At 43.4% G+C, this 288358-nt stretch overlaps 9 protein-coding genes and 3 long non-coding RNA genes across 24 annotated transcripts; 4 read left to right on the top strand and 8 right to left on the bottom strand.

Moving 5' to 3' along the window:
• The first annotated feature begins 25789 nt into the window (after nt 1–25789).
• On the top strand, nt 25790–71512 carry LOC111840315 (LHFPL tetraspan subfamily member 4 protein-like). Its single transcript, XM_023804982.2, has 3 exons — nt 25790–26968; nt 57750–57986; nt 66600–71512. The coding sequence occupies exons 1-3, from the start codon at nt 26563–26565 to the stop codon at nt 66602–66604; spliced, it is 648 nt and encodes a 215-aa protein (XP_023660750.1). The 5' UTR covers nt 25790–26562; the 3' UTR covers nt 66605–71512.
• Nucleotides 71513–82856: 11344 nt separating this feature from the next.
• On the bottom strand, nt 82857–87611 carry LOC111840296 (probable peptidyl-tRNA hydrolase 2). 3 transcript variants are annotated; one of them, XM_023804953.2, is made up of 7 exons: nt 87449–87611; nt 86756–86869; nt 86146–86217; nt 85985–86059; nt 84962–85059; nt 84210–84324; nt 82857–83443 (listed from the first exon to the last, which is right to left on the bottom strand). In XM_023804953.2, the coding sequence occupies exons 2-7, from the start codon at nt 86861–86863 to the stop codon at nt 83357–83359; spliced, it is 555 nt and encodes a 184-aa protein (XP_023660721.1). In that variant the 5' UTR covers nt 86864–86869; nt 87449–87611; the 3' UTR covers nt 82857–83356. The 3 variants fall into 3 exon arrangements, with proteins under 3 accessions (XP_023660721.1, XP_023660722.1, XP_023660720.1); XM_023804954.1 differs by lacking the exon at nt 87449–87611 and adding an exon at nt 87305–87432; XM_023804952.2 differs by lacking the exon at nt 87449–87611 and adding an exon at nt 87321–87421.
• Nucleotides 87612–87959: 348 nt separating this feature from the next.
• LOC111840295 (SRSF protein kinase 3) lies at nt 87960–100182 on the bottom strand. Of its 4 annotated transcripts, XM_072713808.1 has the most exons (14): nt 98213–99328; nt 97917–98068; nt 96121–97769; nt 94792–94895; nt 94222–94330; nt 94051–94138; nt 93485–93572; nt 93284–93390; nt 92934–93105; nt 92639–92715; nt 92428–92535; nt 91783–91852; nt 91595–91687; nt 87960–91093 (listed from the first exon to the last, which is right to left on the bottom strand). In XM_072713808.1, the coding sequence occupies exons 3-14, from the start codon at nt 96171–96173 to the stop codon at nt 90909–90911; spliced, it is 1254 nt and encodes a 417-aa protein (XP_072569909.1). In that variant the 5' UTR covers nt 96174–97769; nt 97917–98068; nt 98213–99328; the 3' UTR covers nt 87960–90908. The 4 variants fall into 4 exon arrangements, with proteins under 4 accessions (XP_072569909.1, XP_072569910.1, XP_072569908.1 ...); XM_072713809.1 differs by lacking the exons at nt 97917–98068; nt 98213–99328 and adding an exon at nt 100110–100131 and having other exon boundaries at nt 96121–96287; XM_072713807.1 differs by having other exon boundaries at nt 97917–99328.
• Nucleotides 100183–101775: 1593 nt separating this feature from the next.
• On the bottom strand, nt 101776–105477 carry LOC111840318 (ankyrin repeat and SOCS box protein 7-like). Of its 2 annotated transcripts, XM_023804987.2 has the most exons (7): nt 105389–105471; nt 105108–105159; nt 104673–104888; nt 103783–104463; nt 103069–103262; nt 102653–102781; nt 101776–102252 (listed from the first exon to the last, which is right to left on the bottom strand). In XM_023804987.2, the coding sequence occupies exons 4-7, from the start codon at nt 104042–104044 to the stop codon at nt 101998–102000; spliced, it is 840 nt and encodes a 279-aa protein (XP_023660755.1). In that variant the 5' UTR covers nt 104045–104463; nt 104673–104888; nt 105108–105159; nt 105389–105471; the 3' UTR covers nt 101776–101997. The 2 variants fall into 2 exon arrangements, with proteins under 2 accessions (XP_023660755.1, XP_023660759.1); XM_023804991.2 differs by lacking the exon at nt 103069–103262 and having other exon boundaries at nt 103783–103946; nt 104673–105477.
• A 1489-nt stretch (nt 105478–106966) lies between these two features.
• Nucleotides 106967–180513, bottom strand: plxnb1a (plexin b1a). Of its 7 annotated transcripts, none has more exons than XM_072713812.1 (39): nt 180107–180513; nt 174564–174678; nt 134928–135022; nt 133607–134717; nt 132359–132541; nt 130175–130303; nt 129895–129995; nt 129139–129271; nt 128561–128717; nt 127205–127313; nt 125059–125167; nt 123924–124634; nt 123329–123463; nt 122945–123061; nt 122171–122264; nt 121887–122053; nt 121596–121747; nt 121402–121507; nt 120853–120989; nt 120593–120769; nt 120110–120341; nt 119666–119908; nt 119389–119565; nt 119014–119162; nt 118667–118767; nt 118334–118551; nt 115662–115840; nt 115290–115356; nt 115031–115177; nt 114589–114754; nt 114321–114424; nt 113897–113981; nt 113588–113754; nt 113271–113431; nt 112318–112465; nt 112144–112208; nt 111507–111582; nt 109737–109811; nt 106967–109352 (listed from the first exon to the last, which is right to left on the bottom strand). In XM_072713812.1, the coding sequence occupies exons 4-39, from the start codon at nt 134714–134716 to the stop codon at nt 109248–109250; spliced, it is 6492 nt and encodes a 2163-aa protein (XP_072569913.1). In that variant the 5' UTR covers nt 134717; nt 134928–135022; nt 174564–174678; nt 180107–180513; the 3' UTR covers nt 106967–109247. The 7 variants fall into 7 exon arrangements, with proteins under 7 accessions (XP_072569913.1, XP_023660812.2, XP_072569912.1 ...); XM_023805044.2 differs by lacking the exons at nt 174564–174678; nt 180107–180513 and adding exons at nt 157777–157931; nt 158117–158259; XM_072713811.1 differs by lacking the exon at nt 174564–174678.
• A 3360-nt stretch (nt 180514–183873) lies between these two features.
• Nucleotides 183874–186489, bottom strand: LOC140591893 (uncharacterized). Its single transcript, XR_011992208.1, has 3 exons — nt 186274–186489; nt 185091–185159; nt 183874–184017 (listed from the first exon to the last, which is right to left on the bottom strand). It is a non-coding gene; the product is annotated as an uncharacterized lncRNA (long non-coding RNA).
• Nucleotides 186490–191045: 4556 nt separating this feature from the next.
• On the top strand, nt 191046–202387 carry LOC111840348 (mitogen-activated protein kinase 14A). Its single transcript, XM_023805074.1, has 12 exons — nt 191046–191259; nt 191905–192034; nt 192485–192543; nt 193139–193250; nt 193338–193367; nt 193939–193986; nt 196157–196271; nt 196863–196934; nt 197272–197351; nt 198160–198238; nt 199419–199592; nt 201523–202387. The coding sequence occupies exons 1-12, from the start codon at nt 191141–191143 to the stop codon at nt 201582–201584; spliced, it is 1080 nt and encodes a 359-aa protein (XP_023660842.1). The 5' UTR covers nt 191046–191140; the 3' UTR covers nt 201585–202387.
• A 4050-nt stretch (nt 202388–206437) lies between these two features.
• On the bottom strand, nt 206438–211799 carry krt5 (keratin 5). The gene is made up of 9 exons (XM_023805040.2): nt 211110–211799; nt 209271–209479; nt 209071–209131; nt 208888–208983; nt 208626–208790; nt 208410–208535; nt 208036–208256; nt 207863–207942; nt 206438–207625 (listed from the first exon to the last, which is right to left on the bottom strand). The coding sequence occupies exons 1-9, from the start codon at nt 211683–211685 to the stop codon at nt 207366–207368; spliced, it is 1794 nt and encodes a 597-aa protein (XP_023660808.2). The 5' UTR covers nt 211686–211799; the 3' UTR covers nt 206438–207365.
• Nucleotides 211800–211900: 101 nt separating this feature from the next.
• On the top strand, nt 211901–212900 carry LOC111840335 (uncharacterized). Its single transcript, XR_002837386.2, has 2 exons — nt 211901–212377; nt 212742–212900. It is a non-coding gene; the product is annotated as an uncharacterized lncRNA (long non-coding RNA).
• A 27119-nt stretch (nt 212901–240019) lies between these two features.
• krt8 (keratin 8) lies at nt 240020–245150 on the bottom strand. The gene is made up of 9 exons (XM_023805083.2): nt 244680–245150; nt 243187–243395; nt 242507–242567; nt 242299–242394; nt 241940–242104; nt 241543–241668; nt 241194–241414; nt 241035–241084; nt 240020–240711 (listed from the first exon to the last, which is right to left on the bottom strand). Exons 1-9 carry the CDS (start codon nt 245043–245045, stop codon nt 240479–240481), a joined length of 1527 nt encoding a protein of 508 aa, XP_023660851.1. The 5' UTR covers nt 245046–245150; the 3' UTR covers nt 240020–240478.
• A 19864-nt stretch (nt 245151–265014) lies between these two features.
• krt18a.1 (keratin 18a, tandem duplicate 1) lies at nt 265015–269415 on the top strand. Its single transcript, XM_023805113.2, has 7 exons — nt 265015–265505; nt 267314–267396; nt 267484–267640; nt 267806–267970; nt 268114–268239; nt 268375–268595; nt 268798–269415. The coding sequence occupies exons 1-7, from the start codon at nt 265110–265112 to the stop codon at nt 268910–268912; spliced, it is 1263 nt and encodes a 420-aa protein (XP_023660881.1). The 5' UTR covers nt 265015–265109; the 3' UTR covers nt 268913–269415.
• Nucleotides 269416–284210: 14795 nt separating this feature from the next.
• On the bottom strand, nt 284211–287699 carry LOC111840378 (uncharacterized). The gene is made up of 4 exons (XR_002837397.2): nt 287595–287699; nt 285540–285649; nt 285024–285073; nt 284211–284767 (listed from the first exon to the last, which is right to left on the bottom strand). It is a non-coding gene; the product is annotated as an uncharacterized lncRNA (long non-coding RNA).
• Between the last annotated feature and the right edge of the window lie 659 nt (nt 287700–288358).

The following is a 288358-nucleotide window of genomic DNA, read 5'->3' on the forward strand; positions in this document are numbered from 1 at the left end:
GGCAGGCTAAGTAGAAATATGGCTGATTTTACCCAGGGTGCTATGTCAATGCTTTATGGTGATGGTGTTGCCCTACCTCAGCCTGCACCGAAATGTTATTGATTAAAATGTAACATTTGTGACATTCCAACAATATAAAGGGGAAATACTACTTAATTAATAAATAGCAAAATATCATACAGTATTTGAGTCTCTGAATAAGGCTTTTAGCGTCAGGTGGCACCACACGGAGAACTCAGGCAAAGCTTGCTGAAGACGGAGAACATCGCACAGCATGTGATCCCAGGCGCCCGGAATATGGGGAGTTCCTCAAGCTGCCCCTCAGTCCCCACCCCCTGCTTGAACACAGCTGCTGGTGGCCAGGGTGGATCACATCTGAACCTCCCCCCCGCCAAAAAAAGCTGTCTGCATAAGCAGGTTAATTACAAAGCTTCTCAGATGGAGATGCTGCTCAACAGATGGAATCGGATGCCGGATTTTAACAGGTTCCCAGCTCCACGTCGCCGGCGTTCCCCTTTCTTCCGTGACACTTGGCGTTCCAAGTCCTCAAAGTGAACCCTGAGCGGAAGACTCTGCTTGTCAGCGCCTGTGCAGCACGCGCCTGGGACGTTCCCCGCCGCCACCCCTACCACTCTCCGGGCCAAATCCAAGCTCAGCGCCACAGGATTTTTTAACAATATCTTTTTTTTCCCCATCTAGTAAAAGCGCACAGCGGGAGCGCTACAATATAGAAAAGTACAGGTATCTGGGGTCAGCAAAATTTAAGGATTTGTTTTTCATGTTTTGTTCGCGACGGGAAATCCCGGACCTCCCCATTCCGCTGGAGGTGTCAGCACCCATCTGCTCCCATCACAGTGCGTCTCCACACCCATACTGACTGTTAGTGGATGACATCAGAAACTGCCAGATACGAAATATGAGAAATATTTGCCTTGCAAATTTCCTGTTTTCATACACATATAGTCATTTGCATTTTTACCATTAAAAATCATGTAACAAGTAATACAAAAACAAAATAATAATAAAAAAATGAAATAGTGATAAAACATTGGGAAAATAATACAATTCGGGAAAGTATGATAGGCTGCTACTTCTCTAAAGTTCTGGTACAGTGTTACAGACAATGGGCTGGGCAGGTCTTCACCCTAAACTGTGTGTGTGTGTGTGTGTGTGTGTATGCGTCTGCGTGTGTGTGTGTGCGTGTGTGTGTGTGCGTCTGCGTGTATGTGTGTGCGTGTGTCTGCGTGTATGTGTGTGCGTGTGTGTGTTTGCACCTCGCAGTCGTTCGGAGCCAAAACAAGGAGCCAAGCACTTTGGCCGCTTCGTCCGCCGAGATACGTGACACAGGCACATTGCACCTGCAGAGTTTTAGCTTTTTTCATCTAAATCAAAAACATAAATGAACAAATCTCTGGAGCCATCTGCTGTTAGTAACTCATATGTGTGTAAGTCTTGTTTTTCTTTTATATATAAAAGATTTTTATTTTTGTGATCTCTCCCTCAATGTAGTAAGGTGGCAAACCTGTAAACCTGTGATGTCATATTCTGTCCTTTTCATATACATATTAGCACCATAGGAAACATATTCAGGTTCAGAGCAACTGGGAAGCAGAAATGCGAAAATGAGTGTCGCCTTGGGAGGAGAGGGGACTTGGGGCTCTGCTTCCTTTCTCTGTTGCTGAGTGGTAGTGAGGGCCCTCATGCATGCTTAAGCAGCATAGAGATCACGCTGGTGCCACTGGGATACTCCCGGCCTAGTATCCAAACTTGCCACCTGACGAGTGAATCGCTCTGCAGACAGAAGAAACAGTCATACTCCTCACAGTGAGGCTCAGGATCATTTACTTCGGACACAGTTCTGCTGTGCTGAGCTATAATAGGTTGTCCGATCCAAGATAATAAGGAAATGAACATAGGATAAAGATCTGTGATAGAGTATTTTGCACTATGGTGAGTGCCATTCTCATCACCATGAGCAGCTATGGTGGCCCTCAAAAATTTCTCAGGTATTCGTGTTGTTCTTGTATTCATCCTCATGCTTTCACTGTACTGCTCTAATAATTGTTCTGGAGGTCAGGAAAGCAATTATTTTGTAGCTCAGAAGTTTCACTTACTGAGATGCTGTATAAATCCTTGATATGGGGATCAGCCCTCATGAGATGTATCTCTGAAAGCATAGGGGCGGATTGTTCCTGAATTTTAATGCCCCCCCGCCCCATTTCATGTTGGAAGGAGAATGTAATTGTCTGTGTCCATATATGACACATTGAAAATGGGTAGGAAGGGGGGGGGGCATTAGGTCCCCCAGGCGTGTATAAATAATTCTGCAAGGACATTGCAATGATTTCTGAGCTGAAGTCACATGACTGTGATATAAGGGCCAGTCAGTGAATGTTGACAGTAATCATCGAGGTCCACTATTCCATCCTTAAAATGAGCTGGAAAGAAAAGAAGGAACCATAAGAAAACAAACTCTTCAGGGAAAGTGATTTTTCCATGAGATTTAACATTTAAACAAATTAGTACTGCACTGTGAGGCACCATTTGCCGTCAAGAGCAGTGGATCCTCATTCTGCCTGGACCTGATCTCACACTTTCTCCTCTCGAGCAGATGAAGACAGATGCATGTGATTCATAATACCGGCCCATCATACGGTGCTCTTGTGCTGTGCTCAACTAGGTGGCCAAGTGAAGCAGAAATAAGAATCTTTCACAGCGAAGCATAGAAGGCTAAGCGTGGGATGGGGGCCAACAATTAGCAGCCTCGATGGCCCCCCACTCAGCAGCCTCGATGCCCCCCCACTCCCAACATCTCCGACCTCGTGCGCAAACACACCCACAAGCAATTATACAACGTTCCCTTCCACACAAACCTTCTTTTTCTTTAGCTGCCCCTGTTCCTCTATCTCTCAGCAGTGACAGGATGATAAATTCAGTGGCTGTCCCATGCAGGACCGTCTCCCAGAGGGCTTGATTGCCCTGGGAGGGGAATCCCTGTGCAGCCTTCCTGTCTCAGAGTGGGAAGCAAACACAGACGTACTGTGAGCGCCGTCAGCTCACCGGAACATGGATGCCCAAGTCCTTCTGCTTGCCGCCTGCTTCCCGTGGGCTGGGTATTATTATCTGAATCACAAGACACATCATTCTCAGTTATGCTCTTCCAGACCTTCAAATGTTCATGCACAAAGACTCCTCTGTTCCCTCCGACTGAGCCTCTAGCTACCATGAAATCCGTGGACAGCCTAAGAGGCCCACGTGTATCAATCATCAGTGTGGGGCTCCCTGTCTTCACTTGCTGTTACTGTAGCCAAAGTCCCTATGAGATGCTGCACCGCCAGTATGGCAGTTACTCATGCAGGGTGTGGTCCTGGGGCAGTTACTCATGCAGGGTATGGTCCTGGGGCAGTTACTCATGCAGGGTATGGTCCTGGGGCAGTTACTCATGCAGGGTGTGGCCCTGGGGCAGTTACTCATGCAGGGTGTGGCCCTGGGGCAGTTACTCATGCAGGGTGTGGTCCTGGGGCAGTTACTCATGCAGGGTGTGGTCCTGGGGCAGTTACTCATGCAGGGTGTGGTCCTGGGGCAGTTACTCATGCAGGGTATGGTCCTGGGGCAGTTACTCATGCAGGGTATGGTCCTGGGGCAGTTACTCATGCAGAATATGGTCCTGGGGCAGTTACTCATGCAGGGTATGGTCCTGGGGCAGTTACTCATGCAGGGTGTGGCCCTGGGGCAGTTACTCATGCAGGGTATGGTCCTGGGGCAGTTACTCATGCAGGGTATGGTCCTGGGGCAGTTACTCATGCAGGGTGTGACCCTGGGGCAGTTACTCATGCAGGGTATGGTCCTGGGGCAGTTACTCATGCAGGGTGTGGCCCTGGGGCAGTTACTCATGCAGGGTATGGTCCTGGGGCAGTTACTCATGCAGGGTATGGTCCTGGGGCAGTTACTCATGCAGGGTATGGTCCTGGGGCAGTTACTCATGCAGGGTGTGGCCCTGGGGCAGTTACTCATGCAGGGTGTGGCCCTGGGGCAGCTACTCATGCAGGGTGTGGTCCTGGAGCAGTTACTCATGCAGGGTATGGTCCTGGGGCAGTTACTCATGCAGGGTATGGTCCAGGGGCAGTTACTCATGCAGGGTATGGTCCTGGGGCAGTTACTCATGCAGGGTGTGGTCCTGGGGCAGTTACTCATGCAGGGTGTGGTCCTGGGGCAGTTACTCATGCAGGGTGTGGTCCTGGGGCGTTTACTATGTGGATGCCCTACGCATGCAAAGAGAGGGAGAAAACACTCTGGCACCTATGGACTGGGGGAAAAATTCTCATGGAATGGATGTGGAAAAAGTGAGACTCACAAACCGGGTCCCTCAAAACAGTTAGTTTTAAGGGACCCATTTTGTTAGAAAATTGACCCTTTTCTGGTTCCATTTATCTCTTCGTCCATCTCTAACTACCTCTCCTGTTAGCATTGATCACAAAGCTGGGCACAACCGTAATGGCCGTCCATCACTGGCACCATGCACATCCATACTCTATGGGCAATTAGCCTAACTGGCACAATGCACATCCATACTCTACAGGCAATTAGCCTAACTGGCACCATGCACATCCATACTCTATGGGCAATTAGCCTAACTGGCACCATGCACATCCATACTCTACAGGCAATTAGCCTAACTGGCACAATGCACATCCATACTCTATGTGCAAGTTGCCTAACTGGCACCATGCACATCCATACTCTATGGGCAATTAAACAAACTATCATCATGCACATCCATACTCTATGTGCAAGTAGCCTAACTGGCACCATGCACATCCATACTCTATGGGCAATTAAACTAACTATCATCATGCACATCCATACTCTATGGGCAATTAGCCTAACTGCTTATCTTTGCACTATGGGAAAACCCACAAAATGGCCACCGTGTTGCCTTAGTTCAATTTACATTCACTGGTAATAAATAAAAAAAAAAGTAAAAAAAGTAACCTATCCAACTGAAATAATACTTAAATAGTAACTATTTGGCCCCTGCTGGTTCTGTGAGTAACACCATTGCCTCACACCTACAGCATTAGGGGTTTGAGTCCCCTCTCCATTCTAGGTGTGTAGTGTGTATGCTCTTCTTTCGCGTGGGAAGTTGTTTGCACACATTTCAGACTTCTTTTTGTGCAACTTCTATAACTGAGGCTCCAGGACCCTTAGCCAGGATAAGTAGCTAAAAGCTGGATGGAGGGATAAAGTTCACTGGGGTTTTATGCCAGAATGTCCGACAAAGCAACATCTAAATTTATTCAAATGCTTATAATTCTGCTTCATCTGCTCCTAGATTTCCTGTATTGAATTTCTTCAGGTCAACTGTGAGCCTGACTAGGATGAGTGTTTAGACAATGGATGGATGGTTAGATTGCCCACAGCTGCTACACAAAAGTATTCACATACCCTACATTCTTTCATTCAATCCAGTTCATGCATTCCATCCACTGGAAGCCATACACCCAAATCAATAATTCAGGCCGAGCTGACAGAGTCATTCTCTATATAAAGTTCTAATTCTTTCCAGCAGAATACTAGAATTGAACACAAGCAGAGTTGTCAGCCCTAGTTGTACCCTATGTGTCAGTGTTAATACAAGCTGTTATTTTATCAGCGGGGTTGCACTAGTCGTTAAAAAGATCCAGCTGTGATTGGTTAGAAGAAGCCAGGGAGCATGTCCCATACCTCAGGATCCTTCTGGCTTAATGAAAAAGATATTACATGCTCAAAGCAAGCCATGAAATAACAGACTTACTTTATTATTTTACAAATTCATTTTCAGCCCAGTTTAATTAATTATTTTATTGTCACATATGCTTTGTCTGTTTTCCTCTGTATAACTTTGTATCCAGTGGCAGTTCCAGTGAAACATATATATTAACATACAGTTCAAATTAAATGCTAATTATATTTCAGTTTTAAGTTTCTGTGTCGGAATAATACTGGATACTTACTTCTTTGCCGGAGTGTCCGTCCACATCAGTTTTCTTGAAAGAGAAGATGATCGATACAGGCACAGCACTGCGGGAAGGGAAATGATGTAAACAGCTTGCTCACCAACACTGTTGCATTCTGGGATGCTCAAAAAATCGGACATATCCTTTCTTTTTCTCAGATAACCATTCAAAAAAAGCCACTAGACGCGTCATGACACAGCGTCATGTCCAGAGAAGGACGACGTTACACAGCATACAAGTTTCCATGTTTACACAGGAGGCACCAAAGGGAGTTACGTAGTTAGACAGATGGCGGATTCAAATCAGCTCCGCCATGTCTTAGGCCCAACATAGCATGGTGTGGTCTGGGGGGGGAGTTCTGATCTACCCAGATGAGTGAGACTGGAGGGGCAGCCACGTCTATATCACGCACCTATCCAGCAGCAGGTGGGTCAGCGGCAGAAGCTTCAGACCCAGCCCTGTCAACATCACTTGAATACAAAACCAGGAAGAGACTGAGTTGCTGTGGATCAAGGCCTCAAAACTGTAGAACAAGACATTGCAGACTAAGATCCTCAGGCTCAGACAAAGAATTACAAAACTGCTGAGGGATGCAGACTGTTTCAAGCGTAATTTTCACAGCCATGCTCATTGTCGTCAAGCATTAATATACACTTGGACGCGCCTTTAAAAAGAACTGTGTCTCTGTAACTCATCAGCATGGTAGCAGTTTCAGTTTTTAACACGAGGCAGAAAGGAGGACACTTTGCCCAGGTCAAAGGAATAGGCAGAACGACCTCGCCTTCTTTAGTTTTCCTTTAGAACCTTCTGCTATACCATGGTACAGCAGGTGAACCTTCTTTCTTGGATACTCTTAGTTTCTTGCTCTGAGTCTGGCTGTTGGTTTTTGTGAGATTTCACACATTTTTGGAGTTCAGAGCTGGGGAGGCGAAACGGGGCATGCTGTGTCCCTTTATGTCCTTTTTGAAGTCTGCGGTGTTATTTTCATCAGGGACTCTATGGACACAGAGGTCATCATCTGAGCAGGGCACTTAAACGCCGTCGTGTGCAGCAAAGGAAAGCCGTCAGTCCCAAAGATAGAGGGCTTTCATACTGAAGGTCTATGCTCAGCCAGAGCCCAAAGGAAATAGCAATAGGCTAAGATCAAAGAAGCACACAGACTTTGATTTTCTGACTGGTCAAAATTTTGTAACAGCCATGCAGGCCACGCCTTCACAGTTTAATTTGCTTGAATGCAGCTCTGGGTTTCCCCAGGTTTCTCAGTATCAAACGACTTGAAGACGACGGGCTGCAGGTCTTGAGGGCTTGCAGTGTTTATTTTTAGGAGACAGAAACAAAGCAGAGCTTATGTCCCTGTTTTCCTGTTGCGCTCAGACACAAGCTATCTGGATTTTTCTGAGTTAATAAATATTTTAGGGCTTATGCCTCTAAAAACGGGAGTAAAATGAATTCCAGGATAAAGGCGGAGAGGAATAAAAAAAAAAAACCAGAAACTGAGAAGAATCACGCAGATCAGAAAATGATATGCTGCAAAATATTGCCCCCTAGTTTTGAAAAATTAAAAAACAGCACCTAAAGCTATGGATCTAAAAGAACTACTATAGCAGGAAAAACCAAGAAATGACTTTAAAGGGATTACATCACCACCAATTCATTGTATTAACTTCAACCTGCAAGCCTTTTTATCTGTGTTTATAAATCTGGGCGGCTTATTAGCTTATTGGCTAGGCCTTTAGCCTCACACCTTCAAACTCTGTGCTTTGATTTCTGTCCCCAGCTCTCTGTCTATAGAGATTATCCCTGTGCTTGTGTCAGCTTCCTCTGGGTGCTCCAGTTCCTCCCAAAATCAAAAAGCAGCTAGTTAAATTGGTATCTCTCAAATTGCCCATAATGTAATTGGGTTTGTACGAATGTGGCCTGTGACAGCCTGTATTCCTGTCCAGAGTGTCCCCTGTCTGCTGCACTTTGATATACTTTGCCAGTGACCCAAAACCTTAAACTGGATAAGTGCTTTGAAAAATTGATGTTTATTAATAATCAGGTTTTTTTTTAAATTTCTGTTACTACTCTCTCGACATCCACATAATCATTTATAAATGTATGTAAGATGATAAAAATAGCTGTAGATATTTTCTATTTACAGTTATGTTTGGGGTGTACATGATAGACAGTAGACAGAGGATCCTAATTAAATTTTATACCAATTCCCATTCCTGGGGGGGGGGGGCAAAATCAGAATCAATATTTAATCAGGAGTGCCTGATCAATTAAAAGAAAGAAATGGCTCTGAAACTCATAGATCTATGGCTGAGCAGTAGGTGAACACTGAAGACATTGCAGCTGATTGCTGCCGCGCGGCATCACTGGGCCGCGCCATGGCTGCCGGGCGGCATCACTGGGCCGCACCATGGTTGATGGGCGGTATCACTGGGCCGCACCATGGCTGCTGGGCGGTATCACTGGGGGGCACCATAGCTGTTGGGTGGCATCACTGGGCCGCACCATGGCTGCTGGGCGGCATCACTGGGCCACACCATGGTTGATGGGCGGCATCACTGGGCCACACCATGGTTGATGGGCGGCATCACTGGGCCGCGCCATGGCTGCTGGGCGGCATCACTGGGGGGCACCATGGCTGCTGGGCGGCATCACTGGGCCACACCATGGTTGATGGGCGGCATCACTGGGCCGCACCATGGTTGATGGGCGGCATCACTGGGAGGCACCATGGAAGGTATGAGCCATCAGTGGTAGCTTACCATTTTGACAGTATAACAAAGCAATTAAATTCTGAATTTCAGCAGCAAGCCCGTAAATGCCACTACACCCCTATCCTAAGCGTATCCTATTAATGCCCACTTAAATGTCAACCCCTACCACTGTAGAAACTTGTAAAATGATCATTATATATCTATATATTCATGGAACCTAGCAAGGAGAGCAATTGCACTGAGATTAATGCACCAGAACAAACTCCCCAGCTGCATGTCTATAGTATGTAGATGTTCTGTATTCAACACTCTGTCTATAGTAGGTAGATGTTCTGTATTCAACACTCTGTCTATAGTAGGTAGATGTTCTGTATTCAACACTCTGTCTATAGTAGGTAGATGTTCTGTATTCAACACTCTGTCTATAGTAGGTAGATGTTCTGTATTCAACACTCTGTCTATAGTAGGTAGATGTTCTGTATTCAACACTCTGTCTATAGTAGGTAGATGTTCTGTATTCAACACTCTGTCTATAGTAGGTAGATGTTCTGTATTCAACACTCTGTCTATAGTAGGTAGATGTTCTGTATTCAACACTCTGTCTATAGTAGGTAGATGTTCTGTATTCAATGCCTATAGTAGGCAAACCCTTCATGGAAATTTGTGGAAATCAGAATTGGAAAAGACAGAATGTTTGCTTCAACCTATAAGATATGTCCCCCGCACCCATTAGTTTAAATTAAAAGGCGTGTCAGCTTACAAGTAGCCTTCCCATAAAGTATTAGCATATCGTCCCTTTGAAATGAAACAGGGCGCTAAAGCGCTGAATGAAAGCGAGAATGTTAAATGGGATGGGACCCATTGCGATAAGCTGTGATGAAGGACATACAGCCAGCATAAACAGGTTCATGCATATTTATGATTCTTACTCAACAGCAAGGACCTGGACTCACAGAGCGAAGATAATGACCAGCTAGGAGATGAGAACGAGAATCGCTGATTCGATTCCATTGATATTTGATTTGGTATTCATTTATTGTTGTACTATAGTACAAATATATGCCAACACACCAGAATAAGTTTTTAGTCCCAAAACAAATGATTAAAAAAAGTTTAAGTAGAACCTTGAATTACACAATTGTCAGGGTCAGCTCCTGTTCCACTCTGTGTCCCTTCCCCGTTTGACCAGCAGGTGTCGCTGGTCATCCCGTCCCTCGTGTTGTCAGTCTTTGTGTTTTCCCCTGCTCCCTGTCAGCTGCATAGCTCAACTTGTTGAGCATGTGGTTGTCTATGAACCTTTCTGTCCCATATTTGAATCCCACCTCCTATGTATTTGTTCCTAGTGTTTCATTTGAGTTTTTATAGTTCTTGTGTCTGGTGATATTGTATTTGGTTTTGGTTTTGTTCCTTGTGCCCCTGCTTGTGTTTTTACCTGTCTGTAATTCACCATGTGTTAGTTTCTGTTTCCTTGTTTCTTGCTTAGTTCTTAGTTTCCCTGTTTTAGTTCCTTTGAGTTAGTTTCATCTGTGCCTTGTTTTCCCGGTCTTTGTTAATTAGCCCTTAGTATTTTAGTCCCTGCTTCTGTTCAGTTTGCCAGTGGTTCATTGTTTGTTTGTGATTCTCAGTGTTAGATGTGTATTCTGCTTACCTGCCCTGTTTTTGTTATTTGCCTTGTTTATTCCCATTTACTTTTGCCCCCTCGTGGTCCTTTGTTTTGTTAGTGTTTTCTTGTGTCTTTTAGTTCATTTAATAAACCCTGTTTTTGTCCTTGGAGTCGCAAGTGGGTCGTCCACCATTTATGCCTGCACCATGCCTGGATTCTTGACACACAATAACTCTCAATCGGCACCTTTTTCGCACTAAGTTCGAATCCCTGCCCTGCTATGGAACGCTCACAATACCTTTATGGTACCTGTGTTAGGGAATGGAAAGATGATATATAACGAAACAGTGGCATTGTGCAGGGAAAAAAATTATCAAATCGAAAATGTTTCCCAGTATAAGAAATATAATGTAAGCTTCTGCAATTCTTCTCTTAGACAGCAGGTGTCGCTTTAAGACAGTGAAGGTTCACGTTGCCAGATTTACATGCGCAAACAGCTGAAAAATCATCCATTCAATATTAAACAATAAGCAAAAAAAATGACTTTTGCAATTCATGCTCCTGGGTAAAATAAGCAAGTGCTACCATATACAGAATAATAAAACTAGATAACAGAATTTAAACCTGCTTTATACTGTTATAATTCTGTTTCGGAGCACAGTATTACAAGCAACTGGAAATTATCCAGTGGCCATTGTAACAGACATACAAAACCCATTACTGTACTGCAGTGCCCTCAACTCAGATTCCTTTCGTAAAAAGGAAAAGAAAGTGAGCCAGAAATGAACTAAACGGGGTGGACATCATCTTCTCAGAAGAAATGATATGCGCCTTGATAGATGGCAAACGATACTATATAGAAACATGTCATGGTTCGACATGCTTTCATTTAGAAATGCTTTGACACAATTTGGTTCAATACAACATGGGTTCTTTCATCTGTGTTTGGAATCAGTTTATATTTTGTATGGATGTGTCCTAATTTTGAAGTTAAAAGCATATTCATTTTTTTTCAAACTGTATTTCCACTGTATTTCCAGTCTTAACAAGACAAAATATCACAGTAAAATGCAGTAACAGATAGGCAGTATGGATTTGTAATGGCGTTATCGGTTTACTTCTAAATTTGAGAAGTATTAGGGGTTTTGAATCTACGAAGCAGTGGTTTGTTTTTCGTTACACCTCTATCAGCTAAATCTCACTGGATGCCGTTATATAAAAGTAAATGGGGACACACATGCAGACACATTCCAGTCCATCCTGAAAGCGGGAGAGGCCAAAGGCCCCACTGAGGGGGCAGAGGTGGCGGCATCCCCTGATCCGTCCACAGCACCAGCGTGCGCCGGAGCAGATGGCCGAAATGCCCACAAACCGGGAGATGTTAAATCAAACGCCTTGATGTCAGTGGTGGACATAGTGCTAATTACCTGAGCCTGGGGGAACCTGGCAGTGGCATTGAAACGCTCCTCTTTCAGTGGTTTGTGGATGGCACAGTGCTGTCTGAGAAGTGTTGGGATCTGTAAGCATCTCGGACGAGATGGAAAAGGCGTGCAGTGATACCCCCCCCCACCCCCCACCCCTCGCCAAGTTCACTATCCTACAGTTATCCTGTCAAGTGTGTTTTCCATCTTGACAAGACAACCATCTGTCTAGTAAGATAATGCGAAATGATTCCAGTTTCTGCCTGCGTTTCTCTTATATCCCTGTAAAAAAAAGAACTGACCGCGAATGAGGCTGAGGCCATACTTGGGGGTGAATGCGGTTTAGGGTCCAGCATAGACATGCAGGCCTAATCACATGCTTGCAGGCCTAATCACATGCTTGCAGGCCTAATCACATGCTCAAGCCTTCTTCTGCATGAGGGACCATGTTTGAAAAACTGGAGAAGTTTATAAATGCAATACACTCAGAAAAGAAAAATGATCCAAAATATTGTTAAGTATAGGTGATTATATTTATGTAGAGCGCGGGCTTGTTTTGACAATCTTCTGAAACTGGATTGCCATCCCCCCCCCCCCCCTGCCCTCCCAGGATGCCAGTCACGCTCTACAGTTTGATCTTACTCTGTCAGTCCTTCCGAATGGAGGGTGTTGCTGATCACAGCAGGTTCTAATCTAGCATCCTGGGTCTGTGCGACACAAAACATGCCGTGGAGTATCTGGCTAGGCAGACCGAATTTGGCAGCGGGGGTGTGTTTACATGGTCAGTGTGGGATAGGTTGGGGAGAGCTGGAGGGGTGCTTTTGTTTGTTAAATAGGGTGGATGTAATCCGTGCTCAGACTTCACAAGCCCCACAGAACTGCTTGAGCAAAATGAAACGTGATGCGTTTTCCATAGCAGCTGAGCAATTTCGCAGGGGCAAACAGCTGAACTGAGCTTTCATGTTAATACATAATGGTTTGAATCCCTCTAATGTAAACTGACGTGAGATTTGGTTTGCAGGAAGAAGAACCGATACAATCTAAAAAAGCAAAAACTCATGACATGAGAGTACGGTACATTATTTTAAAGGACCTGGATGTCATGTCCTGCAGTATTAACAAAGCAGACGTGGTATATTGCGCTTCATCATGCATCATCCCCAAGGAGGTGGGCATTTAAATATTCATTCGTGCATCATTGCATCCTCATGTTGCAACTCCTGCAGGAAATGCCAGTGACTCTGATGTGGAAGGAGATCAACAAGGAGCAAATAGGAAGTCAACTGTGTTTGAAGCAAGTCAGCATCAAGGTCACGTGCAGTGAGACCGGCTCAATGCCCCACCAACCTGCCACCACAGGCCCGAGTTCAGCCAAGGCTGGTGCTCTCCCTGAGGCTGGTGCTCTCCCCGAGGCTGGTGCTCCCCCCGAGGCTGGTGCTCCCCCCGAGGCTGGTGCTCTCCCCGAGGATGGTGCTCTCCCCGAGGCTGGTGCTGAAGCAGGATTTCTCGCTTAACTGGGTAACTTGTGAAGAACTCCACTCACTGGCATCACTACTCTATCTTCGTGGTGTCTGTACACAAGCCGCGCCCACCTCGATGGCCGGTAATCGGTACAGAAGCCTGCTGATAGAGCTCACAGCTGCTTCACAACACAGGACACCACACTGATCCATAAATGCATTTTACAGCACTTAAAACTGTGCTCAGTGAACCCACCTTGTACTCAATCCCCCTGAAATAACTAGCTATGAGCATAAATTAATATGCATTAAATCAATTATCCATCCAGTTATTGCATTCTAGTGGTTAAATGGTGGGTTTTGTTCTTTTATATGGATAAATTGAGTAGTTACTAGCAAATTGCATCAGCTTTGTAATTATTTGGAATGCAAAGGTTTTATAAGAAGTTATATTGTTTATATTTAGAAGCTTAGTTTTAATAGCTGGTTTAGTGTTATTACTTACATCACATCCATTCATGCACCTTATAAACGTTTATCCTGGCCAGGGTTGCAGGGGAGTCCACAGCCTATCCTGGGCAGTGCAGGGTAGAAACACAAGGCAGACATAAAACTACTCATGTGTGGTCTGGTCTGAGTCACTGGTTCAAATCTTGTGGTCAGCAGAGTAATTTCACCGTTGGCCCTTTCAGCAAAGCCCTTGGCCCCAGTTGCTCCAGGGACAGAAGCACATTAACATGATCAGCAGCCCCTTGTCAGTTTAAGTTGACAGAGGGAGGCGACAGTAAAAGTGTGGGGGGATTACAATTCTGAGCAAGGTTAGTTGGGGCCCCTTTTTAGCAGAGGCCCCTGGGATTCAGCCTGGGTAAACCTGTGCATGAAAGTGGCCTTTTCCAGGGAATCATCATCCTGATCCTCACTTGCATGCTGCTGTAAGCAAAAGCATCCACTACATGCAATGTAAATATACTCCCCCAACAGTGCATCTTATAGAAGGTATGGGGTGAATGTAATATATTCAACATGTGGAGGCTGAGTGGTACACCAACTCAGAAAACCACAGGCTCGTGGGACGTGGCCATCAGTTTAGATAACTCTTCACCGACAACCTGTTTTCCAGCAGCTGCTCTTCATTTGGGACACTGAGCATTTCCCTGAAGCTCCTGCACTGGCCTCTCCATCTCTCACACAGATCCATCATTCCATGGTCCCCCCTTATTGTCATAAGACAGAAGTGAGATGTGTGCAACGCATAAATACTTGCAACGCATGTCAAAGTATTTGCATTTTGAGAGTCCAGTGCAGAGATATCTGGTGAAACTTTACTTGTGCAAGAAGTCTTCATTTCAGCAGGAGGCACATAATCCTGTTACTTTTTGTTATATTTTAAAAGTGCTTTTAAGTTGCTTTCTCTCATAAACATGTTAAATAAGTGGAAGGACTTCAGAAATGTTGTGTTTGTAGTTAATCAAAAATCCATCCTTGATATTTTCCCTCGCAAGGGGCTGTCCAGAGTAAAGATGCGTGTGATGGTGTCACCACCACAGACCAATTTGTTGTTGCTGGCAACCCAGATTGGTGAGCTGTTTAATTTCTGCCATGTGTAGAGTTTGCCAGTTCTCCCTGTTATGTGGGTTATTTACAGTGGGGCAAGATAAAGGATGATCCTGGTGTGGCTTAGAGACGAGAAGGGACTTTACTGTACACTGGAAATACAGAAACTTTAAGGGGGCAAAATGAGGCAGGATGGTTAAATAATGATATACAAGAGCTGAAACTACAAGGGAGAAAAGTAGAGGGAAGACAAGTGAATATGTACAACAATCAACCAGAACCAGTAACACCTACATGAAACATGCAGGAGACAAACACAATGAGCAACCAAGGGACACGACAAGGGCAGGCACTAATATACACAAGCAATGATGGCATGACAAGGGACAGCTATGGGCCATCACTAATTATGCACAGGGGAACTAACTAGGAACTACAGGGAACAGGGGAGGTTAATTAACAAACACCAAGGACTGTATCACTAGGAACAGATGTGAAACAAGACATTACCAAACCAGACACAGGCATGGATAACCAGAAACAAGAATGCAAAACAAAGAACTATACTGAAATACAAGCACATAATAACAAGGAAACACACTAGAACAGAACAATGCCAACCTAAGGAAACACCAGGAGAATGGGGTGGCACCTGCTGGCCAAACCGGGAAATGACTGATGAAATGGGGAAAGACGGGGACCAACCCTGACACCATCACCCTGACATGCAGTCAGGCTAAATGATGCCTCTAAATTGCCCATAGTGCATAAATGTGTTTGTGTTTATGCAGGTGTGTGCATGTGTCTTGTGATGGACTGGCGTCCCATTCAGGATACACACCATCCTTGTGCCCAGTGATGAAATGACATCATTTTCAGGGTTCACCACTGCCTTTTCCCCTTAAATAGACTGGCATCCCAGCCTTGCGCCCTTTGCTACCTGGGATTGGCTCCAGAATAACCCTGACCTTGACCCGGATAAGCGGTAAGCTGAATGCCAGGACATCCTAGGAGCCAACACCAAAACTTTATATTACTTTGAATTCTGCCCTTTCATGTCCATTCCAGACAGCTTAACTGTAGTTTTTTATTTAGTTCTTTAAGTTCAGGATGAATTAACTGACCATTAAATCCAACCTATCTCAAATCCAAACTAGTTAGCCATCCATTTATTCTTCTTATTGGATTTTTATAATGTGCTTCATAATATTTCAATAAACAAAGGATTTTGTGTGACCATGATCTGAGTCTCTGTTGTATATCTTCTTGTAATATTTTTCCTTTTTATGCTGTATGTTTTAATGTTTCTCAGCTGTTCACAGTGTACTTGTCTGACTGCAATGTTCTAAATGCTAATTCCTTGATCACTGTGTTTACATGGTACAGAATGTAAATGGTAATAGGGAATTCCCTATGGTCCAGCCAGCTCACATGGCTTAGCTGCATCTCCCCATGTTCAGAATATTTCTATTTATCTGTCATCGCGGGAACCTGGCTCAGACGACTTGTGTTATGGTGTGGCATGATAAATGGGATGATACAGTACAGCGTGGTTCTTAGCTGTACAATTAGCCCATTCGGCCACATGGCAGCCCATGAAGTAGGGCAACAAACTAAGAACAGTGCAGACCTGAGAAACATGGCCAGATGAGATGGTCAGCGACATCTGCTGGCCAAAGAGAGAGATGACAGAATGAACAGGGTGAGATGGGGACCAATTCAGACAGACTCGTGACTTGATGCTCATTCCAGGTGCCGTTTACACACCATTAGCATTCCTTGAGGGTCTTTATTAGTTTATCAGTATCAGAACCGCTAATCCCACGTACAATTATAAATAGTTGCCTGTAAGATGGGAAGAGGGAAGGGACTTCCCTGAGTGGCCCAAAGTCAGGTGACGAACTCTGTCATTCACTTGTACACAGTTTCTAAATATACAGTATATAACTGTTTATGTCTCAGCCACCGATAGACCATGCACTCAAACTTGGTTGCTGACACCAGGACACCAATATGGTGATTTGTGCATTCACAAAACACTGATGAAGTCCTATTCCACACTCCCATTCGCTTCCAATATGCATGTTGTTTTTAGTCCTTACATGTCATATGTTGGCTTTTAGTACCATCTGAAATGTGAAAATGGAACCAAAACTAATTAGATACCCTGCATATTATTATTCAGTTGTCTCAACCACCATATATCCAAATATCTTCAGTTCCTTTACAGGTAATTGAAAGTACCCATCCATCAGTCCATCCAGACGTTTTCTATTACTGCTCATCCAGTTCCAGTTTCAGTGATTCACAGTTTATCTCAGGAAGCCATCAAATCACAAGACTTCCACAGCCACATGGAACCTGCCTCTTACTGGATTTTGTGAAGAAATCACAGGAAACAGAACAACCAGTTAAACCATAAAGACTTATATTACTGTCTGAAAGGTCAGCACAAAAATGCAATAGCTTTAAGAAAGAACCATCCTTGCAAATAAGCAGTGGTGATGTTCATTTAATCTCTAGGATATATTATATATATCTGGGATATATACTGGGAACTGGGAATGGACCAAACTGGGAATGGACCAAAACTTTGGTTTATGATTGGTTAGCAAGTATTTTTTTAGTGTGTTTCTTCTAATAAATTATCAGTAGAAGATGTTAATTCCCTGTGGTGCTTTTAACAGCTAAATGGCCCACATTGTACATGGCATTATTGTGAGTCATGCTTAGTAATGGTTGCGGTTGAACATTGTCACAATGATTATGGTAATAATATTTGGAGGCACATTTGATTGACAGTAATGCCCTGTTGTCCCTGGCGAGAATGAAATCTCTAATTACAAAGGTAGATCTTTGAGCAGGCTTTTCCTTACACAAGCAGAAAAAAGCAATCCTGCAACCTACTTTAATCACCACGCAGGCTCAATGGAACCATGTACAATGCTACACTTGCCAATCTTGGTCCTTATGGAATACGGCATATGCAGGTTCTTCAATTGCTAAGCTCTCAGTTAATTAACTTGTCTGAGATATTAATTGAATCAACTACAACTTATCACATTGTGGAAACATTGCTTACTGACAGATTGGTAAAAATTCATTGAAAATGCATGGACTTGTGTGAAACTTTAACAAATAATATACAGCATATGGCAAATATTTGTTCTGACGTTTGTCATGACAGCACCCCTGGGACAGCCTCACAGGAGGCCCTGCACCTACTGCAGCACTAAAGTCACTGACAGCCAGATCTAGGTTCCGCCCTTAATCAACCATGACCGGAAGCCATTGATTAGGAAGGATGCCCCAGAATGAAGGGAGAAGGTCCAGCATCGAGTCCAGTAGCTTTGGAAGGAGGGGCGCTCCGATCAGACTAGTGTGGAGAAGCCTGCCAGGTGCTGTGAAAAATAAAGGCCAAGATCCTCACCTGCCCTCGCTCTCCTTTCCTCTTTCTGAACATTTCCTTTTCTTCTTTCCCCCTTTTAAGTGACCCTGGTACAAACTAGAGGACAGTAAGCTGGATGGTGACTCATATCCCTGGGCATCCCTGGCCCTGACCCGACACACACCTCTCAGCACTCCAGCCGCACTACCTCTCCCTGGTTCCCCCCACCCTAACCCTAACCCTAACCCTAACCCTACCTCTCCCTGGTTCCCCCCACCCTAACCCTAACCCTAACCCTAACCCTTTTGCTGACTTGTATCACCTGCCTTGTCTAATAAACACTAGCCTCTCCAAGCTGACCGTTGTGCAGGATACATTGCTCAGGTGTTTTCTTACTCATAACTTGTCATGATTAATGAGTTGTTTAATTCATTGTTCAATGACTAGAAATGAGTAATAATTCATTTAAAAATCAAAAGCAGTTGTTTAAAAAGTCCATCCATCCATCCATTTTCTGAAAACGCTTATCCTATTCAGGGTCACGGGGGGGGGGTCCGGAGCCTCTGTTTAAAATGTCATAGTTGTTATATTAAATTATTCCTAATAATAATTTAGTTTATCATGACTGGAGAATGATGATGAAAATTCAGTTGTGTGATTGTCTCAGTAATTGGCATCCCATCCAGGGTGTACCCAAGTCATGCTTCATATCCTGCCTGAGATGGGCTCTGTAACTCTGAGCCAGATAAGAGGTTAAAAGATTGATGGATGGAAGAATTCAGTTTATAAAGCTTAAATATAATAGAATGCATCTAAAGTAAAAACTAGAGTGCATGATGGGCCATTATGGCAATGCCAATTTTGTGCAAATTCCTTTATCATTGTGAAGTTATGGGAGCCGTCATCTTTCACTTTGCGGTCGACGATATGGTCGCAGCCAAGGTAAGCCAATTGCAGCAGACAGCTTGAACACAATATGCGAATACATTTCCCTGCATTTTGCAATAACTGCTGCAATATGTAATCATTTACCGTACTGGTACAAAGAGCAGGTAAAGATGAAGCTGAAGAGAGGAATCATGCAGCAGTGCTGCCACAATCCATGCAATATTTTGGACCTAGAGAAATACCATAACTGAGAGCGAGTGTGCAAATACGCACCATATTCACATTAGTGTCCAACAATACAGGACTGTTTTCTGAACAATGTGAATCAGAGTAAACCAGAGCAAGGATGGTGATGGGGCTTCTATCCACTGCACCCTCTCCGGGAAACTCCAACTGCATCTGCTGATATCCTCTGTGGGGGTAAAAATGTTATCAGAGTCCCATAGATACAGCGGAACGTGTGCTAAATGCTTGTTGTACCAACTGTCAAAAATAATCATCACCTAAGATCCACTATCAAGCACAGCTTTGCAGACCTTCCCCTCCACCTTCACCTGAGCAGTGGAGGGTGGTCCCACCAATCCCTGTGACAAATAACGAGCCTGGGTATTGACAGAGCCTCTACTTACATAGATATGGGCTGTCCTCAGATGGATGTGTGAGGTCTTTTAGATGGACACATAATTTAACTTGCTCATCATCTTTATTACATGTTGCTACCATGAATGAGATCCCATCTGGAGGCTTGATAACTGATGTTATGGTGTCCATGCTTTGCATGCAGTCAAGCTCAGGTTTGACTCTCTCTGGCATCACCATGGGGATACAGCGAGCTAGCTGGACTATTGGCTGTTTGCTGGGATCCAGGATCAGGGTGTACGTGACTCGCAGTTCTCCAACTTTATTGCAGAGCAAGTTTTTAGTCTTTATACTGTACTGTGTGAGGATTTGTTCAGGTTCTCCTCAGAATGATCTGCTCTTCAGATACTGTGATAAAGATAAAAAAAAGATAAAACTAGACTAAACTCTCTCCTCTCTGGTTGACTATGTTTTTATTTATTTATTTTTTTTAACAATTTTGGAAATCCTAAATGACAACAGCACACTCAACCATGACGAATGTGGCAAAAGAACACAGAAGTACACACGGAGTACCACACCAGGTGGGAAACTGTGCACCAATATGGTGGATGAGGGTGTTTGTTTGGTGTGGATGGTGACGTCAGGTAAAACCAGCCTTGGGGCTTAGATTCATAAAAAGTTGAGCTGAATAAGCTTTGAGCTGGCTTTGTTCTGAGCCCGGGAGAGCACTTCTATGAGTTATGATTTATCCTCTGGCTGTTTATTATATATCATATATACCTATTTTGTCTATGTTCATGATGTCAGGCATAAGGATTGATTTACTGACTGTCTAAGCACTGGGCTACAGGAGTGTGTGTGTGTGTGTGTGTGCGCATGCGTGTGTCTGTGTGTGTCTACATATATGTGTGTATGTATATATATCAATATATATATATTAGGGCTGTCAAAATTAACGGGTTAACGCGGATTAATCCATCATCATGATTAATCTGATTAAAATTTTTAACGCAATTAACCCATCTGAAGTGTGGAATGACTCAAAATCCCTGAAATGTCTCTGTCAACCCATTTCGGGCAGTTTTGGTGCGTTCTATTTGCCCTCGAAACGCATATTCCGAGTCAGATTCTGAGTTTTGAAGCCGGAAGTGACGACATGTCCGTTTCTTGGACATCTGAGAACTATCTCAGAGCAGCACAGAGGATCCTGAGTTCAGAATCAAAGATGGTTGCGCCCTTTCTCAACAGAAGGGAAAGTTGTAGTTTTATACTGTTTAAGCACTACTTCTCATTTGTGGCTCATTAAATCGGTTGCACACACTATACCGTCCAACGTATCAGTGGATGTGTTGCTACGGAGTTTTATATGTAAAGCACCGCGCGTAATGTGTTATCAACTGATATTGCTAACAATGGCAATTAACCGGGCTAGAATTGGATTTTATGATTAGTCGGATTATTTGTCGGATTTATGGTAGTTTGGGCTAATTGTAAGTGAAAGACGATAAAGACCAATTAAACTGAGGTACCTTAAATCTGACAAGTTGTCGGGCTAAGCAAAAAATTTTGCTTTTTGATATGGGTCCATGGTATTGCACTTCTGTGGCAGACGGATATATTGCGGGGCAGTCTGTGGCTCAGTGGGCTAAGCTTGTGTGGTACACAGGGCACGAAACACGCGGGAGGCGAACTGAGGGCCTCGGTCGGAGACGATGTCTTCCGGAAGGCCATAATACCGGAAGATCCAGGTAATAAGGATCTCAGCAAGGTCAGCGGCGTTAGGGAGCTTGGGTAGTGCGATGAGAATCTATCCACTATGGTCAATATGGTGGTGTTACCTCGAGAGGCAGGGAGGTCTGTAATAAAGTCCATCGCCAAATGGGACCAAGGCCGAGATGGGACGGGTAAGGGTTGGAGGAGGCCGGCTGGAGGCAGATGGGACGATTTAAGTTGTGAACATTCTGGACAAGATGCCACATACCTTTCAACTGCTTCCCTCCAGCCTGGCCACCAATAACGACGGGCCACCAGGCGTTGCGTGGCCAAGATGTCGGGGTGTCCTGAGCTCTGAGAGGTGTGCACCCAACTGAGAATAGCCGTCCGATGAGGACCAGGGACATACTGTACAGCCGACCCACGGGGCATCCTGCTGGGGGTGTGGAGTGTTCGTTAGCGATACAAACTGTGTCTTCTAGTGCCCAAGAGATGGTGGCGGTGAAGCAGGACGGAGACAACACGGAATCGGCTTGTGAGAAGGTCTCTGCTTTAACATTTTTCTTTTCTGGAAGGTAAGTGACTTCAAAGTTGTACCTGGCAAAGAACATAGCCCCACAGGCCTGGCGCGGGATCAGCTTTTTGGCCCCCTGTAGGTACTCGAGGTTCCGATGGTCTTGTTAGCCATGTCCCGAAAGACAGTATTCATGAATGACTGGAAGACAGAAGGGCTGTCAGCTAAACCATAAGGCATAACAAGGTATTCATATTGTCCCGTGTTGGTGATAAACGAGGTCTTCCACTCGTCCCCCTTTCAAATCCTCACCAAATTATAGGCACTGCGAAGATCCAGTTTGGTGAACACAGTGGCTTCATGAAGTTGTTCAAGCGCTGACGGGATCAGCGGAAGGGGTTCCCGCCTTATAACAGTAATAGCGTTGAGGGCTCTGTAATCAATGCCTGGACGGAGGCCCCCATCTTTTTTCCTTATAAAGAAAAATCCCGCAGTGACTAGAGAGGTGGAGGGGCGGATGATACCTTGCTTTAGCCTCTCACTTAGATATGTTTCCATGGCTTCCTCCTCCTTCACAGATAATGGATAGAGACGACCCTTTGGCAGGGGTGACCCCTCGAGGAGGTCAATAGCACAGTCACACTCTCGATGCGTGGGGAGTCGGAAGGAGAGTGCCTTACTGAAGACGTCTTGATAGTCTGCGTAGTCCGCCGGAATCTGGGTGAGGCCCTCGGGCTCGGGGCTCTCGATCGAGGAGGCACAGCACGGCAGAGCTACACATTGCCTGAGACATTGGGATGACCAGGCGGTGATCTCACTGGATTTCCAGTCAATCCTGGGGTTGTGATCCCTCAGCTAAGGGTGACCTAGGATGAGGGGGTCCTTTGTTCTAGGGAGAACCAGGAAATCAAGGGTCTTGACATGGGACACACCGACCCGCACCTTAACTGGGCCAGTATGGTGGCTCACCTGACCATCTAGCAGCGGCTCTCCACTGACCCCTAGCACCGCAATGGGGTTGGAGAGGACCTGCAAAGGAATTCTGAGCTTGCGGGCTAATGCCAGGTCCATGAAGTTCCCCACTGCCCCCGAGTCGACCAAAGCACGCGTATGACGTTCTATTCCCCCACAGGTTACTACCACTGGCACAGTCACCTGGGCTAGTGAAATTCCCATTAAAGTAGACAAGCCTACCATTACATGTGTCGGACGGGGCAAGTGCGCAGGAGGTGTCCTGCCTCTCCACAGTAGAGGCACAGCCCGTTGCTAGCTCACCAGCGGCGCTCAGCTGAGGTCAGCGGGATGCGTCCCAGCTGCATGGGTTCCGGATGTTCCTCCCGGACAGGCAGTGGAACGGGCGTCGCAGTCAGGCGGGGGTGTCAGCGACGACGCTCCCGGATACTGTTGTCCAGATCGACAGAAAGCCTAATGTAATCTTCGAACGACAGCCCGGACCCGCGAGATGTCAGTTCATCTTGAACTTCCGGGTTCAGAGCGTGACGGTACATTATGTGGAGGCAGTCCTCCGGCCAGCGGAGCCCCGCTGCGAGAGTCCGGAACTCTAGGGCGAATTCGCCGACCGTGTGGTTTCTTTGCTTTAAGTCGAAAAAGCAAGGATGCGTCCGACGGCGGGGTGATCGAAGATCCCTTTAAAGGCTTGCTGGAAATCACGTGCCGAATCGAGGAGCGGGCTGTCGTCAATCCAGAGAGCTGTCACCCAGTCGCATGCCTGGCCGCTAAGCAGAGAGATCACAAAATGCACCCGGGCTGTCTCCTCTGTTAAACGTTCGGGGTGCTCCTCGATGTAAAGCCCGCATTGCATTAAGAATGCCTGACAGTGATCCGGGTTGCCGTCATACTTCTCGGGCATCGGCACGGGTACGGAGGGGGCCACTTGGGGAGGCAAAGCAGGTAGAGCTGCCTGAGACGCTCGCTCCCCCAGGAGCTGGGTGACGAGCATGGTAAGTTGATATACCTGTTGCTGCAGCCGTGAATGCTCCGCGGGGTCCATGGTGAAGAGGCGAAGTATTCTGTCGTGCCCAGAAACCAGGGAAGAGCCAGACCCCTGAATGCGGAGCGAGCGCTGTTTATTGAGATAATCGGATACACCAAAAGCCAACAGGGAAATCCAAAAGAATGGTTGAGTCCGAGTCCATGGGTCATTATCCTGATAGGTCAGTCCTACGTGGAGGGATGAGACGAGGTGACAAGAGGATGGGAAGGACGAGGAGGGTAGATCAGGAAGGTAGGACGATGAGGGCAAGCAGGGCAGGCAGGGACGTAGAGGGAGGCAGAGTAAGCGAGACGGCAGGGCAGGGCAAGCGGGAGAGACAACAGACAAGAGAACGCTCAGTAGTGCACACCGTTGGGTGTGACATTCATATGTAAATTAATTGAAAAATGAGCTCTATTGTTATATATACAAGTATTAGCTAAAGTACCATGAATCTCCGTATATCCAGAATGAATTTCCATAAAGAGAAAGATTCAACAAACTCAACAAACTGTAATATAAATTCTGCTAGCAATCAGCAACATTAACAATACAAAAAATATTTAAAAGAGCTTTGGCTTGGATCATTTCTGTGTTCGTGTTATATGAAAGATACTATAGGTTCCATTGTCTAGCTGAAGCTGGCAGTGGATAGCATAGTCAAGGCCTCATATATGGCAGACATTATTAACGGAAAGGTAAAAACCACGATTAGAGGTTCCTGAAGAAAACAGTTATAAACTGCTGAATGTAGATGGGGACTAGATGTATTTACAGTCCAATGAAAACAAAAGTTGATGTTTGCTACTATTTTAAAGATTTGAGCGTAAACATGGTAGGTGTTATGACCTGCTCGTACGATCCTTGTGTGTGCCACGCCCCCTCATTACCTACAGTACACGTGCTACACCCAATTGTGATCACCTGTTGCCTGTTATTTTCTGCTTGTCTTGTGTATTTAATCCGCGTTCAAGTCTTTTTCCCCAGGTCCGTCATTAACATTAGTCCTGTGCTGCTCCTTGTCTGCTTTATTAAAATCCCGTTTACCCGTCTTCACGGCTCCCCTCGTCTGCTTTTCCGCTCCCTGCTCGTTCGCTCGCGCAGGTCACAAAAGTAGGAGTTTAGTGTTTATTATAAATGTAATAAGCACAACACTTCCATAAACTATGTGTATCATCAGAAGATTGTTATGATACTTCACAATAAGCATACACAAACTAAGAATCAAAATAATGTATTTTTTATGCTGGACAGCATTGTTTTGGAGATAAAGTACATGGAAGTTTAGAGAAGTTTGTTAATTAAGAGACGTAGACCTAATTAAATTTGACTTCCTAGTTTGAATGCATTATACTTATAAATCTTATACCAAAACTTTAAAATTCCTCCTGTAAAATAAAATTGTGTGTGATTGGTGTGGATGTGTGAGGGATATTTGTTGTAATATTGCAGGTCACCTGCAGGAACTGCAGGCTCGTCCCCAGGAGAACAGCCTCTTACCCTGCGGGCTGCCAGATACTCTGTGGGAATGTATTCACTTAATATTCAGTATTTCAGTGAGTAAATATGATATCAGTGAGTAAATATAGAATTATTTAACCTTTCAAACAAATAAACAACAGCGTTGTTTGTGGTTTGTTTTGTGATTTGCTAAAATCGTGTGGCACTGTTTTTAGAGGTCAGCACCATGGCTAATTCTGGCATACATTGTGATCAAAACGGATTTCTACCTACGGACGTGTTAAAAAAGTAACCTTATTTTTTCTCAATCAAAACATTTTGCCACGGATCATTTTCCATGTGACTTTTTTTCTTATAAATTATACATAAAACTACGTGATTGTATTCAATTACATTTAATGAATAAATGAGCCCGGGACATATGAGATATAAAATTAGCTGGGAGCTTATATACAGATGCAAATTTCTGCAATGTAGTACACACGAACGCGCCCTCATCAGCGCACTCTGCGTGAGCGCGCAGGAGAGAGACACGAGCGAGGGAAAGGGAAGAAACATAATTATGGAGTCTCGGCAGCATCATATACAGAGGTCACATTTAACATTATTTTAATTAATCAAGTGTTTTTTTCGCTATCAGAAAAAAAAATAAAAAATCAGATCACAGCGGTTCTTCATCGAGCCCGACGCCGATGTCCTTGCCGCGAGTTAAGCTGCATCTCAGCCTGAAAGTGGATCGTTCATCAGCGGCATCCAGAAACAGTATCTTCGTCTTTGGCGTTATTTCGGATGGAAAGCAAAAGGGACAGCTGTCGTTTACAGGTACACGGGGTTCTGCTGACCGTGTCTTGACCACTTGACTGTGAAACATTACTACTATAGTTGTACCTTTTTGTACTCACTGTTATTTGAAGCATCTGGCGCTTTCTTGCCTCTTTTAAATGGGGAAAGGGAATCCTTATAGTATTTTTCCAATCAGTATTAATTCGCTTGACTGTGTTTATAATATACATTAATTGACTGTGTCGATTAATAAATGCGTGTAGTTTGATATTTATTAACTAATTTTTAGTTATAGGGAATAACATATGCGGGTGGTTGTGCTATCAATTTTTGCTAGGTCTGAAAAAAAATCCACATAGCACTACAGTAATAAAAGCAAGAGGACAGTTTTGTTTAATTTTAGAACAGTTTACAGGTTAATAGCTCGATCAACTAAACGAAGGCTTGTTTGAAGAGGCCGATAGCGAGAAACAAAGACGGGAGGATATTGGGAAAATGTTGCCTTCGCAAGAAGCCTCCAAGATTTACCATGAAAACTACATGCGAAACTCCCGTGCAATTGGGGTACTTTGGGCGATATTCACCATCTGCTTCGCCATCATCAACGTGGTGGTTTTCATTCAGCCCTACTGGATCGGGGACAGCTTGAACACGCCGCAAGCGGGCTACTTCGGTTTATTCCACTACTGCGTGGGAAACGGCGTCCCCAGCAGGGAGCTCTCCTGCCAGGGCACCTTCGCCGACTTCAGCTCCATACCCTCGGGCGCTTTCAAAGCGGCCTCCTTTTTCGTTCTGCTGTCCATGGTTCTGATCTTGGGCTGCATCGCCTGTTTCGCTCTCTTCTTCTTCTGCAACACCGCCACTGTCTACAAGACCTGTGCCTGGATGCAGCTGTTGTGTGGTACGTGATTGCACAGGCAAAATGTTATATCATCTACCATGTATTTGCTTTTTTAAAATCATTCTTCTGTTACTCCTTTTTTTTAATTTTTACTTTTCTTATTTACACTCAAACCTCAAACCTTAAATTTCATCTGTAAAAATTGGTTTATTTAAACACATCGCTTGAAACTCCCCCCACACAGGAAGAAAAATGAAACACGTTGTGACGCTGCAGGTGGCATGTACGTCTCACGTCTGCCTAACGCGTTCGTTATCGTGTGTGTAGGGTGGGATTTTACACACGTACCCCAGGGTTCTCAGCGGGTAGATGGATTTGTATTGCATGCAAAATGACAAATATGACAGTGCATGCAATGCGATAGCAGAAATAAGTCAATGTTTTACCATGGTGTGTAAATGTGTGATGTAGCCATTGTTTATTACGTGACTGACATTTATTATTTATTTGTAGACAACTGGATTATTCTGAAAATAGGCGTTCTGATAGCAATCACTACAAAACCATATTATGCGTCGTGTATACTTTGACTAAGTATTAAAACAAGGACAGGAAGGCCAAGTAGCACCATAAGACAGTTCACCTGTATAATGACATAAACAGAATGTTTCTGACTGAAGGTTTTATCTGCCCTGATCAACATAAATTATTTAATAGAGCTTAGGAAACTGATTTCGTTAGATGGTTATTGAAATGCACTCCTTCACACGTGTGATTCCCTTCTGCACCGTCAATTTCACAGACAACGGCAAATAAACGCCGCTTTCTGCAGATAGTTCACTCCCCCAGCAGCGCGAGCACTTCAGGGACGCACATTAACATGCGTAAGCGTAATCTCCCTTTTTGAAAGGTACATTATTTGTCGACGTGTGCATGACCGAACTGTCCCAAGTGTGCTTCCAGTTCATTGAGTCTTTCATTGACATTTTACGCAGCACTGAACAACACCGACCAAATAGTTTAATCTAAATTAATATTTGTTTTGTGTGTTTGTGTGTATTTTTATATGGATTTTTGCCCTCTCTGTAGAGTTCAGTGAATAGCTGACACCGTGACTTTTCTGCACTACACTTGTACTGGCTTTTCATAATTTAGGGAGTAAGCAATTTGAGGTGTCTAAAGCATAAAACGTAAGACATAAAATTGTGATTTTTCTTTTTTAGAAGCAAAGCCAGACAGGGGGCCGTAGTACAGAAACAGCTCACTGGGCTCTGCGGAATGGTCAGGTCACTGCTGGGACGTTTGGGGCAGTGCGGCCCAGTCTCCAGAGCCAATGAGTCATGAAGGCAGTGTGGGACAGATTGCTTCTGCTCAGGATGGCTGCACACGCTGCCCCCTGTCATATGTTCTTCACTGATGTCTAATTACTAAACACAAACTCATAATTAAACAAGGGGCAAATTAATTGGGTTGAAACTTGCAATAACTACCACTGGGGAAATTAGAGAAATGTCGAGAACATTTTCTCAGTGAACCAATGGCAATGAGTGTAGGATTTGGTGACTGAAGCTAAGCATCCGTAATCTCTCATGCTGTTTGTCATAATGCCATTGTTTTACTGTACTTGGACTGTCATTCCTGGTATTCTGTAAATGCAATGTTGAATTTGGACTTACTTTTAATTGCATTGTCTTTTGGACCTTTTGCATTGCAGTCATATTACATACAGTATATAATGCTGTAAATACATATAAACCGTGATCTCATTTATGACTGATGACTGCCTAGAGACATTGCACACCACACCTCTTCCAGCCAATGAGAAGACGTTATTCATGATGGGGGTAGGATGCACGTAGGGGCATTCACCACAATGACACATGTCTATGGGGGGGGCAGTGTGTGGCTCAGTGGGCTAAGCCTGTGTGCCGGTAATCAAAAGGTTGCCAGTTCAAACCCAGCCTCAGCACATCTGTGGCTCCTTGAGTGAGGCCCTTAACCCCCTGCTCCCTGGGCGCCACTGTGGGTGGCTGCCCTTCATGGATGACTTGCTCTATGAAAAAGAACAAGTTGAGGGAGGTATAAAGACAATTTCCTCACGTGGATCAATAAAGTTTCGATTGTTGTTATTAAATTTCAATGGCAGGTATTCAGCAGGCCAAGCACAACATTACTGGATTTGAGCGATTACTTCACTATACAAACATACATATGAGGGCAAAAATGTCTGTCTTCTATCAACACCTGCTCTTATATACAGGCACATAGATATCAATCATCATACTACAATGTAATATGTGATTCTAACCTTAGCAAACCTTAAAATCTGTGAAATTCAGTTGAAAGTGCACTTTTATTTTGTCATCATTTCTGGGATTAGTAGCCCAGGAAGGTTAAAAAATATGCACACATTTCCTAGATAATCAATATCAAAGCTGTAAAACAGTTGTTACATTGTGTTTCACTATAGACTGTCTTCATTAGGCCATAGCGAGGAAATGTGAAGGCAGTGTGTCTGTGGCCACTACCCAGGATAGGATATAATCTAAATAATAGCCCTGATTTTGCAGTCATGAGAATATGTATGGAAAGGAGCGATCACGCATGATCTCAGGACATGTCTGGAAATCATCTACAGTATTACTGCATTGGACAGAGTCAGACTGTGGGTTAATTGGAGAAGATTCTGAAAGTTGATACTAGGATGATGGTACAAGCACCGTGCTCATTTAGGAAGGACAGGAGCAAGAGACCTGACAGCTCGGTTATGACTCTCTGGGTCAGTGATGCCTTTCATTCAGATTTTGATTCAAACTCAGGTGATACATTAAAATTCATGTTTTAACTTAGTGAAGGTTTGCTTGGGAATTAGAAGCACTTGGCTAAGTTACTTGTCAGTGGCAGCTGACTGAAAAATACTATTATAGCCTGTGGAGCTCAGCTCCATTTGAGCCAGGATTTTATACTAGAGCTCTACAGTAAGCCACTGAATTACAGTACCATAACAACAGCATATAAAAACATTGGCATACAGTAACTAATTACATGGTCTGGGAACAAGAGAATTGGATTATTTGGACAAGGATGCAGTTGAGCTTAGAAAGAAATGGCCATGCAAGTGTATGTGGAATAGCTTTGCTGTTCAGCCTTATAGCTTTATATAAATGACCCTGTTATTGCAGGTGACCAGTGCTACACCGCTGGCTTGACCTTTCCGCTCGTGCTTGCACAGCCTGCGTTAAGCCTCTTATTATGTAATGGAAAGGTTATGCTTAGAAGAAAGATATAGCTGTGGATGGGGACATTGTGGCATTTAACGTAGCTGCAGGCTGTGTATCGCCGCCCCTGCTCTTTCTCGCTTTCCAGCAGAGCATCTCTCCACGAGACGCTGAGATCGTTTAGAGGGTGGCGACAGCCCCGAAGCTGCAGGCGGCTCATGATCACTTCACCAAAGCCATAGAGGTCTGTCACAGGAAGGGTGCAAAGAAGCAGGCCAGTCACATTGGCGTGCACCGAAGGGTCATTGGGTACAGGCCAACGCGAGGAGCTTTTTCGCTCGTCGCAGTGGGTTATTTAAAGACACTGCTCATATGATAAATCACAAAATGTCCATATGCCGCTCCCCCTGGGCCAAACTGGTCTGAACCTGCTTGTTCTCATAATGAAGAATATCAATCCCGAATGAGGTCAACGTTTCTTCTTCTTCAAAAAACTGAAGCATCACCACATTTCAATGAGTCCTTGGAGGAAACAGGAGCTAAAAAAATCCAAATAATCAACCAAACCAAAAAAAGGAGAATGTGGGGTCAGCCAATAAGTTCTGAAGCTCTTTATCTAGGAACAAAGAGGACTTTGAGGTAGAGCTTCCAATGGCAAGCAGCATCTGACCAGCTCAGCAACTATTTTCTCACACAGGGAGGGAAAGCTCATGAATTATAATGGGAAGGAGGATTTCTCTAGTATACAGATTAAGTTTAGAGTGAGATACTACAGACCTGGAGAGACAAACACATTAACCAATGGAGTGTTGCTGGAGTTTGTGGTATGTACTGTAATTAAGGATAGATTGCATTCTTTAGAGATTCAAATTTATAGTTGTAGATGAATATTACTCTAGAAGGACAGTGGTTGGAGAAAATGACATCTGTATGCAAGAAATCAAATCATAGAAACAGACCTGTCACGAATTGTTGCCATATCTGCATAGACTGGTGAATGATGTGAAATTGTGTATTGCATTATAAGACGGGCACAGCGGGGTGGGTAAGACGGGCACTGTGGGGGGGGGGGGTGAGACAAGCAAATCCAGACAGGTACAAAACAGAAGAGAGACAAGCACAGAAAAACATGAGATAAGCAAAGCTAGACAGGTAAAAAATTACAAGGAAACAGGTGAAACAAGCATAAGAACAGGTGAGACAAGCACGATGGAACAGGTGAAAGAAGTACAATGAAACAGGTGATACGAGCATAAAAAAATCATGTGAAACAAGCACAAGGATACAGGTGAGAAAAATACAATTAGATGTGAGACGAACACTGGGAGACAGATGAGACAAACAGATACAAATGGGGACCTGTTCCTTTCAGCATCCTATGTAAATGTTTCCTATTTTAATCCCAGCTTCCTGATGCCATTCTCAGTCACCTCCACAGGCCTATCTAGCTCAGGACAGTTTCCCTTTTTTGCAGCTCCTTTTAGCCCCGCTAAATATATTTTTCTGACTGTGGTGAAGCTGCATCGGTGGTGGGAAACAGCAGTCACGACTGGCCAGTGTTCCCATCTCTGTCTGCGCCGGGCGCGTGCGTGGGCGGCAGGCACATTCTCCACAGGCTGCAGAATAATAACTCAGGTTGTGCTGAGCTGGAGAAAACAAACAAACCAGTGTACGGATCTCTTAAAGCAGTCAATACAACAAAAAATCAGGTCAGGCTTTTTAGCCCCTGTAGCGAGTGGTCTGTGAACTCAAGCCAGCAGTCCTCTTCATGACGGAAATGAGTGTCAATTAACTTAGTCTTTGACTGTCTGATTGCCGCCATCTTTCCCAAGCACTACCACATCATGTTTGGTCAGAAGCTTAGGCCTCCTATGTCGACGGCTTTTTTTGTAATTCTTTATAACGCAAGTCAAGTATTCTGATCTTTTTTCTTCCTAAATCTTTCATTTCATGCATGTCGACTCGCATACATGCTCACAGTTTAGCTGTTTCTTTCTGTTTTTGCTCAGTCTGTCCCCGCAGACCTCCCATACATGACTAGACTTGCTTCATTAGCATAAAATGGTATGTGCAATTTCCCCCTTTTAAGCGTAAAATATTGTGGGAGGAACAGAAAAGGCCATTACTAACTCTTGCCATCTCCACCCACTCTAGCCTTCAGTCCCTGGGGATTCTCTTCATCAGTAACTCTGTCTCAGCCATCGCCTCTTACCGGGGTGCGTAGGTGTGCCAGAAACTTCCAGCCAGCACACTTCCATATGAGGACAGAGAGGGGCTTCTATTATTGACTTGGCTTTTCTTGTATTTCCGGTTGTAACAAGGCCTCCCATCCTTCTAATGACTCATCATCCAAAAAGTGAGGGTGCAGTTTGTCCTACCTGAGATCCCCACCCTTGGACATCAGACAGCAGATTCCTGTTCCAAACTGTAACTGTTCAACAGATTCTTCAGTCTTATTTTGGAGTACCTCCACATAATGACAGATATTAATGTAATATGTATATATGGATATGACATCACCAATCTGTTGTTACCTTATTTCTTAAAATCATTGTCTGACTGATTCTTGTATTACATTGTATACTGTATTTCAGTGTGTCTGGGGTGTATTTAGGAGGATATCATTCTGAAAAATAATGTTTGAGATATTGTTATGGAAATAATATATCATATGATATCTTATAATAGAAAATTACACTAGACAGTTTCCTAGCAGACGGATAGCATATGGGACATAGGATAGGATTTGTGGGAAGGGTCCAAGAAGCATGTTGGAGGTTGTGAGGTTTATTTATCTTGTTTAATTCATTGGAATCAACAGCTACCTGAGGAGAGAGGGAAAGTATCTGAATGAGGTATTAGCTAGAGGAGTGAAAAGAAATTCAGAATGATGGTGGAAAGGATTCTGGACTTTCCTGGCCCCTGGGAAGCTGGCAAGAGCGCCAGCGGTCTGACAGGCCTCCTCGGTGTGCCACTAATCTCCAGTCCAGCAGAGATCTCTCATGCTTTTGTCAGGCAGCCTTAGCACTTCTGCCACATAGTTCATTTCCCAGAGGATGAGCTGCCATTGGTTACATTCCCCTCTGCAAATGCACCCAGGTCATGCCCACTCCTGTGCTACCCATGGTATTACCGCGTCTATGGTTCGCTGTTGTCCATCTGACATTGTCCAATGATAATATGAAATCAAATGGGCCGTACCATCATGTGAGGGGTGTGGAGTCGTTATGCAGCCTGGGCTGCATCCAATGGGCAGTGAGGATGGCGAAACCTCCCCTGGGCCAGCTTGACCTGAAGGAGACCCTCGCTCTCAGCAACGTCTAGGAAGAAGCCTAATGCGATTGGCCCTGGGCCTAGTGTTCTCAGCCCAATAGGAGATGGCGATTTGAATGGGCCCCCGGGCCCTGCATGCCATGGCAGGGCAGTCGGGCAGACGCTCCCACTGAGGGCCAGCTGCTCCACCCTGCCATTTGGGCCAGATCTTAATCCCTCCCTGGCGGAATTGGGCAGTGGGCTCTTTACATTCATTCCTTTTTCTTTCCTAGTCCATGAGAGTGACAGAATTATGTCAGGTCACATACGTATGTGCAAGGGTCTTAAAAAGATCTTAGTTCTTAGGAAGAGGAGGACTTCAGCGGGCAGAGAAGGTTTCACTCAGAATCGCTGTTTGTCATCAGATGCTGTAGAAATCGCTTCTCTTTCTCATTTACAACCATTCACTCTTTTCATGAGCTGCATGTCTAGTTCTGTTTTACAACAATATTTTTTTTTCTTGTGAGTAGACATAACAATAAATATAATTAAGAAATTCTAATTCTCTGTAACGATTGCTTCATGCTCCGTAATAGGCCAAAGACATGGCATTAAGTGAATCAGCGTCCCTGCATTGCCCGTCACGTATATGTAATGGACTGGCATCTTGATAATACTCTGCGTGCCAAGGGCTGCTGTTCATAAGACTCAAAGCGCAGTTTTTCCATGACGCCCCCTAAGCGCTGAACCGATCTGCTATGGTGCAGGTTCCCTCTGTGCCAGCTTCCTTCAGCTCTCTCCCTCTGGGCGTTTGGGGTGGCTGAGCCTCCAGCATGACGCACGGCTTGTTAGGGCCTAAGTTGTCTTGGGTGCGTTACCCAAACATCACCTTCGGATTCTCTGTGGGGAGTCCCCATATGGCCTCTCCAGGGCACCGGCCTGAGAGAAGTGGAATCTCAGAACAGATAAGAAGGAAAAGTGATACCAGACATGAAAAACAAAAAGTGGACGGGATTTACAGTACAGTTACAGGGCAGGAAATGTGCCGCCCTCTTCCCATGAGGTATTGGCATGCATCTGTCTTGCTGCTGGACACTTGCAGAGACGGGCATATGTGCTGTGAAAGCAGGAATCTTCAAAACTGGTTCAACATGCCACAGTTTACCTGAAGGCTCAGCTGGGCATTATCCTTCGATCGGGCCCAGACCCTCTGTCCAGCCCGCTTCCGGAAGGATGGTCTTCACACAGTCACAGGCTGTGAGGCCCTGGGTGCCGCAATGGGAGGTAGCCTTGCAGTCAGAAACGACCCACAGAGGCGGCAAAATCGATGCATGGCCGCATAGTGATACATCTCATTCTCTTTCTGGGTGAGTTGAATCAATGAAAAGTGGATAACTGATCAGTGTTTGCATTAATAACAGAATTGAGAAGGTCTCAGCTGGGATGGCTGAATGCCAGTGTCACAGTACATATTCTGCCCAGTGATTACAAGGGTGCTTAGGGTGCACTGCACTGTTCTCTTCAAGAGAATATATACACCTGTGTGTTTATTTGTGTAAATGGCTGTGTATGGGTGTGGAGCTGATGCTTCTGTTACAGGATCAACTTTACTGCGAAGCAGTTGGGGTTGGTTGGCTTTGGGAATGGTTATCAATTCCCTCTAATCACATAGACTTGATGTGCAAGTAAATGGCTGTGAACTGGCTGCAAAGTAATGCCACGTGGATCAAGTTGCTTCAACCTTCTGTCGCCGTTTGGCAACACAAACAGTCCTCTCTATGCAAGAGGGGCAAAGTGCAACTTTGCAGCACTGCGTTCGATCCGTCAATGAGCCATGATGGCATTTTTTAATGCTGTGACTGCATGCATCTTCCATGGTCACACACGGAATGTGCAGACGTGACTAATAACACACCATGAGTTTCCTAGTGAATACCCACATATGCACATGTCAACAAAAGTGTAACCACTGCACTTAAGCGGAATTTCCGTTTGACGACATCTTGGGGGGCAACATGGTGGCACTATGGTTAGTATTGTTATCTCACACCTCTTAGACCAAGGTCTCCGCCATGACTCAGGGTGGGGAGTTTGCATGTTCTCCCTTCTTTGTCATGGGTTATAGGCTCTGGACCCCCCATGGTCCTCAATAGGACAAGTAGTTACACAAAATGAATGAATGAACTCTTTTGCATTAAGCCATACATTTCATAAGTGAATTAGACAAAAGAGTAAGTAATCATCTAAATAACATAAATGACTTTCCCAAGCAATGACTAAAGGGCTATCCCAGGAGGCGCTGGGGAGGGACAGCCTGGACAGGACACAAGGTACTGATACGTGCTTCCTGTCTGACTCACTGAGGGACAACAGTTTGTCTTTAGATTGTGGGAGGAATGACACATGACTGGGAGAAGCCGTGCACACACGCACGCACACACACATACACACACACACAAACCTGAAGCTGAAATAGGGCCTGAAGCCCTACGTAAAAAGACCAACCCATGGAGCCTTCAAATCTACAGTATGTGGACTCTGCGCAGTGAGTGTATCTTTGGGCCAAGCACACATCGATCATGGCAAATATTGGTCAACAAGCTGGACCAGCAGCCTAGACTTACGACTCAGCTGTAAAGTATACGTGCTGTACCTTGCTTCATACCTTTGGTGTGTTTCAGCAGTCGATGCCAAATGAGTGGTTATGTAAGAGGATACACTGGTTATTATAATCCCTAATTGCCCAAAGCTGGTTATTATCATATTGTCTCACCTCCTCACAAATCCACTGTTTTATTATGTTTAATATATCAGATCCCTTCCTGTTCCTTTTATCTCTGGTAGAGATATGTCAATCACTGTACTGAAAAAGGAGCTGTTTTCCTTGGAATAAATTGTGAAATCGAAATGCATTGAATTAGAGAAACGCATAATCATATTTCCAAATATAGCTGTGAGATGCACCTCAAAGGATAAATAAAGTCACAATTCTTCTGTGAATAGTATCTTATTTCAGCATTTCCCATACCCCTTTACTCTTTATCCAGGCATGTCGTTTGTCAAGGAAATGCATCTGGTTGATTAGGATGTATTTAGTGTTTAACTTGGATCTAGAGCAGGGCTGGGCAATCTGGTCCACAAAGGGCCAGAGTGTATGCTGGTTTTGCTCAACTTACTCTACAAAGCGCAAGTTGAGGGAGGTGTAAAGACAATTTCCCTGTGGGGATCAATAAAGTATCAATTATTATTATTATTAACCTTTAGGTCAGCTGTTCAAGCCTAGGTGTGAGGACTCTTCAGCCAATCAGTTCCCTAATTACTAATCTAATTAAGGAGTTTCAGCGAAAACCCGTATACCCAGCTGCCTTTTCTAGATAAGATTGCCCACCTATGGTCTAGAACTTCATTCCAAGTAGCAACATCTACATAGCAGCAACTACCAGGAAGTTGTGTGCCACAGACATACAGTATATGGCAAAGCCTGGGCATGAAGCTTGCCCAGAGAGGTCCCATGGTATGGGATGAGCCTCAGACTGCACTGACTGTAGGGGCGTGGCCTCTTGGTGTGGGATGAGTCTCATACTGCAACGACTGTAGTGGCGTGGCTTCTTGGTGTGGGATGAGTCTTAGACTGCAGCGACTGTAGGGGCGTGGCCTCTTGGTGTGGGATGAGTCTTAGACTGCAGCGACTGTAGGGCCATAGCCTCTTGGTGTGGGATGAGTCTCAGACTGCAGCGACTGTAGGGGCGTGGCTTCTTGGTGTGGGATGAGTGTTAGACTGCAGCGACTGTAGGGGCATGGCCTCTTGGAGTGGGGTGAGTCTCAGACTGCACTGACTGTAGGAGCGTGGCCTCGGTGTGGGGTGAGTCTCAGACTGCACTGACTGTAGGGGCGTGGCCTCTTGGTGTGGGGTGAGTCTCAGACTGCACTGACTGTAGGGGCGTGGCCTCTTGGTGTGGGGTGAGTCTCAGACTGCACTGACTGTAGGGGCGTGGCCTCTTGGAGTGGGGTGAGTCTCAGACTGCACTGACTGTAGGGGCGTGGCCTCTTGGAGTGGGGTGAGTCTCAGACTGCACTGACTGTAGGGGCGTGGCCTCTTGGAGTGGGGTGAGTCTCAGACTGCACTTACTGTAGGGGCGTGGCCTCCCAGTGTAGCTGCATCCCAAACAACGCTGTGCAGACAGGGGATCCCTGGGGATGTGCTTGACTGCTTGGTTTGAACTGATCTACTCTGATAGATAACGGTGGAGATTAAATGTTCTCTTTCTGAATCGGACTTACTGCTGCTGCCATAACCTTGCTTAACTACCATACCTTCAGCCCTGCTTCAGAAGCCTGGGAGAACACCATTGTGTTGGGTGGAGGGAGGGGACAGAAGAGCTCGCAGTGTGGGAGCTCGGTTCCTGGCAGTAGTTTTGATTGTGGATCAGTGATGTGTTTACTAAGATTGGCTCCCCCATGTCCGACGACAGCGAGCTTACTGCAGAGTGTGACCACCCTGAGAAAGTTCACGGCAGCAGGTGCCTGGAGGGCTGCCGGGGCCTTAAGCTTGACCGTGCTCAGCAGAATGCCTGCAGCTTACGGATTGCCACTGTGCTGACTCTTATTAGCACTGCAGTGCACATCCAGCAGCTGGAGCCCAGACTGCTGATCTCTGGCCATCGGTCGTCTGATTGGCTGCAGCTGTATCCAATCAGGTCTTCACAACATATTCCAAAGGCATGTTAGTTTTATATGTGCAAGCAAGCACATTCATGTGTGAGTCTGGAATTTTTAAGGGCCTGCTCACATGCACGTACATGTGTGTCCGGGAACATTCAACAAGCCCACTGTTAACGCTGCAGGGAGTGCAGAAGGTGAGCATGTTACCCAAGGTTCTGAGTTTTCAGGTCATCTATGCCTGAGATTTTAACATGTTTGAATAATTTCAGAATCACTGGAATTTCTATCAACATAATAAAGTTGGCAAAATTCTGAGTTCTTCTGCATGACTTTGGCGTGAGCTGAAGGAGGACTTTAGATTCCAAATCTGACAATGTGTGATAACCGCCGTTCGGTGAGCAGGCAGGATGGGGAGAATGACGAGTCGAGCAGGCAGAAACCCAAAGGATGGGGTTTATTTGGGACAGACGGGCAACACAGGGTGCACACGTTAATGACGGATCCCGGGGGGACAGGCTAGCACATGGACTAAGTACACAGAACTGAGGGACGGAAATGCAGAACGCTGGGAACAATCAGGAATTCACACGAGGTTGATGAGGGGACGTGGCACGCAGGAGGCTCGTACGAGCCGGTCATGACACAATGTGCTTCTCAGGTGATGAGTTTGTGTTCATGTGAAACAGTTTGCACCACAGTGGGGGTTCCAGGCATAGAAATGGAAAGGCCTTGAAATAGATGTCTTTTTCACGGAAGGTGTGTAGCACTCAACCAAGCCGGATGAAAATCACAAGCAAATCACAAGGTTTAGTGTTAGCGGGAGGGAAGGAGGGAGGGAGGGATGGAGGGGGCTGTTTGGGATGCTCACACCGCATCTGGACCTCCTTATGACAGGATTCTGGCAAGCTGAGCATATACACACATAGACTTTAGAAGCTCCTGGAAAACAGAAGGTGGCCAGTGATTCACATCACTAGGTCTGGAATTCATTGAGCATAATAATGTTTACTGCAATATACAGTAAGAAGTCTGCTTGTAGGTGGGGTAACAGTGAAGGTCTGCTCCCCAAATAAAATACTGAACCCCAGTGATTAAACCGGAGAGAGTCCTGTTTTGTCCTGCCTTTGGGCATTGAAATCATAGAATGATATAGTGCCTTGGCCTCTAAACCCATACAGGTATACATGGCAGGTGTTGAAAGTGCACTGTGCATGTGGCACTGCACTGGCAGAGCCGGAGAGCTGCACAGCTCAAAGCAGAAGACTTCAACATGACTGCCACAGCCTCCTGTGCCCTGCTGGTTGCCATGGTTTCCCCCGCTTTGAGCATGCATTGGATGCACCAGCCTTGCAGATTCTCCTGGAGAGTACTGTTTGTATGTAACTGTGTGTGTGTGTGTGTGTGTGTTTTTTTTTTTTTACCCTGCCTCTCACAGGGTTTCTCACCGTACCTTTTATTCTGTTCCTGTTTCTCTGTCTTTATCCTGAATGCCTGTGTACTCACGAATCCCAGGACCTTGGCTCTTAATATGCATTATCTGTCATAAAGCATATTTTATTTTGATACTATGCATTCACCAAATCCCATGATGTTCGTCTGAGAGTTTCTGAAAGCGTAAGCACTAATAATTTTCTTTTTTTCCTCACCTAGAGGTCCGTCTCCCAACACCTGGCACACACAATAAGCCGGATCACATTCAGTTCAGCTGATCACCTTATCAGACTTTTCTAATATATGAATATATGAGCTCATGGGCCAGGAAGATGGTCAGTCCATTTACCAGACACCTTTAGAGATGTCAGTTTGCCTCTCATGTTTTTGGGCTGCTGGAGGGCATTTTATGTCATACTTATAACAGAACTCTATATGGTATCATGAACTGTTATCCTGTCTTGATCTCCATAGCTGGCAGAGATTTTAGTCCCAGGATGACCAAATGACCAGAAGTGCTAAATTAAAGAAACTGCAGAGTGTGATCTAAAAATTATTTAAACCTGGGCACCTTCCAAAAAGGGTCTGCTTTGATTTAATTACGGTTTCTCACAGGCTATCCAAAGGCAAAAGGTGACTGTGCATTTTCATGTGACACATTTTCACACACTCCCTTACTCCATATCCCTGCCTACCTTCCATGTAACACATTTTCACACGCTCCCTTACTCCATATCCCTGCCCACCCTCCATCTTCCTCTCCCAGGCGTGCTCCAGATCACGCTCCAGCCTTCACATCCCTGTAGTGTTGTGCTTTCTCCTTCCTAAGGTCCCAGTTCTAAAAAAAGAGCCCAAGGACCAGTCTTGGCATCACTCCTCTTGGTTGCTACAGCAACCCTCCATCCTCTTTTCTCAAGTCTCCCTCTGTCTTTTGAGGATAGTTCAAAGAGAAACAGTGCAGATGCATTTGATCTGAATGAAAAAAATGTGATGATTTATATGTATGTTTGAAGCGAAACTAGGTCAGGTTGGGGAGTGTGGTCCAGCGTGGCGAAAACTCAGCCTTGAAAACTCAGTTAATGTTCCATTCATCTGAACTCATACTGCTGCTACTATTAGGTCTGCTAGTACATACAGTATTCTATCATAATGAATATTCATTAAAAAAAATTCAAGGGCCATTCATCTTCTGATCAGATTATGGAATGAGATTGAATAAGGTCACAAATAGTATTTCCTTAATACTCACATTTGGGATTTTCAGGAGTAAGTCCTTCTAATGGAACCTTTTAACATATACTGTATATCATCTTTTTGCTATAGGATACAGCCAGAGAACTTTCAGTGTCTGTCCATGGATTTTCAGTGTTTTCTGGCAGTCACCTGTTGCTGAATTAACTTGCCATTTTGACGGGAACAAAAAGATACAATGATCTAAGGCACTGTCATTCTCTGGGGTGTCACCGATAAGGCCAGCGCTTAGGGAGAACCCACCATGGACAGAATTCTGGACCCCAAGTTATACCAATTCACAGCAAACTCCAGTATTAACAAAAAAGTAATATTAGCTTTGTGCATAGTTGTTATGATCATTTGATTGAACTTGATCATTCGATTATAAAAACATTGATTAAAATTTGCCTTCTCGATTACTCGGCAATATGGTAGAGGGTCCAAATAAACAGTGAAAGCATCAGTTTGTGGAAGCACTTCACTTTAAAAGTGAATGAAAATGCAGTTGTCCCAGGCAATAAATATCATAACAGCTTTACTGCAATGCAACAATATCTTAGAAGAAGACATCCCCGGACTCACCCAATAATGCAAGGTTAGTTACGGATAAGCTATGTCCCCGTTAGCCTCTTGGAGTACCCTAGCCTATCTTTGTCATCACTTTGACTCAAAATATTTAGCTTGATTTAACTTGTATGATTCCTGCATCTTAAAATAATCACCACTAAAATGAATGCTATCCCTGTTCCATAGCTGCATCAGCTTACATAGTCTGGTAGATAATAAACATATAATATTAATTAACATAGTATAGCTGCTGCCACACGTCACTGCCTTATGTGTGTGAGTTAACACCCCACAGTTCAAACACATGCAACTTACGTGAACTGGACTGCCCACATTGATTGTTATGTGTGAGCAAGTGATTGTGCTTCTTGAGATGGGAAGGCATCCCGGCCTGGGTTGGTTCCTGCCTATAAAAAGTGACTTGATTAAACATCAAATTAATGAGTAGATTACTGGAATATTAAGATAATCAATAGAGACCACCAATTAGCAACCACAGCAGGCTAGAGTTAGCAAGCTATTTTTTTAAAACACCATCTAAAAGTGAGAGAAGATTGAAAAACAACTGAAATTATTTAATTATAAAACATTCTATATCAGACAATGTGAATAGAGTTTAGCTTAATTGAGTTCTTCTTTTGGCTAATTTGGACCAGACAAAATGAGAATTAATTTCATCTGTTTAATTTCACAGACATGACTCTGCAATGCATGAAGTTGCCTGGGCAATAGAACAAAGGTTTAACCATGACATATATACAGTAGGTCGTCATCAACTTATGACCTATGCGACATACGACTGACTGACTTTACAACCGTTCCAAGCCCGCAAATATGTGACCACGACTGCACCGTGTCTGGCAGAGTGAGTGTATGCACCCCAACTGACGGCAGCAAAGTAAAAAGGTTAAAAAACACCAAACAATATGACTTAAAGATGATATCATTTTATCATACAGTATACTATACATATGATCATTTTTGCATATGAAAAAAAATTGCCAACTTAGAAGACTTATGACTGATGAGTCGGAACCGATCGATGATGACTTGTATATCCATCCATGCATCCATCCATTTTCTAGACCTGCTTGTCCTATTCAGGGTTATAGGAATCTTGAGCCTATCAAGTATTTGTGCATATGAATCTGTGTGTGGTCATTTATATATTACATTTTGGGGATATTTGGTCCCCACAATATGATAAAAACCTGTTATTTTGCCATTGTCATTTTCAGTCCCCACATGGCAAAACTAACTTTTATAAAAATCTGTGAATATAATCAAAAAACTAAAAATGCCAAAAGCCGTACTCATGGTTAGTCATGGTTAAGCTTAAGCCTGGGTAGGGGTTATGGTTGTCAATTTTTGTCAGATTTTTCTATATAGAAACCTGGCAGCTGGGTCAAAAGAAGTCATCTTTGGAATACGTCTTTTAAGTTAGTCAAAACTTGTGTCCAGTAAGGGCCTGGACTCAGTGAGCGATAACTGTGGATGTGAGACTGACAGCGTCATCTGAGACCCCTCGCAGCATTTCAGAACCTTCTGATGCAATTTAGGAGATTCCATTAGGATAGCAGAGTCTTTTTATATTATTTTATCATTGCTCAATAATTGCAAAAATAAATAGTTTTCATTCAAAATAATTATAGATCAAGAGCCTTCCGGCAAAGAAACAGAATGAGAATGATGATAACATTTTTAAAGAAAGAAACAAAAATGACTGAACAGCCATTGGTGCAAAATAATACTTTTCTTCATACTCAAATTCCAGTGATTTTCTTCAATATATTTGCATACTGACATACCAGACAAACCAATAAGCTGAAGTTCTTTGTGGTCCTTTCATGTAGCTCAATAAACTCATTAATGAGCTGTTCCTGGTCTCACCACAGCTGAATGTTGTTATTTTGCAAATGAAAGTAAGAATTGAGCAAGGTCCTTACCCCCAATATCCCCAGGGACTCTGCTTTCTCATGAAAAACAAAAACGTGCATTGCTTTGGATGAAGGCATCTGTTAAATAAAAGAAATGCACGTCACCCAACCATCTTCTAACGAATTATGCTGCTCACATTCACAGAAGGGCCTGGAGCCTCTTATACCAGGCAGCAAAGATCACAAGGCTGCGGGACGTCCAGGAGGGGGCGCCACTACACATACATACTCTGGCGTCAGCTCTTCCACTGCCAGCAAGAATCAAGCCTTACCTGGGTCGTACTGCAAATAGCTGGTTTTCCATTGTAAATTATTCAAGCTGTACCTGAGCCGTACCCTTGGTGACATGGTCCTGCTTACTATTAGGGCTGAAAGTGTGACTAAACCAAGCTGGTTGTGTCACTACCATCGGATTGGTGGAAACGCATGGAGATACTGGTGATCTGTGTCGATATGCATGGATCATCTGGAGGAAGAAATGGCATATTATATATATTATTTATTATTAGTAATATTGCACATCGCAATGTATTGATGCATTCCCAATAGCTTGGAACTTGAAATCCTCTCACCTCCTACTTCAATGAGTACTATCAAATGGCTGAACGGAATAAAGTCATAATCTACATTTCTGAAAGCTAATACTAGCTTTCAAAACTTAGCTAAAGCTAATTCTGCTAGCATTTGATGCTAACACGATGATCGTCAGAAGCGCGCTAGCAGCAGTTAGCACATAGTAAAACATGATGTACAACATGTGAACAGTAAATAAGTGCCTCAGTGGTTTTATGTTACTGTCTCGCCTTTACTGAGACGACCCTCCTGCAGTGGAAAACCGAACCGAGCTGGAACCGCGCTGGAACTAGTGTCTCTCTTTTGCGCAGGTCATGTATGGCCTGGTTCCTGTGCGCCAGTGGAAAAGATGCCATTAGAAACTGCAGGAAGAAACCCATCCAACGCAGCGACAAGATTCAAACTCCACACCCATGCAGAGTAGGGATTCAAACCCTTAACCCAGGAGGCATGAGGCAGCAGTACCCGTAATTACCCACAATGCCGCAATGCCTCCTGTGGGCATATACAGTATATCCATCCAATCTATTTTATATAGCTGCTTGTCCTATGCAGGGTTGTGGGAATCTGGAGCTTAGCCCAGAAGCTACTGGCATAAGGCAGGGAATAACCCAGGACAGGGCGCCTACCTATCACAGGATACACTCACAGACACTGTGCTGACCACTGTGCCACCTCACAGACATAGCATGTAAGACAAAAGTAACCAAAATGAACCCTGCAATTATAGGTTATACTGTATTTACGGACTGATTTTCAAGAATAATACAAGCACTGAGATAAAGATCATTATACAGAATCGGAAAAAATATCAATAAGGCATATCAGAGCACTCTGACTACTGTCATATTATAGATGAGATTATTGTATTATTAATGACTTTCTCATGTTCTTGTTCAGAAGCAGTAAAGGACTTTCCAGGTCGTATAAAGGTAAAGAGAAGTTTTAGCGAGGCATTGTTAAATATACAAACTTGTTCTAAAAAAATCCTGCAGTTTAATCTTCTTCAATGTCATTGTCTAAACTCAGTTGCTTATCCAGCATTGATATTTTTGCCTGCTGGGGGGGCCAAGGACAGGCATCGATTTATGACCCTGCCACACTGCGTTGGGAGGGGCCTGCATACCCAATCACTGGCAAACAGCAACAGTCAAGCTTCGACACACCTCCTGAAGCCGGCTGAACAGTCCAGGCTCTGAAATCCCTCTCCCCCTGTACGAATAAGGCCAGTGTGGCTGCAGTTTGAAGAGTTTCTGGTCTCTGACGTAGCCTCAGTTTGACAGATAAGGTCCAGCAGGGCTGGTCAGGGCCTCATGATTTTGGTATAAATGCAGTTTTATAAGTAACAATTGTCTTTTTGACAAAGGTTACCCAACAGTCAACATTGACTCAACTTGACTCACTCACGCTTAGTATTGTTAGTGTTCAGAAGAGCTAGAAGAGCTGCTTGGGGTTTGTGTGGAGCGTCATGTGGGTCCCTCCTCCTCTGCTGACCTTTCATTCTCCCTCTCTGAAATGCAACCCTGCATGCAGAGCCGCGTGATTCTGCCTAGGAATGATGCATTGAAAGAGGGGGTGAGTGCGGTGCTGCTGGCAGAAAGGGGGAAGGCACCGAAAGCGGGCCAGCTTCTGTGCATGGGTCTGCTCCACCAGCTCACTCAGAGCTTCGAAGTTCACAGCACATGTTCGGCAATATCTGCCGTGTGGAAGAAGAAAACAAAGAAAATAGGGAGAGTGAGAGAACACTTCAAAGCACAGTGTCATTCAGAATGAGATATTTTTAGAGTGTTGATCTTCAACCTGAGGCCAGAAATGCTAAGCAGGAGCAAACAGACAACAAGATTGAAGCGATACAGGGGGGTAAGAAAGATGAAGGATTTTGTCTGTCTTCTTGGTGCACTACAGACAGTCCCCGAGTTAAGAACGTCCATCTTATGGACAACTTGAACTCACAAATGGACTACCATGTAACCTATTATAGTAAAAATTCAGATTAAATGCAATAGCTCTCAATAACGAACACACCCAATACGTTGTGACTCTTGTGAAAGCATTGCCCAGCCTCTGCGGTTTGTCAGCTCCTGTCATATCCCGCTCCGTCTGATCCTAATGTGTGCCACGCCCCCTCGTTAACCTCATGTGGAATCCCAGTGTTTTACAGCTGTTTCGGATTGTTGTCATTAGTTCAGTGTATTTAGTCCGCGTTTCCGTTTGTATCCCCAGTTCGGTCATTGACGTTATGTGCTGTTTGTTGTCGTGCTTCCCCGGTCCTGCTTCCCGCAATAAATCCCCGTTCTCCCCTGCTTCCTGGCTCCTGCTCTCCTGCTCTCCTGCTTCCCTGCTCGCTCGCTCGCTCCGAGACGTGACAGCTCGAGGTACAGCACGGTACCGTATGTAGTCACTTTTATTTTATTATCCCTGCATTGTTGTTATTGTTTATTCTTCCCTGTATTGTTATTTTTCTGACATACCTACAAATTCGATTTAAGGACAAACTCTGACAAACTGAATCTTTTTCGTAACCTGGGGATGACCTGTAATTTACAACATCCAACAGGAAAAGAGGAATAACTCAACTGGCAACAGAAAATGACCAGTGCAGATATTTTCATTGTTGTTCAGCACATTTCGTCTTCAACGATTCTCTTCTACTAAGCATCGGACTCAAGCTAGGCCAAGTACATAAGGGCAGATGGGGGACAGCTGTTTGGTTAATGTACCATGTCATTCTCAGACTGAGATACTAATTTGGGCCATGGCCTGCACTTTGAGTATAACAAGGCTAACTCAAAGACCTAATGAATATCATGAAGTACTGCAACAAGAACAATGTGTGTCAGACATGGTAAGACAGTAGATGAACAAATGATGGAAATTGCGTGAAGTTCCAAAAGACTTGCTCTGACGCTTCTGCTTTTCATTTTCAGCTTTTATTTATTCCATTTAGTTGTGAAAGTTAATCACATTATAGTGCAGACGTCTCAGATAAATGAGCTTGAGTACAATGCAAAATCAGGAATGGGAGTTGACATCATTTGTTGTGTCATTTACTGCGACATGTCAGTGGTGGCTTTAATGGTTAGGGAAGCACACTTATAATTGAAAGACTGCAGGTTCGAATCCCCGACCAGCAAGGCACCACTGAGGTACCCTGAGCAAGGTACCACCCCCAAGCACTGCTCCCCGGGCGCTGAATTAGCTGCCCCCTGCTATGTCACGAAAGTCACATATGGGTTAAACACAGAGGACACAACTTGTCGTGGTGTATCAGCGATGACCACTGATCACTTAATTCTTTCCATGGGTTCACCTTCTTCTGAACACCAGTCTCAAGCTGTAATAAAACAACTAGCCTTTTCAGGATGCTGGTACAGCTTCACTGCCTTGAATGAACTCATTTACATTTCAAGGTTTCACGGCACTGTAATGCATTTTTCTATCTTTAGAGATTTTCTCTTTGGTGATCTGGTATCCTAAGCCAGTGCTTATATTATGCTGGCCCAGAGTGCTTGATATTAGAGAAGAAGGAGGGAGCAGTAATATAAGAGAAATGGTTAGACTGAATGTCCCGCACACTGACATGAAGGCAGAGGGTAACACGACAAGCCTGTTGCTCATCACATGGAGGATGCAATGGTGTGAGTAATTGTATTCTTGAAATGAGGAATACATGTGATTTTGAGAATGGTCTATTGCCACCACAGATGCTTTATTGTGAAGATGATAACTCAAAAACTATTTGACAGATCTTTTTCAAACTTCGAAGAGCCATTGTATGGGTGATGACCTAGAACTGACAAAATTTTGAAACAGATCGGCTGAAACTGACCCAGACAAAAGCAGCGCCACATAGTTATACCAAAGAGAAGGGCAGCCTCTGGCACTTCATCTCATCAGCATGATAACTCAAAAATTATTTGTTTGATCTTTCCAACCCTTGCAAGCACATTGTATGGGGGAAGACATGTACTTCTTAAAATTCAGAGACATCCTGCACCAAAACTGAAGCAATAGTGCTTAGTGACAACAAAGCCATTGGTAACGAGGTGCTAAGAGGCTTAACCTTACGAACTCCATTCGCTATTATCACTCTCTTTACTCTATCTGATCTCTGATTACTGCTTCACGAAAACACTATGACGATGGAAATCTACACCAGCAAATCTTCCCGGCGACAGATCCCAGATCACCCCAAAGTTGGAACTGCAGTGACAGGGGGCAGTAGGGGGCGAAAACAAAGGCTGCAACGGTCATCATGTAAACACAGCCATCTGCCATCGAAACTTATTATGAGGATCTTTTTGCAGACTAGGCAAGATCAGTCCGCGTTAAAGAACAGACACATGGATTTGGATCGATCTGTTGTGACTTAATTTGCAAATGCACCAATCAGATGTTAGGTTTTGTTTAGAGCCCGCCCGCCCCAGTTTGATGGGTGACTTTGACAGATAATTATAATGGTTGCTGGTCTCATTTAAATTGTGATTTAAATAATTTAAATTATTTTAATAATCAATCAAATTATATATCTAAATACGAATATACAATATTTGTTAATTGAATTGTCACACCTTCCATATGTCCATGGTTTTTAACAGCGATAGTGAATTTTGATAAGGAAATGTATGCTGTCAGAATGAATTACAAATGGTTTTTAAATGGCTGTAATGCATTATGATAAGGAAACGTATGCTTTCTAAGATGGATATCAGCATATCCAAAGTTTTTTGTCGGTGATAACATGTTCTGACAAGGAAATTTACCATCCTAATCAGACACTACATGGAAAACATGTATTATATAGAGGCTATTCTTTAAAAAGATTTGCCAGTCTAAAGTGTGGAAATGCACTATAAATAAACCAAGATTATAATGAAAAAACAACACAATTTAAAATAGTTCATTTATTTCTGTAAGTTGTCTGAAAAAGCTACATATAAAAGTGTTCAGTGGATTTAAATTGACAGAATCACTGCACCAACATGCCAACAGCAGTATCATTGTCACGCCCTACTTGTGAGAACGCCGACTCATTAAGGCTGAGTGATTGCACATGTGCTTCCTGTTAATACCTGGATCGCCTTTGCACTCAGTGCCAGGTATGGTTCTCACTCCAATGCGACATACTGAGCATTCTTACTGTCTCTTTTCCCGGATCCGCCAGTCTTCTGGTCCCGCCTTGCCCCACTCCCTCTCCATTTGGACCTTCCCTGTATGCCTGCCCCTTTTCTCGAGCTATCAGTGTAGGACTGACTTCCCCAGCTACCGAACCTTCTGCACCGTGACACTGACAAAGATCCCGCCTGTCAATTTTGTCTCTGTCTGCCTGGTTGAAAATGAACCCTTGTGTTCTGTTCCATAACAGAATACTGTACATCACCCTAGCCATGGACCCAACAGACACACAAATTGCCTTATTACAAAAGTGGCATCCTATGACAGCACTATTCTTGAATTCACTGAGCTCTTCAGAACAATTCCTTCTTTCACAAATGCTTAAAAACCTGATTGCATGGCCAGTTGTTAGACTTTAAACACCTGTGGCCATGGGTCTGAATGAAACACCCGAATTCAGTGATTCAGAGGAGTGTCCCAATACTTTTGACCATACAGTATAGTGTATTTCTCTAAGTCTCTTCTCCAGCTATCACCTGCAGTCCAATGGCCTCACGGAGCACACTAATTAAGAAGTCATGAAGACCCTCTGGTTCCTGTGTTCCACCAATCCCACCAACTGGGTACATTATCTCCCATGAGCTAAATATGCCCATAACTGTCTCACCCAACAAGCCTCCAACCTTATGCCCTTCCAGTTCATCCCCTGGAACCAGGCTTCTTTGTTCCCTTTAGACTCCTCGCTCAGCTTTCTCCCTTCTGAGGAGGCATGGTACCAGAAGAGGGTGCGGAAGTAAACCCACTGACGGCTCAAAGCACTGTGCTGATAACAGAAAGCTTTTCTTACTGAGATCAGCCTCATATTCAGTGTGAGGTATTGTTCTCACTCTGATGTGACATACTGAGCGTTCTGAGTGTATCTTTACCTGGCCCTGATCTACCCTGCCTGCCTGGTTCCTGTCCTGCATGCCTGGTTCCTGTCCTACCTGCCTGGTTCCTGTCCTGCCTGCCTGGTTCCTGTCCTGCCTGCCTGGTTCCTGCCCTGCCTGCCTGGTTCCTGCCCTGCCTGCCTGGTTCCTGTCCTGCCTGCCTGGTTCCTGTCCTGCCTGCCTGGTTCCTGTCCTTTCCTGTTCCTGCTCATTTCAGACCTTCCCTGTGTGCCTGCCTCTTGTCTCTGGCCTTCACTGTGGGATTGACATACCATGTTCTGCATTTGTGTGCCCTCGCCTTCTGTTCATAACAATTATGATATTGTTCAGACATCATTACTCATCCATAAAGCAAACAAGGAAGAAATTCAGTTAATTCAGGAAAAAAAAACACACACATTCACCAAAAGCACTTCAAATCCTTCTTTGAACTCTAGATTTATGTATTTTTTGGAACCTTTTTGCACATGCTTCTGTCATTATTTGATGTGACTGAGTGATATTTTCCTTAACCTTTTCTCTTGTGCTACCTTGAGCTTATTGCTTGTCCTCCACAAACGGACTGTTTCAGTGTGTCTCAATCCACAATTGGTGCGTTCTCTGTCCTCGTGATCTTGCAAGATCATTCTTGGAAGGAAAGTGAGCAAAACTGGTCTTCTCAAGACCACATGTATGGTCTTTGTGTTCTTAGTACTGAGATTCACCCCTTGGCTCTGAATCTACTACGACACCGGTTTGCCTGCAATCTGTTGTTCCAACGTCCCCTGCGGCTTCAATGGCTTCCTCCAAGAGTATGTAATATTGCTCCCCCTTAAGGGACAAATCCTAGCTTGCTTTGGGTTTTGTCTTGGGTACTGGTTGCAATTACTGGTGATGGTTATTTTTTAGCTCAGTCGTTCATTAAGATGACTCTGATAAATTCTTGTTCCATCACCAACAAATTGTTCATTTTTAAATAAATTCTTCTGTCGCAAAGGCATGGATTTTATGATGATAACTGAGACTTAACAGCGTGATATAGACAGCTTCAGAACTGTTTCTGGAGGGCTGCTCCTTTTTGAGCTAACTTTGGCTTTCTGGCTGTGTCAGTGGATTAGCGGTTATTTTTAAAAAACCTTCCTTATGTCAAATAGTACCGCGCTGTATAATTCTTCTGAGGGACTTGTGTAGAAAGTTGGTCCCCGCCTGGTGTTGTTGGGTGTTTTCTTTCGGATTTTCAAGATTTTTTTAACTTCGGTTATTAACATTGATAAGGTTATAACTATCTGTCCACAATAATGCGCTTTCATTTTGGTAATGAGCATGCACTGATTACACTGCGCTTTCGTTTAGTGATGCAAAAATTTTCTTCCGGCCGCACTAACACGAATCTTTTTTCCCAAAAATGGAGAAAACTTTCACCGCTCCAGACAAATAATCTTCCTGTAAATGCAGTAGTGTGGACCCTCATAAACGCAAAAATTTTGTTACGCCCACTTCAGTCAGCTCCGATTGATTCATACTTAATTCGTGACTCTTTTCTTATTAGCTCTCTTCATTTCGATGTCTCTTTTCCTAATTGGTTATTCTTCCCGTGAATAAAGAATGTGTTGCCTTTTTTTCACAGAAGTACTGTAAGCCACATGTGAACGGGACTCTCGCTACCTGGCATATGTTGTTTTGCTTACTTGTGTGCAGCTAAATCGTATTTTGTGTACATTGTATGCTGTATTAGACTGTACCTGAGCCAGATTTAAGTGCAGCTCTAGCTGATGATAAAGATATCCAGCCATTGACCATCAGAGTACACTGTAACTGAGGAGAAGAGAGAGAGACGTGTAGTGACTAAATTTCTGGATCCCTGTGTTGTTGCTCTGATGGTTCCTTTTATGTACAGCTTGTATTTGCAATGTTAGAATACTATGATTTTTCGCTTTTGCCTAATAAAATATGTGCATTTACTTTAAACACATGATTGTGTTTGATATTAATCAACAGTAAAGCGTTTATAAAAACTGAACTTTATTACTAATCAAAGTCAAAATATATACTTTGCCACTTCTAGAATTATTTAAAAAATTTAGTTGGGCAAAAAACATGCAAATGACACATTGTGCTTAATCTACAACAAACAACACATTCATATATGTAACTATAGTTAAATTCAGATGAAATACAAAGAAATATATTCTAAAAAGCTTTGGTTAAATGTGAAAATGAAAAATACACATCATGAACCCCTCATAACTATATCATTTGCCATTTGCACAGAGCAGTGTGAACACGGAAGTATTTTTCATCTTTTCTTCCGGAAACTCCTGTAAAAACATTTTAATGTATTACTGCGGACGTAGTCTAATACTAGGTGATTTTAACCTTCATATCTACGATCCCCTTTGTAAATCAGCATGTGATTTTATCCATAATGGACACTTTTAATCTAATTCAACATGTTTCTAGCTCTACTCATGTCAAAGGACATACACTGGACTTAGCATTTTCTCATGGTGTGCTTATTATCTGTGTTTAAATGATGTTGTTTTTAGTAATCAAAAGTCCATACCTTTTAAACTAATCTGTAGTTCGGAGTTGCTACGACAAAAAAAAGTTAAATGTGGCTGCATTATACCCAATTCCGTTACCTCTGAGTTCTCCCTAATGGTTGAATAACTCTGTATTTTCTGATGAGGACAACGTGGAATCACTGGTGCAGTTTTTTAATGATCGTTGTACTGATAATTTAAATGACATTGTTCCATATTAAGTCAGCCATCGTTTTGTTAATTATGGTGCTCCTCGACTATCTGATTCAATTAGGAGTTTTAGATGCCAGTGTCGCAAAACAGAGCATTTGTGGAAGGCCACTGGTCTGGTGGGTCATGGTGAACATCTTAAAGATCAGCTTTGGTTATACAATGATGTGATGAAAGAAGCCAGAACTGCTTATTTTACAAATCTCATAGCTGCTAGTAAACGTAACCCTAAATTATTATTTAGCATGATATAAAATATCGTCTCTGTTCCACTAGCCAGTGCTCAGGCCATTTCAGAAGAAGACTGGAATAAATTTCTAAAATTTTTTGAGCATAAGGTTCAGGATCTGAGGTCAAATATTCAGTCTCCCTTGTGCACAGGTTTTTTGCTACTTCCACTGCATATTTTGTTTTTGAGGGAAGGCCTCCAACCACTTTGAAAAATAGCCAGTTGCCTTTAAAGTATACTGAAAGCCAGTGGATGTTTTTGGCAGTGGACCAGTGAGGTCAATTCCAGTCAGCTCCCAAATGGCAGATAAGTGTCAGTGACATAGTGATATTGGACTGAACTGAACAAGCACTAGAGTGCATCAATAAAATATTGTGCATTGCAAGATGGTAATGGTGACCCTGATGCAATCCAGCAATTTAACTGCACTCAACACAGGTGCATCTCTTTCACATTGGTCACATTTAGACACCTTAAAAAATGAGTGTTAAGTTTCATATACTGTTGTGAACATTTCTACTTAACGTTATACTTAACAGCTACACCCCAATTTCTCAATGTCTGTAGACTCCTGAGCACACGGCACTTCCTGTTTTCATTATACCAGTGTGGCCCCCAATTGGAGGGGCAGGAAATTCCTTAAAAAGATTCACAGCCTCCTCCTTCATTCTTATTACTCTTTGTTGGCTTGTGCCATCGAAGAATAGTGTTCCGTCTATGAGATAAATTCAAACAAGTATTTAACACATTAATATCATTGTCATCATCATCATCATCATTAAGCTGTTATCTTTATCCTTTTTGCGTTAAATATTAACCCTGAATGCTGAATTCGGTATGTTTTCTGAGGTATCGCTCTGCCCTTTATCCATTTCTGCTGGGTATGTAGCCTTAGAAAGATCATTGAAAATTTCCTCCCACTTTCCCCATGTCTGTAAAAATGAGAAACACACAATAAACTGAAACAATTCACTTGATTAAAAGTAACATTTTAAGTTAAACATTATATGACAAATCTCCTTACTAAATTCTGTGTAACGGAGGTTGCTTCCAATCCTCACTGTTCAAGTTGCAGGAAAATTAAATAAAAGAAGGGATATGACAGAAAACTAAAATATTTTTGCTAGGTTGAATTTATGAATTTATGAACAAAAGGAAAGCCACAGTAACAATAAAAATGTACAATTAACTTCCATCGAATATTCTGTGCAATTGCGTATCTTTTGTGGACAGTATACAGTATTTTGACTGTATTTTAAAAAGCAACTATTCAGGTATTTTGAAATCCCTAAGGAGACTGAAAGGAAATACCGTGGTACAGTATGCTGTTTTACTGTTATGCCAGTTGTCTGACATTTTGCCTATCGGGAGAGTATACTCTCAGTATCTGCGCATGCGTCAAACAGAATTACATGATGTTCTCCGCTAGCTCATCATGGTAATACCCAAGTGTCCCACTCTCAGCACACATCCAAAATATGGCGTTTGCTGAGATACTCTCGGCTGCATGTCTATTCCCTGGCTTGTTGCCTTCCATTCCATGCCAGTGTCTCTCTACCTGAATGTCCTTTGACAAGCGCTCAGCCTGGGGGAAGATCACTGCCCTGCATGCTGCCCTGCATGCTGCCCTGCTCTCCTGGAGGACTGGAGGGGTCTTGGCCATGTGGATAACTGGGAAACTATCAAAGGCAGGCCAAATGGGCACAGACAGAGCAATATTACACCAGTGCTGTTCAGTCATAGCATCAAAAGCTCCATTCAGACGCGTAACTATAGTTAAAGTGGCCACAGAGAATTTAATGTAGTATCTGTGTTTTACAATGGAGCTGATTCTTCAAGACTTAGTAAGGAGCCACTGTGACTTACTACTAAAAACACTTATTCAACACCCAAGTTCAGGTTTATTTACCTCCAGGAGTGTGGTTTTTTGTGTGTGCCTGTGTGTGTATGCAAACTTAGCCAGAAGACCAGGGCATTATGTCTGCGATGCTTTACATCAAGGTTTCCCAATCTGGTCCTTGCAGACCCACTGTCGGTCCATGTTTTTGCTCCCTCTGAGTTCCCTACTAAAACGTCCACATTTTTGCTCCCTCCCAGCTCCCGGTAGACGTGGATTGTCTGTGGGTCCCCCAGGACTGCATTGGGAAAAAACTGTCCTAGAAAGATAAACAGTGTTTTTGGTGCAGCTTGTAATGCAGTAAAATGGTCAGTCATGTTAAAGGCCGTATTAAGGTCCAGAAGCATGAGCACAGTTGCATTCTCAGTATCATTTACCATTGTTATGTCATTTAAAACTTTAGTTAAGGCAGTTTCTGGGCTGTGTCCCTGACAGGTTTTAGTTGGTTTTAGTTATTACTGTGTTCATTGACTAGCTGAAATACTTTAAGGGTGTTTGCACGTTGTGTTTGCATCAGAGGTACTTGTGAGTCATTTGGACATGCTGGAAGTATATTGTTTGTGATTTCATTATTAAAGAAGTCCATAAAATCACTACTAATATTACGTGGTAGCAGAGGTTCAGCCTTATTTGTTAGATAAGCTATTGTCTTAAAAAGGTAGTGATGGTCAATAAGGTTAGAGTAATAGGCTGCAGGTGCCCTGTAGAGGGCTTGCTTATATTGTTGCAGGCTGTTGGACGATGCCAACTTGAACACCTCTAACCCCACATATTTCCATCTGCGCTCCAATCTGCGGCACTGCTGTTTGTAAGAACGTGTGATCATTAAACCATGGATTAGTGCCTGGTGATTTATACCACTTTATTTTTCAAAGGCCATTTCGTCCAAAATCTGACTAATCACTGCATTAAAGGTATGTGTGACTTTGTTGACATTTCTCCTAGAGATGAAGTTCACATTACTTACTGCATCAATAAATCACAGGGAATTTCTATCATTTAGGTGACGTGTCATAATAGTCTAATCTGCCATAGTCAAAGAGGGTGGCTGAATCACAACGGTGATTAGAAAATGACCAGAGAATGACAATGGACAGACAGATACATGATGAACATAAATTCTGTAAGTAATAATCAAGCCTAGTGTATGATTGTGAACATGCATTGGTCCCGTTAGTCCAGGAGGGACAGGGAACCTTTGATGAAAGCATAAGTCTCTGTGTCCACATATATATTGAAATCTCCAAGTATTATAATATTGTGCAAGTTAATGACTGAATCAGTGAGAATTTCCCCAAATTCAGTTGGGAACGATGTGTATGGTCCCGGTGGTCTGAATACGGGCGGGTCAGACACCATTTGAAGTAGCATTGCTCCAAACGCTGTAAAATCTTTTATGACTTTTTGGTTCTGTTTTTAACAGTGAGTTAAAAATAGCTGCCAGGCCGCCTCCATGCCCAGAGCCACGCGGTTTCTTGTTCCAACAAGAGGAATAGTGTCTGTGGGTCTGAGCCAGGTTTCTGTTAATAAGCACAGATCTGCACCTGTAGACCATTGTCCATATGCTTCGTACAGCATGAAAAGTATGTTTTCACTAGTGTGTGTTTGTGTATTCTATGCGCAGCTCAGTTGAATTATTCTTTTATATATATAGTTTTTCATATACTGTACTTCATAACACTATGTCTTTCAGCTGACATTTATAGTTAACGGATTCAGAATTTTCCCGTTTAGATGGAATCAGTTCCAAAACAGCACAGTTGGGAAATGTTCACTTTATTCTAAAGTTAATTATAGTTAAGGATTTTTCTGACATGCCAACATCATTGTATAGATGTGGCCAAAAGTATTTTTACCCTTTCCACTTTTAAAAAATCACAAGCTTTTGATTTTTTCATTTCCAGCTTGATAATGACCCAAAACATACATGTGGGAGCACCCAGCAATGGCTGAAAAGAAAATATTAGACTTTTCTGAACTGTAAGGGTACCAATACTTCTGTCTGTATCTGTATAGCCACTCATGAAAACTCATTTTCATCTTCATCAACAAAGCTCCGACCAAACTTGCCTCAAATATCTTCATGACCTGTAAGTCAATCAGGTTTCTCACTAGCCAGAATATTAGGCAACTTACCATCATTGTTAAAATTCTTGTCTTTTAGTACTCATGTCTGTTTTGTCTATTGCTTGACTAAAATACAATATAGTTAATTTTCTTATGTGGTTACACAAGCCCAGGACCTGGAAGGATTCAATATTCAAAGGATTCAAAGGGATTCAACTGATTTATTGTGATTTGTACTGGTACAAGTACTGAGTAGAATAAGATGCTTACTTGCATGTTGTCTGCATACTGGGTAATTTGACACAGGGTAACAAGGGGCAGGATAAACACTTTGTAAAGTACTATAGCGCAGCCAGGTAAGGTCACATTTTATGGCTGCTGAGATGCCTGTTTTTAACCCAAACATCTTCTCAAGAGGTACCATCAAAACTATATTAATACTGAATAATAATCTGAAGGACAAGGACTTTTAAATCATTTAGGTCCACACTGAGAGCTATGATTATCACAAGTACTTTTTTTGGCCGTTTTTGTCTGAGGACAGTCTTATCTTAAAACGGGTTTCTGCTACAATAGCGTGATGACATTCTGTTGTTGTTATTACATAACATGCACTTAGCAGATGTTTTGTCTCAAGTAACAAGCAAATGAGAGAAAAGGTCAGTCAGCTCCTGGAGCAGTTGGGGTCAAGGGCCTTGCTCAAGGGCCCGGTGATAAAATCGTTTTGCCGCTCTTGGTATTCAGGGTACTTGTAAAATTTTAAAGGCCCCAAGTGAAAAAAAAATAGCTCAGTACAGCAGTGGTGTGCAGAAAGGCACAAAGAACCTGGTGTGTAGGAGTTCGCAATAAAGTGCTGAAGATACAGTGCTGAAGGTTCTATTCCGTTTTTGTTTAATGCTTCTTCCCTTTCTCCTCTTTTGTTCTGGCTCTTCATACCTTTCCTCACGGCTCACCATTCCCACTGTCTCACTCTCTCTTCCTTGGACACACTCCTGCCAGCTGTGTGTCTGGTCCTGGGCTGTATGATTTTTCCGGATGGCTGGGATGCAGAGGTGGTCCGCGACATGTGTGGAGAGGAGACGGGGAAGTACACCCTGGGAAGATGCTCCGTGCGCTGGGCCTACATCCTGGCCATCATTGGCATCTTGGACGCCCTCATCCTCTCCTTCCTGGCCTTTGTACTGGGCAACAGGCAGAACGACCTGCTCCTAGATGAAGTCAGGACTGACAACAAAGGTGAGAGACTAGTTACAATATCTCATCAGCATCCAAATGCAAGAAGCAGTTGATGCCAACTTCCCAAAATCTCATTTTTATGATCCAGTCTTCAGAACGTAATGTCATCATACTGAGCTATTTTTGGAATCTACTGTATGCAAATAATTATAGTTGGTCACCCTCACAAGCATTTGTCTTGAAAGTCATCCAGGTATGAATTACGGGGTTTTACGGCCCGAAAACGTGCATTCTCAACTATTTTCAATAGGTGTGACCTCAAGAGGCCTTACTTTCAACCAGGCTGAAGCAGTGTCTGATATTTCAATTTATTTTTATATAGCGCCTTTCACAACAGAGTCGCCCCAAGGTGCTTTACATGGGTGTGTTGTGATACATTACAACATCATTAAGAGAGAACAATACAAAGGCAGGGAAGAGGCAGGACAATAAGATGAATGACATCCAGAGAGTAGAGGAACCAAAAACTCCCAAGAATGGGGTAAAAAAAAAAACCTCTAGGGGTCAAAGGTCAACTGGCTGCACAACTGCAACCCTGGGCATGCTAACATTATAGAAAATGGAAAACAGTGGGCTTTCTTGCTAAACGCAAAGTGTAGACTTTCACCGGATATACATAGACTGAAATTGTTGTAATTATGTTTTTGCAGATTTGCAACTTCTGGTGTAAGTTTTACACCTCATTGGCTTCGCAGTCCTTGGCGATTGCAGACATTGTTGTGGCTATACCCTGACCGAGTGCAACCTTATTCCTATGAATGACTTAGCATGTAGGCTCTTGTGTGGCTGTGCTGGCTAATGCAGAGTCATGTCGAATTATTTACCTGTTATTTTGTGCAGCCCTTCGACATTCACACTTTTGCAGCTAAGCTGGGATTTTGCCGAGTGCCCCGCATTATTCTAGCGTACCCTTCTTTCCCCAGTTTTTCATGCGTTTTCTTGCTTTGAGGACCGAAAAAGAGAACAACTTCAGAGTACAGTAACTACATGAGTTTTGGAAAGTCTAAAACTGTAATTTAATCATGAGATAATCGCACAGTAACCTTTAATTTTGTGCTGGAAAGTGAAGACATTTAGCATCAATAAATGCAACAACATAAAACACTGCAGCTACATTTTTTATTACCTATGGTATTTTCATTAAGTCTGACTTTCAGAAAATACATTTACACTAAAAAAAAGAGGTCTGAAAAAAATATGTAAATGTTAAGGAATACATTCTGTCTTAATTGAAAAGGTAGATTATTACATATTTTCTGTATAAATGTCCCCAGAGCCAATAATAAATAAGAATACCTGCAAGAAGCGATAAGGACAAGGGACATAAAGAAATAATTAGTCAAAAAAGTGCTCTGAAGCAAGAAGATGCTGGACTTACTTACTGTATGTAATTCTGATGAACATAACCTTAATGTAAGAGATTAATCTGGGTCTGAAGTGACTGAGTGGTACTACAGTACCTCACTAATCTAGACTGTAATTTCATTATACAAAGGAGCAAGCAGCACTGTAACAAAACAGGGACGTGTAAGCACTTTGACCAGATAGACTTTTAGCTAATGGTCAATATAAGTGCATTTTTAATAGCAATGAAATTTGAGATTGTCCAGCCTTGCAACAGGGTTATCTCTGAATCTTAAGTGTATTCTGGATCGTATGTGATGAGCATTCTATAACCAACAGGCCATATGACAAACCTCTATGAACCTACAGACACAAAAGTATTGGTTCCCTTCCACAATTACAATATTTCTTTCCATTGCATCTATACATGTTTATGAGCTCTTCTGTGTGTTTCTCTCCCTGCTTATTCCCACCGGTGCTCTGAATGGATACTTTAATAACAATGTCATCCACAGTTGACTGAAACAAAAACAAATAAAAAAAACACTCCATCAATAATTCCTCTGTTAATTATGACTCATTATACTTCCTCAGCCATATGGTATGCATTCTATTAAATATATGTAGCACCGACAAATGGTTAAAATGTTCAGGACTGCTGCATTACTTCACAACCTTTCTTGTTTGCAATAACAAACCAAACAAGTCTTAGTCATCATAAAACCATTAAGCCAAATGGATAGTTTCATGATTGGCAATGCAATACTTGGACCATACTATTGAATGTCTTAGATTTTTTTGCTATAATTACAATAATGACATACTACCTTATGTTATCTGTTCAAGCTCTCTAAATGAAGAACACAATCGTCATGTATTTCATACTGCATTATGGAGCTGGCCAAACGCATGGTCACATAGGAAGTGTTCTGCTAATAGGTGACCCAGGGCTGTTTTTAGCTGACATTTGTGTGCTGTGTCATGCCGTGTGGACACAACCGTAGCCTGATTTCCCTCTCAACTAGTGAAAATGCCAGCCCCATCTTATTTTAATAAATCTTGTCTCAGGACTACGGTTGCCACTATCGTCCCTTATAATATGGGACGCAGTATGTTCCAGTATGGAGACAAAGACAGGTTGATTTCAATCGACATAATACATAAATGCATCAACACAGGATAGTTCATGTCTCGAAAGTAAAAAATCAGACCAAGATTTTTTTTCTACCAATCAGTTGAGTATAAGGAGTCACACTTACAAACTACTCAACTGGTTGGTTGAAACAACATTTTGGTCTAGATTTTTGCTTTCTGAACCTGAACTATCCACCTCTTTTCATTTAGAGATTAAAAATAAGAGTGAAAGCCTGCCATTAAGCACCAAAGGCATGGCCTGTTTTTACCGGCATTTCTGCCACCACAGAAGACATCTGAAGACATTTTCGAAACCATTTCTATCAGACAGCTGTGATAATTGTTAAATGGTTGTTAATGGAAAGACAGTCTTTTGCATACAGTCTTTGCTTGCAATGTGTTCCTCTAGGTAGCCATTGTTTAATATAGATTTACAGAATTTCACCCTGCAAAGAAGGATACCAGTGCAAGTACAGCTCAGGAAGAGGATTTAAATATTATCAATAAGGGCCCTTCACTACAAGGAGTCCAGAAATAGAAATGTTAAAAATTAGTGGAAAAAAGAGTCTTTCTAAAACATACTTAAGCAATTAGACAATTATGAATAAGCACAATTTAATTTATTCAAAACTCATAGATTAAATGTCAGCTATAGTACAAGGGTCCTTTGCACTGATACACTTAATTTTCATGACTCATAATGTTACCCCAATATTAAATTATGGAAATGCTAATTGTTTATCTCTATGATACATATCAGTGTTTTGATTGTATGTTTTACATGTTTGACCCTCATAATTTTATTACTGCATCACAACAACCATCTGTCACATTGTGAGAAACGAAGGCAAAAAAAGGCAGGCATCAGGCAAAAAAAGAGGCTTTATTATCAAACAAGAGTAGGGAAACAAACAGGACCACAAGGGGACAAAATGGGAAGACTCAGGGATGAGCACAGGCAACAGGAGGACTGACGTTAATGACCGGACTGGGGAACACAGGACTGGGAAGCACATATATACAGGACTAATGAGGGACTGATACAATTCAGGTGTTAGCATTTACCACATTAGTATCAGGGATTACGAACAGGACTCAGCTGGGAAGAAAACAAGCAGATTCTGGTGGACCAGCAGCAACCCTTGCTGGTCATACCGGGGGATGGACAGGACAGGTCATAACATAATCCCCCTGCCAAAACAGGCATTCTGGACATGGGAGACTCCACTACGAACCGGATCGGACAGACGGAACCAAAGACAGGACAGAGCACAGCGAATCCGACAGGTTATATGGGACATATGGGATCAGAAACCGGACGGAAGGGACAGAGACCAAACCTCAATGGCACTGAGAAAACAAATACAAGACACAGGACCAGACAGGTGACATGGAGCAAAGCTGACCACAGAGCAGATACCAAGGCAAGACACAAGAGGCAAAACACAGAACAGGACACACAGGACTAGGGTCACAGAAAAGACAGGGGTTGGACAAGGGACCAGAAGGACAGCAGGAATGACAAGCACCACAACACATTCCAGGACAGGACAAACAAGTAGAGGGGCAACAGAGACACGGCGAAAATAAGAGGGAACCACAGGGGACACAGACCAAAATAGAGGTAGGACATAGTACTGGGACAGGAACCAAGGTGTGACCAGAGGAAGCTGGGAATGGCTAGGGGGTCTTCTGGACCCTGGGCAGATGGACGTTGACTCTGGGATGCAGAACCTGGGACTGGATCGGCCTAAGCCTCGGGCTGACGCAGGGGCCCATGGAATGGATCTCAGGGCAAGGCCCAGAGGGTTCTGCTCTAAGTCTTCCAAAAGGGCATCTTCCAGTTCAATCCCATCCAGCCAGGTGGTAGCTGTGGAGTAGGGTGTCGAGCTGGTGGTGGCTACGGAGTAGGTGGGCAGGGTGCCAGAGGCACTGGGTCAGGTAAGGCGGTAGCAATGGGCACAGCCAGCTTCCTCTTCTTTCTCCTTCGGCCAGAGCAGGGAGTTGCAGTGAAATGCAGAGAGCCAGTAGGCTGAGCAGCAGCGAGCTGCGGAAAACCTATGGGTGCGCGGCTATGAGCTGGGGAGAGCTGGAGGGCTGAATGGCTTCCCACTGTGGAGAGAATCTGTTGTTCCTAGGTAGCTCAAGTAACAAAGTAAAAACAAATTTTAAAAAATTATATTTAATTGAGGATTGAGGACAGTAAACTGCATCCAGCTCTGCAGATGGCCCTCCAACTTGCAGGGAAAAATTTGGGGGTTGGGTGGTGGGATTGGCACTCCAGCCACTGTAAAAATTTTCACCCAGCACCAAGACAGCAGAGAGGACTCTTTTCTGCTCTCAATGGGAGTGGCTCTGCTTCAGCCACCCACAGGAAGGCTGCACGCACCATGAAGGGGGTGGGGGGCTGGGGGTAGGGATGGGAGCCAATGGGGTCAAACCTTTTGGGTACTGGAACGCCTTGTCCCTCCGGCAAGATGACCATCTTCCCCTGCTGTTGGCGGAGCTTCATAAACTCTGCATTTCACTGGTGGCACTCTCTAATGTATGCTGTCCAAGGAGTGGTCAGATCTCTGTAGATCAGTATACCTATTATTAGTCTGGTCGTTCTGATGGGTCCCATTTTCCGGGAGTGGCTCTTGCTGTGGCAGATCGGCTCCTTTTGATGGTGTCCAATGTCACTCTTTTCAATGAGCATATTATGAGACAAAGATTAAGGCACTCTCCAGGTGTCTTGTCTGTTGTCTCAGCGTATGTACCGATCGTGGTGAGTGATACGCAGTGATCGAGTGATGTCTCGGTGAGGGAGACATTTTATTCGCAACTTTGCTTGGTGGTTGACAGGTGCCCACGAGGTGACACTCCCTTGGTCATAGGTGACTTCAGTGTGACCACTAACACTGACAGGGCGGGCTATGAGGACTGTGTTGGTCCCCACAGGTCTGGCAATTGTGGTGAAAATGCCAAAAGATCAGGGTCTGTGGGTTGATGGATCCTGGTTCCAGGGCCTTGAGCTGCATCGTTGAACTGGTGGTGCGGTGAAGGAAATCGATCACATTCTCATGGGCAGAAGCTGGTGGCACCTACTGTACAGAACTGCAGAATCTATAAAAGTGTCGAGTTTGTGACTTCTGACCAAAGACTTGTTGTTGTTGTTGAATATTTAGCTTGGGTCTGTGAGTCGCTGGACCCTGGTTCAAGAACCCTGAGCCACATTGCTGAACTTGGTATTCTAGCACTGCTGGTGTGGTGAAGAAAATCAGTCGCATTCTCATGGGCAGATGCTGGTGGTACCTACAAAACTGTATGTTCAACAAAAGTGCTGAGTTTGTGAATTCTGACTGAAGACTTTTTGTTGTTGATGATTTTGCTTTGGTCCATTCGGCTACCGCCTACTAGGAGAATGAAACCTTTCAAAAACCCGAAGGTTGCTGAGGATTATGCTGGCATTGCTGGTGTTTCCAGAAGGTGCTTTATCTCGCAGGGAACCCTAGACATTATTATGAGGAGTCGCAGCACATGGTTTGATGGCAACTCTGGCCTGTACCAGGAACTGAGAAGCATGACTGCGAGGGCTCTGAGGGCAGATAAGGAGGCGTTTGATAGAGGAATCTTCGGGCAAGTGACACACCATCTGTAGTCTAGTGACTCATGTCCTGCTTATAGAGGAATGAAAGCATTAAGCATTATCCAAATCTGTTCCTTGGAGAGTCACAGTCAGGGCAGGTGATGGAGCAGTAATAATGGATGACACTGCATTTGTGACCCACTGGATCATTAAAGCTGATCCTCTGGCTGTGAATCTCTGAGTTCAAGTTCTTGAGGCTGATCCTCCTTAGCTGTGAACCACCCAATCTCACTGAGATTGTATGGGTGGTGAACCAGCTCGGGTAGGGAAGACCACAGGGAGCTGTGGTATCTCAGGTGAATTTGGTGGTAACACTGTCTTCCTGGCGTTGCAAGCAATCTTTGCTTCTATTCTAGATACAAGCATCATCCCAACTTACTGGAAAACAGGACTAGTTGTCCTCATCTGAAAAGGGAAGGGTGATAGCTTGGATTGCGGCAACTACAGAGGGATAACACTGCTTTTAGTGACAGGAAAGGTCCATGATAGAGTCACAGGATCCACGATCACTTGCTCGCATACCAATGACTGGAGCAGTCTGGTTTACCAGCTGAGAAGTCTGCCCTCAACCGCATCCTGGCACTGAAGGTTCTCATCGAAAGCAAACACGAATATCAAAACGGTTTCTTCGGATTTTCATAAAGTGTTTGACTTTGCCCTGTAGGACATCCTGAGACTCTGCGTTCCTCCCAGTCAATTCTGGGTTTCATCAGGGGTGTGTTCTTGCTCCTACTCTGTTCAATGCGTGCATGGACTGGGTGCTGGACAGGGCTATGGGGTCCAGTGGCTGTGGGTCACCCGTTAGTGAGGAAAGATTCACAGTTCTTGACTCTACCAATGATGCTGTGACCTTTGCAGAGTCAGTGGCAATTTTTATGCTCTGATTGGAGCTCTCAAGAGACTTACAGTAGTGAGGAGTCTGAGTGTCTGGGTTTACAAGTGTCCCGGATGAAAAAAACCAAGATCCAGGCCTTTAGTGACCTCTTGGGCTCAGCTGTCAGCAGTGCGTCTGTCTGCTGAGAGAACGTCAGCCTCTGCAGAGAGAATGTTGAGTGGTTCACTTACCTTGGCATTGACATTCATGTCTCTGGTGACTCTTCCTATGTAGTCCATAGACTTTGGGAGAGAATGGGGGATCATGAGGAGTGTGTGACGCTTCTGATATCTTTGTGAGAAGCCATGGTCCAGGTCCTAATGCTCCCTGTCTTGCTGTTTGGATGTGAGACATAGATGACCAGCGATGAAGACTGGATTACTTTGGTACTGTGTTTCTTCAGAGAATCCTTGGGTACCACTGATTTGACTTTGTGTCGACTGAGCTGTCGCCCAGGGAGTCCCAAATGAGGCACATTATCTGCATTATGAGGGAGCGTCAGTTACGGCACTATGGCTGTGCGGCGCATTTCCCTGAGGGTGACCCGGCTCACAGGATCCTCGTTGCTGAGGACCAGACCAGGCCAAGGGGACACCCAGGTGGCTGCGGCAGATAGATGGCCATTTCTGGAGGGTGGGACGGGATCATATGGCGGCCTGAGGAGTCACCAACCAAGATCTTGAGGAGTTGGCGTCTCGAGTGGCATGCATTTGTTTTAATAAGGCATTACTCAAGGTATTGGATTTCATTCTGTATTCTGTTCATGTAGTTATTACTGACACAGTTAGGAGTCAGATCTAACTAACATGCAGAATATCACAGTGAGTTATGTAGGAGGATGCTATACATAAATATACAGAATATCATTTTTTATGCTCAGAAGCAAGAGTGTCTACTGTCAGCAATACAGAAGTTAATTATTTCTCAAGTAAACTATTTTATTTTTTGTCAGTTTTTTTCTACACTTTCTAAATATTATTGTTGCAACGTTTACACAATAGGAATGTTAAATATTCCTACATTTCAAGCAGTACTAATATTTTAAACATAATCACAGTCCTGCACAAAAATAATGCCACACTAAGTGTGGTGATGTTTTTATTCATAGCCATAATGCAGCAACAAATTTAGTGTCCTTTGTTATTTTATTGCTACATTTGGCTATTTTTGTAACCCTTGGCTATGCAACTGCATAAAGCGCCTTATCTTGCCAATAGCTGTATCATGACATTCACAGAGTACTAAGCTGACAAAATCTTGGTCTGGATTTGTTCTTTCTGGACCTGAACTGTGCACTTATGTATTTATGATGTCATGAGATGACACAACCAACTAAAAATCCTTTTGGTTTAGTGATTCAGTCAGTTTAACTGTCGAAATACTTTTCAATCACAATTTTGTAATTGTGAAGATTTTGACACTGCTGCCATACGTATCAATGTACAGACATGTTAGAAGGTTCATTGTACCTATGTCATCACATATTTAGAATACTCTTACATTCTCTCTTTATTCTGTAGCTGTCGTATGCTGCCAGCTCCTTCATCTGTGGCACAGCCAGCCTGCAATCATTGTAGTCACTGTGTCAGTAGTGGTTTCATGTTTAGTTTTATTCTTCTCTTTGCTTTCTTAGATTGAAATCCAGGACAGCAAAGACCCAAGGTTGGGAGGCCTCCTCTCTCAAACACGGCTCCTCTCTTCCTTTGGCCCCTCCCTCCACTCTTCAGGCTCCGCCCCAGTCTCATCTTGGAGGCTTACAAACAGCCATTTGTAATATAGAACTTGGAGTAAGTATTTTAAGATAAGGCAAGAACAGTCAGCCTAATTGTTTCTGCTTGGAGAAAAACAGAAAAGCGACATACAGCAGCAACTTTCTCTGACTACGACGAAAGTGGTGGTGACAACGGTGATTGCAATGACAACTTTGAAACACGTTACACTCTCCTGCAGCCGTGACGTTCTGTGGTATGTATTTCTGTATGTTTTTGATTTCATTTGGAGATACGGTCATTTCCAATATTCAAAAATAAGAAGAGAAGAGGAATCCTATGAGGTAATCAGTTGCCGTCACACGTCACAGATGCCTGGGTGCTACCTAAGAGACTTTCAGCAACCACTTCATTTTCTACAACAGAAGGTGGAGTTTTGGACACTTTAAAAATGAGAGACATTTCCCAATAGAAATTTCACTATTTAAAACATGTATAAAGTTGTAATAATGTCCTTACAAGAAACAGGGTAATTGTTTTCCGTCTCTGCATCTCATTTAGGTCATTTGATCAGACCAATGGACCAGAGTTTACAAGGCTGAGTTTTCTAAGGTAGTCAAACATACTGGTTTCTTTTCCATACAAAAAAAAATCACGCATACAACCACCCAGAGTATTGTCATCATTAGATCTGTTGGCTCCTAGACCAGCTCTGAATGAAGGGCGTCTTTTCAAAGAAAACCATGGTGAAGACTCTTCAAATCTACATCCTCTTTTCTTCAGCCCGACTAAATGTCCCCAGCAATTTGAGAGGTCATTGGATATGCTCCCAGAATCCCTTGCTCTCATCTGACTAATGTCAGCCATCTTGGTTCAGTTTCTCTTTGCCAGGGTATAGGTCTCAGAGGAAGCGGCCTGACAACAGCAAAAGGCCGTCCCTCATACATTTTTACCGGTTTAATCTGGCTTGTACATGTGATTGGTGAAGCCCTGCATGCTGCGAACAACTCAGGCCCTGATGTTCTGACCACCCTCAGCCTTGAACACGTGACAAGAGCAATGGATGCCCTGAAGTGCTCTCTCAGCGATTCAGTGGGAGACACGGAGGGCAGGCAGCCGCGCCACATGGATCGGCGCAGTGTCAACGTACCTCTCCTTTGTAAACTTCCTGTTTCCAGACTGACTGTGCTGTTTTGATTGGAAGCAACAGGTTGTTTGGTGATGGAGTGTAGGGTGTCTAGAGGGGTATGTGTGTTTGCAGTCAACTCAGTATTAACACCAAATGTGGTATGTTGACAACCAAAAACTGGGGATAGAAGCCAGTGACATGCATTTTGATAACTTCTGACAGTTTTGTATTGGTCTGGAATAGTAGTTATGCAAAATAATTAGCAAATGATTAAAACAATGTAATAATAATAGCGTTTTATGAATAAATAGATGCAAATTGTAATAAGGAAATTTGTTGCCAGCATTAGTATATAGTTTCCAGAATTTTGGCGATAATATATTTTGAAATTTAGAACTGTTCAGATCAACAAAATTGTGAGAATTGAATACTGCTGTATATGCTATACTAGAATTTTCTGGATTTTTACATTCATCTCAATAACCACACCTCTACAACAGGCTGGTTTCAAATTTGTTAATCATGGCGAAAATCTCAGGAAGCCATACTGTACACAACGGGACATAAATTTTGGTAATGGTGAGCAATAACAGTGAACGATAATGCTTCATTCGGCGCTGCTTCACGTTAACAGGATGTTGAGTCTGCACACATTATCGGCACAGGCAGCATAATTATCTGAGTGCTTTTCACCCAGATTTTTTCTTTTGCTCACTCCTGCAGGTACCTGCTGTGAACATGGCGGGGCTGACACTGCTTTGACAATTCGTAAACAAATTCACATTGAAAGCATCATTTTTCCTGATCTATCAGACTGCAATATCCCAAAATCTGTATCTCAGAAGTGAGTTTCTGCTTTGTTCCATCCATCATCCCAGTAAGTAGCCTGGTTAATTACTGATGTGGGATCCAGAGAGACATCAAATACGGCACTGGCTAGATCTCATCGGCGGCATCTAAGATATGCGAGAAAATGAGGCAGATAAATAGATTGCTAGGAGAGAGTGATTTCAAAAGTAGCCTGTGATTGCTCTTCTCAAACGATCACTTGAGGAATAAATCATCTGTTAATGTTTATTTACGAAAGACGCATTCGTCAGATGGGTTTGTGATGGATGAAATGTAGACAGCCACCTGTTTGTGTGGGTTGGTACTTTTGTGCAATGCAAGGTACTTGAATTACTTTGGAAAACATTCAGCTGTTTTAAATGTCTGTGTCACATGTAAATTATGTAAGTCCACCTTTGGATATGGTTGTTATCTAAGCTGAAAAACAACATATTCACTATTTGATGTCTAAAAGAGGTGATCACACATCAACACCAGGGAAGGTATTTTTCCATTTAGCATATATATTATATATATTTTTTTTACAAGTTAGCTTGTTCGTGTTCTTTTTAGGCCTCGACGTGATTGTCTTTATAAGCTATTGATGAAGATTTCAAGGTACCTTAAATTTGTATGAATACATGTTTGCACTGATAAACTATCACCAGCTCTGCTTGAAATGGGGGGCATCGACTCGCCACACATTACAGGAGTAACATTACCGTGGCCAAACAATAATAAAATGAAAATGAGAGAAGAAATCTTCTTCTTAGTGTTTATAAGTGTGAGTGTTCAGTGTTCAGATATGAAGCCTACGCTGTAGTTCTGGGGCAATATGGCACAGAAATCCCACACTACCCACTTCGATCTACACAGGATTTTCTGGGCAAGATGGAAGTTGCCTCTGCAAGCAGCAGGAGCCTCATTATGGGGCCTTGTGGCTTTCTTCTGGAAACCCTTGACTCCCTGCACAGGGTATCTGAGAAAGACTTTGGCTGCGTGGTAGGAAATCTCAGAGGATCCAGAGATGGTACATGTTTGGCCCAAGATCTATGTGCTGCGTGATGATCACCAGACCTACTGTATAACGTGTATATAATGTGCTGGTCTTGTTGTTGAAATGTTTTGTCAGGTCTCAGAGTTCCTAAGCCCACTTCAAAGGGCTGTGGTATTGATCTAAATGACCTGGTAAAAAAAGCTTGATATTATTTCCTTCATATCATTACGAGTATGTACCTTTTAAAAATAGACACTTCTTCTGAATGAGATATTTTAGAGCAAATGGACTTTTTGCATAACAGGTTCCACCATTATAGATTTTTGAAGTATGAAATATAAGAAGTGCCATATCTTCATCATTATGTTCTCCATAATTAGCTTGGATAGTAAGAGATCATGTAATGTTTCTTGTGTCAGAAGTACAAACAACTAAACAACTGGACTATTTTTAAGTAAAAGAAACATCAAAACGATGGTCAAGAGAAAATGAGCAAAAAACAGACTGAAACCCTGTAACCTTCGAATATCAAAGAAATGTAAACACTATTATATATTGTATCTCAACACGCATATATGTCTGGTCGCCAACTCTGAGACCCTGGAGCACATGTTTCTCTGGTGATGCATGAGTGATAATATATTTTGGAACTTAGAATTATCCTGATCAACAAAATGGTAAAAATTGAATACTGCTGCTTTGCAAGAGCACATTTCTAGCAATCTGATTGCACAAATGCATTAATTGTAACTACTCAGACGTTACTGTAAATACATAAACACAGTAGTCAATTTTACAATAAATTGTCATGGGTACCATTTAGCACCATCTAGTGAGCCTGAGTGAGTAAGGTATTCTCTGGAGCATCTGTGGGTCTTCGGGGACCCACAGGCCGTCGACGTTTTTGCTCCCCCTCAGAACATTGCCAGACAGACCACAGTTTTGCTTCCAGTTGCAGGTCCCCGAGGACTGGATTGAAAAGCACTACTCTGTAGGCTTTAGGAAGGGGTATGTGCCAGAGCCACAGGAGGGACTGGACCAGGGTAATACTGTACCTGCCTTTCACTTGGTTGAGTTTCCCGGTACCTCCTAAGCGACTATGAGCGTGCAGCTGTGCGTTTGGTACTGTTTTTGCAGGGAGCAGGAGTCTGAGACAGACCGCTAAAGCAGACACGTCTGAGCTGAGTGGGTCCGTAGCTCTTCATCACTGTTCAACACACTGTAAATTCTGATTCCCTTATCAGAAGCCAATTTTAAATGTGCCGAAGGAGTTATCAAAACTGTGCAATTGTCTTTTTTCATTTAAAGTATGCGCATTGCATTTCCTTTTTTTTAAATTAATTTGATTTAACTGATTATGCATTTAGCACATTTAGAGAGTAAGGTGTGATGTCATGAAAAGTGAATGTTTATGCAAGACTGTCACCCGAGGAGGTGAGATGTAACATGAGTGTGCTCAAAGAGTAAACTCCTTTGTGTTGCTTTTCATGCTGTTCCAAGGCCAAGAGCAAGTTAATTTATGTTGATATTGGTTTATACATGCGGTAACAATGTCAAAGATACCAGGGAGCTAATTTGTCACTATTGCAGTTTTTCACAATAATTGACAAAAAAGTAATTATTGATTTTAATCTTTAAATCTCTTTACCATGAGGTTAAAAACTCCAAACTAGTAGCTTTCGCCTGGGTGAATAATATTGTAGCATTTTTTTGAATACCTTTTTGCATTTATGATTCCAGGGAATATTCCCTGGGATAATACAGTGTGAAGCGCTGGTTTGCTAGGAGCTTCAATCCACTGAAATTTCCAGGTCAACTGCATGAATGTGTCAACCTTCCAACACTGAAATGCCATGTCTTGGGATTTTCATTCAAAAAGTCAAATAAAAAAGGTTGGACTTGAAAGGAAATATGCGTCATTCCTTTTGTGCTGTCCGGGGTATCAAGGGGCTTAACTTACAGCCCTTGGCAAATCAGCACTCTGTATACTCTTCAGCTACACTTAGTACTTCAAGCAGAGGCAGTTATAACCATAGCTGGGCCACCAAATGTCCAGTTATAATGTCGTCTGCGTTTGCTGTGTAAATTATAAGTAATGAATCATATGTCAGATGGTCTGAAAGCTTTTAATAAACAAATAAACAAACAAACAAATAAATAACTGAGAACGGATGTGCAAAAGGGCTAAGCTGCCTCCAAACTAGAGGCTTGAACTGTTAACTGGAGTGAAAAGAGATTGTTCGTGACCTTAGAGTCTGTCACTGGTTCACTGTTTAGTCCTATTCTAAAAGAACAGGATGACGCCATACCCAGCTGGACAGATCAGGAAGATATTAAAAGCATGTTGCGACCCAGGGAATCATTAAGGGAAGATTGCATGCAGTTCCCTAGGGCCTAATTGGTGAATGTCTAATGATTTCCTTCTGCAGTGATTGTTTTCTGTGCAATTAACAGTAAGATGTTCTGCAGAGAGGGATGTCTACAGCAGTGGAGGTTCTAGACCATTTCAACTGGGGGGGAGGGGAGGGCAGCCTGGGGCCAGTTGTTCTGTTAAGGGCGGCAGATGCAATTGACTTTAATGTCCTCCAAGTATTACATTAGATTGGCAGCATTAAGAAGCAAAAGACAATTCTGAAACTGATAAGTTATTTATGCAATGCTGTGCAGCCATATTTTACAGTTTTTATGAATATGTAATTCACTCTGATTTCTTGTTCAGACTGTCTTGCTTTCAGAAGCTTGATTCGTTTCTTTCTGTCGTTAACTTCGCTTTCCACCAACTGAAGTGACCGGACTACTCAGGGCCCCCACATTAGGAGTATGTCTAGGAAATGAGCTTGTGTATGTGCTTGTGTATGAGTTTGTGTATGTGCTTGTGTATGAGCTTGTGTATGTGCTTGTGTATGTGCTTGTGTATGTGCTTCACATGTTCCCAGTGCACAAAATGTTAGCCCACATTTATGAATCTAAATGATAGCAATAGTAATAATAATTACCGACCCAAATAGCAGACGTACTTGGGGTGGGATGGGGTGGGGTGGGGTGGTCCCGATAACCGCCCCTGGTCTGCAGTTCAAAAAGGAATGAGCTGTTTTAAACCAAAGATTTGGCCTCTTTTTCACTCTGGTAGACAAATACTGCCAGTACATCAAACCCAGCCTCTTGACCCCATTCATCCAGATTTTCTGTATCATAGTGTGCTGATGTAAATGTTCATCTGTTAATGTAATATTATGTTTCTAGCGCTTTGACAGTAACATACAAGGTCACGCCGTGGAATTTATTAATCGCAGCGTCACGCTTTGCATTATAGCATGGTGGTGTCTTACAGTGGTAGTATTATAATTCGGTATAATTGATAGCATAACACAACAGTGATATCATACAGCGGCAATATTATACAGTTATAGTAATATACGATGGCCATACTGTCACACCCTGCATCCCTGTCCTATCGTTCTTTCACTAGTGCGGCTCAAAATGAAACACACCTGTTGCTCATTTGTGTTGCCTCTCGTTTCAGCCCTCGTGGGCATCAATCCAGCTGCCTCTCCTCTGATCCCTTGTCAATCGGATATAAGAGTGCCTCCCAGTCCCGTGCTCCCCAGTCCGGTCATTGAAGTTGCTGTGTATCTGTTTCTGCAACCTGGAGTCTGGATAAAAGCTGTTTTAGGGAGTAACTGAACCTAATCACACTGTGAGGAAGCAGTGTTAACATTAAGAGGTAGTGTGATCATTATTTATTGTAATTTGAACAACCTGCAGTTTGTCATGCAGGAATAAAGTTCTATTTGACACTTATACACATCTCAGTATACGTACATCGGAATTCCACAGTTTATGCATATCCTACTTTTTCTCCTATGAGAGTCACAGACAGGGGATTTGAACCAGCACCCTTCTGACCATGGACCTAGAGTCTGAACCCGCAGAGCCACAATCTGTCTAATGGTCCAGGGTAATAGCAGATTAACATTGTTATACGAATGACTCATGAATCCAATATTACATTAATTTTCTACGTTTTTAAACAATTTCCTCTGCTATTGGTTAAAATCCTTCATCTTATAATATTACCCACATTCCTCTGCACTTAAGTGAACAGGTTAGTGTATTTGTGCTATTTTTACCCACACCGTTATAGGACGGAATGTCCAGGAGGCTTATGCCATACGGATGAGCAAGGCTCTTGCTTATTGACATGCTGCCGTGGCTCTGCTGATAATCGTCACGGCTCCCGGAGAACCCTGAGAGGAAGTAAGAACAGATGTCACATATTTCGGGCTGTCTGAAACTCGTCTGCCTCCTGTCTGCTCCCTGCCTGCCCTTGGGTGATGTAGCCCCAAACTGGCTGCTTTAGGGGGTCTCTGGATGCAATGCAGCTTGTCAACAGTACAGTAAAAGTGCTGATTGATGGTTCTTTAGGGAGGTGCTGAAGTAACGCTTAATTTACACCCTATAAGATCTCAGCAATGCCGATTCTAAGCTTCCTGACTGTGTGACCTCATCCATTAGTCTAGCTCAGCATGCCCGTGTGTGGTCCCCACAGCAGCTCACGTTAAGCCAAAAGAACAGTAAATAAAGACGTTAGTGGTGATGGGTAGTTTGGATAAGGTGATGGGTAAAGAAACAGAGTTTGGGCACAGAGGGCAGCGGAAGTGACTTGGCAGTTCTCATGGATTAAGCAGAATGGCTCTCCGTACTGGGTCCCCTAAAAGAAAGCAACAAAAATCAAAGAGAATCAGACAGGAAACACCAAGCCAGAAGGTTAGTTTAGGTTCTTGATGGGACTGGGCACAGAGAAGCAGTTAATATCAAGGAATCACAGTTTTCGAGGCCCAATAGGAGCACTGATCCATGTGTACCCAACAACTGCTCAAAGACAGAACATGATCATTCACATTTCACTGCTTTTTGAAGAGAATGAGCCCACATTGCTCCTGCATCACCTAACTTTGGATGTGGGGATTTCAGAACAGAAAATATAGGCTGCACCATAAATAAAGAGAAACATACAGCGCTGTGCAAAAGTCTTAGGCAGCCAAAGGAAAGTTGAAAGCTATTTATCTGGGTAGAAAGTGTGCATCTGCTCGAAACAAAAATGGAAATTTAAATTTAGAATGTATGCAAATTACAGGCAATACAGTAAAAACTAGCAGGTATTTCCACTGGATAGCTAGATGAACACAGCTTCAGGTCCCAAAACTCTCCTCTGAGGTACAGTACCTGTTATTTTGTGTATTCCTTACATTTCACAACCAGCTCAATCAATTAATTAAACTAGTTTAAAAAGTCAATGAGCTACTGATTAGCTATACGATGTCCAGTGAAAAACACTACATGGGTGTATTGGATGGTTGCTGCAAATACTGGGGTGATTTCAGGAGAAGTTTTGATATGGTGACTCTAACATAGTTGCGCAACAACATGAAGATTATTTAAACATCATTCCCTCTGACTGCCTAAGACTTTTGCACAGGTCTGTATATTACTCAATCGTGAGAGGAAATGACGCCTGATTCTTAGTGGAAAAAAATTGTGATTCATATTTTACTTCATTATATTTCTGTGGCAGACATAACGTTAGCCAAGTAATAACTCCAAATGTCAAGGGTTGGCACCGCGCATACAGGCGTACAGCTGCAGGCTGTCACTTTCATGGTCCGACCCCCACCCTCATCCATTTGGCATCAAAGACCAGCCGTTTACATTCCAGATATAGGGCTTTGCTCATGGAAAACCAACAGTTCAGTAAAAGTCATGAAAATGTTTAGAAAGATGTTAGCAGTGCCAGTCAACCCCCAAAATTCAAGAACAAAGCAGGGAGAGAGAACGAGAGGGCGATGTTTTGGCTGAAATCACACATCAAAAGTGAAAAGAGGAAGTAAAATAACCACAGAGCTGAAAGAAGCAAGCTTTCATATTTTTCCCAGACTTCCTTTCTGTGTCTTTTCTTGCACAGGTGCCCAAGACTGCAGAGGGATAAATACTCTGCAGTTGTCAGTACACTGACTAAACACATTGTGCGTCGCCAGTTGCTATTTCTTTAGCTCAGTTTTCTTTATCTTTTATTACTACTTTGAGGCAATAGCCTGAAAGATTACCTTCGATTGTGGGAGACTCCGGCAAAAGTGTCAGCATGGTTCATTTGCCAGCAGGAAAAGTTCTTTGCCAGTGGACCGGTATTCTGTGCGCAAGGACTGTGCCCTTATCCCGCTCACTGGTGTTTCTAGGGGCCACCAGTATGATACTTATACTCATGTGGAACGTCCGTGGGACTCAGGCCTCAATCTCCCATCACACAGGTAAGATACTGCGGTCTGGATCCTCTGTATGGCATTGGCAGGACAGAAGGAAAACTCAACATCTCAATAATGCCTGTTTTTTGTCATATCTCAGAGAGAGGCACAGTAATGGCTCGTCGAAGGGCAGTATTGATGGGATGTTCACTTAGTGTTAAAGAGTTTGTAAGGGCCTGTGACAGCAGGTATGTGTAGTGAGAGACACCACGGCTGAGACTATCACACAGTGTCAAGGAGGTGACACCTGATGGTCTGTACATCTCCTACGTATGTACCGGCCCCCAGACAGTGCAGTGTGGCTGACTGAGTGCAGTGTGGCTGACTGAGTGCAGTGTGGCTGACTGATAAACTGTTGTAACGTTTATACAAACTCATTATATTTTTAGGTATTGGGTGATGCACACCAGTAAATGTAAAACAAAACAAGGATAAAATATAAAGGGCAGAACATGAAAGCTGCATTCCTTGTATGTGCACTTTAGATACATCTACTGAACATAGTCCCTCATGGGTTGCTTGGTAAAAGTTAAAGAGCCTTTTTATGGAGAGGGAATCCGTTTTTATTGTTCTTGTGCCGACAGGTAAATGTGCGTACAAAAGCAGCCTGTTCAAACCGGGACGGACATTCACCAGAGGCTGTGACAAGTGCTTCTGCCACACAAATGGATTTATTTGTGCCTCGTAAGTAAACCAAAGTTATAAAGTAGAAAAGAAAGGGACTTAAGAAAAGGACTTCATCTGAAGGCTTTAAATAGAAGCTTATGCCTGATAATTATGACAACCTTTCATATTCCCAGCACCTGTATGTCTCCTAACTCTCCTTTACTCGCAGACCAATGAAGCCCACGTCCTGGCCCAAGAAGTGCCAGCGCATCCCTGTGGAATGTGGGTACCGGGTTGTGTACCGGGACAACCCAGAACGACAATGCCGAGCCTACAGCTACATTTGGTGACAGGGCAGCCCAGCACTGTGGACATACCTGCCCACTGCCTCTCCACTGTATGCAGTAAATGTAATCCCTCCTAGTCACTGCACCAGGCTTCTTCACCACAACAGCCAGTAACCAGCCCAGCAAACCTCAGAGCTCTAAGGACTTTGAAAATGCATTATATCCATTAGGGGTGTGCAAAGCAGCCGGTATTTGTATCTGTATTTGTATTTGTTGAGGGGGGAAAAGTATTTGTATTTGTATTCGAGTAAAATTCAAAATAGGCGTAAAAATCCAGTTTTTTGCGTTGCACTTCTAATTTACGTTATAGTGTAAGTATTCTTTAATTATATCCATTATAATAATTATGGATATGCAGTAGACAGAGTAACTTAAACGTACCATATAACTCCTACAAGTGCATACAATTCGACACAACTACACAACTATTGTTTTAACCTTTTTAACCAAACGTTAACGTTACTCTGTCAACAGCCTATTGTCTAAATTACCGAGCTAACAGAGCTACAGTACGTAAAAAGAGCGAACATGAGAGCACCTGACTGCAGACGTCAATAATGCAGCGTAATGGAATAATCTCCCGATCAAACTCCGCTTCCCGAAAGTTATAAACTGCCTCCGGAACCCAGTTAAGGTACAAAAATCTATTCAACAAAAATAGTGATAGTTAAGTCTTTTTTCGCTCAGCCGAGCCTTCTCTGTTGCTGTTGGAGCAGCCTGTGTCAGTCACCTCTTTTACTATCCCCCCCCCCCCACCCCCCGGACTCCTGAACTCACTCACTCACTCACCCGGGCATGCACTGCGGTCTCAAGAGGAAACGCAGCTTTTTGATATAAAGTTTTTCTTATTCCCGAATACAAATATTTTTTAAAGTATTTGTTCGAAATAAGTATTCGTAAAAAACACATTATTTGTGCCTTTCCGAATACCGTATTCGGGTTCGGCTCCACCCCTAATATCCATCTATTGTCTCCAGTGCCCTGTATTAAACAAGCGTGAATAGTAAAGCCTCAGAGACATTTATTAAATTGCTTTCCTTAGTTGCACATTTGCCTTTTCTATTTTTTCCAGTTTGCTTACTACCTATAAACATTGCTGGGTTTCTGCTGACTTCTCAGGTGCCCCCCTCCCCAAAAACAGAGAACTGAGGTTAACTGCTAACTTTCTCTGAGAAAAAAGTTAAATCGGTGATTTATATCCTGCATGATTGCTAACCAGTCTAAGGGACTCAGCTGAGGAGATGTGGCACATTCATAATTATCACTCCTACACGGTTCAAGGCTGTTAAAATCACCTGTGCAGTTGTAATACACTCTCCAATCAGGAAAGAACAATCCAGATCTAATGATAATACATAAATGCTGGCTTTAATAACAAGTCCTTCATGTATATTTTACAGATTCCTCATCTTCCCTGAAAATACCAATTTCTGCATTGCACCTTATTCAATATTTCAGGTACTCCAGCCAAAGGAATTTGGCCTTCAACCAAAAGTTCAGTAAAGTTATAACTCTAGGAAGAGCCAGTTTGCCCAGTCTGTTGAATTAGCTCATTTGTGAGCTCGCACTTTTCAGTTGTCATGATTTGGTGAAATATTACCTCCAATGTTCCTTGTGAGCACATTCTCAAAACCGGCATGAGTGAATGTAAAACTTGTGGCACGTGTGTGTTTGTCCCTTAAAATCAGCATTTACGCACATGCTCATCCAACACGATGGGCCTATAAAGTCCTGAGAGGTGGCAGATGTCAGCAAAGGTTATTCCATCCCAGTGTCCCACATGCCTTTGTGGTATCATATCATACTGTGAATCTTCAGAAAGATCACAACAACAAAAACAGTATCAGCAGTTTACCTTTTTATTTACATCCCATGTCTATGGATTCAAGGCTGTAAGCATGAAAATAGTGTGCAGCCTCTGTCACAGTGCACTGATTACAGCCCAGAGATAATCACCCTGGGAAGTTAACTTTCCACTTTCACCTTTTACGATTAATTTGACGAAGGGGCATGAAATGACAAAGACCTTAGATGATTGTGGGAGAACAGATGTGGCCTGATACTACTTCCAATGGAGCTTTTTCAGTAGAATTTCAATTACAGTAAAATCCCGTTATAGTGGACTCACTCACGGAATATTGTCTATAGATGATAGGGGACCAAATTATTTGTCCGTTATAAGCAAAATTCCGTTACATGCGAGTATATATATGCTTTTTCTGCATGTTTGTAAAGGTGGACCTCATCCGTTATAGACAGATGGCCTATAAGTGGTTATACATGTACGGTACAGTAGTAACCTTGACCTCATTGGTTACTGCATCTCTCCAGCTGCGAGCATCATCTGCCGACGCACAGCGTGCCTGGTGATGGACAGCCACACAGACCAATCAGTGGATATCACTGGCACGCCATGCGCCTTGTAGGCGGAGCCTGCATGTCTGTTATAGCCGAACAAAACTACAGCTAAAAGAGGCACGTCTTCCCTCACCTGAAAGGAGCAAAGCACGCCTCTCCAAGAGAGAGCCACAGTCTTGGATTGAAGGTGCTGATTGTCACCCCCTGGTTGGATGAGGCAAAAAGCACGTCATCATCTACCAACAGAAGGGATGTAGCTTCTAACTGCCATGCTCTGCCAAGCACAACTGCACACTGGATTAAAGCCACATCCAGCCAGCTATTTCTTATTCATGGTTGCCTGCTTATATGAAGTAATTAAATAAATCAGACATAAATCTGACTTGTGAGTCGTGAGCCCAAGGTCTGTTTTTATTGTAAAAAGATTTTAAAAATTAAGAGGTGAACTTTTATTGGTCAATCATAAAGCAAATCTTAAAATTGATTTAAAAGCCAAAACAATTTAACTCAGACAGCAAACACCCAAATATTATGCATGTTTGGCGGCTCTTGTCCAACACAGGCTCCCTTCCCTGATGATTTTACACTCTGTTATTTTGCTTATATTGTTATCTTGTTAAGCATTATTAACGCTGAATGAAAAAATGTAAACATTTTTAGGATCACATTCCCCAGTATGTTTCTGTAAGGACTGCGTGAAAAACTATCATTCAATATGAGACTCTCTCAGCATGAGCCACTGTGTTCTGAACCAGATTCTTCAGATTCTTAGATATTCTACACCATAACGTGGCTGTCATGTATAATCCATTTACTTCATTCAGTGTCTTAATATTCTCACATTTCTACATTAGAATGCAAAAGTGTGCCTAGTATTAATATATATGACAGGATTCCCCAATTCTGGGCCTGGAGGGTCAGAATCCAACACAGTTTGCAGATTTCCCTGCTCAATCACATCTTAATCAGTTAATTACCAGGTTTAGTAGACGTGTTTCAACTGGGAAATCTGCAAACCGTGTTGGATTCTGGCCCTCCAGGACCGGAGTTGGGGGACCCTGACCTATGATAAAAGGGCACAAGGGCAGGGTTACTCACGCTTTCAAACTCGCATGCTCACACAAGTAATCTTGCGGGAAATTTATATTATTCCATTAAAAACCTAAAATTAGTTACATCAAAAGCGTTGGGGTTTTTGCAAACCACACAGAGTATTTACATGGTAATTAAACTGTAAATGCGTGTGCAGACTTGTCTCGAATTGAAAATCTCAAGCCAGCCAGCTGACCAAAGTTGTCAACCCAGCAAGGGCATGAATGGCACACTGCCTTCAGAGAGTCCTGTAATATTTCCTGCACAGCCTGTACTATACGGAAATGTAGACGTTCTGTTTCTGACAAACTGACACAGTACTTGTAGGACCACACAGAAATGGAAAACTAAGGCACTTTGGCCTCCGTTTCATATGGATGTGTAATAAACACAAACGTGAAAACGGATACAGCTCAATGTGTAATAAACACAAATGTGAAAATGGATACAACGTCATTCCTGCCGCAGCTCGCTGGTACTGTAAATCATTTAACTGATGCAGAACAGTCACAGAAGCTGGCAGCTCCAGCCTCGCTGCTTTCAGTTCTCCATGATGCAATATGCAGGGCAGGGCCAGCGCCTCCTATGGGCTACTGGAGGAAGTGAAATGGTCTTTAATTTTTGTGGTAGAGGGGCCTCCCAAGTAACTGAGAAGGTGGCCCTAGGCAAATAAGCAATAAGGTTTTCTTGCCTCAGATCGTCCCTTTTGTTATGCCTCACGCATGACTTGATTTTAATGACAACCTGACTAATTTACCTGGTTGATCAACTTCTCTTAGCAGGCTAGTGGTAATTCTGGCTGATGTAAAAACCTGACAAGGCACACATTTAATAGGGGCTCAATCATTATTTGAAGAGAGGAGCATGTCTCAAACGATTCCTTGATGAATGTGGTATCACTGCAATGTAGCAAAATACCATGACATTTAATTTTAAATGTGAGACTGTGGTAATTTACTGTTCCCTCTACAGTCTTGAAATAGAATGTTCTAAAGAATTAATTACATTCCAATAAATCAGGTAATATGATAAGTTCTGCTACCTGGGTAAATCTTATTATCACTATTATTATTATAATTATATTATCCTTAATATAATAATAATAATAATAATTTTTGCCATACACATCAATGTAGATGAACACCATCTGTTTAACAGGTCAAAATGACAATTGTAAAAAATGACCTTAACACAAAATCTTTCACAAATAGGACTGTTTTAGCAATGACTGATGCATATACAGCTGCGGAAAAAATTGAGACCACAGCAATTTTTTGTTTCACTAATTTCTCGATTTATGGGTGTGCGTCTGTGAATAATACTTTTTGAATAATGAATAATCATTTTTGAATAATGCTTTTTTTTTTTGCAAACTTGCAGCCCAGTTCTTCTCTCATTAATGAAGGGCTTCTTTCTTACTTTATGGGACTTCAGTCCTGCTTCTAGGAGCCTGATACGAACTGTCCTAGCAGTGCACTTTACACCTGCACTTAACATTCCCCATTCTTTTTGAAGGTCACCCTATGGTTCATGAGAAACTTTCGGATAAGCTAACGGTCATCTCTGGCACTAGAATGTTACTTCCGACCTTTACCTGGCTGGTTCTGGTCACTTCCAGTGTCTCCTGCTTTAAATTGTTCTTGTGTACTGCTGTCTTGGACATTTTGAACCTGGAAGCAGCCTGCTGCTCAGTGTAGCTTCTGCCAGCAGAACCATGATTAACCTCCTGAGACCCCACCCATTCATTTATGTCCATTGTAGTGGACATTATGTTTTTGCATCTATCTTTTCACTGATGTAAGGAGACATATTTATTCCTGTTGTACACTAAAGAGGACATGCTGTGAAATTAAAAATAAAAACAAATTTGAAAAAATCTAAATTGTAAGATGTCTTATTCCCTCCAAAGACAAATAACCTAAAATCGAAGGACACTTTTTTCCTTGGGTCTCAGGAGGATATACCAGGATATCAAGATTCAGATTTGTTTTAAACATATACTGTGGTCTCAATTTTTTCCATGGCTGTAGTATGTATATTGTCTATATGTTGCTGCTCACTTATCTCTACAAACAGATATATATGTATACTCTGCATATTTGGGAGTAGGGCATGGTTGCATCTACAATTGCTGTCACACAACATTAATCTTTCATCTGCTGTGTCATTACTCAGAGGGTTTACTCCTGCAGTCCATTTGCTCTGACCTACAGAGGTGGAAAGTTCAGGTCCAGAAAGTACAAATCCAAACCAAGGTTTTGTTTCAACCAACCAATTGCGTTTAAAGAGTCACAGTCACAGAGTTCTCAGCTGGTTGGTTGAAACAAAATCTTGGACTGGATTTGTACTTTCTGGATCTGAATGTCCCACCTCTGCTGACCTGTAACCAGGGGCACCATAAATGGGGGGAGAGACAGGATGAGTCCAAGGGCCAATAATGCCCAAAATCCATGCCTGTAACAACTTCCTCTGCAAAAACGTCAGGCGATATACAGAAAGAAAAGATGGGACACAGAATCCAGAGCTGATTTCATTTGTTCTGAGGGCTATAGGCAGATTTTTATTACATTTAATCATCAATGGATCGTACAACATAAGCATCCCAACGCTGAATTGCTCCTCATTGACCTGTCATGAATAAGAACCATTCCAGGGTCGGTGTTCCTCTTCATCATGGTAAAATTGAGAACTGAGTTTTAAAGGACATTTACACTGAAATTAAAACAAAGCTATTTAAATGCATTAATTGCCCTGATTTAACAATAACTGGTAAACAGGGATATCATTTACAGTTCATTTAAATTTAATTCAACTAGTCTCAGTTTTAAAGAATAAACAGTTTTTCTCCATAATTTTAGCAGCTTTTGGTTATGCCAGTCACAAGTTAAGGAAAAGAATAAAAATGGCTGCGAATACCCATTAGTTTCATTCTGACGCCCTTGCATGCCGAGATTCTCTGCTGGAAGGCAATGCTGCCCTCTGCAGATCGCCCTATAGTACTGCATCACACTGCAAAGCACGGATCTCAAAGTAGTTTCAAACTCCCAGTCACGTTGTTCACTCGCTCCTCCTCCCCAACGATGGCTAATACCGTGCGCAAGTTGGGCTCCACCTAGACAAGAGAAGAAATTGTCTATTTTTCTATTATTTACATTAGCAGTCAAATGTTTTTGCACATACTCCACATGCTTGCATGTTACTCACTTAACTTTACTAAATTACTTACATTTTACAAAAATATATACTGAATATTCTTTGCTAACAAATAACTTTAGAGTATGTCCACCATTTAAGTACCTTTATTAGTAAGAAAATGTCATATCTTTGATTCATCAAAGTAACCTTCTCTAACAGTTGTGACCGTAAACAAAATCTGAGCCATTGTTTTTACAGGGGACACTAAATACTGCTCTGTTTCATGGGATGAAACAGTTAACTAGTGCATTTAAAGTTAAAGGACAGCCTAGAATGTGACGACTGCCATCATTGCACAGACAGTTAATAGGATGTCAGACATGCACTGTTACATGCTCTTTCCATGTTATAAAGGAAACTTGTTTTATTTGACTTGCATTTTCATTTATAGTGGTTCACTCAACTTTCCAGTACTTACCAAAAATAAAATGTACAGTTTATGAATTAAATAGACATGTGGTAAAACCCTGTGGTGTGCAAACTCTTTTAACTGGAAGTACATTATTATGTATATTCAGTTCATTCATATTCATGCACGTGTGGCAAAAGGTTATTTCCTTTAATGCTTCTCCTTTCCTGAAACCACCAGCCCATTTGGCAGCACATTTAGCTACAACTGTAACTGTAATGCTGGGGCCCTAATTATGTGTATGAGGAGGGGAACTGAGACAGCAGCACCCTACCAGATTCTGGCCCGTGTCCTGCACCAGGTATGTGGGTAGGCTGAGGCTGGCGGCCAGGGCCTGGAGCTCCAGCAGGTGTGCCGTGTTGGTGGCCTGCATCACCACCTTCTTTGATCTGCAGAACATAGGGAGGTGACCAGGGGGCCCCAGCAGATCCTGCCGAGCACATACAGCTTTGCCCCTCAAATCCATAACCAGACATTAAATTGGCCAGATGAATATTGCCAACTACTGATTTTTGATATTTGCTCCAAGACAGAAATGCAATCATTCAGCTGGTTTTCTGTTGCTATAATAAGCAGGCAGTGTAATAAGCTCTATATAAACTTAAACCTAATATCAAAAGTAAATGAGCCTGCCCATGATAACTTTACTTGTTGACAAAATACACCTGCAAGGTTGCACTCTTGACGATGTGATCTGTAGCCCAATATTGTTTAGTTTCAGAGAACTTTTCAGCTGTCATCAGCATTGAAAATCATTCATTTCTGCAGCTCAAATGGTCTAATCACTGAACGATACAAGACATGTTCAAAGGTCAAGAAGTAACATAACAAGGGCCCCTTAGACAAAAAGTACCACAAAATGTAATGAAGGTAGCTTTTAGGGTTCGAACTTACAAACTGGAGAATGCAGAGGTTCTTATCTATACACTGTAAATGAAGAAATAATCCAGTCTCCATTATATTCAGAAAGTCTCCACCTTTTTGAACAAGCATTCAGTCCAGTTACCTACTGTATGCAGTCCTTACCCAGTGCTGTCCCACTTCCAGGCCAGCTCTCTCCAGCTGGGGTTACCCTGTAGAGTCTGGTACAGTCCCACAGCAGCGTGTCCCACCTGTGTTGCCACCTGCATGGAAGTTAAAAGTATGCAGTTTTATTCACGTTTGCAGTAATTCCTATTAGGGTTACTAGAAATACTGTATAGACTCAGTTTATTACACTTTCTTGTATTCAGATTTGTGTTCTACTGTGGTGGCATTGAGGCCCCTGGGTGGTCCTGCCCCCACCCCCACCCCCAGGTGTAATTCAGGTCTACCCATTCAGCACCACAGCGCGATAAAATGATTGTGTCTGACAGGTATTTGTGTGCGTGGTTATATCAATCGGAGGGAAACTGCTGTTGAGAAGTAAATACATTTTTCTTTCTCTTTGTTCTTTTGGTCTTAGTAATGCCACAGGTGATTTAAAAACTGATAAATAAATATGTCGTCCATAGTGTGATTTTCTCACAAAGAGAATTGTTATGGGTCTGACCCACCAGATTTTCTACCAGTCCACCCACGCTGTGATTTTGTGATTTCAGGCTCTGCTACTGGTATTGCTATAATCTGTTTCATGGGCCAGTTTTAACCTACAGATTTCCCATTCAGAGATGTCATACAGTAGGAAGCTGGGTCTGATCCCTGCTGTGTCACATTAGCCGTTTGTAGTCAGCGTGCCAAGAAATGCAGAATTTACCTGTTTTTTTCAGGATTTTAGATAGCTGGGTTACTCCCAATGTGCCCCTCTCTGGGATTCTATTAAACTGTGGGTAGAACTGACCACTATCCTTAAATAATACTGTCACTCAGTGAGGCCTGCAGCTCTTAAAGTGCATGGCTCATAGCACATAGTCTGGAGAAGGCATGTGCTAATCTTTACCCGACTAGGTTAACACGGGTGTCATGCCGATGAGAAATGAGAAAACTGGAAATGTCACTGATGAGAACAAAGTAATGCATATACAGAGATCCAGTTTCACCAAATTCCAGCCTGAACAATATAAGACTAACCTTTCCCACACCCATGGACAGGTCCATATTGATTACGAACACCATCTTGAAAAGTACATCTTCATCATCTTCCTCCTGAAAAAGGAACAGCGACATTTTTAATGCCAAAAGTATCTCCACGCCCGACCCAGCCACACACCACAAAGCTTTGCTGACAGGACCTCATTCTCCAGTTTGTTGAAGTAGTACATAGCAGCCTCCTCAGCAGACACGTTCCTGGTGTGGAGGAGAGCCTGAGGGAAACCAGCGAGACACCTAATTCACATCTTAGCAATGTAAATACGCGCAATAACATGGCACAGGAATGCATCTACAGACACTGCTGCAGTGCCGGATAGAGGGGAGTCTGAAGCCAAGAAGGAAGAGTTATTCTCTCATCTGTCAGCCAGTTGGAAGTTAGATGAATGAACGTTTCAATTTTGTGAGTTTCACATGAACATACATTATTTTCCCAAGAGAGGGGGTCAGAGATTCCCTGAAAAATCTCCTTTATATACTTTTACTTTTTTTTACATACTGGGCTTTATTGAATTGTATTTCCTATGCAAAATGTTTAAATATCCCATATGAATCAATAACCTGCTGATTTAAATTTAGACTGACTGGTTGAGGTACCTATATCTGAACATGACAATGATTGTACATCACTGAAGGCAGGAATCCCAAAAAGATCCTTAGTCTGGTACCAGATTAACTAACACAGGTAATGCAGTAAATGCCAGTCCCATGAGATGAAGCAGTGATGTGGGAGGACAAGGTAGGAGCAGCAACCTGCTTGGCAGCCTCTTCGGGGATATCGAGCTCCCGGAGCTGCTGCAGGTAGACGAGGTTAACTTCCTGGGAAGTCGGCTCTGGGGCTGCCTGCTGTCTGGGCTCCATTGTTCTCTAGCAGGCGGGACACAAGTAGGGAGACATAGGCAACAATCTGTTCATTTAAAATATGCACCATTTTGTTTCTGCCATACATGTTTCTGACATTGCATATGAACACTGTAATAGACATCCAATACTGTCTAAATAATGTTAATACATTACTGGATGCTTATAAGACCGCCGCTAGAATTATCATGTCAGGTCCTTTACTATTGTTGTTATGTCATTAACCGGCTTTGAACATTAAAAAAGAACGAAATTATAGGGATATACGCTGTATTTTACAAGCTGTCTATGGACAACAGCAAGCAGCTAGTCCGCAAGAGCTAGCGCTAAACAATAGCCACGGCACCGCTTCAACACGGCGCAACCCTGTCTGCTATCATTTAGCTTGTTACAAATTGTTACATTATAACATCCACTGGCTTATTCGTCAATATGGCATACAGTAGGGATGAATTACGCGTTCTCTCCGATATAAATAGGAGCTAAGCGGGGTGATGGCGAGCTGGTTAGCAAGCTTCACGGATAGCATATGGGATGACGTCAATGTCATGCATTCCCGGAAAGTTGATTAAGGAATCCTCTGACCTGAACTGCACGGCTAGGATCCGCGTCTCTTCAAGCCCCTAAATGACCCAGCAGATAGGATATATATATAGTAAATAAGGCAGGAGTATGACTTTAGGTTTTCTTTTCTCGGGAGGACGGCTGTAGCCCTCTAGATCACTGAAGACGGTCGCATTCTGGTCAATTTGACGGTAATGACATCACGCATAAAGAGGATTCGACAGTATAGTAACGAAATATATGGTTATGGATTTTTTTTTTTAAATGCTGGAAGTTATATATATGCTTCTCAATAAAGGTAAAATTACTGTTATATAATAAGCATTGAATTTATTAAGTAGCGCAGGTATGTTTAGCAAACCGGAAGGTGGCAAAGGACAATGAAAATCACCACAGTCATGTGGCAGAATGCGTTATAATTAAATGAAATCCATGATAATTAGTTTAATGCATTGCCATCGATACATTCAAATGTGCAGCTAGGAGCTAAGCATGTTTATTTCCAGCCAGAGTAAATGGCGTATTTTAAACGGATCTTGCATGTTACAGAGATTTATTTATACAAAACTTCGATATTACTTCCAGGAGAGATTCCAGAAGAAGTCAATCAGCTATAGCGGCTTCTCATAACGGATTCAGTGAATTTTAGGAACGGTCAAAGCCTGTAAATTATGGAGCTTGGACAAAGATTTACTATGATGGACATTTTCGAAGTATTTTACTCTTAAAATTTCCAGTTCCAGTTCCATTCTATTTTAATTCAACAAATGGCATCACCATTTTTGATTTTGATTTGAAATTTGATGAAATGTGAATTACACATACCTTCCAGACCAAATACATGTTTTTTAAAATTAATATTACTTTGAAATAAAGTGAAAAATTATAAAGCACAAAAAAACATGATAATTCACAGTGTTTTTTACGTGCTGTAACTTTTTAACTATTATAGCTTGCTGGCATGACCGTAGATTTATGCATAGAGGATAGAGATGTGTCCCTACCAATTTTGTGGGAATATTATGTGTGTTTAAGGGTCAAGGGTTTCAGGCCTGATTTGGTTCTGATGCTAAAATCAGACATACACCATTGCTCCTTGTACCCTCAACCAGCATTGCAATTAATTAGATGGATAATTGACTGTCTGCATTAGTATTTGCACTATAATTACATGGGAAGAAGGGCTAATTAATGTTTCTACAGTATTGCACTTCAAAATATGGCTTTATTTTATCTGAAGGAAATAAATAAACCTAAAACACATTATATTATAGTTCATGAATTACTGTTTTAAAGATATAATTTAATAATAGTAAAAATACTCATATAACAGATTCTGCAGCAGTGCACACAAACAGATTTGTAAATTTTACCCCATTATATTCATTATATTCAACACTTCTTGGGGCAATTTCAAGGCTTAAATCAATAAGAATTCATGGATATATCTTCATATAGAATTTCCCAGAATTAAGAAAATCTCACTATAGGAGCAAAGTTAGGACCAAAGATGTTCTTGCTGCTCTTGTCTGAGAATTGCATCATCCTGCATACTTTTTTTAGACTAGACAGATGGTGCCCAATATCTTATGGTGTCTTATGGCGCTATCTATCAGTTAATTAAACTGGTGGGAATTGTGGGAAATGACAGATAAAAGTCAGTCACCCAAGAAACACAAATCATAGGCAACATTAGGGCTGTGCAAAAATATCGATACATCTAACTATCGTGATAATTTCTTTTACGATAGTGTATCGATAGTCAAACCTCAAGTATCGATCCAAGTTGTGCCAAAAAAACTCCTCCTCCGCTCCAATAGATGTCGCTAACTCGCTATCAACAAAACACTAAGCAGTACGATATCAGAAGTAAGCAAGACATGAGTGAGCATGGCGGACAATTTAAAAACGCCTCCAGCTTTTAGAGCTGACGTGTGGCTGCATTTCGGTCACTCAGGAATGGTACATTTACTTACATTCAATGTTAATATGTAATCATTTATTAGTTATCAAAATATTTTAGACACTTAAGTTTCTAATAGTTTGGAGGCAAAAGATCGTTTTTGGTCTAACAGTTTGGTGACAATGAATACCTCATATTAGAGCATTTTGTTCCAGTTTTATGTTTACTTGATGCACTTTAATTTTTTTGCCACTTACTATTTTAGTTTTATAAATTGTTTATTTAATTTATATGTAACTTTAGTGGCATATACATTTTAGTTGAATGTTTAAGTGTTAAGTTAAGTGTTTAATAACAATATGGACTTCAATCACACTGTGCCGTTCTAACTTGGAATTGGAATGGATGGAAAATAAATTGGAATTGGAATTTTAATTCGTCTGCCTACTTTATCAAGTTGTCAATATAATGTGACACACATATACTAATACAAACTATTGCAATATATCACAATATGTATTGTATCGCAATATATCGCGATATATCGTATCGTGACCCATGTATCGTGATACGTATCGTATCGTGAGGCCCTTGCCAATACACAGCCCTAGGCAACATGGGACTAAATTTGAAATGCGCCATGAAATCTACCTTTTGACAAAATGTGACACATTCAAATGTCAAATTTCTCTTCCTGCACATTAGAGAAATTTAGCCTTTACTTATTTCCAATCATAAAACGCTTGTGCTTAATATTCCCATCCTGTGAGTTCATCATCACATAATAATTACAAAATTACAAGACAAATTTGTACTGTGTATAATAGGAAGAGGTCTCTTGCAGATTGAGACCAGGCTTTTCTGTAATTATGGTATTTCCACCACAGTCTCCACTAATTTTCAGACTAACTTTTCTCCTTAGCAGTTCTTTTCTGCATCATACGATGTAATAATATTCTCAGCGGACACATGCCATGATTTTACCCCATAACAAGAACAAGTGCCGCATGAAGAATTGTCACAGCATTACCCAAGGAGCATCATGCACAAGCACCCAGTCTCTATATTACAGAGCTGGGCCTGTATTTTATAGCAGGTCCATGTTTGAATAAATATTTACATGCCCCATGAAAGCTACTATTATACACTTACTACATGTAGTTAGATTGCACTGATTCTATTGATTTCTAAATGTATTTTTAAAAAAGCAAAAGTGAATTTTTCATGTTTAACATATTTAAAATCTTCATAGATTGGACATAACATTTACGGTAAAAATATAGAAAAAATAACTCTGCAGGCCGGATAAGGCCTGTGGGTCAGCTTTCTCCAGGTCTGCTCTAGGACAAAATCTCCAAAGATGTTCTGAATTTAGAATAAAGGTAATATATTGTCCATAGACTAGATGTCGTTTGCTTTGTTTCAGTTCCCCTGGCCATTTTCATTCCGTATTCTTTTGCTCCTGATAATCCAAAGATTTGGCTCTTTTCTCATAGCACTCTAAGATGCTTAGTGATCAGAGTGGCCAGCAAGTCAAAAGAAACCGTAGGTCAGGTAGCACAAGGGGCCCCTCAGAGCTCAGGAGCTGAGCCAGGGATGGCTGAGGCACTGGGTCGCAGTGGCCCTCCTGTCCGGAAGGAAGTCCAGCATGTTCAACAGGAAATCCGAGAACAGCGAGGCCTCCTTCAGCCCACAGTGGTACTTCTCCACCAAGACTTCGTACAAACTCCAGGGACGCAGCACTCGGATCCTGAGAAGGTTTCCTGTGTCGCAAGAGGAGAACAAAAGTTGAGGCTCAATGGATTTTTTATTTTTTTTCTCACAATAATTCATCTTGGGCAAGTTCCATGGAAATTGGAGATGGTATTTTGAATGCAGGTGTGAAAAAAAATGTGCTAAAGTACAGTCTCCCCTCCGAATTCACGAATTTGATATTCACGGTTTTGGTTATTCGTGAGTTGGCCATGAACAATAAAATGGGAATATTTTTGGAGTTTGGCAAAAGATTACAGAAACTTGCAGATGCCGCATAAGCTGAAAATATACACCTTTTCACTGATATGCGTTAAGGTTACAGGGACCCAAGTATTATACGTGAATTTTCACATTCGCTGAGGTCTTCCGTACCTAACCCTCATGGACGTCAAGGGGTGAATGTAATACTGTTATGTTTTCCAGTCTCGAAAATCAAATCAAATTCAACATTTTTGAAAATACACAACTAAAAATATATATATATATATATATATAAGCATACTCCTAACCTCTGCGGTCGAAGTACTCGGTGGAGTATTTTCCAGAAAGAGCCACTGTGGCAGGGATTCTTCCCAGAAGCTCAATAATATGAGCAATGTGGTCTGTAAAAAATTGGTAGGTTAATCAATAAAACGACAAAAGTATTATTCATTTTAAATAAATAAAATTAAAAAAAACCTCAATATTTTCAACAAACCTTCCTCTAAAGAGAAGCAGCGTCCAGCTTTAGGTTCAAACAAGGCATCTCCAGTCACCAGTTCAAATGCCTGTAAAATTGCCAGATTCAAGTATTAAAATGAGCCTTTTACCCTGGAACAGGCTTCAGGGCCCAATCATGGCCCTGTACTAGATCACATGGTTAGAGAGAAGATATACTTAATATGTTTCTTGTATTCTTGGTGTACTTAAAAGGGCACAGACAGCTCAATATTTAAGGACAGCAACCCCACCATAATACATATTTCAGCAGTTGCTTTTGCCCAAAGTGATATACATTATGGACTAGATAGGGTGCTGAGCCAGTCCCTGGAGCAATTGGGGTCAAGGGCCCAACGGTGACATTAATTTGCCAGCCATGGGTTTGAACCCACAACCTTCCACGGGCCCTAACCCCTAACCTGCAGAGCCACACGCTGTCACCGTGGTAACCCTGAGCAAACTACTTTTACTTGAATCAGTCCAATTTAATATATAACTACATGATTTAGTAAAACTGCTGCGGAGAAAATATCAAGCAACAAAATTATAATAAACAGCTGACTTAGAAGAAAGGCAGTATGAAAGGCAATAGCTCTGACGTGAAATGACAATAATGCAGGCTGGGTGTGTGGGTCCGACTCACCATGCACGCGACACTCCAGATGTCAGCCGGCGGGCCGTACTCTGCACCCAGAAGCACCTCCAGAGATCGGTATTGACGCGTCTGGATTTCTTCAGAGAAGTGCTTATACTGGCAGAGAACAGAAACAAGGTATTCAGCCAAAGACGTAAAGACACTTGCTGACGGCCTCCTTTGTTATCCTCCGAGAAGCTCGACAGACGTTAACGCGTACCACCCAACAGGAGCTGCCCAGGTCTGCGATCTTCACCGTGATGTCCTCCAGTGCCGTCGATGTCCAAGGGTCCTTTCCTGGAAAGGAGGCCGACACAGACGCGTCCTGCTTGAGCGGCACATGGATGTATGACACTAGGGATGTGCAGTTGGCTGGGATTGACGAGTTGCAAGCAAAATAAAATTGGTAGTGCATGTGCAGCCCAATGCTTTAACACGAACCTCTCAGAGAATAATATAATAAGCAGTATAGAGCAGTATAATAATAGATACATTGCTGTTATCATATGCATTACCATCACCATTCCTGGATTGTGTTTCTTGGCCAGTGGTCTGTGTTGATCCTACGTCGCCCCCTGCTGTCTGACTGTTTGATTGCGTTCCAAAGCACAGCAGCACATTTTCTGGCTTTATGTCTGTGTGTATTATTTTACACTTGGTATGTAAATAGTCAAGTCCCTGCAGAACCTGTGAACAACAAAAGTTATAACCAGTTATTTATTCTGTACAGCTTTTAATAAATTAAGTCTATAGGGATACAATGCAGAATTACACACACACACACACACACACACACACACACCTACAGTATTAGTTTTTCCCATTTTCAGTTTGAGCTTACTTATTAATGAATACTCATATATACCTGTTTAATGATATGTTTAACCCAGAGCACAGAAAGTCCAGGTTCTCCAAAACATTCCTGCCAGCTATACAGGTCTGGGCCAAGCAGCTCCAGAACCAGACACATGTCTGACAAGACTGAGTCAAGGTCTGATCAAGGCCATGTGACTGCAGGCTACGCTTGCAGAATGCACACGGAACCCGGCTGTCTGCCAAAGGATACGGATCCCGTTCTCGCCGACCACTTTAAAGTCATCCAGCAGCCGGACAATGCGCTGGCTGTGCATATGCTTACTGCTGGGGCCACCTGCCTGGAGATATGAAAGAAAGAGGAGGAGACGGGGCATGTCAATGGGGAAAAGAATTATGGGTAATTCAGACTACTTCTCCAGCAAAAACCAGAGCGACAATGATTTACCTTCAGCCAAAGTGTACGGTCTATTATAATTTGCTATGACGACAAAGATATTAAACTGAAATAGAGCAGCAATGGAGTATAGCACCATATGGAGGGTACAAGGAGTATATGGTGAATTAATCAGAGCTGAAAGGTTGTACTGTGGTCTCACACATACAGGGATGAGGTTGTAATTTCCAGGCTGTGCCAACCTAGATACTCTCCCTGCGGAGGGCCCTGTTTTCCCCAGGTTATTCTGGTTTGCTCCCGCAGTCCAAAAACATGTCGCTAGATGAACCGGTGCCTCTAACTTTCCCATAAGGTGCAATAGTGTGCCCAGAACACAATGTGAGGGGAGCGCGGCTGGGGGGAGGGGGGGCACAGGCACTCACACAGCGCAGCAGGGCCAGTTCGTCCTGCGCCACCTGTGTGAAGCCGGGCCCGCTCCTCAACACCTTCAGAGCCACTCGCCGGGAGAGCCTGCAGGAGGAGCAAGCGGGGACAGGTCATGTGACGCTGCTGCAATATGGCAATATGGAGAATGGGGGGGGGGGGGGGGGTACCTGAGGTCCAAACAGAGCCATACAGTGGAAAAGTAGCCCCATCCGAGCTTGGTCAGCACTTTGTAGCGTCCGTTTAATATGTCCCCCACCTGCACCAGGTAGTATCCCCCTACAGACACATCAGAGTGACACTGTAGCTGACCACCGTTTTAAAATGCACTGTCACTTTTAAAATGTAAACTACCCAATAAAAACTGCCCCCGCCCCCCACAAACAAAACATTAACGCAATTATCAGCTTATTTTCTAAACCAGTCCTGGCCTCCAACCATTTCAAATATTCTGCATCCCTGAGGCTCTAGAATTAAATTATATCATTTAAAGCAAATATATGATAGCATGCTCTAATAGCAAAAAGAGCATTATGTATTCTTCTTCTGTTAACTTGGAAAAGATTTCATAGTAATATTATGAAGAATGCATGCGAAAATATACAGTAAATATTGAAGAGAGAGAGTGTTTGGCAGTCATGGAGGAGCAAAGAGGGTAGAGTGACAATGACACTGCTTCAGAGTCTAACACGTTAGCATGCTGTTAGTGGGCACCAGCGCTCTCCTCAGGGAATACCTACTGTGACGGTACTCGCTGGGACTGTCCTGGTCACACATCATTTCTCGGTCCATCTTCAGGAACCTGCTGACATCATCTGGTTGGCCGGATTGGCCTGTGTTAGTTCTGTTGCCATGGCAAATAATAATAATAATAGTAACTGTAATACTTCATTGGTTCCTATGGGAAAACCCTCTTTATCCATCCCTCAATTTGCTCTCTGTAGGTGAGAGCAAGCAAGCTGCAAAGGGCAGCCACCTGTTACGGTGTCCAGGGAGCTGGGGGTTAGGGGCCTTGCTGAAGGACTCAGACGTGGGGAAGCCGGGCTCAAACTGGCGACCTTCTGAACACGGGCACGGCCCACTGAGCCCCCCCCTGCCCCCCAAAAGACCCAGCCAAGCTTCAGCTCCAAGAATGAGAAAAATGCATCACTAACACTGCATTTCGGCAATTCTTTTTCTTAGAGCATGTGTGCACGCTCTGTAAAGGTAGTCTAGGAAGTGCCCTGACCTCACCTCTCTGTCACAGTATACAGACGGGATCAGGGTCACCTCTGTGTTGTGGAGGGTCAAGTTGCATGGGGTGAGAGAGCCATGAGCTACTTTTAGACAGTCTGTGGTTTGCTTTCAAAGAGCTTCACAGGAGCTACAGTATATGGCAAGTAGGGCCTCTGTTGTGCTCTTAGTGCCAGAAATGCTACATACAGAAGTGCTTTCTTAAATACAATTACTAATTAAATGAATGCATTAATATATTCAGCAAAGTGTCTTATTGTAGCTTTCATGGAACTTGAAAATAATCATTAAAAATGGCCCCTGTTGACATGAGGAAGCCCCGATTTGGCCCTTGGCAGAAACTCATTTCCCAGGCCTGATCTATGGCATCCACCAAAACACTATAAATCAAATGTAATTCAAAAATAACAAACATATACTAACAATGAAGGTGTAGTTTAAGTCTAAATATGAAAAACTGAAACTTTAAGTGACTGCTAAAGACACCTGTCAATATTTATAATTAAAAAAATAATAATAAAATTAACCAAGAGACACTGTAACCATGGCAACTTCATGGTAATGGATAATATACATAGACTTACATTAAAAGCCCTTTTTCAATGCAGAACTTCTTAAAGTTTACCACTAAGTGGTTGTGTAAGACTAAATCTCGAAAAAGTTCTGTTACTGTACGTTTAATTACAAGTTTTTCTTCCAGATCTTTATAGCATTGACTAAGACTGATCATTAGGCTTAACTTGCTTGGTGCATCTATTTCAGTGGTTTAGCCGCAAACAGACCTTTTCCCATCGATTTCACTTGCAGATAATGCTGTTGTATATGCGGTTACTCACAGAGTCGGGGTCCTGTCGGTCCGTAGCTGTCCCACACATGGCTTTTGTTGCATGACTGAGCGGGTGTCGGTCGTCCCGTGTCACCAGCAGGACCAGTGGACATGGGAATCCCCCAGCCTTGCACACCCCTCCTCCGTCACGTTTCCCCTCCTATACCCCTTGCTCTACTGGCAACAGATCAGCATGTTGGGGATATTTTGGTTTAGGTGGGACAGATGGTCGAGACAGTTCTCTGTATGGAAGTTAACCTGGGCCAGCAGTTAAGGACATTCGATCATTAATACATCTGTTGTGGGAGGAGCTCCATATTTTCCACTTCGGTCAGATAAGTTATACTGAGACAGCCAAGCCAAGCACAATGTTTGTAAATATACCGCACGGTGATTTCATTGTACTATAAATGTCCATATGTGATGTGTTGAACACGTATGGCTATTGACCTGTTTTCCTGCCATTTATAGGAGACAGGGGGAGTTGATAAAAGGCCACTGAAGTAGCATTGGAAGGCAGTGATATTGGAATTACAGCGATGTTAAAAATATCAACACTTGATACAAGCACTTGAGTGCCAGTATATCATTGTTCCCGACCTAAACCGTTAGCACTCTCAGCTGAGAAGGCACTTCAATGACATGTTAAAAATAATGGACAGACCTGTTATTAGAGTGGCTGACATATAAATAGGGGTCTGAAATAACTTCTGATGTTATTATGTGAAACATGTCCGGGCACATGCACACTGCTTTTCATAATGGAAATCATTCGAAAAACAACATGCCCTAAATCCTACTGAAAAGTATAAGTGGTCGGTATATGGAGGTTTACAGAGCACAAAGCGTTAAAAAGTGAACACGTTCTGCTCTTCTGTGTTAATGATCAGGAACATGCCAGAGAAGAAAGAACAAAAGCTACTGTCCATAATTGCAGGGGGACTGACGGTGCAGCTGTATAGTCTCCATGGATGCTTTGCAGAGAGAACCTGAATGTTATCCATCCATCCATCCATTCGTGCAGCACATTATTATTGTTTTTATTGTTGACCCCACATTTTACTCCAAAGCTACTCACAGATGTACCCCTGAAGTTCTATATAATATCAAACCTCTTCAGACATAAATACCTGCCAGCTCCTTCCCCAGATTACAGGCTACTTCTGAGACCAAGCCTGACACCTACCTTGGACATGAAGCCCATTCCTCTAAGTGAGGGCTTCCTTTTTTTAGCATACTTACCTTTCCTCACCCCGTCCATTTCACTCTACAGCAGGGCTGGGCGATCTTATCCGCAAAGGGCCGGTGTGTATGCAGGTTTTTGGGATAACCTGTAGGTCAGCTGTTCAAACCCAGGTGTGAGGACTCTTCAGCCAATCAGTCCTCTAATTAGTAATCTAATTAGGGAGTTGCAGTGAAAACCCGCATACACAGCGGCCCTATGCGGATAAGTTTGCCCACCCCTGCTCTACAGGGTAACAGTCCCTGGGAAATATTTATAATGCAACGTCTTAAATAGATCACGGTCGGCAAACCGACAAACTGAAAATCCGAGGCCACTGCTGCAGCACGAGGCGAAGGAAACCTGAGCAGGCCGATGAGAAGCAGATGGGAATGCAGCCAGTAAGCGCGACTCCGAAGGTGAGACGGGTTCAGGAGCTGGGGGGTCGGGCAAAGCCGGAATTAAAAGGGTTTCCTTATCTTAGAAATGCACAGCACATGTATATATGATCTGCACACTGCATAGTCTGTATAAAGGAGCATAATCTTTATGGTAATGTCACCTTGACAATAAGCCTGACTCACAAATTAAACCTTTCAGTTTCCCCTGTTAAAAGGCTTTGTCTTTGAGCTGTACACAGTTATTGCTATTTTGAGACATAACGAGAGACTCCGTGCTCCTCAGAGAGACTGCTCCCTCTTCTAACACTTGCGTCAGCTGTTGTTGCAGGCAGTACCTGTTGACACAATGGCTCACTCAGGCATGGTGCTATTCATCACGTCAACAAGCACCAGGGCTGCTTACTAATCTGTACTTACAAGGAGGAAAATTGTACTCTGTATGTCAGAGAGTAAGAAAAACCATTATATTGGCTACATACCCAGCCTTTAGCGCAGCCCCTAACCCCAACTGCTCCAGGGGTGCTGGACCTTGGCCAGTCTGGTGCCTTCACCCCAAAACTTGCTGTCCTCTGTGCGTTTATGCTCTGCGTCTCAAAGGGACGTGTGAAAACTCACCAAGGTTCCCACAAGGATGAATAAAGCATAGTATTGCACTTTAATCTGAAGATCTGTACAGACGATGAATATACAATGGCTTGCAGAAGAATTTGACCCCCCTTGAAATAATGATTTGCCTGAATTACAATACATACACACACACATTCATGGCTGGCTTGGCTGCATGTATGGAGTTTGCATGCTCGCCCTGTTTCACCATAGTACTCTAGCTTCCCCCACAGTCTAAAACAAGCTAAGGTGTATTGGAGTTACCAAATTGTCTGCAAGTGTGAATGTGTGTGTGACTGGTGTGTGAATGTGCCCTGTGATTGGCTGCTACCCCATCATGGCTTATGCCCTGCCTTGTGTCTGTAGCTTCCAGGATAGGGTCCGGACCCTCACGTCCCTGCGTAGGACAAGGAGGTATGGAACATGGACTGATGGACATACACATATTTCTACTGGGCGGTATTTATTACAAGCTCATAATTTGTCGCAGTAAATACTCAGTCAAAATCAAATATTCTTTTTAAGAAAATCAAAAGCTGAAAAATGCTACTTGCGTAAGTATTGAACCCTTGTGATCAGGAAGCTACCATTTTCAGTACCAATGGAAAGATTCCAAGAGTTTGGACATCCCAGCACTGGATCAATAATGGGAACATGGAATTGCACCAGACACTGCCTAGGCCAAGCCGTCCACCAGTTCAAAAGAGGAGACTGGTAAGGGAAGCAAAAATTAGGCCAAGGGTCACTCTGAAGGAGCTACAGGGATCAGTGGCTGAGAGTCGAGTAAAGATGAAAAACCATTTCATGGGCAGACTGCATACAGAAGCAGTGCATACTGCCAGCCTGTTTGAGAGGACAGCTAGAATGAAGGTATTACTCAAGGCCCATGCCTCAGGACCCGTGCATCGAGGCCCATGCCTCAGGACCCGTGCATAGAGGCCCATGCCTCAGGACCCGTGCATCGAGGCCCATGCCTCAGGACCCGTGCATCGAGGCCCATGCCTCAGGACCAGTGCATCGAGGCCCATGCCTCAGGACCCGTGCATCGAGGCCCATGCCTCAGGACCAGTGCATCGAGGCCCATGCCTCAGGACCCGTGCATCGAGGCCCATGACTCAGGACCCGTGCATCGAGGCCCATGCCTCAGGACCCGTGCATCGAGGCCCATGCCTCAGGACCCGTGCATCGAGGCCCATGCCTCAGGACCAGTGCATCGAGGCCCATGCCTCAGGACCCGTGCATCGAGGCCCATGCCTCAGGACCCGTGCATCGAGGCCCATGCCTCAGGACCCGTGCATAGAGGCCCATGCCTCAGGACCCGTGCATCGAGGCCCATGCCTCAGGACCCGTGCATCGAGGCCCATGCCTCAGGACCCGTGCATCGAGGCCCATGCCTCAGGACCCGTGCATCGAGGCCCATGCCTCAGGACCCGTGCATCGAGGCCCATGCCTCAGGACCTGTGCATCTTGTCAAAATTGAAGGGAGAATCGATGGAGCAAAATACAGGGATATCTTACATGAAAACCTGCTTCCATCTGCAAAAAAATTTGAGCTTGGGGAAAACAAGTCCATGCAGAAGTGGTTAAACAGCAAAAATGTAAGTGTTCTTCAGTGGCCAAGTCAAAATCCAGATCTGAGAAAACATGGCAGTCTTTGAAAACTGCAGTCAACAACAGACACCCAACCAAGCTGTATGACCTAGAGCAAGTCTGCCAAGAAGAATGGACAAATCTAGTCCTGAACAGTATAAAAAGCTGATAGCTACATACCCCAAAAGACGTTGAGCTGTTATTGCAGCAATAGATGGCTTTACCACTGGGGTGGCCAATCTTATCCACAAAGGGCCGGTGTGTATGCAGGTTTTTGGGGTAACCTTTAGGTCAGCTGTTCAAACCCAGGTGTGAGGAGGACTCAGCCAATCAATTCTCTAATTAGTATCCTAATTAGGGAGTTACAGGGAAAACCTGCATAGACAACAGCCCTTTCTGGGTAAGATTGGCCACCCCTGCTCTACCAAATACTATGTACAAACACAATACAAATGTGTAGGGGTGGAATACTTTTGCAAACAGCATTCTTCAGTTTTTGTTTTTCTTTAAAACATTTGCTGACAAATAATTAATTTTGACTTTGAAATTTTACTGTGAGAGACTATGACCTTCCATGAAAAATACTGAGAAGAAGAATATACCGTGTTGTCTGCAGTTCACGAACACAATCCGTTCCAGGAAAGTGGTCGTGAACCAATTTGTACATAAACCAAGGCAATTTTTCCCATAAGAAAGCACTGAAATTCAATTAATTAGTTCATAAGTGTACCAGATAATTTTAAATTAATTTTCTGGTTTTTATAGTTAAAAACTTTAAAGAAAAACACAATATAGTGTGGCGACAGGTGGGCCGAGTCATTGCGGGAGCAGAGAGACATGGAGACTTGCTTGCCGGGGAAATCACGCTCTTTATTAACAGTCCTTAACCCTTGTATTGTTGTTGTTGTTAATGTTAATGGTTGCATTTCCCTATAGTCACACATGTATTTGCCCGTGTTTTGTGTGTACCCGGTCTGATCCTCGCGTGTATTTAGCGTGTGTAAATCTTCCACCGTGTGTGCATCTTGCAGTTCGGTGTCTGACAACCTTGCGTCTGTGTATTTGGGTTCGGTGCTCGTTGGTTGCCTGTTGTGGTCCCTTTATTTACAATTGTACATGAGACATGCTGGGACATGCTGGGACATGCTGGGGCATGCTGGGACATGCTGGGGCATGCTGGGACATGTGCCCCGCCGGTGCTACACTAGTATACAAAAGGCATCTGGTCGAGGAATCTGTTCGTCGACCAAATTTTGTACACAAACCAATGCATTTTTTTCCACTAAATTTTTGGTCACGAACCAAATTGTTTGTAGACCACAGTGTTCGTGAACCACAAGCACTACTGTATATCCATCATTTGTAATTTAGGCAAATCTGATTACTGGTGCCATGAATAACTTTTGCAAGCCACTATATATAGAACATTCTAAATGACCAAATTCATGATCCAGAATAACTGTTTACCTAGACTGGCAGCTAACAGACAACCTAGTGAGAGCCCAGCCCAGCATAGTGAGATCAAATTGGGATGAAAAAAAGTGAGATAAACACTCAGACATACAGGTCCCCGCTTTCATCATTAGAAGCTGATGTTGGTGCTTGGTAACTCGGGACACTGTTACCAGCTTTAAACACAAGCAAGTGCTCTCCACAGCCTAGGGCCCACGGGACATACGATGGCACTGGGGACATGCTGGTTACTGGGCTCACAGCCTCCGAAGAGAGGAACCTTCACTGCTCAAGTCAAATAAAGAACATAAATCACCCGATAATAGGTATCAATAGAATCACACATCACCTACTGAATATTTTCCGAAAAAAGGACTCAGCAGCCAAAGAACACTACTTTGTAGAAATATATTCTTCAGTAATCCTTCCTCAGATTTTTTACAAATTCACAAATTCAATGGCGAGTTCAAAAAATTTAAGCCCAGTTCATGCTAACAGCACCTCCACTGTGTTGGGTCCACATCACACTCAATGACTCCAACAATCAAAAAGCATTTTTATTTTGTAGAAAAAGCTTTAGTGATGAATGTTCTCCTCAGGTGGTGGTTTGTTCTCCTTACCCAAAGGCCTGATCCTCTGAAGGACCCAGCCCTGTACTGTCAGGGATCTGCAGATCCTGGAACATGAGGTAGTCCCTGATAGCTGGAGGTAGTGGGAGGGAGCCCAGGGCCCAGATGCGGGCCGGGCCCAGGGCACGGTGCACCACCTGACGACACTGGTGCTTGAGGGAGTGTGGCTCTCGCAACAGGCTCTCCAGCCAGTTCAGCAGAGCAGGTCTGACGGACAGCTGCTTTGGAGCCTCGCCCGTCTTCTACACAAACAAACAAACAAAAACAAATAGACAAACAAATAAAAGCATCATAACCTCACTCTATACTTCACTGCATTGCTGGTGCCAAACAAACATTAAACAGGTGTTAATTTCATTGGAGCATTGCTGGCTAACTATCTTGCTCAAATGTACAAAACCAGGACTTCTTCATGAATTTATCCCAGGACTCTCTAAGATGAAGTAAATGCTCTTAAACATGACACCTGCTGCCCCACATTTTAACAATGTTAAAATTAAAAATACAAGCAAAATTAATATATTACAGAGTGATAACGGGTAATGTCTGCCATTACGGGCCGACCTGTTGTGGGGATTTTTTTCACAGATTTCATCAGAGCTTTTCATAAAAGCAAGCATGCACCTCTCAGGTAGGATGTACCTTGTTCTTGTAGTTGATCCTGGCTCCAGCCCTAACCAGCAGATGGATGCACTGCACCTGGCCACTGCAAGCTGCTTGGTACATGGGCGTGACCCCCCAGACATCTGGGAGATCCACATCAGCCCCATGCTGCTCAAAAAGACACAAATATGAAGTTTCGGCAGGCCAGTCAGCAAATCACTGTGTATGACGACCGGCATACATTGGTATGGATATAAGATTTGGGGGGGGAGAGGGAAAAGCTTCACTGCCAATGTACAGGGTTAAAAATGACATGCACATACATGGTAAGGTTTTGTTATGTATATTTGAGTCCATGGGTGAGTGGATGAGCTTGCCTTCTTCTCACATGGGGGACCAGCTGCACAGATGCAGATTACACCTACTTGCCTAATAAGTGCACAATCAGGTCTTACCCTTATGAGAATGAGAGCACACTCGGGAAATAGCCCCACTGTGGCATGCAGAGGGGTACTGCCATGTTTACACTGGGCGTTAACATCTGCTCCGTGCCTCAGAAGTAACTCTAAGGATGCCCTCTGACCCTTGTACGCTGCCCAGTACAGAGGTGTTTTCCCATAGTAGTCCCTCCTGTCAATCTGTTCTCTGTCTGGGAAGGCCAACAGTCAAAGGAAATAATGGGATTAATTTAATTCTTCCCTCATTTGTATGTATTCATATATTCTTGCAGGATTTTGTAAAACAGGACATTTAAATATGTGTTGAATTTATTGTACATTTATTTACTGTGTATGGGCCCTACTACAGGAGTAATTATTCCATACAATGCAATACCATCATTTACATTTGAAAGCTGGTGCCATCCTCTTGTTGTTTGTCTGTTTATTTACCGGTATCACACTGGTTATTTAGTGGTTATGCATCTCTTTAGGTAAACTCTAAATACATGTGTGACTCCTTTGGAGGGCAACATCATCAAATAAGTGTCTGATCTGACATCAGAAACCCCACTTTGTGAGTTGTTACAGTATTTTTCTGACCCCTTGACTGTTTGCTGCTCTTCTCTGTCTCATGTTATGGTCCCTTATGGACCTTTATTAAATGAAGATCGAGGTACCAGCTAGCTTCTTCATGATAATTATGACGATGACTAATGTCAGTCTTGTTACCCAAGGTGAAGAGGAGCATGCGCAGCTTGTCCAGGTTTCCACGGCTCGCTTCGTAGTGGACCTCAGTCCACTTGTAGTTGTATTTCGGCGCATACTGGTAGGTGCGGCGAGGTAGCGCGGGACCGAGTGGCTTTGCACAGCGCACTTCAGCTCGTGACAGTGAGCTGATGGAGAAGCCCATGGCCCTCGATGAAAGCCAACACAAGTACAAGGAACAGAAGAGCTCATTTAGTGTTAGCGAGTAACACAGTGGGTTACCCATACATCTTCCAGGTGGAATTACGCTGTTTGATTTGATTTCCTAGATGTAACTTGATTTCCTAAATGTAAGCTCTTGCAGAGAAAACTGAGAAATGCTCTAAGATTACTTCTACTGACCCTTAATATAGGATATAGTCTCACAAGCACAACTTGAGAAGACAAATTTGCTGAAAAATTATCCCCTGCACAGACAAACTCCAAGCATTACACTGCTATACAGTAGAACACACAGAATAAACGCGTGACATAACATAAAAACTCTGTTTATGTATTTAATAACCGTTACTACCCTGTAAATAAATAATATTTTTCAATATATTTTCAGACGATAGAATTTACGGTATAAGTAGGGATGGCTGACAGATTTTGTCTATCGAGGGCAATTTAGGTTCTGAAGCCGGTGGATTTGAATGACCTAACCTGCAAAAAAAAAAACGAAAAAAGAAATCAACGTGCCAATAAATTAATGCCTTCGTAAAGTCACTGGAGAATTATGAAGTAACTTCACTCTAAATATTATTTGACTGTAGTACACGTTAGCAAAGCTTCCACAGGTTTTTGAAGGATATAGTAAAACGACCACAGGAAACAATAGCGGCACTCAACCGGGACAAAAAGATATTTATTACCTGCGTATCCGACGAACGCTGACAGGAACTTCGGGTCTTTATCAGCAGTAATATGCGGCATCGGCAACGTACAGTAGCATCAAATGGGACCGTGGCTCCGTCATGATAGGAGACTGATCCACCAATCAGATGCCCCGTTACGTGCCGCGAGGACTTCCGGATTGGACAGGACGGGGCAGGTGAATGAGGTACGCGGCTGAAACGCGGGATGAGTCTCTGTAAGTCAGTCAGGAAACACGGCGTCAGAATTAAAGCAGCTGCCCCCCCCCCAAAAAAAATAAAGAAACACAAATCGATTATCGCGAAATTGAATAGTTAAAGTCACTGGTCGGACTTGACCCGGTCGCAGCGGCTAGAAGGCCGGCTTAGGTACAGTCCTATCCGCCTTCGTGTAGCGGCTGTAGCCTGTGAAGAAGCGGTTGACGTGGACGGTACCTCCGCGTTGGATAAAGCCGGTGACCGTCCGGATGGAAAAATTCGAGGAGGCCTGTAACTCAAAAATATAACGTATGAGAGCTGTAAGTTTTGTGTGTCGGGACCTGTTGATTGACCAGTACGTTAAGGAGCTAAAGCTATGGCCGAAGTTCATTTGGACAATTACGAGAATCCTTAGAGACAGCTGACTGCGGGAAAAACTTATGGAGAATTTCCAAATTTTAGGTCTGTATCTCTAATAGTTTTGAAAATACATTTTAATTTTTCATTATTGAACAAACCTTATGGTTCATCTTCCAGCATTCATACCTCCATTGATATAACATGTTCTCCATTGAAATTTCGAGACTAGGGCTTTGTCTAGAATGTACTTTTATGTACTCTGAAAGGCTCTAAAAATGGCCGAAAATTCGAAACGTAAAACGACGTCATCTTTGAGAGCTTCTTGCTCGAACAGTATGTTAGATGAAGCGTTGTTTTTTTCTATTTACAACATATTATGCCATGTGTATGCAGTAAACATATTTATTAATCTTATAGCGGTGTCAGAATAATTTTTTGGAATGTGCTCAATAATCAAATTTCAGAATTGCCCATTTTCATGTCCTTATTTGATCATGTGGGCAGTTAACCACCATTTTCATATTTTACCATGTATAAATATAAATATGATCTGACAAAGATTTGGTGGTGTTGCTGAGCTTCTTTCTGCAGTTATGATTTTTTAATATTTAATCCGCAAGAATTCAACATTGTCACAGTGAAATATAATGACCAAACACTTTGTTGAAATATTTTCAAAATACTGTATTGTCTTTGTGAAATATGCAACAATGAATCATTCAGATGGTTCAAATTCTTCATATGAATATGAGAGGGTCACCTGGGAAATTGTTCACAAACTGAGTGATTAGATACGGAATGACTGGGAAAAGTAAGTTTGGCTTGCAAAGTAAGTGAGAAAGATAAACCAAGCAAGTTTAACTGCAAAAGAATTGGAACTGAATATGTATCATGCAGCTGCCTTGCATATGGCAAGCGGCGTGAGAACTGTGAGAAAATGAATCACTGCAAGATGTGTAGATTGAGGAAAATGCATGCAGTCAATGACACTGGTGTCACAGACAAGTGCAATAGCCTGTTCTTTGGTGTAGTGCAAACACAGGCACAGACTATACGGATATGATGAACAACTCTGAAGTGTGCAACATGCACAAGAGAGATCAAAGCAAAGAGCCGTTACACCCACACAGTGTTCCAGCAAGGCCATGGTAGAAGAGAGATGTTGACATGGTCACATTTGACCAACAAGAATATCTACTCTTGGTGGACTTGAATGGCTCAAACCCAGAATATGTCTCTGTGTGTCCATCGCAAAACAGTCTCAAATATACCCTTGCTGGTTTCTCACAGTCCTTGCCTTGTTTCTGTGGTGTTGACAGTGCATTTTATTTTGCACGCATCTGCGTAATACACCCATTCCTCTTTCTCTATAAAGTAACAACGGTTTGATAATGAGTTCATTCATTTTGCTTAAGTACTCCTTTTTCCAAAATAGATTATTTTGGGCAAACCAGTTGAACACGTTTTTTTTGTTTGTATGTATTTGTGCACTTGATATATGCATGCTGGTCTATGCAAAAGATTTCCCCATTGGGATCATAAGATATATTTAATTTCTAATACATATGCAACTGTGTTTAAAAAATATTCTGTTTTGTTAAAAAATGTGACCCCATCTTTTTTTTTATGTTAATATATAGACATTTTTGTAACTTATGACCTTAAGTATCTAATGCTGTACTAAAACATGGCAAATTTTTTACATACATGCATTTTTACAGAGACACCAACAACTGTTTCTTTTACAGAATATTTTATTATGTCACCAACTCTAGGAACATCCACTGTCACTTATCAGACAGATTAAGTAGTTAGACACTGGATTTATTAAATCATTATTTACAATACTATTAACAAAAGCCCTTAAACTCCCCCACAATGTTTCCAGCAGTATTCCTTGTTTACTTGTTTTACAGATATTTAATACCATATACCATGAGGTCAAATTAGTTGCATTTAGAGATTAGTCAATAATGTACCACTGTGCTGTTAATGATTTTACAGTTGTTTATTCAACATTTGTCACCATTCCTATATGAATCAATAGAAGCAATACTTTGAAAAGTAAGCAACTTTTACAACAAATAATGGTAAACTTTAAGACATTCATTTTTCTGTAGGAAATGAGTAACTGTAGCAGTCAAACATTTAAGAATTTGTACGTAAATATTCCCAAATTTCTTTTAAACCGGGAGAAATCTCACATCCATAAAAATACAAAAAGGAAATTAGGAAGCAGAAATTAGGAAGCATGTTTTGAGAAAAATCCCTTATATGACATTTCAAGAACAGATTGTCTCTTGGTGTCTAGAAACAACTGATAGATTCCATCCATCCATCTTCCAACTGCTTATTCAGGTCAAGGCTTGGGGGGTGGGGGCTGCACACTGCACATACACTCATATACATAGTTCAGGGAATTTAGAGACACCAGTCAGACTAACTGTAGCCACCCTTTCACAGAAGATGGATTGATGGATGGATGGATGGATGGATGTTGCATATGGTTACTGACATCTGCTGTTTGTACAAGGAACTACAGTCAGTATGCTGCCTTGTACTTAAGTGTACAGCAGTTTGTTATACTGCCATTAAAAAGAGTGTTATTCACAATGACTGATTAAAAATATCTCTTAAAAATAATTATTAACAATTATGTCAGAAAGAACTAAGTAAAACGTGCTAAAAATAATTTTGAGGATGCAAGTTATAGCCAAAATGACATGTATACACCTATTGATTAATGGCCCATGTGCAAAAAATTTATCAAAGTGCTTCTAAAGACTTCAGACTGGGGAAAAGCCTGGAATGCTTTGCTTTAGTCAGTATTTAATTAAAGTTTTGGTTATAATGTTAGTTGGGTTCAGCTGCAACTGTTTTTAAAAGGTCAAAGCAGTGACAAGCTCAAAATTGATGATACACTCTGAATTAGAAAGACCCCTTTTAAATTTGCATCACAGATCAAATTAAGGTGCCAGCACATTTAGTTCCAGAAAAGTTCTCTTCTTTGGGAAGAGGTTAAGTACGCTTTTGACTGGCACAGATTCACAAAGGCAACAATAGAATTTGCTATAAAACTTTTGCTTCTGTAGCCAAATGTATAAGGATGAATGTGATATTCAGACATCGTTCTTCAGTAATTTGATGGAAAACAGTTCTTTTTAAAAAAGCATGTGCCTTTCAGTTGGTTGTGTAATCAATGAAGAGGTAGAATAAAACACAAGGCTAATGGGTTTCAATACGGTGCGGGAAAGTCTGGTTTGACAACAAACTAGTTTATCCAGCTTAAATGGTCAAACTTTAATGGCTTGATTTCTTTTAAAGTATTGGACTAACAGCACAAGAGATACTATAACACTGGGATGTGACAAAATGGGCATTAGAGAGTGAGATATTTACAAGTAATGTCAAACACAAACACGTTCAATAGGGTGTCAGAGGCTCCAGTGCCATTTGAAATTTCCCGATGGGGAAACTTCTAAATCATCGAAAGAAGGTTGCTTGAAATTACAGAAACTATACTTCCCTAGACACAGAGGCTTTTTTCCAACCTTTCACTGAGTAATACATACATGTACATGAAATGAATCTGGACTTGCTTATCCTGCTACTCGTTAATGCTGCAAGGTGCCGTATGTCTGCTTCTTGTTCACTTATCTATTTGTTGCCGCCGAGATGAAACTCTTTGCACTTGTGATCCTGTGTGCTGATGTCTGTGGGAGCAGGGTGGCCCTCATAGTTTCTGTTGCAATTGAGTCCACCGCTTGTTCAGTTGGTGCAGCAGACAAAATGTGTGGTCTGTGATTGGCCCGACAAAGATGCCCAAATAGAGGAAGTAAACACTGAGCATCCATGTGACAACCACGAGGTGGCAAGGACGGTCAGAAGGAGTTCCTCTCTATGCTTTCCTCCTCCGCTTAGTCTGTGGGGAAGTGAGGAGGACCCTGTCCAACCAGGCCAATTTGCCCAGCACTTTCTTCCTCCTTGGCTGCTTTGCCTCCCAGGATTCCCTTTTTATCACAAGTCTGTTACTTTGTTTTCCACAGCGGCTGCGATCTGCTGGAGTCTGTATCCCAGCTGCATCTTCTGGGCAGTGGTGTCCTCCTCCAAAGCCGTGATGATCTGAGATGTCAGCAATGCACATATTTACTGTTGAGGCATTTTAAATTACAGTCCATTCTCTTATCTTTGCTTTCAGGGATCATTTAGAAACTGAGAACTGAGATTACAGAAATACTCCCTGGGGGGAAGCTGACAGAATATTTTAGTGGTCATCCAATGATATTCCCACTCTCACTTCATAGGGAAAATGACATATATAATATTACCGTAGCATGTGAGGTGTGTGACATGGATATAGATATTTCCCTTTAGAAATACAATCAGAAAGGGGCTTTTGTAATGTTTCAGGGTCATAATAAATTGTTGCACATTTATCTACACTGCATGGATGTATGTTGTTCAGGAGTTTTTTAGAATTTGCCATAACACTTTTGCTTTACCTACCTGGTCATAGTATTTGTTGATGTATTTGTACAATTCGTGAAGAGCCACAAGGTAATTCAGCTCTCCTGAATAATTCTGTAAAGACACACAGACACAGACACACACATAACATAAACCCAGTGTTTGAAATAATATCTAATTACAAGTACACTGCAGTGTTTATAGAAGGTGACCTCATAGCCTTTCTCCCAGAAAAATGCTGAAAAGGACTTTGAATCACATTAGAAACCAAATTCCACCAACTAACAATCCAGTCTAAATTTAAATGATCAACAGCAATGGAGAAGATTAGAAATATTTAATCAGTGTTTATCTTATGTTCTAATTTACATTGCTAATTATAACAGTAATGCATGTACAGTACTACGCAAAACCCTTGAGCCACCACTGATTACTTTATATTTTGCTAGGAAAATGGGACAATAGGCACAGTGATTGATTGCAGCATGTGCAGACACACATATAAATACAGTGTATAACTGTATAATTCTAACAAACTATTAAAGTCAATGTTTGGTATGACCACCGCTATACTTCAACACAGCAATCTTTCTGGTAATTTTTTTAAGTAGGTTACAGGAATAGTTCTCCAGGCTTCTTGAAGGACATTCCAAAGCTCTTATTTGGTCATTGGCTGCTTTTTGTCCTGTTCTCTGTCAAGATGATCCCACATTGCTTCAGTAATGTTGAGATCCAGGCTTTGAGGAGGTCTGTCCATGACTGATATTGTTGCATCGTGTATTTTTTATATTATATATGCTTTGACTGCATTGGCAGTGTGTTTGGGATTGTCCTGCTGAAAAATGAAGGCACTGCTAATCGGACGCTGTCCAGATTGTACTGCATGGTGGACCAAAATCTGATGGTACATTTCAGAGTTCAAAACTCCATTAATTTTGACAAGATCCCCAACACACAAGACCTATTGCCACTGATTTTCAGTCCAGTGCAATGTGGCATACCCTTCCATAAGAATGAATTTTTGAAAGCCACTTTTCCATTACACAGTACATGGATGAACTGAAGGGCCAGATGCATCTCTGCTCCTGTATCAGGTCTTTGTGAGATTTTTTTCCTGTTTCTTAAGGACGTGACTTTAAGATACTGTTGATCAGCTGCAAACAGTTTTTTGTTGGGCCTTCTTTTGTTCTCCACTTGTCCACTTTCCTCAAATTTTTCAAGGACACACTACACCATACCGAGATATGCCAAGTTTTCGGCTAATAGCTCTTTGGGAATCACCTTGGTGGTGCAAAAATACTCTATGATGTCTATCAAACTGTTTATCTTTGGCATACGGAGTAGACTAAAGGAAAGAAATGGGAACAAATGTTTTACTGCGACAGGCTACAAAGCGCCTAAAGATACAAGGTGCCTAGATAAAGGTGTTCCAACTACTTAGCATTCTACTCATCACCGGCCTGATCATCTCTGAAACTAGTCAGGTACAGGGACTGGATTGAAAATGAGAGCCAAAAACTTTGAAAGTCCTTCAGGAAGCCTGGAGGACTAATCCTCAAGACTACATTAAAATACAAGAATGTCTGGTTCTTTGGGAGCAAAATATGAAGAAATGAGGGGTGGCTCAAGACTTTTGCACAGTACTGTGTACTGCATAATAATATGTAAAAAGCTGTAAATCTATACCGTGCCCTATTTTGTCCAGTAAATTTCCTGAAATGTTTGTATTATAAATAAGCTGATATATGAATCAATGAAAATAACTAACTGTTGCGTAGAAATTTAAAAGAACCCATGTTAAAGACCTACCCTGGAAAGCTCAGCTAGAGCAGAATTCATCTCCTGGTCACTAGCAGAAATGGTCTGTCGGATATCAGCATAGTACCTGTTTAAAGAAGAGTGAAGAGTATGGCTGTCAATGACAACCCTGTGGGGTCACCTGACCACCCACAGCAGACTGGAGGAGGTGACGCATTAACCAGAGGTGGAAAGTTCAGGTCCAGAGAGTACAAATCCAGACCAGGATTTTGTTTCAACCAACCAGTTGAGCATAAAGAGTCACAGTCACAGAGTACTCAACTGGTTGGTTGAAACAATACCCTGTTCTGGATTTGTACTGTCTACACCTGAACTTTCCACCTCTGGTATTAACTTAGTGTTAAAAAAATGTGTGCTTACAATTGAAATACAATAAAATTTTAACTTTTCATTTAGTCTAATACTGCAGATTTGCATGTATTACCTTTTAGAAGTAACTACTTTGCTATTTCACGTTGTGTGATAGATCAGGATGCTATTGTCATTGTTCTTTCTTCTGGCAATAGTATCCATATGGTCCCATTAGCAAGCGACAAATTGCCCAAAAATGATGCCTGCAGAATCAGCAAGAACATGTACCCCCTACCTGCCTGGCCCCACATGCCCTGGCAGGGTGGCAAACCCTCACCTCTCTACCATCTGTTTGTACCGTGGGATGTCTCGGGCATACAGCAGCTTATTAATGGGGGAGTCCTGTGAATGCAAAACAAAGCCGTACTGCTTGGTGCTTCACACCGGTGCCAATTCAGCGACTGACAACTTGTCATATTGTCCGTTGTATAACCCGTCCACCCCTCCTCACCCTGCCCAGCTTGTGCTCTGCAATCGTACAGGAGTCCATGAAGGTCTGGGCGATGACGGACAGGACGGCGTCCACGTTGTCCGAGGCCTGAACGTCGAAAATGAACTGGGGATTCTTGATGATGTTGATCCAGAATCTCAAAGGCAAACTTAGCAGAGACACAACCCCAAGCAACTTTAATGTGCAATGTAATAAAAAACAAGAGGATGGGAAAGACCAGTACAAAAAGCATGCTGTTTTAAAAGAATAAAAATGAATTTGCACATATATTCAGCCTCTCATATAATCAACCTGCTCCAGAAAAACCCCTGATAACCCACCTTAATGACTACCGACCAGTCGCTCTCACCGCAAAGTGTTTTGAACAACCGCTAATTAGCCACATTATTGTCTCTGTCCCAGCCCAAGACCATTTTGCCTACCAGGCAAACAGCTGGCCTGAGGTGTTTGTGTAGCTTTGCATGCTGCCCTCTCGCGCCTAGAGAAGCCTAACACCTGCATCAGGATGCTCTTCGTTGATTACAGCTCTGTTTACCACCATTGGTCAGGATTCAAACCAGCACCCATCCACTCACAAGCACACTTCCCTAACCATTAGGCCACCACTGTTAGCTATTTGCATTCTTTAAATGCACCTTTGGGGGTGTCATAAAAGTAATTTTGTTGCATTACACAATAACAATAAAGTGCTTGGCCTTGAAATATAAGTGAACCTACAATTTCTGTGACTGCTCTGGGCTAGAAGTCACTGACTAGTTTAACCCAATAGGAACCCATAAAGTAACCACTGGGACAAAGATTAACCAAGGCACTGTATAACGGCAGAGACTGTAGACCTCTCCAATGACTACATCTAAAGAGATCATGTAAGTTACATGACGTGTAAATTTAGCATGGAACTGAGCGAGGTCCCATCACCAGCCCAGCATCACTGCTGGTCCAGTGGCTAGTACCTGTTGGTTTTCCATATGTGAATGGTCTCTGGGTCCAAGATTCCATGCTGCGCTGCCTGCTCGTCCAACATGTCGAAGAAGTACTTGACGGCCAGAGGGACGGGCCTGCTGGTGCTAAGAATTACCTGGAACAGGTCATCCACAAACTTCTGCAGGGTGCCCTGGAGGCAAATACAAGCAAATACATTAGTTCAATGGAAACAATAGGGATGACTGACATACATTCCTGAAAGCTAAGACTTTCTAAAATTATAAACAAGCTGCTAATCTGCTTCTGATGTCCTTCTCTATCAGAAACAATGATCAAATGCAGTTACCTTCATGGAGAGCAGGCGTGTGAGGTAGATCTCGGGGATGGCCTTTGCCCGCTCCCTCTCCCTCAGGCTGCCACGCCGGTGCCTTGGCATCTCTGGCTCCTCGCTGGCCTTCACCAGGTGCCAGAGCCGCACCCCACCCTCGTCAGCATCCTCCAACATGGGCGTCTCTGACAGGAGGAGACACATCAATGAACTCTTACAAATAGGCCTGTTTCTTCAGCTACGCTGCATATCTGCTGCCTAGGTGATCCGTCTGACTGGTGTAAGTCATGATGGGTTGGCCCAACCTACTGCTACGGGGACACTCACTCTCTCCAACCACATAGTCATGAGTGTCATGATGCGTGTGCTTGCTGTGACGAGGAACCAGTGCCACCATTGCACCATCAGGTACCTTGAAGAAATGGGGTATGAGAAATGTGGATTATTTACAAAACAAATAACAGCCAGTAACTTGTATTTCTGATCCACTCCATATTGATAAACCAACAGCCATAAGCTCAGCCATTAAGGACTTTGCTTCGATAACTTTTCCAGGCAGCGAACTCAAGCTCACAACCTTCTGGACATGGGCACAGATCCAAAACCCACTGAACTACCCACCACCCCATAACCAGTCAGAATGCTCATGCAGTCATGCAGGGGTCGGCATGTCTGCTGTGCAATGGCTGAACCTCACCCTGTGTAAACCTCCTTTGTGTTCATGGTGTCTCCTGCCAAGTAACTGACCCACCTTGTAATGCTGAAGGGTATTGAGGCGCTTCCAGCTGCCCTGTACCACAGACGTCAGATCTTCATCAGAGAGAATCAAGTGGCCCGCCACGCCTGAACGCCATTCTGAGGGGACGTCACGTAGCACAAGAATCAACTACCTTCCCCCATACTCTGCTCCAAAATAGACGTATTCTTAATCATTGCTAAGAGTGTCATGAAGAAAGATGTCTTGAGGCAAACTCACATGACATGATTAGACAACGATGGCACAGGCAAGAGTGGCTTACCCAGGTCGAGGGAGTCTGTCTGTGGCCGATGAGAGAATGATGTTCCCTTATATGTCTGGTCTAGGATCTTCTCCTTTACCTGCGTGATGGTGTCGCAGTCCAGTACCTTAGAGGGAACTGTCTGGGCCTCATTCCCCATGCCACCCTGCATCAGCACATTCAGGGTCTGGTGGAATGACCCCCATGAATTTATTTTTGAGGATACATCATTCTCCCCCAACACAACCATTCCTCATACACATAATCTTCACTACAAAGATTCATTTGCAAAAGTGCAGTATCTATGCTGAACAGTGGTTATATACTTCAGTGAACGCTATTAAAAACCAATATAATCATCAATTTATCCCCAATATTCAGAGGAGTACCAAGTGGACCCTGCCTTCTGCCAGCTGGCTTCCTGCCTGCAGTAGCTCGGTGAGAGGTATGGGGTCCTGCTCACCAAGGTGTGGTACTCGATGTCCTCCCGGAGCAGACGATTGTCATTCAGGGTGTACTTGGCCTTCCCTGTCACAGCATCCACAGGCCCTTTGTCCACCTGATGTTTAATCGCCCTGAACAGCATGTAGAGGGACTCCCCGGCAGAATCCTGCAGGGGGCAGCAGTGGCACGCTCAACAGCCAATAACAACAGCTGTGCCCACGTGCCTGGGGCCAGACACGTCAGATTTTCTCTCACATGCGTGGTTTCTCTAATCTCACCCTCAGGAAGGCGTACAGGCAGATAGACATCCAGTTAGTCAGCAGTTTCTCCACCACAGATTCCGTTCTGCATAGAAACAGATCATCAACTCAATGAACAATCCCTACTGGCAAGAACTGAGCAATACCTGAAACCAAGAACTTAATAATTCAATATACGATAGGTTCAATGAGTGGTCTCTATATAGGAAAGTAGTACTTCAATTAGTAATTACACCTTGGTAGAATGACTTCAAACAATAGTAATAAGTAATAAGTAATAATTCAAACTACAGTGCAGCACAGTTCAATGGATTGAATATCATGTGGCAGTGGATACTTTAACATTACGGCCAATCAGAGGGAAGTTCCCTTCCACTGCTGGCCTCTGACCTTCGCAGCATGAGCTTGGGGTTCTTTGCCACATATTGTTCCACCAGGTCACTGAGCAGGGTCCGGAGGATGTCAGTGAAGTACTCCAGCTTGCCATGCAGGGCCACAGTCAACAGGGAGGCCACATAGGCTCGGTCACGGGGCGAGAAGGTACGCTGGCTCTCCAGAGTGTGGATGAACTAGGGGAGTTACACAGGAAACCAGTAAAACCACAAATCAACATTTTCCCATTACATCTAATGCTGAATTTATATTGGCAAATGTGTTTAAACCAGGGGTGTCAGACTCCAGTCCTGGGGGGTCGGAGCCCTGCACATTTTTGGGTTTCCCCTCATTTAACACACCTGATTCAACTCCTTGTGCTAATTACCACACAGCTCTTGAGCTGAATCATTTGTGTGGGAACAAAGAAAGAGCTAAGCTATACAGGGCTCCGGCCCCCCAGGAATGGAGTTTGACACCCCTGGTTTAAACCATATTGTAGCTCAGAATAATATAAGGCGGCTGATTCACAAAAAAAAACAAAAAAACAACCCATTAGTAACAATATCCAACATCATAAAGGGTTAGCTGACAGGATCCAAACTGGACTGCACTGAAATAAAGACTCATTTTCAGTATATATGAAGTCTAGAACACAGTGTAATGATATGCAAACAATGTTTTAATTTTACACTTGGTCAAAAATGTATCTAAATGCATGAGTTCCGGTGCAGCATGCAATGGAGTAGACCTGAAGCCTGGTGTGGCTGCGTGTGTCGTGGCTGTGGAAAGTGTTGATTTTCACTTTGGCGCCCAGTTAACAGATTAGAGCAGCCACACTGCCCACGTGAGACTCGCGGCTCACGCCTCACGCCAGCGGCGCCTCAACACGAAAGTCGGAGTGGCACCTATTTCTCATGTCCGCGGTAAGCAGTTCTCAGTAAAAATGCAGTTAAAAGATGTGTTGATAGTGTTAGTAACATCATACCAACAAAATTACATAACTGACACTACCACGCCGAAAAGGAGAGAATTGTGGGCATATCAGAGACAGCTCAGATACCGAAGTTTGCCTCTTCACATCTTCCCGGATCTCCCTGCGGAAGCTGGGAACCTTATAGCCGCCTTCGACTCACTGAAAGCTAAGCTACGTGTGGCCAAGATCGGGTACTGTCTGTTCTTTCCTGCTACCCTATGTGTGAACTTCAACAGTGACACTGAGAATCAGCTGCTGAGTTTTACCACACAAAGACTGCCCCGCATCCATAACCAGTCGAGTGAGGATAACGTTATTTTACTTTGAGATGGATAGCTTAATGGTTGGAATACTGGCTAATGTTACCTATAACTAGTACAGCTAATGTTAGCCAACAAAACTGTTCTCATCTATCCCCATAAATAATATTTCTGTGACTTATCATCGTAAGTTACAAGCAGAATTCTATTTATTCATTCACGGAGACATTTTATTACAGAACAAGAAAGTTGTTGCCAGGACTCTATTTCAGATTCAGAGAAATTTTTGTTTCTCATGGCAAATGTAAGAACGCAAACACGACGATTCTGGTTACTTCCTGTTGTTATAGATCACAGTGGTCACTAAGGTGTCAAAACCGAATCTTCATCTTCTTTTGCATGCAGGTGGGAACCATTTTCTATTAGCGCCGGTAGGACAAGAAATGAACTTTTATACTGCAAATGAAGTACAAATTAGCATATAAAATGCACGATAATTTCTTGTCATATCAGCGCAAATGCACATAAAATAAGTAAGCGTTTGCACTGTTGTAACAATCGATTGCCGCATGTATCACTTTTAAAGGTGAATACGTAGTTGCGTACCGATTATGTGCATCCCTGCCTATTAGTAAATGGTCGCCTCTTGCTCCTGGATAGGAGTACAACATGCGCTGGCATAGAAAACAGTTATAAACCTTCCTTACAGTACTTTGTTACTTAATTGTATTATGGTCAGGTCTGACCAGGAATGAAATGCATTAATGTCTCTCAACAATAATTGCATCTACCTTAAATTTTGAATTCTGTAAAGAGCCCAGAGTTTATAAAAGCATGATAACAAAGTCGACTGACTTTTTCCCTATCAGCTATTGCAACAGCTTTTGCAAGACAATTTTAGTTCTGCACCAGTAGGTGGCAGAACAGTTCTACAAATATGAGTAAACTGTTTTAGAGATGTAGTAATGGATTTTATTCAATGAATATGCAACACTGAGTAAAGAAGTCAGAGAGGCAGTAATGTAAGAGAGGCGACTGTAGTGGACAAGGGGAGGTTATCATTACCCTGGTGAGGAAGAGCATTCTCAGTCAGAGTAAGATTGCTCTTTACCGTGGTGAGGAAGAGCATTCTCAGTCAGAGTAAGATTGCTCTTTACCCTGGTGAGGAAGAGCATTCTCAGTCAGAGTAAGATTGCTCTTTACCCTGGTGAGGAAAAGCATTCTCAGTCAGAGTAAGATTGCTCTTTACCGTGGTGAGGAAGAGCATTCTCAGTCAGAGTAAGATTGCTCTTTACCGTGGCAAGGAAAAGCATTCTCAGTATGGTATAGAGAGTTTTGTCATATGCACAGAAAACATGCAGCTTCGCTGTACAATGAAATTCTGACTTAGGACATCCTCCTTTCCCCACAGAAAATAGAATAAGAATATAAATTAACATAGTCATATTCTTTACCTTGGTGAGGAAAAGCTTGCTGTTGAGCAAGTTGGACAGTTGCACCAGGCCCTGCTCCACGGTCTGCCGTCGGCACTCCTGAACGTCAAGGTCGCGGCACAGTGGCGAATCCCGGTGGCCAGGGAAGAAGATCCGCTCAGCGTACATACGGTAGTCCAGGAAGGGGATGCCAGAGCCCACCAGGTCACTGGACATGTCCATCATCTCCGTCATCAGGTCTGCAGTTAGGAGAATACAAGCCACATCATCTGGAGAAACTGCAGACGATGATAATAATGACTTCTAGCCATTATCATCGTTTTGGGATGACGTTACTTGGAGCTTCTGCCTTACCTGTGAACTCCTTCTTGCACCGGTCTCTCACACTGGTCTCCAGGTTCTCCAGCTGAATCTGAACCTTCTTGTAGTCCCTCAATGCCTGCTTGCTCTTCCTCCTACCAAATACACATCCATCACCCCATGGAATTATTAGCTGCCAGAGCAAAATGACTGCAAAATAAAAATCCAATCTGGATGTGTTTATATTGTGTTTATATGTTAATATGTATTGTGAAGCTGTGTCTCCATCTTTTGGTCTGTAGCGAGACCAGAGGCCATATTGTCAGTACAGCTGGTACCGTTTCTCTCTCTCATTTGATAAAACAAGTTGGAAGGAGTTTGCTGCTTGGGAGAAGACATACCTGTATATGAGGACGATGATGAAAACAATGAGCGCCAGGATGGAGGCCCCAACGCCAACTCCAACCTGGGCTTCCAGGGGGAAGGTGGACAAACCTTGGGTGTCGTATTCCACCTTGCCCAGGGAGAAGTTCAGGTTTCCCATGAGGACCTGCGTACAGCAGAAATCACACATGAACCAAGGTGTGTCCTCATTACTTCTGCATGCATTTCAGATCACGTTTTCAGCACTAAGAGCAACAGCTCTCTACTACCCTTGAGCAAGGTGCTCATCTGGAGCTGTTAAAATGTCCATATTACAGTGCTGTCAACTTGGAGACGTCATGCTTCTGACTCCTTCATGTTTACACACAAATGCTATGAGGCTGTGAACCCACCGTGAACTCAGGTAGACCATCCGTGCCCTCTCGCTTTCTGCCAGGCCCCGGCTGGGGCTGCTGGGCCGGGGGCTCACAGTACAGGTGGTTCTGGGTCAGAGTCTTCACAGAGCAAACCCCCTCCCCAATGAGCGCAACCACCTCCTCTTTGAAGATCGCTAAGTCCAGGTTTTCTCCCTACAGTGACCAAGGTCGAACACAGACAGGTTTGATATAAAGGTACATTAAGTCATCTTTACAAACAATATCCAGACCAGAAGAAGCCAAAACTAAAGACCTCCACAGAGATGACGCTGCCAGGTTTGTAGCGGTAGGGCTTGCTAGGGTCATAGCGGCTGAGCGGGTGGAGGACGGGGTCCATTTCATAGCTGAAGGCACTTGGACTGACAGTGTCGAAGTTGACGTGCAGGTTATCCAGGAGGAAGTCCACCTGGATGTGGGCGCCGTAGGCATTGGGCTTCACAGCCGGTGTTCTGCACAGGATCAGCGAGGCTGTGATCACTTGGCAGCGATCTGTGTACTAGGACACAACAGTGCAGAGTGAGACGGCAACACTTATTTTTAATTTTTACTCAACAGTTGATGCTGACTCTGATGTTACCTTTTTTACCTGAGGTATAGAAAGGTCTTATTTAAAACTTAGCAAAAATATTTCTTAAATTAGTTTAAACATCAAAGACCAATGAAGTGCTGCAGTCTTTACTAGAAAAACTGGTCTTACTGGCTGTTTGTCTGGGATGGTATCCGTGTGGGAGCTGGTCTCTGGAACAATCCGCCGATGTCTCAGGGGAGCCGTGTGTGTGGTCAGTGGCTCTTGCTCCCTCCTTGTCTTGGTCCCCCTACTCCTCCTTCTCCTATTATGGAGCTGCTCCTTTGGAGAAACAGTCACCCGAATGCGTGGCTCCTGCACCACATCCAGGTTCTGCCCCATCACATGGATTATTCTCCCACCGCTGAGCACATAAATAAATAATTATCATTAATTATAATTGACAAAGTACTCCAGTGGAAAAATATGGAGCCCCAGAAGGGACATAGAGGAAAAAAAATCAATGGTTGGAAAAAAAAAACAGCCACCAATTTTTTCCCTCCATGTCCTTTCCGGGGCTCCTTAGAAAAGCTCCATGGAAAAATAGGACACAAGGATAATAAGGACAGGAGGAATGAGAGAATGTAGGAGGTTCTGCAACAGTAAACATCTCACCTGAGGAAGCTTTTGGAAGGTGCAGCCTGTGTGATGTTGGGATCGAAGGTGTAGTGGAATGCACTTCCCAGCAGATGGCGCTCAACACTGCCATATCGTACCGTAACGCCATGTTCCCCTGTCTTATTGCTGGCACCAGTATGGCACTCGATTTTATCCTCTTGGATCTTCGAAGAGCTGCGTTAGAGTTTACAGTAGGAGCCTTGTTACTTTGCTTACTTAAATCATTTTAAAAGAATGTCATGTCGAATAGGGCTCACATGACGCATGGGAAGTCCCCAATGATCACGCTGATCTCATTGGGATGTCCTGTCAGCAGACTCCTTCCAGTGATGGTCACGAGGGTGCCACCAGCCCTCGGTCCTCGCTGAGGGTGCACCTGTGTCACTTCAGGGTTCTGAAAGCGGGACACGATGATTTCGCAACCACCAGTAATGAATGCATTTACTTATGTGCCAGATCTGTTCCCTGTCTGTCTTATATTTATAGGTTAAGTCGTAAAAATAATAATACAGTACATAATAATATTTAAACTGAATAAAACGCAGACCTAACTGCATATGGTACTGTACGGTACCCCAAGCCTAAGGACCAATGAAGCCACGCAATGTTATTACGAAACAGTGTATTCAACCCGAATTTTTTATATAATAGGCTTTATGGCAGTCATTCATAATTACAAGCTGTCCTTAAGTCGGACATTCTTAACCTGAGGACTGCTAATACAGTTAAATATACCCAGACCGCAAACATTCGGTGAGATTCTTTGTAATCCTTTCATCCAAGCACGTGTCTCCTCATTTCATCACCTGGTAGCTGAATTTTTGACTGGAGAGGCCATAGCCTCCACCACTGGCTTCCACTGACACCAGGCCGGATCTCTCTTCCACACTGGCCGAGGTCACGCACACAATTCTGCAGGAGGACAGAGACAAGATCGAAAAGAGTCTCTACGCCATGCTCTCACCGCCGAATTCCTCCACGTGAAACCACGCCAGCTCACCTGGATGAGACCTCGTATCGGCTGAGGTCGACAGCACAGGGGAGGCCAGCCACCATGACGGAATGCTGGATATCCTGGGCTTTCTGTCCCAGGTTGGACCCAAAGATGGTTATGGCAGTACCTCCCTCCAGCGGGCCTGTCGACGGCTCAACCTAAAAAGAGCGACAGAGTCGTAGGTGCACACTCTCCCGCACCTTTCACCATAACCCTGCATTTTTTGTTTGACTGTGGACGTTGACAGAAAAGGTCGACTGGGCCCTCGGCAGATTACAGGCATCAACGGCTACTCACAGAGCGGATGAGAGGCGCCGGGCAGGTGGCGGCCACCTCGTCCGTGCAGGAGTCCCTGTGGACGCAGCGGGACCGAGTGCCCCCACACCACACGCAGCCATAGCCCTGCTCGGCAGTGTGGCACCGGCTGCAGTCCGAACGTCCCACCGAGCAGTTGTAGAGGGTCACTGCAGCGAGGATGTGGGAGGATGGCCGGCAATTAAAACTGGAGACACTGCAGCTACATGTGTACAGCCCACAAATCTCAGTGGCTGGCGTGCGTCACGAGCGCAAGGGGTCCTCACCGTGCTGCTCCGGAAAGCTGTCCAGGGGAAAGCCTTTCCTCCTCCTCACAGACACCGCGGCGTCATACTGCTCCAGCAGGCCGGAGTACGAGTACTACAGTGAAACAGAGCGGAAGCCGGCGGCCAATCAAAATCCAGTGCCAAGCACAAGCATTACAGCAACATCAAGAAGAATTTCAGGGGACTGTCACCAGATAGGGAAAGTGCTGGAACTGTAACACTAACAGTCTGATTCACTGTTATCATGAAGAACAAGGTGATAATAATGGTGATGAACCCCAGCAGCACCAAGACCAACGGCGGCCACGTTAATATCCACATGAATTGTGACAAAAAAAACTGTTTTCATAGATGAATATTAATTGTTAATACTGCAATGTATATAATCATGCCTTCATAATATAGAATTATAATTTGACGTATAGATGCTCCCCAGGTTACGATGGAGTTACGAGTTAAGCAAAAATATCGTAAGGTAAAAATGTGTGTTAATACAGTACCCCTAACCTAACAAACATAATAGCCTAGCCTAGCTACCATAAACATGCTTAGAACACTTACATTATCCTACAGTTGGGCAAAATCGTTAACGCTAACTCTATTTTATAATAAAGTGTTGAATATATCATGCACTTTATTGAATAATGTACTGAAAGTGAAAAACATTTGCCCATTGTAAAGTCAAAATATCGTAACACGGACCATCGTAACCTGGGGAGCGTCTATTAAATAAAATTAAGAATAAACCTCAGTTTAAAAAATGTAAAGTCCAACCTGATGCAGCTGGCAGGTGATGTAGAAGACGGAGGCGTCCAGCTCATCAGTTTCTACATAAGCATCGAGCAGCACCACTCCGCCCTCAACCACGACAGTGCACTCGTACTCCTCATCCTGCAGAGCCAGACCGAGACTGACTGAGAAACATGGAGGGCCCCTACACAGGGGGCCCAATCACAGGCAGGTTCCAACAGCATAAGACTAATACATGTATATATATGGCCAAAAATTACCAGTCACCAATACATTTACTGTTAGTTTATCATAAAAAATAGTGGAAATTAAACTGATCTTAAATAAGCATGTCATTAACTTGGTAGAACGAAAAACACAACATGAAGACACTGCCCCCCTGTCTGGAATTGGAGACACCAAGGGTACCTGAAAAAGGTGGAGGTTACGGCCCAGCAGGGTAATCTTCCTCTCCACACCGACTGGAACAAGGGCTGAGCCCTGGACTGACTGCACGCAGGGGCAGGCCGAAGGGCCCGCGCTTTCCAGGGGCCCCTCATCGCCCTGCATTAGTGACACAGACTCTCATCACACCAGTCATCCCAGCCCACCAACACCATTCACTTCATGCATGGGCTCTAGCAGAAAATATTCTTACGATACGTACAAGCCAACTTAGGCTGTGATGGGGTTAAAAGTCACGCTAGGAAACGCACACTCTGAAAATAAACAGCAGTCTCAGTTTGTGGCCAAAAGCACAGCCTTTGTCTGCTTTTGTAGACAGCAAGGATGTGAGTTGACAGCGAAAGCCAGCACACTTTAATGATGGGCGCACAGACACACACACACACACACACAGACAGACAGACAGACACACACACACACACACATACAGACAGACACACACACACAGAGCTACCGGAGGACGGTGGGAGAGCTCTGAGGGGCAGAGAGGGTCACAGAGTGTCCCATCAGAGAGGCGGCCACTGGCCAGTACATCCTGGCCGCACAGCCTGACACTCACCAGCATGTCATAGTCCGCTTCGTACTGGGAGTCCAGCAGGTGCGAATAGACAGGGGCGGGGTGGTCCCCATCTCCGTCCCCCGAGAGCATGGTGGCGGAGAACGTGACTGTGTCGCCCTCGGCATCTGCCGCCGCCTCCTCGGCGCCGCCCCCTGCGACGTCTCGTGGGGCCGAGCTGGGGGTCGCGGTGAGATTGTTGGGTGTGGGGTCGACACCGTCCAGGGAAGGCTTGGGCGTGCCATAGGGGTGAGGCGTGGAGGGACTGCTCACGGACTCCTCTGTGGGGCTCACGGCCACCAGCTCCTCCGTGGTCAGAGCATCTTCTCCAGGGGAGGGCAGAAGCTCCATCTCCCCTCTGTCCCACTCTTCCACAGCAGCGGGATTCTCCGTGCCCGCTGCCTCCTGCCCCACATGGGGGCTCGTCACGACTTCGGTAAGCTGGGTGTTGGCAGTGGTGGCAGCTTGGATCAGCATAGTAGATGAGGGGGGCATGCTGGGAGGCTGTGTGGGGGGCAACATGGCAGCCTGTGTGCTGGAGTCAACCCCCGTGGGAGATGTGGGGTCTGCAGGCTTCTCTTCCTGGAGGGTCGCAGCAGTGGTAGCCACAGAGGCAGGGCTGGTGGGGGGTGGCATGGGGGCAGTAGAGGGCACCAGGGGAGTAAAGCTGGTAAAGGCTGCTGCTGTAGGTGCAGCCGGGGTGGGGAGTTTGAACTGGTGGCATTAGAATGGAAGAAGGAGGGACCAGATGGGGAGGAGAAGAGGGAAATGGGCAGAAAGTAAAAACAAAAAGCAAACAATGAACATCAAAAAAACACAGACACACACGAAAATGCAGACCACTACAGCACAGGACAGCTGGGGACACCAGGACCCCACAGACATTCAGGGACGGACACGCTGCACATGCGCCCAGGTGTCTTACGGACATGTGTGCGGTGCTGTGCTGCCAGGCCGGTTAGTAGATATGGACACGGCTTTAACCAAGAGCACAGGCTGGACGCCGACCGTTTAAATCACACCGCGCATCTACTGTACTTACCGCAGAGGACCCGTACATGGCTGGAATTTGGCCCGGTTAGCGTACCCCATCGGTACCCCGGTTAGCGTACCCCATCACTGCAGCTAGCGGACATACCTGCTCGTTATAAATGATGGCACCGTGCTCACAGGCGGGCTTGTGCGTGCACCGGTGCTGGTGAACGCACCAATGGCACCCCCAGTGGCTGCTTACACAGCCGCGGCATCTACAAAGGAACGGGGGGTTAGTCAAACCTCAGAGGACCAACAGGCAAATGCAAACACCCACGACAGACTTTCCTCACGCTAACGCTTCTTTCAGCCGGATGTAGATAATAATGTGTACTTCCGTCCTGCAGATACAGCGACAACAACAATGGCAGAAGCCAGAGCCTTTGTGGTGGATTTTGTAGTGAGCCTTAGTGTCCCTTATCAAACAAAACGCACGTGTGCTTCCATTCAGGGGCCAAAAACATAAAGCGATGCGGATGGAAGGCATTAGGAGACATAAATTACTTAAGCTTAAGGTCCAAAGGGCCAGTTCGTTTGTATGCGGTCGGCATTTCCCTCCCGCGGAAAGCGCTGCTGCCTAATTTAGATAAAGCTGATAAAATATATAAACTGAAGCTCTGTTATGATTTTAAAATAACATCTTATACTGAGATTTTGTAACTTTTTATTCCTGACTAAAACCCGAACCTCTTAGCTACATCGTATGGTGGGCCTTGACGCTACCGACTGCCTGACAACTGCTGCATTATCATGGAAAAAAAACAGGTTATCCATAAGAAAATGCTTAGAAAAGCTTTTGAATGTTTTTGCACCAATAAATATTATAACAAACTTCTACTAAAAGTCTAAAGATCTACTATATTCTTATGATACAAGTCATTCAATAGCAATGCAAAACAGCAACGCATCACATGGAAGATTAAACAGTAACTAATCTCAGATCTGTGTGAAATCTGAAAGGTGACATAAAAACCGGGGTACTGCAACAACTGCTAACATTCAGCAAAGTGTGAGACACATATTCACGTGTATGTGGTACTAGACCATGTCCAGTGAGTTTACTGGCTTTGGTAAGAAAGAAATAATTCTCCAATACTCACATAACAATGACATCAACAAAGGTGAATTTAATCCAGGATTAAGAGAGAATTGGGGAGGGGGGGGGACTTGCTATCCATTTTGCATCACCTTCCTGTCTCTGTGTAAACTAAATGGATATACTTGTCACTGGCCCACTTCCTGGTTTGGGTGACAGAGGCCGATCAGCACAATGAGAGCATCCCAGCTGCCTGCTCTAGAGTGTCAACAGGGAAGCGAGTCAGAGTCAGCAATCAGGGAGGCTGATGGGAGGCGGCGCCTGGCAGGGATGCGTTAGGGAGGCCCGTAAAAACAACAAATGCAATTAAAAACCGGGCTCTGGGGAGTGGGGCTCAGCCCACCAATATGGCACACTGTACTCGGTATACAGGGGGGGTCTTCAAGCGGTGGCCCGCAACCCCCGCAACCCCCTGGGGGCCTGCAGAGATGTTTCATGAATTAATGAAATGTTGGTGTAAACAGCTGCTTTACGCACCGCAAAAAAATGTGAACGTGCTCCCACCCCCACGCCAATGTGGGGACAAAAATATTGCAGACCGCTTTCTGTCCTCAGTTCTTAGCTAGGATCCCAGTCACCACAGTAGGGGGTAGGGGGGCATTTTCCTTTTGGGGGATCTGGTATGAGGAAGGGTGCAAACCGCTGCTTGGCCTGTTATGGCCGACAGCAGAAAGTGTCGCTCTGAACCTCAGCTGAGATGTAGATGGAGATGCTCCAGGTGTGTGAGGTCTACTTCACAGCTGTATAAAATTACTAAGCAACTGCTCGTGGGTGAGTGTCTATACGCACACACACACACACACACACACACAAACATCTTTGAGGGGACTCTTCTTTCATTTATATGTGCATAACAAAATCACAGACTTTTATAAGACTGAGTTTCTCCTTGTGTGGACCAAAAAAATTGTCCCCACAACATCAAAATAACAGGTTTTTTTCACATTGTAGGCTCATCTGGTCCTCACAGTGTCATATATACAAAACCCACACACACACACACACACACACACAATATGCAGACACAACAGGTGTTCACTGAACTACAAACTGAAGTCTTTAACCACAAAAATAGGTTAAGTTAGGAAATTTTTGAATATATGGAGAAAAAAGCACTTCGGAGACAGACATGAACACTTGAGTAAGCCCAACTCACGGCATTCTTCCGGAGACCTGCTGGACCGCAGCGCAGCTGTAGAAGGTGAAGTTGGCGATGGCGACGGTGACCAGGCCGAAGCGGATGGACAGGGTGACCGTGACCGAGTCTGCGGGGGAGGGGGAGGGGTGGTTACGGTCTTACACAGTATGAGACAGTTCTTGGGTTGAGAGCGAAGGTTTCATGTCAATGTTTGCAACAATCTGAAGCTGATCCCTCATATAATCCAAACAGCACAAAGCTTCAGTTCAGCAAAGAACCACACCTCGGGAATGAGCACCAGAAAAGCTTACTTCCTATCCCGACTCCTACATAATCCTGATATGTAAACCAGGTTCAGATTCTGTGATTCTGCACATCCTGTTGGTGGCGTGGTGTGTGGCTCATTGAGTTAGGATGCTGTGCCGGTGCTCGGAAGGTTGCTGGTTGAATCCCTAAAGGCTGGCTGAGTGATTTCACCATGGGGCTCTTCAGCACACCATGGGGCTCTTAATCCACAATCGCTCCATGGAATTTTCTGACCTGCTTTCTTAAGGATGTATGATGCTTTGAAAAAATGCATCAGCTGGGAAAACATGTAGGCAAAGGAAACGATGGTTTGAGTCAGGATCCTGTTATCGCAGCAGAAGCGATTTCTGGACTGTGACTTCTTGGGACAGACTGTCTACAAAGTTTATTAAATCCAATCCATCCATTTTTCCGTGAATGTTTATCCAAAGCAGAGTCATGACAGATCCAGAGCCTATAAACCAGGACACAAGGCAGAGCGCATCCAGAAGGGTGCTGGTGCAGAGGGCAATTTACAGACCCCAATTCAACTAAATCACATGTCTCTGGACTGTGGGAAGTAGCCAGAACAAGCAGAGGAAAGCCACGTGATTACAGGGGGAACATGCAAAGGCCACTCACACACAGAGCCTCGGCGGGGGAGGGGCCCACAACGCTCTACACGCTGAACACCACTGACAACTAATATTCATAGAGCAGAAATGCCAAAGTGTGCTTGATGCACTCTTGGCTAAAAATAAAACTAAATGTATACAGAAGCTCCCCAGGTTACGACGGGTTTACATTCCGATAAACCCACCGAGAGGCGAAAGTACATTAGCTCACAGTTGGGCAACCTCATCAACACAAAGCCTGTTTTATAATAAAGTGCTGAATATCTCATGTAGTTTTTTGAATAATCATACCCATCGTAAAATCGAAGTGTCGTGACACGGACCATCGTGACCCGAGGAGCATCTGTACTCATTTTAGTACAAGCAAAATTATCATAGAAAAATAACACATTTGGGAAATGAAAGCGGAACATGAGTGTGAACTGGGGGCTGAACTCCCAGCTGAAGCTCTCACCCTCTCCTGGCGCTATGGGCGGCGCTCGGCTGGGCTCTGGGGAGGCACACATAACGCCGCTCCCCGTGACGCTGGCATGGCTCTCGTGCTCCTGGAAGAAGCAGGAGTAGCCCTCCCCCTGCAGGAGGGAGGGGAGCCCCGGCACGTCCAAGAAAACCTGTGTGGTGAAGCAGGGAGACAAAAGAGGGAAACGCTGCACTCGGGGCAGAGAAAGAAACGTGATGAAGGGCTCGACTGCTGTTGGGGGGGAGGGCACCGGTGCCATTTAGCCAAACAGAGTAAGGTGGGGGCTTTTCGCCACCTAGATAACCAAGGTCACTTTCATTTATTACAGAACTCAGCCAGGTTTATGCAAATAGCTACGTGAACAAAAAAAAAAAGGTCATTCAGATAAGGCTAAAAGTGACTGATATAGACAGATTAGAGTGACTGGAAAAAGGCATGTGGATGATGCCATGGACCCCTCTGTCGACCTAAGAGAAGAAATGTGATCCAAATCTGGCTGGGGAAAGAGCCAGGAGATACACCCGCCCGCCCACCCCCCACCCCGTGTCCCTCGTCCCACGGAGTGCGCCTACGTTTCTCCTCTCGCCATGGCTGACGCTGGCCGGATTCACGGTGTGGACAGCAAGGCAGCGATGCTGTCGCTCGAAGCTCCACAGCCACTGTCCCGGCTGCTGGCCACGGTCGCACTCCGACCGCCGGCTGCACCTGCATGGTGACACGGGGGTGGGGGGGGGGGGTCAGTAAATAGCGAACTCGCTAACAACCAGGGCCAAGGCCCAACCTTCCGAGCTGTACTGAAACTGCTCAGTGGGTTTGGGGTCTGAGCCCATATTAAGAAGGCCATGGGTTCAGATCTCATGGTCAGCAGAGTAACTGCATCGCAGCTGGACGAAAACCTGCTCGCCAGCTTCAGACGTGCGATTCGCCTGTGCGAAAAACCTCAGCATCGTTACAGACAAAATAAATGTCCGTCCCGTGACCTTAAAAGATTTCAAATATGGCACTGGACTGAAAAAGGTAGCACTGGCAGTGCTGACATCACACACTGGCAGTGCTGACATCACACACTGGCAGTGCTGACATCACACACTGGCAGTGCTGACATCACACACTGGCAGCAGTAAGGAAGCTTGTCAAAAAGTGAAAATTATGACTTAACTTCTTTGGATGCTTGGTCTAAAAAAGCTAACAAAAAGCAGATAAATAGCTATTATTTGATGAGTGTATGTGGTAATTAACATTAATGCCCATGAAAAGAAGCATGGACACTACAGACGTGTCGGAGCCCATACGGGGGAAAGCCCGTCAGGCTGGTGCTGTCAGCTCACCTTCCCTGCAGCACACACCAGCCGCAGTACGGGTCACGCGTGGACAGACACGACTGGCAGTCCGGCCTCTCGTGGCACTCCGCCACGGCGCGCTTCTCCACCTGGAGTGAGAGGAAACGGGCAGCACGCTTGTCAGGTGCTTTGGGGGACCCTGTCGCTGCCCCCCATCCCGACAGCCGGCCAAACGCAGGACCTTGTCGCTGCCCCCCATCCCGACAGCTGGCCAATCACAGAACCCTGTCGCTGCCCCCCATCCCGACAGCCGGCCAATCACACACACCGTCGTGCTGGTCATCACATACAGGTAACTCTCGGTCTTGTCCAGCAGGAGGTCGCTGCTGATGGCTGCGTTGGGCTGGATAGAGATGCTGGCGTAGTTATCTACCTCACCTGCAGGTCCCAGAAACACCTGGAAACAAACGCGACACCCCTGCCTATTCAGAAGGCAAGAACTTTCAAATTATTTATACAAAACATAGATAAAGGATTCATTTCAGCATCAGCACCTTACTGTACAATATCCAAGGTTCTTACTGAAGCAGCCTTCTGGTCCCTGAAATGCTGCCAAATAACTTGAGGCATTAACTACACATCATACTGCCGTGTAACACAACATGTAAAGAAAAATCCAGAATAATGTCGGATCATAATGACAAATTGCCGCAGCAGATGTTCATCCACTCTCACTCTGGCGCTGCTAAACTAGTTAGGAGTTTCAGACCACTGCCTTGCTGGAGGTTTTCAGTTACATCTGAATGAAACATAATGTAGTTTTAACTTTGGAATAGTTTGCATGAGGACTTAGATCATAAAGTTACGCAGACATTTAAGATCTCAGGTTACTTGGTTTGATTGTGTTATAATGGATTCTGAGCTGCCTCGTTCAACCTCGGCAGCAGTAAGTCTAATGGAGGAATACACAGGAGGCGGGTGTGTCCACCACCCCTCCTGTTACACCGCAGAGTGTCTAGGTATGATACGGGATGCAGCTGTCAGTAATGAGATCATCCCTTTTAATGGGCTCTGTCTGGTCAGCTGTGCTGGAAACGTGTTTGATCACGGTCCTCTGGAGGTCAGAGAGAGTTGGATAAATTAGGGGTGTTTTTCTTTTGTTACTGTAAAGTACTGAGCCCATATTCTCAGTGTTGTTTTAATGAACAAATATGCAAATATTAATGTTTGTCCACTGTGCAACAGGGCAGAAGAACAGCTGTATCATAGAGAAAGAGACAGATGTGTTTGTCTGGCTATCACAGTCCAAGGTGAATGTTGCGAACTATTTGAGGAACATTTTATTTTATTTGGTAACCATTTGCTTGTCAGGCACCAAGGTACTGTATCTGCTGTTTCCCAGAATGCTGTTCAGTTTTTGTAAAAACAAATTCTTACATGAAGAGCGTGGCTGTCTCTGCGTGTTTGTTTGAGTGGAATATGCCATGATAAATTTACACGCTTCATCTTATTAACATTACCAGACCTCTCAAATGCCACATGAGCAAAAACATTCTTGTTCTGCGTTTTGCAGAATGAGGGACAGATATAAACCGCCAGGACGTCCCCATCAAGGCCAGAGTGCTCCACGGACATCGCATTCAGCATCAGAGTCGCAAGTAAATGAGAAGAAATGTCAAATTCCGGCCAGAAACTCAAACTCTACAGCCAGAAGAAAGTCAACTGCATGACACATCAGATTAGTGTGACATATAGCAAACTTCTTCCATTAGATAAGAACATTTTATGAAAAAATGCTAAAGCAGTATAAATAACCACAATGGTAACACTTTCCTTGACGGGACACAGATAATATACTATGGTATAACATTTGTATTAATTAACTACAAACTAAGTCTTAGTTACATACTGATCGCATGCTAATTCATCATTAATGAATGGTTATGCATGTTTTATCCCAAGCAGTTACTGTATTTGGTACTGTATCTGTTAATTCTATAAACCTTTGTGAGCTACTGAAGGAACAAGTCATGAATAACACAAGTGAAATACTGATCTCATGTTTGTTCATCATTAATGAATTGTGATGTATCTTTTATCTCAAGTAGTAACTATATTTGACATGACCTGTAATTCAGTAGTAACCAAGTTACTACTAAATACTTGTTCCCAGTATGTTTTATGTGGCATCTGTGAAGTACTGCAATTCTGCAGTCAATCACCATGTTGCCAGGTGGCAGAGGTAGGTATCATCACCTGGTTAAACACCCAGACAAACACAATGTCTTCTTTAAGATTTCTTAATATTCTCTTTGTGATTTGTTAAAAAGTAACAGGCTTTACCCCCCCCCCCCCACACACACACACACACACACAGTCCTGTTAGCCGAGGCACAGGCACCTTGGCATCTGCAGAAGGACGTCACCCAAGCGAGCTCGATGGTCCGAATGGCCTCCTCTCGTTCGTATAGTTCTTATGTTCTTATGTTCTTATGTTCTGCGGCCTGCTTACCTTGTGCAGGTTCCCCCTGGAATCCCCCAGGAAGGCGACAGTGTGCCCCTCCCTGACGCTGGCGGTCACGGCCGTCAGGCGCCCCCCAGCACTGTAGAAGAGCGGCTCTGCCTCCACAGGCACGCGGCTAGCCATGGGGCTGGGGGTGTGGTCCGAGCCGCAGGGGAAGGCCGCCAGGGTGTTCTGTGGGGGGGGGGGGGGGCGGGCAAGCACAGCCTGAGCCTGCAGCATCTGCACCACCAGGCAACTTCAAGCCTCATTATAATACCTGCCTTTGCTGACACCAGGACATTCTGTAAGCACCAGGAGATGTAGGGATGGCTGCTGCATACCAATCAACCGGACTTAAAAGAATATTCTAGTCTTTAGCATCTTATGCCAGCATTAACACCCTCACATTAATTTACTTTGTACAAAACACTTAAAAAGTTGTCTACTGTCTCTACTGTGTTTGACCACTCTCCCCAATCAGGGTCATATAAGAACCTTTTTTTCTGTTCATTCATATATTGCAATATTTCCACTGAAAGAGAGGATCCTTTCGCCATATCTGGTCTATAATCCTCAGTCACGCATGAGCAGTGTGAAAGCTGGCATTGTATGAAACCACAAACTATACGTGCAAACACACACACAGAGCAAAGGAGCATCAAAATATTGTTTTGTTTTTATCTTATTTATAAAATTGAATCTGGGTTATTTGGCTCGGATTTCAACTGCAGGAAAAACAGGAAAAACGTTTTATTTGGCTTTTCTTGTCAATGCGTTGCTGTCCTTTTTCTGCACCTAGAGAACAGCGAGTACGCAGGTGACAGGCTGGCCCACGTTCTTCAGCTTTTGACAGGGGTCATTCAATACCGCATGGCTCACTGGCTTTCAGCCTTCAACAGCTGCTTCTGACCATGCTGAGCAAAAAGTATCAATTAAGCACCATTAGCAAAAAACTATTTGGAATCAAATAACTTTGACAAAACAACATCAACTGTAACCATGTTTAAATGCACAGAGGACACTGTAAAATTTCAACTGTCACTGCCTGTACAATCCCAGAAAAGTAAAAGCCAGACCAAGATTTTGTTTCAACCAACCAGCTGAGCATAAAGAGTCACAGTCACAGAGAACTCAACGTGTTGACTGAAACAAAATCTTGGTCTGGATTTTTACTTTCTGGACCAGAAATGTCCACCTCTGGCTACATGTGATATCAGTGAAATGTGTTCAGGCTACAGGTGGAAAGGCAGGCCTCACCAAGGGTAGGTTGGCGCAGTTGGATTTGACCTCGTACTCAATGTAGGCCACCTCTGTGCTCCCCTGGATCCGGCCGTCCTGAGTGTAGCACACGTCCCGTGTGGAGTTGATCTGCTGGTCCAGGTCTTCCAGGGAGTAGACGCATAGGGCCGAGTCCTCGCTGGGGGAGCCGGAGGAGCTGAGGCGGGTGGAGAACACCCCTAGGAGCACCTCCCTGCCCTGAGCCTCGCGCGGCTGGCCCAGATGCGCTGCCTGCAGAATGCTGTAGGTGACCCCGCGCCGCGCCGAGTGGCATTCCAGGGGCACCTCCACATACGAGTAATACGACGCGTCGTCCAGGCATATGCGCGACACGTACGTCTTGTACTCCCGCGACGGGGACTTCAGATCCCGCCGGCAGAAGAGGAAGTAAACGTGGGAATGGCGGGAGAAGGCGGTGACGAAGTGGTGGTCGTACTCGGACAGCCGGCCGGCCACCGCCAGCTTGGCCGTCTCCTCGTAGGAGAACAGGGGCTCGGAGGCCAGGTTGCGGGTGGAGATGGGCGGGTGACTGCTGGTGTAGCCCCGGCCCACGAACAGCACTGGCACCTTGGCGCGCGGCCGCACCACCAGACCCACGGTGGAGACGTGGGGGTCATTGGCCGCCACGTACTGTGTGTCCACGGGCCTCTCGGCCGAGAAAAGCACCTCTTGGATGTTGGCGAGGCTGCGCTTCTCGCAGATGCCCTGGTTGACGCTTCCGCAGCTGATCAGCTGCTGGGAGTAGTGGTCCACCAGCAGCAACTTGTTGTGGTTACTGGTGATGCGAGCCTGGGGGCAGTTGGTCTCCGTGATGGGGGGCAGGCACTCCTTGCTGTCATTCACCGGCCCCGTAAGCACCTCCAGTGTCTCCCTCAGATCTCGGTCCAGCTGGAAAAGACGGTTGCGAGCCCCCACATAAACCGTGCCCACCTCCGGATTAGGGTGCAGGGCCAGGTGCTCGAAAACGGTGTCACTGCGGGAGAAGGAGGGGTAGCCGGTGCCTGCGCCTGCCAGCACGCTGCTGCCAGGCAGGGAGAGCAGCACCAGCACGGCGACGCTCCGCAGCATCCCTGGCAGCATGCCGGACATTCTGGGCACAGGGGAGGGACACAAAAGATCCACGACTGAGCGACTTGGGTGCGTCTCCCAGCAAAGTGTCTGCCATTGGCTTCCGATTTCTCGGGTTCCTCTTTGCTTTACATTTTTAAATTCCCAGCAGTCATCAACACATCAAAGGAACACTACAGATAAATACAACACACAAAAAAACAAGGCAAAAAGGTAAATCAATGCTTCTCACCATTTGTGTCTAATTTGGGTATTAAAGCGGTATTTTTTCCCTTCTGTCCATCCAGCTACATGATTTTATAAAAAATTTACCTCCATCAACAGGCTCTGGAAAAGAACACAGAAGACAACAGTACATCATTACTTAATGCTTGTAAGTAAAGCAGAAATATAAATTAGAGCAATATAGTGGTCAGAGACTTTGCACACCCTTAATTCCAGCCTACTTCCCACCTGTCTCTTGTGGACACCAGAGCTCGGGTTTGTCTACAAACGGCGGTTTCTCTGGAAAATCATTTCGCTGCCTTATGTTCTCACAGAAAGGTCAGGCCAGTGTCTCCAAGCCAGTCAACACAGCCGTTTGTTTGGATGTGAAGTTTACAGACACACCATCAGACCCCATTCAAAAGGACACGGTTGGCTTAAGGCAGGAGGCAACAAGGGCGACGCAACGGCTGTCGGTCCAACACCTAGGAGGTACCCGCTGGAGATACGTCAGCACATACTCAGCATGGCAGCACAGAAAAAAAACATATATATATATAAAAAAAACATAATCTGCTTAAAATGAGAATATTAATGCATCTAAATGTGTCTGTGCAGGAAATTAATAATAATATGGTGTGTGATTCTGTCCCAGAGGTACAAAGGTGCATTAAGCATCTGCCAGGGGCGAGTGATACATATGGCCTGACAGAGGCACCATTACCAGACACAAAGGACCGGCCTCCACTTAGCCATTTCATTTACATTTTTAAATAATCATCTAAGGGTCAGAAACTGCAACTGCTACTTGCTATACAAATATATTACAAATACTTACAGTGCTGGACAGTATATTGTTTTTTTATGGTATATCAATATATTCTTAAATAAGATATAGGATGAGACAATATCATTTATATCGATATAGTTTTATCATGTTGAAATTAGGAGTCTATTAAAGAGTTTGAATAGACACCAATAATTCCTTCCTGGTTGTAAGCAGCATGAGATCTTTGGTCATAACATTGCACAGAATCCCAGAATTCACAGCTAAAAGCACAACATTCGCTTAGTGACTCACTGGGAAGAGGACGGAGGGGAACGGCAGAGTCATTGTTATGTGGTTCATTCTGTTTAAAGAAAAATTGCAAGGTGTCTCAGATGATAAAAATGTCAGAATTTGCAATATTTGCAATACACTTAGGTTTAAAGTTTAGAGTTTATATTTTTATAATGTATTTTTTTTATTTACTTGTTTTGATCACACATGGTTTTAATAGTGTGACATTTCATGTGTATTTTTGACTTACAACTCAACATTTAGCCCATTTCAGAGAAGATAACGAGATACGGTTTTTGGTCTGTATCACCCAGCCCTACTAATCAGCCATTACACATCATCACACGTCATCTATTCAATACAGTGATGACGGGAGACGTTAGAATGAAGCTACACCATTGCATATCCAGTGAATGTTGACAGCTCCCTTTTATCATGCGGAAATCTTAACTGCTACTTACAGATCCAGCCACTTAAAATTTCCCCTCCAGTCTGGCTGGCAGCCAAATCCCAGCCAAGTTCCTTCCAAATACCAGCCGGAAGCTAGAGCCCCCCTTCTTCTAGGGGTGGGCCTATATTTGACTATAAACCCGCCCATTCATTCACTTGCAGGGTGATACCATTAGATGGCGCTGTCTTTACAAAAACTTTACTTTTCTTTTTACAGGGTTAAATGATTGAATGGTCTTTGCTATGACTTAAAAAAGCTCATTTTTGTTTTAATTTATTTTATTTACTTATTTTATTTTAATATGCTTTATTGGTTTGTTTATTGTCTATTCTTATTTATCCTTTGTACAGCACTTTGGTCCTACAGTATATTGATTTGTTTTAAAGTGCTTTATTTTAAGCATAGTCCACAAATTTTCAATAGGGTTCAGTTTGTTGGCTTTGGGAAGGCTGTTCTGATGTGTGTTGTGATCATTGTCCCTGTATCAACTGTCCAGCCATTGATTGTTGATACTGTAACTGTTGATTGATTAAAGAATTTGTACAGTAGGTGATTGGGAGTTCATGATCCTCACCTGCTGCAGCAATCAGAATCAGAATCAGAATCAGCTTTTATTCGCCAAGTGTGCTGGGGCACACAAGGAATTAGTTTCCCACAGTTTGATACTCTCTCATACACAAACAATAAGTTAGAGCTGGGCGATAAATCAATTTAATTGATTAATTCGAATTTACAGTTCAGGACGATGTGTTTTCATGAAATCGATTTTATTACTTTTTTTACACACAAGCGCCAAATGCGGAACTAATGCGATGCACCATTCCTCATGGGTAAATTAACACTGTAGCAGATTCACTAACAACATGGCAATGACAGGGGAAAAGATGGCACGTGCCCAAAGAAAGGTGTTGCTACTTCTGTAATATGGAATTGTAATATAATATGTCAAACCCAATGGCATAAAGTATTTACTTAATACTAAGCTGACATGATAAAATTATGTGTTTTTTTTCTATTATTATTACAATATTACTTATTACTTTTATTTATAAGTTTGAGGGTGTATTGTGTTGTTGCCAGTTTTAAAATAAGCTATAGAGAAACCTTTCTAAAAGTGTTCACAATAATAACTGACACTTTATTGATCCCCGTGGGGAAATTGTGTTTATGCCTCCCTCAACTTGATCTTTGAAGAATAAGTTGTCTGTGAAGGCCACCTGTTGGGGCCTTGCTCAAGGAGCTGCAGACATGCTGAGGCTGGGCTTGAACCAGTGACCTTCTGATTACAAGCACACAGCTTAGCCCACTGAGCCACACACTGCCCCTAAAGGTGTGGTCTAAAGTAAAAAAAGCTAAATAAAGTAGTTTGATTTTGTGTAGGGGAGGGGAGAATCGATTGAAATCGGAAATCAGATTTTTTGTGAAAAAATCTGAGATTTTATTTTTAGGCCATATCACCCAGCTCTACAATAAGTGACACTATAAAAACAAAATACCCTATACAAGAAATACTGTACAAATACAGTACAATACAACACACATACAATACAAATGTGAAAAATTATAAATATTATAAATATACACAGGTGAGTAACACTGTGCAATTTTAAGGTGCGAGGTATAGTGTAAACAGTTTTTGTAAACAGATCTGTAGCGCCTGCCAGAGGGGGGTAGCTGGAGAAGATTGTGTCCAGGATGTGACGGATCTGAAATGATTTTAACTGCTCGTTAAAATCTATGCTCGTTTAGCCAAACTAAAGTCCACAAACAGGATCCTGGCATAAGTTCCTGGACGGTCCAGATGTTGCAGGATATAATGCAGCCCCATATTCACTGCATATTCACTGCATCATCCACCGACCTGTTTGCCCGATAGGCAAACTGCAGGGGGTACAGCTGGTGTCCTGTAATGTCCTTTAGATGGGCTAAAACCAGGCGTTCAAAGGATTTCATGACCACAGACGTCAAGGCGACAGGTCTGTAGTCATTCAGTCCTGTAATGGTGGGTTTTTTGGGGACCGTGATAATGGTGGAGCGTTTGAAGCAGGAGGGAACTACACACAACTCCAGAAATCTATTGAAGATGCGGGTGAAGATGGGAGCCAGCTGATCAGCACAGGTTTTGAGGCAGGAGGGGGATACACCGTTTGATCCCGGGGCCTTCTTGGTTTTCTGTTTCTGGAACAGCCGGCTCACTTCCGCTTCGTGTATTCTGAGTTCCAGGGGGGAGGATAGGGGGGTGAGAGGTGTGATGAGGGTTATTGTCTCTGGAGTGGGGTGGATGGGGGGTGTGAATCTGTTTATCTCAAACCTGCAGTAGAAGTTGTTCAGCTCGTCTGCCAGGTCTTTGTTTGCTTCAGCGGGGGGTAGGGGTCGTCTGTTGCTGGTGATATCTCGCAGGCCTCTCCACACTGATGCAGGGTCATTGGCTGAGAACCGTTCTTTCAGCTTCTCAGAGTAGCTTCTTTTTGCCACTTTGATCTCCCTGGTCAGCGTGTTCCTGGCCTGCCTGTACAGGGCCCTGTCACCACTTCTGTAGGCATCATCCTCCTTGGCCTGGTGAAGATGTTGCAGTTTGGGAGTGAACCATGGTTTATTGTTGTTGTATGTGCAGAAGGTCTTGGTCGGGACACACACATCTTCACAAAAACTGATGTATGATGTCACAGTGTCTGTCAGCTCATCCAGATTATCAGATGCAGCTTCAAAGACAGTCCAATTAGTGCAGTCAAAACAGTCTTGCAGTTCCTGCTTTGCTGCATTGGTCCACTTCTTCACAGTTTTGACTACAGGCTTGGCACGTTTAAGCTGTTGCCTGTAAATTGGAATAAGATGGACCATACAGTGATCAGAATGTCCTAAAGCTGCCCGGGGGACAGAGCGATAGGCATCTTTTAAAATGGTGTAACAGTGGTCCAGTGTGATGTTGTCCCTGGTGAGGCAGTCGATATGCTGTCTGTGTTTAGGAAGTTCCTGGTGTAGATTCACTCTGTTAAAATCACCAAGGACAACAAAAGGGAATAGGGATATTTTCTTTCCAGGGGGGGTGATCTGGTCGGCCAGCGTGCATTTACATCTGAAGCTCATTTACATCTGAATGTTGGTGGTGCTGATAGACTGTGAGAATTGTATGCTTTGAACTCTCCAGTGCTTTTTTAATACCATTCAGTGACTGATGTTGGGAAGACAATGGATATTTACTGTACACCTCCATGTCTCCTGGATTACTGACCCCAAGTCATTTCTGCTACATGGCTTTACACTGTACAATATTTATATTTACATTTAAAGCATTTAGCAGACTTATCCAAAGCAACGTACAAGGTATGAAGGTACAATAAGCTGGGTTTAGAGGAGCTTACAGTTTTGATGGCGAGTCCGGCTCTGTGATGGAGGGATGTTAAAGTGTTTTCTGTCTTGTGATTTCTTCTATTTCAGGGCCTTTTTCTGCGTATTGAAACTTTTCAGAAATGCAAGACTTTGCCAGTGCTTTTGTTCACCACCCGAGCGTATAGTCGTGAACAGATGTGAAATTTTGGCCAACTTTTTCATTGAAATTCGATTTGTATGTGTTCAGAAAAATTTGTGACCAGAGGCTTTAAAAGTGTTTATCCAAATAGGGACCTCAAAAAATGTCCCCAAAAGTAGGAAAATTTCAGGTTTTACTACACTTTGGGGGCAATTTGGTCCTCAAATGTGATCTATGCAAACCCACACACAAACACACACATACTACCAGTCAAAAGAGATGTTAATGACTTTCACACATTCAGTTGACCCCCCAGCCCCCAGCCCCCAGCCCCACCACTTTTCTTGTGCTTGTGGGCAGTTCCTTGCTCAGGGTATTTGCTATGGTGAACTTTCATGCAAAAAACATTTGCACTTTCAGGGTCCCTGTGTGGCTCAGTGGGCTAAGCCTGTGTGCTTGTGTTCCCCGGATCACTGGTTCAAACCCAGCCTCAGCATGTCAGTCATGACTATACAGTGTATAAATGTTTTTGGTAGACGATCATACTTTTTTTCCACTATAGTCTTCTGGTTTCTAATTTACATGCCAACAACAGTTTTGACTGGTAGTGTGTAATGACTGTTTAGTAGTGTTTATTTAACCGACTGGCTTGATAGTCAGAATATGGAATAGTCTTCCTGATAACATAGTGCAAGCTGAATCCTTGAGTTCCTTTAAATCAGAGCTAGATAAGATTTTAACAACTCTGAGCTATTAGTTAAGTTCTCCCTAAGCGAGCTTGATGGGCCGAATGGCCTCCTCTCGTTTGTATAGTTCTTATGTTCTTATGATCTGAAAGCAGTGTTTCTTATGTTAAAAAAATAACCTCACCTTGACCGCTTCAAACATCTGTCTCATTGTTTCATTGTGGCCAAGCAGAGAAGTTAATGACACATTCACACATCACCCCCCCCCCCCCCGTGGATGCGCAGCCACCAGCAGCCTATCCGGCTGTTAGCCAGACAGAAAGAAAGAACACACCTTTATTCTCCACAGTAAACCTTATTACTTTGTTTAGACCTGTAATTAGTCTGTCACAAACATCTTGGGTCACTCTCTTCTCCCAAAATAACTCTTGGACATGCTGCTGCTTTGTACCTGGCTTGGCCTCCTTGCGGATGAAATCTTTCATCTTGTGCCAAACAAGCTTAATGGGCTTCAAATCTGATTAATTTTCATATACCTCTCATTGCTTGACAATATCAGTCTTAATACTTTGTTTAGACCTGTAATTATTGTATTGGACATATCTTGGGACCGCCTCATCTCCAAAGAGGGAAGTAAAATAAAATTCTAATTTCATCAATAAACTGACTAAAAACACATTTTGACAGTTTTAGGCCATCTTTGCCTCACAACAGAAACTATTTCTAAATTTCACAGGCCATTTATTGCAGTGTAGTAAGTTTATTAATGAAATTGGAATTTTGTTTAAATATAGGAAAATTGTACTTGCTTAGATTTTCATTTTTTGCAGTGTAGTTACAATACCTGATTCAGGTATCTTACCTGATTTCAGGTAAGTCACTTCAGATTACTGCTCTCCCTGGTGGATGGATAGATCATTGCAAGTACTTTACACACAGAGAGTTGAGGGGTGGATCATGCCGGCCCCCTTTTTCATTACATCATCGTGGGGGATCTCATTACAGTCAAGGACCAGCCAAGAGCCAGTCAAGGTCCTGTCAAGGACCTGTCATGGAAAGTGGGGAAATTTTAAGCGGCTGGATCTGTATGAATATTGAGAGACTGTAATTGTCTGCCCCAATCACTTAAGAAGCCATCCTAGAACAGCTTCTGTATTTTCACATGGCCTGGTGAATTATGGGAGCAAGCAGTGAGCCATTGTGGCAGTGAGTCTTCACATTTGTCACTTATAGTGATTATGAAATGTTCTGCCCTTGTCAGGGACAACAATGAAGCACTTTCCGGCATGGGAACAATTAGCAGGGCTCTTCTGGGACCGCTCACTCTCACAAGAGAAACCCAACCCATTGTCCCTATTATTGATTAGAACCACAAAATCAAGTCAGAACAACATTAGCCAATGTGCAATTAATTGGAGAAAGAGCTCAAATAAATTATACGCTATAATCTGCTCATGGCTCCTCCCCGAATAACCAGGAGGTCTGTGGGGTTTTTTTATGCGCTTTCAGAGCGTGCTGGAAACAGGATGCAGACCTTTCACAGGCAATTCCTATGGAAGAGCTGCAGGCCTAGAGGCTAAACGGGTTCTGAAACTCAGGTGGTTTGAGGGGTCGTAAATGAGTCACTACAGAGAGGTTGCAGGGGCACATCTTACTGAGACTCAAGTCGACAAGAACCGTACCAGGAAACACAGGAGGGTCAGCGAGAATTCTGGGAAGGATCTGTATTAATTACCCTAAGCACAGGAAGCCATTGGCCACAAAGCAGGCTAACACCACTAGCTCTGTGTTCTCCACAGCTCTTCTGACCACCTTCCGGGACAACGTATGTTCTAACAGGCCAAAGTTCCCAGCCCGGAATGGCAAGTGACATTTCAGCAATAATTTTATACTGAAGGAGACAAAAAAGAAATGATTAAAGGACAGGAAAAACTAGTCTCATTGGTGGAAGCCTAACCCAAAACATCGCTGACCGTCTTCAAAAGGCACAGGCTGACATCCGGTCTGCTAATTCCACCCAGGACGATGTCACGACAGTCGTGAAACTGCAGCAGAAATCAAAAAAAGGATTTACTTGAAATGCTGCATAATGAGCAAGTCCAAAGGTACAAACCTTTTCACGTCACAGCTTTTGGCTTCCTTGACTGAGCTGGACTGCTGATGTCCTTGTTTTGCCATCCTGACGGTTATTTATAGAGTGCTCAGACAATAGCCTCCCAGCTGATCAACTTGAGCAATATCTCACAATTACATGAAGACCTCTTTTTTTTCCATCACCCTGGGTTAGTCATTTTACTTATTGCATCCTTTCAGAGGGCTGCCCTGGGCATTGGGAGGAAGCCCCATAGCAGACAGGGGGCCGTGTCAGAGCTCATATCCTGCATCAGAGTCAAGCCAGCCTGGCAGCAGCTGGAGATGAGGCCATAAGCTGGAGGCTATGAGAGTCCTGGAAGCCAAAAGGAGTACAGCAGCGATAGGGCACCAGCTGGGCAGCGTAGCCGTTCTTTGTCGGCACCGCAGAGTGCGAGTGTATCCAGAGGCAGAAGCGAGTCATTTTCACTTTGACTCAGATGGTGCGCCGCATCGTCTGCTAAGGCCGCACCCCTCAGGGGTTAGCGACTGAGTCGCCTGTAGGATTGACTGACCAAGTGTGCCGGTCGCAGCTACACAATCATAACAATACCACCACTGAACCCTGTCTTTCTCGCCAGATGAATTTGCTGCAAAAAGTAAACCTTCAACTGACCGAATGACTTTGTGCGCAAACTGCGAGAGGAATCACATTGAATGTTTTTGAGGCTCAGTGCAAAACAAACACCTTCTACTGGTTCAATTACAAGACAGGGACAAAGTAACAAAACAACCTATCATTTCGAGAGGGGTAATTTTCTGACTGGGTGGGTCACCTCTTAATTACCAGTGGTTAGAGAAGCAGTGAGGAATCTTTCCCATGGAATAGAGAAGTTTGTGGTCCATTGACGGCTCTCTCACCATCTAGAAAATAACCCAGAAAAGCAGCCGGAAACGATAAAGGACTTTAAACATATCAGAGATGAAACTGTACAGATAGTCTTACCTCTGCTATAACTCTTAACAACTGCAAAAATAGGACAAAGGAGTTGTCTTACAAACTAATATAAAAAAAAAGATGTAACAGCTGGTGTCTCACAAATCATAATTTTTTTCTCAGATCACCCAAAAAGGAAAGTTCTGGAGGAGGAGAGAGAATGTTCTACAGGCCGTTTCCACAGTCTGACCTCCAGCTCTGTATCATGGGAGAAGTCTGCCTGGTTTTGCTGTCACCATATCCTTCATGCATCCTTCCTCTGTACACCAAGTATGTCACAAACTCGCAGCAACGCTCTAAAAATAACTCTTGTCCATCCCGCCTTCCAGAAACACTCCCTTTTTGTTCAAAAACAAAGCAAACAAATCAGAACAAGTCTGAGGAGTCAGACAGACGTGCGAGAGCAATATCCAGCAGCTTCCTGGCCTGCACAGGTCCGGGCTCAGCGCTATAGCCTCGCAGGATTACCTTGTCGTCTCAGAGTCTCGCTCCGTCAATCCTCTGACTGCCACCTTGCAGTCACGCTTTTCACGCTGATAAATAAGTGAAGAGACAACCACAGGAAAAACAGGCGGCCCACAGATGCCTGCCTGCCTGGCCCAGAGCTCGCAGCCATCTGCAGGTCACAAGGCGTGCCGCTACACACCAAACTAAATGTCCCCTTTTGTATAAGCGGACTTGGTTTCTCCAGTTTATGGGGGTTACTGAAAAACCTTCTCAATAATTAAGGAGGGACCAGCATTTATTGTCAGCCCCTTCAACGAGGGGGGGGGGGGGGGGGGCTACTTTCAGGGGTAAGCTGATGACTAACTTGAAGGGGGTCAAGCCTTAAGCCCCTCCCACTGTCCAAGAGCGCGCCATTAGCAATGCTAACGACGAGTGATGTCATCATACTGCGCGAAGCAACACAAGCATACGCCAACCAGGGCCGTATAAAAGTTTAAAGAGCCTACGCTGCACTAAGCACCACTGGAGAGCGTCCTGGGGCATCTGTCACTGCTTTTGTGGCTCCTCTGTACACCAACTAGTGAACCAGAAAAAAAAAAACATCCTCTTTGAAACTTATAGCTGACTTTTTGAGGGTGGTATCTTCAATTTGGAGGAATAGACCGTCTTCTTCATCTTTCCCCATAGTTCTCAAAGTCGGTGCTCTTGGGTTATTGGTTTTCAAACAGCAGCAGACAAAAAAGGCTACACTGGATAAGAAAATTAATCTGTCTAGTCGGCTATCTAACGGCTCAGTCTGCATACACTGAAAGCCATCAGTTCTGAGGTTGGCAAGCACTTCCTGCATAGCACAGCCAATGAGAGGCAAGGGGACTGACTCCGCCCACAGCACAACGAGGGCGGGCGACATCATCAGGCTTCCTTTCAACCACAGCATTTCTCTGAAAACTTAACATCACCTTAACTGTTACCTTTGGTCAAAGATTTAACCGTAAAATGTTCCAGGCAATTACAAGCCAAGACAGGCAGGAGAAGGAGTAAACTTCATAAAGTAATGAAGTAACAGCAGATAAGGGATGTTGCTGACTGCACCGCTAGGACTGATGAAATCACAGATGGCTGTTTTTAGACACCATGTATGAGTAAACCCAAATTTAGGTTGTTATCATCAGGAATGCACGCACATCTCAGCTGACGTGGAGGGGGTCATGTGGTGAGGTGTGTGGGCTGTTCTGCTAACCCCACGCTCAGCCGAAACGCTACATAAACCACACTGACATGTCAGGGGCTTGTTTTGTATTCAAGTGTCTGTCTGTCACAGTCACCCCTTGTGATTGTACATTTAGGGGGTGTTTTTATTTGATTAAGGTCTGAAGTAGGTCAGATTATCACCCATAAGCCTCCTCCTTACATTAAAAACAGTACATCAGTAGTAATGACAGCCTGTAATAGGGGCTGGAAGCCAAACTCATGCAGTGTCCGCAATTTGTGCACGATTGCCATGAAAATCTAAAAACGTGGGAAAAAGTGACGCACTGACTCTCAGATGGGGGTGCTGACTCTCAGATAGGGGCTCTAACTCTCAGATGGGGGTGCTGACTCTCAGATAGGGGCTCTAACTCTCAGATGGGGGCTTTGACTCTCAGATGGCGCACTGACTCTCAGATGGGAGTGCTGACTCTCAGATGGGGACTCTAACTCTTAGATGGGGGCTTTGACTTTCAGATGGCGCACTGACTCTCAGATGGGAGTGCTGACTCTCAGATGGGGACTCTAACTCTCAGATGGGGGCTTTGACTCTCAGATGGCGCACTGACTCTCAGATGGTGCACTGACTCTCAGATGGGGGCTCTAACTCTCAGATGGCACGCTGACTCTCAGATGGGAGTGCTGACTCTCAGATGGGGGCTTTAACTCTCAGAAAGCACGCTGACTCTCAGATGGGTGCAATAACTCTCAGGTAGGGGCTCTGACTCTCAGATGGGGGTGCTGACTCTCAGGTAGGGGATCTGACTCTTAGACGGGGGCTTTGACTCTCAGATGGCACGCTGACTCTCAGATGGGTGCAATAACTCTCAGGTAGGGGCTCTGACTCTCAGATGGGGGTGCTGACTCTCAGATGGTAGGTACCACTTACCCAGTCAGCTAACTGCAGGTACACATAAGGTTATGATTGAAAAATGGCAGCACAAATATGGTTTGAGTACGATAAGAAGGTTTTTGCCCAAATTACTGTTTAAGTCGACTGAGTTCACAACAGGCCACTGTTTCAATGATGGCGCTTCAGCGTGTGGTTCGTTTTATTTTCCCAGGACATGCTTATTCATGTTTGTACACTCACTGCATACACTGCCTACCACAACACGTCCTTTCATTCAGAAAAGGAGCCCTCTTTCATGCTGCAGAGCAGGCTAAAAATGCCCTTTGGTGTTCCAGTTGCCCTGACAACAGGCCATGGTCTCCAGATGAAAGGGAGAGCCTGAGACATCCTCACTGACTGGCCCTTGCACTCACTACTTTCATCCATGTCCCAACCCGTCCAAATCCTTCTCAATGCTCACTGTAATACAACAGCACGTCACTGGTGCTGACCAAGACAGTCCCTGCTCAGATTTGCAAAAAAAAAATTAAATTAAAAACCCTTTCAGTTTGCAAGCACAGCACAAACTTAGTGGCCACTTTATTAGGTACACCTGCTTGTTAATGCAAACAGCCTGATCCTACAAACAGCCAATCATGCAGCTACACCGGAATATATAAAGCATGTAGAGAAGATCAGGTGGCTCAGTCACTGTACAGCTAAGCCTTATAATGTGTGATCTAAGTGATTTTAAATGCAGCATGATTGTTGGTGCCAGAAGTGGTGGGTCCCTTCCACACAACCACATGCTACACATAGTCAGATCAATTGTTTGCTGAGTGTTCAGTACAAACCCATCTCATTTAATAATTCATTGTATGTACTGAATAATCCATCCATCCACCCATCCATTCATTTTCTGTACCTGCTTATCATGGAGCCTATGGGTGCAAGACAGGGAACAACCCAGGCTGGGGTGCCAACCGATCACAGGGCACACTCACACACCATTCACTCACACTCACACACACCTATTGGCAATTTGGTAACTCCAATTAACCTCAGCATGTTTGGACTGGGGGGGAAATTGGAGTACCCAAAGTAAACCCCACAATGACATGGGGAGAACATGCAAACACTTCACACATGGAGCCATACCAGAGACTTGAACCCTGGTCCCAGAGGTGTGAGGCAATGGTGCTAACCACTGTGTCACTGTGCTCCCCCCGAAACTGAATAACCTCCAAGTAATAAACTTACGATGTTAACCTATCCTACTTCCATTTCAATGACATAAACTGTATGACACTTTCATACTCGTTCCACTGTATCACTAGTGTGAAGCATCCAAGTTTCCAGGCCCAACGTCCCTCAGCAGCCAACAGAACATGAAACGCAAATATTTCCTTCACAAATACTGACACCGCAGGGGAAAAAAAACAAAAAGCTCAAATGTCTAAATTGGAGGAAAGGAGCAGCGACAGTGAAGCCTTGGAAGAGATCATCAGAAAAGAGGCGGGCCAGCGAGGAACAGGAGTGCCACAAAGACGGTGACAGTTCTAGTAAACGCATGTGGGAGGGGTGGAGGGGGGGCCATCTGTAGAACACAGCGACCGCACAGAGCAGCACAAGGACAATAAGCCACTGTGTGGACACTGCCTCCAACTGACCAAAATATGGGCCCAATGGGGTAGGAACCAGCTACCAAAGTCCTTCCCAGGGATGTACAGAATGCTTCACCATTGTGTTAAACCTCATTCTATGTCTCATACTTTTATTTGGTGTGCACAGGCGTAAAAGTTCACTCAAACTACAAGAGATTTATGGTCTTTTTCTTCCTCTGAAAGAATGCTTCCTATTCAACATATTTTCTAGTTTCTCTAGAAAGGAATGAGAAGAATGAACATTACAAAATCAAACTATCAAATGCCATTTCTGAGACACTTGCCACTTAACAGCCCATTTTAATACAATTTTTCTCAAACAGACTAGGGTAACCCTATTGACTCAATAACTAATATAAAAACGTTGCTCCTTGTCATACTCTGAGCCCCCATTACATATGTGAAAGTGCTTGACACACTTCAGATGCTGGTTTACCAAAAGGGATCAGAGGAGACTATGGAACTTGATCAATCAAGTAACGACCCACTTAGGTTCCTAACTCAGCCACACACCAAGATTCAATACAGCAGGAGGCGCTGACAGGAGGTGCCTGTGTTGTTCTTTTCAGCAGCTCAGGCAGTTGTGAGAATAGATGTGAGAAAAGCATATATGCTGTATACTACGGCTGGGCAATTTAATTCTAATTTGAATTATGATTTTGGCTTCCAACGATTGTCAAAACAATCAAGACAAAACAATTATTGTGCCTCATTTCGTTTCGCAATGATGCTCCCGTTTTGTCTTGCATTATATATCCATTACCTCCCTTTCTAGGCCATTTTTATTTGTTTCTCAGCTGAATTATATTTAGAGTTCAAAGAAATCCACTTTTAAAAAGACAAGTTTTTTAAAAAGTTCAATAAATGCATGATATTTCCAAAGCCAATGAGTAATCCTGTTTAAATAATCGTGATCTCAGTATTAACCACAATAATTGTGATTGTGATTTTTGCCGGGATCAGGCAACCCTAGTCACATGTATGAGTAAAAGACACACTTCCTGTTCAGAGATAAGCCATCTGTAACAGAGTAACATATCTTCACAGAGCAGACAGCGTTAAGGTCAGAGTTAACGTGCAAAGTGTTGGCTGTCGGTTCACTAACACAGTTGTCCGTTTTGCTTTAGGAATCCATCGAAACACTGAAAGGTTGTTTGTTTTCCCTTTCGCTGCATAAAAGTCACTTTCAAAGGTGCAGCCTTGTCCTTCCAAATGGGCAGTGCAGACAAACCTGCATCATTACTGGAATCTTATAGAGCCCCCTTGTACGGCTGCTGCACACACAGGCAGCTTTCTGTCTACTCTGACCATCAACAAGGGAGCCGCCGAATATGTAAATATTAGCATGGCTGTCTAGAGTAATATGCAGCATGCACAAGTGTGTATTCTCACAATAACTGTCTTTGTACTTCTCCAATGGTTTCCATAATGAGTATTTATGTATATATTAAAAAAAAAAAACTACACAACTTGACTATGGTGGTTTCAGTCTAAAAAATGCCTCTGAGAAGCATGACCTTCCAGCAATGCAGCCGAAAGGTCAGGAGCAGCGCAGAGAGCAGGTTTTGGGGCTTTGCTGAACACTCACAGGACACTGGACACTGCAGTGAGTTTTCTCTCACTGGTGGACGTGAAATTCTCCAGATTGCTTCTCATTCCCAGCTGGCCGAACATTATATTGCCCCTGTGCTTCTCTCCATGTCCTTTCTTTTGCTTCGCCTTATAAGTTATCTGTCATTTATGCCTCTCTACATTCTCTCGGACCATTCAAGCTCTAATAAAGTCTGCATTGATCTTGGAAGACTGGACTGACCTGAACCTATAAATTTAAGTATTATAGGGAATGTGTATAACGTAAATATTAGGATACCAAAGTGTACCAAAAATTATGCAGTATGTTTATTAACATACAGTATGGTTGTTTATACCTTGTTTGAATTTGGCTAGGTCACTAAAATCATCTTTTATCTTTTCCATCCTTTTTAACATTCTTTCTTGTCCAACAAAAAGCAGGAATGCAATCTTGCCATTATTACTGGTCAGGTCAGGTTGAGGAGCATGCAGTGGGACAGCCCGTAGCCACACCCACCACACGACGAAACACCTCGGGATTCCAGCTGGTGACCCCCCAGGCTGACATGCAGTCCAGGCCCACCCTCCGGAAATGGCCAGCAAGGGGACACTGGCATCCCCTCGGCCTGGTCCAGCCGCATGGGTCCTCAGCAGTGAGGTTCCCGTGAGCTGGATCATGCCCTCAGGGAAACGCGCCACATGGCCGTAGTGCCATAACTGACACTCTCTCACAATGCAGATAATGTGCCTCATTCGAGACTCCCTGGGCGACAGCTCGTTCAACACAAAGAGACACAGTACCAAAGGAGTCCAGTCTTCATCTCAGGTCACTGGATAGCATCCATGTCTTGCAGCCAAACAGTAAGACAAGGAGCACCAGAACTCTAAAGACTTGAACCTTTGTCCTCTAACAAAGATATCAGGGGCACCACACACCCCATTCCAGCGACCTCATGACCCCCATGCTCTCCCAATCCATCTGCTGACTTCATAGTAAGAGTCACCAAAGACACGAATGTCGCTGCCAAGGTAAGAGAAGCTCTTGATGCGTTTGACTTTCTCTCCACAGCCAGACACACTGCTGACAGCTGGACCCAAGAAGCCATCACTACTACTACAGCATTTTGTTTTGTAGTCGTCCTTAAAGTTTAGGCAACATTAGTCACATAAAGTGTACTTCCTCCAACACGGCGTATTACCATGTTCTTTACATTTTACTTATAATTCTCTTCTCTTAAAAAGACACTTTGATACGCTGCTGAGTTTATCTTGCAGTACAAGTAAGAGGTACGTTGCATTTTGCAGATGTGATAGCAAACAACATTATCATCAAAGTCATCTTTTATCAGTAAATGCTAATTGTCACTTCTGCTGTAACTAAATTCTGGTTTGGTGAAGCGGTTTACTTAGCAGATACATAAAGTATAGTTTAAACAACACTTATGTGTATAACTCAAAAATGGAGAGTTTGCATTTCACAGAAATCCATAAACATGATTAGGTCCAACATAAAGAGGCCAAACCCTGATATCTTTGGAGAACATTAATGAACGAAGAACAGCAAACTGCCAAAAAATGTAAAGCTGGCCTTAGGAGACGGATTACTGAAATAATCGAGTCTCAGGCCTCACGAAACAAGGAAGCTTGCGGCGTTTCTTAATCCAAATGAAGGGAGTTTAACTTTGTTTTCTCCTGCTCAGCGCACCTGAGCCCCCTGTCCAAGTTGCCCCCTCACTCCTTATCACCCAGTACTCCTCAGCAATGCCCCCCCATTCAGTATAAGAGGTTTATTCCAGCCATCCCATCAAGCACAGATTACAAGCCCCCAGTCTGTAAGGGTAAGCAGCTAGTCACTGGCTTAGAAAATGGCTGTTTATAGCTTCTGCAACAGAGGTTCACTCAAAATGTGCCCGATGCCCCAGAAAGGGAGTAAAGGCATATATGTTGAGGAAAGAAAGGTACATTGGGGATAGACTGACCTGCTGTTGGTCTGAGCTCATGGAGACACCAACAGGTTCCATAAATGCCGGATCCTCTGGCTCCGTTTACACTGCTCAGTTTAAAGAGTGTTGTGCAAAAAGTCATAGAAACGTGCCGCTCCATTTCTGTGCATCAATACAGACACACACAAACACGGAGGGACACAGGCAGATTCACACACACACACACAATACACACACACACACACACACAGGAAATTTGTGTGCATTAGTGACGTACATAAATGTGATATAGTGATCTAGAAACACCCTCCTCTGAGAACACCAGGGGTTTCCCATATGGCTGTGGAACAGCCAAAGAATATGTATTAAGGCACAATATTGAACCTCCTCTCTCAGCACTGACTTAAAAAGGCAAGGCGTGGTGAAATGCAGACTGCGAGTCCCTGGTACGCGTCAGTCCTGTTCTTAACCTCGTCACCTATTGGCCGAAAGGGGAAGCCGAGACGCTTGAGAGGTCTTAGCTCAGATCACACAGAGCTGTAAAATCTCACACCCTGACCGCAAGGCAGCCCTTCCAGATGAGGGGGCAGTGAGTATCACACAGGGGAACAACACACGGCTCGTCACAGAGAAAGGCGCTGGCTGGGTGCCTGTCACTGCCGTGGTGCTCCCAGTTAGCGTGATCCACGACTCTCTGAAACGGATCCACTGCCGAAATACGGCTGTAGGCTGAACGGAAGACCGTGACTCAGAGACCCTCTGGGCTCCTCTTCTAGCAAACTCAGCAAGCGTGCTGATGTAAAAAATGTAAACAACCCTCATTAAGACATGCAGTCGACAGACCAGCCATGTGGAAGAAGCTATCGATTAAAGCGTCGCTGCTCTGTAGGGTCTCACAGAGCTCCAAACCATGAATGTGCTTCCGCGTCCCTTCTGTCAAAAGTCAAGTTCAAGCTTTGTCCTGTTTCCCCCCTTCCGAGTACGCCCCCCCCCTGGGCAGGACGCCAGCACACTCCAGGGTCAGTGCCCCAGTCCGATTCTAAGGAGGAGTGCCAGACAGAGAGGTCCTTTGACTGATCTGTGGACCAAACACACAAGGGAGGAGATTCCAACCACAAGGCCAGTGAACTTGTGAGGCTGCCTTGCAGAAATTCGCATTTTATCACTGAATCGGGAACACTTCTTATGAATGCTCATTAAAAGTCAAGAGAAATCTGTGTGTGAAATCTGGACAAGCAATAATAACAAATGTATCAGTCACACAGGAAAAACCTTAAATATGCTTTAGAAAAAATCTAAACCATCCTCCCTGTAACTGCTGGGAAATTCCTGCCTATCTATGTCTCAATGCTGCCCACATCTGACAATACTTATGATGGGTTATCATATCAATGTACACAGGGAATACATGTGAAGGCAGGGGTGTGACAAAGCCACCCCCCCCCCCCCCCCTCACAGACACACACACCAATCCTAGGAACAAGGGCTGGGGAAATGTCATTAGAAAGACAATGGGCGCCCATAGGATTCCCCAGTTGTTGCCCCCTGCTGTTCACAGAATGGGGGCAGCATGCATGAATGACGGAGAGTAGACTGCTCTGATTAATTGACTTACATTACAGCATACGGTAAATGTAAGTGTGCACATGCAGGCACACGTGTGCAGACAGACATACACAGCAGGCCCTCTGAACACTCAGTCTTTCCTTTCTTCCACTTAACCATGACAGAGAATCAATGGCTGTGACAGATTTCTATAGCACGGTATATTAATGATCGTGAGGGTTCGCTTGATGTTGCCCTGAGGAGGTAAAAATAGTGCATCTGTGGCCAACAAAGCGGAATGACACCTGGCCAGTGGAAGAACAAGGGATGCAACGGGAAACAAAAAGAGTGACAGAAGGTGGAACCTCTGGAGAGACGGACCAGTGGAATCATCTTCTTTCCAGCAAGGGGGGGAAGATTCTGCCGCTTAGTCCAACAAACACTGAAGCTTGCAATCTTAGCATCTCGCATTGAGAGCTTCACCTTCCTCTTCCCTCCATCCTCCGCAGCATTGTCTGTTTTGAGCAGACGTGTCCCCCCCTCCCGCCGTGAGGCCTTTGGCTGAATTGCTCCGAAATCCCCTTTTCCACTAATGTCCACGTCCGTTAGCATGCCTCTGTGACGGGAGCCAAGGTGAATGAAAAGGCAGCCTCTTTCAGGACTAATTCTCATTCCTCTCTACTATCTTGATGAACACTGACAGGAAGCACACAGCCTGAATGCCATCTCCAAGGACCACCTCACATACAGACACGGACGTCTCACCGCACACACATAAGGCGACAAAAGATATCACACGAAAAACCTAAACAATAAACAAACAGGCTTTTAAATCCCTCGCAGCCGTCCAGGGGATGCACTCTTGTCAGAGATGGTTAGAGATGAATGCAGCATTTGTTCTTTAATGCTGAACTCGTCATGTTCTTCATTCTAAGAAACAAAAGCACACGCCAAGTGGCTGCCAGTCCTTCCCATTCTTTTGACAAAACTACTCAAACTGCAAATTTACTGGTTAGATATGCATAATTTACCACCATCCCCCCACCTCATTAGCTGCGCAATACGCCCTTGATCTGTCCGTGTGCCAGTTATACATACTTACAATGCACAGACTTAAATAAACAGCCTTAGCTGCCTTGGACTCGCGTTTTCCGGCTTTCCCTCGTTGGGTCGCACCCTACAACACGGGGAAAGTGGCGGAGGAGAGGAGAACAGTGCTTCCCACATGAAATTTCCCTGAAAACAGGGAATTCTGTGTCCCTCTCCCTCAGGACGGCCACAGGGGTGGGGGGCCCTCCTTATTGGTTAGCCGGCGTCAAAAGCATAGCGGCTCCCTGGGGGCTTACATCCCCGCCCCAGACAAGTAACACCTGGCGATGGCATCAATTATGGATCAGTGCAGTGCGATGGGGGGGGGGGGGGGGGATAGCACGCACACGGGCCAATTAATTTTCCCCAGGGAAGCCAGGATTTAATAACCCACGCAGCTCTCTCACACCATTCTTTAAAGGAATCAGCAGAGGGGTTTATGCCTGTTCAGAAACATGTTGATTTGGTACATTCATGCGGGTTGTTTTTGCTCTGCACCCTTAGCTCATTGCATCCAGACATCTTAATAAACTGGAGAAGGACCAATTTCACACTACAATAGGCTGCATGATACATGTGCTTTGGTCATGTGTGTGCAGCTGTTCATGCTCTTAATCTACAGCCCGTAACACCAAACAACACGGCAACTCACAGGAGCTTCCAGAAGTTCCCAATGCCTGCACACACTGCCGGCGCTGCCAAGTTGTCATATTTTTGTCATATTTTTCTGTCAAACACACGTTTGACAGAAATTTGAGGACCGGCACTGGGGAGAATAAAAGCACATATGCGAAATGGACGCCTGTAGAGCCAGAGGAAAACAAACACGATGAAAGCTTAACTAACTAAACAGCGCCGTGAGTGGCTGACTTGTTTTTAAGAACATATTTAAAATTTGATGACACCGCTATAGTGCTCCCCATTGTGTTAAATTAACCAATCATGACAAATTCATTTACTTACTGTTGTTTTTTTTGTTACAGTTGCTTTGCATTTGCTCTTCAAAGCTTGTCTGTTAGCCCGAATAAAAATACAAGAGACCCTTCCCATCCTCATGTCTAAGGAAGCCCCCCCCCCACCAATTCTACTCAATAAATGCCCATTACACAGCAAGCCAATCGAAAAGCAGAAAGCCCCGCATGGCTGAATGAACAAAACACCTCGGAGATATCAGAGACCAGCAGAGCTTTATGACAGCCAGCCACTGTACCTCAGCTGCTTGTATGAAAAGCAGACGGCACCAGGAGTGTGCAGGGATCTGATTCTCCTTAGCTAGTCACCACTGCTCTGCTTCTTCAGAGGTAAAGTGACCTTGCTGTAAATTGAAAAGGAAAAGAATACACAGTGTGGGGGGGGGGGGGGTGCAGGAGAAAACTGAGCAAAACAGAGCATTATGATTCCCAGATATCTGCACTGTTACACCAAAAAGACCAACGAGGTAATCAAGGTACATGTTACTATGCTTTACACAAGATCAAACTGTTTTGACATGTCAGTTTACCTTCACTCATGCACATTAATATAGCCTGTTACACAGCACCATGAGCAGTATTCTCCTGTATGAGATGCAATGGCTTTAAAGTACAGAGAACTGGACAGAGGGAAGGATGCAGTTCCGTTTCTTTCAGGAACACACCTAAACTTTTTCTGCTTAGCTGTGCGATTAGCCTGCTGCCCGTCGAGGGGCATTTCCCGCACAGTCAGCTTCCTTTCCTCTGTGGTCATATGCAAACTCGCTCTTCCCTTCTGTTGTCCGAGACTCGCAAGTCCTGAGAAACGTTTCTCAAAGCGGTTCTGGAGAATCCCCGGCAGCGACAGCATGCGTTTGCTCACTGACAAAGTCAAAGTAAGGCAACAACAATCAGACAATGCAATCATACAGACAAGACGATAAATACGAAGTCAATAATCCTGCCAAAATGTTGATGGGATACAGTAAACCTTAATAACAGATCAACATTAAAATAAGTGACACTCATGCAGCTGTTGTGACAGCGATGATAATCAGTGGGTGCAGTAGGGTCATAAACACTGCAGCAATTTCAATATGCTCCCTCATTTAATTAATCCACCCCCCCCCCCCCATTATTTAACCTAAGACTGAACCACACTGTATAGCCAGAGAGTTCATAATGATGGATGGAGCAGGTCTGTCCTTAACTGTGTCGCAGAGAACCCTCAGGGTGGATAACTTGGCCTCAGTACTTCACTCTTCGGGAAGCTTTCTGTGTGTCAGGGCTGTGCTTCTCTTTGCCCGCTGCTCAAACAGAAAACCACAATTCCCTGATGCCACCCTCAGCCATTCATGTAGCGCCAACCCTACCAGGCAGCACCGCTAGCTAAACCAATCAGCAGCCAGTCACGGCCGTTCCCCCCTACAGGCGACCCAGGCGGCTGCCTAGGGCGCCGATTCCTGAGGGGCGCCGTTGGTGATGCTCCCCTACGGCGGCACATGGGCTTTACTTTTTCTGGGAAGTGGGGGGGCATTTCATTCATTCATGTCTGGCTACAGACAAATATATGTCAGTCCCGATATGGGGCCCGCCTACCACGAGCTGGTTTCGACTCCTGTTGTAATTTAATGCTTGGCTGCCCGGCTCATGTGCCTCGCTGCAGGACGGTCACATGGTTTCCAGGGAAACTCACCTTGATGGGCCCAGCTTCACCATGCATGTGCCCAGGCAGACAGCATGTGACAAGGAATAATGACTTATTCTACGGCGCAGAGGTCTTTCCCGTACTCCATTATATGCCTGTAGTTCGGTTATATAAAATTAGATGGAAAATCTCACTACTTGAAATATGATAGGGTAAGACCATGTGGAGCTTATGTGCAAGTCTAGAAGACAAGAGGCAAGTCTTCATCTTTGAGGGTCTCGCATTGGAGCGAGTAATCTGAGTGAACGTGTGAAGACCGCCTGAGGAGGCCTTTGTACAGGGCAGAAGGTGGGGGCAGGGCTGCTGGGGCCGGGGCATGGGGAGGGGGGCAACAGCTGGGTAAACAGGCCTCACTAGACTGCACCATGCTTCTTTCTGCGGGGGGGGGGGGACTGCTGGGGCTTCTGCGTCAGTTACCACCACACAAATTGCAACGCCCAGTTTACTAAGATCAGTCAAAATTGCAATATTGTATTAATGGAAGTAAAGTGGCAAGGCTAATCTGTGTTTAAAATATTTATTTGAGAATGCTAGTCTGTGCATGATGCTGCACTGACAATATTGTAAAAGATGACATATACCTAGCAAATGCCGGGTGAATTACAGCAAACCCCTTCATAAGTATTATGCTGATCATATACAGCATAATATGCTGACCAACAGCAATGTAATTAACACTCCTTCCTCCACCGTCAACCATTACTTTGAGTATCCAGTGCTCAATTAATTTATGCATATTTTAATTAAAACTTTATCTTCAAAACATAACTGTTCCAGGCAGCTCATAGCTCTGAAAAACTTATCCACAAAATTCTGCAGCTGAATATGCATCTTAATCACAATGGCATTTTGCAGCGGAGAGCTGCATTAATAGCTCTAGCGAATGAAGTGGCGTAGATGAGCGTCCTCCGTTTGTGCGAAGCCATTTGCCCCCAGAATAATCAGACAACAAAGGTCATCAGCTGGCAAAAGCTTTTCACCAAGTTTTAAATTAATAACGCAAAAATCTTTTCCCAGTCATTATGAATTTTTGGTCCTTCAATCCAATTCCCTACCCGCTACACACTTAATTACTGAATCCAATTACTTTAAATTGCAGAGAGATTGCCCCCGGCCTTGATTATCAGATTAAGGAGGTGCACCAACCATTTCCATGATCGCTGGGCTTCAGCACAATCAGATAGTGTGATGCGATAACACCCAGCAGAGCCCTCCGCTTCCACGCAGAGCTGGTGGGGGGAACTCGCTCCCTGGGCTTGATGTGTGGATAGTAACTGGCAGAGCAGTTACAGGCTACGCATCTGCAGCGAATACAGAGAGGTCAGAGACAGCAGCTGTGACAGGAAGTGCGCTATAAACACATCTGCCAGCACTGACGGTACGCCAGAGACCAAGGGATGCCAGTTTAAGGCAATCAATCAAACATGCAACACAATTATAAAAAAACACACAGCTGGTATGATTGTGTCAAACATCTTCTCCTTACCCTGTGACCACAGAATATCTGTGTTTAACTACAGCCCCATGAGAGAAGGTCACCTGCTGCTGCTGATGATCTTGCTGAATAGCCTACAAGCCAAGGGAAGTGATCCGGTTCAGAGTCAGTGACTCCGCTGGCAGAGCTCCATGCTGGATGTGAAGGAAAATAGCACCAACGAGCTAGAAACCGAAACTCATCCGGGTTAATGCCCGGACAACATTTTACAAACATGACGAGAGGCTGGTGTAAGAACGTTATCCGACAGAAATTCACAGAAGCAGCTGGAGAAATGATCACAGCAGGAGAGAGGCTCCCAGATTGCTGCACAGACAGGCTAAACTACAACATTATCAGTTACCATTTGCCCTATATTTGGAAGTGCAGCTGAAATCAGCCGATCAGATCTTCCTTTTAAATTGACAACAATAGTGTGATTTAAGGCCACCATTGACTACAGAAAACAGAAACAACCTGAACTAGCCAAGAAAAATTGGCCCAGAACTGTGAAAGTGTTCTTCTGTGGTCTACGCTTCTGTGATCTGCTGTCCTGGCCAGCTGACTTCATACCTTTAGACCAGTGTTTCCCAGCCTGGTCCTTGGGGAACCCACAGATGGTCCACATTTTTGCTACCTCCCAGCTCCCTGCCAGACAGTCCATATTTTTGCTCCCTCCCAGACAGGCCACATTTTTGCTACCTCCCAGCTCCCTGCCAGACAGTCCACATTTTTGCTCCCTCCCAGCTCCCTGCCAGACAGGCCACATTTTTGCTACCTCCCAGCTCCCTGCCAGACAGGCCACATTTTTGCTACCTCCCAGCTCCCTACCAGTGTTCCCTGACCAGACCCTCAGGGATCCCCAGACGGTCTACGTTATTTCTCCTTCCCAGTAAGAACAAAAACATAGCCCGACTCGGGGTCTCTGGGGACCAGTTTGGGAAACACTGCTTTAGACAGTTGTTTTCATTATTTGAAAACTCCAGCAACCACAGCTTATATTACAGGTGGTCACATAGAGCTGAGTGATGTAGCAAGTCTTGTTTGTATCACTAAAACATGATGGGAAGTTGTGTATTTTGCTCAGTTCATCAAGACAGTGCTATTTTTGGTATCGGTTGCTTTTTCCATCCAACAGACCTCTGCTATTTCTATATGACACGGCCTTAAGAAGACCCCACCCAAGAAGCACTTTCGCTTCCTGAGACATCACCCTGAGATATCACACTTCCTAAATGCTGCTCATCTTGCGGTACTAACAGCACCATAAGGACGAATCACTTCCGATGGGAGTGTAGCCCACTGGACCGAGAGACTGGGCAGCCCGCCTGCATTCAACGGAAAGACAAGATACTTTGAGACTAGAATGGATGGCATTCAACATTACAGGGAAACAAAAGAACACAGAGTTTAATTCCCTTAAACATATGCTTTCACATTTACCAAGAGCGTGTGAAGTTCCAAAAAAAGAAAACACTCCTATAAGCTGTGCAGAAGGGTCACCAACTCCGGTTCTGGGGGGCTACTATCCAGTAAGTTTTCTAAAATGAGCCACACCTGTTCCTGGTATTTACCTGAGAACAGGTGTGGCTCATCAGAAGCCGGGTATGATAGAAAACTTACTGGAGAGTAGCCCTCCAGGACCGGAGTTGGAGACCCCTGCTGCACACTATTATTAAAGATATCTGTGGTGATGTCAAATTCAAAAGTATGTGTTATGGTTATGCAGCACACATAAATACAGTATGTTTCCATAAGCCATGACTATAAGCTGTAATGGAGGGGAAATCTACAACATGTCATTTTAAAAATCCAAAGTGCTGGGCATTAAGGACAATTAATTTTAATGCAAATCAGCTTTAAACTGACCAAGGAGTATTCAGTGACATGCCAGGAGAACATTCCCAGGTACCAAAGAGCATGCTGCATGCTGTGAAATCTATAAATCCTTTCAGGGGTCTTTGTCATTCACGCTGATCAAGACAGCAGCAGCCAGCCATGTCCGTGTCTGACACAGTTCAGCTGGGAATAACATGTTCTCCAGTCTTCCTGGAATTGGAACATAAAAAAAAACGTGTTTCCCATTTTGCTTGGCAAAATGTTACGCTGGCTAGAAAATAATAAAACAGAAAGGTCCGTACCCCCTTCAAGAAGGATTTTGCTCATGAACAGCTCTCAGGCCAAAGAACCATGCCGTCTGACACAGAGCACGGGACCACTGTGGGTCAGAGGCTCACACATCCCTCTGTTTGGTCCTACAGGAAGGAACTGCATGGCCCGATAGAGGCACCCACAGGAGGGTCCCACACAAGTGACAGCCTAGAGCAGCGACACACCGTAGGCCGTCATGCTGGAGGGAGCGAGCCACACCGGGACAGGCCAGCACACCGGGACAGGCCAGCACGCCACACCGGGACAGGCCAGCACGAGGGCCGTGGGGAGCACAGCCCCGCCCCCATATCAGCTGCGAACTCGTGCTCAACAGGAAACAATAACTACCATCAATCACTGCCATATGCTGCGATGTCACAAGGCAGCTTCTGAAGCGTCATTTAAATAACGTGACAAATAAAGCCATACATACACACACACAGTTTGCCTCATTAAGAAACTCATTATAATTTTGCCTCCTGTCAGGGGTGACAGCTGAGGAGGACTGAGCTAAGATTCTAATTCTGATACCCCTGTATGTTTCTGAGAGTGCGGGGGGGTTACATTTGGGTTAACCCAGTAGATTTACTGGTGTGCTGGTTATTCGCTTGGAAATCTAAGCTACGTGCAACAGAACCAGAACCTCTGCCTTGTGATCTTGTCAGCAGTCAGCATATACTCATACACCGCTCACTAAAAGACCTTCAGTTAATACAATGGCAAATGGGCCCCATTGTTCTCTCCCCCGTCTGCACATCCAAAGGCCCCTCATTAGACTGACAGGCTGACATATGGGTTTACATATTTAATTAAGGCGACACGCCACCTTGACAACTGCACTATTCTGCCATACATATGGCCCTTAAACAAGTCCAACCACTGCGTCTCCATTAAAATCACAGACAAACAAATAAAATAAATCAATAAACATACAGTAAGCACCTAGCTGCCATGCACAGTTCACCCCGCAGGGTCCCAGCCAGCTCTTGTGTTCTTTACCATAGATTACAGCTGACAATATTAATTCTTTTGATTAACACTTTTGATCTCTGACCCCACCACCAAAATAAAAGAAAAATATTTGACCTAATTAGAAAAAAAAAATCAAGCTAACAAAATTCAGGATTATATGAAAGCGCAGAATACTGAGCCAAGTTTTCAATCATCAATGTGGACGACTAGGCAAATCTCTACTTTATTCAAGCACCCTGTGCTACACAGCTGCACCCTGAGCTACACAGCTGCCCCCTGAGCTACACAGCTGCACCCTGTGCTACACAGCTGCCCCCTGTGCTACACAGCTGCACCCTGTCACCATGGCGGCTCTGCCCTGACACCCGCCTTCCACAGCCGGCTGCTCCGAAAGTCACAATCTTACACTGTTACATATCTTATGCTGTGAGCATGTGAGAAAATAAACCAGAAAAGGTGCAGGTTAAATGAAACAACAGGCTCAGCTTGGGGGGGAGGACGCTATGTGTCAGCGGACTACTGAGGAGCCGTGCTTGCATGTGCAGAAGGATGTCTGTCAGCGAGAAGCACACCTATTTCAAAGGGGGGGGGGGGGGGGGACACGTTGGGGCAGCGAGTCTGGGCCAATCATGCAGACATGAAAGCTTCTAAGACATAAGAAAGAAGATCACAGGACTTATTCCAAGTTCCAAACATGCATAAAGCCATAAAGAGTTAATATAAAAGAGCTTTGAAGTACAAAAACAAACATTTAATTAACAAGCCTGTGTATTTTCTAAACTGGAGCTTGAGGTCGTAAATGAAATCTAGAGCAAAAGGGATCCATTTTACAACATACTGTGAGACTGGTGTTTAATGATTGTGAGGAGGATTATCTTGCTGATATAATAAAAGACACAAGAAGAATACCTTAAAAGCAAAGATTGTTTGAGAAAGTCTGCCTGTTGACATGGCTCCTACCCAAGCAGTCATTAAACCTAGTAAACATCTCCAGAGGATACATGTGGAGGACCTCTTTGTCCTAGACATAACATTCTGGAGATAAATGGTGATCTTTGCTGCTCCTCTGCACACAGCTCGCCCAGGGTGTCGTGAGACCGTTACATGGCACTTTGTGTCGAGTGTGAACATCAAACACTGGGACATTGGTGGAACTCAGCCGTCCTTATAGCAAACTGACGATTAGAACTTAATGAAAGGCCACCAATACAGATGGGGGTTGATCAGCAAGGGGACGGCAGTGGTAGAGGTGAAGAGACCATCCAACCCTGCCCCCCCCCCCCCTTCTTCACCAACAAGCCAACACTGACACATAAATCCCCCTCCCCAAATGTCATTATCAGTGTCACACCTGCAGAAGAGCCACTGAAAACTTTTCACAAAGAAAGTTCACTTTGCGTGCCCTGACACAGTACATATCTTGTGGTCATATATGAGTGTGCTGGAGGCACTGCAGGACAAACAGCTGGCAGCTCATGGGTTAAACTAAGCCGGCCATCCAGACAGACGCCTGAGAGATTTCCTCTCTGCTACTGGAACAAACAAACTCCCCGGCGTGCCAGACCAAGAACCTCTGTTTAATTACAAAGTTCAGCACGAAGGCATTCCGATACCTTTCCATTCGATTTAACACTAAGCACATTCAGCATCCCAAACGAGACGTGCAAACGGCTAAACGACGTTACCAAAAACATCTTTTATTTATCAGAATCTGAGGAACAGGCAGCACATGCTTATTCAAGGTCCGTTCCGGGTCCTTTAAAGGTTCCTGTAAAATCCTGTCTGTAGAAAATTAGCGCAACTTATATTTACGAATATCCCAGAAAAAGAGGCATCACAAGCCAATGCTGTATTGTAGATGCTGACTTACCTCCACTTTCTGACATGTCATTGGACTGCATCACAGAGTCACATGTGGAATCCAAAACCAACAGCAATATTCACAAGATATGGGTCCATCATAGCATTCAATGATGCCCATTAAATCTTCATTGACTGAATAACCCCATTTTTACGATATTAATAGCCAGTAAACCTTTAAATGAGCCCCTGGCTGGAAGAAAACATTAAAGTGCAGAATAATGGACATCATTAAGATTAAATGTCAGTGCCCACATCGAATCAAATGAAAAGCAGGGATTACTGCAAATAACAAGGCAAGCCCCATATATTCCAGACTTTGACAAGCACTGTTTTTAGTAGATAGTCAATGTTATTCATGTGAGATGGGGGTGGTCATATATAGGGGGGTAGGGGATGTCAGGAGAGAGGAGTGGATCTGCGGCAGGAGCACAGCCTCCCTAGGGAGAAGGAGGCCATTGGTGAAATAAATGCCTTGACCAGACTTACAAATGCCAGTGGCAGGCCTCCGGGATCAGGCCTCCGGGATCAGGCCTCCGGGATCTATTCATATCCACACAATATGTCATTAGTGGCCTCGCGGAGAAACGCAGAGTTTAGAAGCTTCTAGATCATTGTCCAGGAAGGGCACAGAGGGAATCAGCACCCCTTCACTCCAGCTCACTCCAGCTCATATTGAAGAGAAACAGAATGATGTTAGAATGATGTTAGGCTACAGCAGAGGTGGACAAAGTAACTCCATTAGATTAGTGAAGGTATAGATACTCCTGATCAAATATTACTCTAATACATGTGAAAGTTCAAATTTTTACTTGAGCTAAAGTACTTGGGTACTTGATTTAAAAAATACTTAAGTATTCAAAAGTACATTTTCTTTTCAATGTCAATGCATTGTTGCATTATTGCCACAATGCAAAAAAAAAAACTACTGAATGCACTGATTTGCTTGTAGAACCTTTACAATAAAAAGTGTCTAACATGTCCTATCACATTTTAGAAAATTTGGCCACTGACCTCAAATCTATGCTTCAAAGTAATACGTAACGAGAATATTCATAGAAATGTAGTTATAAGTACAATATTTGTTTTTCAAATGTGGTGGAGTAAAAGACATGTTTCCAAAAAAAAATCGTACTCAAATAAAGTACAGATACTCAAAAAATATACTTAAGTACAGTATTCAGGTACTGCCTATACCTGGGGTTTAGGAATGTGGGCAAAAGGGCAGAAATCATGGCTTTTATCTAAGAAGTTTATCGTATCATAAAGCAACAAAATTAACAGTTAAACAAGTATGAGAATGCAATGAACTACAGAAGGTAGGTATCAAGGCTAAAAATTGTCAAATTTATCATGGCTTAAATAAAAATGCTCAGCACATATTTGCATATAAACTGATTACATATTTAAAATGTACATTTATTCAAATGTTCAAAAACCCTAAAGACGACATGTGTATAAATTAACTAATCTAATTAAGTGATCCACTTTAATCTACTGCAGAACAAAGACAGTCAACATTGCTCAATAGCTCAGTCTTACCGTGATACTGCTGTTCCAGAACCTTCATAGTACCATGACTTGTTACATAAGATTCTGTGATAAACTGATACATATTTCTATAAGTACAGTAACAGAAAAATTCAGCTAAGCACAACCAGAATGAAAATTTTTCATAAACAAGTTTGGTACCGATTACGACAAAATAGCCTAGTAAGAGTCAGCAGCATCGCTAACCAATCGATTGCTTAGGTTCTCTTTTAAGGCCTCTCTCAGTCACGCAGAATACAAATGAATTTGATTGCTGGAGCAGGATAGAGCAGTACATCTGTCATTCTTCCATGACTGAGAACCAACATTTAATCATGCTTAAGACTTGTGGTTTAAACACAATAATACTGAAAAGCAAGCCCAGACGAGGTTAAGGCAAAGAACAAACCCTCTGAAGCATCTTATAAGACTGAAAGACCGGAGACAATATGCGAGTAGACAAGCTGAAACTACCGAGTGACATCTTAAAAGATCTTAAAAGAGTTAAGGAGTTTAAAGTTAGCAGCCACAGTGTGCCTTTCTGTACTACGGTGGAGGACCGGCAGGGAAGGAGATGTAACGGAGTAACATTCATTCATTCTTAGGACCTGGGAGTCTTTTCTGAACAAGTTTCAAGCTGATGAATCAAACAGATGACAGTTCCATGAAAAACGATTCACTATGCATCTCAATGCAGACAGAACAGTCCATAGAGCCTCTAAGCAAAGGCCTTTCGAAAGCGCTTCTCAACAGAGAGCCGCTCTCAGAAGAGCTTTCGCCAATCCCCCCAGGAAATCCCCGGGACAATGTGTAAAGTTAGACTGTTTAATGGTGTGTAGGGCAGTCAATCCACTCAGGAAGAGCAACGAGTAGAGCTGATAACACTTGACGTTGCGCAAAGATGCACAGCAGGTCCTCAAAAATGCCACGTGAAGAAGCTTCGCTTGGAATGACTATGTTTAATAGCAAAGTGCCTGCAAATGTGCCCAAACTGCTGAACAGCCAAGAACCGCTTTGTGAGCTCAGAGGATCGTAGCTAATATGCTGTGAGGACGGGAACCAATTAGACTTCGCTAGTGAAGCCACCATTGCTGTAAGCTGAAATATGCTGTATGTACTCGACCAAGTCACCACAAGAGCATGATACTGCACATTACAGATGTTCGTCTGCTAGCAATATTACATTACTACCGATAATATACATTTTTATAGAAACAACTTCTTTAGAGAAATAACGGCAACACTTTACTTAAGGCCATGTTTTTTTTAGCAATTTATAAACACATTCATAACAAATAATAATGATTTCATAAAGCATTATAAACATGGCTATAAATATTTATCAAAAGGCATAACACATTATACCCATGTGTATTATGCATTATGAATGCTATATGAAACTCTCATCTATAATGCACTATTGATGCCTTTGTAATGCATTATAATGGTTGGTATAAGCATTAAGGATGCTTTGTACTGCATTATAAAGCTATCTATACTGCGTGACAGATGAGAGCTTCATAAGGCATAAAGCATAATGCGCATGGTTATGTTATGGCTTAAGTTAAATATTTATAGCCATGTTTATAATGCTTTATGAATGCATTATAATGCATTATGAATGTGTTTATACATTACAAAAACCTTGGCCTTAAGTAAAGTGTTACTGAAATACCAAACTTTCCATTTTTTTGTGCATGTGACTAGTAGTAAGCAGTACTGAAGATAACCACAAATGTAGTGCATAAATCAACATCATAACAACAAAATTAACTAGTCATCCAAGTGTGGTGACACTATGACTAATGATCTATGTCCTGATAAAGTGAAAAATAATATATAAATGGAGGAGGAAAAACAAATCAAAATATACATTTAAAACTTAATAAGATATTCCACACACCTAAGCATGCCTTAATAAGGCTTTATATACTGTTCAGTGTATCCTTTTTGATACAAGACTAGCAAGCAGCAGTAACATTAGACTTTAGGTATAACTGTGCTTTATTCTCCACCACTTTTCTCCCAAGCTCGTGCAACCCCTGAACACCCCCCTAAAATGCCCCCCACCTGTACATCTCCAGTTTGTCAGAGGAGGAAACCACTGCTTTCTCCACAGACAATCCACTTTCCATCTTGATGTTCTGTACTGAAACATAGTAAGAGTATCACTTTACATCTCATTCGCAACCGGATAAACAGAAACAGCTACAGCCCTGTCCACAGGCCTGAGAAAACACCACGCTGATCACTCACACCCACTCATCTCCTTCATCAGAACAGGAATTTATTCTACTCTGCCTCCCAAAATGTTTGTGTGATATATATTCTGGTTCAGCATGTATTTCGACATCTGTGCCAAAACCAGGAGGCTGTGGATCTGGTCACCCTCTGCCAAGTGACATTAAAAACTTCAGAATAGCACCCATCATCCCCCTATTTGGCAGTCAGGTTTGTCCACATGGCCTGGATCCAACTTCATAAGCCATCGAAGGTTCTGCGTGACACTCATAACTGTGCAGAATAAGAACAAATGATATGACTGAAATCATAGCAGCAGATCTCATTTCTTAGGTCCAAACATAATAATTTTCTCTAAAAATTATTATATATGTGATTAAATTTCAGCATTAACATCGAATGGAAAAATGGTAACAACTGGGTAGAAGAACAAATTTCTCAACTGAGAGGAGACCTTTCATGTCAAACTACAGCACTGCATTATCAGTACTGGTCCACTGGGGTTCTGTGTGTAGTATCCTGTGTCATGCTTTCAGGTTTGAGCAGACAAGTATTAAGTAAACCAGAAGAACTTCAAAACATGCCTCTTTAAAATTAACACTAAAAGCAACGGATAAGCAGAACAGGTCTCTAAATTATAAGTCATTTATGAGCTTTAGGATGTTCTGGGTTTTGCTCCAAGTAGGAAGCAAAACTAATTAATGATTCAGCAATGCCAACACTGGAATGTTCTCCCTCACACGGCCTCCTCTCTGCACTACAGAGCAAATTTACGGAGCTCGGGTAGACCCAGATGCTGCTGTGGCACTTAAAAAAATAAGGAAATTGCAAAGCAGCGAGATTTGACTTTTTCGCATGAAAAGAACGGCAGCAGAAGATAGAGTAGCTGAGAGTTCCCTCTGTAAAATGCTAATTCCAGTAACTGAAAGGAGGATTATTTCAATCCACCAAGCAGGAGCAATCGTTCATCCATCAGCTGGTTAAATACAGAAGTAGCTCCTCAGAAACCACCCGGATGATAGCAACTTAACAGCATGCTTCTCATTCAGATACCTCAGATGTTCCCCACCTCTTAATCTAATCATCTGAGGCATTATTTGCCCAGAGGTTTGTCTTTGGCCATGTAATTGATTTTAACAAGACCAAGGATTACACAACCACTTCAGGGAAGCAAATATGGGAGACGAATTACCCGCAAGCCACAGCCGCAGAGCTATTTGGCATAAACACTAGGGCTGGGCGATATGACTGAAAACTGTATCACGATATGAGTGTTTCATATCGGTCGATATCGATAATTATTGACATTTTTTATGACCCATTTAAAATAAAGACCAGGAGAAAAATATATTACATTTAAACATTTTTATTTTAAACATGTCAACAACCATGGAAAATAAAGTGTTTTTAAAATATGTGCAGTGTTTTGTAAACATAAATAAAACTGACGTAGACTGAGATACAGTACATCTGTAATATAAAAAAACAAACCTGATACAGTACAGTAACATTGTTTGAAATATAAAACCTGCAGAAATATGAAAAAGTAACTCTTCAAGTTATTCTTACTCTAATCATACTTGAAGTTGAACTATTCAAGTATATTTTCAGTCCAGGTTTTGTGCTAGGAAAAGACACACATGCAAACACTAACGAGGAAGACGCGATACGTAGGGAGCCGGAACCCGGAAGTGCGCCGTAAACACAGAGAGGAAAGAGAGAAGGGGAAACAAAAGACACGGCAGACTCGAAACGAAACACGGGATACGCGAAAAACCGGACAACATGACACATACAAACCGAAAGGATACAGACCTATAACTTAATATTCAGGAGACGGGGGGCGAGCGGCGTTAGGGAAGGGCGAGGCGACCGTCACAGTGATTCACAAAAAACCGGCAGAACTTCCATAAAGCAGTTGTTTTGCTGTGCTACGACCATTTATGACAGCTGCGTTTCCGGTGTTCCGGGCAATTCAGTTTCCCTATGTTTCCCCTGTCGCGCGCTGATTTGTACACGGTTTCGCTGTTGTTTTCATGTCTTTTTACGAAGCTCTTGAGGTAAACAAGCCACATATTTTAAAACATCACATGTTTTTTGTTTTTACTGATAATAAATGAAAGTATTTAATTCGCTGGATAGAGATATTTCTTGATGAAAACGGTATAGTATTTCTTATAAGACTATATTATGCGTGACGAACTACTGTATTCGCATGTAATACTGTACCTGAGTGATTTTCAGACATCCCACATACATATTTGCCTAAATATTAGGAGAAACATTATTTCCTGACATCCAGGATATTTGGTTCCCCCCTGTTAAAACAGGTATACAGCAACTCTGGGCCTCGGTACTAATAACAATACAGTATTCACATGTAATAATGTACTTGAGTGATTTTCAGACATTTCACATACCTCTTTGATTTAATATTAGGGGAAACATTATTTCCCGATAGACAGGGGAAACATAGGGAAACCGAATTGCCCGGAACACCTGTTCGGATCCAAACTAGCTTCGCAACCTCTGTTTTCTTCCGACGAAGAATAAAAAATATCGAACGTTTTATCGAACACATTTTTTATTGATATCGATCACGTGTCTATCGCGATACATATCGTAATCGTTTTATCGCCCAGCCCTAATAAACACATCAGGTATGATTTTAATGACCACGCACTGCCAAGACATCCAGTGAATGACAGCGCACTGTGTCCATGTGGCAACCCTGTCTTGGCCAGACGAAATTCAGAAGTAATCCAATTAAGTACATATGTAAAAGCAGGAATAACACCAACACAAGATCATCTACAGTAAATCAGGGGTTATTGCTAAAACATCAAGAACCTTCAAAATGACGTCTACAATTGCCCAGGTGGTCGAAACACACGTGACGAAATTGCTTATTACACGGTTTATTGTATTATATTATAATAGTATATTAGATTATACTATAGCAGGAGACTTTTTTTCATTATATGTTCCACAAGGGCTGGACTCCCTGAATATGAAGAGCAAGCACTAGTGTTCTCAGTCTTTGGTCAATCTTTTTGCTCAAATAAACATTCTCAACGAAATTCACAATTATATAATGAACATGACCAAGCACTAGAGAAACACAGTCACATAACACTGGCTTAATATTTTCATAACAGGAGAACAGTTGCTGGTCAAACTCTCAAACATCTGCTGCTCCACTGGAGCTTGCGAAAGGAATGTCCGACGCCGAGTTTCACATAACTGGCATTGTTCTGCCAAAGCCAGCCTGCGACCAGAAGAGGGATTTTTCCCAGTCATTATCACAGGGTTCCCAGAGATCAGCACAGGCAGCCTCCACCCCCAGCAGATACCAACACAGCACAGAGGCCTGAAAGTCTGCTCTTCAGAAGGATCACGAGGAAACCCGTAGCAGTAAAGCAGACAAGGCCATAAAGTATAGGGTTATAAAAATGTATGTTATGTTAACTGATATTCTGACTGGAGCATACAGTGTCTGTGAGGATTATGTTTATAAATATCCCCCACAATGTAATAAAAACCTGTTATTTTGATGTTACTGGGACCATTTCCCACAAAGATCTGTGAATGTAATAAAAAAAAATGCCAAAACTCTTGTATTTAGTTTGGTTACTTATGGTTAAGGTTAGGGCTGGGTAGGGGTTAAGGTCATCATGTTGGGATTAGAGTTGTCCCCATAGAAATGAATGGAGAGTCCCCACAAAGATATAATGTGAGTGTGAGAGTATATGTGTATGTGTGTGTGTGTGTGTGTGTGGAGACCCTGTCCCACAAATCACCTGTTTCCAAGAAGGCATTAAAGGCCAAAGGAGGATTTTAATGCTTTGCCCATGGAAACAAGGAGTCAGACTCGTCCCATATACCAACAACCCTCCTCTTGGCCTTTTCTGAACCACAGTCTGCAAAAGGCCCAGATGTCGTTAATTTCCCTCCTGATTAAAGCAGACAGGCGTGGAAAGAGTAGAAAAACATCTCCGTAAAGCAAAACACTTTACGTCAACATTAATGAAAAGAGTTATTTACAAAGCGGCAGCAGGCGGTACACACAGGCCCCGTTTATCTGCATCAGTATGGCCCACACCCCGACGTGCCAAGGGGAGGTGGGAGGGCTTGGAGAGCTGTTATGGGGCTTATAATAAACAACTCCACCCCCTTCCCTGAAGGAATGAAAATGGAAGGTGTCGAGCAGGGACAAACATTTGTGCTAGTGGGGTAAAAGAGAGAAACACAATGATATACATCAAGCAAATGGCTCATTTAGCTAATTACCTGGGTTTACAGCTTTTAAAACAAATTGGACTAAAACTGAAAAGGCATGGGGCAATTTTCTGACAAAAGGGGTTTAAATAAATTAGTAAAAATACTGGGTACAGGTGTTTGCAGATTTTTTTAAAAATCCAGAAACCTGATAATTACAGATTTTTTTATGACAGCTGTTTAGTAATCGAGTCATAAGTGAGGTAAAACCATTAAACTTTCACTACTCTGGATATGGGATACTGAAAATAGCTCAAGGAGATTACCACGTGACACTAGGGCCCAACTTGACAGTAATAGAATCATGTTTTTCCAGCAGTAGTGATGTATTATTACCAGTTCATGGCAATATTACAACATACAACCTTTAATTTCAAATTGGTTGTGTGTTAGATTGATTTTAAAATTGTATAACGTCCTAAGAAAACGAAAAACAAAGTTCAACTATAAGACCACAATATAGTATATCTGGATTATCATGTCATTCACTGAATTCAAAGCATCCCTGATTCTCCTAAATCTCCAAGCTCATTCGTGACTTCATGGAGAAGAAAAAGTGCATCTTCTGTGCCCATCCAAAGGCAGCCAAATCTTGCATGTACCCTCAGGGCAATGTTCTTGGTTTACTAGGACCAAGTAGATTAAAGGTGGCCGCCTGAACTTGGCCACCATAGATGATGATGCTACTCGCCAGATTCCTCCATTCCAGCTTAGCAACAAACCACTCGAGTGATCTGGGAGCCACAGGAGACCCAGTGTAAAAACCCCTGCTACCTTCATAACCAACCTGGGCTCCATTGTTATCAAAGGGCACTCTTTTCAGCTCCAGACTCACAGTCCAACAAGCATTATCTTACCATACAATCTGTTCAGATTAATAGGGCTACAAATTATTTTTGCGAAGCTTGTAACCAACGACAAAGACCGATCACTTGACTCGTGGGTCAGGGATCACAAGTAAGTCCTGCTAAATATCAGCTCAGGAATGTCCCAGGAAGTGACAGCTGTTTATTTGCTGACCAGTGGTCCAACAGGCTAGATATCTTTGCACTGCGTCTCCTGGTGGTTGCTTACTTGGCACTAGCCCACACTCCAATTCCTCCCCCCACACAGCCATGTAATTTGTCCTCTTACCTCTTACTATTTCATCCCCTTCTTTTACTACAAAAACACAACAAGACCCCCCACATCCAGCTGTCACTGAGGAAAACTAGACAGAAGCTGATCAGCAATATAATGCATGTAACTGTGCATTGGCCACCAAAATGTTTACCACAGTATCTACACGGCAAACATCAATGTTTCCCTAAAGACTACGAAACAGATTAAGCAAATTCCAAGCAGTCAGTGAGAAAATTCTACTGCAGGGAAATTCTAACGGAACCCTTTGACTGATTATGCTGACTGTTCGATGTTTTCAATGCCATGCTGAAGTGTGGACTCAAAGCGGCACTTTCTCCAGATGGTAGAGTGCTTGTCTAACATAGCGAAGCATCACTTACACTTTTGCACACAATGAATTTCCACATAGCTTAAGTGCTTCAGATAAAGACTGTGTCACACTACACCAGGTTTCCCATGTTCAGAACAGCTTAATTTAATAGACGCTATTTTTACATGGCATGGAATAAATTAATGCTTTTGCCAGCCCTCTAATTACTGCTACCATTGTCTACATAAGAAAAAAACAACAACTTTGGCTTAAAGATTGTGGACACAGATTCCTTCCCATGACCACCTGTGAATATATAAACGGTTGTTTAGTTCCTGCTTGTGTGAGTTGGCACGTCTCAGAAGCAGAGCCAATGTAGACCACACATCAAATGTGAAATTCAGATTGGATGGACACACGCCTATTTGTGTGGGGCTTGATGCTAACATATGGTAGCATATTAGATAATAAAGTCATAATAAAATAATACTGTAACTTAGGTTAGAATATATTACTATGCATGCTGCATCACGGCTTCCTTCTGAAATATTACCACCCGGGGTGGTGTCACAGGCTAGGGGAAGAAGCTCATTAAACATGAATGGCTGGCTGCGCCTGCTTCTCCTTTGTGGGGACCCTGGCACAGTTCCAGCACAGTCTGTATCCCTTTCCCTTTTGGGCGGTAAAGACAGCGGCATCGTGCCATTTTCACCGCGCTGGGCAGCGCATGGCTCTGCCCACAAAGTTACATTCCATTATAAGGGCACGGCCGTTTCACGCCCCTTTTGCCGTGGGACAGTTTATTGCACAATACCGTTTCCCTTTGGGCAATATCTCGCATTTAATACTGAATTTCCAGGTTTGAAGAGCTGATTAAATTCGAGCCAAACATGAGACTTTGCATTCAATCTACTCAGGTAGCAATTTACAAACCCACCCGATAAGAAGAATTTTTTTACAGATGTATTATTTATCTGACAAATTTGTCATAAATTACATATAATGGGTTAAATGTCTATAATAAAATACAATGAGGCGATGACACAAGATATTATTAAAACATTTTCTAAAACCAATATTTTCTAAGCAACATCACAAGCATCCATTTTTTTTGGCATTAAAGGACATGAATTAGAACGTGAAGCTGGAGTACAACATGGTCTCAGCAAACAGAAAAACAGCTTAGGGATGCAGGCCTTGAGCCGGCATCCTCAGAGAGGCGAGCTTTGTCTGCTCTGTGTCCGCTGTGGCCCGACGGGCCGGCAGCAATTTAGATCGACCAGATACAATAAAGACTAAAAAGCAGGAAATGCATAGGATTTTTAAGAGAATATTTACATTTATTAAAGACACATTATGACGCGCCCATGGGTCCGGAAGGCAGCAGCCACTTCGCAATTAACGCCTTTCATGTGTAACATGCAACCCTGTACTGGATGGAGGAGAGAAGGAGGGGGAGGAGTTTAAGCATATTGACAATATTGTGATTGACAGTTACTGTAATAGGGGGTTCAACTAATACTATTAAGTTGGATACAGTGCATAATGAGGTTTGTTCCAAATATATAAATGCATACGTGCCCCGGAACGGGCTGGCATCCCTTCCAGGCTGGACCCCTGCCTTGTGCCATGTGCTGCCAGGGACAAGCTCCAGGCGCCAACACAAGCTCCATCAGAAAAGCATTTGGAAGGATGGAGGGGTCTTCCAGCTCTTCAGATATAATGATCGCATATTGGTATATGTGCCTAAAAGCCTAGAATATGTGATGCTTTCCTTCAGTTAGACTGAAGTTTATCGACTCCATGCATTTAACGTTTCAAATTTGTAACAATTAACTGGCCAGGGAAATCCCACAAAGCAGAGCTGCTCTTAACAACTAACCAGCACTGCAAGTTGTGCAAAATTTGGATACGTAGCGGAATGAAGTGTAAAAATATTCCGGGCAAGCGTATCCGCTAAGCGAAGGAGTCATTCCGCATGCAGGTTTCACATACCAAGGGTGCGGCAGGCAGACGGATGGTCATCACCAGTAACAGCTTAGCTGTGGTTTGGCAGATTCCCTGACACCAGCTGTCCCAAAATGCCTCCCCACCTGCTCACATGGAATGCCTAAATGCCATTTTAAACAGGGAAATGCGAAAGGGGAGGGGGGGGGGGGTGTTACACTTTAACTCTGATGAGCACCGTGTTAGCGTTAGCGTTAGCATCGGCTGACGATAGGGCCGAACTGTCAGGCCGTCAAAAGACCTTGAGCCACAGGTCATGCCGACAAATTACTGGAGTAGAGTAACTGCTCATAACAACCAAAAACACCCCTATTAATAACAATGGCAAACAGGTGTCATGTGACCATGATATCTCATGTTGTTGCCTTTGTTTTGACTACTAATATTATAATCCACTGTGACCAAAGAGAAACTAAGACTTATGAAGATGGATGAAGAGGCAAAAGATTGTTTTTGGCCATTTCTGAGATGGACTCAACAGCATCGTTAACTATTACAGTTTTTCTCAATTGGTTTGTTTAGAATGGACCATGGCGAAAGTAGAAAGTATCACTGAGATACTTTGATAATTTGTCCATATCCCAGGCTGCTAAAACCTTAAAACACCACCAGACAGGACATACTGTCCTTGGTTTGGCCTCTGAAATCCAATAGTCCAGCAATGTCTTTGTTTTTCCAGTTTTGCTGCCAGGCGTCTGCATCTAACAGACACCCCACTGGAGAATAAATACATTTAATCTTAATTCAGTTTCTTAGCACTGTTCCGGACTGTGGTTGCCAGGAGATGGATGGGAAGCAAGCTCACCATGAGCGTGGAATTGGATCAAGGGAAAGCGAGGGAGGTAAGAAACAGCAGCAAAAGCTGGAGCAAACCCGCCTGCCAGTGCTGAGAGCCAGTGATTTGCAAGACTTCAGGGCCCCGGTTCAGGATCCATAGCTGGTGTTCGGTGTTGCTAATCAGACAGGAAGAGCGCATTAGTGTAAAACACTGTCATATGCTGCCCTGTGCTGCCAACAAAAGCATGCCAAGATCTGCTGGCGTTTCTCTCGCAGTGCTCCACTAACAGTGAGCTCACCTAAGATCCAGTGGACATGAGGCAGACCCAGACAGGTCTCAGGCATCTCTAAAGTCTATCAGTGCTGCTTCATCTCCAAAAGACAGTGAACAAGACGTCAGGTCAGCTCAAGAAGCCACGCAGCTGCAGGACTGAACATAATGGTATAAGGTTTTAAATACAACACTATTTTACTGGGGCGTCAGCATGGAGGATCAGTCATTAGTACTGTAGCCTCCCACTGCCAGCCCTGCAGGGTCGACTCCCGTCCTCCCTCTGTTTGAGTAGGCTTCCCCCCACAGTCCAAAAATCCATGGCTGCTGTCTCTAAATTGCAGTGACAGGCTTCAGGTTCACTGAGAGCCCATACCGATGACGTGGAATGGAGGGCGGACAAATATCCTCATTTGATTAAGAGAGTCTGGCGTCAGATCCTGTAATCGAACCTTGATAGTACTATCAGGAAAAGATAAATGACTTGGATGAAGTGAAGCAAGTATCGCCCCTTTCATTATTCATTAAAGAAATGGCCGGTTAAACAAGCACTGGTCTACTAAATGAATTTCAGGAACTACTGTATCCTGGACAACTACAGCTAAATGATCACCTATACAGTAAAACTGCATTTGCACCTCATATGTATAACCAGGAAAAGAGGCTAGCTGGTATTTTCAACCAACTAAATCGCTGTCAGTTACAGGTAACTGCAGACCATCATGATGCAGACACAGGAAAATGTGTAAGAAGCAGAGAGGGTGACAGCCTGCAAAATGTCTTAGAATGGAAAAAGCAAGACTTACAGCGGGACTGCCAAGGGTGGGCTGACTGGATGACAAGCGCATGCAGCAAGGGAGTGTCCCTCAAAGTCTGGAGGAGAAGACCTCACTTGTGGTCATTCACAGCTCGTGAAAGACGAAACAGAAACTCAGCAGCACAAGAGGGAAGTTTCACAAGCAGAAATGTGAGAAAAGCCTTTATATTAATTCCATGAGCAAACAAAAAACTTAACTTCAGGTTAACTCTCGCCGCGGCTCCAGCGTCGGCTTAGACTAAAACCAAGGGCTGAATCATCACATGGGCAGCCTTGCTTAATCACATCTGCATGAGGCCTGCTCTCACTCCTCCCTGGCCTGCCCTCACTCCTCCCTGGCCTGCCGCTTTCCCGCTGCCAGTGCAGACAAACAGAGAGCTGCCCATTAAGGCAAACCACGGGATAATGCTGAGGAGGGCAGATGGCAGTCTTTTCAAAAAATATAAAGACACTGAAGGGGGCGCTGCTGAGCGACATGAAGAGGGACACGAGGATCCGGCCCTGACGGGTCTTTGCGACGCCCAAAGCCAACGAGGCACGGCCCAGCTGTGAGACCAGCTGCTATGATCTCCCATCTCCCAAATTACTGTATTCAAATTAGGGCACAAAATGTGAAAAATAAAGACAAATACAGTAACTGAACTAGAACTGTCGTAATTACTCGATTTAATTCAATCACTCAGTTATAAAAAAAAGACCTGATTGAAACTTGCCTTCTTCATCACTCGGCAAAATGAGGGAAGGAAGATGCCTAATAGTGGGTGAAGGTCCAATTAAAAAGAGAGCGAAGGCCTGAGTTGCATGAGAGCACTTCACATTAAAAGTGAATGAAAATGCAGTCACCGCAGAACTGAAATATCACAAGAGCAGAACTGAAATATCACAAGAGCAGAATTGAAATATCACAAGAGCAGGGCTGCAATGCAACAACGTCTTAGAAGAAGACATCCACGGACTCACCCAATAATGCGAGGTTAGTCACGGATAAGCTATATCTTGGAGTAGCCTAGCCTATCTTTGTCATCAGTTTGATTTAAATTATTTAGCTTAATTTACTTCTTTCTACGACTCCTGTTTCTTAAGATAATCACCACTGAAATGAAAGCTGACCCTGTTCCTTAGCTGCATCAGCTTGCAATGCGGTAAATAATAACCATATAATATTAATAATTTAAAAGCATTATATATACATATATACATATATATATATATACATGCACACACACATATATATGTATATACACATACATATTTTTCTGAATGTATTACGTGAGACGGGCTGAACGGTATTGGAAAAAATTCACATTGTGATATTAAACATTTTCGAGATACATACTGCAATATTTATAAAACAAAAATGAGTTGAAAATGTGCCCACAATAATTCTCGATAAGATCTTATTATCTACCAATAGTCAAATAAGTTAGTGGTATTGCAGACAGAAAGCACTGCTGACAAATCTTTGTTCAATATCGTCTTTATGGAACCCAAAATATTTCCACAGAGCAATGTCTTTTATTGACCAGTCATTGTTCGCTTTTCTTGTCTTCACTATTTCTTGTTAAATTTCTCACCTATGCGCCACACTGTGTGTGTGATTATGATTGGCTCAGAATGTGCATGCAGAGCTCATGCAGGAGCAGCAGCAGTGAGCTTTATGCTGATTTTTTTTTATTAACACGTGCTAGATACTCTTGAAAAGAAACTACAAAATCGCGGAGCTTGCTATGTTTTGTTTACTACAACAGAGTAAAAATGTTTTACCGCACATTGTCTTAACCTAGCTGACAGTGATATGGCTCGTCCTGTGTGACAGTTGCATGTGCATAGCATGCAATGCCGATATTAACATCACACATCATGCAGGGTGGCATGGTGGCAGGGTGGCACAGAGCGTGGCACAGTCATCGCACAACACTGCATTGATTGTGTTGTTTTACACCAGATCCTTCGATTTCCTCCCAGAATCCAAAGAAATCATTAAATTGGTTTGTAGATTACTTGAATATTAATACTATCAGTAGTGTCAGCTCTAAACTGAACCTTTATTTTTTTCAAAGATTATCTCCGCTGCTGTTACTTTGCTGTTCCGGCAGCAAAATATGGGCTTGAAGAAACAAAGCAAATTTGCCACGAACCACATTGACCCAAATGGTTATGATCAGGTGGAATTCCTTCTGAGGGAAAGTCAGCTGCGAGCTGAAGACGTGACCCAAGCAAACATGTGCCCCAACTTGCCGGCCTGGCCCCCGGCTTCTGAACCGTGCCAGTCAGCCTGTGTTATTCCAAACTTATCAGTGACAGACTTGTCCCATAACTGTAAAGAATTAAACCTAAAGTTAATTATAAGTACATCTTCAGAACTGGATTCGCTCTACTTCACTGCTGCTACACTTTAAATATCAAGGGTATTTTGAGGGGAATTATATTATTCAGCAGTTATTTATGACAAATATTCATGTTAAATGTAATTAATCAAGTATTATGATTAAAATAATTATTATCAAATACCTGGATATGGCTTCAAACATGAGCTAAATGGACTATTATAATCAAAACAACAAACTGGTTGTCTTAACATCCTGTATTACGTCCTTATTTTTGATCAGCAAGTGTTTCAAGATTCTCGGTTATTTTGTGATTAGAATTATGTCTGCGGCTGTACAGTAAAGATCCATGAAATCAGAAATTTCAGAAACACACAGGTTACTGTGCGGAACAATGTTTCACCGTACATATGGCTGGGAACGCATTCAAATCCTGTGTGGAGTTATACAAAATGTATAGCTGTGCCCCAGCATTAAGAAACATATAAAACATATTATATGAGTCTTACAGAAAGCATTACCCTGGAATCATTTCATAGTAGATTTCATGTGTTCCAGGACACAATCTGAACTTATGAAAGTAATATTCAAATAACGTTTCTAGAATAAAATCAGCCTGTCATGGTTATATTATTTAAAATAATAATAATAATAATAATAATAATAATAATAATAATAATCGCAAAGCAGCGCCACCTGGTGGATTTAATCTTTTTTATAGCCATTCATTCCCAGCTGTACTGTAGGTCAGCACTAGGACGGCGCCGATATTTTGCATCTTGACACCTCAGATGACGCACAATTTAATATTAACATTAAATAAATATATTAAAAATTGGGCGGTGCTGTTACAGATAAGTTAAACCAGACAATTTAAAGTTTTAATAATAGTTTACATTTTTAATAAATGAAAACCTACAAAAGGGCAGTCTCCATGAAGACAATGACAATGACAACAGACTTACAACTAAACGGTTATTGGGCTCTGTCAGCATACACATCATGCAGAAAGGTGCTCGGTCCTATAAGAAAATGAACTTTTAAATCATTATCGCTAAAAACTTTAGTAAACGAACCAGGACGAAAAAACACTGATAACACAGCCGCTTATTTTCCATATAAACCGCCGCTATTCACGCAGTCAAAAATAAAGCGAGCTGACATTAACTGCAAAAAAAAAAAAACTTAAACTGCGTGTACGATGGAAGGCTGTGGCTCAATAACTAAGATTCAACTTCTGTTATGATAATTTCAACAAAATGAAACCTACAGATCAGCCATTGTTCACTGAAAATAAAAAAAGCTATCTATTGCTATTACGCGAAATTTTAAGTCTTACCTTATTCAGATTTCCAGAATTTGATTTTCTTTATGTTTTTTTTCTTTTCTTTTTACACTGAAGTCCTCGACACAAAATCCTTATGCGATGTATTACTTCTAGCAATTCTATGCTGCGAGCAAATGCGCAGTCAAAAAGAAAATCTCTCTAAAGCATTATTGATTGCAGTATTTACGAAACGGGGAAACGCTTAACTACAGTAGCTGAGTAAAGTTTGCTTTGTTTTTAATACTGAGCGCAACTTTCCCTCACTGCACTATTGGGGCCAGGATGCTGCTCGTGCTCGCGCTGCTCTGCACGCCTCGCCGCTGGACTCGCATGAAAAGCGCTTCCCAGCGCATCACACACACAGACAGAACCACACAAGCGGCCAACAGTAGCCGGAGGGAATGAATAGATTTGGGAGAAGCTCAGTGGGCCCGTCTGCAATGATTAAAAGGGGGCTGGGACATGGTATGGGGCTGGGTCGATTTTCTTAAAGGGGCCACCCCCTGGCCGCGGTCACAGCCGCGCTTAGAAGGTCCACGGACAGCACCTGCATTAATTTTGGTCGGAAAGTGCCGTCAATAATCGGACCTTTTAAGATCACCTGCTTCCTTATATAAATAGCCGTTCATTATTGTAATCAATTTTAAATGTTTTCTAAAATATTTTATACACATTTCAGTATGCATTCCCTTTCCAGTATATGTCTGATTTCGCTATATGGTGTATTATGACGTTTTGTTCAGGAGCGTTCTAGAAAAAAAAATTCAATCGAGGCAGTGTTACAGTTCACCAGCTTGGTGTTTATGCCGTGTGCACCATAAACGAGGATACTGCGCTTTTTATACGGCAGTTGTAGTAAGATCATTTTTATTACAGGCTTGGCATGTGGGTTTACCCTAAGCAATGTATATTGTTGAGAAAGCAGAGTTAGACAGTCTCTGGGGCAGCTGGGGGTTAAGGGCCCAGTGGATTTGGATTTGACCTGATAACAGTTCGATCACAGGCCACACACCCACCTTACTGTGCACAGGCCAGCAGATTCAATTTACTTTTCTTTTTTTAGTTGAATCGCTTCATTAAAATATTAGATGTATGAGCGTGTGAAGGGTGAACACAGTAAGCCTTAAGATGACTCTTAAGTAATTTCATTGCAAATGTAATTGTGTGTGGTCTGTGCCTTTCTCTCCAAATCGAAGCCCCTTTTCTGCTTGTTTGTCCCTCACCCTGCTTTCCCCCTTTTAGAGCAGCTGTAAAAAGGCGTCCTTGTTTAGCGCCGTGCCGTGAAAGCATAGTAACGATAGGTAGTTAAATAACCACGGGGAGAATGAGAGAGGGGCATTCACTGCCCGCCGCCCATGAGGTGTGGACGCGGCTGCGTGGACGGGCGTGCCCCTCAACACTGACTCGTTTGTGGAGCCTAGATCGTGGCACCAGCTGAATACCAACATGCATCAGAAAGGGAGCCCCAGCACCTTGCCTTAGCAGCCACTGGTGCCCGGATAAAGCCTGTGTTCAGGCCCCCCGTGTTCAGGCCTCTTGTGTTCAGGCCCCCCGTGTTCAGGCCTCCCACTTAGAGTTTCCGTTGCGTTTTTCTGCTCATTTGTCTTGCTGTTGCTTCACTGACAGTGTGATCAGAGCAAGTCAACTTAGTCAGTCTTACTAATTTGGTCTCAATACTAATACCAAATTCAGTTTTATGTGTTATTGTATGAATCACAGTAATATTCAATAAGTTATAATGTTATAAAGCTGACCATGTTTTAGATTTCTCAGCACACCGGTTTTGGATCATTTGAGCTGGTCACTGGTTCTGCTCTATTTCACCCTTTTTCATTTGTCCATTTTAAAAGTTTTAAGAATTATGACATATGTGTTTTTCTCCTTTAAACCCACTAATGTAACTGTACCTGCCTGCACTTTTGTTGGTTTAACCTAATTGTTACCCAATACAGCAAATTAAACCAAATCGCTGCATGAATCGGTCCTTCTTCAGCTCAGCAAGGAGGGGCACAGAAAGCGGGCATCGCCCCTAACGACCATCCCACCTCTGTCAAGCATCGCTTCTTGCCCAGACTTGCCTGCCCCCCCCTCCTCCCCCCCCCCAAGCTTAGACAAAGCACAGCCATTCAGGGGTCACCGCCCTGACCCAAACCTCCACTGCCCTCTTCTAAAAAATATCAGGGCAGGAGCGAACCGGACTATGAGTGACAAGAGGAAAACGCTCTCAGATTTCTATTGTCTCGGGAACCCTGGAAATTCCAACATTGCAAGTATCATTGTATTCATTTAGAGTCCTAAGGGCCAGATAATGTTAATTATTTCATATCTTCATCTGAAACAGCTGTATTTTACAAGTAATTATGTCAAATTTAGGTGGTTAATTTTTTTTTTATCCTAACTGGTAATTATCTACACCTGTTTTGCTATATATATATATATATATATATATATATATATATATATATATATATATATATATATATATATATATATATGCCTGTGAGACTTTATGGAGAGTTTGGTCAACATGTTTGTGGTGTGCTTGCAGGTTTTGCGATTAGGCTAAACATCGAGCTTTTGAATTTGTCTTTTTACTTTTAAATGGTGGAAAATTAATTACAAGCTCACAAACTCATTTCATCCAGATGACTCCTGAGACCTGTCTCATTCTTATTATAAAAATGAGTAAACATGTTTGTAAAATTTAAACAGATTCTCGGTTCACTAAATCAGAACTAGTTGGACAAAAATGCAGAATTTGGGCTTTTGACACAGAATGTGATCCTTCTTTGTTCAAAGCAGCGCCATGTAGACACCGATTTCCCATCCATTAGTAATGGAGTTCTGCCTCATTATTTGCCGGATGATAATGGAGACACTCACCCCCCATAGGACACACTGGGCACGGCCACGCGGAGGCCTGATGTTTGGGGCCACCCCATATTGCATTTACACACTTGGCTGATTAGCTTTGGCCTATTTGGATTGATTGCCCTACATAGCCTGCTTGATGTAGGATACTCTGCTTTGGTAAGCAGCCGGCATTCTCACAGCACATCATAATCTTTTGTACAAAGCACCACAATTCGATGTCTTTCTCGCAATTCATACATTTGCTCTTTGACCTTTAGTCCCAAAGGCATTTAGGTCTTTTCAATGGCACATGATCTCTCTTCTTCACCATTTTCAATTTTCACACCAAAACATCTAATTTTAAACACTTTGAATGTAAATGTCCGTCCATGTTCTATACCCTAGTATTAACACACTCTACTAACAATAAAAGTGGCTGTTGTATTCTATTCTGTTCCATTCTATCCTATACCTACTTATCAAATGCAGGTTCCAGAGCCTATGTCTGAGTTCATATGCATTGCTTAAGTTTTATCTTTTGTTACTTTTACAGTTCATTAAACTCCCCTTTATTACTCGACAAACAAAGTCATTTCCACAGCTCACAATTTTTCATTTGGGAGTAGCACTGTGGCCCCATATCTCCAAATATCCCACCCTGAAGTATATCCTGCTACGTTCCCAATGTATTCTGTGATTGATGCCAGGCACACCACAACTCTGAACTGAATATTTTTTGTGATATTGAATGAATGAATACTTGCGAGTGTTGCTTCATTGCTTAGCTGACTCCATTTCAGCCTCACGTCGTTGCAGTGCCCCATGTCTCCTTTATTTGTGCATTTCTGCAGTTTGTGTAACACAAATCTCACGTCAGTGTGATGGGACAAACCATGAAATACATGTCAGCATTTTGTAAGCTACCAGTAGATTGGTGGTATGCGCGGGCATCTGGGTCACTGTGATTCTGCGATATAACATGCAGGTCGATGCATCTGCTCTGGTCTCTGGTTCCATGCCACTGAAGTATCAAGCTGGCCGGTCACACACATGGACAGATGGTCTTCCAGCTTGATCCAGCCCCAGCACATGCAAGAGGAGCTGTGACTTACTGCTTTTTTTCTTACAGATCTTGAAATATACTTTTCTTACATACATGCATACATAGTAATATTATCTCCATCATTTTTTACTCTTCAAGTATTAATTAAGTTTACCTATTAATTTTTACAATGTCTCTTTGGTTTTGCTATTTAGATACGTTGACAGACATTGCCTGTTTGGTTTACACATCGGTTTACAACTATTCCTAATAGTGTTTGTTTTTGCAGTCCTAGTAATAAATTATTTTAAAGCTGCTGTATCGAAATTGCACCATACCATGAACCCAAAACCAAGGTTTGTAGCGAAACGTGAATTTTGTGTACTGATACTGCCCTACTGAATACTGTTGGACTCTCAGAAGAAACTCGCAAGGTGAACACTACAAAACAAGGTGAACACTCCAAAACAAGGTGAACATTCCAAAATAAACACATGGACAGAGATGGACAATTCCTGCCAATCTGTCATGTTTGTTCATTTCGCTTCCAAGATCATTCTATAAAAATATTTTTCTTCTTATGCATAAATGTATTATGGGCTTAAACATTACAAACACTGCCTTTATGCCTAGTCTGATCCCATCTTGCACGCACCATTCCCCACAGGTTGCCCCTAACAACCATAATTTAGCTGTCCTCACCCTGGGGTGTCTACTGCATGGGACAGTGCACTTCCGTGAAATTACACCCCACCGAACATCTGGTCATTCAAAGCACAGGGTAGATACACACTAGTAATACACATATGGGAACTAGTTTAAAAGCCACATCACATTGTTTTAATAAATTTTGCATTATATATATATATATATATATATATATATATATATATATATATATATACACACACACCATTGTAAACCTGAAAATACATTTTAAATATGCAATCTGCAGCCCAGCAACTCAGTACCAATTATCACCAGCAGGAGTCACTAGAAGATCAGGTTGACACGTGGAAAGTGACATTCAATTTTATGCTGAATGGCAGCAGTTGTGACAGCAGTTGCACTTGTGTGTATACATAATGTGTGTATACATACCTATCAGAGGCTTTTGTCATTCATTCTCCTTAACCGCTTCATCAGTGAAGATGGCAGTGAGCTTGGATCCTATCTCAGGAAACACAAAGAAACTCTGGATGGGACATTTCAAACACGCACAACTATATGGATAGACTGTGGACTATTTAAAGGCACACATTAAACAAAGTTTAATTTATTTATTCATTAATTTAGCTGATGCTTTTGTCCAAAGAGACATACGCGTGAGGCAAATAGCACCTTACAAACATCCGTGTCATCAAGTCGACTAGGCATATATACTGTAAGTGCAGCTAGGCTGAGCTTCTAATGAACACCTGGGTACAAATGTAATCAATATGTTTGTTATTAATATACATTATTACATTATTTAATTATAATGTTTGTTATTATCAAATAATGTTTGTTATTAATGTGTTAAAGCTGTTAAGGTATGTTAGCATGTTATGGTATACTGTACTTACATGCTGCTTATGAATGTTCTATGAATGCATTGTGAAGGTGTATTGAATGTTCTATGAATGCATTGTGAAGGTGTATTGAATGTTCTATGAATGCATAATGGGTGCATTAGGGAGGTGTGGTTAATGTAAAGCATTACTGACTATTCACTGGCCAGAAGTGCAACAATAAGAACATCCAGGGAACATGACATTAGGCTAGTAGAGGAATTCATGAATGGTGTAGAGGGATTCAAATCACTGAATGTGGTTTGGCAGCTCATTGCACCATCGGGGAATCACACATACGAAATGTTTGGAGTGAACCTTCTTGCATGGTGCAGGCAGCTCCAGGCAGTGTTGGTTTGCTGACTGAAGAGGGCGACATGGGACATAGATCATAAGCAGCCCCTTGATGGGGATAGGTGGCTGTCAGTTAATGGCCCTGAAAGCCAGCACCATGGACATTAACTTGATACAAGCGCCTACAGTGAACCAGTGAAGAGAGACCAGGAGGGGCGTAACATGAGAGCATTTCGGCTGATTGAATATCACATGTGCTGCCTTCTTTCAAATCATCTGCAGAGGTCTGACAGAACAAACTGGTAAAGCTACTGGAGGAGAGCTTCAATAGTCTAGTCGCGAGGTGACATGTGGCTGGACTAGAAGACGCATATTCAGACAAATAAAACATCAAAGTAAGAAAAGAAGGAATGCAGCGTAGCCAGCAAGTGTTATGTCACCTCAGTGTGCATGCACAGTACAGGACAGCCGTATGGACATGGCAGGAAAACTTCTGCAATCTTCTAGATTCTTGAGTAGATCTTGGTATCTGGTTTAAAGGGGTTCTTGATTCATTCTGCCAGCACCAGCAGAAGAACTGTAGACTCTGTCTATATCTGTAAAGACAAATGGATGTCACAGGAAGTAATGAACAGGAGGTAGCTGCCAAGCCATCATCATCATCATCATCATCATCATCGTCGTCGTCAGTCAGGTCCATACTGTACATACCTTGGATTAGCCCACCTGCTACCACAGTCACCCTAGATCAGCATTTAAAATGGGGGGGGGGGGGGGGGGGGGGTTTGCGTTGAGTTATCTCTAAACATTGTTATAGAAAAAAATCTATTATAATCATCAATACTGCACATACAGCATGGATATCAGGCAATATCAGGTAAACTTCATTTCACCAGTAACTTGTAGTGTCATCCACAATCATGAACACATACCTGATCAAGCAAGAATATCATTTAGATAAACGACTGGATCTGAAAAAACACAAATGTGAGTAAATACTATATATTATATAATAACTGTTCAACCACTTTTAAGCAAGTTTTAATGAGTTTTAATTTTTACCACATAATGGTCATTCCACACTGACACATCTTTTCTATCATCTGAAGATTGGTAGCCAGAATTAACCAGAAGCTGTTGCACTGAATATACAAGAGAATGTAAGAAAAATTTTACTGTATTGTGTAGCCCATAGAGCAAATTTAGTTGTGCAGCCTTATACACAATTAATGGCATGATCAGTACCACTGTCACGCCCCGCTCCGTCCGATCCTAACGTGTGCCACGCCCCCTCGTCAACCTCATGTGGAATCCCAGTGTTTTATAGCTGTTTCTGATTGTTGTCATTAGTTCATTGTATTTAGTCCATGTCTGTGTTAGTATCCCCAGTCCGGTCATTGATGTTGTATCATTGCGTGCTTTGTGTTGTGCTTTAATTAAACCCCGTGTTCCTGATCCCTGGCTTCCTGCCTGTTTGTACGCGCCGTAACAACCACAAACTACATGAAGGATAATTATTCATTTGTTTTTGCAGATAAACCTAAAGAAGTTTGTTGCTGACTCTAATAAGGGCCAGTGTGTATGCAGGTTTTGGGGGTAACGTTTAGGGCAGCTGTTCAAATCCAGGTGTGAGGACTCTCCAGCCAATCAGTCCTCTAATTAGTAATCTAATTAGGAAGTTGCAGTGAAAACCTGCATACACAATAGCCCTTTCTGGGTAAGATTGCCCACCCCTGGGCTAAACGTTGTGAATGGACATAGTGGCCCATAAGGACAATGTTCCTGATACAAGATTTGAAATTGTTCAGAATAAATGATAAAAAAAATAAAATAATAATCATGGGATCAGAAAAAGTCTATCTATCCATCTTTCATTTTGTTTATCAACTACAGAGTCACAGTAAGGCTGCGGCCAGCCCCAAGTATGACAGGTCTCATAGTAGAGGATCACCCTGAAGAGAATGAGGGTAAATGTTTTGGGATTCTACAGAGGCAGCACCGCAACATCAAATATTTGTAATTATTGTGCTAATTGTATGGAAGCAAGTGTGCTGTAGTCATTGCTATAATAGCCAGTGTACTAAAATGAGCCAAAACATTATGAACACCCCACATAACATGAATAACATTGACTGTCTTGTTAAAACAGTCAAGGTGTTGGATATATTAAATGGTAAGCCAACATTCAGTACTCATTACAGTACTCATTACAGTACTCATTCATTACGTGCTCAATACAGAAGAAATGGGCAGGGACCTGATAATGGCTATAATGTTTAAATATACTTACAAACTTCACCTTTGGTGCTACCAGCATAGCTGCATAATCACATCTCTCAAAGAAGCTCAGACATTACAGACTGGTAAAAAATAACTGAGCTTTATTCATGTGAATGCAATCAGTTCATTTCAACTAAAGTTTCACATAAAACAGCTAGAGTTTGAACTTTTCAACTTTTTTTCAGTGTTGAAATGTTTCACGAGGCTGAAGTCAGACTACTTATTTGCCAACTTCTTGTTCTCAGGACACGTTCCATCTTAAATAGGGGATGTTGCTTTGGTAGAACCCCCAATTGGTGACAAATTATTGTCATATGTCTGCTAGAAAGCTCAATACCATGTGTTACAACTATTACACTTACTATAGCCTGAGTTTGAAGGTATTTTACTGTTTCTAAAGTAAAGCCCTCCAAACTTGGAGTTTTTACACTATAGACAACTGTAGACATAAAGCATGTTCTGTAATATTGACAGTAATTTATCTTGTCAATGTCAATGTCATGCCAAGCGGACAGAGCAGGAGTGGACCCCAAGATGCGGTACAACCGGCCTTTATTGCCACAACCAAAAACACCAAAGCCAGATGGGATGATCAAAGAGAGTAGTCGGGGAGGTCGCCAGGGTCCAGTATCCGGGAAGGTCAGTCCTACAGGTAGTGACGAGACGGGGAGACGACAAGCCGGGTGGATCCAGGAGGGAAGATCGGGAGATCGGGACGGGGCAGGCGGGGCGAGGGAGGCAGGGCAGGCGAGACTGGCAGGACGGGTGAGACAGGCAGGGCAGGCGAGACAAGCGGGGGAGACACAAGACAAAGAAACGCTCGGCATAGCTCCAATACATGGCAACAATACTTCGCAATACTGCAATGTTCCGTCCACTTTAAATAGTGGAGCGACAGATAGTTACTTGGCTACGTCTACTTGGTCCCGCCCTCTCGGCATTACAGTCAAAATGCCTGTTGGATCAAGAACCACCTTAAACCAGATACCATTATTATGCCTTGTACTGTTGTTTGTCCTGTCCTCCCCTATTTGTCCCCAAGTGGCCAGCAGGTGTCACTGGCCATCCTGTTCCCTCTGTCTTGTAGCCCCTTATCCCTAGTGTGTTTACCTGCTCCCAGGCCAACATGTGGCTTAATGTTCATGGCTGGCCTCTGCTAGTTGTTATTAAATGTTTGTTGGTCTTTACTCCATGTTTTCTGTTCGTTTAGTTTTCTGTTTAGTTTTCCTTGATGTTTGAACCTTTTCTGTATCTGTTAATTAACCTCACCTGCTCCTCATTGCACCTAGTTCTTATACCCCACACCTGTCCCCTGTTAGCCCTTGTTATCAATGTATTTAAGTGCTTTTCTTTGTTCTGTTCGTTAATCGGTCATTGTGGTTGTTCCTCAGTTTTGCTCCCAGTTTTACTCCCAGTTTTGCTCCCATTCCGTCTGGGTGATTGTAATCAATCAGACTAAATAATGAATAGAATACAGTTCTCATCAAGAGGTATTATAGTGCTTGTCTGCAAATAGATGAGGCATATAATCTGTTTTGGATTGCAGAAGACCTGGAATCTATCCCAGGAAATACCGGCGTAAACCAGAGAGCACCCTAGGCAGGACGCCAGCCTGTCGCAGGGACAGATACATGCATACAATGTCACGCAGTCACACAATATGGGTAATTTAGAGACAACCAGTTCACTGGATCTCATGTTTTTTACTGTGGAAGAGTAATCCATACACCGGGCTTGGCCCCTGAAAAATCGCCGACAGGCATTTTTTATTATTTCTTTCCCAGATTTTGAAAACCTGTCCTGCTTACACAGATCTGTCAATTTTCTGGTGCCTTGAAAATTCCACTAGAATAACAAAAAGCCATTTTTGGTTGACTTTTGACCTAAATTTTCTCAAAAGGCGTTAATGCTATTTCCATCAAACCTTTTTATAAGTACCAGGAACCATATTACACATATAAAACATCAAGGATGTGCTGTTTCTCCTTCATAATGGAATATTTTTTATGAAATTAGGCAATTCACAAACAGAACTTGCTGACTGAAGAGGGCGACATGGGACATATCAAAATAATGGCATATCTGAATAAAAATCTGTCTCCACAATGTAATAATTATTAAATTGTGGAGACAGATTTCTATTTTTTTAAAATATTTTTTATTTTTTTATTTTTTTAATGGTGTTTTCACACTCATATATGAAACATGACCTGTTCAAGTTCATTTAACAACATCATAAATTCAAGAGCACCAATCAAATGTAATTCAGCAGGCATCGTGTAAAAGGTTCTTATTTAAACTTAGCATAAATTTCAGCTAAATTCATTATGATTTGAGCCATTGGTGAGCTTAAATATAAGTGAGTTCAGAATAGAAAAAAATTACTAATTTCTTAACTTTAAACATTTTTCACAGAAATACTATTGGGTGGACAGTTTTCAGAGTTTGCACAGCTTTATTACTTAAATAAATTTTATAGATTTTTGTCATAAAAATCCATGACATGACCTACAAGTCAAGTCAAATGGATTTTTATTGTCAATTCACCCATATATGGTTGGTGTAGTACACAGTGAAACGAAACGACGTTTCTCCAGGACCATGGCGCTACATAAAACCAGGACTACAAAAACTACAGAGAACGACATAAAGTGCATGTGTGTGCAAACGTGCAAACATTGCAAGACAATTCAATAAGACATATTAGTGGCAGAAACGAAGACAGCGCAGCGACGATCAGCGCGCAGTTCAGTAAAAGGTTCTATATGTGATTTGGCGAGGAATGACCCATAAAGTAATGTCCTGTTTCGAAAAGACACACTTTTGTAACAGCAAAAATAGTTCTAGTTTGTCTATGCAAATATTGTCGCTGTTTTCGATGACAGGGACAAGGATGGAGCGTTTCCGGCGTCAGGGATCACCAGGTACTTTCTGTGAAGTGGGCGTTTCCTCACTTCGAGGCGCTTACCTGGGTGCAGGTCTTACGGAAAGTAAAACTTTCGGGCGCTGGAAAGGGAAGGAGATCGAATGGCGTCTCCCGTGAAGCCCGGCTTCTACAGACAGGAGATCCAGAAAACCACTTGGGATGTCCCGGAGAGATACGCAGCGCTGAGAGCCGTGGGATCGGGGGCTTATGGGACCGTATGGTGAGAAAGCGCCGGATCCCATCATGAGGCTTGCGGCTTGACTGGCCTTTTAAAATGACATTGTTGCAAAAATCCTACTGCTGTTACACTGACGCCTGTTATAGGGTCTCCTTAACCTACAGAAATGTCCTTCTTAAGGTCAACATATTGTAATCAGCTCGGTGGAATACTCCTAAAATTCTTTGCACATCATTTCATAATGTTTTGATACAGCTGGATATATAATGTATCACTGGACCATTTGCTAGATATATGCGATTATGGTACGGCGTTCTGGTCAAAACTGAATATTTTAACATGCGTGATACGGGAATTTTCCTGTTTGCCTTGTGAAGTTTTCAAGTTCAGACTAGTCCCAAGATAAGACACATACCTGCAATCTCCCATTTTGCTTAAGGCTACGCCGATTTACCAGTCTGTATCTCTACCCGAAAATACATGGCCGACAAATGAACACTGATTCGAGTAATGTGCGCATCTTTAAGAATTCACTGTGGACTTGTATTATATAGTAAGGTGCATAGTTGGGTATGTTGGAAAAATAATATTGATTTCGCTGTGTAACAAATGGTTAGATTATCTCAGTAACTTGTTTTAAGTGGCGTTGCTTTTTTTAACCATGTTGGTCATCTTCTTTCTTTAAAGTTGCGCAGTTGACCAAAATACGAAGGAAAAGGTGGCAATAAAGAAGCTCTATCGGCCGTTCCAGTCGCTGATCCTCGCCAAGCGGGCGTACCGCGAACTGCGGCTGCTGCGCCACATTCAGCACGACAACGTACGCAGAAGCCGGCGCTTCTCTCACACTCGCCAGCTGTCTCAGCTTCTCTGTCCTCCCCCTCACCCGAAATGTTGTTCTCTGTAATATTGCTTAACTTTGAAGCCGATCGACATGATGCGACCTGTCATGTTAGGACAATTTAATTATTTTAGATAGATGCCAATAGGCTGAAACACTGGCAATTTATAAGAACACTCCTAATTACACCTGTCTCACGGAACCCGTTTATTTATGTACGGGAATAGACCACAAGCTCCATCATTATGTATGTTTCAGATGAGCTAAGACAACAGCTATTATACCACAGCATAATAATACAGATCAGATATATTTGACAAAAATACAGGAAAGAGGTAGCTAAAGGTACCTCATCAGGTAGCTAAAATCTAAAGCTAAATTTGCTGTGTCTCTCCCTCTGCTTGACATTAACTCTTCTTGATCCTTTAGGTCATCTGCCTTCTGAATGTCTTTACACCTGATTCCTCACTGGAGAAATTCCAGACTTTGTGAGTAGAATCAGGAAGCTGCGAGATCCAGCGCATTTCATAGCTGGAATCCTCGACTTGTCCAAACAGGTGGAATGGGGGGCTCAGCAACACGTTACCGATGGTTGGGATGACTCTTGCACTCAGATCCTGATTTACCCATGTGTTGCTCTCAGTTAATTTGTACTCCAGCTTCAGGGCCCCGTTTCCCTCAGCAATGGGGGTACACGCATGATTACTCTTTTTTTTTTCTGGCAAAACTTGTTTGGCTGCGCTGAAGTAGCATAAAAAAAGACCTCGATCTTATACCTATTCACTTCCAACAATGTAGCCACCAGACAACTCAAACTGTACTGTATGTGTATGTGCGCATACTCTATGAGGAAATATGCACGAGAGTGTTCTTTTTAGTTATTTGTATGCATGATATAAGTAAAGTAGTTTTTGAGTAACATTGAGAGTCTCCTGTTAGGGGGGGATATACTCACACAGTATCCTCACCAGTGAAATACTGCAGTGAACGCTAACCCTAACTACAGAGTGTGTATGGGTGGGTGTGGAGTATGAGATTGGGAGGCCCTTGCCGCAGCCCTCAGTTACTCTCTGTGTGCCCCAGCTACATGGTGATGCCATTTGTGGCTCAGGACTTGAGTCACATCATGAAGAGGAAGAAGCTGACGGATCACATCAGCACCTACCTCTTCTACCAGATCCTACGGGGACTGAAGGCACGAAGCCCTGCGCCTGATATCTTTGTTCACATTAAAAGTACTTTAATGATGTTTAATCGTCATCACTCTGCTTTGTCCCTTTAGTATATCCATTCTGCAGGGATTATCCACAGGGTGAGTATACACGACTGTCCCTTTGCCACCTTGTATTCACACTAGACCCCACTGTATCAGTCACTCCTCATTGAATTCTTGATCCAAAGAATATGTACCCCTTAAATTACTAACTCTCTACAGTTAATTTAATTGGTCATTGTGGGGATGGAGGTTGCAACTTCTCTGGTAGCAATGCTATAGAGAGGCTTCTTTGAGGATTATCTTGAGTTATGCTGCTGTAGATGCAGGATCTCTGTTCCTAGCCTTGGAGATCCAGACTATGCAAAAATGTGCTGCTTTTGAATCCCCCCCGATTCTCATGTCAATGTTATAAAATAACTATTTTATAACATTTACTTATTTATGTTGCAGTTATTTAAAAGTAAAGATTAATCATTTCTAATTAGTCCATTAGACTAATTTGCTGGTTTTCTGAAGTGGAATGAAAATAAGAAAATGGTATGCACATGCTTTTACATAGTTGCCAAAACTGTTTTTCATGTTTGTTGTGCTTCCAGTGAAGTGTATTATGGGATGTTACAGTAAGTGTAGATGTTATTAAAGTAAAAATGAGAATTTATGATTTCAGGACCTGAAGCCCAGTAACTTGGCTGTGAATGAGAACTGTGAACTAAAGGTAAGAAGTTTCCTTCAGGAAAACCAGCTGAATTTTTTTTTTCCAATGGCAGTAATTTTAAAGTTGTTGCAGAATGTTTTGCCTAAATACATTATGAATATCTATGTCACTGCTGGTAAAACCAAACCAAGGGAACTATATTGGTGAGCATAACTGTAGCTTCCCGGAATTGACCTGTAGGTACCTATTAGTTCCGACTTACCTACGAATTTAACATAAAGACAGACTGAGGGAGTGGATCCCGTTCGTCACCTGGGAACTGCCTTAGGGTTGGGAGCCTGAATCCCACCTCTGCTGTGTGTGTGGACTTTACATCTTTGGGCTTCCCCAAGACACTTGGACTAATTGGCATCTCTACATGGTGTGTGTCCCCCATGATGGGCTGACATCCTACCCAAGGTCTACCCCGCCTTGCGCCCTGGGCTGCATGGGATGGGCTCCAGACCACCCTGACCGGGATTAGTGTAAGATGGATGGATAAAGCATAGCATCTTATTTTGTATACAGCTTATGGAATGTAAGGAAAATAAAATGTGTTTAACTGATCAGCTCTTGAAAATTAAAATGGATATTTTTATATAATAATAGAAAGCAATTTATGGATTTTATTTCATAACGAACGATTGAAAGAATTTAATAAGAAAGGCCAGTTCTGTTCTCACTTTACTGTAATCAACTGTATCTTGTCTCACTCAACCATGGCCTTAAATGGAAAAAAGATTAACGTATTCCTTGTAGTAGGTTAACTCTTTTCTGCCATCTGGCCACCTGCATCCTGAAAGTGCCCACATTTCCTAAATTATACTGTGATCCTGAGAACAAACATAAGAGAGCAAGTGTTCCTATCATTATGTTCAAAGGCAGAGACTAAATTAAAGTCTTGGCGAAGCAATTAAGCAACTTCATACATATATATATATATATATATATATATATATATATATATATATATATATATATATATATATATATATATATATATGCGTGTGAGTCTGTGTTTATGCTTTTAAGTCAGCCTAAAAAGACTTCCATTTACATATGTTTGTATAGCAGATGCTTTTATCCAAAACGATGCACAGTTGAGAAAGCAGGGCCGGTCAGTCCCTGGATTAAGGGCCTTCCTCAAGGAGCTAGCGGTGAAACCACTCCAATTTAACAGTGTCGATATGTTGATATGATACAAACTTGACAGATGGATGGTCAGCAAGCTAAGGCAGGGGGTGATGTGGCAGAGGAATGCCCTGCTGAGAGAAGTGAAGCACCAGAGGAGGTCTGCTGTGTTTGTCGGTAAACATTTTGCGAAGTCTTGAGTTTGGAAGTTGCTTTAAATGTGCTCACTGTCTCTCCCTGGTGGAACCTTTGTGAACTTCATTCAATAGAGGAAATGAAAGCAACGCAGATTGTAACTCTACAAAGTGCCAGAAATATTAAAGTTGCATTCAGATGTTTGTGAAACCACAACCGCAAGATGATTTAGCCTGCCCCATTGTTACTTAAAATGTGTTGTTGTGTGTTTTTGAGAGTTTCTTTGAAAAAACTTTCATCATTATGCATAACTAGTTAGTACAAATCATAGTTTTGTGTGTTACTGTTTAAAAGGCCTTATATACATGCGCATGTATGTAGTGTCATTACTAAGGCAGCAGTAATCCCACTGCTATGCATTACGGCTATTACACACTAGAACTGTAGTATGCATTTTCTTTCACCTTGCAAGACTTGCTCCAGGCAAGATATTGAAGAAAACCTTGTCAAATGGAGATGGGAGGAGCAAGTAGAGACTTAATGAAACAGTGGAGAGAGACGAAAACAGAAAACAGCCATTTTGGCATTAACACAAACACACAAGGAAAAAAAATGGGTTGTAAAAATGGTCAAGACAGGGTATGGGTTTTAGGATGAAGTTCTGGGAGTGAATTCTGGTTTAGGATTTCAAACAGAACCCACTGATATATGATAATTCATACGGCACAGGTAAATTGAATGTATTAACTTTTGGGCACCCTGGGACGTCCACACCCTGCCACCCTAAATGTCTTTCTTTTCCATCATCTTCACTCTGATGTAACTCTTCAGTTTAATGTATTTATTTGTATAGCACCTTTCAGAACAATATCGCCCCAGGGCGCTTTACATGGATGTACAACTCTCTCCTATGTCACTGTTCAAGATTCTGGACTTTGGACTGGCAAGACACACGGAGAGTGAGATGACAGGCTATGTTGTGACACGATGGTACAGGGCACCAGAGGTCATCTTTAACTGGATGCATTACACCCAGACAGGTGAGAACTGTGGACCCAGGCTGCAGAACTGTGTCATCGTAAACCCGGTACAATGAAAGGAACCATAGACTAGGGGCTCTCTCTCATATAATAGTTACTGGTATGCATGCAGTTGGTTGAGCAGTCTTCTCATGGCCCTTCTCATTTTTGTCTAGCATGTTTATAAGTAATGTGTTGTTTCTTGGTGACATCTCAGTGATGTGTTGTGTCTTTGGAACTCATTTCTGTCTTAGTGATGTGTTGCTTCTCTAAGAATCTTGCTTCTGTTGTGACACGCATCTTACTGATGTGTTGTTTCTCAGTTACATGTTTCTTGCCATGTGCCTGAGCAGCATTGTGTGTCAGGGATGTGACCCCGTTCTCTGTTACATGTCTCTTGCTGTGTGCCTGAGCAGCATTGTGTGTCAGGGATGTGACCCCGTTCTCTGTTACATGTCTCTTGCTGTGTGCCTGAGCAGCATTGTGTCTTAGTGATGTGACCCCGTTCTCGGTTACATGTCTCTTGCTGTGTGCCTGAGCAGCATTGTGTCTTAGTGATGTGACCCCTTTCTCTGTTACATGCTTAGATACGTGTATGTGTCTCCCCTGCAGTGGATGTGTGGTCAGCTGGCTGCATCCTGGCTGAGATGATCACAGGCCAGGTTCTTTTCCCAGGAAATGACAGTATCCTACAGTTCCTCCCCATATAAAACTCCAGTGCAGTATATCATATATTAGAAATTGAACATATTTCACTTAAATAGTTTAACTGTATTTTAATCTATTCTGCACCATATTAGCAATTTGCTATCCCATATTTTAGCAACTATTCTTCAATGCCTACCCATGCTTCTGTACTGTAGTGTATCGAACCATTATACACTGTCATAAATAGAATACTCACCCCGAGCACTTTACACAGACAGACATCTCAAGAACACAAAAGCTGAGAACCATTAGCCACTGGAAAATATGTTATCTTGTCATCTTGGCCTTAAAGTTTCCTTGACTTCTAACTCAGGTCTTGACCAGCTACAGAAAATCCTCAGTCTGACGGGGACTCCTCAGCCAGCCTTGGTGCAGAAGATGCAGAGTGCCGATGTACAGGCTGGGCCGCGCTGCACCCTCACTCATATGCGCAAGGCTCTCAGAGACCTTTCATTTCTGAGCAGGGGTGTTGGAAACAGGGGGGGCGGAAGAGAGGGACCCCCCCCCCCCATCCTGTCACTCTTACTTCTCAGTCAGAATCACATTTCGCTCCTCATGAAGCTTCAGCCTGACCTACACCCTCTACAGCATTCACCTATTTAAGGCTGAAAAGTACCGGCAAAATCATGTATTTTTGGGTTCTTGTGCTGTTTAATGTGTTTCTGTCATGATGAAGATGAAGCTGATAAGGCCTGTTCCTTATCTTTCATTATGAATCCATATGTTATTGAGGCCAATTCGCTGGACATGCAGAACACAAGGATGAAACATACTGTAGACCTGGCGCTGATTGTAGTTCTATATCCGACAAAATCATTTTATCATATGGATCACTCATTTCTTGCATTTATGTTCACTGAAATGGCACCCTAAACGGTTTTTGTCTTATTTTAAATTATGAAATCTTCATTATTTTAAAATTGCTTAAAAATCTTTCTTACATCGCATCAAGGGCGTAGATTTGAGTAAGGATGGTGGGGACGTGTTCGTACCAGTATTGTGGGAGTGCAATGTGTGTTTAGGGGAGCGGGGGGTTCGGGGATAATTTGCTATCTACAGAAGCTAAAACCAAACCTGTACCCTTGCATGGCATCCTTTCATGATGCGACAATTACGTGCGTGCCCATTGCAATGTCACGTTATACAGTAGCAATTGCTAAGCTGTTTTCAGCTAGACAGACAGTTACTCTGTTTCCCACAGGCTCGCTCTTACGTGCAGTCTCTCCCTCCTAAGAAGAAAAAGAACTTCAGGGACGTGTACCCCTCCATGGATAGAAATGGTATGCATTACTCTCTTAAGCCGGAATTCCACCAGGAGTGGTTGAGCTGCATTCTGGTTGCAGTGCAGTCGCTGCTGCTGATCGCTGCTGCTGATCGCTGCTGCTGATCGCTGCTGCTGATTGCTGCTGCTGATCGCTTCCACACCAGTCAAAGCTCATGATTCCACCAGAACTGTCACGGCATGGATCAGAAGTTTCCCAGCAGCAGCTCTCCGGGCCACTTTGCTAAACATATGCGCCAAGTCTGTTTTGCCAGATGCTACTTCTGGGATGCTTCTGATAGCACTTTTATCTGCCAATCAGGTAACACTTTCCGTATGAATATTCATGACTCTTCCAATCCACCCCGCGAAGTGGTAAGGGCCAAATGAAGCTTCATGAATCATTGCTGTATTTTTTTACCTCACTAGGCGGTGGTCTTGTTTTGCTTTTGGGGCATGCAAGCCCTTTTTTGAACAAAGAGCGCCATCTAGTGGGCTCAGAAAATGCAGCAAGTGGTTCAAGATGCTTCACTTGGGCATCACTATTGCAAAGTGCTCTGCTTCTAAAACATTTCTGAACCACTTCCAGTGGGGGGGTTGAGGACATGCAGGGGATGGAGCAAAACTTCACCACAGTCGGAATGCGGTGCAGCCACTCTCGATGGAATTCCTGGGTCAGGCTTTTGCTGAAAGATGGCATAATATAAAAGGGTTCTCCACGACTGCCAGCACAGAAGCTCAATGGGTGATACTGTCATGTTATTTCACCCCTACTCTCTGTATGTGGGGTTTGTGTTTTCCCATATTATGTGAATGTTTTCCCACAGCCCAAAGACATACACTTAGGTGAATAGGCATTTCTGGGTAGTGCATAGTGAGCGAGTGTGTGCTTGAGTGTGTCATGGGATGGGCTGACATCCCATCCATGGTGCTTACTTGTATCCTCTCTGTGCTGCCTGAGGTAGATAGCAGCCCCCCCCCCACAACTGAGTATTGGAACATGGCTTCCTATGGCTGATCTGAGAATGTTGAATGCATTTCTGAATGTGTCCGTTAATATTTGCACTTTTTATTGAATCATTGTGGACTAGAATATTTTGGTAGTTCATAGGTCTCATATTAATATTTATACTTTCTCTGTCCATCTCTGTTCCATCTTCTTTTACTGGGACCCGTCCCCCCTTGTCTGGGGGTCACAGCGCTGGCTATGCTGGAGGCCATGCTGGTCCTGGACCCTGAGAAGAGAATCATCGCCTCTGAAGGTCTCTCTCACCCCTTCGTAGAAGAATTCCATGATCCGGATGCAGAACCGGAGTCTCCGCCCTATGACGACTCTTTTGAGAGCATGGAGTTGGTCGTGGGCGAGTGGAAGAGTGAGTATTTCAGTGTTGGTCTGATGCCACGACAAGTTTCCAGTTTACTTTTCACATGTGGCAGCATGCATCGCCAAAGGCACACCGGCATGGTCAGAGCCCCCCTTATTTTCTACAATGGTCTGGTTATAGGCCTTGTTTTATTAAGTAAGGGATAATGTACAGGCAGCCGGTAGTTATCGCAGAAATAAGCCCCGACAGTGTGACCTTGTATCACACTGAAGGGGCTTATTTCGCGATAACTACCGGAGCTACTTGCCACATAAGGAAAAAAACTGGACATGAATATGAATTTGAAGCATTTTATTGGCATATTTGTTTTAAATTAACATTTTTAAACGGTAATCTTTGTTGGCGCGGAGGGATTTTAAACATACAAGTAGTACCAGCTATGCGTTATTACTTTGGAGCGGTTATTATTTGAAAAGAACTAACCTGCAAATGTCTCAACTGACCAATCAGAATCAAGCATTCCAGAGAGCCGTGTAATAAACAAGGTTAGTTGAAGCCCTTATTTAGTGGAGGTTGCTGGACTTCAGCCCTGATAAGCCTGTGCATTAAAGCGCCCCTTTACATTGTACATGAACATTGAAACCCTTAATAAAACTCATAATAGATCAGTGTTTCTCACCTTTTCCTACCACGTGGCCGGCTTTTCATCATGTATCATGTCGGCGACCTGAAATGGGTCATTATCACGGTATAATTCAGACATCATTGTTTTTTTTTATTTTAATTTCCCTTAGAGTTGACCTTAAACAGATTCAGAACAAATTAAATGTACTGCAAACTGAAATCTAATTTAAAAAAAAAATAAAAAAATAACCGACCAAACAAACAAAAATAAATTAATAAATTAATAAATAAATAAATAAGAACTTTTGTCATAGGATGTAACACTATAAAACAGCAACAGTACGGTTAGTTGCCGGGTTTTTTCTCTGACTGCCTCGCTGATGGTTCCAAGGGCAGGTTTGGCTGGTAGAGTTGTCACCCATCCCATAATGAAAAATAAATCATGTCCCATTTTTAACCAGCATGGAATGCGATTTGTCCCTTATTCCTTGAGATTGAAGGTGGAAACCCTAATTCCTGCTGTTGGTGACTGTAAACCCGTCCGTTCTGTATGTTCTGCTGGATGACGAAGCTTCAGGTGGTGAAATAAATTCGCAGTATTTACCGTTTAGTCAGGGAGGTGTTCTTTTCCTAGCTGTTGCATGTCGGACCTTAAACTGAAAAAGCATTACCACACCCCCAGCATCTCCTTACCTTCTTTAGGTATAGCATATCCTTTCTTAAAAAGCGTCGAGGCGGCTGCTTTGCTTTGTTCACTTACACGGACATTTCCTCTGAGAGAACGCTTATCTCTTCCACGATCTTACCAAAAGAGTAGCATGTGGTGTGTACCGATAAATCAACCATACTGTACGTGTGTTGGGTGCAGGTTGTCCATCTTAAAAGACTACCATATGATTGGTTGGAATTGCGTTCGTCTCAGTGATATGATTGCCTGAGGTGCGATATCAAGCAATATTCCTTACCAGCCGTATACTGACATTTCTCATTTTCTTATTTAAATTTCATGTGACGGTAAGTCAGTGTATCATTTATATCAGCCATCCCTATCCTCTCTGTGAATTTTGTGGACTGGGGAATTTTCCCAGACAGTGATTGGGTGTCCTGCCAAAGTTCCACAGCCCACTTCAGAACCAGCGGTTGAGAAACAATGTAATAGATAACATGGAATCCAATGGGTCCCAAAGTGCATCTACAGACCAGCACCTGCTGCTTTCTGAAATGTTCAGTATATTTATAAAAAGAAGGATGTACAAGCTCAAAGAAAATGTGACGATTTATCATTTTTTAACGTAATGTAACTAGCAAACATTTGTTAATCGCCATTAATGTAGAATGTTTTCTTTTTACCTAGGCCTCATCCATATGGAGATCATGACCTTTGACCCTGACAACCCCAGAGCAACTGCAATATAGGAAGCACCAAGATAGATTGATGTTACTATTCACTGATTTGACGAGGATATTCTGCCTACAGAAGTGCAGCATTCATGGATTTTCTGAGATTGCCTTCCTTTGATGTAATACATTGATACAGATGTATATTATTTCAAGGCCCAGTGTTGTGTGACAGTCTGAGTTCCCAAGGAAGAGAGCAGTTAGGATATGAAAAACTAAGCTCTGATTAGCATAAAACAGCAAGAATATACATGTAAAACTCTAATCCAAAACCTTCACTCATTGGATATAATCGTTTAAGATATAAAACTTTAAGCAGTTTAAAATAACAATTACAGTGCTGGAATCTTCTCACTTCATCCTCAGGAAGATAGCAGACTTAATCTAAACTAAATCTAGAATCTTTGTTTTGTGCATATTGAACATTTTACAGAATAAACAGTGTAAAAGATGCAGGCAGATTGTAATCTGTGTATGTGGAAAGTCAGTATGGTGCTGTGAGCTGGGCGGGCCGGGGTAAGTCAGGTGACATGGACAATCAGCCGCCTCATCTCTGTCTGTTACTGATGATATAATGATGTTTTTGTTCTTTCCATTGACCCAAGAATACACACCCAGGAATTTACCCTAGCCCCTATACCTAACCCTAACCCTAACCCTACTCCTCTTTGTAGCATGTCTAAGACCCAGCCAGCCTCCATTGTGCTTTCCTGTTTTCCACGTGTGCTGGCATGGAATTGAATCTGTTGTTTTCATTTCTTCCTACACTGAAAGCCCCTCTCCATTTCTGTACCCAAATAAAGCCCCCAGTTACTCCTCTCTTCCAAGTGTTCTATGATTCTGTTCACTTTCCCACCTAGTAGAAGTCATACAGGCAATACTACTGTAAGTTCTTCTCTGACATGATATATTTTATCAGACCCCACTGGGTAGCACAGTCACCTCACTCCTGTTACATAGCCCCCCTCTGGGTACCCCACTGTCCTCCCACAGTCCAGAGGTATTCAGCTTTGGCTAACTGGTCTCTCTGAGTTGAGCAGTGTGTGTGTGTGTGTGCCCCTCCCCCGGGTGTCCGCCTGCTGGGGCCCTTTGCTTTCTGGGGCCCCCAGGATCCTCATAATCCTGAACTGGTCACATTGTTGATGACTTACTGGACTAGTTACTGTTTCCATATGACATGAATACCATCAATATGGATCTGCTGATTTTTTTTTTAGCAAATATAGAACTTTATAATTATTTTTAAAAAAAAACATCAAGCATTTATTTCATTATGATTTATCTGATTTTAATTGAATTACTCAGACATCTGAAATTTCGTGACGGAAATTGCTGAATTCCATGCAGGAATGCAATAATAATTGTGAACTATTTTGTAATGTGCAGAAAATGGATTATTGAAGTCAAGTGGGCTTCATTACTGGAATGTGCTTATTGTTACAGTAACAATTCATACAGCAGAGGGCAGTATAGTTAAATAAGTAGTGTCAAATCATCCCTGGGGTCTGTGCTAGATGTTTAGGACTCATTTTAATCAGATATAATAAATAATATGATTGATCTTGATTAAATGATAACATGGGCCATTTTCATGGCATTCCTATGTTCTTATTTTGACATACAGTTTTTGTCCCAGTTTGCCACACTAAGATTATTATCCGGTCCCTCTTGTTTGTAGTCTCATACAATATTCATTATATATATGCATAAATACATATTTACAATAACACAAAAAAGGACTATTCACAATGTCCATGGAGCATGCAGGGGGATGTTAATGAGCTCTGCTATATATAAGAAATAAAATTTAAGAAAGGAAATCATGTTATGGTATAAAATATGTGTGTGTGTGTGTGTGTGTGTGTGTGTGTGTGTGTGTGTGTGTGTGTGTGCGAGCGGGTTTACCTATCCTTATGGGGACACAATGTCCCCATAACGTGATAAATATCCGTTTTTTTCCCTTATGGGGACCGGTTTCCTGGTCCCCACAAGGGAAAACTCTATTTTATAAAAAACGGTGACTGCTATGAAAAAACTAAAAATGCAAAAACTCTTGTATTTTGTTAGGTTACTTATGGTTATGGTTAGGGCAGGGTAGGGGTTAAGGTTGTCATAGTTAGCGTTAGCATTTTTCCCATTGAAATGAATGAGCGGTCCCCATAAGGATATGTTTACCCTACATGTGCGTGCGTGTGTGTGTAGCTCAAATCTATCTGTCTGTCTGTCTGTCTGTCTGTGTACATACATAGTATATTCAATACTGAAAACCTGGTACCTTCCAGTAACCTTGCATGGTATACTCTGAGTGAGCTTCCTGGTACTAAAGGCCACTGAGATCATGTAGATGCAGTGAGGGGCTTGGCTCCATAACCAGGAAGAGAAGAGCACTACTAGCACAATTATAACATCATTAATTATCAGTGAGACCGTCAGACTTCACGGCAGGTGAAGGTTTAACGTGCAAGGTCCACACAAAACATGGTGCTGCAGAACCGTAATGCAGTTCTGCGGTGTTTCACACATGCAGTTCAATTCCTGACGGAGGCAGTTCAAGCCCCCAGTGTTATGAAGCCGCTTTATCGCTTCCTGCTGCTCGGCACGGACGCATTAGCTGGATCCTTTACCGGAGCATGTGAAAAACACTCCATGAACTGCAGTTTATTCAACTCGCAAATAACATTCCTGTTGCATGCATCACTTTTAATCACAGTTCTTTGGGGAGGGCCCCAGCACTCCTCCAAAACGCAGACACAGCTCATATGGCAGTCATATATTATAGCACTAGTAAAATGATGTTTTCTTGTTTTAATTTAGACAGATCAGGTTTCTGGGTTATGGCTCCATGCTCTGTGGGGGCAGCTACCTATCACTCTCAGCATCTGGGCTGCTTTGTAGGTTAGCAGCCTCTGTCGCTAATCACAAGATCCCTGGTTAGATACTCCTGGATGGCTGAGAGATGTTAGCAACAGGCCCTGACCGCTCCAGGGACCTTGGCCGACTCTGCGCTATGACCTTTGCACTCATCAATGTACAAGTGTCCCCGTGTCTCACGGAGAGTAAGATCGGATCACTGAAAACCCAATTTCCCCCAGGGATGCAGTATTCATTCTGTTGCAAATAGGTTCTTTAGTGCTTCTTTGAAATATTTATGCAGATATCTTTTGTGACTTTCAGTCTGCCGGCCGCCCATTCATTGTTTTGTGCAGGTTGCTACTTGCAGCTCATCCAGCTTGTTGTGGTTCATCAGATGGTTCCCGTTTCGACTGCTTACATCTGTATATCTCACTCATACTACTGCTCAGTCATCTGTCCGTCTCAGCCAAATATCAGTCACGCTTCAATAAGGGGAACTTGCCATTGCTATATTTGTGCTATTTTATTGCCGGCACCATCCCATTAAGTCTGGTCAAAGCTAACCTATGTGATGCCTATGCAATATCAGAGGGTCCCTAGTCACCGGTTTGCCCTTGCAATACATGTGGTGGCCCTGAACTTGCACACATATGTTGTAATTCAGCTTCTGCAGTTAATTTGAAGGCTGCTAGATTTTAGGACTGTGATGAAACTGCGGAAAAGTATTTGAAATAAAAGAGGCAAAATGGCTAAATGTCATTTTAAAGGATCTGTAACTGTTTTCCTACTAACCTGTTTATAAAATAATCCATCCAAATATGTTATTGTTATTTTATTGTGGGGTTACAGAAACATGTGGACTTGCAAAGACTGATGATACAAAATGAGCTTCATTCTAAATGTTTCAAGGGATGTAGCTTGATACCAATGGAATCATATTAAAAATATCCAGAGCTTAAGTTGTGATTAATCAGCCCAAGATGCCAGTTGTTTTATTCAGCAGTTTGAAGCCTTTCAAGACAACTGAAGCAGAAATTGTACTTTGGGCACCACTGCGGCCTCCCACCTTAAAGGTTGCAGGTTTGAGTCCCCTAGTTCTATATATTTGTGCTGGCCTGGTTATGTAGGTTATGTCTGCGCCTTGCTGTGAACTAACATTCCCCGGGTCTCCTCTGCCTCTCCGATGCTGTCCGGATAAGCAGATACATAAAACAACTGAATGGTTGCAAATACTCATATGCATAAGAAAATGTATCTACCTGTCAACAGATGAATTATTTCTCAACAGCTTTTTCCAAGGCTGTCTGAACTGTGACCCAAGTTGGGAAAAGATGCTCTTTAACATTGTGATTTGGGCCAACCAATCAGAAATCAGATCCATTAATTTCATGAGTTTGTTTTAGGAACAGCACATTGGTGGGAAGAATGACTTTCCTAACTGGAGTTGTGAGTCAGAATGGGGGCCCGTGTCGCAGTCTTTGTGGCATGAGTTGCTGTCTGGTTACTTTACACAGTTTATGTCTTTGCCAGTATGGGGAAAGAGGAATCCATGCTGTGATGAAACAGCATTCCCTTCTAAGTCAATGGGAAACAGCATACCTTCTTAGTTTGGCACACCAATGCAGAAGATTTTACTGTTTGTTATGGGTTAATTCTATATTTCTCGTTATATAAATATTCATCCATGCATCCATCTTCCAACTGCTCATTCTGGTTACAGTCATATATGCAATACTATGCAAATGTCTTAGACAGTCAAAAATTTGTTTAAAGTTATTTATCTGGTTAGTAAGTACACATTTGCTCAAAACAAAAAAAACCTAAGTCAAAACATACATGGGTGTATTGGATGGTCACTCAAAAGACTGGGATGAGTTTAGCACATCTAAACATCTTTTTCTTTGGCTGCATAAGACTTCTGCACAGTTCTGTACATATATAACATGTAACAGTTTCAGCTGATTCAAGCAGTAAAAAATCATATTCAAACCTGAAATAAGACATTAGAGACCATAAAATGTAATTGTACAACTCAGATTTATTCAGGATGTTGGTGTTACATTGTCAATTATTTTAGCATAAATCTGGTCATGACAGTCAGCTTTTTATTTTGCTCAAATTTCAAAGAAACAAAATACAACAAAAAAAGAAAGCCGTTTACAACCCTTTCTGGTGTCGTCCCTGGCAAAAAAAAAAAAGTGAACGAGCAAAAACTGAATTTGGCCCTCTGGATTTCTTAAGGCTAGTTCAGCACAGACCGCCTCCTTCGTGGGAAAAGACACCTCGAATTTCCATTTTGGCCACAGAAAGGCCCCATAGAGTCAAGGGGCACTAGGACAGAAGTGGACTGAAATATGACATCCGACTGTGTGTCGGTCTCTCTACATGCAGAGGACACCTCTCACAGCTGCTTTTGGTACATCTGCAGTATGGTTGGCCAGCACCACAGTGTGAGATCAGTGTTACAGCTGCTGTTCTCTTACCATTTCACTGTCACTCCCTGCTATTGCACAAGCATTGACTTTTACTATTCCAAATACCTTGGAACAGTGACATATTTCATTGCCACTCATTACCAGTCCTCGGTCCTGCTTTATCTCTCGTTAATTTTTTTTTCCATAGATCTGTGTTGGTGAAATGAAGGAAGAAATAAAACTTAAGAAAGGAAATCATGTTATGGAATTTTTCTCAGCCTTGACTTAATGTAAGAGGAAATGATGTCGAAGTTGCTTCCAGCCACAGAAAATGACTTTCATCTCTTTGTATTTTCTTTCCCCAGAATGTGCCGTCATGTGTGAAAATCTAGGCAGGATGCACGTTCCTAGCACTCGAGACCAGTGAAAGCTCTGTCGTTATTTGTAAGGGGAAAAACAGTAACATAATTTGCATTTATGGATGTGCATGGGCTAGCATTAGGTAGGGATGTGGGATAGGGGGGTCTCCTCTCTAGAAGAGTCTACCAGAAGAAGAGGTGGTCATCCTGGACTTGGTGATGGTGGAGCTACTGCTCCCGATTCCGCCGCCGAGGCCTCCTCCAATGCCGGAGCCCCCGCTCATGCTGTAGCCTCCGCCCCCGCTCATGCCGTAGCCCCCGCCTCCGCCTCCGCCCATGCCCATGCCGTAGCCCCCACCACCTCCACCGCCAAGGCCGTAGCCATAACCTCCTCCTCCTCCACCACCACCAAGGGCAGATTCCAGGCTGAATCCTGAAACAGAGAAAGAGGTCAGAAAGTCGTGGTAGATGCACTTGAGTCTCTGTCACTAACACAAACTGTTCACCTCATGCCTCTGTGCAATCTACACCAAGAGGTTACCTTGTAATAGGGAAAACCTACTATGCAGTACTGTGCTACACTACCATATAGTCTACGGTCCACTCTCCCAGCTTTAGCAGACAATGGACTACGCATTGATAGAAGACAACAAGTACGAAGAACACTTACCTCCGCCGCCGCCGCCTCCGCCTCCGCCGCTGGATGACTGCTGTACATGGATAGTGGCACTTCCACCTCCAGTCGAGATCCTTTGGAGATTAGAAATAGACGTGAATTCTAAGCTGTCTGCCACCTGAAGAATGTTAATAGTATTTAAAAGATTTCTAATGCTTCTCTCTTACCTGTGCTCCTCTCCTTCCAGCAGCTTCCTGTACGTGGCGATCTCAATGTCCAGGGCCAGCTTGACATTCATAAGTTCCTGGTACTCACGCACCTGGCGTGCCATTTCCTGCTTAGCTCTCTGCAGGGCGTCCTCTAGGTCCTTAATGCGAGCTTTGGCGTCCTTCACTGCTAACTCTCCACGCTCCTCAGCTTCCGCAATCTGACCCTCCAGGTTAACCCGCTAACCAAAACGAATATGACACAGGTTAGAGTTTTACTATTGAGTTTTCCCTCAATCTGAAGTGTCTCACATACATTGTGCAACTCTCCCACCTAGCATAAACATGATTTGTCTTCCTTCTGATGGAAATATATGTGGAGGTTAACGTCTCACCTGCCCCTTGACTGCCTCGATCTCATTCTGCAGGCGGGTAATCATGCGGTTCAGCTCCGCAATCTCGCCCTTGGTGTTGCGCAGGTCATCTCCATACACGCCAGCGGAACTCTTCATCTCCTCATACTGGAAAAAAGGGCGCAGAGTAGTAAGTGAGCTGCTTAAATGTTAATTATCTGGGTGGGTGATATGGGACAAGTTCACAAAATCACACACCTTCTGTTTGTACCACGACTCAGCCTCTGCACGGCTGCGGTTGGCGATATCTTCATACTGGGCGCGCACTTCAGCCACGATGGAGTCCATGTCCAGGTTGCGACTGTTGTCCATCTCCACCACCACTGAGGTGTCCTTGATCTGACCCTGCAGCTCTAGCAGCTCCTAGAATAGAAAGCAGAAAAGGATGACATAGATGTTGCCTGCTTATACTGGAAAAAAGAAATGACTTGGGCAGTTCAGACTGCAGAAATGGCCGTACCGCTTCGTAGACAGCCCGGAGGAAATTGATTTCATCCTGAAGGGCGTCAACCTTGGCTTCCAATTCCACCTTGTTCATGTAAGCGCCGTCAACATCCTGGAAGAGTGTTGAGGAAAATTAGGTTTTATTCAAGCCTGCCTAACAAACAAAGACATTTAAACATGGTAGCTGTAAATTACTTGCCTTCTTCAGCAGGACAAAGTCATTCTCTACTGTGGCACGCTTGTTGATTTCATCTTCATATCTACAGAGAAAGGATAGATAAGAATCTTGAATGGATAGTATAATATTACTCTTCTGAAATAAAAACATGATAAAACTCCCTGCTCACTTGACTTCTACTGAGCTTTTATTGTAGCATCAAAGAGATTGTTATTCCTTACTTGTTCTTGAAGTCTTCCACCAGGTTCTGCATGTTCTTCAGTTCACCCTCTAGCCGGACCTTCTCGTTGCCCAGGCCATCGAGCTGCCTGCGGAGGTTAGCGATGTAGGCCTCGTACATGCTATCGATATTGGAGGTGGTGGTGGTCTGATCCTGAAGAAGGCTCCACTTGGTCTCAAGCATCTTGTTCTGCTGCTCCAGGAACCGCACCTGAGGAAATATGAACATAAAAAGGTTATGAGAATAGTATCGTAGTAAAGTATAAGCCAGAATGGTATTAGCCAGAAGTCCAACCTGGGGGAGAGAGAGAAATGTGGGAAAGAGCTGAACCGCAGCATTTCCAGGATCTTCCTCCTCATTCCTGGTTTTTATTACTTGTGAACAAATGTAGGCTTGATCACAGTGACATTGAAGCCCTGTTTGATATCTAAAAAATATCTATTAGTTTTGTTCAGTTTAGACATACTAGTCTGCAGCTACTGCAGAAGGAGCAGTATCTCCAGCAGACTGTTGCTGAGTCGAGGCCATTTGGGTGGGGCTGACGCAGTCAATTTCAGAGCTAAAAAGTTGCTTCTCAGTGAAGTCACCTAATAGAGCGTTCTGAACATGTTAAAGCTTTCCCTGTGCACAACCCCTGTCTTCAAAAATCATTTTGGGGCAAGGAGCATGTGCAAGATTCAGACAACACCCAAGGAGGATTTGCTGTAGCGGATGAGACTGAGCATTCTTGTTCCAGCTTGCCGCACCAGAACCCAACCCTAGGTGTAGTCACTGCAATGGTAATTACACCACACCTTAGCCCCCGGCACTCTTAGTTTTATGAATGATCTTGTTTAGTTAAACCTTGCCAAAGTTAGCCAACAGCACTGTAAAGTTAAACTGTAAAAGAACAATGATGTTCGTATATCATACTAGTGGTTTATTTGCTTTTGTCCACTTTTGCTGGTGTCTTTGATACTCCGGAAGTGCCACGTTTTTGCAGTCTACAGCTCAAGGAGTAGTTAAGGAACTGTATTTTTTTTTTACTGCAATTGGAGAACAATAAATTCATAAATGCCAGTCAAGGTTAAGCAAAGCATCTAAAGAGGCGAAGGCAAATTCTTGCATATGGGTTTTGCTTAAATTTTAGCATCACGTCGACAAACTATGGCACCTCAGTAAGAAATGCAGTCAAAACTTTACAGCCAGCAGGGGGCAGACACTGACCTGTCTGCAAGCTTGGGAATAATGCACACCTCTGGCCTTCTGAAGCCGGTGACTCAGAGCAGAAGGGGAACAGATGATAACCTGATCCCCACCCTTATTTAGATAGTGACAGCCTGAAAATGGTTTGGGTTTCCAAACTCTATCCCTGAGATAATTACTTTGTATCTATTTGGCATACCCAGTAGGAGGTGGAGCGCCGTTTTTTTTCACATGAACATGTTGCAAACGTGGCTTTGAACACTACAAAAAGAATATGTTTGGTGTGATAAAGTTTTTGGGCATCTCACAACGCTCATCCAGTTTCCCTCTAGCTAGCACATTGTCTCGCAAGGATTTGCCATTCAAGGATCAGGTTTTGAAACTTTAATGACTGATAGCAGCTTGAAAGAAAGAATCCCTTACTCCTATTCAATGTCAAGAGCTCAGTGGTGAACAGCTCATATGCAACCTAACGCAGTTACTGCACTAACCTAATGCCGCACTGCTTCAAAGTGCATCCTCCAGCAACTACGTCGCATAGTTATTTAATCGGCGCTAATCGAGCTTAATGAAATTGCGTCCACCTGCTATATCCCACAGCATGCTGATTCCTATAGTTCAGCAACAGCACTAAAAGAAGCATAAAAGCACTGACCTTATCGATGAAGGAAGCGAAGCGATTGTTGAGGGTCTTGATCTGCTCCTTCTCCTGAGTGCGGACGACCTGGATGTTGGGGTCGATCTCCAGATTGAGGGGGGCCAGCAGGCTCTTGTTGACTTGGACGGCAGTGATGGGGGCAATGAAGGGGCCACCTCCAGCTCCACCGAAGCCACCGCCACCAAAACCACCGCCACCAAAACCACCGCCACCACCAAAACCACCGCCACCACCAAAACCGCTGCCACCACCATAACCACCGCCAAAACCAGCTCCACTGCCAAAACCACCACCTCCACCTCCACCGCCGAAGCCAAGGCCACCGCCTAAGCCCATTCCACCACCGCCACCACCACCGCCAGAAGTAAAGCTGTAGGTGTAGCTTGAGCCACCACCAAGACCTTGGCCAAGACCCCTCACACTACCAGCCCGAGCTGCGCCGCTCATGCGGCTTCCGCCCGAGATGATCGCAGATTGGCTGGAGAAAGGTCTCCTGCTGCCGCCGCCGCCACCACCATAGCCGCCTCCAGCTACGCTTCCACTGGTCCTAATGGTCGTCTTCATTGATGTCATGTTCTCTGGAACTTAGTGGGGTGTCAGAAGGAGAAAAAAAAAGAGGAAAAGACCAGAAGGAGCAGGTTCACAAAGAAGGAAAGTGAACTCCCTCTGTGTGACTAACTGGAGCTGCCTGCCTTAAATCTGTTTTTTCTGGGATGGGGCGGAGCCTCGGCTGCCTGATCACTCTGTAGCTCCTCCCACCTCAATTACACGTCCATCCTGTTTAACAGGTATGGGGCCAGTGTAAATTGATAAGCTTTTGCCACACCCAAGCAAAAAACAGCAAGAGTTAGGAGGTTAGGAGATCTGGGGGAGGGGTACTGATGAAGAATTCAGACGTATCTTTGCTATGTGTTTTCTTCTTTCTGTTCCTTCTGTGCCTGTGCCTTATGTCCATGAAACCCTTGTCAAATTTCTCTGTGTAAGTGCTGGCACGTCCTGACACAGTCCAGCAGTGTGATGAATTAACCGTTAATAGTTAAACACCGTTCTGTGCTTTCTATGTAAGAAAGTCTTTTTCCCCAAAGCTTCCGGATTTGTCTAAATTTTATGCACTGGAGTGCAGTTTCAAGGTCTGCCTAATGGGAAATAACTGGTATTCTGCTTTACAGTACCTTGAGCTCTAGCTAAACCAGGAGGTTTGCTGTCAGCATCGCAGGAGAACGGAGGGAGCCTTCTGCACCAAACCGAAAAGCTTGCTGATGAAGGTCAGCCTAACATGGGCTAATATGGGCTGTTAAATACAGAATTAAATACAGAGTGTCTTGTCGTTTAGCCACAAAGACCTTGTGACTCACTCTGTGGGATATTAATACCCGTTGCATACTTCGCATGTGTATGTTTAAAGAATACTCTTGATACTACAAAATAGATTAAATAAAATAGCTAAATAGCTGCTAATGTGCTTTCCTAAAATTTTTCAATACCTAAGGGAGATGAAAAATTTTGCTGTGTTTTCACAAGTTCAGGTTTTTGTTTCCTTAAAAACCGATTAAGCAATACCAAGCCAAGACTAAAGACAATGCCTCTCTATCTGTGCAAACTTTGTGATATACCTCTGTTTTCCTGCAGATGGCGCTTCTGTGAAACGCGCGTCTGGAGAGCCATTCAGATTGTCCTTCTCAGGTGTGCTAGCAATTCCAGAAGCAAGGCGCACAGGAGCCAGCTCTTATTTAAGGATTTCAGTCATATATATGTATAATTTTTAATAAATTTTATTTGCAAACGGCAGCATGGTACTTCTCTGTTTCTTATTGATGGGCTTCTGTCTTGCTGGGATTTCAGTCCTGCTTCTAGGAACCTGACATGAACTGTCCTAGCAGTGCACTTCACACCACTTAATGTTTCCTTTTGAAGGTCCCTTGATGTCATCCTCTGATTCATTAGGGTTAGGGTTAGGGTTAGGGTTAGGGTTAGATAAGTTGATAGTCAGTTCTGGCATTACAAAGTCACTTCTGCCCTTTATCTGGCTGGTTCATGGTTGTTCCCAGTTCACCTTATTCTTGTCTACTTCTATCTTATAAATTTTAGAACCTGGAAGCAACCTGCTGCTCAGCGTAACCTCCTGCCGGAAAAATCATGATTAAATAGGGAGTTAAAAAAGCAAATTGTATGTATATTGAAATGAATAATGTGTCTTATTGTGTTTCATAACTCCATGAGCTGAGGCTGACACGGAGGGCCTCCATATTCCTCCCTCTCCCTCTTGCCATCAACCCCACCCTTTTTGCAGGCTTGTATTTGCTTGCCTAAATAACTGGAGAGTAGATCAAACTCAAACCAACAAAGCACAAAATCACAAAGAGGACAGGGCAGAGAGACTGCGCAAGACTGGGGTTTCCATAACAAACGGAATCCTCTCTTGGAAATCATATATGACATGTGACTAAGGCAGCAGACCCTGCGACACAAGGTATTGTAGGTAGCCATGCAGCCAAATTCACCACCAATGTAGCCTGTCTTGTGCTGAAGTGTTAGATTGAATGCTACTGATGCATCTCAATAAAGTTTGTGCGCAATTGACATCTTAACTCAGTAAACTTTGGCTCAAAGCACACACTGTTACATGCTCGATTGAGACATGTGGACTGACCAAGACAGGAAAAAGAATTCCGATCTGAAAGGCCTATCCTCCCTTGACTCCTCTTAGTCGCTTGACTTTAAATTTGTTATAAATTTGCGAAGCAGCACTAGGACTGACCCTGTCCCTGACAGCTCACACTCACCACAGGATTGGCACATGTAAGACCAACCTTCCCTGTTATGTCACATCACAGCCGCGGAAAGAGAGAGAGTAAGAGAGCGAGAGGGAGAGGTTTGAGTACCGTGCTCAGAAAGTCTGGGTAAGTGCGTGGTGGGCTGGAAATATTTAGTCTCAAACCCACAGCGGCAGAAGTAACCATTGGGTACAGAACATGGTCATTAAATAATCTGCAGAAATGCAGCACATACCTAAAACACCGTGACATATTTACCTGGATGCATCGTATTTAAATCTAATGTCAGCTTCTGTTAATGCACACATTTGATGGAAGGCTCGCATTTTCCCAAACAGGCTGATTAAGAGGTCCAGCTCTGATCAGACTTGTTCTTCCTTTGCATGTGGCCCAGGTGGATCTCTGCCAAATAAGCTGCCCTCTCATCTCACCCCTATCCAAAGCTCACTTATTCAAATGGAACAGGGAAGCCACAGACTGAATACCAAAGCATGGTGCTGAGGAGTGCCAAGGGTGTTGCCGCACGCTAATTAGCCCGGGCGGCTGAGCACTGTGTTCAGGCCTGCTGGAGGAACTCTCCCTGGGAACAGCAGTGAATGCTGCAGTGCTTCCCTGGTCACTGCCAAATGCACTGGATGCAAAAGTAACCCCTTCGTCAAAGAAGCCTCACTGGCAACTACTACCCTACAGGCTTTCTGCGGCTACCTGCAAAATGAGAAGTCCTGAAACCTAGCTTTGTAACGGACCTCACGACCAATGCCATCGTTTATGGCAAAGAAAGCAATCATAAAGAAATAAAATCGTAAAAATAATTGAAGGAATTAAGGTCAGTGAGGATTTCTTGTTGCGTGTGTTTGGAAAGTATAGAGAAATTCCTGTGCTGCATTTGCAGGAGGTGGCGAAGGACATATGGCGGAATAAAACAAACTTCGGCGCAACACAGGACAAGACAGTGCAACATGAGGACAAACAAACATGGTCATAAATATAACTGGCAGAAGCATAATTCATGTCAGTGGCTTCAAACAAGGTGGGGCATCTCATGCTGCTTGTTGAGGCACATGATGTTTGACAAGAAGGCTCAGGAGGTGTTATTCTCTCTAGCTACCTCTTTCTCCCAAGCTTGTGCAGGTGAAAGCCACGCCTCTCGTTCTCCATGTGCCCCCACCCCTTCAGCCCGACCCATGGGCGGTTTCAGTGCTACATTTCCTAACAAGGTAATACCAGAGTGGAGGTAGCTGATCTGGCAAACCCTTCAAAGGCTTTCCCTTTCATGCTGCTGCTTGAATGTATAAAAACCATAAAGCATACAGGAATACTTTGTAACGAGCCTGATATCCATGAATTATGTCATGCTTCCACTTGGACAATGTATTCAAAGAAAAGAATGTCAAATGATGTCTACTTACAAAAATGTTTTTCATACTACATGTTCCCTGTAATTCATTTTGGCTGTTAGTGCTTGGATTACCCATCCCTGTTTCATAATGAAAGGAATCATTTTGGTGAAATGTTACTATACGTGTTTACATATAAAGAGAATCCCATATGCCCATTTTGCTGGTTTTTGTGTTGTTATGCAAATTACATGTTGCAGGGCTGCTGGTAACAATACCTATTTCATGCCGAAAAAAGATGATTCCAACTAAATAATAAGATAATAATAAAGCATCAAAAATGGTCGGACAAAAACTAGTGGCAAAAGATCATAGTCTTTTTAAAAATGTTTTTAAAAAGCAGAAGTGAAAAAGCATCTAAAATATGTAAAATTAAAAGCTTAATAAGGTTCTTCACTGGCTTTAGATTCACATTCGATAAACATCTCTGCACCTCTTCTGAGAACAAAATAACTTCTGTGCTAAAATGCATCTTGTTCCATTCCAAGCCTTGTTCTTAGCTACCTATCAGTTGGGGAAAGTAATTTATTTCATCTCATCATCCAGTGTTCAACTAGAGGTTAATTGTTACTCTGTAATTGTTACTCTGGTACGATGAAGGCCTGCATCTGTGTTTCTCCAGAAGGTTTAAACACTCCAACCACTCACTTCAGTTTGAAATGGAGATAGTAACTATTTAGAGTAAAAAAGAAAGAGATACACTACAGTGTGATTACAGGTGTTTTGAAAATGGAATTATGCTGTGTTTGCCATTTGGACAAGTATGAAAACAGGTGCATTGTAACGTGATATTTTCTTAAATCCCATCCTAATTTTCAGGGGGTCAAAGGACCTCACTCAATAATGCAGCCCAACAGAGAGGAGGCTTTGCTAGAAAGCATGGGATTTGAACCAATTTTAGCATGTATTGTGGTCCCTAAAATGTAAAGATCTGAATTTCAGTTGTCCTTCCTGTCAAACCATTAGTATCTCACATTGTAATACATGGGCATACCAGCCTTCTGCAGGAACTGTGTGATCTAATAGCTCTTTTCTACTGGCATGCAGGAACCAGGCCATACCCGACCCATACTGCAAAGACAATAGTTTCAGCGCGGTTCCAGATTTTCCCAGGTTTGGCGAGTGACAGTGATGTACAGCCAAGGAGACACTTATTTACTGTTCACACAGTGTACATCATGATTTACTACGTGCTAATCTCCATCAGCACGTCTGTGAGAATCGCCATGTTATGTTAGCATCGAACGCTAGCGGATTTAGTGTTCACTTGCATAGATTTGCATTATGACTCCATTCCATTCTGCCACCCTACAGACTTTTTCAAAGTAGGAGATTGGAAATTTCCAAGTTCCGAATTATTGGCATCAATACATTGCCATTCGCGATATTACTAATAATGAGTGATATATAGAAAATACGCTTTTTCCCTTCAGAAAATCCATGCATATTGACGCAATCAAAGGACAGTGATGCAACCAGCTGGCTTTAGCCACACTTTCAGCCCAGGGCCATGCCAATGCAGGAAAGGGTCGGACATGTTACAATGAAAAACCATCTGTGCGCGGTACAGCTTGGGTGTGGCTCGGTTTGGCTCGGATCTTGGTGGCAGCAGAAAGTCACCATAAGTGTATTGCAAACTCAACGGGCTTTGCCTGTTTTTATGTCTAATGTTACAGCAAGAATATAATACTTAGTTCCCGCTCTTCCTATTTATACATGGAATCAATTTTCTTGCATCCAGAAACGGCATTAAAGGCACCTTCTTGATCTTCAGCAGAATCTTGTTTTGCAGTAGCCCAGCAAGGACATTCCATCAAGGCCCCAATTGCATGTAGTCATGTATCTCCAGACCTGGGGATTCACATTCTCCCAGGGGTCTGCTCACACTAGTTAGTCCCCCTAAATTGTGCTATGTCACCTGGACCACATATGACCCTCACCAGGGTAAGCGGTTAGAAAGTGGGTGGTGTTGAAATAACAACTGTCACTGGAGCCATTGTGCTCAGACATTATACAACAATGCGCTCATGCAGGGTGTCTCTGTTTCTCAGACGCATCGTTACTCATCACACCATCTCAGCTAGATAGTTACCCATCTGGAGTTGGCATTTACATGTACCTCACAAGTTTATCACAAGCACCTGACACTAGAGGGGAGAGTTACAATTTTTATGTTCCTCAGATTCAAACCCACGACATCTGCATTGATAGCACCATGTTCTACTTGTTTAGCTACAGGATAATATTGAGTTGAAGCTGGTACTATATTGAAATTTGGTACAGAAAGCCTCAAGATATGATCCATATCAAAAGGGGATTCCTGTCCACAGATGACTGCATTATCAGCAGCTGGTTTTGCACTCACTCATAACCACAAACTTTCTCTTTCCCCTATCTTACAACCTTTAGCATAAACGTTTCCTTTTCCCTGACTGGTGTGAATAGAAAAATGGGTGGAGCCCCAGATCAGTCATCGGGGAGCAGTGGGCTGCCGTGTGACCCACATAACTCTAATAGGCAGTCAGACACTCTGTGATGCCTAAACTTGCATAGTGAACATTCAATGGGATTGTAGGGGAAATATTGCAGACTAAGGGTGTGGGAGGCTGAGGTTATAAAATGACGACACACAGCAGAAAGATCCATTCTCTCTATTGTTCCAGCAGTTAAAATAGAAATAGTAAAGGTGTGCCTAACAGCATTTGGTTTTAGTGCTTTTGTATGCATGAATAATTTAGTCAATTATACATATTTTAGTCAACTCCATAAAGAGCCTGGAATTGTTAATGAGTTGCACATAAAAACAAAATCATGAACTTGGTCAGTATTATTGTTCATTGATACAGTTCAGTGTATGTGCTATAGCATTAGGAAGATAACATTTGGTTGCAAGTTAACTAGATGCAATTGATATGAAAGGGAATGAAAGAATTGATTAATAAAGTTGCAATGCAGGACAAGGAAGTCAAATTGTGTGTAAAAGTGAGGGGTGTGGCAGAGGGGGAGTCAACAGCTGACATTCTTTCCTCATGACACACAGGGAGTCACAGACACACGCCCATGTGCAGCCCGTATGCCTCCCTACTCACCATAACTGGCCTTCTGTGCTCAGCTACAGAGAGTACCTCTGCAGCCGAGTGCCAAAACTGAAAATCCCAAAGGGAAAGAGAAAAATGTTCTGAAGAAGAGCAAAGCACATTCTGACTGGAGCAAGAGCAAAGGTGCCCATGTCGTAGTAGAAAATTGTCGGAGCTGAAGGAAAATGGCAAGCAAAGGTAAACCTGTCGCTGCTTGCTGGGATTCACTGTGGTGATGAATCCAATTCTAGCCCTGGGAGACACTAGCAGCTAATCTACCCTGTCCTCTCCCCTCACCTCCAGCACGTCGTTATAAACATGAGTTTCTAGAAGTTTCCCACAGATGTTCAACCTTCATTTTTAAAATATGATCTCTTATTTGGTTATTTATTGAGGTTCTTCTTAATTATAATTAGTGAGTATCACTGCAGTCTCACAAAGTCCTGGGCTCAAATCCCACCCAAACTTTATGCATGACCTCCCCATGTTTGAACAGGTTTCCTCTGCGTACTCCGATTTCCTGCTGCATTCCAAGGGCATGCAGTTAGACGAATTTGTGTCTCTGAATTGCCCATAGTGTGCGATTGTGTTCATGAGCGTGTATCCTGCAATAGACTGGCATCCCATCCAGGGCAAGCAAGACCTCATGTCTTGTAGTTCCTGGAATAGGTTTGAGGTTCCTCATAACCCTGTCCAGGATAACTGGCTTTGGAAGGGCTAAGAGTGTGGTCTCCTTTTGCACACTTCATGCATCCATCACCTAACTGCTATCAAGAAGAGGCATCAAATGCCTCTGATGGAGAAAGGGTTTACAGCAAACTGAGCAGCGTCTACTCAGAGACAAGAATGAATCTTTTTATGAAAGAATGTAAAAGTATCAAACGTAGCAAATGGTTAATCAAATTTATTATTCATAGAGTAGACCACCAGGCAGATCCAAACAGTGTTTGAGAATGATCAGAAAAATTATATGGGCTGACATGAGGAACAGTAGCTAACATTTATTTATTTCAATTTGAAGTCCATATTGCAGCTACTTATCAGCTCAGTCACTGCTTCCATCTTGGTGTCACTCTTGCAGAAAATAATGTCTCTAGCTACGACATTGCACCAGTCAGGGTGTGCAACGTTGGATGTATGTGCAGAGTGATGGCGCCAGACTGGTGACAACACAGTAGTAGGACAAAATCTGAGGGGACAGTGCCTCCAGGGAAGTTCTTAAACAGGAACAAGATATAGTTCGAATTCATGAGGAAAGCAAAAAAAGGACAAATATGGAATCAGGTACAGCCTTGTGCAAATTAATTGAAGCAAGTTCTTAGTCTATATGCTGATGGATTGACTACAGTTAAGACATTACAGTCACATTAAATCATACTCATTGCCTTGGGTTCGGTTTTTGGACATGGTGGATTAATTAAAATGGTATGGGAATAACCCAGGATGGGGCACCAATCCATGACAGGGCAAACACACCATTCGCGTTTATGGGGAATTTGGCAACTCCAACTAACCTTAGCATGTTTTTTGACTGTGGGGGGAAACCAGAGAACCTGGAGGAAACTCCACAACAACATGGGGAGGTGCCAGACCCCCAGAGCATTCACCTGAAACACACATGGATGGCTGAATCACTGTCATATCACCTAGCTCTAACCCCATCTAAGCAGGCCTGCCAGTCTGTGGGCATAGAGTCTCCTCTCTCCATCCACTCAGTCATACCACCCAGCCTTAACCCTGCCCAAGCAGGCCTTCCATTCTGTGGGCACAGTGCCTCCTCTGCCCATCCACTCAGTCATACCACCCAGTCCTGACCCCACGCAAGCAAGCCTGCCAGTCTGTGGGCACAGTGCCTTCTCTACCTATCCACTCACTGTACTCTCTGTCCTGTTCGCCGTGCAAACCAGCAGGTCTCAGATCACTGAATGGGTGTTTGAGTGACAACTTCTTTCAATTAACTTGTACAAGGGTACAAGCTGATCAGATACAAAAACTTACAAGTTGTACACAGCCTTGGTTCCCTCTGCGGAACTAAAAGTTGTGGCTGTATGCTGAGTACAAAAGTTAGCATCTCCTTACTTTGAAATGAGAAAACGAACAAAATACAGAAATGTATTTTCACTAAACATAATATTTAATGCACAGTCACTGATGCTGATCTTAAGGCTGATTTATATGTCTGCATAGAATCTACGCCATTGCCTGACACTCACCTCCACAGAAAAGTAACTACTTGTCGCAGAAACACAAACTACAACAACTGTGATTGATCTGCTTGTGAGCATTACACTTCCTCCTACGCCATTTTTTTGTTGCTGTTTGTTTCCAGCTGGTGGGATCTTACTTTGGGACAAATTGTCTTTAGCTGATTGCGAGCCTCTTGTTTCTGCCAGAGGTGACGCTGTTCACACTGTTTAAAAAACACGATGGCAGCCGTTCACACTAGGGCTGCATGGTATTGGGAAATTCCAATTATTTGCAATAAATATTACAATAAAAAAAAAAAAGAATTCGAAATAAATAAATTTCCCACAAACCCATCTGTCAGTGATATAAACAGCAAGGATGAAAATGATTATGATTGGCTCAGAGAGCACATGTAGAGCTCATGCAAAAGCAGCGGCCGTAAACTTCACAATGATTTTTTAACCTGTGCCAGATTATCTTGAAGAGGAACAAGCATTAAAACTACAAAGCTAGCTAAGGTTTGTTTCTTATAAAAGAATGCAAATTACGAATCAACCTTAACTTTTAACACGTTGGCCTGTTGATCCTTAGATGAGTTTTGTTTTTGTGATTCCTATCATCATTGTATGACCTTGGGGTGAATCTACACTCATTAAAAGACTGGGATCTGTCTTGAATGCTCTGCATTTGTAATCAGTCCTCGCTATAGAATGATTCTTTGGAAATTACTGTAGAAATTATTTGGAACTTGCCTTATAACCCTTCCAAAATTTTATGAGCAGCAACAATTGTTTGTTTCCAGCCATTACTAATATTGTTTGTCATAAACTTGGCTGCCCCACATAAAACAAATAAATTTAAGTAGCAGAACCTGACAACTAATTCCTGTGAAATTAATACATGTGTGTTTACTTCTTCCCACCTGGCTTCTGCATTTTGCTTTACGTTTTTTTTAATAACTATTGACATAGTCAGGTCTCTTATGTGTTACAGATGAGTGCAAAAGGTTGCATCCCCTTACTTTGAAATGACAACATTTCATACATGTGCAGATTGCACTTGACTGTGGAGATGTAGATTGACTATGGCGATGTAGACTTTTATTCTAATTACCTCTAAGGACTTTTTCAGCTGCCCTGCTGATTGTTTTGGATTCTTATGTAGCTCTGAAGCAATTCTCCTAGCAGACCTTTTAAGTTAATTGTCCTGGTCTTCCACTCCTTGGTAGAGTCTTAGTATGTCCAGCTGTCTTCCATGTGTGGATTATGGTCTTTACAGTTGCTAATGGCAGCCCTAAACATTTTGAAATGTAGCAGTTTCATTTTGAGGTCCCCTGACAGCTCCTTCCCTGATCCCATTGTTTCCGTTGCTCTCAGCAAACTGCTTTGAGGCTGCTCCTGAAGATCTACCCACTTGCAAATACATTATGCAAGCCTAACTGAACTCACCTAGTGGCACTCATCAAGCATTAAATGCTGACAATGTCTCTTCAAAGTCAGACACCTAATATTATATATTTACATATATATTTGGACTAGGACTTTTAATATTGTTTTAATATTGAGGCCATATCATAAATTTTTTTCAGAGAGGAAACGCCTTTAAATTATTATGGAAGGTTATTTTGAAGATGAACTGTACAACAGAGGCAGTTTCTTTTCATTATTCACCCAAGGTCTTAGGGGGATGCAAACTTTTGCACTCAACTGTAAGGGAGTTTTAGACATAATTAGCCAAAGGCAGACTTCTGGGTCCATCAATCTTTCCATTAGTGTGAGGGTGGTAACCTGAATACATACTGACAGCGGCACCCAGGTGGTCATAAAACTGCTTCCAAAGCGATGTTGAGGGTCCTGGCATGTTCAGTACTGCCCTTAACAAATGATATTGCGTGCATGCTCCAACACCGTCACAAACACTGGATTGCTACGAGGAATACGTTGCAGTTATGCCCTGGGTAAGATGAGTTACCAATCGATGCAGGGTGTTCGATATTGTTCTGTGATGGAGGAGGCTGGTGTCGGTTTATGGCCTCAATGTTTTGGGTTAAAGGTCACTCCTCTCAGGCTACAAAAAAATTGACTAGCAAGATTTATTGTGATCCTTGCAAGATTTCCCCTAGTCTGGAACTGGAACCTGGTGCAAAAAAGAGCTAAGAACTCTGATAAGAATTTAAGTCCTTAGCAGTCCCGAGAATGTTCTTGTGGTCTCTTATTACCAGGAAATGAGAGATGGAACCTCCAACCATTGCACCCCCCCCCCCCCCTTTCAGGGTCAACTTCACCACTGGCACTTCCGAATTAACTAAATCATAAGTAACTTACAAGCATGACTACAACATGCTTTATTTGCTATTTGCACAAGTACAGGTATAGGTACACTGGAATGCTTCTCTTCGCTGACCCTATCTTGCTCTTTTTTTTTTAAATTCCTGTTTATCCTAATATTTATTGCAATATTTAACTCCTATAAAGCTGAATCTCTGATAAAATATGGTTCAGGGGTGTGGATTCTAAAGCTGGCCAAAATGTTTTGACAACACTGAGGGATCCACCTTCACTATGAAGGGCAGAATGGGACTGCAGTCAGGATAGTTTCGGAAGTAAACTTCTAAGCCAATCCTCCACATGAATGCTTTTTATTTGTGAATAAAAAGACGTGAAAAAGAAAGTCATACCACATTTCATGGAGTAAATGCGAATTGTCTGGTCCTCACTTAAGTTATTAACCTCTAAAATTAGACAAATCTAGTATCAGATAACAGATGACACATGAGAAACTTGATTATGTCAATAGTTATAAAAAAAAAAAACGTAAACAAAAATGCAGAAGCCAGGTGGGAAGAAGTAAAGACACATGTATTAATTTCACAGGAATTAGTTGTCAGGTGCTGCTACTTAGATTTATTTGTTTTGTCTGAGGCAGCCAAGTTTATGACAAACAATATTAGCAATGGCTGCAAACAAACAATTGTTGCTGCTCATAAAATTTGGGAATGGTTATATGGCAAGTTCCAAATAATTTCTGCAGTAATTTCCAAAGAATCATTCTATAGCGAGGACTGATTACAAATGCAGAGCATTCAAGACAGATCCCAGTCTTCCAAGGAGTGTAGATTCACCCCTAGGTCATACAAAGATGATAGGAATGACAAAAACAACAACAACAACAACAAGCCAATCTCCGAGCCAATCATAATCATTTCCATCCTTGCTGTTTATATCACTGATAGATGGGTTTCTGGGAGATTTATTTATTTTGAACTCCTTTTTTATAGTAATATTTATAGCAAATATCTGAAATTTCCCAAAATCATGCAGCCTTAGTGTGAACGGCTGCAACCATGTTTTTTGAACAGTGTGAACAGCTGCAAATCTGGCAGAAACAAGAGGCTCGCAATGAGCTAAAAACAATTTGTCCCAAAGTAAGATCCCACCACCTGGAAAGAAACAACAACAAAACATTTGTGTAGGAAGAAAGGTGATGCTGACAGTTGTTGCAGTCGGCATCTCCACAATGTATAGTTATATTTCTAAGGAAGGACACATCAGGCAACAGCATTGATTTTATGAGGTAAGAGACACATACTGATTACAGCACATTGCTGCATCCACCACACAACGAACAATCTCAGGTATGAGAATCTGAGCACAGCAGCTGATACCTCAGCTACCTGAGCTTTTTCCAGTGGCTGGAGTGCCAATCCTGCCACCAACCCCCAAATTTCACTGTAAGTTGGAGGACCTCCTTGTAGGGCTGGACGTGGATTAACAACCCAGAGCAAAGCAATTGCAGGTTAAGGGCCTTGCTCAAAGGCCCAATGGAGCACTCCTGGCATTCAAACCAACAACCTTCCGATTGCTGGCACAGATCCCTAGCCACAGAGTCACCACTTCACCCACCAGTAATCTCTGCAAGATGTTTAAATCAGCCTTAAGATCAGCATCAATGAACTGAAACAATGTTGTAAGAAAGAGGTCCCCAAAACTGACAAACCTATACAGAAAATTACTTTGAGTACTTTGAGTTACAGCTGCCAAAGGGAGTTCTACTATTTGGAACTTTCCCAAATACAATTGATATTTCCATACCAGCACATATATAGTAGAGACACTCCTCTACTTACGAACGAGATACATTCCGAATGGCCGCTTGTAACTTGAAATATTCGTAAGTCGTTATCCAACATCATTTTAAGAGTATACGCAAGTACTAAGAACTCGGATGCTGGGAGTACGCACGCTACACTGCTGCGCGGCGGGAGTAGCGGCCTGAAGTTGTACTAGGCGGAATTGGCGCGCAGAAAGAAAATTGATGTTGTGGACAGGAAACGGGAGCCCAACGAACACAATTTGAACTTACAGTCCTCTTCGTTTGCATGTCTGACAGTTCGTAAGTTGAAAGTTCTTAAATAGAGGAGCGTCTGGATATAAGCATCTCAGAGAAAGAAATATTGATTCAAATGGTCCATGCTGACACAGTGAAACTGCTACCAAGGAAAATTATTATGCAGGCCTGTTCTACAAGCTACTTAATCATGGGGTGTAGTCACATGTGGCTTCAGCATGTTCCTTTGTTAAATCAATAACGACATGGTAGAATCCATTATGTTTTGTTCGTCACATTAAATTTACCTAATGTCAGGACTTATTAAGCACCTGGTGATTCTGTGTATTGGGCTATAATTGACAAAGGGTGTGTCTTGTTTTTCAGATGAATATACGTGCTTCCTGCAGTAAATGCACTGCCACGCACTGTGACCCTAGCATTCACAGGCATACTTTGATGAATGTACTTCTGTCCAAGGCATGACATTAATGCACTGTCAGCGGTTTCTCTGAAAAAGATCACAACAGCAATGCTCTGTTTCACCACTTAGATGTGACAGTAGCCAGACAGCAGTATGATTCTAGTGACACTTATTTACTCAAGACTATCATGGTGAAGATGGCAGCAGGCAGCATGTCCAGAGATGACATCGGTTCCTTTCTATGGTCGGCAGAGGTGGAAAGTTCAGGTCCAGAGAGTACAAATCTAGACCATGATTTTGTTTCAACCACCCAGTTGAGTACTCTGTGAATGTGACTCTTTATACTCAACTGGTAGGTTGAAACAAAATCTTGGTCTGGATTTGGAAAGTTTTTCAACCAGCAGCCAAAAGGGTTTGGCAGGGCTTTTGTGCTCTTATGTATTGTTCCAGGGCCTGAAAACAGGAAGTTAAGAGGAGTATATGTGCACAGAGGAGATCAAAATTTGACTGGAGATGGGGGATCACAAACAGTTAACAGGCATGACTTAACATGCAACCATCAAAAACAGCGATTACTGTACTGATGTTACTCATTGTGGGGGGGGGGGGACTAGCTGTTTGGTACAGGCCTATTATTGAATGCCTCTTTGGTGAGGTATTCAGAATCACTCCCTGTTTGGTATGTAAGGTGTGTAATCCAATCCCTACACTTTCCCAGCCTGGGAAAGCTCTCTTCCAAAGTGGAGCATATTCCTCGAGCATAACAGGCGGCTCAGTTGCTTGTGTATTTTTTTCACCTTGCGTCGCCTAGCAACACCTGAGGGCCTGTTATCACCCTCACTATCAACACAATCGGTGCACCTTGACCCCACTGCATAGTTGCTTCACACAGAAGTAGTTCTTCTTTTTGTTTGAACGCGACCGTAAGATACCGACACATCATAGATTAACAGTTTGCAGCCGGGCATCAGGGTGGACATAGCTGAACTATGCGTGGTCTCCTTCTCTGGAAAGGCAATCACTAACGTGTTTACAAGTGAAACATTTTCATTTGCTAGTCTCTGAGAAAAACACCCTGCAGGTGTAGTGTTACAAAGACTAGCCAGTAGAGATTGTTTGCTGACACTTCAAACCCATTTACTCTGGATTGGTCACTCATTTACCAATAGTTGGGAAAGTAGATTAGCCAATAATAAGCTGCTACAAATCAAACAGTCATGACTCTTCAAATAGAAATTTTACAAACAAGTCCTCGGTGCAAAACAGTGTTACACATAAGAGCATTTTGATGATTCTATATTTAATTTATACATAAAATGTAATGAGGTATAATTGCTCTTGGCTTCCTTGCAATGAAAAATGCAAAACAGGGAGATTATGGGAGGTCTCCTGTCACTCGCTAATCATTTTTCATAAAAGCAAATTTGCAAACCTTTGTAGACATGGCCCTGGGTGCTCTCTGATGGCATGGGAGTGGACCTTGGCACTGTTACTGCAGCTGCAGGTGGAGCCAAACGGCGGCATGTCACCTGCCACCTCTGTGCATACGCCTGGAACTCTTCCCTCGACTTGATGAGATTCTGGGGGAGTATGCAAACAGCCCCCCACACACTTTTTTGATTACAATCTTTTTTCTCATTGTCATTGGTCAAAGCTTTTCCTTCAGCAGATCATTTCCTAAGAAGCGTAAAGCAGACTAAAAACTGAATAGCTCTGCATGTATCTTTGTCCCACAAGGTCAAAGTTCATTTTATTGGTCCATAGCCACTTATCCAGGTGTATTAAAAACTGATTGCATGTGAAAAGTGTTTCAAATATTGTGAAGATAGATGCATGGGGTTGGGGGGCAGTATGCAGAACTGCAAAATGTTCTGGAGTGCAAACCTGTATCTTTAAATAAATTGCTTTTTGACAGAGAGATGGCATACAGTAGTTCTTGGGAATACAGGCAGATGCCAGCTAAGCTAAGCTATTAGAACCAGAAGATACTGATATGTGTATATGTATGTAGTGTGGCGACACAGGGCTGCCACCTTTTAGGGGTGTAACAGCTACCTGTCTCATTCCGTGGCACCAGTTCCATGTTTCAGTTCCTGAGTAGGCATTTTTCCAGATTCTTCCCCATTCCTCCCCTTCCTTTGCTGATTATTCAACAGACTCATTAAACCATTATTTACAATAATTTACAAGAGAGTAACATGAGTTTATAAATGAGTGGTGCAGGAGCCGGTCATGTTGCATGGTTACTGGTGTTACTGGTGTTCAGCAGACCTTTCTATCCAGCTGTCCAGGCCTCTGTATAGGACACTGATGAAGCTACTGATCCATTTGTAACACGTCCTGCATTTGGTCCCATAATCATCCACTGGCGGCCTGCTGCTCACAGTGGACATACAAAGTGTTCACGCCACAGTTAAAATGCCAGGTTTTTGAGATGCAAAAAAACAATAAATCATTTTAAAAACTTTTCCCACCTTTAATGTGACCTATAATCTGTACGATTCAATTGAAAAACAAACAAATCTGCTAGGGGGAAAAAATATAAAAAATAAAAAGACACAATAAGCTGGCTGCATAAGTGTGCACACCCACGAACTAATACTTTGTTGAAGCACCTTTTGATTTAATTACAGCTTTCAGTCTTTTTGGATCACACCTGCCCATTGTAGGACATACAGGTTGTATGTCACATTAAAGTTGGGAAAAGTTTTTAAATGATTTATCGTGGTGTCATTTTTTACATCACACCAACCTGACATTTTACCAGGGGCGTGTACAGTGTTTATATCCACTGTAAGTTCCAGTGTGTTTTAGTTTCTCATTCCAGATTCCTTTCCTCCGTTTTATCTTCTCTTGATTTTAACTCAGAGCTCTCAGGCTGACAGCATGATTTAACTGCTCGCAGAGGTGTATTTCTGCAGTCCTTATTTAAATATCTTTTTCGGATTATATTTATGGAGCGGACACTTTTATCCAAAGCAACGTACCTTATTGCCTTAAAAATGCACAGTAAATGCGCAGTAAATGCACAGTAAATGCACAGTAAATGCACAGTAATAACTACACAGTGTGTGCAGGAGGCATTTTTTTTCTGTGTTGACCAGATAATTTATTGTGATGCGTAATCAAAGTAATGATCTATAATGTTTCAGTGACACCCACACAACCGCTGAGCTTTCCTGTTCATACCTGGCTAAACTGTAAAGGAAATGGATCTGATCCCAGTTGTGGATTGGCTGTCCCCGCAAGGAGCCACTGCTTTATAACATTTTTTACGGTAACATCTCGTCCTGATTGCTACAAACATCTTTCCCTTATGTTTCCCAGCTCCTAAGGCAGCTCAGGTTCTTAGTGACAGGTGATATGTGCATTTTCCACCAGTCCCTTCATTTATACTGACTCCTCACTATGTCACCTAAGAATTTACCTCCAATGTCAGAGCGGTGTACGTCCCCAAGGCTAAAGGGAGGTAACATCGAACCCTCAGCCGTGCCAAACATGCCGCTGCCCCCCAGGTAAGGTTGCGCAGGTACACTCTGAATTGTGGTGGCTCCACCTCTGGCCCCTGCCAGAGCCTCCCTCAGCTTTCCCCAGCACGGCTGCCCCTCCCAGTCTCAGGGGTGTTTTCTTAAGCCCTTACTGGGAACCATCCAGCAAGCCCAGATCTCTATCTGGGAGACGTGTGTCAATTACTGTTGCTTTTCTTGACTCCACATCTCCCTGTGTCATATAACTGGTGTGTTTTATTGAGTCACGCAATACAGGCTGCCCTTTTTATCCTTTGTTAATGCAGACGGATGCATGGGAATGAGCTTGCCGTGTGTGGCACTGTTGGTGTAAGGGTGCGAACAGGTGCATGTAACTAACTGGGAAGGGTGTACACACGCCATATGGTGGGGCTGTACGTAAAGCTAACTGCACAGGTACATATGAGCGATCCTGGCCGCACCTTTGAAATCTGCAAAATTTAGCACTGACACACTACTTGGCAAAGAAAGCGTTCGGTCGGATGGCTCCTCTTCGCCCTTGTTTTGTGTGTGGGGGTGTGTCGGGCTCAGCCCGTTTCTGCAGGGGCCCATTAAGGGGGTGGGGGGGGGGGGGTGCCCCTGCCTCTGCCCAGAGTATTTTTAAAACAAATATCCTTTGATCACTGCACAATGAACTCAATAAACCGAAACTTGTTTTCGTGATGCTGTGGATTAGCCAAAACTCTGTAACATGCCCAAGACATCAAGCATATTTTTTTCTTAATATCATATAGTCCCTATGCATCATAAAATAGCTCAAATGAAGCAGTCCGGGACATACAGTACTGTAGTTTGCTGTGCTGCCACAAAACAAATTCACCTTTAACTATTCAAATTCCATTGCTTTATGGAAGTGACCGCATGCAAAATTTCATCCTAATAAATCAGAAGTTTTAGGACTGAACTCAAGGCAACACAAGAATTTCTTACTCAGTGTTTTGACATCTGCTCTTCAGGTCCTCATAGTTTCAGAGCAGCCATCTATGGGTGGCTGTCAGAAGCTCAGTGTTTGCTGGGACCCTCCCTCAAGGCCCTCCTCAGTCTTCACTTATGTAAGAGCAATTCCACAAGTCTGCTCTGTCAGCCAGCGGTGAGGAATTGGTGGTGACAGGCGGTTCTGCACTTTTATTCTGATTCCCCTTGAGACAGTGAGACACAGCAGGACCCCCCAAGCATCAGCACCGAGCTCCCACCCTCTCATACTCAACCCAGCCCAAGACACCTGTTTAGATTTATTTGTTTAGCAAATGCTTTTGTCCAAAGTGACGTACAAGTTAGAGAGCAGGATCGGACAAGATGCCTGGAGGTTAAGGACCATGATCAGATACACAACGGTGGAATCACTCCTGCTGGCCTAGGATTTGTGTCAGCGACCTTCTGATCACAGGCACAGAGCTGTAAATCACAGAACCAAACACCAAGCCAGAGACCCTTGACCATGATGGAGGAGGGGCTGATTACTATCGAGCACGCTACTGCAGATACTGTGAGGGGGGTGCCAAGTTCATGAGGGATGGGGGGGGGGGGGTGACATAGGTATCTTTCTGAGGAGAGCAGGTGTGAGTGGATGAGTCACACACCATTACACCCACTTTTCTGTCCAACCAGCTTGCATTTTGGAACATGCCACAGTGTTCTCCCCTACGGCAGTGAAACGTCAAAACTACAAAAGCCTCTTAATGCACTCAACCTGTCCCTTAATTATTCAGTTGCATGGGTGTGACTTTTTAATAGACTAAAAAAACAACACAAAACAAAAATTATTTGGCAAAAAAATAAGGTTGCTAGAGGACTGGTGGATGAATATGGGCACGTTTTTGCAGCACAGGTGGGAAGCGCTCTGGATAAATGCTCATGCAGGCATTGTGGCCCTGTGACCCCCCTGCCCCCCCAGCTCCTTAGTTTACCACAACACCTGTTGCCTGGCAACAAGGGGAGCAAGAGCATATTGGTGAGCCATAACTATGGCCTGTGGCTCCATGACATGCTCTCCTGTATCTAAGGGTTGCATCACCGTTGCTCTGTAGCCAAGATGTTGTCATGTGCAGCTCCAGCAGCGGGACTGTGGTTAACCCATCGACCTGCAGGCGCACGGGGACCCAGAGCTACTCAGGAGGCTTTCTTGATCAATGTGATGCCTGCCTCACCTCAAGTTATATAAAACACCTGCCACTTTACTCAGAGCGACATGATCTAACTGCCACGTTGATGTTTCTGCTGGAGGTGGATGTCAGGGACTTGTCTGTTTCTGTCCAGAGATGCACAGGATGGCACATACAGTACTGCTCCAGGGAACCTCTCTCACAGTTTGTGTAGCTTCTCATAAAAAATATAACAGGTCTCATAAGCATTTTTGTAACCAAAATCAGTGGCCAATATTATATTAATATGAGTGTAGATGTGAGAAGAGTGATGTTGCTGTCAGCTGAATATCCCGGCGATCTTCCGCGGCTCGGCCTGGAACTGCTTAGGCCGTCTTACCAGTTTATGCAATATGGCTTAATGAAAAGTTCCAGAGGCTGAAATCAGCATTAAGAGATGGAGTAACTAGGTTGCAATAAGGCCCCTTTTTTTGCCCCTAATTTCCCTTGACCTTTCGAAAGCCCGGTGTGAGCGGGGGGGAGTGACCCCTTCTGGGTGAGATGCTGGTGCACGGGCAGGTATAGCTGCCTGACGCCTCTGAGCCGCTGCACTCCGCCACACACTCAAGCTTTGCCAGCGCGAGAAAGCCGACGTTGTGACAAATCAGTTTGAGATGATAAATGGAATAAGGAAAATATATTCAAACAGGTTGGTGTTAATATGTCAATCAGCTATGATGCCCGGAGCATTTTGTTTACTCAGTATCTGCTATAGCTTCCAAACTGCACCCAAGGAACAATGTCACAATTTACAGCTTGTCAGCAGCAAGTCCCTTCTAGTGTGTGGTATTTCACAGCACTCTCTACCCCCCTCCTCCCCCCCCCTCCTGCCTCGCCTCCCCTCCCAGACCAGCGCCCAACGCCCAACGCCCCGACCCTGCCTGTCTGTACCACGTCTCCAGCTACAGCACAGCCCCAGCCAGCTGTAGTGTGGGAGGGCGGTGATGCACCCTGTGGGCTAGGAGGCACAACGCTGATTATTCTAGCCGGGGTGGGGCCCCTCCCTGCCACACCGCTGGGGGATCCGGCACAGTGGATGAACTGGAGGAAATTGGGCTTTCTCTGCGAAGCAGGCGGACCACAGTACAGGTGCCAGGGAATCCGATGACTGTTAGTAACCTTAATCCACATAGCTGGACTGTTTTCAGTCATAAATGTGATGAAACAAAAGTAAAAAAGTACCGTGGAATGAAAAAAGAGTAAACACCCACAAGACACTCAAAAAGCAAAGAATAAACATAAAGGCAACACGAATAAAAAAAGTCATTAAGATGTTGATGTAAAAAATCATTGCCAGGTGGCTGTTTAATTAGCTACACCTCCTCATTAACACAAATATTTTGCTATTTTGCTCATCCAAAAAGTGAATCATTCCCCGCTAACTGAGTATGTAAAGCATGCAGACACTAAAGAGGCTCAGTTACTGGGCGGCTAAGCGTTAGAGCAGCTAATGTGTATGATGTGCATGAAGGAGGTCATTCCATCCAGCTGCTGTCAGACACTACAATGAACAACATCGCACAGTTGACCGCATGCGCATACAGGCACGCAAGCACACACAAACACGTGCATGCACTCATGAAGGACTGATAAAATACAATGATTTTCCATATAAGGGACAATTTTCCAATACTGCCATTTCTGCTGCTAAGAAATATTCAATTTCTGCTGCTTTTTGTTTTTGATCATACAATTTCTGCTGCTTCAAGTCATTTGTAGATGTCCACTTTTGTGTATATATATATATATATATTATATATATATATATATATATATATATATATACTTTGTTTACTTTATGGTTTATCCCTCTTGTACTGTCCTTTTCCTGCTATAACAATGCAAATTTCCCAACTGTGAGATCAGTAAAGTGCATCTTATCTTATCTTATCTTATCTTATCTTATCTTATCTTATCTTATCTTATCTTATCTTATCTTATCTTGTGTCAAATGTGGTGGTTCCACCATCTCAGAAACAGTTGCCCTCTTGGGATTTTCACACACTACAGTATTTACAGAGAATCGTGCATTAATAATAATAAAAATAAAAAATACCCAGTCTTTGGCAGCAGTGTAGCTAAAAATATCTTGTTAGTGAGTGAGGTCAGAGGAGAATGGTCAGACTCATTATAGCTAACAGGAAGAACACAAATGTATAAATAACAGCTCAGTACAACAGGGGTAGCACAGAAAGGCATCTTTCTGTCATTCTGGAATGCAATGAAGTGATCACTGAGTGCATGCATTGTGACTGCAAACAAAAATACATCATTTGTGTTAAAAAGTGGAAATTCTGCAGATATTTTTTGAATCATTGTTATTGCGTATTTATCAGGCAGTGTTTCACAGCAACTCAGACTATTAATAAGAACCAGATTATATGTAAGCCAAAATTAGCCACGCTAGCAATTCAGGAGATGTTGCAAGACACTTAGCTAACCACATGATGAAAAAACCACCTTCAGTAGGAAAAAGTATTAATAAAAAAGAGGAATAATAAAGAAGAATAATGAAAAGCCAAACTTTATTTCAATGATTTTGTTTGGTTTTCCCTTTCAGAACCTCTCACCATTAGGGGAGAATTCCAGAATGAACCCATAGAGCTAGCCCCAGCAAGTAATCTTTGTTTCGACCTACTGTACACGGCTGTCAGTTTCAAGTAATATTTCTCTCTTCAGTTCACAAGAGGAATAACACAGCCCAGCATTACAGGCTGACATAAAGGCTCTGTAGCGGAATCACAAGTTGTTCTGTAATTCCTTTGTACAGTGTACAGAACTGTGTACAGAAAGTCCCCCATCTAGAAGTAATTGTTAGACTTACATTGAAAATTTTATTTTACATTATATATGTATACTTATATATGTATATTTTTATTAAGAACCGGAGACATGTAGGATTCTTTGATTAATCTTTATACAATCTGCTACTAAATTTACAATTGTGCAACAATTTCTTCAGCTGATTTCTGCATGTTTACTTAGAAAACTAGGGCCATTTAATACTGTGGGTGCTCTCTTACTGAATTTATTCCTTGAATTTCACAAATCCTCAAAAAAAAAATGTCACAAATTAAGTCTTTTATTCAGTATAATGGGAAAAAAAATCATGATTCCATTTGTCTAGCATGTTTATTAATATTTAATTAAACAAAAGTCAATACTGTGACATTTGCTTGTTGCTGATAAATTTGTCAGTAAGGAGCAAAGATCACCAGTTTAGGCTTGAAAACCTTCACTGCAGTTGTTTAATGGGATTTTATTACCTTTAATTCCCAGAAGGTCAGAAAGTTTTTAAACACTGCATTTGTCTTGTGTAACAAGAGGACGTAAGCATATACAAAATCACCCTGCATGCAAGTGTGAGAACCAGCGATGGAACGACACAAGACAGAGAGAAGATAAAGCACGAGTACAGACAACGCCCCAGGGTTTGCCTTCAACGCGTGTCAGAGTGCTACATGCCACCTAGTGGCTACAGCATGAATTACAAGAAATGAATGCAGTTTCAGGCAAAAACATAGAACAGGGGTGTCAAACTCCAGTCCTGGAGGGTTTCCCCTCATTTACCACACCTGATTCAACTCCACGTGCTAAGGCTAAGCCCATCCCTCTGATGGGGAACAGCTACAAAGGACTGGATGTCTGTCACCAGTTCAGGACTAATACTGGGTAAAATGGGTTGTTTGTTGTTTTAAAATTCAGGCAAGGCATATGTCAATTTACAAACATTTTATGCTTTTGCACATGTAAACAAAATATAAAGCAGACAATAAACAAGGTTTTTATAATAGACTATTAATTATAAAAGATTTCCAGATGACATAATACTTTAATGCTTATTAAAATGTTCATGCTTATAAATACATGTCAAACTAAAAGGTGTCAAATTTTTGCTATAAATCTCATAACCGCATCTACTGTTGTAGCTATAAAATAAGTCAAATCAATCATTTTAAACAAGCAAAAGAGTCAACACTAGGCAATGATGCTGACATACATTTGTACACTGTAAGGAGCTACCCAGGCCTGAGTGGCTGATGACACCAATAATTAGTTTACGGTATGTTTAGGTGAGACTGCAGCAATGTGAGTGTTATACTTCATGTGAAAGTGCACATCCCACTTTCCTCAGAACAAATCATAGAGTCAATTCCCCTCAATTTTAGGATCAAGTATAAGTTTGCGTTTTGTTTTCAAAGCCTTAAATGAGCTTGTCCCATCTTATACTGTCAATCTACTGCACCTGTCCCTGTCAGAACTTTCAAGTCCACTTCTAGTCAGTTTCTTCTGTCAGTTCCACGGTCTCGGTTAAAATCTAAGCGTGACTGTGCCTTTGCAGTTACTGCTGTCAGTCCCATGGTCTCAGTTATAATCTAAGGGTGACCATGCCTTTGCAGTTACTTCTGCCAGTTCCACGGTCTCGGTTAAAATCTAAGCGTGACTGTGCCTTTGCAGTTACTGCTGTCAGTCCCATGGTCTCAGTTAAAATCTAAGGGTAACCCTGCCTTTGCAGTCACTGCTGTCAGTCCCACAGTCTCAGTTATGATCTAAGGGTGACCATGCCTTTGCAGTTACTGCTCTCAGTCCCATGGTCTCAGTTAAAATCTAAGGGTGACCATGCCTTTGCAGTTACTGCTTTTGAATTATATTTAATTTTTGGATTCTGTGTATAATGATTGCTATTGTTGGATTTAATATTATAAATTGCATTGTGGGGTGGCACAGTGGTGCAGTGGTTAGTACAGTTGCTTCATACCCCTGGAACCAGGGTTTGAGTCCATGTGTGTGGAGATTATATGTTCTCCCTGTGGGGATTCCTCTGGACTCTCCAGTTTCTCCCCACAGTCCAAAAACATGCTGAGGTTAACTGGTGTTACCATATTGTCCATAGGTGTGAATTGTATGTGAATGTGCCCTGCGATTGGCTGGCACCACATCCTGGGGTGGTTCCTTGCCTTGCACCCATTGGCTCTCAACCACTGTGATCCTGAATAGGATAAGGAGTTAGAGAGGATGGATGGATGGAATTTTTATGGTAGAATTTCATGTATAGCATCTATTTACTGCATTGTACATCACTTTGGTAAACACTTGGTGTTTTTACATGTGATTTATTAATAAAATGACAACTCTGAGAAACAGCAAAGTGCAGGCCATTTCTGTAGTGAACACTAATGCAAAGTCCTATTTTTTGAGGATACCTGCCGGATTCCTGTACCCTATAAATGCAGATTAAAGGCAGAAACCTGGCAAAGGGTCAAAAAAGGTTTCAGACAGTAGTTTCAGCGAATCGAGAAAATATGGAAGGTTGTTGTAAAGAGAATTTGCGGTATGACTTGAATTTGGATCAGGATATGATCCATCACATTTAGTGGTAAAACATCAATCTATGTACAAGAGGAAATATGATTTAAAAAATATAATCAGGTATTTTATAATCAGTTATGTGTTAAGCCAAAACAAAACATAAAAAATCCTTGCCCTTTGTGCAAGATTGTAGAAACATACAAGACAAAAGACAAAAACACGTTCAGATGAAATTACTTGGATTACTCTGAGACTTGAGAGTACCGTAGCACCCACAATGCAGTCTCAGGAGGACCCGTGAGCTTAGTCTCCGTGTCATACGTGGTACCGAGGAATGATGTAATTCTTCTCCTGAGGCTATATCACCCTCTAGTGTCTCTACTGTACAATTGCACAGTTTCTTTTAGATTGTGTCAGCAAGGAGATTACACCACATATACACTCACCTAAAGGATTATTAGGAACACCATACTAATACAGTGTTTGACCCCCTTTCGCCTTCAGAACTGCCTTAATTCTACGTGGCATTGATTCAACAAGGTGCTGAAAGCATTCTTTAGAAATGTTGGCCCATATTGATATAGGATAGCATCTTGCAGTTGATGGAGATTTGTGGGATGCACATCCAGGGCACGAAGCTTCCGTTCCACCACATCCTAAAGATGCTCTATTGGGTTGAGATCTGGTGACTGTGGGGGCCATTGTAGTACAGTGAACTCATTGTCATGTTCAAGAAACCAATTTGAAATGATTTGAGCTTTGTGACATGGTGCATTATCCTGCTGGAAGTAGCCATCAGAGGATGGGTACATGGTGGTCATAAAGGGATGGACATGGTCAGAAACAATGCTCAGGTAGGCCGTGGCATTTAAACGATGCCCAATTGGCACTAAGGGGCCTAAAGTGTGCCAAGAAAACATCCCCCACACCATTACACCACCACCACCAGCCTGCACACTGGTAACAAGGCATGATGGATACATGTTCTCATTCTGTTTACGCCAAATTCTGACTCTACCATTTGAATGTCTCAAGAGAAATCGAGACTCATCAGACCAGGCAACATTTTTCCAGTCTTCAGCTGTCCAATTTTGGTGAGCTCGTGCAAATTGTAGCCTCTTTTTCCTATTTGTAGAGGAGATGAGTGGTACCCGGTGGGGTCTTCTGCTGTTGTAGCCCATCCGCCTCAAGGTTGTGTGTGTTGTGGCTTCACAAATGCTTTGCTGCATACCTCGGTTGTAACGAGTGGTTATTTCAGTCAAAGTTGCTCTTCTATCAGCTTGAATCAGTCGGCCCATTCTCCTCTGACCTCTAGCATCAACAAGGCATTTTCGCCCACAGGACTGCCGCATACTGGATGTTTTTCCCTTTGCACACCATTCTTTGTAAACCCTAGAAATGGTTGTGCGTGAAAATCCCAGTAAATGAGCAGATTGTGAAATACTCAGACCGGCCCGTCTGGCACCAAAAACCATGCCACGCTCAAAATTGCTTAAATCACCTTTCTTTCCCTTTCTGACATTCAGTTTGGAGTTCAGGAGATTGTCTTGACCAGGACCACACCCATAAATGCATTGAAGCAACTGCCATGTGATTGGTTGATTAGATAATTGCATTAATGAGAAATTGAACAGGTGTTCCTAATAATCCTTTAGGTGAGTGTATATCGTGAAATGTGTTGCAATAGTTGACTACGTGCATTGCCTTTTTTTTAATAAAAAAAAAACCCAAAAAACTTTGTATTTCGTGGGGAGATATTGTGGGGTATGGAGGACGGTGACAAGACACGTGGAAACTACTCGTTTGTACAAAGGGTGTTTCTGCTCACTCCTGTTTACCTTTCCAGTCTACATGCAGACATGCTATTGACATACAACATACAGAGCTCTTAATCTCGACCGGCCGATACTCATAGATTTTCCAGCAGTTTAACGTGAATTGATATCCATGTGGCCATTACAGCAGTGTAGGGATTTCTGTGAGAGTAAGCCAACTAAAAAGACACAACGGGCATCACTCAGGTGTGCACCACGCTTACACTATAAAAACTATTGTCCAGATTTATTTCAATGTACAATGCACAAAAAAATCATTAACATAACTGTTTAGTGGCATGAAAGGCACATGAAACAGCAGGGGAAAAGGAAATTTTGTGGAAGTATCTATGAAAACTGAAATGAACGTTACTAGCTTTACGCAAAATCTGTTTGCCGCAGTAAATTGACAAATGTCATAAACCACACAAGTATTTATGACAATTGGACAATAATATTTCGACAAAGCAACAGGTTATATGTAAGGTTCCGCGTTAGCAAAACTTAGTTAAATGTAAATTATACTTTGCTAATGCGATGACGTATTCGTGTTTGGTTTATGAATGCTTAAAATGTTAGGTTTACTCTAAAACTCAAGCTAAAGATTATTTAATACCATCTACTGGCAAACAGTGCTGCCTAAAGCTACTGTAAATATGTGGGTAAACTCATGAGTTCACAAGAACACTTTAAACCCGCCAGGTCGGTAAATTCATTTTTACCTTCTGTATCTACATATGTATCTGCCACACTTCCAAAAATGAACAAGTAACGATCTACCCCTATGATTAATTAAGGGAAACCAAGAGAGTACATCACTCAACTGCCGAAGTTCAGCTGCTGAGCCTGTTACTCACCTCTAGGTTTAGCGGCGTGGGCATTTTAGTGATATTGTTTTACTTATTTCACATTACGATTCACAGGCACTATTATTGTACTGCGTATATCACAGTGTGCTTTTCACATATTTTCACTCCCAGGCTATGATGGCATAATGCTAAAAGTCGTAAATCTATCAGTATTTCTGAGTTGCTGATTTCGGGCGAGTCTTTAAGGTCGATTTAAAGCAGTTTGTACACTTTAATAAGAAGCCTGGAATTCCCCAGGACCCCAAAAACACAGATCCACACTTGCTTCCTAATGCTTAATATATTAAGTCATATGGTTAAGGAATCCTTCGTGATAGATAGACAAAAAATAAAAAACTCTGTATGTATTACGACTACTAGGTCAAGGCTGTTAAGGGTCGGTTTGTTTAATTTACTCTCATACTAATCACTGACCTCATGTCCATGCTCATCCTAAGCAGCTGGAAGATGGATGAACCTACAATCATGCCTAATGACCTTTTTGATTATCACAGTTGAACTCACTGGTTTTTTTTCATCCAGTGAGCAATAAACAATCTACCACTCTTTATCTTTTTCTTTATCTTCTAAGAATCCATGCGTTGAATTTAATGGCATTTTATCCCTTGTTTTAATTTGTTTAAATCGGAGACTCTGTGCCTTACTGTAGCGTAATGCAGGCAGTTTGTTAATATGGTGTGCTCTCTCTTTAATTCATGGAGGATTTTAAGTAAATTATGAAAAATAAGACCCTATTCATGTGTTTTGTTGCATTCAATATGTTGTAGCATCATTTTGTAGTGGTATTATTGGTCTTTTTCTGTACCACTCCAAATATAGGTTTTTATGTATGTTTTATCTGTTGATGTTTGTCTCAGGAAGCACAAGGCACAAGATTGGGGAGCTCATTGGACAGGATGCCAATCAGAGGATGCTCTAGCACCTACTCTCTCACCGTACCGCGCCGTACCGTGCCTTACCATGCTGTCAGTGAGATCACCGTTCAACTGAGTCCAAATTGTTACTGGATTTATATGAAAGACAAAGATGAATTACGATTAATTGCAGATCAAGTCACACAGTTCTCGGTGTAACAGTAAATGTTTTATTGTTTTGGTAGCAAAACACAGCACCATAAACAATGGGACACTGTGGGCTGGAATTCAGAGTCCATGGCAATACAGAGAGACTGTGAGCGTGTGCTGTAAGGTGAGTGGGCCACACAGAGGGACAGGAGTGAGTACACACTGACAAGCATACCAGTGAGGCTAACTAATTCCATGTGCATTACAAGCAGTCTGTAGCCAACAGGAGAACCCTGGAATGTGGATATGTAAGACAGTCTTGAGACTTGCGTATTGCTTGTGTAGTACAAGTAAGGTGTTTTGGTGCATAGTAAGAGTAAAGGCACTCGGAATTTAAAATTCTTTGGTTCTTCTAAGACTTTTTGGTTATTGCTTTATTGAACTCCTTGTGGTTCTGTCTTGGGAGATGAGGTGTGGTAGTGTAGACTGGAAGGCAGAGGCTGCATAGAGGAGCGCTTAGTCTTGGATCACCTCCGAACTCTCTGACACCACCTTGCCGTCCTTGGTCTCGATCATCTTGATCACCATGCTCTTCTTGCTCTGGGAGATGTCGCTGGCCCCATAGCCTGTGCTGTAGCCTCCGCCGTAGCCCCCGCTGTAGCCTCCACCGTAGCCTCCGCCGTAGTTGCTGGAGGAGTAGCTGCTGTAGGTGCTGCTGGCACTCTCCATAGGGAAGGAACTATAGCTCGCTGTAGTTATAAGGGGAAACAGAAACGTGAAACCTTGGTGAGCGCTCGTGGGAATTTTACTTACTTAAATGGTCTGAGAGCAGAACGAAAAATGATTGGTTGTGAGAGATAGCCAATCAGATTATATAGGAGGTGGGCCCAAGCAACTAGAGGGTGTGGAACGAAGATTGGTTGGTCCCGCCTCCACTAGTTGCTTGAACCTCCTTTAGTAAATAATCATACCTAATCCTATAGTTTGTACAATGTGTAGCTTTACTGACAGCTTCATTGACTAAGTAGATAGGCTGAAATTCCAGTCCAGAAATGAGAAAGCCGTTACTTACGACCATAGCTCTGTTTGGAGATGTTGATAGACTTAATACCACTTGCCAGCCTAACAGGGACAGAGGAAATGTATACATTTAGTTCCAGAAGATTAAATAAAGAACAGTGAACAATGACCTGTAAAACCTGTTTTTCGGTGCTATGATTCCTAGCCTCACCTGTCCTCCTCTCCTTCCAGCAGCTTCCTGTACGTGGCGATCTCAATATCCAGAGCCAGCTTGACATTCATCAGGTCTTGGTACTCCCTGATCTGGTGTGCCATGTCTTGCTTGGCTTTCTGCAGGGCATTTTCCAGGTCCTTGATGCGAGCCTTAGCATCCCTGACTGCCATCTCTCCACGTTCCTCAGCCTCTGCAATCTGGTTCTCCAGATTGGCACGCTAACAAATCAACGAGAGACAGACAGCATCTCAGACCCTTCACTGTCCCTTCACTGTCTTCCTTATCACGGCAGCACCCAAGTGTCTAATGTTGTGGGGAAAGATCCCCATCAGAAACAGTGGATTACCTGGCCTTTGATGGAATCAATCTCAGACTGCAGCCTTTGAATCATGCGGTTAAGGTCAGCAATCTCTGTCTTGGTGGATCTCAGGTCATCCCCATACCTGCTAGCAGAGGTCTGCATCTCTTCATACTGAGAGCAAACCCAGAAAAGACTGGATGTTAACTGGAGGAATCCTTACAGACTGGATGCATTTTGAGCCATTTTTCACGTGTATAATGTGCCGCTTTTTATCATTGTATGCATTAAGACAGTAAGGCACAAAGCTTATGTGACCTCACTTCGCTGTTAAAAAGTGGTATATGAAGTCCATCCATCCACTTTTGTCCTGGTTAGGCTCATGAAGACATCAAATGCAGTTAATACATTGGGATGGATTCGAATCAAGGACTGAGAAACGTACCTTGGTCTTGTACCACGTCTCAGCCTCTGCACGGCTGCGGTTGGCGATATCTTCATACTGGGCGCGCACTTCAGCCACGATGGAGTCCATGTCCAGGTTGCGGCTGTTATCCATCTCCACCACCACTGAGGTGTCCTTGATCTGACTCTGCAGCTCACGCAGCTCCTGGAGAGAAGAAAGGTGACAGGGCATGCCATCAGAGAGAGTAAAACAGGCAGCTATTTGAAGTAGTGCAATCTTGTGTTTTTTTGTGTGTATTGTGCTTTTCTTTTTATAGTAAACCAAATTATCCCATTGTTTCACTACCTCTGGACGGGTTAGAATAGTTACTATAAGAGGAAGGAGGCTGCAGTGCTCACCTCCTCGTAGATCTGCCTTAGGAAGTTGATCTCATCGGTGAGGCTCTCCAGCTTGGCTTCCAGCTCCACCTTATTCATGTAGGCCTCGTCCACATCCTTATGGGACACAAGAAGAGGTAGACACTGAGAAATGTGCTCTCACTGCAGTCTTCAGATATGCTGCACTGATAGGAGGCAGTTTTAAAGCACATGACGGGGGAACACTGACCTTCTTGATGAGCACAAAGTCATTTTCACATTCAGTGCGCTTGTTGATTTCATCTTCGTATCTGTGAGTTTAAGGAACACCCACGTTAGTGCATGGAGCGTCAAAATTAGTCGGAACACATCTGCATTCTTAATTGCCCAGTAAAACTATGAAAGGCTTTCACTAGCCTAGTCGGTCTTAAGCTGTCAAGTTTCCAGGAAATAATTGGAAGCAGCCACTTGTAGAATTGCCTGCCAAGGATGCAGTGTGCGAGTGTGACACTAGGGGGGAGTGTAGTTATGTTGAAACTTTCTCATAGTGCCACACCCTTGGTGGAGCTGATTCTCCTCTCCATAATGAGCTTGTTCGGGGTTTCTCTTTATCATATTTTCTCAGTTACTACATTCACCCTCAAGGGCGTAGACAGATTTACAAGCCGAACTCAAGTGTGACCCACTAAGGGAGTATAGTTGAGTATAGTTGCCATGGAAAAGTGTACAGACTTGGGGAAAAATGAATTGATGTCAAATTTCAATTGTTCACCCCCCCCCCCCCAATACATCAAATGTTGTATCAGTAGCAGCAGTGATGCTGTTGCCATTGAGTGCTCTTTGACTATCTCTCCAGACAAGACATATTTGCTCTGTCCTCAAGGCCTCTCTGTATTGGAAGAGTAGAACATATCCAGTCTCACAACTCACTTGTTCTTGAAGTCCTCCACTAGCCCCTGCATGTTATGCAGGTCGGCCTCGAGCTTCATCTTGTCGTTGCCCAGGCAGTCGAGCTGCCTACGCAGGTTGCCGATGTAGGCCTCAAACATGGCATCAATGTTGGACCGGGTGGTGGTCTGTTCCTGAAGGAGGCTCCACTTGGTCTCCAGCATCTTGTTCTGCTGCTCCAGGAACCGCACCTGTGGTTGGGGGGAAGGGGACAACGTTCACCATGAAGATCACCACCAGGGGAAACACCAAGGTGCTGCTTAACTGCATTACAGCGACTCAGTGTGGCCTAGACTATAGGTTGGTGTTACTGAGATTTACAGATCAGCAAAAGGCACCACAGACACATTTTTGGTTAAAAGCACCCCCCCTCCCTCCGTCACTGCGGGGGCCAGTATGGCATTTGTTTCCACACAGGAACCCAGGCCTGTTTTCCAAAGGAAAGGGTGACGTGCAGTCTAACAAAAATTGTCGCTGTTAAGCCTCTTATGCTTTCCTGTTTTAGGAGGAAGAAGTCCAGAGGTGGGGCACTGGACACTGAAAAGAATGAGAAAATGCAGTGGAACAAATTCCAGAAACACATCTGGTAAGCATTGAACCACGTTTGTCAGAAGAGGAAGCCTTTATGACTCATAGTGTATATTACTGTATGTTTGCCTTCCCTGGCATATCCCATTCATTACTTATCAAAAGAAAATATAAAAATGGTAAATTTCTCTAAAACAAACAAATTTATAAAAGTGAGAGGGCTGCTTTTGAGGCCCCGAAGGAGTGCATGGCCTCAAAAAGCTTTTTGACTGTTTTCTTGCACAGCTGAAACTCTTTATGTAACCAATACACTGGTGTTAACTGGAAACATGAAACCCTGGCCGCATATTTAAATATTAACTGCCTGCGTGGCCTTTCTACGTAAACGCAAGCGGCAGGCATATCCGTAACGAGGAACATGTGCCTAGCATTTGTCTGTAACACAAGCGAAGAAAAAAATGAGCGTCTTCCTGTTTCAGCAGCCCAGAATCAAGCACCAAACAGCAGGGCACATTATGTTGTGTTTCAAACTTTTTGCAAATGAGGTTGTTTGGAGAACTGAAAGAAACAATGTGCAGCTTGTTTGCGTTTCAGGTGTGGGCATTTTATTAGAGGCAGGGAGAGACGTAAGGCGCCGCGCTCCATAAAGCCCCTCCCTCCCCGTTCTTCCTACATCTCAAGGTACATTTGCAGCTCTGATTGTCTTAGACACACCCACTCCTTCTTCAGCACCTCTCTTCCTCCACCATTCATCCTCTCACATATCACTACGAAAGTACAGGCGTTTACAGGAGGAAATTAAATTAGAGGGACTTTTTCTTTCACAGACACATGCAATTTTTTCCAGACTCCAAAACATCTACAATGTGCATGACGAACCTGGATTTAACCCCTTGCCAAATTTCCAGACTCTCCCTAGGCCCCTCTGAAAATGAGCAGCCACTGACCTTATCGATGAAGGAAGCAAAGCGGTTGTTGAGGGACTTTATCTGCTCCTTCTCCTGAGTGCGGACGACCTGGATGTTGGGGTCGATCTCCAGGTTGAGGGGGGCCAGCAGGCTCTTGTTGACGTGAACGGCGGTGATGGGGGTGACAGGAGGCATAGCTGAGCCCAGGTTGTAGCTTGAGGTGCTGGAGACGAAGCCGGAGCCGAGTCCCACACCAGGCCGGCTGCCAGCGCCGTAGGAGCTGCGGACGCTGTAGCTCTGCCTGGAAAGATTCTGGCCGGGACCCGAGTAGGACATGCTGCTGAAGTTGCGGGGCCCACTGCTGGAGGACACCACTGAGTACTTCTTCTTGGTTATGAGCGACATGTTGGCTGTCGGCAGTGGCTGCGAGGGTGCAAATTTGAGAGAAAAAGGAGGGAGGCAAAGTTTTCTGCTGCGCCTGAAACACTGGAGCAGATAGAAGAACTGCTGGACACTGATCCATTTTATATAACCTTTCTGCAGGGGAGGAGACAGGCTGACAGCTCATTGGCCGGGGTCATTTTTGGGGGCGGAGTCAGAGGGAGAACAAGGGAGAGAGGGAAGCCGAACAGTCCACGGCATTCCTAGTCTGAAATATAAGATAAAATCATTACCTGTCGTTTAAACAACCTCCTCCCTGCTTTTTTTTTACTAATTCAAGAACCTGCTTTTTTCTCAGAAATCAGCTTTTGGAATGTATGAGTCAGAGGTGGGGCTTGTAACTGATAAGAGGTTTCTATCATCTATAAGGGGATCACCTCCCTGCAGTATTCCTCAGTAACTTATCTTGCTACATTTACACAAAATTACTGCCCATGCACAAATGTTTATTTCATATGAAGAGTGAAGGGTCACGGAATGAGTTTTTCTATATATTACATCCCTCATAATACTTTATCCGTCATTGTTTTTACTTCCATCCTGCTTGTGTTCAAACTATTCAAACCCATCATTTTTTTTATGACGGATTATCAGTCACTGGTCAGAATAATTGAAAGTATTTTACTGTGGTTTAAGTATATTGGTAGCTCAGCAGCTTCTGCTGTTCATAGGTACCTCACATTTTTACACTCACACCTGCATAACTCATTAGCCACTCTGCCCCCTGCTGCCCAAATGACAATGGTGACCCCATGACTGGGCGTTTTTGCAGTGGCATCCGGGTTCGTTTTTGGGCAGGCATTGTAGCCTGACTTGCTCTGTAGTAGAGTGCCAGCCATTCAACTGTCTCAGACCCCCGCCCCCAGCCCTCGGCCCCCTACTCAGGAATAGGAAGCCCCCCAGCCTTTGTTTTTTCTGATGGAAACTGTGAGAAACAAGCACAGCATGCTTCCTTCACGTCTCACCTCTGACTGTACTGGAAAAATAAATGTCAGGAAAACTAACAACTTTTTTGCCGTGGACACAAAGGAATACCATCGATAAATACCATTGTTATATACCACCATCGATATATACCATCGTTATATACCACCATCGTTATATACCATCGTTATATACCACCATCGATATATACCACCATCGATAAATACCATCGATATATACCAGCTTTTCCAATGGGATGCAAGTAAACATTTGACTCAAATCAGCAGCTCAGAACATATATTGTAAATGGGTTTGTTCTTTGTTTGACTAGTGAGTGCCTTTTTTTACTATTCAATCAATATAAAATTTATATGTATTAAATGACATTCATAATTACCAATGACAATTCTGGTTTCACTTGTTCCATAGTCAGAAATATTGATGGTTATGCCTTGGTATCAATAATACTTATAATACTAATAATATTTAAGGCAAATGCCAAATGTTGGCGTTGTCTCCATTGCAGGTCTCCATGCTCTTCCCCCAGCTTGAGGCCAGAGGCCTTGTAATTTTTCACACTTCTCTTCCCTCAAACAAAATTTGTTTGGTTCTTCTTAGGGAAGTTCTGAAGGTATGGTGTTAGGGCCATGGGTATTATGAATCGGATCTTTGCTGGCTAAATGTTTGCCAATAAGAAACCCCACCCTGGAATTTTGAGCTGTAAGGCATGGCCAGTTAAGCTGATTTTTGCAGGTCCAGTATCTTGGCATTCATACCTAAAAGGCAGCATCAGAGCAATTCTGAGATGGTTGATGTTCCTGCAGGGTAATCAAGCATAAATGCACAAAACAAAATAGCTGATAGTTGAACAGGTGGTCTTGTTGATCTACTTGACCTCTGGAAGTGGTCAGTCTTTTGCAAGATTGTTCTCACGGAACAAGAAGTTGTTAGGTAGGGCGCTTTCACACTGCAGGAACTTTCAGAAACCAGAACTTTTGTTCTGTTCCCACTTGGCCTGATTGTAGTTCCTTGGAGGCAGTTCCATAACTTTTTTTAGTACCTACTTCAGACTACGTACTTTTTGTTCGAACACAAACTGCTGGGGTGGGGCTTACAGAGATAGCTTGCTGATTGGTTGACTACAAGCACTGGCGCTAAAATGGAAGTTACGTGGAAATGCAGAGAAAAGAGGTAAAAGCAGTGGAGCAAAAAGTGCGCAGATGGAATTTTATTTATACCCCACTTACATTTAATGCATTTATTAATACTTTTTTGCTTGTGTCTCCATATTTCTGCATCGGAAGATTCAGTCAATAACCGATATATAGTTTAGTCTATATCACCGGTGCTGTCAGTGCTTGTTAGCAGTAACACAACGTCATTTTTATTCTGTTGAAAATGAAAGATCGATCTGCTGGCCAGATATAATAACGAATTATAAACATGTTGTGGGTCATATAAATAAATCATAAATAAAAGGCTGTGACCCGTTTTAATCGCAATCGTCCCGTCCCCTGTCCCCCCCCCCCAATAACTAACAAATAGATAACAAAATGAGTTGCTCATCCTCCAATGTTTTGGGGTAACAGTGCATTAGTGAAATTAAAGGTTGCGGTTTCCGTTGTGTGGTGGGAAAACGACACGAAGGTGGCTCTAAACTAGAAAAGTTCCCAGTCAAGATGGCCCAGGAACTTGGAACCAGGAACCCGGTTATGGAACTTCGGTGTGAAAGCACCCATACACTCATGACGATTATTCAACTCTAATGCAATCAAATAATACAACAATATAATATTTAGCCTGTGTATAGTTAATTGAGTTCTTCTATAATGCAACAGTTCCATGCCTGATCACATTTAAGGGCACACTGTCTCATGTTATACTGTGCTGCACTGTCGCTATTGAAATATGATCCATCCTCTCAAGCTGCGTATTTCCCATTAAGCTGCCTGACCAGTCGGTCTGGTTGTAGCCGAAAGGCGAGGCGGCCAGGCCAAAAACATGGACCATCCCCCGGGGTGGTGGGGGGGGGGTGTTCATGCAACCAACATGCCTACGGCCTGCATTTCTGATGCAGTTTCTGTGATACTGCCGGCGAAGGCTCTTCAGCTATTCAAGAGGAATATGCACCACTCCAGGCGATCGCTATGATTTAGAGGTCAGAGGAAACATGCGTCAGCTGTCATCTCCCTATTCAGGTTTTATCTAAATAGCTCAGTGTTATGACTCCTCCTGTTGTTGCTATTGCTATGGCAACGTGGTTGCTAGGCAGCGGTTTTGAATTTGACGGCCGAGCGATAAATTCAGGCGGCTGACTCGTGAGTGGAAAGTTGTATGCATGTGAAAGACATTGATGTGAAATCTACAGGAACACTGCGGGATCTGCGTTGGGATTTTCAGACCAGGTTTTATGAAAGAGAGGCTGCTGTTTCTAATTAACTGTACTCTGTCACGTATAAGTATAATCCAAAGGCTGTAAGCTCAAAACCTGAGGCTTTGCAATCAAATCAAATATATACACCCTCCGAGCATAACTCATGTCCATGAAGAAAGACGGATGTGTCCTCAGAATAAAGGTATTTGGATTTGGCGTGGCCTGTGATTTCTGTTATTATGTAACATTGTACTTATATGTATGGCAGTATATTTGTATAGTCAGTAGTGAAGTTGTAAAAATATTTTAAGGGTGATGGTGGGGATACAATCTTTAAATGATAAAAGTTTTATCACTTTTTGATAAAATTTTAAAACTTACCAGAAGGGGGGATGAAATTTGCCAAGCAAATTTCTGAGGATTAGTCCTGCTGCCCAGATTAAATTGTTTCAGTCCCGATGCAGACTGGACTCCACCAGTTGATATGGTGAGTATATTTGCCTTTACATGAGTGATGTCACACAGAACAACTTATGGGGATGGTTTATTTCCAAAGAGGAAGGTTTTCATTGGCATCCACACGCGCCTCATGACAGCTGGAGCCCTGTGCACAGTCAATTTTTGCTTTTTTGCTCCGTCACAAACAGCACTGCACGTAATCCTTGGTTCCTGTAATGTTTCAGATTTCCAAACAAGAAAGCGCTCATGGCTGCCCACCTCTATTTTCTTCCATTTTGTGCCACCAGACACAGAGAAGGACCTGACCCGGCTGTCTGGGCTTGATCTGCCTGGGGAGGCCTTTTTATTAAAATGTGGTTACCTGTAGAAAAGGCGATATGAGAAATAGCAAACATCAGCATGTACGTTGAATATACACCAATGAGCCACCCCAATGTGAAGTGAATTATATTGACTATCCAATAAAAACGGTGCATGTCCAAGTCTGGAATACATCACGCGGTACGCTAACATTTGGTACTCGTAGTCGACATGTTGAATGTGGACAAAATGGACAGGGATAAAGATCTGAGTAACTTTGACAAGGGCCATCTCATTATGGCCAGTGTGGCCATTATGGGTTAGAACGTCTCCAAAATGACAGTGGCTCATGGTTGGCCATGGTGCGTACCTACTGAGAATGGTCACCATGAACCGCCAACAGGGTGCTGGGCAGCCAAGACTCATGAATGCGGGATATGAATAAAGGCTATCACATGGTACAGACCAACAGAAGGGCTACTGTGGGACAAATGGCAGATAATGTTGATGAAGACTATGAGAGTAATATGTCACTGACCCCAGTCCACCGTCGAAAGCACTTGTAATGGGCAAGCAAGTGTCAGAACAGGACGTTGGAGCAATGGAAGGTCACCTGGTCTGATGAATCCCGTTTTCTGTCACATCACGTGGACGGCAGGGTAGGTGTCGGCCATCTGAGAGATGAATTGGACCGACAAGTCCGATCCATGGCTGCATAGCCCAATACGCAGCAGGGCTCCATGCAGTTTCACGATACATTATTTCCGTAATTATCATCCAAATAATCTGCCCTTTTTGCCACAGTAGCCCATCTGTTGGTTTGTACCACACAAGACAGCCTTCATTGACATCTCACATCAGTGAGTCTTGGCTGCCATTGATAAATACGGTAATAAGAGACACTATGCCTGCCAGTACTGTGTAATGAGAAACAGGCAGTCTGGGCGCTGAGCTGGTGTAAAAAAACAGAGACTCTCTCAACTTTACAAGACATAAGTCTTACTATCTCAAACTTGTTCTAGTATTAAATTATACTAACAGGGACAATACTTTTCAGAACTAGTCACTTCTACTTTTTCTTTGCTCTGTAATGGCTTCCCCATTTCTGTGTTTTCCCCTGTGTTGCCGATGCTTCCAGCTCCTCCTAAAACCAGCCTTGTGCCGGCTGTGGCTAGGGCTGAACCAAGCTCTGCGCTAATGATGAACAGAGTGTGTTTTCCTAGTCGTCATAGCTACCGATCTAGCGGGGTGGAAGCCCCCTGAGCGGAGGGGGCAGCCATGGCTAACGGTAACCTCACTGAAGTAGTCACAAGATTCTTCACTTATTGAGAAGATAAGCTATGACTGCAGAGATAAATCAATGTGAGTCACAAACCAGCTGAGTAACAGGCAGTATCTCAGGGACACGACCTGCTGAAAGGAAATAAACTGATAAAGCATGCAGGGGGGCATGCAGATAGGGACCAGAGGGAAGTAAACATGGCTTTTCTTTTGGTAAACCTGTTTGCTCCTTGATTGACGGGCAAACTTCCCATTTGCCAGATTATAGGAGTCTTAGATGTTAGTGCCAGTTTGTAAAGCTGAACAGCAGCTGAATAGTTATACTTCACAGGGCATTGGTTGCTGCTTGGGGTGGTGGTTAGCCCTGTTGCCTCATGCCTTTGGGACTTGGATCCATGGCTCCATGGGTGTGGAGTTTGCATGTTCTCTCTGTGTTGTCATGGGGTTTCCTCTGGGTACTCCACTTTTCCTCCATGCCCTGTGATGGGTTGGTACTACATCCTGGGTTGTTCCCTGCCTTGCACCCATAGGCTCCAGACCCCCCCCCCCCCCCCACTCCCCACAACCCTGAATGGGACAAGCAGCTTCAGAAGATGGGTGATTAATATTTTACAGTTTGGGGGGTTAATGGACAAAGTAGTTAGTAATAAATTTTTCTGTCAAGTTAGTGCTGACAGAGTCAGACATTACATCATGTCTTCTTTGATACTGTAAGTTGGAAGATGCAGTGAAGCAATAATGCAGTTTTTTCTCACTGTGATCTCCTGTTACGTCACACAGGGGTGCAAAGACAGATATATATCCGTTCTCACGTTGGGGGTTAGTGACCACGCCTTATTTACTCCACATTCCTTTGATAAGTCCACACAGCCTGCAATTTGATTCATTTTCAAAACAGGTCCAGAAGATTGTGAAAGCATTCACTCGGTTAGGTCATCCAAATACCTCGTGTTTGTCCCCTGCTTGAGGTTAGAACAGACATTTCAGGATTCTCAGGAAATGTGTCAAAGCTGCAGCACACTTGGTGGTGGGAGACGAAGCATGGATCTGTCCATCTGCGGCTTTGTGTTTCTCCTTCCGCCCCACCTCCAGGGTGCAGGACTCGCCTGTCTCTGCTGCAGATACAGCTGTGCTCCATTCACAAGCTGGAATGTGCACCATCTGCATCCATGCTAATGCAATCTTTCCATTCCTTTGAACATCTAACACCTGAAGCCACCTGGATAGTGAAAGGGGTCATTTTCGTTAAGTGTCATTATGGTTAAAAATGTGGACCCACAAAAAGAACAGCCACAAATCTCCCAAGACCCATGACACATTCCAAAAATGGTACAAATTGGGGGGTGGTATGGTGGTGCCATGGTTAGCACTTTCACCACACATGCCTGGGACTAAGGTTCTTTGCCAGGGTTCCATAGATGTGGAGTTTGTATGTTCTCCTTGTCATGGGGTTTCCTCCAGGTCCTCTGGATTCCCCTCACAGTCTTAAAATATGCAGAGGCTAATATGAGTTGCAAATATATATATATATATATATATATATATATATATATATATATATATATATAGAGAGAGAGAGAGAGAGAGAGAGAGAGACTGAATGTTGAACAAATTGGTAGAAACCTATCTGATAAATAGATAACCAGACTCGCTATGTAATCAAAAATCTGAACTGAAATCTAGCAGTCAGTGCTAGTTCCTTAATTTAAGCCCCCGGTGCTGTGGGTGGCAACCCAAGGAAGGATAGGTGGCTGAAAATGGTGGAATTAAGTATTCAGACAGAAGAATGAGCTGTGAGTCACTAATTGCTCATTTTTTCCATGCTACTGAGCACTTGATAAATATGAGCTGACAGCTGCTCTGATCTAATCTCGACATTCACGCTTTGCACCTTACTGGTGCTGCTTCTATTCAAATCACTGCTCCTTCATTCATAAGAAGGGCTCCCTCGCTCTAATTCTGTCCAATTATGGGATGGAAGTCTTTGGAGCATAACTAGAGGTTCTTACATAGGTGCTTATCACACCTCAGCTCACTGGCTACCCAGCCCTGTCCTGTCTTGTCCTCGCTTGTCTTTCAGAGGGGGGGGGGTCGCAAGTCTGCTGTAGATGAGGATGGCGACAAAGCTGGGTGTGGTTTATCAGAGACATTCTTTGCATGAAGGTGCCAGTCACTGGCTGCAGAAAGACACCCAACGTGCCTCAGCAGACACAGAGGGGATGTCGTGCAGCGGGGGAATCCCAGGCGGAGCGGCAATGATGTGCATGCTGGGAAAAAAAATACAAAATGGGGTCCCACCCTGGAAAAAGTCCATCCGCCATGACGCATTTCGGGTTTTGGGGCCATTTTATGTTGTGGCTAGTGTGGCAGCCAGTGAGTCATCACCAGTGATTTACATCAAATTACAGATGACGATGGGCGCTTCCTTTTTCCGGTGCAGGAAAATGTGATGGCTGCAAAGATAGTTTAGCTTGGGCATTTTTGGGATACAGCGTCACTGGGGACTTCCGCCCCGGACCGAAGGGAGCTATTATTGAGAATAGTGATGGAAACTCTGAATTTCTTGCAATTTAACTGTCAAGTAAAAATCGCGTGAGATAAGTACAATGACCTGATGGTCAAAATCCTTTCACTGACAGCAGGATCTGATGTAAACCTAACTAACCTAACTAAGCCCTAACTAAGCCCTAACAAATCACAATCTGCTACCTACCTATTACTAACAAATGTTATAATTAGAAACACACTGCCTAATCCAGAGTGGTGTTAAAATGGCTGTTAAACCCAGTCTGCTAAGTAGTCAGGATCTGCACAATGCTCCAGTGTGACTGAATCAGCTGGATTTTCACAGTTGAGAGGCGTCCGTGTTTTGGTAGCCGAGCTGCAGATGTCTCTCGTTATTGTGGGCCGAGCAAAGGCTGGAATGTTGTGATCTGTGAATCATTAACTTCCCAGAATAGTCCCAGAATGGTTGTAGGTTGGTTCTGCGGGGTGTGTTTAGCTCTTGACTGCGTGTGCAAGATTGAAGAAAAGAGCCTTTGACACACTGTATAACGAGCAAGTATGATAAGAAATCTGATTTTCTGTGAAAACCGGAAAGTGTGACAGTACCATTATATTTCACTGTTCACTGTGCAACATAAACTTGATAAACACAAATGTATATGACATGTTAACAGTATAAAACACATATAATGTAAGTGAGTACAGAAAATATGCCAGAACGGTGGTGCAGTGATTAGCTCTGTTGCCTCACACCTTTTGGACTGTGATGCAAGTCTCCACCATGACACCATGTGTGTGGAGTTTGCATGTTTCCTCCTGGTAGTCCGGTTTCCCCCCACAGTCCTAAAACACGTTGAGTTTAATTAGAGTTACCAAATTATCCATGCGTGTGTGACTGGGGTGTCTGTGCCCTGCGATGGGTTGGGACCCCATCCTGGTTTGTTTCCTGCCTCATGCCTGTAACTTCAGGGATAGGGTCTGGATCCCTGCATCCCTGAACAGGACAAGTGCTTACAGAAAATAGATGGATGGATAAGGTATGATATTCACTGTGCTTATCTGATTATTGCTTACAAAGGAGCTCACTTTTGTGCCCAAAGTTTCAAATGTCTGTAAGTCAGTAGTTTAAATCAACTACAAAAAATAAATAGCAAAACCACAGAATTTGGGGGTTAAATATGTGACCTTATAAATTTTTTTTTTTTAATGAGGGAGCGTAAAAAAGATGAAGCTTATTGCTTGCAGACATGCTGTAAAAACAGAACTTTTTTGTGTACTACAGATACTGCCTTTCGTACATTTACACTTATTGATATTTAGCATATTTTGTCCAAAGCAGTCCAAAGTGAGGCAAGTTGCACGTTACACACATATGTGCTGTTAGTGAGATCACTGGATGTAAGTACGACTTCCAGTGAATGACCAGTTATAAGTGTAAGTGTCCGTGGCCTGTCGGGGGTGGGGCGGTTGGGGCGTTGGGTTTCTCAAGGATAGCATTCAGGTGTGACAGCAGGTAAAGGAATGCGTGTAGGCGGAGAGGGCAGAGGGTATGGGGGGGGGGGGGGGGGTCAGGGTGTGGGTGTGTGTGGGTCACTGCAGGAGAAGAAGTATGCTGGTGTGGATGAGAACCAGATCTCAAGGGAAAGATTTATGATGTCTGGACGTAGTCAGAGGTGCATAATTCCTCTCGAGGCCCAGGAAGATGTAGCTTTAAGCAGTGGCAATTTGACACACCCAGGCTAGCAGCAAGATTCCAGCTCTGTCACTGTTAGGGTGACAAATTGCTGTGTGGTGATTGACATTCGTTATATGTTTGGCCTGCTTTTACCCAAATGATTGCAGGGCTCTCCCAGCACCAGTGATGGACACCAGTCTAAAGCATGCAATCAGTCCATTTTCACTTACTGATAGAAAATCAATCACCCATTCGTTTTTGTTACTGAATTAAAGACCAGTTGGTTTTTAAACTCCAATGACTTTTAGACGGTACTACCCACCATTATTACCCACCATGTTTAGTGGGTAATAAAAAAACTAGATAGGGCCTCTCCCTTGCTGTGAACAAGGCTTGGGCGCATATTATATTGCAAAATCAGGATCTTATCAACTCTAGCATTGTGTTTCTTAATTCACCTCCTTTTCTGGTTGCATAATACACTGTGTGGAGATTACACAAGCAGGGAGGAGAAGATCATGGTGGAGGTTACTCCTGTTACCATTGGGACTGGTTTCACTCCTTAGGACACCGCAGTGAGGGCTTGAAGGAGAAGGGCCCGAGCGGCAGCCTGGGCAGAGATCGTACACGCACAGGGCATACGAAGCCGTGATTTAGCCCAGCCAGACCAGTAAAATTAGCAGATCCGTGTCCTCTTGTAGTCGCATCTCGTGAATGGAATTCTGGCATGTGGTGACTTGGACACGCCTTTTGTCCTCAGCTAAATTATTAATGCTGCTTCTGATGAGCCGACCGTGTAGGACATCATACATCTACTCACAAGTCCCCCCTTCATAGCCCCACCGATGAGTGATAAGGCAAAGGGCCGGGTTGTGTTTTCGTCTGTGGTAACATGCTGCCGCTGCAGATCTCCCTAACGCTGTCGGAACTGAGGCCTGGCCTGAGAATAGATGTCCTTGATGCTATTTGGGCATCTTGCCGCTGTTGCTAGGAAATTCAGCCTCAGCATAGGTTCCAAACGGGAGCTCCTAGCCGTGAGAGAGATGCAAAGGCTAAGTGATGGTGCATTCAGGAACGTGAATGTAGCACGACATATTATCAAGGTTCGAGAGGAATCTGGGCCAGCAGAGCAGAAAAAAGGCATGAGTGAGCTTGTAAATGAAGGAAAGAGAATGAAAGAGGAGCATCACAAACTGGGAACGATGCAGCGTGTACCGTCGACCTATCAGCTGGATACTGCTGAACTGCAGCGTGTACCGTCGGCCAATCAGCTGGATACTGCTGAACTGCAGCGTGTACCGTCGGCCAATCAGCTGGATACTGCTGAACTGCAGCGTGTACCGTCGGCCAATCAGCTGGATACTGCTGAACACTGGCGTCCGCCATTTTTCTTCTTGGCTTTGTTATTTGGATATGTCTGTGTTTTTTTTTGTTCATTTGTACCCGTAAATGAAACAAGGACGGTCACCGCAGGCCTGAGAGTTCCCACAGTGGGGGAAAATAATTGAGCCCAACCCATGCAAAGCGGCCATGGGATATTTGCTGAGAGCAGCCGAGCCGCTGCCAGACAGGTGAAATTTGACACCAGTGTGAGTTCAAAGGCTTTGCCAGAGATGCGAGCACACCTGTTCAGGTGCAGGGACTGGTCACGCCCTACCTGCCAGCCGGCTGACGCCACCTGCTGCTGCATGAGAGCACAGTTTCACCACCTGTAATATACATCAAACATATAGTTTAGTGCTATTGTAAAAAAAATGGGAAGCCACTTTCACGCCGTTTGTCCTTGTGCTGGATGACGTGGACCCACAGGTGAGTGCGACTGTTTGCCCGACAGATTAGCAGGATGAGAGGGCAGCAGCATGTGTTTTTTTATGCACTGTGGAGCATAAGGTCGGCTTCAGACGGCAAACGAAACCTAAAGCGGTGCCTTTATGTCACGGTAACTGCAGCTCTTCATGGCCTTTGATTAATTTGACTTAAGTTCGCTTCAGTTCGGACCGGAGTCCTTCTCAGGGTGTGGCAGGGCAGCCAGAGTCCATTTGCTTCATTTCGCTTCATTTATCATAATGACTTATCATAGTGCCGATCCCGGTGCAGTGACTGCAGAATAATTTAGATTTGACAAAATAAAAGTGAAAACAATATCGTGGACATAACAACAAATGGTAAAAATGAGTATTTTGGAAAAATTCATGGATCCTGTAAAAGAAAGCTGATAGAATAACGAGTTCAATGTCACCCCAAAAAGAATAAAAATAGGATCATTTTCATTACGGAACATATTTCAAAGGCTTATTGTCTGAGGGCTGGCACCTACAGACTGCGAATGGCATGTTCACTGCCCCACGAAGTGTTTGAAGACTGGGAGGTTGGTGACATTTTATTCCCATGAATATACTTTTAACAGCCCTACAAATAAAAAAGACACTGAAAGAGGCAGCTGTGTTCATCTCCTCTGTGTCAGACACAGAAAGCACTCAATCTGGCTCCAACTGCACAAATACTTTGTTGAATTCTTTGGTATCTTTCACTTCTCACACAGAATTAGATATATGTCATAGTTTTGCAGCTACAGGCATAAATAATCCAATAAAATACTTGCTCTTGACAGGATGGTAAGCAGAGCCATGTGATGATGGGAGGATGGAATTGGATCTTTATCTGGGTATGGATCCAACACTGGAAATAAACAAAAGGCAGTGATTTCAGGACCAGAAAAACACATGGGTTAGCAAAACAGTTCTGGGGTCTTGGGCAGGGCTATGGGTGGGTATCAGCATCTGGGCCTGGGGGGGGGGGGGGTGCAAACAGAAAACCTTTTCATATCAGTGTTATTAGGTGCATGTGAAGGAATGGTCAATGGTCACCTGCTGTCACCCCACTCCATGACACCCTTTGTCACGCCTTGCACACATGGAAATGACTGCAACACAACTTCCCGTCCCAATTTGCATATACGTTAAGTCATTGTATTGTACTTTTGTTGCAATACTGGGGCAGGACAATGGGGGCCATTTGTGAAAACTACTACGGATTTGAGCCCCCCCAGCCAGAGCTGATCATAACAAACAGAGACAGCCGGTGTGAAATCGAAACTTACACGAGAGATTACAGGGGCGCTGCTTTCCCATGCTGCCAGGCTACAGAGGCGCTAGCTGTCAAGCCACAGGTGGGAGCAAAAATTTGGTCCCCCTGTGAACTGGAGCCTTTCAGCGGAATACCTAGCAGTGTAAACCGGCGGAGCTCGATCGTGCCAGCTATGCGTGCTGTTTTGGAAAAGCGTGCTGGTTGGACAACTAAATAATGAATGGTAACACAATAACCCATGTAATAACCAGGTAATGCAGTAACCATGACTGATGGAGGGCCTGGGGGGGGGGTCAGGATTCTGTGTTTATGTTTTTTTTTGATGATGAATCTAGATTCAAGGCCCCACTTTCACCACTTTTCCAGCTATTAAAGCATGTGATCCTGCAGGTGAAGCAGCTGTCTTTTAGTAATTGTTGGTTTCAGAGGTCGTGGGGCTGGAACTGACGGGAAAAACTCATAAACAAGCTCTGCTGTGTGATATCACGTCCGCAAGGCCAGAAGATCCAGACGGCTAGATTTCCCAAGCTAATATAAAACAAATAAAAACACCATGTTAGCACAGTCTGTAACGGACTCGCTTTTTTTATCATCCTACCCAAAGCATTCTTCTCCTGTTACTAAGCTGCTCTCCGTGTCAGGGAACACAACCCCCCAGTGCAGAGTTGTGTGTGGCGGCTGTAGCGTGAGGGCGTGTCAGGAGGCTGTGGGGGGCTCGAAGAAACGTGCCGTCTGAAGAAGCCTTTCCAATTCTAGTTTTGCTCAAAATCACATTTCATACCACATTTGAAACAGCCTGAAAATAGCCACTGAGTTTTTAGGCTTCTGAAACGCATATGGCACTGCCACTCCCAGGGGGGTGCAGTGGGAGTCAGCCAGTCTCCTTAAGCTGCTGGAAACATGTTCAAAAATGGGAGAAAAAAAAGTCCAGTAGTTTCACCCTTAAATCCTCTAAGCATATTACGAGACGTCTTGCTGTTTTTTTTTATCGACAAATGGAAAATCCCAGTGCAAGGTTTTGTTTTCTTTTTTTTCTCAGACCCCAGTTCCAGTTCAGTCTGGAGGAGGCCAAGTCGTAAGCAGAAGTTATTTACTTCATGAGGGACACATGAGGGGAAGCTTACAGAGATGGCTGTCTTCTCATTATGTGGGACAGTAGCGTGACTACTCCAACCCCCCCCACACACACCCACCCGCAGGATCATTTTAGGCAAATGTGGCTGCTCTGCCTGCCAGCACTGATTCCGCTCCACTGGCTGTTCTACTGTTTTAAAAAGGAGAATTTTGAAATTTCAGCTCCAGCGGTCTCTTTCTTCAGGCTTTGAAGTTCACAGGGGGAACAATCTGAGTAGGTTTTCTTTGACCAAAAAAGATAAAAAGGTACTTTTCCTGCAAGTAGAAACAACTGCTTTCAATTCAGTGTCTCTGCTTTATTCACAGCCAGTACAATTGGTCCATGCTGAGCCTAAAGCAACAACAAAATAAAGAAAGGTGCAGCGTATTTACTTCAATATTGCAACACGGGAGATACTTAAAGACAAGATGAGCTCTTATTATGGTCACAACCCCTTACATTTATCTGTTGGTTCGCACGGTTTGTGATTCCAGGCTTATCCTGTGTCTTATCCTTCTGTTGTCATTTTTGTGTACAAATCTAACATTCCTTCTGCTGTTTCACTACCAAATGGAGGTCCTGAACTGGGGGGAGAGGCATGCTTGGGCTTTCAGTTGCCTCTCCCAGGTCAAAAGTCAGGCCTGGATTCCAGGCAAATTGCCGCTTCTCTAGTTGCAGTGTTTGTTGAACTGGACACGAAAGGGACTTGGAGGCTCATTGGCTTTCAAAACAGCCAAGAGGAGAGTAGTTTCTCACTTCAAAAGCGTACTTCAGCAGAAATGCTCATATTTCTGCAGTGCTGGGTAGAAAGCAGACTAATTTTGGATGTTGCTGTGTTTCTGGTAGTTATGCACACGCGGCCAAAATAAACATGATTCTGGCCGAGCAATGGGAACTTCTGAACGGGTTGCATATGTCTGCTGCTCTCCACAAACATATGAGGCATTTCTCTAACCAGACTGGTGTGTGAGGGATGCGGGAATGGAAGAGCTGGGATTTGGGAGCCAGCATGTGGGTGGCTGAAGGTTCCTGTAAGGCTGAACCATTGCGCTGAAAATCGAATGGAGACAGTGAGTCAGTGGACGTTTGGGGGCAGTAGCCATGGCCTCCAGCCCCCGCCAGTCTCCTGGGCTTCTGCTGGCCGTGCTAGAGGGGTGTCACCCACGCCACCATCTCCGCTCCGCCTCCCAGTGATTGGTCTCCTTACAGCTCCGCAGACAACAAGGCCACGCCGCAAAGATGCAAATTACTTATCTCCCTTGACACTTTTCCCATTTATGATCTTTAATGAATTTTCCATCTTTTTTCCCCAACGTACAGTATAGTGCCTCTTTTCATGCCCAGAGTCCGAACAATGACACTCTTGTGCCTAAGCTTTGGACTGGGGGCGCCACTGTTGATGCGGAAAAAAAGAAGAAAACTTGCGAGTCGTCACAGAGTGCAAGTGTCCACATTTCACACACTGCTGATGTTTAAACTGCAGTGTGACCTGCCAGGTTTATCCCATTTGGAAACAGGGGCCATTCCAGTAGCGGCACGTAGATTCCATGGAAATGTTAAAACAGTTAAGGTGTGGTACCAGGCTATGTAGTTCATCACCTGTGGGTCAAACATCTATGTTCAAATTCCTTAGCATGTTATCCTTGCACAACAGAAAAAAGTTACTCATGAGTGTGACTCTGAGTCCTTCTGCACCGTGGCTCCTGATTGGCTCGTGCTTCCTGGGCGGCGTGAGTCATGCCCAGATTTGCCTGTTAGGTCCAGAGGAGCAGAAGATGAGCAAAGTCAAGCAAAGACCACAAGGGAATCTGCACAGTTTTGCCATATACACTATATTGTCAAAAGTATTATATCACCAAAAAAAGCCTTATATCACCAAGTGCAACATAAAGGGCACTTGGTGATATTGAGTCCACTACCACTGGACTCAAGAGCAGTGGAAATCACGAACCATGCTACTCTGTCCGGCAATCCGATGGATGAGTCTGGGTTTGGCAGTTGCCAGGAGAACGGTACTTGCCTGATTGCATTGTGCCAAGTGTAAAATTTGGTGGAGGGGGGATTATGGTGTGGGGTTGTTTTTCAGGGGTTGGGCTTGGCCCCTTAGTTCCAGTAAAAGGAATTCTTAATGCTGCAGCATTTGGAGCTATTTTGGACAATTTCATGCTCCCAACTTTGTGGGAACAGTCTGGGGATGGACCCTTCCTGTTCCAACATGACTGAACAACAGTGAACTAAGCAAGGTCCATAAGGACATGGATGAGCGAGTCTGGTGTGGAGGAACACAGAGCCCTGACCTCAACACGATAGAACAGCTTTGGGATGAATTAGAATGGAGACTGTGAGCCAGGCCTTCTCATCCAACATCAGTGCCTGACCTCAGAAATGCTCTCCTGGAAGAATGGTCAAAAATTCCCATAAACACACTCCTAAACCATAGGAGTTTAAGCTGTTATGGCTGCAAAGGGTGGGCCAACTCCATATTAAAGCCTATGTATTAAGAATGGGATGTCATTAAAGTACATGTGTGTGTAAAGGCAGGTGTCCCAATACCTTTGGCAATATAGTGTACATGATACAAAACACTGTGGTGGACAGCCGACCTGCCCAGGGTGTACCCCGCCTCTCGCCCGATGATGCTGGGATTGGCTCCAGCTTCCCCACAACCCTGATGGATAAAGCGGTATAGATAATGGATGGATGATACAAAACAAATGAAAAATGTTACAGTTATACTGGTTCTAATTTCATTTTATACTATGTCAGCATGAGAGCAGAACTAGATGATTTTAAAGGGACAGTTGTTGTGGACACATCTGTGCTTGGCATTGAATCAGTTATGTTTTAGGAATGAATGGTTTTTGACAAAATCAAAAGGAGACTCACTGACCCCCCCAGAAACCTCTGGCTGCAGGATCAGACTAGAAGCAGTCATAACCTCCACCCTCCGTTTGATGTTGACTCACTGTGTGTGTCCACACGGAGAGAATAGAGATCTGAGTGGACTTCCGTCGAAAACGGCATTTTTGAAACTCCACATTCCAGTGAGAGAGAGCCTTCCTCAATGGTGGGAAGCTGTACTAATGTGCTAAGGTCAGAGTTCACATGGACTGCCCAAGTGGAGGGGCGGGGTGTGGCAGGAAGGGCATGGGATGTTTTTGCAATGAGGAGAAAAATACAGACGATTCTAATCGTGTTACACTCTTGTCTGAGTATAGCATAAGTATCTCTTGAGTAAGTCTCAGGAAAACCAAGTCATAACTTGTCTCTGTCGGCCTTATCGTAGCTGATTACGTCACACGTGTAAATATGTCTTGTGGGGTAAACAGACCATCCCAAACCAACATGTGAATATCTACACTTATCTGACACAAGCGCACCCCGGCAACCATCTAACAGAGTCAACAGGTAGCATTTCATTCTGTCTGGCTCTCATCTGGGTCATGAGTTTTACATTACATACTGTATATACATTTATTTAGGAGGTGCTTTTGTCTGAAACAACACACAAGGGAGGATCAGAGAGCAGAATGAGACTGTGTCCCTGGAGCAGTTGTGGTTAAGGGATTCGTTCAAGGCAGGCGGGCAGTTAGGTCGATTCCAGAGGCCCTAAAAAATCTGGAATGTAATCGGATTGGTCTTAGTTGGGGGCCCAATATGATATGCTTTTGGGGGCCCCTGGTTCAAGGATCCAACAGTGAAATCACTCAAACACACCCTAGGACCTGAACAGATGACCTTCCATCTCCGAGTCCTAACCTGCAGAGGAACACTTGATCCTGTGTAAAAATTTGCTAGCTACTGTCATCATCGTCTACGTGAAAAATCACTGTGAGCAGCATGTTTACATAACCTTTTGTGTCTGTGCGCTACACTGTGGACCTGGGGGGGACATTCCAGCCACTGCACACCTCTGCGGATGGTAGGACAGTGAAACTCTGCTTCACTTAACTCACAGCTTACATTACCTGCTCCCCAAAAATAATTTATCTGTAGTCATGTTAAGATTCAAAAGTATAACATTCATAATCAAACAAATCACTCGTGTTTTGTTGTTTTTGTTTTACTTAGGGTATCAGTAGCGGGATTTTAATAGTTGCAGGCAACCCATGCATGTAGTTATTACCAGAATGGTGAAAACACTGGTTGCATTTCTTGTTAGTGCAGGTACCTCAGCGTGAGATATGGATCTTCTGACACGCAATTCTGAGATAAGGGACCACAGATAAGCAACAACACCACACTTGTCTCTGGAGAATTTACATACCCTATGAAGTCTGGGCAAGAGCCTGTGTGTCGTCAACAACTAACCCTAACCCTAAACCTAACCCTAACCCTCTCCAAAGGCAGAATTACCAATGAAATGTTTTGTCAGTTGTTTGAAAAATTTCAAATTAAGTTTTAGATCGGGAGGCAGAAATAATGGCTTTGAATAACCTTCACATTGCAATAAAACACGTATCAACATCTACCAAAGTAATACTGATGGTACATCAACCTTGAACAGACTTGTTGTCTGAAACTGCCCCAGCTTCCTATCTATGACCTGAGATCCCCAAACCTGGCAGGTAAGTCACACTCAGTGTCTGTTGAGAAAACAAAAGTTAATTGGTTTAGCAAATGTTTCCCACCAACTTGTCTAAATATCTGCTGAATCGTCATGCCTAAAAATATTTTCTATTTTTGATTACCAGAGGATTTAACTAGGCAACAGGAGGTGATAAAAATCAGGGGAAACTGGTTAGGTCATTATCTCTTTACTGCTTTTTGACAGAAATCTTTAACAATTGAGTCCCAATTTTAAAAGCCACCAACGAGCCCCAGGCTCATAATGGGGACCCCACGCCCTGGTTCTTATCATTTACTTTATCTCAGGAATGCAGAAGGTAGTTTCAGGCCATTCTTGAGCAATTAAAATAAAAGCAAAATAGATAAATGCTTGTTGATTTTAAAAGCAATTGTTGCCTTAGTGGGATTTGGGAATGAATTTCTGGTATTTCGGCTAATATCCTCAACAGTCTGTTTATTGATTTATATATGTGTGGCGAATGGAAGTTATGGCTTGTAGCTGGTAAAGTTTTCCTAAGGCCCCCATAAATACTACTAAGTATTTTTATTGAGAAATTATGCAGTTGTTAGTTATGAAGAAATCCTGCTCTGTCCGGACATGAAAAATTGTCATCCGTGGTCTGCACCCAGGAATGCTAAGTTGCTTGAGATGAGAGGAGATTAAGTCATAGACCTTTGATGCAATGGTCCCAATTACCACGTATTTCTGAATAATTTGACGTATTAATACCTTGAGAAGAATAACACTGAAGTGAGCGGTTTTCTGCATGGATGTTTGTTCTTTCGGTGTATAAATGTAGATAATCAGAAATTGTGCAGGAACTGTACAGACACTGCCATATTTATTTTATTGTATATTTATATATAATTATGACTATTATTAACTATTTAATTAACGGTAGTGTTTGATCCCGGATAATGAATAATGAGATCCCGAGATATATATATATATATATATATATATATATATATATATATATATATATATATATATATATATATATATATATATATAGTGTGTGTGTGTGTGTGTGTCCTTATAATTATTGCTTTGTGGAGACCCAATGTTCCCACAATGTGATACAAACCTGTTACTTTTAATTTTTTCTTTCCCATTTGGATAACCTTCTTTTAATAAAATCTGTGAATGCAATAAAAAAACTAAAATTTCCAAAAGTATGGTTACTTATTAGGGCTGGGTAGGGGTTAAGGTCGTCATTGTTGGGATTAGGGTTATACCAATAGAAATGAAATGAGAGTCCCCACAAAGATACATGTGTATGTGTGTGTGTTTATATTTTTTTCTCATGAATACTCTTGTTTGATTCAAGATGGTTTGGACTCACACTTTATACTCAGATTCTCACATGTCCTTTCTTTCTGTCTACCTCTTTCTTTTTCATTTGTGTACATTTTTTCTGCCCAGTATTAATATTAAAGCAAGGCTTTAGCTCCTTTCACATTTCTCCACTTCCAAAGAGACTTTACTTAGTTAACTTTAATGGGCTCTGCCTGTCTGCCCTGTTAGCACAGACAAGGAAGTTAGACTGGACAAAGTAGTCTGAGCCTGTGTGGGACAGGGAGAGGATTAGCAAATGGGGGCGGGCCCTGTGGGCGGGGCAGTGACTTGGGTATATAAATGAGCCGGCCTGCACACTCACTGCCCTGTGTCTCTCTCAGCTGAAGTTAGCACAGTCTTCTGTTCACCTCCAGAGTTCCTTCTCCTCCGTCTCCAGCAAAATGAGTTTCTCCTCATCCTACAGCGTCCGCTCCTCCAGCCAGGGGCCCTCGGGGTACGTCTCCCAGACCCGCTCGGCTCCCACCATCTACCGAGCTGCCAGCATTTTCGCGGGGGCCGGGGGTAGGGGGGCTCGTGTCTCCTCCGCCCCCATGGGCACCCTTTCTTCCAACATCCAGGTGAGTGCCAGCAGCGATACGGGTGCCATCATGGGCAACGAGAAGATGGCCATGCAGAACCTCAACGATCGGCTGGCCAGTTACCTGGAGATGGTGCGAAACCTGGAGCAAGCTAACAGCCAGCTGGAGATCAAGATCCGGGAGGCCCTGGAGAAGAGCGGCCCGGAAGTCCGCGACTACAGCCGGTACAACGCCATCCTGGATGAGCTGCGCAAGAAGGTGAGCGCCACTATGTAGGAACAGACTGAGACCGCGGTGGGGGCAGATTTTGGCCGGTGGGTTTAAGGGAAATACAAAAAGGCAACTGAGGGGCGAGAGAGTGGGACTCGGTAACTGTGGACTGGGATGGTGTGAGAGATCAGGCAGTCTGACAGTAGCTGCCATTGTTAACAGAAAGTAACTAATAAGGGGAAGGTTGCAGATGGATAATATCCAAGGCCGCCGCAGAAAGAGGAAGCGATAAGGGCAGCGGGAGCTGATTGGATCCCTTTGGTGTCCTTGGATACAAGCAAAGTTCTGCACTATCAGTCATGAAAAGAAATGTTGGCTTACCGTCTGCCTGATTGATTATATTTACATGCTAAACAGTGCTGGACAGCTTACATTTTCTACCTATATAATGAAGTGATAGAGTACAGTTAAAAATGACAGGAAAAAAGAAAAATAGTGAATGTGTAAATTTAAAAAAACAGACCTGTCTGGGTACATATTAGATAATTGTTGCTCTATGCACAGCATATTTATTTATTATTGTCTTGTATGTCTAATTCGTCATGTTCTGTGTAAAGGCATTTTTAACACCCCGGAGAAATGCTACTTTGTTTCACTGTATGCCTGCAAATTTTGAATTGACACTTAAGTTGACTAATGGCTACTGACACTGTGGTTATCATAACAAGGTATTTTTATAGTATTAGATGTAACTGAACTGGCCTAAATTTATCACTAATAATTTCGAGTCACAGCTGTACAGTATCCATACCTTCCCACTATTTGTTTGGCATTAATTTTACCTTTGGGTGGAGCATGTCTCATTCGTGTATAATACATCAAGGCGAACAGAAGGCCGTGACACTTACTATTCACTGTGTTTTGTTAATATGAAATTAGCTTCTTTAAAGAAACGCTCAAATCAAAAGAAAGATTTGGATGAGGAAGCCTTTCATTTCCTGGTAAACTGCCTTGGATTCTGACTGTTTTGCAAGATATCAAGAAATTAAAATTTCAAGTGTTATTTAAAGTTTTTTTTTTTTTTTTTTTAATGTAAATGCTAAAATTCAGAATAGAAATATATGATAGCAGTTTGTATACAAACACACATACACACAGCCACACATACATACATACTACATACATACACACACACACACACACACACACACACACATATACATATATATATTGACACACAGAACATTCCCAGGCATTTCCTGTCCACGTCTCCTTTTCCACCACAGAAGCCCTAATCTGAAACACATATGGTGTGATTGGTAGTTGGCCCTGGAGGTCAAACGTGGTCCGGTCACGTCGCAGCTGGAGCAGACGAGCTGCACAAAAGTCCCGCAGCCACTTCACCTCCCATGTTTATTCCCCTTTGTTTTAAACCAGGATGTTAACAGCTACATGTGGCCCCAAAGAAAACAAGCTCTCTCACGCGCTCAGAAACAGGAAACCCCCCCCCCCCCCATCCCCCATCCCCCACCCCCGCTCATTTTCAGTTACTCCATGGACACGTCAGCCCGTTTTTCTTGCTGACTTCTCTTTGTTAATAATTTTCCCTCAGGATTTTGTGACGTGACTCTGTACCCTTATCTCTTACATTGAGCACAGCTTTTAACTCTGCTTTGCTGTGCCTCCCTGTTTGCAGTATGTCTCGATCTTTCCATGGAAATTATCTCATTTATTGACAGTTACAACATAAGCATTAGCCCACAATAGAGTAGGGTAACTACAATGTAATCACTCCCTGAATGTGTGCTTAATGGCAAATAAACACAGAACCTGCTCTCTTTCTCTTGGACACACAGGTGTTCGATGCGACGGTGGATAATGCTCGTCTCGTGCTCCAGATTGACAACGCACGCTTGGCTGCTGATGATTTCAGGATCAAGTGAGTGACATGAGAGCCAAAGTGTGTAGAGACGGATCGCACCTGATCTGCCCACATCTCTTTGCTGACCTCCTTCTTTGCATACAGGTATGAATCTGAGCTTTCCATCCGGCAGTCAGTCGAGGCCGATATCGTAGGTCTCCGGAAGGTGATCGATGACACCAACATCGGCCGCATGAACCTCGAGAGCGAGATCGAGGCTCTGAAGGAGGAGCTGATCTTCCTCAAGAAGAACCATGATAGTGTAAGAAAATTGTAGAGATAAGATCTATATGCACAAACTCTTTCATGTCCAAGGGTAAAATAATCATTTTTACTCATCCTTCTTATCATTAATAGTAGCAAACAACTGGCATTGTCCCCAGAGATACAAAATCTAAGCTTTTTCATCTCTTGTTCAATCAAACAGGAAGTTCTGGAGCTGCACAACCAGATCTCTCAGTCGGGAGTGCAGGTGGACGTGGACGCCCCCAAGGGACAGGACCTGTCTCAGGTCTTGGCAGAGATCAGAGGCAAATACGAGAAAATGGCACAGAAGAACCAGGAAGAGCTGAAAGCCTGGCATGAAACGCAAGTATGTGATCGCTTCGTTTTTTTGAAGTGATTTTATTACTTATTATCGTTTCATATATCTATCAGAGCAGGCTGCATAAAATCCATGTAGATACAGCGTGTGATTTCTTACGGCTCGTTTTTCTTTCATCTGCCACGCAAAAGTTATCAGAGGTCCAAGTGCAGGTGACGCAGAACACAGAGGCCCTTCAGGGTGCCGTCACAGAGGTGAATGACCTCCGCAGGCAGGTGCAGACGCTGGAGATTGAGCTGGAGTCTCAGAAGAATCTGGTAAGGGTCACTGCATGCTTGCTGCCTCCGTGCTCACTGCGGCGTTTCATCGACAGTTATGCTCCGACTTTAGGCAAACGGTGCGCTGATCGCATCACTGACTTAACATGTTGCTTTCCTCCCCGCCTCCTGCAGAAAGGCTCCCTGGAAGGAACACTGCATGACACGGAGCTGCGCTACAACATGGAGGTGGAGAAGTACAACACCATCATCGTGCAGCTGGAGGCCGAGCTGACGCAGCTGCGCAGCAGCATCCAGCAGCAGTCTCAGGAATACGAGACCCTGCTGAACATCAAGATGAAGCTCGAGGCTGAGATCGCCACATACAGGAGGCTGCTGGATGGCGGCGACTTCAAGTGAGTCCCAGCGAGGCAGATAGGGAGGAGAGGGCACAAGCGCAGTGTGGAGATTAACACCTAAAGAGATCAAAATCCAGGCAACTCAGACCAGGAAAGACAGGAATGGATGTATTAAGATGCCTAACTTGTCTTCATCCATCCAGGACCTTGAATGGGCTACAAAGTGCCCACTGCTGTGTTGTTTTCTGTCCTCTCCCAGGCTACAGGATGCCCTGGAGGACCAGAAGACCACCAAGACCAAAGTGATGACTGTGACACAGACCCTGGTGGACGGGAAGGTGGTGTCCACGGAGACGAAAGAGAGGACAACATAAACGTCCAAAGCCACTCACGCCCCTGCCCCATTCCCAAAAGTGCAGCATAGTACTACACTTTTTCAGCAACCAATGACACACCATGTCTTATAAGTATTTATTGCCATATCATATACGGGTGTCAGATTCCAGTCCTGGGGGGCCGGAACCCTCCACATTTTTGGGTTTCCCCTCATTTAACACATCTGATTCAACTGCTTATGCTAATTACCACACAGCTCTTGAGCTGAATCATTTGTGATGGTACAGGGAAAGATACACAGGGCTCCAGCCCCCCAGGACTGGAGATTGACTCCCCTCCCCTAGATGTATCAAATTAAAAAATATGGTGAAAAAATATGATTCAGTAGTTATAGTACAAACGATGGCCATTTCCTGCATTTGGTCATTTGACCCCTTCCAACCACTGTTACAGATTTTATAATCATCAACCAAGACTGTAAACTGTTAATCACTTGTATGGGGTGTTTTCGTCTCAATAAAGGTGCTTGAGTACATTTTTACATCGGGTTCTGTATTTTGTTTGACACGTAGATGGATGGATGGATTCTTCTGCTTTTTTGATCACCTGAATGGGTGAGGAAACGGTCATAAGAGCTGATATTCTGAATGTAAGGTCTTAATATTAAAACTGGATTTGTGGCACCAACCAAACTGGGAATAAACCTTTACCCAAAAGACTGGCTGAACATCAAATCCTCTCTAATGAAAGTATGAAAGTAATGGAAGCATAAGCTAAAACACATGGATCCCGAAAGCTAAAACTTTTTCCAGACTGTCAATAGGTAATATGTCCTAAAAAAGGATGACATTTTAACAGTAAAGCTTACAAAAGTTTGCTGAAAATGTGATTTAATTGAGAATGATTTAAAAAATGTTTTAATTATATTCATGTGAGCCACCTAGCTATGGTGTCACTGCAAATGCAGCATGGACTTTGGCACTATAACTTCTTATCTAAGTTTAGTTACACTGAACTTTAAACTTATTAGTCAGAGTTGGTTGTATTTAAGATCCATGTTGTTGCATTATGATACAGGGAGGGGCTATGACCATCAGTTGGGGGGGGGCATGAAGCTGAATGAAGCTCATTCAAAAAACGTATACCTGTGAGAGGCGTGCTCTTTTAAAAAAATTGGTACGCAATCAGGTGCCACTGGTTCCGTTGATGGAAAGCGTATCTGTACAGGGGCGCAGTGCTTCAGAGGGCTCCGTCCGCCAGGCATTCATTTAGCAGACACACTGCCCCACACTGCCTCACAAAGCTCCACACTGCCTCACAGAGCCTTGCACTGCCTCACAAAGCCCCACACTGCCCACACTGCCTCACAGAGCCTTGCACTGCCTCACAGAGCCCCACACTGCCTCACAGAGCCTTGCACTGCCTCACAGAGCCCCACACTGCCCACACTGCCTCACAGAGCCTTGCACTGCCTCACAGAGCCCCACACTGCCCACACTGCCTCACAGAGCCCCACACTGCCCCAGATTGCTTCACAGAGCCCCACACTCCCCCACACTGCCTCACAGAGCCCCACACTGCCTCACACTGCTTCACAGAGCCCCAGATTGCTTCACAGAAGCCCACAGGCTCTAGTTCACTGGACCACATACTGGAAATGTCCCTGGCAAATGAATGGATGAATCCCTATTGATTGGACATTGATCGTGTGTATTTCACGTCTCAAGGGTTGCAGCGGATTGCACATATATTTCTGGTTTATTTCTCTAGCTCTTCCTGATGCCCTAACTCCTTATGCATATTCAGAAAAGCAAAGTACAGAGTCCAGCTAAGACCACACATGGAGAGACATGACTGCAATTTGGGTGTGGTGGCAGATAGGGAAGAATGAACATAAACATCAGCTGTACTGATTCTTGCTGTTCTGTGTGCCTGTATTTTGTTGGATTCACCCTGAATCTTTTTTCAGGAAATGAACAGGATTACTACTTATTTGACTACTCATTTAAGAGGACAACTACTCATTTAGCTACTCATTTAAGAGGACGACTACTAATTTAGCTACTCATTTAAGAGGACAACTACTCGTTTAGCTACTCATTTAAGAGGACGACAACTCATTTAGCTACTCATTTAAGAGGACAACTACTCATTTAGCTACTCATTTAAGAGGACGACTACTAATTTGGCTACTCATTTAAGAGGACAACTACTCATTTAGCTACTCATTTAAGAGGACGACAACTCATTTAGCTACTCATTTAAGAGGACGACTACTCATTTAGCTACTCATTTAAGAGGACGACTACTCATTTAGCTACTCATTTACGAGGACGACTACTCATTTAAACAACTCCCACTCAAGGGGTCTGACCCATGGGTCTGTGGCGTGCCATGTGGTACTGAGGCAGACGCAGCATCCATGATGGTGCCAGAGGGAGAGGGACAAGGAGTTTTGGGCTCTTGTTACTCCATTCCCCATAAGCAGTTACAGTGTGTTGACTGGTGAACAAATAAAATGTTCTTATAAAGCTAAAGACAATAAGAAAGAACAGTCTGGTTACAGCATATGTGCATGTGTGTTATACTTCCCCATCTCTGTGTCATCAGGTATGAGTATGTAGGTAGAGTGAGTCACTTAGTGCAGACAGACAGTACCAGGTGACAGATAAAACCCAGGGCCGATTCTAGGGACAATGGGGGCCCTCCAACTCCCCCTCCCCCGGCATGGTAACGTTTATTACCTTTATTTTTGCATGGTGTCTCAATTAACAATATCAACGAAGAGAATTTAATAAACACGATTCTTTTATTTGCAGAATACACAAATAAAGCAGATTTGTCGTTGCAGCGTGCTATGTAATCAGCCGCCCTCGGGGGGGGCCCTCCCAGCTTGAGGCCCCCAGGCCATTGCCTGCCCTGCCTGTCCTGTCCCTATGCTTCTGATAAAACCAACATGCTATGTCTGTAACTGGAGACGGAGACTGAGGACCTAAATGAAGACTTAATATTCACCAGGAGGAGAAGGTTTAGCCATTCTACCAGCATCAAAGATAAAAAGCCCATTTGTATTTAAAAATAATAGTGTGAAGGCAAGTTTTCCTCATATCTGAAATCCATCCATCCATAACTGTTTGTGGAGTACAGGACTGCAGGAGTCAGTCCCAGAAATCGTGAGGCACAAGACAGGAGACAATCCTACATTATATTACTTGGTGAAACGATACTTTATTTACCATTTGCACAAGTATGTGTGCAGGTACATTGCAATGCTCCTCTTGAACTACCCCATCTTACTCACCATGAGACACAGACACACCTGCAGGTGAGAGCAAGCGTGGGAGTCACAGCACAGGGTCAGCCAGTGTGCAGCCCCTCCCCTCCCCCCACCCGGAGCTGGGAGTTAGGGCCTTTCTCAAGGGCCTACGGATGCGTGACTATCTTCTGATCACAGGCACAGAGGCTTAGCTGCTGAATCACTCACCACAAGATACCTCCTGTGTATATTGTGAAAAATACCTTGATATTTTCTGAATGTTTTACTAATAATTGCGACTATGGTTAGAAAAAAACAGTATTTCCACTATGAGAGGAAGTTCGGATGGCCCAGTCTGTCGTAGCAGCGCATATGGATACTGCCGTGGGATAGGATCTGCCTGAAAGACCGAGGGACATAAGGGTCCAATATGAGAAGAAGCTTCTAGAAGTGCAAGAACCAAGAAGTAGTCAAAGCCTGCTAAGAAAGCAGGATACTACCTCTACTTCCACACTCCACTTTTCACCTTGCTACACCTACTACAAGATGACACAAATCTGTTGCCTTTTAATATGAAGATAATTCAGTTCAGTTTCATAATTTTTCAGTCCAGTATTCAGAAGATATTTCTGTTTGTGTGTATGACTGTGATGACATCTCTACCTCCTCGATGTCAGTAGCTATAGGAGATGAACTTAAATACTGCAGCTTTCCTAGCAAGCAAATACGCTGCTACTTATTAAACTCGTATATAGATGTATTTTATGTACCCCTTTCTGCAGCAGCCACAGAAAATCCTCCGTAACCCACTGCCTGTGACGTGGGATGAGCCCTGAGTATTTCCACCTGCATTGCATAAGATACAGGGTTGACTCAGTTGCCATTGCCTGTCCTCGGTAATGATGTTCTGGCTGCACTATCCTCGCCTCATGCAAAATGACAGCATAAAGAATAACATGATTAGCAAGCACGTGCACTTCAACACGGAGCAGAAGAAAGACAATGACATCATTATGTGCCTGGAGATGAATCGGAGTGGCTGCGTGCCAACATCCAGCAACAGAAGCGTAAATTTGAGGATCTGCAGAATGTCGTGATGGAGCGGAAGCTGAGATTGACACCTGCGGGAGGCTATTGGAGGGTGAAGTATTTAATTACGTAAAAAGGGGTGTGGCCAATATACATGTTTTTTGACATATATGACCTCAGGTAGAGATGTGTCCAGACGTATTAATCACTTGCTGGTGCTTCAGGAACAGCTCAATTATATCCATGAAGAATGTTTCAAGACACTGGCTGTTGGCTCACTTGGTAAAAACCTAATATTTCGTAATTGTTACATTTGGCCTAATTAACAGACAATTTGTGACCACTCTGAAATTCAGTAATGGAGCTGACATGGAAGACAGCTTGACACCAACAAGGCCTAGAGCTGCTCATCGTACCTGGAGATCCACTTATCGGAGGAGTCCTGTACTCCATACTCTGTAAGTCATGGCACTGACATGACTCATTATATCTATAATAGTAGTATGTTCACACTATGAAATCTGAGAAAAACCACAACCACTAAATTTAGAGTAGAGGATGTTGTTGAACAATCTGTGAAATGTCAGAAATGGTGGTGAACATCACACAGACATTTGTGTATTAATACGAATCCATCCAGCTTCCAAGTACTTGTCTTGTTTTTTTTCTGGATGTTGTTGTCATGGGATGTTTCACAGCCTACAGGAAAAATTCAGGCACATTGACAAACAACAGCATAAACATTGACATCCAGGGTTTTTATGGGACTGTTTACCACTTCACATCTTTTGGCAGCTGTTAACCTAAATTGCTGGGTGTTTTTGGCCGGTGGGGCTGACAATACGGCGCCTCTGACACACACCAGCCAATGGAGACCCAGCAAAAGAGCACAGGTGAGCAGATGGGGGGGGCAGTGCTTATGGGACTGCACATAATTCTACACCGCAGACAAACAGCTGGTTTGTTCATAGAGAACACAGACATCACCATCTCAAGATCTATGTTTGCTATTAACAATGTTACATTGCACAGCAACATCTTACATATAAATGCAATTGGAACACAGCTTAAATAAATCCCACAATGCTACCCACCTCAGCCAGGCAATACACAGCCTGTTGCAAGGTACAGAAGTTGATAAGGGCAGTTCTATGCATGCTCCTTCAGTATAGTTCTATAAACCCGGGAAATCAATCAATAAATCAATAAATACTGTCTAGGTTTTCCACCTAATTTGAATCCATAAAACGCCTACCATTTTAGATGATTATACACCATCGGTTCATGGACAATACAAACACAATCAGATGAACAATTTTCGGCTCCAAACTTGGATGGTCATTGCGTTCTTTGTTTTGATAATGCACCATGAGCCATGCCAGTTCAGACCTGATTATTGTTCAGCTGATAAAATGGAAATGAACAATACTCTCCTGTTAAACACCAGCCCCACCTCAGGTCCAGCCAACTCGCTGCTTTTTCCTGTTTAAACACACTTTTTTCAGAGATTATTTGTTTTTCTTTCTGTCCTGGAAAAAAGCCTTGCTTTATAAAATGCTCCCCTGCTGCTTGTAACTTGAACAACTGACTCAGTCTAGTTGTTTTTTTCCCCGTCCCAGTTGTGTACTCTGCTCATAAAATGACCATTTTTGGTCACTTGCCATTTATTTCACAATTACCATCTAGTTCATAATGTTCATACGTCGTTTTCACGTTTTTTTTTCACTTCTCTTTTGTATTCTTTATGTACTTACTGCATGTTTGTTTATTTCTGGGGTATGTTATGTACTTACATATTAAATGTGTTATCGCTGCAGATGGACTGCATGACAATTCAGTTCGCTGTTACCTGAGGATTTGAATCCCACCCCAGTGTGCAAAGAGTCTGTATGTTCTTCCAAAAATCTGTTAGTAGAATTCTCGCTGTTTAATCAGCCATAGTATGTGGGTGTGTGTGGGTGTGTGCCCTCTGATGGGATGGGAACCAATCCTGGGTGTTCCTCTGTCTTGTGCTCTCCCTCGTCAACCCTGTATCAGATAAGAGACTGGATGGATGGATGGATGGATGGAGTAGAACAGCCACAAAGTCACTGAGCTTGGGTTCATCTTAACTACACCAAATGCCTTGGGGCAGCGGGTGACCTGGTCTGTGAGAACACAAAGTTCTAACCTGCAGGTTGTAGGAGGGGGCCTGAGGCTGGGATTCGAGCAGCATATATGTATGTAGGTACAGTATACATCATACCCAGCTGTGGTCAACTTGAGCTACAGCAACCTTTCACGATGTGCACCACGAGACACCCCCACGACCCCCCCCCCCCCCACACACACATTCCTTGGCCCTGGAGACTCAGCCGTGGTAATTACAGCCAGATAGCCATGGATGGAATGTGGAGCGCTGCACCTTAGTGACAAAAGCTCCGAACTGTAACTAATGCTGTTCTCCAAAACCATGTTATGGTGTCTTGGCATCTATTGCCACCTTATGCATTTCCAAAACCCCAACACGGGATGCAGTGCTCCTTTACACTTTAAGGTATTATGTATTTCTATTTTGCCATTTTGCATGCGGTTATTTCTGGTGATCGAATGGGGCACACTAATGAACACCAACTCAGAAATTTGTTGCACAGTGTAGTGTCCCGTGCCAGGGGTGGACAGCTGGGGGAAAATGGCTTTCGCAAGCTTACTGGGCCACTCCGATTCGGAGGCAAGAGGTGAAGGGTTGAGCTATGCTGATGTGGCTGTCATGCGGCCATCCTGCTTTTTATGGAATTCCCCTTGGCAGAGACAGGAGAGGTGGGAGCAGGCTGGGTCCAGAGGAACTTACTGTTCTGGCAGTAATGCGAACATGTTCAGCCCTCTGTTTAATAATGCGACCATGTTCAGGCTACTGTTTAATAATGCGACCATGTTCAGGCTACTGTTTAATAATGCGAACATGTTCAGCCCTCTGTTTAATAATGCAACCATGTTCAGGCTACTGTTTAATAATGCGAACATGTTCAGCCCTCTGTTTAATAATGCGACCATGTTCAGGCTACTGTTTAATAATGCGAACATGTTCAGCCCTCTGTTTAATAATGCGACCATGTTCAGGCTACTGTTTAATAATGCGACCATGTTCAGGCTACTGTTTAATAATCAAACATGTTCAGCTTTCTGTTTAATAATGCGGCCATGTTCAGGCTACTGTTTAATAATCAAACATGTTCAGCTTTCTGTTTAATAATGCGGCCATGTTCAGCTTTCTGTTTAATAATGCGGCCATGTTCAGGCTACTGTTTAATAATGCAAACATGTTCAGCCTTCTGTTTAATAATGCGACCTTGTTCAGGCTACTGTTTAATAATGTGACCATGTTCAGGCTACTGTTTAATAATGCAAACATGTTCAGACTTCTGTTTAATAATGCGACCATGTTCAGGCTACTGTTTAATAATGCAAACATGTTCAGACTTCTGTTTAATAATGCGACCATGTTCAGGCTAGTGTTTAATAATGCAAACATGTTCAGCCTTCTGTTTAATAATGCGACCATGTTCAGGCTACTGTTTAATAATGTGACCATGTTCAGGCTACTGTTTGATAATGCAAACATGTTCAGACTTCTGTTTAATAATGCGACCATGTTCAGGCTACTGTTTAATAATGCAAACATGTTCAGACTTCTGTTTAATAATGCGACCATGTTCAGGCTACTGTTTAATAATGCAAACATGTTCAGCCTTCTGTTTAATAATGTGACCATGTTCAGGCTACTGTTTAATAATGCAAACATGTTCAGCCTTCTGTTTAATGATGTGACCATGTTCAGGCTACTGTTTAATAATGCAACCATGTTCAGACTCCTGTTTAACAATGCAATGATGTTCAGGCTCCTGTTTAACAATGTGAACATGTTCAGCTTTCTGTTTAATTATGATGTGACCATGTTCAGCCTTTTGTTTAATAATAAAGTGACCGTGTTCAGCGTTTTGTTTAATAATAATGTGACCGTGTTCAGCCTTTTGTTTAATAATAATGTGACCATGTTCAGTGTTTTCTTTAATAACAATGTGAGTGTGTTTAGCCTTTTGTTTAATAATAATGTGACCGTGTTCAGTGTTTTCTTTAATAATAATGTGATCGTGTTCAGTGTTTCCTTTAATAATAATGTGACCGTGTTCAGCCTTCTCTTTCACTACAGCCCATCCCCGAGATAAGTTGAGCACAGGGAATACACACAGCCCCTGAGTCATTCTCACATTTTCACCCCTCGTTTTTGGCCAGAAAAAAAGTCACAGACCTGCCTTCTCATAAGGCCGCAGGCCCGGAAGGAAATATCACTGACTTTTTGGACTTTTCTTTTTCCGACGGGCGAGTCCAACTCTCCTGCAAATGACAGGTGCTGTCAAATTCCACACGTTATGGGCGGCGCTTAAAAAGCAGAGCAGCCGCCAGCAGTGCCGTCTTAACGAGCTGGGACCATAAAAGCCTGTGAAAACAAACACCTGAGCAGGGCCTTTGAGCTGAGCCGGCGGGATGAATAACGAGCGAAGCACGCTGTCCCTGGAGTCAGCGATTCTGCTCCTGGGCTGTAGGGCACTGCCTCGGGGTGCTCCAGGGGATTGGCGATGGAAGGGGTGCACAAAGCACAGGGATCTATTCAATGGCAGGATGGGTGTGTGGATTTTTGTTCCACGGACCAGAGGGTTTACTATGAGCCACCCTGCCTGTCGAAGTCTTTGTCTGAAAGATAAAAGTGAAGCAGGGTGCATTTGGCTTCAGCCCCGACATGGGCTTGGTCTTTGAAGACTCTGGCACACACGTGCTCCTTCACCTTTGTACTCACTCCCACGGACTGGCAGAGCACACATATTTAAACCACAGGGCAGCAGCACTCTCTTTATAGGCTCCTGCTTTCACTCTGTTGCAGTCGGCTGTAATGTCCTGTCATGCGCACGTAAATCTATGTTAATTGCATGTCTGCCACCCTTGAAGCAAAAGGTATGGCCAAAAGCAAATGTGCTTCACATGAGACCGTTATGCAAGAATTGCTTCTGAAAAGACATTTTGCAAACGCATTTCCTGTGTTGGTTATAGCATTATATTAAAGATAAAAAGAACACTTGACTGGCACGTTGTATCATAGAATACTTGTATGTGTGAAAGTGGGGTGGTGTGTAGTTCAAATGGTTGGGTGCCCTTGCTGGGTTGGTTAGGGGTTCGAATCACAGTCTGATCCCAGCTTTCTCACTCATATGCAGCTTTGAAATGAAAGCATCTACAAAATAAGTAAAATGTCATTGTTGTTTTTTATTTTGTGTTGAGACTGAATAATGCTACATTAGTTTTTTTCTGTTTTTTTAAATTGAGATCAAACCAAACAGAATCTCTTACTGCAATGGCCCAAGGAAGTCCAGAGATAACATTTTGGTTACACTTTACTTAAAGCACTCATGCATAATGCATTATAAATACCTTCATAATGCATTATAATGGCTTATACTGACCGTTATGATGACTTCTTTAAGTAAAGTGTTCCCGACATTTCAAACATATTCAGGCCTGATAACCACCCCCATGATGCAGGACATGGAAATTGCTGCAGCTCTTTAATTTGTGTAAATGCAAAAGCAGTGCGAGTCCTGGTGTATCTGCTCTTGGAAGGAGCAGAATTTGTCAGCTCAAGCTTTTTACTCAGAACAGTCCAGAACACAGCGTTTTGAAAACTCTCCCCACTGCAGTTTCCTGCTGCCACTGCGGATGGAATTTGAAGTCAAGACGAAACCAAACTAAATTGCTATGCTTAAAAAAAAAAGTCCCATTTCCCAGCGTTTGGTGCCAGAAATGGAAAATCTTGCCTTATCTGAGCAGAGGAATGCAGAGGGCAGTGCTGGGGGGTGGGCTGTGGTGGGGGGTGGGGGGCATGAGTTCACTTTATTTGTTTTTTATGGCGATCCCAGCCAGGTACCAAAATTACCAAACCCCCCCCCCCCCCAAACAATGTTTATCTACCTGCATGAATGAGCTCTGGTAGATCTCATATACCATCTGCCCGCACATCATCACAACTGTCTTCTCACAATAGCATGTCTCCTGATCTTCCCCCTATCCCACCTGACCCGACAATGCAGGCTTTGTTCGCTTGGCATGAATCTTGTTTACTCATTTGTGTGCCTGATTACATATGACTCACAGAGTCAGACACAACACTGACAACTATTCAAAGGGCTGAACTGATGGGGTGTGGTCAGGTGGGGGGAGGGTATTATGGAATTGTATGTATATACGTTAATGTTCTTCAGACAACACCCTGTTACTGAACGAGACTGGCCTCCCCAAGAAAGAGTTAATAAGAGAGGTCGCTTACTGACCCTCGCTGCTGCTCAGGTGATGGATGAGGGTCATGCCAGAAAGGCCCAAGCTGCAGAACGAGGGCCTCCAGCCTCGGGCCCCTGTCAGCATGGCCCCACCTCTACAGGGCCCTCACGGTCATGAGAATATCCACATTTGGGTCACGGAGGCTGCACGGCTAGCACACAAACCGCAGGCCGGCTCGACGGGTTTCTGCTGTAGCACAAACAGTAAGGTCTCTGAGGCAGGCTTACAGTTGTCCTGTTTCAGTCATTTAACCTGTATCCTATTTTTATCAAAATTCAATGAATACACTCACTGTTAAATTGGTGTTTTACATGTCGCTCCAGCCGGTGGGGGGGGGGGGGGGGGGGGGGGGGGGGGTACATCTACTTGTACCTTTAACTATTTGTACCTTCCTGGCTTGTTTATGCAACAGAAAATCTGGAGATGTGAGACACAACATATACATAAACCCCCCCCCGTGCACCTTACAGTACACAGAGAGAATGACGTATTATGATGGACAAGTAAGAGATAGGAAGTGATGTAGCACTTTGGGGTGTTTGTGCCCTTCAGAAAGACACTTAGTTACATCATACATCTTCCCATCCATGCTAAGGCAGGACAGGGTGGCATGAATTACGACGTCCAGCTGCAGATCATTGTGAAACAGCGCAAATCGCTTTGGACAAAAGCTCAGCTAAGCAGGCATAACTGAGAGTTCAATCCGAGTCCTGTTCTTCAGGCCCCCGAGGGCACAAAGACTCGTAAAGCAAATTTTAAAGAGATTAAACAAGGGTCCGCATTGAGACAATGCCCAGAGACCTCATCTGCTTCATTGCTTGTTGAAAAAGTAAAATTCCTGAGAGGCAGCCTGTTAGGAGACAGACTTGTTGCTGTAATCCCTCTTTCCCGTCGGTGTCCCGCCCCCCAATCTGCCCTTTGCCCTCCCTTCCTTCTAATATTACCGAAAAAGGGACTCCCTGCTTAGTCTGCTAGACTAGCGAAACAAGCTCCCACAGATGCCCCCGGGGGAGCAGGGAATTCTGGGGGCAAGAAGAGGAATGTCGTAAAGCTTCGGATACTGTGGTGCTGATTAGGATGGGAGTGCCGCTAAGGGAGGAGGGGGCGTTAGTGTTTATGATGGCCTTCAGCAGCTGCTCATTCACGCAGCCCAGACACTGCTCCACCACGACTCGATGGGCGACACCTTCAGGTGATGTTGGAGCAGCCTAAGGCTGCCTACAAGGCTTTCCCTACATTTTTTACCTGTTCCTGCTGCCAAGTTTTCATTAAAACCTGTGGCTGGTTTCACGAATGCTGTGACAGACCCCTGCTGTTTTTGCGTCACTGCCAGTTCATCCTGGGGCACAGCAAACCCAGACCGGCCCCTCCAGTTGGGCAGCCTGCCACTATGACTCACTGTGACTGGTGCAGGTGAAGCTGCTGTCCTAGTGGAGAGCGGAGCATGGCACACGAGAGGCAGCTATCAGGAAGAGACGGGCAGATGGCCGCCGATGCATAAAGCAGCCACACTGCCCCGTCTCAGCGAGCCCAGAGACGGCCACACCCTCCCAGCTGTGAAAATGGACTTTCTGTTCCATGGTGCCTGTAATCATGGCACGCGCTGAGAAAGCACAAACGGAATCATAAAACCTAACAACAGACAGCAGAGCGGCAAATACCAGCGTCATGACACCTCTGGTGTAGGTTGCCTGAAACGCGATACTAAAGCAGGATGGAATGCTTTAAAGCTGATGTATCACAAGCAAAACTGAAATGACTATAATCAGAGGTAAATGACCCAGTCATGTGAGAGGGGCGGGAAAGACTCATTTAACGGGCATGAAATATCCTAATTGGACTCTCCTTCCTCTGCTAACCGCAGAACGATGACAATCTCAGTCAAACGGACCACTTTTGGAGAAATGTCTTACCATGCATTAATATAGTACTTTAAAAAAGAAATCTGTTCATGCATATTTATAGACACATCATTGCTCTTTGGTCAGTTTCGGTTCCTGCCAATGATTAAAAAGAACAATTGGCTCAAGGATCAAAAACCAGCGTTATTTGGGAAAGGCCCCTATCAGAAGCCTGTTCACAAAATTGCCTGACAAAAAACAAAAATATAAGAAGCATTTTTGAAAGTCTGCCACTGAAAACCAGTCTCTGACTCTCCCTCCAGTAGTGTTCCAGTGTACCACACCCCCCCCCCCCACCCAGCAAACAAGCCACACACACCTGTGACAAACAGGGCTCATCACAGCAAACATCCGGTGTGTGAGCAAACAGGGTTCTGTGACAAGATAATCTCCCTTCTCAAGGGAGTAGGCAGCAAGAGGGAGGATGAATCGTGGACATCAAGGATGAGAAGGGCGAGTCACATTTATCCTTCAAGGTTCAAACTGCAGAACCCACAGTAAAACTGGTGTAATGCTTGTTACATCTCTCCAAGAAAAACAATGCCTGAGTCTCAGTGGAACACCCCTTTATCTTCCCAGTGACGCCATCAACAAAAGCGTAACTGTCGGCAGGTAAACCATTCATATGCGCCTAGACCAGGCAAGGTTCTGCTTTGATAAAGTCATGTCTATTCAAATGAGGCGTGTTAATGTGTATCACTGCAGACATGCAGTAACAGTTCTGCTAGACACTGATACAAAACCTTACTCCAGTAAATGATTATGAAAGCTGACGTAATCCACAAACACATTGTTCACCAAAGAAAGGTGTCATTTGAACAACCGGGAAGGCATCTTGGCTAATCCCATTGGCACCGTAATCCTTAATGAGTACCTGAGACCGTGGGCAGGGCCCAGGTCCCTCCCCCTTAGGCCTGGTGATGTCATTTTAACATGCTTTTCACATCAGATTGCCCCGGTTCCTAAAAGCCTGTGAGCCTTTCAGGTGAGAGTGACAGCTACAGACAGGCGTAAACAATTGAAACACAATATTACCCAACTTTTCCCCCCGCTGGTGTACTGTCTATATCTAAGTGATCCTGGCAGTCAGGAGATTTGAGCTACTTAAGAAAAATCCCTGACACACAGGATGCTACAGACAGCAAGTAACACGTTCTTAATTACGGTACTGTCGTGCATTTTCTTAATAATATGCCATAATATGACCGTAGCGTCAAAGTCTGGTGAGATCTCTGAAGTGATGTGCGGACGGATGTGCATCAGCAAGCGTCACACTTGGGCCGGGAACAAACTGACTCTGGCTCTCAACGGGAGCTTCTCAGTAGCCAGAGGAGGACAGTGGATTTCCATCCTTTGAAACTTTGCATGTCCAGGTCGCATGCAAGCTGAAAAAACAGAACGAATTCCGACGATGGCATTTCCCTACCTTGCCCCAGTAACTAAATACGCAGCACGAAACATTCTCTTGAGGGCATAAAATTGCACTGCCTATAATCATTTACCACGCATTTTTATTATTAAGGCTGTTTCTGCAGTGGTGAATGCCAGAATCATGTGGTTGATTCCTCACAGCTCCTGTACTGCACTTATTTGTTTCACAAATAAGTGTAGGGTGCCCCAGGATGCTACCTCAATAGGCAAAGGGGTTTTGGAAAAGAGGTACATTCCTCTGAAAAGCTGTCTTCAGTGTTTCACAGCAATAAAACGTCTCCCTTTCCATTGGCGTAGGCGGAACCCTGCCTGGGTGTGGCAGATCTCCAGAACACACTGCCTCAAAGCCTTTGTCCAGCTCTCTGCACAGTAATTGCAGAGCAAAAAAATTATCCTCTAACTACTTTCACCAAGCCAAGCACAGAAATAACCCAGGCTGGAAAACAGAGTAAAACTAAATTACAAGACCCAAGTTGGTGAACGGCAAGGCTGAGTCACGGCTCTTGGGAAAAATCATTACCTGACTGAGGCTGCGATGAGCTGATTACTCAGGTTTAGGTTGCTGTTACTAAGGTGTTACCTGGCCAGCTACCCGCCGCTTGCAAAAGTACATAAAGCGAGAGATGATGATCCTCTAGTAAACAGCATAAGCACTTTGAGTAGCTAGAAGATTATAATAAGCTAAATACTACACATGGGGTGTAGATCAACATAGCAAACATTCAGAAAATGGGAACACAGTAAATGCAAAATCACACACGCATGACATAGTATTGGGGGGATAATATTTTTCCTGAGTTGCCTTCACATTACGGCACGTTATCTTCTCAGCCAGGATTTTTTTACCGTCCTGTGTTAACTTTTAACCTTAAACGTTCAATGGCCTTGAGCGTAGTTTCCCTCCTCCCTCTTAGTTTCTCTACACTGACATGACCCCTCTCTCTCTCTCTTTCTCTCTCTCTCTCTCTCTCTCTCTCTCTCCTAAGAATATTAGGCGCTTTACGACATTCCTCTTCTTGCCCGTTATTCGCCTGGCTACTCAAGTCATCTTTCCTTTCTATAGCACTTAGAGAAATGCCCGTCCTTGTGCATTCCGAGAACTTTCAGTTTAATTCTTCATTAACTGCCTTTGTTTGTATTAGATATAATGCCTGGTTATTGTTTAAGCTCTGAAGATTCCATTTACTTTTGGTTCCCACAATAATGCTGCCCGACTGGAGCGAGCCTCAAAATGAAACACAAAGATTTTTATGGTTCCTTTACTATGTGTGCAAATCTTTATTTATGATCAGATATAATATACCTGCAATGGGGAAGTCTAAACATATGAAAAATAACATAAAATTCCAGACTGCCTTAGTCTTTAATCTTCTTATAACTTAGGCATCAAAACTGAAAGTTGGCAATAAACTCGACAAATCATACTCGACACAGGAAATCCCCAGTTTATGATAATCTGCTCAATCTTGATCATGAAAATCTGACTGCAAAGATTCCCATGAGGAGTCCTGTGACTCCAGGATGGAAAGTTAGAGACCTTCTGTGTTTTCAAAACAGTGATTGAGAGGTTTGGCAGTGGTGATTTTTGCAAACCTTGGTTTCTATAGCAACGCCAGGCAGTGTGATTCCACAGCCTATTGCCAATGACTTGTGGGACAAGCACTTTCCCCAAACCTCATTGGAGAGGCCTTGCCCATGAGGCTAACCAGACATATGGAGAGCGTTGCCATGGAAACAGATTTCAAATTTTTGGGAAAACAGACAACACAAGACCTCTCTGTGTGGACAGTAGCACTACTTGTAACTGGGCCCTTCTGTCTTCAGTTTCCACTCCAGTTCTTTCCAGCGCCCATTAACTTCACTTTCAATGGGGCACTCCAGCAGGAAATGGGTGACCTTGAATTTCAAAACTAAAATAAAAAATAAAAGGATCGCTCTTCCACTTTTGAATTACAAAACCATAATGCGAGTCCCAGCACAGAATTGAGAACTACTTAAAACTGATTTAGTTGTAAATTATGACAAATCAGATACATTAAAAATAAAAAGCTTCAGAGTGAATAAACAAAAAAATTATATATCGACAAATAACCTTATTTATTTTAAAGCCAAATTTTTTTTTTAAACTTGGTTGAATTCCAAGTTTACACATTCAGCAGTGCTCACCTCTTTATAAAACCATCTTTCATCGGGACAGCTGCGACATACTTCCCCGTCTGTCAGAGGTCAGTAAAATAAAAGACACCTGTAATGTACTGCTGTAATACCTTTGATACATCAATCAACAATCTGCTTATTAGTGAACACAAAAAGAAAAATGTTCGAAGGCTTGACAGCAGTTTTTTCCCCATTCCTTCCACCCTAAAGCCCATACTGCCTTCTAGTGGACAGATGAAAAATAGCCTCAGTCCACAGAGCCAAGAAATGTGCACAAGGGCCACCCCGCCCTCCCTATAGGCGACGTAGGCGATCGCCTAGGGCCCCATTTGATTAGGGGGTGCAAAAGGGCAAGTGGGAAACATCAGAAGAAATACTTCTGGTTGCATTCTGTGACATTACAGTTATTTACACTAACTAGACCCTGTGCATCTGATATATTTTTTATATAAATGAACTGACAAAATTTGTTTGCTGCTGCTCTGAATCATATTGCTGAAAATGCCCAGGAACAAGCAAACATACGAAAGCAGTGGTTGAAAGTTCTCCACCAGCTGCAGCTCCCTTGACATACTGTAAAGGAACGGTAGCTCTTGCTGCTCACATGGTCAGATCTTTAAATCCAGTGCTGCATACTGAGGGAATACAGAGACGGTCACCAGGTCACACGCAGGACCACGCGAAACATCTCATGCTCATGCATGCTCTTCCTACACAGTGCTCACAAAACATAGACATAAACATAAACATAAACACCCTGCGCTGTCAGCTCAAACATGGGCACGCACTCAGGTATGCTCACACATGCATGCTAGTTTGGTTTAAGGGTCAGAGGAAAGGACTTCTGGAACAAAGTGATACTGAACTTCATGGGGGGGAATTCAGTGAAAAAGCCCCCCATGTCAGTGACAGAGTATCCCAGGGAAACAAAAGGGCAGCGGAGGACACAAGGAGAGTGGGTGGGTCATACTATCACTATGCTATATCACTGTCTGTTGCCAATTAAAACTTCATATGTGAATTTGCAAAATAACATGAAGCAAGTAACAGAATTGCAAGGAGGCCAAGCACTTGGTGCCCCAATTGCAGGTTACAATGACTGCTAAATTATTAACCCTGTCAAGGAGAATAGTCTCAATAACCATGACAGCATTATCCAAACACAGACAACCTGCATTAGCAAGGAGGCCCTGTGGTCGCAAGCCAAAGTTCACATGGACAGACGGATACGTAGCAGGATGCTTGCTAAGCAACCCGGATTACAACCGCAGACCCTATTAGCCTATGTGAAGTGGGACCTTTGTGAGGCCGTCTCAATAGAAACTGCACATTGTGCTTCACTTATGTGGCAGCAAGTATCACACTTGGGCTCGGAACAAACTGTCTCTCAGCCTTACAGGAGCTTCATGGTCTCTACAGGAGCACAGTGAATGTCCATTGATGCTTCTTTGAAACTTTGCATGTTCTGGTCACAAGAAAAAAAACGAGAACAAATGGCAACACAAAGGTAGAAGTTACGGCTGGATGGCCAGTCGAAAACCGCTGGTATCCAGGACACGGTCGCAAAGAAGCATGATCTGGTATAAGGAGCCCTGGAGAACCCATGAGTCTTATTGATACAGGGAGCCACCAGGAAATCAATAGGTCCAATGATTGCTCTGCATGGTCATATCAGTGGCAGGCAGGGTTCCACATATCCACTAATTATAGATGCTAAGGTTTCTGTTAGCTGATTAGCGTTTACATGAGATTAAGGCTGAATGCGGTTCATGCCAGATATGTGAGAGTTGGCTGGCCTTGCCTGTACTAAGCTGAGAACTGGGGCCTATATCACAAAAATGGATTTCTTGCTTGGTAACAATAAAAAAGCTGAACAAAAAACTGAATATTTTTATTTACAGTATATACACAGAAAAAAAAAAAAGTTAATCACACTCCTTTTCGGACAAAGATAGACACACACACGCACAAATTAGGTATCTATATCTTTGTGGGGACTCTCCATTTATTCCTACAGGCAAAATCCCAACTATGAAAACCTTAACCTCTACGCAGCCCTAACCCTAACCAGAAGTAACCAATCAAAATACAAGCCTTTTTGCATTTTAAGTTTTTCATTGCAGTCACAGATTTTTTATAAAATTGAGTTTCCCTTTGTGGAGACCAAAAATTTTCCTCACAACATTAAAATAACTGGCTTGGTCCCCACAATGTAATATATAAATGAACACACACACACACACACACACACACACACATACAGACCTGTAGTTATATCTTTGTGGGAACCGTGCATTCATTTCTATGGGCAAAACCCTAATCCCAACAATGACAACCTTAACCCCTACCCAGCCCTAACCTTAGCCATAAGTAACCAAATAAAATACAAGACTTGCGGCATTTTAGTTTTATGATTGCAGTCACAGATTTTTATAAAATTGAATTTCCCCTTATGGAAATAGGCACACTTAAGGATCTGAGCAACTTTGACAAGGGCCAAATTGTGATGGCTAGATGGCCTGGTCAACGCATTTCCCAAAGGGCGGGTCTTGTGGGGTGTTCCCAGTATGCAGTACCTACCAAAACTGGTCCAAGGGAGGTCAACTGGTGAACTGGTGCCCAAGGCTCATTGATGCGCATGGGGAGCGAAGGCTAGTCCATCGGTTCCGATCCCACAGGAGAGCTACTGTAGCACAAATTGCTGAAAAAGTTAATGCTTTCTCTGATGGAAAAGTGTCAGGACATGCAGTGTATCGCAGTTTACTGCATATGGAGCCGCAGAGCTGCAGAATGGTCAGAGTGCCCATGCTGACCCCTGTCTACCGCCAAACGGGCCTACAATGGGCACATGAGTGTCAGAACTGGATCATGCAGCAATGAAACTAGATGGCCTGGTCTGATGAGTCACATTTTCTGTTAGATTATGTGGATGGCTAGGTGTGTGTGTGTCATTTACCTGGGGAAAAAAATGGTCCCAGGATGCACTATAGGAAGAAGACAAGCCAGCGGAGGCAGTGTGATACTCTGGGCAATGTTCTGCTGCTTGGGTCCTGGCATTCATGTGGATGTACCCACATATACCACCAACCTAAAAACTGTTGCAAACCAAGTACCCCTCTTCATGGCAATGAGATTCCCCTAATGCCAGTGGCCTATTTCAGCAGGATAATGCACACTGCCACACTGCAAAAATTGTTCAGGAATGGTTTGAGGAACATGAAAAGTGAAAGTGATTGTCTTTGTTAACACACTACAGCAAAACATGTCCTTCACATTTAACCCATATGTGACACAGCAGGGGGCAGTTAATTCCGCACCCAGGAGGCAGTTTCATGCTGATGGTA

This window comes from Paramormyrops kingsleyae, chromosome 6, assembly GCF_048594095.1.
Source record: "Paramormyrops kingsleyae isolate MSU_618 chromosome 6, PKINGS_0.4, whole genome shotgun sequence".
In the NCBI taxonomy this organism is placed as follows: domain Eukaryota; kingdom Metazoa; phylum Chordata; class Actinopteri; order Osteoglossiformes; family Mormyridae; genus Paramormyrops; species Paramormyrops kingsleyae.

What these genes read in the sequence shown, in the direction of transcription:
- krt8 (XM_023805083.2), bottom strand. Translation starts at nt 245,045, where the DNA reads ATGTCGCTCATAACCAAGAAGAAGTACTCAGTGGTGTCCTCCAGCAGT. An exon ending in TTGCTTCCTTCATCGATAAG is followed by an intron (nt 243,396 to 244,679) that starts GTCAGTGGCTGC and finishes CCCCAACCACAG; the next exon opens with GTGCGGTTCCTGGAGCAGCA. An exon ending in GTGGAGGACTTCAAGAACAA is followed by an intron (nt 242,568 to 243,186) that starts GTGAGTTGTGAG and finishes TTAAACTCACAG; the next exon opens with ATACGAAGATGAAATCAACA.
- LOC111840348 (XM_023805074.1), top strand. Translation starts at nt 191,141, where the DNA reads ATGGCGTCTCCCGTGAAGCCCGGCTTCTACAGACAGGAGATCCAGAAA. An exon ending in AGATCCTACGGGGACTGAAG is followed by an intron (nt 193,251 to 193,337) that starts GCACGAAGCCCT and finishes TTGTCCCTTTAG; the next exon opens with TATATCCATTCTGCAGGGAT. An exon ending in CTGCAGGGATTATCCACAGG is followed by an intron (nt 193,368 to 193,938) that starts GTGAGTATACAC and finishes TTATGATTTCAG; the next exon opens with GACCTGAAGCCCAGTAACTT.
- krt5 (XM_023805040.2), bottom strand. Translation starts at nt 211,685, where the DNA reads ATGACATCAATGAAGACGACCATTAGGACCAGTGGAAGCGTAGCTGGA. An exon ending in TCGCTTCCTTCATCGATAAG is followed by an intron (nt 209,480 to 211,109) that starts GTCAGTGCTTTT and finishes ATATTTCCTCAG; the next exon opens with GTGCGGTTCCTGGAGCAGCA. An exon ending in ACTTTGTCCTGCTGAAGAAG is followed by an intron (nt 208,984 to 209,070) that starts GCAAGTAATTTA and finishes ACACTCTTCCAG; the next exon opens with GATGTTGACGGCGCTTACAT.
- krt18a.1 (XM_023805113.2), top strand. Translation starts at nt 265,110, where the DNA reads ATGAGTTTCTCCTCATCCTACAGCGTCCGCTCCTCCAGCCAGGGGCCC. An exon ending in GCTGATGATTTCAGGATCAA is followed by an intron (nt 267,397 to 267,483) that starts GTGAGTGACATG and finishes CTTTGCATACAG; the next exon opens with GTATGAATCTGAGCTTTCCA. An exon ending in CTGGATGGCGGCGACTTCAA is followed by an intron (nt 268,596 to 268,797) that starts GTGAGTCCCAGC and finishes GTCCTCTCCCAG; the next exon opens with GCTACAGGATGCCCTGGAGG.
- LOC111840315 (XM_023804982.2), top strand. Translation starts at nt 26,563, where the DNA reads ATGTTGCCTTCGCAAGAAGCCTCCAAGATTTACCATGAAAACTACATG. An exon ending in CTGGATGCAGCTGTTGTGTG is followed by an intron (nt 26,969 to 57,749) that starts GTACGTGATTGC and finishes CACTCCTGCCAG; the next exon opens with CTGTGTGTCTGGTCCTGGGC.
- plxnb1a (XM_072713811.1), bottom strand. Translation starts at nt 134,716, where the DNA reads ATGTCCGGCATGCTGCCAGGGATGCTGCGGAGCGTCGCCGTGCTGGTG. An exon ending in CAGCTTTCCGGAGCAGCACG is followed by an intron (nt 122,054 to 122,170) that starts GTGAGGACCCCT and finishes TCCTCGCTGCAG; the next exon opens with TGACCCTCTACAACTGCTCG. An exon ending in CGATACGAGGTCTCATCCAG is followed by an intron (nt 121,508 to 121,595) that starts GTGAGCTGGCGT and finishes GTCCTCCTGCAG; the next exon opens with AATTGTGTGCGTGACCTCGG.
- LOC111840296 (XM_023804952.2), bottom strand. Translation starts at nt 87,413, where the DNA reads ATGACATTGACGTCATCCCATATGCTATCCGTGAAGCTTGCTAACCAG. An exon ending in ATTTATATCGGAGAGAACGC is followed by an intron (nt 86,870 to 87,320) that starts GTAATTCATCCC and finishes CCCGCCTGCTAG; the next exon opens with AGAACAATGGAGCCCAGACA. An exon ending in TGTCCATGGGTGTGGGAAAG is followed by an intron (nt 85,060 to 85,984) that starts GTTAGTCTTATA and finishes ACTTCCATGCAG; the next exon opens with GTGGCAACACAGGTGGGACA.
- LOC111840295 (XM_072713809.1), bottom strand. Translation starts at nt 96,173, where the DNA reads ATGCAACAAAAGCCATGTGTGGGACAGCTACGGACCGACAGGACCCCG. An exon ending in TGGGCAGCTCCTGTTGGGTG is followed by an intron (nt 92,536 to 92,638) that starts GTACGCGTTAAC and finishes GTTCTCTGCCAG; the next exon opens with TATAAGCACTTCTCTGAAGA. An exon ending in CGAGTACTTCGACCGCAGAG is followed by an intron (nt 91,094 to 91,594) that starts GTTAGGAGTATG and finishes CTTGCGACACAG; the next exon opens with GAAACCTTCTCAGGATCCGA.
- LOC111840318 (XM_023804987.2), bottom strand. Translation starts at nt 104,044, where the DNA reads ATGGGTAACCCACTGTGTTACTCGCTAACACTAAATGAGCTCTTCTGT. An exon ending in CATGCTCCTCTTCACCTTGG is followed by an intron (nt 103,263 to 103,782) that starts GTAACAAGACTG and finishes TGGCCTTCCCAG; the next exon opens with ACAGAGAACAGATTGACAGG. An exon ending in GTGCTCTCATTCTCATAAGG is followed by an intron (nt 102,782 to 103,068) that starts GTAAGACCTGAT and finishes CTTTTTGAGCAG; the next exon opens with CATGGGGCTGATGTGGATCT.